Consider the following 246112-nt stretch of genomic DNA (forward strand, 5'->3'; position numbering starts at 1 on the left):
TCCCAGAAATATATTCAATATAGGTGCATTTTAAGTAGTGTGTACTCTGGCTCCCTCCCACTGTCATAAAAACATACATCGACTATAGGTAACATTTGAGATGTTGTAATCTCAATGTGACTTCCTAGCAAAATACTTTAAATGTAAAGATAGTAATAGCGCTGTTAAAGCACTTGCGTGATCCATGCTGGCAAGTGATCCACTGAACCCAGTTTAACAGTAAGCACAAGGGACACTGGAAAAAGAACATGCCTAAAGAGACATACCAGGGTCATCTTTGGCATCATATTAGCTGTGGCGTTTTGAGGAGACAAAAGACTCAGACTGCAGCACTGGTTTGTGCAGGGACAGTTTTTCTGAATGACAAAAGTGGTATTTATTATAAATTGTTTTAAATTGTATTATAATCACAGATGAATTGTTTCCAAGTGAGAAATGCTATATTTATGAGAGTCATTTTGCTTTGAGTTTTAAAAATAATAACTACTTTTCCTCGGGTGTCTACTGTGGTGCTGGAGACATGGACATTGTTATGGGAAACAGTGTTTAATCTCATAATAGATTAAAACAACTACTTTGGTAACTGTAAAAGTGACGCATACAGGAGAAAAAAACAGTATTAGCATTTTGATATTCATAAGTATTATTGTAAATAGAACATAACAGTGTGGCTATGAAAAAAGGCCATTTAAATGTAACCAATCTCTAAATCCAAACAAGCAGATTTGGTTCTGTGGTGAGAAATATTCTTCTTTCTTTAAAAACCTCAAATCTTTCTGATTCATGTGGTTGCATCAGATCTGAATTTAGTGGCTTTTTATTTCCACATTTTTCTCGCCGTGATGTTCTCTAATGATTGTGCTGCCAGTTCCTTCTCTGCGGGTTTAGCACGATAAGCCGGGTTGCTGTTAAAGATGGCTGACATTAGTCAGGAGGAATGTGGCAAGATTGACGTTAGGCAGTATAAACAAATCTCTGTTAAGTAGAGAAATAGCTACGCACCCTCCCATTCACTGGTAAGAAAAGAAATTAGAGGTGGGTTATTGATGCGCAGCTTTCTTGACTGTCAGCTCAAACAGTGTGATGATGGTCACATTCTCCATTAAAACGAGGAACTATTTATCAGAGGCCTGAATATTTAGAGGTATTTAGAAATGAGGACAGTCAGAGGCAGAATCCCAAGAGCAACAAACATTTAGCTCAACCTCAAGCCTTAGAACTATACGTCTTTATCATCAAAATGTATTTGTGCCATGGTTCTCAAAATTTGGTGCGTGTACCACCGGTGGTACGCGAGGTTCCTCTGGTGGTGGTTGGAGAAAAATGAGAAATACTGTTCTACACGTGATCAGAGTGGGCACGAGGAATTTTGACCGGAGTGCGTAGAAAATGAAACACATGGCAAAAAAACGACCATATCTCTTGCTCCATGTTAATCTAATTTCACTATGCCAGTGTCTGAAGTATATGTGAGGAAGAGGCGGACGATGACAGTGCAAACTATGTTAGTGAGAATAAAGCGGAATCCCGTGAAAAGGCCGTAGCTCACTTTGCTCGGACTATTTACACCACTGTGTTTAAACGTTGGTAATAACGGTGCGACTTCCAAAGCTCAATATTTTCTCAGGTATTTGGTATAAAAGGTTTGAGAACCACTGTATTAGAGTGTTCATACAGAATTTTGAGAAATTATACAAATAATCCAAATGCAAAAATGGGTGAATAAGGCCACTTCTAACCAGGTACCTTATTTTCCTTGTTTCGTTTACATCAAGGCAATCATCGACGGTACCGGAATCCTCATCAGCATTTTCAGCTCAAAGTTATGCTGCTGCACCTGATGAGGTGATTAAAAAAGAACTCCTCTCAACCTAACATACATGCACACATTCACCAAACACTAATGTTTTTTTAAAAAGCTGCAATCAAACAGCTGTTATAACGCTTCATATTTCAGCATACATCACAGCACTGCATATTAGATTTTTCACATCTCTCAAATCAGATGGTCTCAATTTGAAGTATTGAAGTATTATTTCTTTAGCATGGTCCTGTTTTGAACGAGTGTGAATGTAAACATTGGTATCGATCTTGTCATAGACTGCACAATCTTCCACAATTTGTGCAATTTGAGATTCTATTCAGAGACATTGGAGACTGGAAAACTCACAGTGTAATTTGCAGTTATCACTGGTGATGTGCTATGTCCAGTTGGCAGCTGGCGTGAGAAAATCTGATTCGACAAAGTATTCGACAAACAACTGCAGCAGTCGTCAGCATCACACTATAATAGTCGTATGTTTAATGCTGCCTTGTGGAACGCCAATAACATCGCAACCTGACACCCACACTGACTCTCAAGAGCAGTTGTTTCCTTTTGTCAATGGATGGATCTCAGAGCTGCAAATCAATTGTAATATACAGATCATTCAGTGGTGAAGTGTAAGTAGTAAGACCAGTATAAGTGTATCTGTTCTGTCATTAATCCTGAGTCAATCCCAATGAAGAAAAACTAGGATGAACGGGCAATAATATATTCGATATATTGTCATAAAAACATGCATCGACTAGGTTTAGGTATCACTTGCAAAAGAGATTGTAATCTCAATGTGACTTGACATTTAAAGATAGTAATGGCGCTGTTAAAGCACTTGCCTGATCCATGCTGGCAAGTGATTCACTGAAGCCAGTTTAACAGTAAGCACAGGGGACACTGTGAGAAGAACATGCCTAAAGAGACAAATCAGTGTCATCTGTGGCATCATATTAGCTGTGGAGTTTTGAGGAGAATTCAGAAGATTTACAAGGTCTCGTGTTTGCAGTTGGTTTGTGCAGGGAAACTTTATCTGAACGCAGACAGACAAGTCTGAGCAGGAAATGTGCAGATTTCAACAAGTCAATGAATAATTGCTTATTCGGTCAACACAATACACTTAATTGCTTCTCCTTAACCATGCAGTCGGATGTTTAAACTCTCTTGGGGGCTGCACTTGAGGTGGTCAGTCACAGCAGGCAGACCTGATGCACTCCTACCTGTGTCATGGAAATTACCTATATATAAAACTGTAAATTGTTTTCCTGATTACATTGTGTTCAAATGTAATTTATTATAATAACAGATGATTAGGTTCCAAGTGAGGGAAATGCTACATTTAGGGCGGAGGATAATTTTGTTTTGATTTAACCAGCTTTCTTGCAGACAGAATATAACAAATTAGTAAAGTAAAGTAAATAATGATTTAACACACAGAGAGCATTTCTGAGTTTAAAAATAATAACATTACTCAGGCGTCTGCTGTGGTGCTAGAAAAATGGACATTGTTACAGAAAACAATGTTTTTCACATTAATCTCATGATAGATTAAAACAAGTGTAACTTTGGTACCTGTATGAAACTAAGATAGTGACGGCTGTAGCCTAGAATTGCCGTAGTAGATATTACAATTCAATCAAACGTGACACTACGGGAAATGGCCATCTAAAGATATTTTGCTAACTGGTGTGAGACGCTTTGGGCACTTGGCTCAAACATGAACGTTTTACATTTTTATATGTACAAAAATACAGATGGGAGAATAATGATTCAAAAGTGCTTTTGTCCACAGCCATGCCAACAGCTATCAGAGTATAGCTTGAGTTTGTAGGAGTTCTCTATGAAGAATTTTCACTAGTCTGTATCTGACTGACTTGGATATTATGAATGTGTCTCTCGATATTTGTTTCATCCTCAGACCAAAAGGTCTCTTTCCCCATCGTTATTTAGCAGCTTGTACAGACCTGAGTAACTTTGTTTGACACTTATTTATCTGTCTCAAAATTATAAACAAAACATAGGTGTTTCAGGCAAGCTGCAGCAGTTGAAGTGAAATCACTCGAGACAGGTAGTCGTCAAACTTGTCAAGAAGCAGGACAGATGAAGCAGAGAAGAGCAGAGTCTCTACTGAGGGAGAAGCTATAGGCAAACTCACCAAGTGTCATCTCTTCTGAGTGTGATGGAGTCTGTGTGATAGGAAGAGAATGTCCTCATCAAGGTTATAATAGTTTTGGATTTTTCATTAGTTTACTAAATCTTGTATTAGTTTTAATTAGTTTGTAGAGCAGGTTTGCTAGTTATTATTAGTGTTTATTTTTTGTAAGTGCCTAGTTTTAATTTAGGCTTTATTAGTTTTAGTGTGGGGGTTTATGGAGTATTAGTGCAAGATTCAAAAAAGTCACAATAAGTATTGTGCCATAAAACCCCAGCAAACGATGACATTTTAAAAGTGTATTATGTATAACATGCACAAGAACATGTGTGTGATCCATGCATGAGAAGCAGGAGAGGATGAGAACAGACTGTGGAGCCAAATCTTCTTACTGCCCAAAACTATCTCATCCACACACTTTTCATTTAAACCTATGTATAGTGGTCAACCATCTCCATGTATTCAAAAAATAAAATAAAACTCAACAAACTTATCATTAGTGTGTGCTCCTGTCATTTATTTTACACGCGGTTGGCATGACATGTGGCGACGTTAAACTGGAGTATGACGTTATTTAAAATATTGGGAAGTAGGAAAACATTAAAACCTTTGACCAATGCCAAATAGCCTGGTACATTGTCAGTCTCTGTGGATGCTCCACCGACAGCTGAACATGTCTGATAAGAAGTGAGCCAAGGAACAGTGACAGAAAGAGAGGTACCAAGACTTAAAGAGAGATGACAGAGACAGAGAGGGGGAGGGAGGAGAGGGAGGAGGGAGTCTCCAGAGCATGTTGCATGTACAGAACAAAATTGTATCCAACATTAGCTTGAACGAGCACTTACAAATACTGTTGAATTTTGACTGTAATGTAAGATTATTATTTTCTTTGCCTGGAGGAAATTCACATTTACACATGTGGCAAAAGTTAAGATGTCCTCCAAATTTTATTAACTTAAATCATGATGAAAATAATGTTCTCTGACGTCCGACACAAAAGAACACCATCAAAACAGTGCATTCTTCATGGAGCAAATTAGGTACGACAATGACGCTTTATATAAAAGTATTACATATTAAATGTTATATTAATCACTTGTTCTCAGGTTGCCTTGAAAACTATTAACTATACAATTAATACATTTTAACAAGGTTGCTAGCCACCTACACGGAACCTTCTGTTATTACAGAATGCAGGCTTTTATTGCTGCAATAATAATAATGATACTATTGACCTAATGTAAAGTGGATAGCATCGGTGACTCACAGCAAGGTGAATGGATAATGTTCTTATGAAGTAGGAAATTGTGGTTGTCCTTGAAAGGACTGAAGATTGTTATTCATGCCTTCAATGTGGCTTTGTATGAATGACTTAGAATGCAAATTTTGATGTTTTTTAGTTCACCTTAAAAATTCAGGTATATATATACTGTGTATGCATATATGAAAGGGTAAAAAGTTCAGCTCCATGGAAGTAAATTTGTGAACAAAGGTGACTCGAGCAGAACAGCCGACCAATACTCCCCTGTGTGCTGCCCCTGCACGCTTTAAATAACAACAGAACTGATATAAACAAGGGCAGAAAGTATTTGGACTAAGTACTTACAACTACAACAGAGCGGATGATGTTGTCCAATATGTTCCCTTCGGGGTGTTTTGATCCTTGTTCTTCCTGAACTGCATTGTTTGTATTAACAACTTTCCTTTGAAAGCTATTTTCACAGCTGCACTGTTTTCTTGCTGCTCTCGCTGGCTGACATGGAAGAGCGAGCAGTCTCAAAGAAATTACCTTGGACATGCTCCATGCAAAGGGAAAAAAAAAAACAGAAATAGAATCTTCTTTTTTTTCCCTTGTGGAAACAAAAGATTTTGTCACAGTTTTCTTGGCACAAGATATCATCATCGTCATTTGATCCAGAATGAAAATGGTCTCGATTGTGTGGTACTGGTAATGGTTCATTTTTAACTGTTGCTGAACATGTTTGTATACTATCTCTGTGCAGCCTTGGTTATCTTGCAGTCTTTTCATATACCTTCCAATATCCTGTCTCCTGCTGCCTTTGTAGACCGCACAGAGCCAGCACACACACTCAGCAATCCATGCTCATCAACCCTGTCCACCTTATTCCACTAATCTATTGTCTGCCTAAGTAAACCATGTGCCCTTTGACAGCACAACGTGTCTGTTGGACCAACAAGGAGGAAACACATGGGCCGCTCCTGGTCAACCTCTCACAAGGCCACAAATAGATTAAAATGCCTGGATGGAAGCTTGAAATCCAGCATTACACTGAATAGACTGCAATGGGTTTTGGATTAATCACAAGATATGATGAAAGATTTAAACATTACAAAACATTAAAAAAAGACCAACCCATGAACAAAAACAAATGAATCATCAAGGCAGAGCATTGTGTGTGATGGAGTGTGATAGCTTATCTGCCTTTGTGCGATCACTGTTCTGCTTTGATAATGTACTTTGTTCTCATTAAATAATGTTGTAAATCAAACTCACAGTTTGCAAAGTATGAAGAACTCAGATACAGCCAGATTTAATACGGAACAGTAAATGATCTGATATGACGTTTTAATATTTTCTACTTTAAAAGAAACACGGGTGATGCATTTATTCATTTTCTTGTTGCGAAAAATAATACAATTTCCCGGCCTGAGTAACTACTAGCTTAGCATTTAGACATTTAGCATTCAAAAAACAGCAGGCCTGGCACTGTTCAGAGCAACTGAAATGTTTAACTGTTCCTTAAAATAAAAAGTATATGCTAATTTTGCATTTAGCATATTACAACTCAGCACGTCAAGGGTCAAGTCTGTGTTGCACTGCCTGATGTGATATGGTGGACGAGGCCCAGAGGACGGCGTGCTACACCTCATTATGCAGAGGAAGTGCAGAGGTAAGCAGAATTTTGGAAAAGACTAACAGTCCTGGTTATGGTTCCTCTGTATGTTAACTGTGCAATTGCAATCATCAGAATGGCAGCTGAGAAGTTAGAATAACTTCTCTAGTCTGGGAAAGGTGTGTTCAGGGTCCCAATGGGCCCGGCACTGTAATGTACCTCCTCAAGATGGAGGAGATTCACCACCTTTCACCATCAAAGTGGCATTTACACCTGTAGGTTGACACCTCAGCCAAGTAGAGGTCAACCTCTTTGCAAAGAAGACAAACTCTCACTGTCAACTGTGGACTTCAGTGTATTACATCTGAAAGTTTTCCACCTCTCATCTTCCTTCGGGGGGTTGAGGGAGATGGCCCACAATGGCAAAGAGTTAGGAGCTTCTGAGGAACAGCCTGCAGTCAGAGACATACAGCATATGAAGTCAAAGTTCCAAAGCAAGATATGGTACCCAAGCCCCAGGGCCTTAACCCTTATGCGAAATCCTGCCGTTGCTCCACCATCTCTTTACACTGGGACAGGCAGAGTGTACAATGAGGGGCTACCTGACAGCAATTTTCTACTCTCCAGGATAAGTGTGATGGGCTGTCCCTGGGAGCTCTTCCTCTGGCATGGCAGATTTAAAAGGTGGTGGGGAAAAGCTGGCTGGCACAGAAACGTGTGCTACCCACCAGGGTCCTTGAAGTGCTGCTCAGAGCTCTTTATATTTGCCCCTTTGACTCCATTTAGTGTCAGCCTACTGTTTCTCTGTGTGACGGCAGCCTTCCTTTCGACTGCTGCTTCACCCAAGACAGACTCATGCTCTCTAAGTGGACACAATGTGTACCAAAATGGGGAAGAAATACACGGTGGTCTACTACCTACTGATCCCAGCCTTCATTTTAAAGTCCTTACAAATCATTTTTGTCTTGGAGACAACACTTCGTCTCCAAAGACAGACTTCTGTCTCATATAAGAACCACATACATCAGGCATTTGAAAATAGCATTTTCTTCATTGGATAATAGATCACCCTTAGCCACGTACGCAGGTGTTATTTCTTAGCCTGGTCCATTTTAATTTATGTTGTTTATCCTGTTCAGCTGTCTTTTTGGGTCACGTTCTGGATTTTCATTTATCTTTTTTCTCGTTCTCTCTCCTTGCTAAACATACCTGGTTGGGGTCAAGCTATAAAGAAATATAACAACCTTGGATTTTAACTAGGTTATCATTTTATTCATTGAACTACTGTTGCAAATTTCATGCATGAATTAGTTCATAAAAATGAGTCGGTTAATCGTTAACAACAAATTATAGAAACATGTCTTTTTAGTGGGACGTTATTTGAGCCTGACAAAGCAAGTCTGAAATCTCTGTCTTCAATGACACAGATCTAGTGTGCGTGGCCACAGGCTGCAGCCGGATGACTCTCCTACATCCTACAGTTAAATTCTTAAGTGCAATTATTTGGCTAACTGTTAACTATTCTAGTCATTACTGTTTTCTGGACTGTTCTGTATGCATCATCATTATTTCTTTGTAGTGGTTGTACCTTGTATGACCTCCCTCCTTTCATAACAAAGAAAAGGGTTGCTTATTTAAACACAGTTTTAGGAATTAGAGTGAATGGGAATGATTCATTGGCTCTTGATGGGGCACGTGGGTAGTTTATTTCCTCTTGAGACAGATACAAGAGGGTGACTGTGAGCGTGTGAGCTGCTCATACAGTGTGCGTCATTAACGGTGCATTTCATTTTAAAATAGGATTCCTGACCTGAGGAAGACAGCCAAATAGTTCCAGCATCACTTTCATTCATAAAACCATGTTTACATATTTATTATCTTTCCATCGTCTAAGATGAAATTAGACTAAATGTATTTGTAAATGTAAATTGTACAAAATATATTTGGTGTCTTTTATCAAGTGATCACTCCTTTAGTTTGCCCTCGTGCGTGACATTTATTTGTTTTTCACACAATGAAACCAAAGGGGAACATTAATCAGGTGAGTTTATGCTACTGCTGAACATGATGTCTCATGTGCTAGAGTTTTTCAGGCCCCACAGGTCTGGTTTTGATGAAATTTGGCCAGATGATGCATTCTGCCATCACTAAGGAGATTAAAACATTATACAATGGCTCAATGGGGGCATTTCATTTTGTAATTTTGGTGGGGGCTCATGAGTCTCTAGACATGAAATAACAACAGATTAACTTTCAAAAGACTATCTTCACATTTCTGTTTTGAAAAGTTAAGATGATCAGTTTGTTCCCATTTAGAACTGGGATGTACATTTTCTATTGTTCTGTATATAAAAGATGCAACAATTGTAGGTTGGCCATCATGGGGAAGCTCTACTGGTTGTAAAAGGAATACCAATTGAAATTGGAAAATGATCCTACTTCTCATTATCCTAGTTCCAAGTCTTCTTCAATAGCACATTATGTCAATTTTGTAAATGATGTTCCCATTTCAAAGAAAATAGATGATAAAGCATGGCACATAATAACATGATTGGCAGCGGCATCATCTCGGTGCCTGGTTGCAGGAGAAGTCGGTGAACTTCAAGTTAGAAAAACTGCAATGGCGCCGATCAGATTGAGATTGTGAGTCTCAAGGATTCAAAATGGGAGTTTGTTGGCACGAAACCCAATACATAATTTATGATAAGAAAATAACTTGCACATTAATGAAATTGACACTGTGCTACCACATGTGACAATAAGTACAATGTCTGCCTTTGAAACTGCCACCATATGAGGGGAAGCTCTGTGAAAACGATGACTGATAATAGGATTAATTATCTTTTACCCATACCACCAAGGGAAAATCCCCATATGGGGTTTCCAGTGAACAAATTAAACTCACAGATGTTTCAGCATCTGGTTGATCCTTTTGGCATTTGCCAAGGCATGCTGCAGCACCAAGGGGGAACAAACATGCTCTTTCTCCCTGTTTTTGAGTGCACAATTAGGCACTTCAAAGATCTACACATAAGCTAAATAGATCCCTGACATGCCCACTCTCAGATTGCTGTTGGTTTGAATTCACAGTGAAGTGGACTGATTAGTTACCGGGCATGTCACTCAAACAGTATAATCAAGATAACTACTTTTTACATCCTGATTTAATGCTCTTTCACTTTGGCATCAGCCGTTCTTGTTTACTGAAACACCGTCAGTCAGGAAACTAAATGAGCCTGAATTAAACAGCTGAGAATTTGCTGAGTTGACAGAAACGGAGATTTGGACAGTTATGCATGAGGATTATGCAAAATTTTGGCTCATTACACTTCCAGTGACGACACTCTATGCCACTCAGTGGCCGGCAGTCTGTCAACCTCACATTTTAGTATCGGCTCAGCTGGCCTGGAACCTCGCCAGAGCACGTACTAAAAAAGTACCAGGTACTATTGCTAATGGAAAAGCAAAAACAAGTTCTCGAGCTGAGTCGTGCTCCAACGGTACAGTGAAAAAGCGCCATTATACTTAGATTATTTTGTCTCACTGTAGTTGCATGTCAGACCCAGCGGACCATGACTTCTTTTAGGATTTGCAAAGGAATTTCACTTTAAAGACAAGTGAGGCACTGCCACAGTTGTTGCCTGCTACCGGCGGCACGTTCAGTCTCAGGCTTATGTTGCACCCCATGGTGAATCACTCAGAATGTTCACTTTTTTTTCACTATTTTTTTGGACAGTATAAAGGATAAACAAATGCAGCTTCTGAACATTTTACCAGGATATTTGTGAGTGTGCATGAGAAGCTTTTCTGTCAAAATTGATTAACATCTGAAACAAAGAGGCCACAGAGAACACAAAGTGGTAAACGCTAATCACAGAAGTAAGGTTGTCGTAAGAGTGAAAGGTGACTGTGTTTTAAGATTCCAAATAAAATAAGCCATTAAGTTGATTGCAGTCCTGGCAGTAATGTTCTCATAAATGTGCCCTGCTCAGCCACAGTTTACGTTAGGATGATTTTTCCCTCTCTTTACTGTATCAGTGTATCCAGAATAATAGGAATGGCATATGCTTTCTGTTCTACAGTGGATTTACCTAAACTGCTTTTTTTAATCACTTTACATGTCAGTGATCATTTTTGGCTGGGAATTTATTAGCTGTGAACAGTGGTCCATGTCGCCTATCTGTGTATGGTAGCAAAGACCCTGGATAGGATGACACCAAATGGAGGAAAGCAGAAATGTGACAGCAGCCACTGACCTTTGTTCAGCGGAGCATCAGCATGAATTTGAGGCAGAGAATCACAGCCTGCAACAGCAGCAGCCACCTGTGCAACTGTATTACCCTCAAACCAATACAGATGCAGAGCACAGCCCCAAAATGAACATGTGTACTGTTTTTGTTCTTTTAGTTAATTCTAGGTATCTCAACCACTCCAGCTTTGTGTCACATAATGGTAATAGTGTAATCCAGTTGTAATATTGAGGATCTTGCGTTTTGTTTGTTAAAGGTTTTATTGCACACAAACTAACAAACACATGATGTTGTTTTTGTTTGTTTGTGTTTTGTTTTTTTAAACTGCTTTCCCTCCAACATCAGAAAAATCTGTGAGGGAAAACAGTAGCTGTGCAGTGCAATGTAATGGCCACAATTACATACTGTTCTATTGTGTGTCTATGCAGCAGAATTGCTTTACCCTGCCATCTGCTTGCTCTTTCTTTCATACATTGTGTCATTAAGGATGATTAATCACAAAGCTCAAATGTGTGCTGACAACATAAAAAACAACATGTAATTTAACAAAATGTTGCTACAGAGTATCAGTAGATTCCGTCTGTGAACGTAAAATAATTCGGAAGATTCCTTTATCATGTCTTTTATTCTTTTCCATCTTCAGGGAAAGTAAGGAGTAAGGAGTTGTGTCAGGGAGACAGCCACACAAAGGGTGAGTGAAGGTTTGTCTCTTTATCAGGTTTACCTGAAACAACTTCAAAGTAAATCACATCCCTTGTCAGGGAATGCAAAATTCCAATTTTTACTTTAATCAAACGCAGCTCTTATTCCAATGACTCAAAAGTTAATCTTGTGGGACATTTTGTCTCCCAGTGGGAGTCAGTAAAATTATAGGGAAAGACAATCAGATAATGTACTTGCTGTGGTGTGGCTGTCACCAGCAGAGAGACATAAATAACAAGTTCTTATACCTTAATCTTTGTTGCTTCCTTGGTAAGAAAATAGTCTGTAATGACACAAACTGAAAGACTCCTAGCGCCTCCAGTTGTCCATTATTCTCAATAAACTGTTGCTGTGCATGTGCAACTGTGTGGGTGCAAATATCTTAATTTCCAGCACTTTCCAGTGCAGGTCTGCGTGTGCATCAATCCTGCCTGAAAATTGTGTGTGTTTACTGATCACTCGCAGTGTGAAAATATAATGATCGCATGGGCAGGAGAGATATGATTATTGAGGATGTCCAAAAGACTAGGCAATGTCACTTGGTGGGATAATTGTGAGCCAGCAATTGAATAGAGGCCCATTATTGCCAGCAGAGGGTTTCTGATGATGTTTGTGAAAGCCATTATAACGCAGCAATTCAAGGAGCCGAGAGCTCAGTGCAGGCTGTTCTACCAGCACTGGTTTTTTATGTGAAGCACCAGCTCGAGCCAACCAGCACTGTCTCACTTGGAAGAGAGGGAGCAAAAAAAAGTAAGAGAGAGATGGAAAAAGAACCATGTGCATCAGTTTACGAAATGTGATTTCAATAATACGACACCCTCCAAACAGGCTTCACACCATTGTTCTGCAGCACTCCTCATCAAAGTGGGACATGACCTGTTGCTGAGTGCTGTCAGCAGCTCAGTCGTGTTTTCTTCTCAACTCAAGTGCACTCTTCACTTCTTGTATTCAAGACATTTTAAAAAAATCTAACCACATGCTTCTCTGATTTTTATGGATTGAGACCACTTCAGAACATAAATCTGAATATATTATTTAGGCGCCTCGGTGTTACAGTTAAAATGTCCTGCCTCTAAGCAGTTCAACTAAAGCGATGGAGGCTTTAGGACAAGTGACATAAATCTCTCTGAATTAATTAAAACATCCCAGTGCAATTATAAATCAAAAATTATAAAGAGTACAGACACAGTCATTGCATGGTTTCCTAAGTTCCTGAATTAAACATGAGATATGTAAAGAGACGTTTACGAAGCAACCTTATGAAATGTAATTTAAAAAAACAGTATTTCATACTTGTGTATGTATCAACATGTGTGTGTCGATTACATAACCATATGTCTCTGCATTAGCTTAATTCTAAATAATAGTGCCTTCTCAAAACTTTTTCTTCACCAGATTCAAACTCTGAAGTCTGGCTCTTGGATTGCACATAAATGATCAAAAGAAAAATACTGAAATTTCCAAAAGATCACATTTTCATGCATAACTTCTTGGAGGAAAGGTATTAGTCACTGGGACAGGAGGGAACAGGCATGAGTAAATACAGATATGGGTGAAGGGTTCCAAGGCCAGCGAGCGTGTGTGGCTTAACACAGCTGACAGTTTGACATCTCTCTCATTTAGGTCAGGGTGGTGCGCTGGAAATCTCAGTAGAAGACATATTGTGTTTTGTATGTTTTTTGTTTTTTCTCCATCTTAACATTTTCTTCTTTGCAAGATTGAATTTCTCTGTCCCAGTATCCTCCTGTATGGAGGAGGGATAATGGATCTGTAAGTTTAGGTAGAGAGCAGCAGCAGGTTGTGGCTCATCCACAACAAGACATCATGGATGTACAGTATATTCAGCCACTATCTGCCGATTTCTCTCTACAATTCAAGTATCATTTGATACAGTGATGAAAACACAAAGAGAAAGGCACTCAGACACAAAGGATGTGCACATGCTCTATACAAGGGATGTCGAGATGGATGCAAGTATGCAAGATGAATTGTTGTAAACTACTGTTGTAAGAATGCAGCAGCCCCTTTAGGAGCCGGGCAAGTGTACATGCAAGGAAAGGGAGAGGGAGAGATAGTGAGTGAGTGAGCAGCGCTGTGTAAGTGTGTGTGAAGAGAGAGAAGCCGAGTTAGCACGAGTCACTATGAATTGAGGTAAATATGTGTTGTGATCTGCAGAAGTAAGGGTGTGAACCTAGAGCAGCCACAGCTCCAGCCCTGGAGGCAATATCTCCCCCCTGCGCTTCCCCCGACCACTGTGCACAAGCAGAGCAGGAAAGTTAACACTACATTGAAGATAACTATAATATGCAGTTATATGTACAGTAATTCTTCATTTGTCCCCTGGGGTCCAATTTTTATTAGCTCCCACTTTAATTTCGAGAATACTACACAGATGTGTAGTAAAACAGTTTCTAGATCTTGACATGTTCGAATAATGCCAAATACTAGCATTTGTGTACCTTTGTAGATTCACTGTGATCTGTAAGTTGAAATGGACATGTGTAAATGGTCAATTTAAGCATAACATTTCAGGTTTTTCATAATATGTTTTGTTAAAAAGGGAAAACATTGGAGTTCCTGTTGTTTATAGGTTGCTATTATTTTACTCCATGGGTATCAGATAAACACAAGTTACTCAGGCTTCACCATACTCGCATGTGCACTTTACACAGTGAAGGTTCCTTTAATGCTCACTGTATAGTTTTAAGGCCATGGGTCATTGTCTCTGGGAATGTCATGTGCCACATCAATTTGTGACACTGTCGCTCGACCCTTTAAGCCCCGGGGGATGCGAGTGAGAGGAAGAACTCTCTCTTCAGCCTTGTATTAATGCTATAAATAAAATCATTAGACTTGCGGTATTGTTTCCAACCCGCAGGCTGCTTGCTGCAGCCTGGTGCTGTGAAGGACAATTTTCTGTCAATGACAGGTGTTGAGTATTGTTATGTACCCTCCAGCAGTCAAGAAGAAGCACTCTGGACAAGGGCTACAGACCAAATGGATGCTGTAACTCAGGCAGAACCCCCTGTAATCTCATCTGGTAGAGCTCTCAGTCTGTTGTATTAACATTCACAGACAAGCAGCCCTGCGGTATTAACTCTGTCTGACTGTGAGCAGCATAACTCATCAGGTAAAGGGCAGATTTGGATTAATTTTCATTTTTGTGATGTAGGTAATGGCACAAGCAAAAACATGATTACATTTTGGTTTTGATGGCTATAGATCCGGATTCAGGACAAAACAAAAAAACAACCACAAGCTGTTCACCTTATGAGACAGGTGACTGTATTGACACTGTGGGAACCTCACGAGTGCTTTCTCTCTTTTACATCCTGCAATATTAAGGTGGATGAGTAAAGTGTTGCTTGAGCAGTGTGGGAATAAAAATAATAATCGCAGTGATGGGTTCTCGAGTCATTGCAACCGCTTTGATGACTTGACTTGAAAACATGGAAGTTTAAGACTCGGGACTTGACGACTTACTTGAGTGTTGTTTATTTTATGTTTTCAGTTTAAATATAAAATAAGTATCTGATATCACCATGTCTGCTAGAGGGGTGCCGAGGGTCGTCACCTTCGGCTACACACAAAACTACACATTTAAAAGGAAAACAACGTTGAAGTGCTGAATGCAAGACGTGCTCATCCAAGATTTCTGACAGCCAGACTACAACACAGCTCTTTAGCGTGCATCCAGATTTTTTCTTTGGTCGCATTGGCGCACCTAACATTCCCAGGCTTTCCCATATATTGATCCATGCAGAATCATCACAACACTGACAGTCACAAATTGATTCTGTCTTTTTCACCCTCAAGGACTTATAAAAACAAAGTATAGTTTGGTTCATTTGGTTCACACTGCAGCTAAGGTGTGATATTTTATTATATATATATATAATAATATATTTATTATATTATATTTATTAATATACATTAATAAGGTGAACTGACTTGGGATTTGACTTATCACAGGACTCAACGACCCACCTTTACACCTGGCATTAAAATGCGTATTCTGTGATCAGATTGAGAGTACACATTGAGAGGAGACGGAGAGACCGAGACGCATTGAGGACATGCTCCGAGCAGGGCTAGCGTGAAAGTTTCGCTTGTCGAGGACGACTTCTCCTGCTTCTATAAGCAAAGAGGAGTCCATACAATAGTGTGACTTCAAGTGTGGCTAACACTGTTGTGGATACGGCAAGCACACAGGATGTGACGCTGTCGTCTGCTGCTGGAAATCTTTGCAGAAGAAGAGGAGGAGGTGAAGTAAGGGGGGATGACCGTGATCAGATAGGATCTTGATGTGGACACTGGAGACGCATGTTAATACCAGGTGTAAATGCATATGGTGAAGCGCTATCTGATCACAGAAAACACATTCTAATGCCAAGTGTAAAGAGGGCCAACTGGAGTTGACTTGACTGTCAATGAGTGACTTGATCCCATCTATGGTCCATACTGGTAGCCACCTGTCCATTAAAGGGACTAGGAACATCAGAAGAGACTGCTTGAGGAACGTTTAAGAGTTTAACAGATGGACAGACTTTCATCTCCCAGCATCTGAAGCAGATGGTGGATCATCATCATCAAAACAAGAACTTCAGCTCTGAAAGGGAAAAACAGAAGAACTGGCTTTTTTTGTGATATAGTTTTTCTCCTCTGAAAGTTTCCCTGAACCTTTAAATTCTGGTCCCATCCTCATTTCTACCACAGTTTCTGACATGACCATGATTTGATGGTTTAAAAGCCACTAAATCGAGTGCAAGTAATGGTTTGAGACTTCAGGGCACATGAGCTCAGCCAGCTGTGGGTGGTAAAACTGGAGGATCAATGGGTTTTAACGTTTATGCTGATCCTGTTAATTATACAAGGGTTTGATAAAGACTTTGTTGGCGCAGTCATAACGAGAGTTGTTTATGTCTTTGAAGGGTCATTATAGAAGCCCTGGTTGAGATCTATCCCTTTTTAATTATCTCTCAATTTGTAAATTCTTGCTCACATCGCCACTATATCATGATGTCAGCTACACTGTTAAACTCTTATGAGGATGGAGCAAGGTTAATTATATTTAAATTTATGGGGTAAAATACAAAACAGAGTCCTGAATACGTTCACCAATGACATTTACTGAAAGTATCACACCCGTGCTGAAAAGTGACAGATAATCTTGTTGGCAAATTGTTATTATTAAAATGGTTTATTCAATTGTTGTCATCCATATTGTTTATAATGTCAAACATCCAGCATAGCACATATCCTCAGGCTATCGAGCCTTTATGTTTAATGCATGCACACACACACATATTTCAGCCCATGATATTTCCAAAGCTACAATATCAAACCCACACAACTTTATAAACTCAACAGCCACATATGAATAGCCAATTAAACCAGCATGACCCACATAGCAGATTATCTTGGTAGTTGGGCTGTTAATTTCTCTTCAGATTCCTGAAAAATATTAAAGAACATCGACCGTTGTAGAGAAAATCAGTCCCTGTCAATGGCAAGTAGCGTCATGTGGCGCTTCATTAAAATCATTCAAGCCTTAATTATGAGGACAAAGATTCTACACATTTTAATCAGACTACTGTACCATTCCATTGTCTTGTTATTATGTATAGACGCTCCTATCTGATACGAGAGAACACATCTGCAATATATTTATAATAAGGGTCTCCACAGCAGATATTTTGGAGTTACAGAAGAAAAGCACAGGATATGTTTGATGATGCATTATACAAATATCTACATGTGTTACATATGATTCACCTTTCTCTGCTATGACCATTTTCTATTAAAAAGGTTTAATGTTCATTACAGACTCTTAATCAGGCTCTCACGAACGTGATCGTACATTATGTATATATAATGGCATATATTCAACGTAAATAAGCATTTTCTCGAAACCTAATACCTTGGGATGGATATGATCAACAAACTTACAATGTCAATAAATATAAATCTGCAGTAGATATTTGGGAAAACGTGCAAAACATCGTCTATGGCAATGATAATATTGCTTGTAGTTAATAAATAATGTTTACAGTAAACATCTGAATGCCCCCATTTTACCAATTTGGCCTACTCAACACAAAACCAGCCTTTACAAGGTTAGAATTTGGAAATAGATAAATGAACAAATCTGAAAACAAGTGATAGGGTTTTTTTCTTTACAAAAATCATAATAATATTCATGGAGAAACATAAAGTACTGAGAACTGATGCAGACCATAATCATGTTGATAATGATTTATTTAAGCATGTTGCATCACGCTATATATAACTCCCTTGCTCGACTTCATATCTGCCTCATTAAACTGTGACTTTATTATTTGTGGCAGTTACAGATGAGCCCTATGTTAGAGATTTGTGAGCATGGTGATACTGTGTCAACCTCCACTTCATTTATCATGGCACACGCACATGTTAACTAGCTGAGCCTATTCACCAGCAACTCTCATGACATGTCTTGTCTGAAATTACAAACAAAGTGGTAATAATAGCTAGTTCCCTGATATTCACCCTTCTCTCTTGGGTATAACAGTATCACTGTGTGGCAATCTGCTATACCACAATGTCTTTTTATTGTGTTTGGTGTGGACGCATGGCTTCCCTGCAACACAGATTGAGTTCAAGCCCTCAAGACTACAAGCGAAGATTCAGGCCATCTCTTCATTTTTTAGCCTGAAATGAGGAGTCGTGTGATTGACAGGACGTTAATAGGGGATGGATCAAACAAAAGATTTTGTCTGTTCCGTGTAAAAGGTACCAGGTGCTGTGTGTATACAGATCCTGACAACAGGAACACACTGTGGCTCTTTGGTCTTTGACATATATGCATTCTCTCCCTCATCTGCTGCAGGGAGAGAATGCCAGAATGATTATCTAGAAGTGAGCCAAAGACGTTTTGGAGATGTATGCAATTTTGAATGTTGCAGCATTGACTGACACGAGCACGCCTTGGAGTATCTCGCTCTATTTTTATCCTTTTTTTTGTGTGTGAGATATCGAAAATTTGCTATTTTAGGCACCAACAATTGAACAATTATGGACATAAATATGTTTTTGTTTTACACAAATACTAAAGATAAGGGGTAAAACACAATGTTTTTTGTTGAAGTAAATCTACATTATGTATTTATATTGAAACCATTTTCTATCTAAACACAATGCCTTGGGATATGGATAACAAACAATGTCAGTAAATATATATCTTCACTAGGGCTGCAAGATGAACACAAAAACGTCCTAAGTCTAGACATTCAGTAAGAGTTCACAATCATATTTTTTATCACAATTTTAAATTTAGACTCTCACAAACATGATTGTCTTACATTGAAAATCAAGCAAACTTCCCAAATAGCTGCCCGACCACGTGCTTGGACAAGTAACGCTACAGTAAAAGACGGATAAACCACTTCCAGAACCGAGTAAATTACTATGGACAAAAAAAAAACTGTCTGTCTCTATCTTTCTTTCTCTCCGTCTCTCTTTGTGTATGTGTGTGTGAGTGGGGAGGGGTGAGGGGAGGAAAACAAAAAAAAAACTAGGTCAAATCAGAACCAGAGTGTTACGGCAATTACTCAGAGGTCCACCGGGGGCAACAGAGGTTTAGCACTGGAACTTGAAATCCTAAATTTGTGCAAACATTCTTATTTTAATTCAAGTGAAACGTCTCTCATTGCAGTTGTCAAACCAATTTTCTCCTCATTTGTCAGCCAACTAAGTCATTTGGATATGAGGGAAGTGAAGAAAATACAAACAAAAACAATATTTGTGTCTCAAGAAAATAAGCATAAGGAACAATCTACATTTACTGCAGTTCAGGAAGTAGTTGCAATTTGTATCGACCAGCTCTAAACTATGCAAACGTAATTAAGCATGAACGTGGATTTAATGCTGGCATTGCAGCAGTTGGGAAACTATTAACATTATGACACATCATGACACAGTATTCATAGCCCTGTCTTGTGCACCAGACACTTAGTCTGCCTGTGCAAGTGCAGGTGATTGCTGATGTTGTGTGAGAATAGATTTGACACCTATTTTAACATACTGTAGATGTATGACGGCAAAAAGTGTCTGTTAGCACCTGCCAAGTGTTTAAATGAACCTGGCAATATCTCTGAATCCCACTGAGAAAGTGTCTTTGTACAACACAATGTAGAGTTCCACCAAGATCATTTTACAGGATAAATGGCAGCCCCACATCACATGCGACCCTATTCATCTATCTCTATGTATAATGTGGACAACAGGACTATATCATTTTGCAAACAGCACTGTATTTATATTGTTTATTGTTTTTATGACAGTGATCACACATTTAACATTTAACACATTTAATGAATGCACGTGATGAAGGATCCCAGACTACATGATTTGTCTACCCAACTGAATGCATCAAACTCTTGCAAGAGAGACCATGTCTAAGAGAGAGACAGTTTAACCCGACAGGATTTGGCATGCGTACTTTTCATTACCGTAACTCCTAGACCGTTTATGATATCTAGAAAATTCAAAAACTATGGACTGGCGATCTGTCCAGGGTGTGACCCCGCCTTTCGCCCTATAAGATTGGCACAGCACTCCGCATAAACCTCATGTGGAGGATAAAGCGATAGAAGGATGAATGGATGGATACCGGAAAGCAAATAAATAGAGCTTTGCGCCCATATACTTGTCATTATGGTAACCCTCAGGACTCCCTCAGAATCGTCCATCCACAGACAAGATTCACCACAGCGCCACATGTTAGCATGTTATTCCTAAACCGTTGAATAACTGCCAGATAGTGAAAGTGAAAGTTGTCTTGGAAAAAGGAGCAGAAAGGGGCTGAAGCACTCACTCATTAAAATTTTTTTGACAATACTGCAGCCATAAAATCAATAAAAATCCAGGCAGCATCATTATCTTGACGGTCTTAAGAGAGTTAAAACATAAACAAACATCACCATTGCTGTTTTGGTATTCCAGACGTCTTCTGACACTATTTCCTGTGTCCCACACTGTTGGCCACGTGTTTGCAGTTAGTTTGGTAAACAGCACACGATTGAGTCCAGAGTCGGGTCAAATAATTAAAAAAATGTTTGATTGACAGGTTGGGTCTGTTACCCTCATACACTGACTGACTGACTGAAGTCTTTACCCCTCACACACTAACTGATTTCTGTGCCAACTCACCATGTCGACTGCCCCCAACTAGTGCCGTCTGGTGCAGACTCTGCCCAACTCAATCGTGGGTAAAATCGGGCAAGAACTCTTGGAGCGTGTCCTCAACTTTATATTAAAATCTGAAACAACATCAACATCATCACCAACAGCATCTCACCCGGTGGAGACACTCGTGCTGTCACACCTACAAGAGATCGAGATTTATCTGCAGCAGAAAGGGTGAGAGGGTGCATGATTCCCTCACACCTCTCTCCTGACTCGCGAGCCATTGACAGTGACTTATGTGAGAGGAGACAGACTTGTCAAAGGAAAAATACAGTTCTGTTCTGCTCTCATGGAGACAATCTGAAACAGTCAGAAATCCTTGGCACTTAGGCTATGATACATCCAAAACCTATAAGGCTAATATTTATTTCACTTATAACACAGATTTGAACCCTAGAATAAAATGACACACAGAATTTGAGGATTGATACATAACGAAACACTCTTGAGGTGAAATCAACACGTCTATGACTCTTCTGATGAGCCATCATTTGCTTTTTCGTGGTTTTCTTCAATGTTGATCAATAGCCCGTATGTAAAGTGTCCCTCAGATACCCTCGCTATGCCTACAAGTATAATAACTGAAAAAACTGAAACTATTTGTTTCACTTCAGACTTTTAAGAAGAAGACACATTTAGGAAGAGGACTATAGTCTACACATGTATGGGTGGGTTTGCTGGTGAGTAGAATTCAATAGAGCAGAACAGAACCACTAAGTGAGGCAGTAGCATATTAATCACTTTGGCACATGTGCTAATGTAAACGGCTTTTCCTAGCATGTGACCCCATGTGAGGTACCCTGAGCTTGGAAGACCCACTGAACTCAACAGTGCTCCCCCATGAGGTATTTAAATGAAAAGTATGTCATTTCTGCTTCTAGGGGTTTCTCAATCAAAACAAAGAAAAATTACCTAGTTTTAATGACGTCAGGAAATGAAATTCACCATTACCATGAGCATAAATATGGATTTCTATGGATTTAAAAAGTTTTATGGCTTAATTTAAGCTAAAGTAAGTCTACTCTAAAAAATTAGTCTCATAGTTTTAAGATATTTTAATATAGAAATGTTACATTAAATCTTTAAATTATCACATCTACATGTGTTTTTTTTATTATTGCAAAGGCCATCATTTGTAAACAAATAAAAAACCTTGATTAATACAGTTTTACTTAATAAGTTAAGTGCTTTCAAAGCATTCATTCATTCATCTTCAACCACTTCATCCTCCTCATGAGGGTTCCTGTCTGTCTCTACCTCCCTCCCCTCTGTCTCTCCTCTCCACTCATCTGTGATTCATTTCATTGATTGCATCCTTGCGCTGGGAGTGGAGAGGGAGAAGGCGTCATCGTGGGGAGGGAAGTGATAGTGGACCGAGAATGGGCAGTCAGCTTTTTTATTTACATTACATTACACGTCATTTAGCAGATGCTTTTATCCAAAGCGACTTACAAGGGAATTGAGTACGACCTGCCAGAGGTGGAGTTGAACTTGCGACCATGATGTCTCGGCACTGGTCTTATCCCCCAGTTTTTTCCTCCCTTCTCAGATGATTGTGTTCATTTAGCCATGGCACTGGCATCTACTGAGCCATGTCTAAATTCTCTAAGGGAGGCCATAACAAGGCCACATTCACGCTCACACTCACACCTACGGTCAATCTAAAGTGTCCAATTTGCCTAATATCCCAGGGCACTTTACATGGTAAGACAGAGAAAACAAAGAAACACAACAGATCACGCAATGAGCAAGCAATTGGTGACAAAAAAACTCCCATTTAACAAGAAGAACTTTCTGGCAGAACCAGACTCAGAGATGTGCAGCCACCTGCCACAGGGGTGGCGAGGGAAGGGGGAGAAAATGAAAGAGGGAGAGGAGATAGCAGAGAGAGACCAGGAGCAATTAAGAAAAGAAGGCTAATATATAAAAATAAATGAGAATGACAAATGGGAATTTTAATCTATCTATATATGTAAAGTCAGTTGTTCCCAAAAGCCTTGATAAAGATAAAGGTTTTTAGAAGGGATTTAAATAAGGTTTGGGATGTAATTTGTCGGATGTCATTAGGGAGACAGATCAAAAGTGTCAGGGCTCTAACCACCTCTTGCTACAAATTAAGGGCTCCATCAGCTGATCTCAGTGGTTGGGCAGGGACATTTCTATTCAAGAATTCAGTGATATTGATATCAGCAAGGCCATTTAATGCATTGAGAATGAAAGTGAGTACAATTATATTAAATGTAGGCTCATGTTATGTTGGCAGACTGACATAAACACAACCTGGTCCCAGGTCAGCCTCAACTGCCCAGCATGATTTTGATGAAAACGGTCTTTTCCAGACTTTGATGACCACTCGAAGCCGCTTGACACTATAGTTTTGCCATTCACTCCCTCACACATTCATACGGCGCTATCCATGTGCAACACACACATCTTTCACACCCATTCACAGGGAGCAACACAGAGTAGAGGGTCATGTCCATGGACACCTCAGCATGTAGACGACAAACCCACCTTCCAGTTGAAAGACGACCCACTCTACCACTGAACCACCGTCACCCCTAAGATGACCTCTATGTGAGCTTGGTGCATTTTTGCATGTCCCCATTTGCTGCACTAACAATATAAGCAAGAATAATTATAACATGCAATAATAATGTCAGCTTAAGTCTATGGTTATCTTAAAGCTTGTACTACACAACCTTTGAAACCCATCACAGTGGCCCCTATAAATGCATCCAGTGCAAGAGAGCTACCCAGACACTTGGCCAGAGATAAATTCTACTCATTTCCTGTGTTGACAGTCTGAGGCTGCTTCCTTGACTCTGTAAAATTAACGGTCCAGAACGTTATTTTCCCATCCAATATGTTACCATCGATCATTCTGTGTGCCTTCATCACTTCCAAAAATTATGTGTCACTGTTTTCTACAAAGGCAAAGCAACAAATTTAGTCTCCAGGCAATGGAGAGGGAGAGGAGCAAAAAGTAAAATGTTAGTTAAAAAGTTAAAATGTGGTTTAAAATCAAATTACAGGCCACTAAGATCTCCTGATCATCTAACTAATGTTAAATGTGTGAACTCACTGCAGCGCAAAGAAGTTCATTGCTGTATATTCACATATTATATAAAGTGTCAGAGATATTAACAGTTCTGAGAAACGGTTGGCATAAAAATGAAAAGGAAATGATTTTAGTAACAGGAAAACAGAGCAGACACCAACGCAATTTAACAAACTTGTTTCCATCGCATTTTTAATTAGTTGTGTTTCAATAATAATTTCATGATTCATTCATTTTCATCTTTATAGTGTGACAGCAAACCTCACAAAGTCTGATAGACAGAGGCAAAGGTATATCACAACTGTAGGCTGCAACTAACCCTGCATGAAGTATAGAGTTTCATTGCAAAGTGGGTAATTGGAAGTGCCAGGGAACAGCAGTGAATGACATCAAGGAGGATCGTATGGTAAGGGAGCATATAAACGTGCATCCTCATTTCACTCCTGGGCTGATGCTCTCCCACTCCCTGATCACAGAACAGCAAGGGTTGATGGGAGAGCGAATCGGAGGGGGGGGGTGTGATTTGAGGGCATCAAGAAGCGGAACTGACAGAGACGGATTCACTGTGGCCCAAGCATAGAATTGCTTTTCCTTTCCCCTGGAACTGAGCTGGAAGTGTCTCCGGCTGCAAACAATCTCTAAGCAGCAGCTTTCACAAAGCCCAAGAGCCAGAACCGCGAAAGCTCAGAGGCAGGTGAGAAAATGCTGAACTATTTAGAACAAGGAGATGGGGGGGAAAAAAAAACAGGTGGTGAGAAATAACTAAAAGTCAGCATGGGTCCTTAAAACTGTTGCATCAACAGAAATCTCTAATTTTAACATATAGTGTGTCTTTTCTTGACGGTGAAAACTGGGAGTGTGTGTAACTGTCTCCGAGTCACAAAATGCACATATGGGTGTCTGGGAGCCACAGGAAGTGTGTGTGTGTGGTGCTGTTGTTGTCAAGTTGCACAATTAATTAGGGAGGTGTTACAGAGCACCAGGATGGAAAATTAGGAAGAAGCAAGCGCTTCACTCTGGGATAAATGATGAAAGTGCGGTACGTGATTTATACTTTCGCTGCAGAGAAGGTCAATGAGCAGTTCTGTTGCTTTTTAATTGTCAATATCTAAGTGTGGATGGCAACATGTCCATATGGATTATAATGATTTAAAAAGTCAGTATCGATTACTATTGTGATAAATGTCACAAAATTAATAAAATAAAATGATATATTGAATCCTTGTTATATTGGTAATGAAGATATTTATATTGATATTTATAAAAATATAAACACATTTTCACATAAATACAACACAACTCCAAAGCCAAGCATCTAAATGGGCAAATCATAAAGACAAACATAGTGTACAAGTGCACAAACCAGGGGACCACAACCACTTTGGCCAACACAGGCTCTTATGCCACATGAAAGCCCAGATTCAGTTCAGCTGTGTAGTTATATGTTTTCTACAAGCAAATACTCAACAAGCAGCACCAGACAGTTCATCCCACCTCGATGAACTGTCGAAAGAGGTGACAGGATTGAAGAGTTATTATGGTGTTTTCGTCGATGCCAGCAATGAATATATTGAAGAATTGGAACAAATAGACCGGACGGACGATAACTGTGAACTGAGCAATGCCCTAGCAACGAGGGACGCTATTGTGCAAAGGTACCGTGAGACTATGGAAATGCTGTGGTTCAAGGATGCCGAGCCGGATATAAGCACCCTCGTGGCACGGTTCAATTCAGCTTTCGACCAGGCCGAGGTACTCGGAAGAAAAAGTGCACTACAGTGGTGTCAGCGAGAGGCCAGAAGGAAGGGACTGGATCAAGAACTCCATGAACTCAGAGACGCTGTGTATGTTTGGAAAGACTATCGGCCATATGGTAAGGAAAAATGGAGACTCCTTTTAACATTGACAATTAAAAAGGAGGAACTGATGGATGAGTGGTCATGCTGCCTGGATAACGAACGGGGAAATGGGCATATCCGACCAGTAACCCGTGTTAATACCATCCCACCTGTTCTGCATGGTGGGAGTACTGCATGTGTTACCAGCCCTCCTCCGCAGCCCCTCACTAGTATGCCAGGACTTCACGCTACTCCCGTCCACTTCAGTATGGGACGAAGGAGCACTGTGCCCACCAGCAACTCTGGTACAGTCACGGGAGGAGACAGCACTCAGGGGGCCCAACCCAAGAAGGTCACACAGATAAGCTTGCCTAAGCTCTCCGAGAACGAGAAGGCTGATTGGAAGAGTATCCGGACGCAAGCGGGTCCCACAGAGTCCTTTGAAGTGGAGCAGAAGAAACTGAAGGGTCAAGTGACAGAGTTACAGAAAGTAACGGAAGTCAATGACAAGAAGGTAAAGGAGCAGAGTAAGCTGAGGGCCGAGATGCCTGAGCTCAGCAGGGAGCTGAACTCTGAAGAGACCCAAACTGCAGAGCTGCAGGAGACCTTGGCGCAAAGTCAGGAGAATCTCACTGAGCTTCAATCTGACTTCTACCAGAAAGAGTCAGAAGAAGAAGAGTCGACTCTGCATCAAGACCTCAAGGCACCAGAAGAGACCCAAACTGCAGAGCTGCAGGAGACCTTGGTGCAAAATCAGGAGAATCTCACTGAGTTTCAGTCTGACTTCTACCAGAAAGAGTCAGAAGAGTCTACTCTGCATCAAGACCTCAAGGCACCAGAAGAAAGACTAAGCTTAGCACAGGAGGACTTGGCTACCAACACCAGCCAACTCCTGCTAACCACACCACTGCTAACTCCAAACCAGACAGGTTTGGAGGCTCAGACAAAGGAACTGAAGAAAAGCAAAAACAAATGCACTTCAAACAGCAATGAAAAGAAACCATATCTTACCTTTGCTTTTGTCACTGTAATGCAGATTCAGTCCTCAACATCACTACTTCCTGTTAAACTCAGCTTCTTGAACATTGGGACAACTGCACCTTCCATTTCCTCTTCTTCTTCTTCCACTTCCTCTTTTACTTCTTCTTCTTCTCTTTCTAGGCACTGACAAGAAGCAGACAACTGCATTACTGCCACCTTCTGGATCCATCCCACAAATCATTGCAGCAGCACGTGTTGAGCCACAATGGATGTGTGAGCAGCTCGCCTGCTTTGTTATACGTGTTGCTTTTCATTTGGGAACCTGTGTTCACAGACAAGGGCAGCCACACTGCCTGCATGAGACATGCATTTTAGGTGCATCCTATACAAAAGCAACTCTTTTCTGAAATGCACCTTCCACCTTTTACCATTAAATGTACAAGTCAGCAACCACTGTGGTTGTTGGGAGTGATTTGCAGGTTTTTCCATCATTTCTAATCTAGTCTCAGTCTGAACAGTATTACTGATGAATGGAGCTGCAGTGGTATCTCTCTGGATAACCTACATTAGAGGTGTTAGAGTCTAAATTGTAGCCATTATATTAAGGGATGCATTATGACAAATTAACCTTTGTATTTTAACAAGTAATATCCAAATATGTTGGCATATTGTGACACAGAAGTGACCATTGGAAGTTTCAGCCTAAACTCTTGCATGACATTCACATGCTCTCCTCGTGTGTGTGTGTGTGTGGGGGGGTTGGTTCCTCCCACAGTCCAAAACATGCGGTGTGAGTGTGAGAATGGATGATTGTTTGTCTCTATGTGTGTGTGAGGGACCTGTCCACGGTGTACCCCACCTTTCGCCCCATGCAATGTCCTCATGTGGAGGATAAAGTGGTAGAAGATGAGTGAGTGAGTGAGTGAGTGAGTGAGCTCCACCTGTTTCTCTCAGTATAGCAGTGTTTTGTTTGCATGTCTGTGGAGACACAGACTGGTGTGTTTCACATCACAACTGACTTAGTGAAGGCAGAAGCATAACAGCATTATCCCTAGTTCTCTGAAACATGAGTGAGGGAGTGAGATACCAAACAAATGTTGAAAGAGAACGGTAAGAATAAAGTTGTCTTTTCAGAAAGCTCTGCAGGCTAAACTGAGGTGTGGGGGTAATATGAGGGCACAAGAAGGATTTCATTTCATTTTCCATGATTATTATATACTTGGTATATTCAGTGTGACCTTTGTTAGATGGAAATAAATTATTTCCATTCTCATTTACTCTAACCCAGTACTGTCTGAACTATAGTCATTGCTATTTACATCATTATAGACATAATGAAGAAACACCACCACAATGAGCCACAAGGGAGTGACACTATGATGAAAAACATACACATTAGCTGAAAACCCACAGATTAATCTCATTTACATTTTATTAGACAGGTTTTTTCTTAATGGCCATAAGTCCTGGAGTAAAAAAAAAATATCTCAAATTAGATGAGAACCCCTGTTGTTTCACTCTAATGGTGCATGTCTGTGAGCAGATGAGCCATTTCAATCTGAGAACCTTGTCCTCAAAAAGCCTGTTTTTTTGGTTCAACTTGGCTTTTTCTGTTCATCACTCAATCACTCCATGTATTGTGAACTTGCAATTTCTCACAACTCGTCCCCAATGTTGTTGACATCTTTGACAAGGTAAAAGCAGTTTGAAGCAACCAATCAGCATCCAAAGCCCCAGCCAGTCCAATCACTGAACGTGTCAGAGACTTTCACCCTGTCAACTGACAAAGGCTGAACTCAGTTTGCCCACACTGAAGCTGTGGACAGGCAGCCACGTGTGAGACATGGGGAGCATTATTCCGTGCCTCTGCCTCTGTTGTCTAGCAAGATCAGATGTGTTTGTGTAGTGTGAATCCTCCCCATCTGTCTCTGTGCATTCAATCTGCGTATGAAGAGGCCCAATTACAGGACTATTACAGTCCATTAACAAAAGCAGAATTTAAACTGACGTTAACATCAGAGAGCATTAAATACATTCGCAGACTGATTCTTCCTCTCCTGTTTCCTGCTGTTTGGACGACACAGGACTGTTAATCCCGTGGTATACTTTCTTCAGGTGGCGACGGAATAGTATGCTTTCCTACCAAAGAAGAAGAGAACAATGCTACTGCTCCCTCTGACACGTCTGGTTTGAGTGGCTCACAGCTGAAAGGACCAGGCGGCCAGGGGAGTTGGAGTGTCAGCCAATTTTGGTGCATGTGAAGAACACCAAGTCCGACTCCAGTCTGAATATACGAATACATGCAGTAGTAATCGGACTATGAATCACATTATCCAGATATGTTAGTCCGATTAAGACTACCTCAATTTTAGTCAGACTAATGTGTTTACATCACAGTAACTTTTCTTAGTCCGACTAAAATTGGACTTTTAACATGCATGTAAACGCACTAGCTGAGTTATTTTCTTTATTAATACATTTAGAAAAGGAGATAAAAAGTTAAAAAGATAAAAACAGGCAACTATGATACAGAGCTCATGTGACTGTTCTTCTAAATGAATACTTCCCCAATTTGCATTTAGCTTTGTATTACAAGAATAGGGGTAGTATTTTTTTTAAACAATTTCCTCCGGGATAATAAAGTATTCTGATTCTGATTGAAAAATTTTGCTTCCCAACCCGAGAAATAGCTTTGTTTTTTTTTTGTTATGTGCCCACCAGTGACAATTGGTCCGAGCCTTGGTCCGAGGCTTGAAACTGCAATGCTAATTCTGCACTTTTTAGACCCACTCACAGGGGGACTAGACCTCATTCCCAGAATGTTGACAGTGTCGGCCATCTTTGCTAACAGTTACGCTAACACAGGACCAAGTGTCACTGGTGGGTAACAAAGAAAAGAATGAAGATATTTCTCAACTCAGGAGAAACTGAGGTTGGGAAGCACAACTTTTCAAAAATACTACCCCTATTCTAGTAATACAAAGCTAAATGCAAATCGGCAAAGTATTCCTTAATTAGCATGAATTTCAGCTATCATGGCAATTACACTGTGCCACTTTAGAGCCTGATGTTCAGCTCAATGCAGTATACATCATGTGCTTCATCTGTTTTTCTACTAATTCCAGCAGATTAACATCAGACGTGGGGTTAGGAATTTTACCATGCATCAGGGAAACCAGTCTTAGAAAACAACAGCACAAAAGCATTGAGCCAATATCTAATTGTTGTTCACACCTGGGTGAGTGTGACTTTCCTTGTCTGTTTTTGTGAGTAAACTTTGTTTTCCACCCTCTACACCTCCCTCTTCACTTGCTCTACAGTCAAAGTGAAATGTGAAGCAGCAGCTCTTAAAATCGCAGTGATAACACAGTACAAAGTACAAAGTACTCTCAAAAGCAAAGCACATTTGTGCCATGTTGTTGATTGCACATTGCGGTGCTCTGTATTGCTGCTGAAGTCTAATGTGATAGACGCAGAGCAGGCTGCTTGTAATAGTATGTAGTGTGAAGGTGTCCCTAACCGCCCACCCCAGAATTGTTGCTCCCTCCACCCTGACTGACAGAACAACATCAAAAACATGTCTCTCCACAAAGGATGTCATGACCCCGTCACCCCGGTCACACAGCACAGACAGCAGACAGCTGACAAGAGGGCAGGCAAGAGCTCTGCTCCAGCTGTCAGAGACTCCCATATTCAGCAGTCTTCTTACCTGACAGGGGGCAGGAGAGATTCTACAAAAGAAGAAGAAAGGACAAAAGGGCTAAAAAGGAAAATTAAAGTAAGCGGTATGATGGAGTACTTATTGTCATTGTACAGCAAAATTAACCCACTAACACGGAGCGTATCGCGTACTCAGCATTACTGTAATTACGCTATCGGAATAATTCCAACGGTTTCATATAAAGCCAACATGTGGTTATAACGGTAATTTCCCTTGCGCTTTTGCAGGAAGCTGGAGAATCAGGAGAGAGTTGGAAAAAAACGCTTGTACATAGTTTCCATTTTCTGGCTTGGTTTTTCAACATTGAGACAAAAACTCAAACAAATGTTATTTTAAATATGTTTTATGCTGTTCAAATTTAAAATTAACAGGCAAAATCTGGTGTTCATGTTTTTTCCTAAATAAAACGTTTTTGTTTTTCTTCATTTTAAAATGTTAATACACTACTTTAACACGGAGTAAATTGTAAATAACTGCCAGAAAAGTATGCACTCACAGGAAATGTTCTCGCCCATTTATGGTTAAAATAAGCAAAATAAATCCAGACACACATTTTGAGGCTTAGGTGTTAAAGGGTTAAATGCAACTCCATGACTGCAATTGCATTGCTTATACATGACCAATGGACACAACAATAAACAAACACATTGCACAATCCTTTGAATGGATAAATTCTGATCACCTGTTGTTATTAAGTGCAATTACCTTGGCTTTGAAGGTCATTTATTTTTCAATGTATTTGTCCTTGGTTTAATTGCCCTGTATCTAAGTTCACATAGGTGGTGTTCTGGGTGGCTGGATCCCAAACGATGCGGTGTGCTTTTTTAAGGCAGCGGGAACGGGGAAGAGAAAGCTTACGAAAAGGGAAACACATGCAGATGGAAAGAGAGAAAGGCGAGAAGGCACTAAAAACAGGGCAGAAAGGGAAATTGCAGGAGCAAGAGTGAAATTGATAAAATGCTGCAAAGAAAAAAATACAAATGAGACAGCCAAATATAGGGAAAACAGAGCCATGAATAATTCTGTTGTTACCCTGCCTGACAGCAGTCTCCAAAGACTTTTTTTGCAAGGAGGTATTCTTCTGGTAAGGACAAACAGCCCGACCTGTGGAATGAAATATTAAAGAGTTCAGATCTGCATGCGTATAGATGAGAGGGCTCGATCTACATGACATGACAGCATAATTCCCAGTGCTCTCTGGTCCAGGCGCATTATTAAATGAAAAAGCCACAGAGATAAAGAGGAATATCTCTTTCCCTCGCTCTAATTAGGTTTGAAGGTTGTGAAAGACCAGAACACGACCCCAACAGTTGTGCTGTCGACGCAAGAGGGAAGACTTTTCAGCCCAGAGACCAATTTGTAGACCATGTCAGTCAGTCTAACTGTGGTAGAGTAAGACAGTATATCTTGCAGGTGTAAGGGATGATTGGGAAGAACTGACTTGCCATATTTCAGTTGCACTTTATTTTAAGGTCCTTAAAATTAGCTGCAATTACTGTAATACTCCACTGATAAGACCTTATAACTAATAAGATGCTTAAAAACATAAGAAAATCATAATAAAAGCATAATTAACACATGTATTATTCTTTTTAGACACTTATAGGCTCCTTTTAAAAAAATAAACATTTTATATCCCTGTCTTAAACATTAAGAAGCTATTTAAATACTGTTAATATGACCTAACAATCCAAGACACATTTCTTATTGGATTGTAAGATATTTATGTATAACTGCATTGTTAATACATGGTCAGTGTGTGTAAAAGGACAAGAAGAGGTTAATAATGCCTTGTTAAGGTTAATAAACCCTTAATTATGCACTCATGAACAGCTTATTTGCAGTGGGATCAACAATGTCCCACTTTAGATGTTAATTTAATTTTTTGATTGTTAATTCATTTTGAAATTAATACATCCTTATGCACAGAAAGTGGTTCACAATTAGTGTAAATAAACATTGTATACATGAATGTTATAAAACATTTCTTGAAAATGGAAATTTCATATGTGAACACATTTTAACACAAAATACAACTGTTGTAACTTTTATATGGACCTATGTTTATGCTACATATTTTTGTTAAGCATCTTGTAAGGTTATATGTATTAACTGTTAATCACAGCTCATTACAAGGTTCAGAAAATAAAGTATTGTTCCAAAAAACAGTAATTCATGACTTTGTCTGTAAAGAGGAAACTCAGTCTCCATGGTTTTAAGACAAGGAAAACATAACAGAAGCAGCTCATATCTGCTAATATTAAAGCACTACTTAACTTTTAACTTTTTACATATTAAACATTCAGGTAATTTGCTACAGCCTTTGATTCAGTTCACCCAGGGCAAGATGTATTCCATCTTTACAAATTAGCCAAAAACACAAAGACCATTTAAATACTGTTTTTTCTTTGTTTCCTGTCTCCTCTCCCAGGTGAATGTAAACTGAGGATAATGAGTCTTTCTTTAAAAAACACAAGAGCGTTCAGGTTCACAGTAGTGTGCCTACCTTCCACAGGCTGAGATGTGAAATGAAATGACATCAAATACGACTCGAAGCACATGGTGTGAAATACAAAATCCTAAAAAGGAGCAGTGTTGTGAGACGGTTTTGCCTCAACTAGAGGGAAGCTAGCATTGCAACTACGGGGCTGCTTGAACCTGAAGATGCAGGGCTCCATGGATGACGGGGGAGGGGGACTGGGGTTACAACATCCTGCAGCCTGGGCTGCCTGGTGTAAAAGAGAGAAAGAGAGATGAGGGGGGAGAGGAAGGACAACTGTTGTTCTCCCTGAGGTCAATGTTCAACTATCAGGTGCACAACTGTCCTCTCATCTATTTCAACAAGAGCTGGAGGTGAAAAGGGAAAAAAAAAAAAAAGATGGACAGACTGGAGGCAATTAAGAAGAGAGAGAGCGAGGGAACTGAAAGCTTTTGCCTTGTTTGAGTGCTTTAAAGTATTACAACAGGTTTCACTGGAATTAGAATGAGTTAATGGTTCAAAAATCCCAAAAGGCAACATGAGAAAGCAATCAAATGCAAAACCAAATACCAACTGTAATCAAATTCTACCGCGGTCATGCAATTATCCATTGTGTCAGATGTGAGTTAAAAGAGCAAGCTTTAAAAGTCAGTTTATTTTCTACTTCCATAGACACTAGATATCCGCCACCAATAGCTGTTGTGCAACTGACACAACAAAAACATTCTTGAATTCTATTTATTCAAAACATATTGGCAATGGCTGATACTAACTTTAGATAAAATAAAGAAGACTTGTTGACGTTTGTCGAGGATCACAATTGCGATGATGATTGATGTTTGTTGTCATTTGTGGCCCTATTTTTCTGCTCTAAATAAACTGAAGGATAAATCCAGTTGTTAAGCCAGTCCCTCAAAGGGCTGGCCTTTTGATAAGCCCATCTCTCAAACTTATGGCATCCCGGAGATGCTTTATTGCAACAACCTAGAAATGGCTCATGTTGACATAAGATCATTTACAAGCAGCTCCCTCAGAACCCTCAAGGCTCAACATCCCTATATGTGCACTAAAACAACGAGAGATTATCCTTGGGGCAAAATATCTTCATCCTCTGCCACCCCTGAGATTGGACTGTTCTCTAGAGAGGGGGTGCCAGCTATTTGGTTTGCAGAACCTTGATGATTTTGCACCACATTTATTTTTTCTTCTGTTTTTCTTCTATACCAACCATTATTTCTCTGTCCACCAGCTTGATTAAAATTAAAGGCCACATATTGATACATGTCTTAAAATACAGGAGTATTTTAAGTGTTCGTGTGGAAGCAAACAAGCGAAGGATTTGTTGAAGCAAAAGGTGAGTCTCATAAACGTGAAGGAGACGGCTCGGATACTCTGGGGTCCAGCTCCTCGTTTACCTGGGTGATCTGGGCTGGAACCATCAGGAGCTCTCTCCCTTCTCCTTGCTCATGTGATCCATGACTTTAAGTGGACCGAGAACACGCTGGCAAGATAAGGGCTGCAGTTAGATCAACTGTGGCAATGGAACCAGTGAGAAAACATGGTGGAGCGTGCCATCTGGCCTGCTCCTCTCTGTCCTCGCTCTGCTGAGCGCAGCCACCTGTCTTGTCTGCATCACCATCCAACAGAGGTTGTTAAGACAAGATGACGTGTGTGTGTGTGTGTTTATACTGTACTGTATTCATACTTCCCCGTCGCCATGTAATTTATAGGGAAAAACCTATACAGAGAAGAATTTCTCCTCAGAGAAAAGCTATTTACAAATCTGTATTGCTCTTAAGATATGATACGAAAGCCTCCAATAACACCACGTTAAAGGATATGCATCTTCTCTTTCCACTTATTGACTGAGGCCTGGGCAAGGTCATACACAAGCACGTTTGTGATATTATTCTCCCAGAGAATATTGAATTTTATCTGTGTGTATTAGAAAAGCATTTGGCATGAAAGAAGAAACATTTAGCATTTAGTAAAATATACCACTTTGCTTGGGAGCATAACATTCTGCTAAAAGTAAAACATTCAGGAGCTTTACAGCCTATTTCATGGCTCTGTAGTTTGCAAGAGAGATACGTAAAAAAAAAAAAAAAGTAGCTCAAAGACAATCTTTGGCATTTGAAATCATTTTTCCAAGACCCAAAAAAGTATGGGTAATATAAACTGTAGCAGTAATGAACGGCGATCACAATTATATATAACTATATATAACGAATAAATCACTGAATAGATGGATGACATACAGTATGTTACATTCAAACTAGTCAATTGAGTTCAAACAATGCTGATTAAGCCTTTCAGCTCCACATAACTCCTGAGCTTCACAACACAGAAGTACTGGGTTGTAAAATTGAATTTAAATGTACAGCATGGTACTATAATACAATCATATTTATCTAATTTTGTGAATAAAAATGAGGTGAAAATGTGTGGCAATCATGTACTAGTGGAGCGATATACTATTCACCTTCTTATAAGCTGACACAGCAAGCATTCGGACCTCACGAGCTGTTTTACAGCAACACCACATGAGACTGTATCTGGCGTGACACTCACCAGGGAGACGGAGGGAGAGGCTGACATCTATCGCGCCTGTCAGTGAAGGGAATATAAGACAGGAAACCTGGAGAGAAAAGTGAAAGCCCAGTTGGCCTATAGTGATAAGTTATCTTGTACATGGCAGTTGTTATACCGTCCAAATTAAACGATAAGGTTCCAATTACCTGTAGGGTTTCTGACTGCCCTGTGTTGGCCTATATGTTCCGAATATTGGGCTAAATCTCTTTGTCTGATATAGACCTCCCCTCACCCTGACTGTTAATCTACTCTGTTATCACCAAGAGAGCATTCTTAGAGGTCTTAGATCTGATAAAACAGTGGTAGCAGATCATGTGCTCAAAATATCATTGGCACAACACATCCAATCACAGGTCCACCCTTATATCAGATGAATCAAGCATAAATTGGCAAGTTTTGCTATTGTTTGCCATTGCTCATGCATGTGCAGGCTTATAGTCCGTTTTCTTATGCGTGTGTTGAATCTGCAAATATGAATAAACCTGGATAAAAAGCTTGTGCAGCCACAATAAATAATGAGACGCAAAAAAAGAGAAGTTGTGGGTTAAGCACATCAGCTTAACTCAGCTTAAGTTACAGAAAGCCTTCTGTATTTCATGCTTTTGTTCGGAAGTCTCAATTGGCCATGGAAGTGTCAACTCAACAGAACGCCACAGTAAGGGCAAGCTTTTAAAAGTGCATACAATATCACAGTCCTTGTAAGATCTACTGTGGGAAATAATGAGTCATGGGTATGCACAGACTCCGTTACAATAGCACCCACTGTCTCATTAAGATCAGCTGTGCTTTTTTGTCTTGAATTGTAACTCGGATTAAAAAAAAAAATCACTTGAGAAGAACCAAAACTGAGATGATTATGGTGAATGTCTTTGTGCTGTTTCCACAATGTTTTTTTAAAGAGGAAACAAAGTTCCCCATGACCCTAACCCCGCAGAAGGTAATCTTAAAGCGATTGTCCTCCATTAGAAGCACTCTTTTACTGATGAGGAGCAAAGACAGTCTCTGTGCACTAATTCTATCAGAGTTTTGGTGCTGGGATGAAAATACAGAGAGCAGAACAGGGAAGAGCTATGGTTGGGTGGCAGAGTCCCAAAACACAAACCAACTTGATTAATTTCCTCTCTAATAGCCACTTATTGGTCACTCAAAGAATGAAGGTGACCAAAGATGAACCTCAATTATCGGTGAACTGTGCCGTGGCATATAATGAACGAAGATATTTCTCAACTCAGGGGAAACTGAGGTTGGGAAGCACATGTTTATCAAAAAAACTACCCCTATGCTAGTAATACAAAATCGATGAAGTATTTCTTTAAGCTAAATAATTAAACATTAAAATAAATGTCATAAAGGGCGCCAGCATAGAAGTGAAGGTGGTAGCAGCTTATTTAAGTCATTGTTGTGTTGGTATGTTTGTTGGTATTCTAATGGAATATAGATGCATTTTTTCATCCTTGTTAAATGAGAATAATTACACATATCCACAACGCCACGGCACCATGTTATAGGCAATAGGTGGCGTTCTAGTGGCACCTTTACCTGTTTCTGACTCTGTTCTGGCAACCTTAATGACCTAAACCATATGGATTGACCTGCCACAGAAGATTTCATGTTGTAATGACTTTCTGAAGGTGGAAAAAGGAAATTGAGATATCTTGCAGATATTAAATGGGGTAGTGTAAATGACCTGGCGCTGTGGAAAAAGCTCCTTATCTGTGTCACATTGAACTTATAATGCATTCCTGCTCCTTCTCGTGACATGACAGATGAAAAAAATCTCAGCTGAAGAGCATTTGCATTTACCATCACACTATTTCACCGCAACTGGCAGTTTGTTTTTGAGGCTTAATCAATCTCTTTAAAACCTAAAGGGGAATCCATACGGCCCACATTGTCCTCAACCCAACAGTAGGGGGTCTTGTCCTCTAATTAATCTGGCGTGTCCCTCTGCTAAATACTGGATCAGTTTGCAGGACTGCTGCATTATTCAACATAGCCTCGGGTGAGTGAGGAAGTCTGTGGTCTGGAGTCACCTTACTCTTGGCAGAGTCACAAAGCGAGATAGAGAAGGAGAAGAGAAAGTAATAGAGGTGTAGTCGAGGGTGGGGGCGGAAGACAGAAGGATGTGAGTAAGAGGAATGATGGAAAAATTGGTAGAGGGGAAAAGTGAAAGGAATGAGTTAAATGGGGAAAAAAGGTGGACAGATCAAATAGCTGATGCAGTTCAAAGGCAAATGGAACTAGATCACATCCATATGAGAAACCACAATAGTGTCAGAAGTTTAGATACAGGAAGTCCATTTCCAGCTTACATTTCCTACGTCTGAAAACAAACCAGTCATAAAACCACAGAATGTTTTTGGCTGTGTATGCATTTTTACACCAATGATAACGAAACATCTCCTTTTTCCCCCTTACTCTTTTATTGTTGTTGATCTTCAGAACAAACCTCAGCCTAACCCCAGAATATATCCAACTTTTCTGTTCGTCTCATTTTTAATACACACCTTTGTCCCCACAAATACAATGGTCAAAAACACAGTAGTCATGTACCGTTGGGTTTATACAGAAACACACAGGTAAAATCAACAGCACTCTCAGGGCCGTCACCAGCGCTCAGAGAGCCGTCACAATAAAAAAGCTTTGGAATGGTAAATGTACAATGCACTCACACAGCTGTCGCGGCGGCTGGACAACACAACGCTTGAAATAAATTACGATGAAAGGGAATTTTTTTTTTTTTCTTTTCAAATGAGCCAAAACGAAGCACAAAGCAGACAATGGGTTCACACATGCTTTTCACGAACCAGTTTAACAATCGGAGACTCAGTTCGTACTCGGGTGTTAGAAGTTCTGGCAATAAACTCACAAAATGGTCATTTACAACACATTCAGCTTGGTGGTTATGTAGCGGTTACTTACTGTATGTCTTTACTCTGGTCAAACATATAGTATAATATCAATATAGTATTCACATAACATAATATACATCTGTATGTACATGTTTCTTTCACCCTTGAGGAAAAGTGTCCAGGCACTCAGTTCACGGACTACACTGTAGCTACCTCATTCTTCATCATCAAAAACAAGCTGCCATGTCAGTGAAGCTGTGGGAGCCGGGCAATGTGGACAGAGTATGAAATTCCTCACATATTCTGCTGCTGAACCAGACTGTGAGCCGCAATTGAGCAGCAGTTGGCCTCGCTGCCATTTCTCATCTTGTGTGAGCATCGGGGAGTGTCTCTCTACGTTTATTAGGGCAGACCCTGGAGTGACACCTTTACTGGCTTCCTTGAAAACCTGCACTTTACCGAGTTTCAGGAGACCAGGGGAGGGCGTAACACATTTTAAAGCGTAATAATGGAGTGTAGGGAAGATGTTGTCTTAGTTCTGGAGCAGAAAAGATTAAATGAAATACAACAAAAATTGCTTCATGTGTGTCAGTCTTTCCAGGGGATGTTTCACTGATTCAAGCATTAACAGTTCCAGTGGTCTTCAGGCCAACAGTTAGAAAAGAGTGGAATCTTTTGATCTATCGAATCAATGACAACCAAGCTTCAGGGCCCATGGGCGACAGTTTCTTTCTGACTGTGTGGGTGCGTTCAGTGTGCGAGTGTGTGTATATATACATATATACTATATATATATATATCTATATATATATGTATATATAGATATATACATTTTTGTCGTTTTCATTTTTCTCTGCTGGGTATGAAAATACAGACAAGCAAGAACATTAGATGATGCAGTATACACTGTATGTCTGTAGGCAAATATCATGAGGAAGTAAGTCATAGAACAAAGAAAATAAAAGAGAGGGTTCAAGTTAGTCAGTCAGTGGAATTGGCACTGTGACAGCGATGACACAGGAATCTCCAGCAGTCAGTGGTACCAAGGCCATCACTGTGGCTCATGGAAATGTCCATCTATACTGTAGCACACGTGGTAATCCAGCACAAAATATCATGGCAAAATAAAACACATCGCACAACTGTACAGTTACTGCATCAATCCTGTCGAGGACTTGCCAGGTGGATTTAATGCAGTAGGTCTCTTGTTAAAAGCGGTGTATTTTTTTGTTTTTGTTTCTACAACAGAATGGCGACCTTTTAAAGACTTATTCAGCGATTTGAATACATTAGTCTTATCATCAGAGAATAAGGCAGTTTATGGTATGGTAGATAATAGATAAGTCATGCCACAACCACAGCGGACTGCTGTTGTCTGTAGCTCTTAAAAGAGAAGAAAATGCTTCCACATTTATGCCGCTGTAACTCTCGAAGTATATCCAGTCCTTGCACTGTTTGAATGAAATGGTGAAACAAAGCCAACAAGACCCTTCTTCTGGATAGACAAGTCCATTTTGCAGCTCAGAAAACTGTTTTGCCACAACAGAATACTTCATGACAACAACAGCTTTAGTCAAAGAGGCAAAGCACAAAAGATATCAAAAGAGATAAACATCACCATCAAGGAGGAAAACACAGCTGTACATTAAAGGTTAAACGTTTAAACCTTGAACAGTTTCTTTTTCCCTACTCCTTTCTTTCAGTTCCTTTCATGCCAAATCCACAGGTCCGAACAATAAAGTAGAAGTGGTCACTGGGTGGCCTTAATGTAAATCTTCACTGCCGCTGTGATAAACATTTTGTTGTTATCTCCCTTCAAAGCAGTCCAAGTACTCCAGGACAAGGTCATAGCAGAACCGATACTGATCCTGAAAGAAAAAACAAAACAATCAATAGAAACAAGTGAAAACACAAGGATCATCACAGAAATATTCTTGTCACTTTTATTGATTCATATGTGCACAGACTCTCTCACCAGAGACTCCACCATGTTGGGTTTGCAGTTGCGTAGAGTTTTAACAGCGTAAAAGATGTCCACCATGTTCTGGTACTGGATCATCTCGAGGAGAATGTTGCAAGCACAGAAGGTACCACTGCGCCCACCACCATTACTGCAGAGGAAATGAACTTTATTTTATGACCTGTCATCACTCACAGGTTTTTCTTTCTAACGCCCTCAGTGGGTGAAGATTTCATTTTGTTTTATGAAGAAATAACATTTATGACAAACGACTGGCTTTTTGACACTGAGATGGTGAACGACAGATATAAATGAGTAACATAACCCAGTTAGCACTATTTTAATAACCATATATAACCATGGTATACATATGTATATATGTATATATATATCGCCCTATCCAGTTTAAATGGATGAAGTGAAGGCAATAATCAAACATTATGTAATTTGAAAAATGTTTTTTTTCTGTACATACATTTTCTTGATACAGAAATAGCGACATGAAGAAAGCGGTAAGGAAGAGAGAATTGAGAAATAACAGCACCATGACATTTCCTTGGAAATATTGTCCTGGTCATCATAAATGAAAGGCAATATCAATAAATTACCAAAGGACAATCCACATCCTCCCTCCTGAGACAAACACAGCAAAGGTGGGCACTGAAGCCTCTGCAGTGTACACGAGCAATATTAAGGTAATCAATCGTCGTCAGCGCTTTGGCAGTCCTGAATTTACTGTAGTGAGAACCATTGCATTCTGCATTAAGCCATAATTGATTTGATCTTCATAATTTCTTTCTGGGTTGTCGCGGGTAACACTGTCTGACAGCGCTGACTGATGTGCTTTTAGAGGGGGGCGGTGGGGATGAACGTGAGACGGGTCGGCAATGATCTGGACGGCTTATTCATATTCATCAGTGGGCATGTGTGCTCCAGGTGCTCATGACAACACACAACAGCACACACTGCAATACACCTCAGCACCGCTCAACACCACAGTTTGATTTTCCACATTACTAAGTGCTGTCATGGAAAAAGAATGTTGGATTTGGATTTGGATCTCAATACATCAAACCACACAAAACACCACAGAGACAAAGACATGAGCTAGTCTCTGTGTCTCGTCTTCAAACAGATGAACATGATTTATCATGTTATAAAGACATTTTTGTGGTTAATTGTAGTGCACGACTTTCAAATACAAACAAATGTCTGTTAGATTATGATTAGATTCCAATCACTGTCAAATTAGCCCCTGTCTCTCTCTCTCACACACACACACACACACACACTGCACAGCATTCATGGTGAGGACACACTTAGCCTCTTACCTTAACCATCTCAAATAAATGCCTAACCCTAACCCTTAAGTCTAAAAGCCCTTTTTAGGGATTACAGAACATGACCAGCCAAAATGTCCGCACTCCCTAAGGTTTATATGTTTTTTTTTTAGTTCTCACAAAGATACCCACACACAAACACACACAGAGCTCTCTGCCTATAGTGGTGCAAGACATTAGAGTTTTGTTGCTATGGTCCTACTGAATGTCCAGGTTCATATTTAGCAGAATCCACATAGTCCATAGTCCAAATGTATGCAGCCATCTCACCTTCTCCTGGCCTCCATCACAGAAATGACGCCTGGTGGCATTAATATAAAAGAGAGTCACACAGGGCGTTGTGGGAAGCTTATAGGCTTAATCATCATTGTGTGAACTAATTTGATGATGGTTTGGATATAGCATATATGAACAGTTTCACAATACAGCTCTCTGTATTTCTCAGTAGATAGCTGTTTAGACCTTGTGTCATTCAGCATCGGTCCTTCACTGCACACAGGAAGTAATCTTTTTATGTCAAGACAGATGGGGACATCAGCAAAATTACATTAGTAATGTAAGACAGCTGCAAACCGGTTTGGAGTATGACTGAAAACACAAAGAAGCGCCCACAACAAAAGGGAGAAGTGAATTCTACTGCTCAAAAAAAAAGTCTTGTCAAGTATTGCTTGACAGAGCCTGCTTTCAAATGAAGGACACAGCATACAATTACTATTACATTGTTTCTGTTCATGAAACCAAACAAAGGCCAAATAATAACATCATCAACAACAAAAAACACCATTAGTTACAGTTTGAAATGCACATTTAAATATCAGTCTTCAACAGCATGATTTCACTACGTTGGACCTTTTCAAAGAAAGACTGTGAGAGATTAATTTCCACTCATTTTAATTTCCAACACACAACTCATGTTGCAGGGAGATTACTCACAGGCAGTGGACAGCAGTGCGTCCTTCTCCACACTCTCTTTGCCACTTGTGCACTTGAGCCAGCAGGTTGAGGAAAGCCTTTTTTGAGTCCGGAACATCACGGTATGCCGACCAGCGCAGGAACTGGAACTGACACACCACCAGCTGGCCTTCTTGGAGCTTCAGAAGCAACAGGAAAAAATAAAAACACATTGAATTGGAGTATATTGTTCTGTGTGGGCTTATTGTACATGCACAATCTCTCATGTGTATTTGTTGTATTCCACTGACTTCTGCGAGTGCCAGTTAACGCCGGGGTTGAGTGCTCCCCAGGCAACATGCTGGCTCTCTCAGCTGTGCTCAGTCAGCAGACTGACTTAGAGATATATGGGTCTGCAGGTGTAAGTGGGGCCTGAGCAGTGTGTAAGAGAGGTCCCTGTGTGTTCATAACCTTGTCCTGTAGATTCTCACCTAATACCCAAGGACCAGGAGAGAACTATAACTCATGCAAATTGAGTTGGCAAAGACACCAACGAGGGAACTGCCAATGAAGAAATTGCCTCTCAGTGGAGGTGGGATTTACAGAAATACTTCTTTCCTGAGCTACTTTCCCGGCTACATATACATATGCTTACAATGTACTTCAATTGACTTTTACTCCCTACCCTTGTATGTCATTGTCATGCATAGAAAAAAGACTGATGCACTGAGGGAGCAGCACACAGACAGAGGCGTGTGTTGTTGCTGTGTGACTTGATATCTCCCATTTCTGTGACAGTGGCTTGCACTGGGAAAAAGACACTATATACAGAGAAGGTAAAGACAAGGGCATTTGAGAGGAGGTGAAGATGGCAATCAAGAAAGCAAGTTTGGGGCACTGCCTGTCACATTGCTTATAATGGCAGCCTTAAAATAAATGCCTTGCATACAGATTTCTTCCATAATTGGTTGATAGTGATCCTGAGCAGAATACGTGCATGTTCTAATACAAAGTCCCAGGCATAAAACTACACACACACACACACACAAGCGAGCACACAAGCGAGCACACAATCAACACACTGTGATGTATAAAAAGTCAAAATGACTGATTCATGCATATACATGCTGCATTGATTTACATTCATTTGGACACCCAGTTAACACCTAACCCTAACAGCTAAAATACTGCACAGAACCCTCAGGCTCCCATATACATATATATATATATATACATAAATGTAATGAGGTGATATACATAGCAGAATCAGTAATCCTCGAGATGCTTGGCTACTAGTTGAACAACACGAGCAATAAGGAACAATACCCTCCATGGAGAAGAAGGCTAGAGGCTAAAATCAAGGCAACAAAAAAGAGGTTAGCCATCTATCTGAGCTGCAGAGAGGTGTGGTAAAGAAAGAGCTGACTAACAAGCTGTCCACACCTGAGGCACTGGAGACTGCCAAACAAAGGGTCACAGCCCTGGCAGCCCGCCTAAAAAGATACACGAGAGAGATAGAGCCCAGGAAAATAAACAGGATATTCTCCACCAACCCATCCAAGTCCTTCTCTCAATGGCAGGGTAGTAAGAAAACAACGGCCCCAAGGCTGAGACTGCGCAATACAAGAAGAACATATAGGAAAATGAGGCATCACATAATACCAATGCCCAGTAGCTGGTGGACCTGAAAGCAGACCACAGCAACATCCCAGAACAAGACCCAATAAAGAGGAACAGTTTCCAAAATGAAGAGCTGGAGCACCAGGCCCTGACATGATCCACACAGACTGGCTAAAGAAGCTAACCTCCTTCCATGAATGCCTGGCAGCACAGATTCTAGGACCCACCCAGAATGGTTGACAAAAGGCTAGACAGTCCTCATCATGAGGGACCCCCAGAGGGCAGCAGTACCACCCGACTGCCGGCCTATAACCTGCCTCAGCACAACATGGACGCTCCTATCAGGCATCATTACAGCGAAGACGAATAGACACATGGTTCAGTACATAAGCAGAACCCTGAAAGGAATTGGCAGTAACATCTGGGGAGACAAGCACCAACTACTGATCGACAGGGCAGTCACAAAGGACTGTCAGACCAAGAACACCAACCTGTACACTGCATGGATTGACTATAAGAAAGCTTGTAGCTATACAATATTAACAGGACTCTAAGGACCTTCATCAAGAACTTGATGGGACTGTGGAAGACGACCCTAGAGGCCTCCAATTCTATTGCACAAGGGAGCATCAAATGTGGGACATACCAAGGAGATGCTCTGTCCCCCCCTGCTGTTCTGCATAGGCCTGAACCCCCTCAGACAGATAACCACAAAGACTAGCTTTGGGTACTAATTCCAAAGTGGGACAACAATCAGCCACCTCCTTTAGCAGCGGGACATTGAGTCACTGATCAAATTCACCAAGATCCACAGTGAAGACATTGGAATGTACTTGATAAACATGGCCAAATTATATCAAAAAGAGGGAAGATAATCTGTAATACGATACCCTGAGTGGCATAATTGCCTGGCCAAAGGAATACCTCAGCTGGCTGAAACCCAGCAGAGAGGAGGAGTCAGAGGGGCAAACATGGAAGACAAGCCCCTACATGGCATATTTCACCGTCAAATTGAAGGACCAGCTGATATCAGAAAAACATACAAATGGCTGCAAACTGGATTGAAAGACAGCTCAGAGGCGCTGATCATGGCTGCACAGGAGCAGGCCCTAACCACTAGCGTCTCTATCAATAGAGGCTGGGTTCTATCACACCAGGCAGGACCCCAGGTATAAGCTGTGTAAAGATGCCCCTTAGACAGTACAGCACATCACAGCATGGTGTAAGGAAGGCATATATGGAATGCCACAACCAAGTGGCTTGAACAGGGGACAGGAACATCTGCGTCGAGTATGGACTGGAGGTCCCAGGATCAAGATGGAAGATGCCTGCAAAGGTGGCTGCGACTCTATGAGACTTCTAGATCCAGACAGAGGGCAGTAGTGATAGATGTGGCAATCCCAAGCGACAGCAAGAAAGGAACAAGAAGAAGGAACATGAGACGCTTGAAATAAAGGAGATAGAGAAGATGTGGAAAGTAAAGGCCCAAACTGGTCGAGTGGTTCCAACAGATTCCGGGATCAACATCTGAGATCTCTGTCCAGCAAAGCGCAGTTATAGCAACAGCTAATATTGCGCAGAACCCTCAGGCTCCCAGGCCTCTGATAGAGGACCTGAGCTCTCGCTACCTTGACAGAACAGTCAGTGTGTGTTTTTTTTAGTCTTTTTCATAAGATCAGTCCAATTATCCATTCATTCATTATCTACCGCTTTATCCTCCACCAGAGGGTCTTGGGAGGTGCTGTGCCAATGTCTTCACCAGTCCATCACAGGGCCACACACAGAGACAAACAATCATTCACTCTCACATTCACACCTATGGTCAATATAGAGTGACCATTTTACCTAATCCTCATATTTCATGTTTTTGGACTGTGGGAGGAAGCCGGAGAACCCGGAGAAAACCCATGCACACGGAGAGAACATGCAAACTCCGACGGGGGCTTGAATCCGGGTCTTCTTGCTGCAAAGGCAAGATTGCTAACCACTACGCCAACCATGTGGCCAGTCCAATTATGCACGTTTTACATTTGAATTACTTTGAATGAATTAATCTGATTTGCTACCTAAAAAGAGTAACTGTAAAATGTAATGTGGACATGTCATGTATTAGCGTGATGAAAATCCTCTTCAGCATGCTAACTGCAGAGTGAAGACACCTATCTAGGTAATGACTAGAATAAATTGAAAAAGAAAGACACTGACCTTTAATGCATGCATGTCAATTGACTGTTCATAAAAAGCAAGTTCTCAAAATATGTATTGCTCTTCAGGGAACAATTTATGGAAACAATGTTGGTGATGACACAATTTTCTGGACTGATGAATATCAAAACAATGTCTTTTGTAGTATGCATAATACAGTGAGTCTATGAATACATTTCTTTTTTACAGATCTGCCACTGTGTTGGGTACAATTCCGCAGTCTATATTTTAAAGTGTATTTATTTGACAACCACATGTGTCCCATAAGACAGGAGCTGAGGCTGGGGAAGTGTTATTGTGCATGAATGAGACAGCAATGTAAAAAGATAATGGTGGAGAGGCACTCATTGATTGAGTCAAAACATTGATAAAACATTTAGCCTTTGAGTTTCTGTACATACAAGAAGTTGCTGAGAAATTCAAACTATCACCTGAAGGTTTCAGTAACACACTTTTTATTTATAGCCAAGCCTGCAATACTACAACTCTGAGTTGTTTTGTGAGCCTTTTAGGCAGATATTACAGGTGGCAGCTCAAAATATACTGTATACATTTGTAAGTTATCATTTTGTGAAACAACACTGAGTGGAACAACATGTTCACGGCAGCCTTTCTGGCACCATTATGACTCACCCTTGTGACGTTTTTGACCCGAAATAGACGGGTAATAACATCGTCGTCAGCTGACATGGACAGGAACTCCACTTCCATGGGTCCATACTGCTGTAAACCAGGTTCCGGCCAGTACTGAACACATGGCTGCAGGTGGAAAGGAGATTGTATCATCACTGATGAAATGTGGCAGATACAGTACTGGAACTAATACATTGTTCAGCAGTTGTGGCTAAAGTTGTGGTCTATATGCATGTGGTGTTAATATAAAAAGAGAATATATACTTGAGTAGTATAGTTGGACAGACATACAGCAATAACAAAGACAAAAGTACTGTGAGTGCCTATACAGACATAATGGTGTGGCACTGGTATCAATAAGCAGTGTGGTGAAGGAGAGATGTAATGTGATTTAAGAGACTGTGAAAAGAAGAAGGCAGAGTTCTCATATATCACAAATAAACTCTGACAAACTCCGTAACAAGATCTTTTAAAAAGTAAAATAAAATGTGTTCATGGAATAGAAGGACTGAACACAGATACCTCAAAATATCTTAGTTTGTTTTAATTTCCAGTGCATGCAGAAAAGCCATAACAGTGCAACTGTCATTTAATGAGCACATCATACCTAAGATTTAAGGACTGAAATCATTTACAGCAACAATCTCCCACTAGGCTTTTAAAGACTATGTCAGCAGTGATTTTAACACATATTTTTTGGGGAAGTAGGCTACTCCTACCATGAACACTGGGTAGCTAGTAACTACTGTGAAAATCATCAGCAGTACTGTTTATACCCTTAGGCAAATGTACTCAACGCAATGAACAATGATGTGCGAGGTGTGGAACCAAAGGGAATAATAATTAATCATTTTATTTCTGTTTAGAGTTAACATGCAGTATGCTGCAGGAATGAAATCTATTTCTATTTTCTACACTATAATCACTCACACTTTCTTCAACCTTCAACTACAACCTGCTGATCAAACTGAGCCAATTATGGTCTACTGTCTCTGTTTTTTAATTTCCTTTAAAAACAGAAAAACAGAAAATGCTAAAAAAAAAATGATTTCGGAAAACAAATTATTAAAGACTAGATAATGGACCACTAAGAACCAGCAGTGTCACTGATACTGATGATAGTCTCTACATAATTGTGTCTACATTGCATTTGCATTGTCCAAAGAAGTTTAGGATTGTTTTACTAGTGTAGACGTTAGAAAAAAAAAACTTTCATAATATAAGATAGCAATACTCGTAATAGACTGTGGCACAGAGTTAGAAACTCATGGTAAACCTTTAAACATTGACTCCTGTAAATCCTGTAAATGTAGCATTATTAAAATAAAACCAAAATATGTGTATATATATATATATATATATATATATATATATATATATATACATATAATGTGTAAGTACCTAAATTACTCTGTAAGATAATATATAATGTTCTGGTATTCCTGATTTGTATTTGGGTATAAATTATTGACAATAAAATGAAAACATTTCAGTCGTTTAATTTACATTTAACCAGAATTAATCTAGATTTACATTTTACTACTGTGGGTTTGTTGAATTCACCTGAGAGTTGAAGTTATTCCATTGTTTTAGTGACAGTAAATATTACACAATTTAATTTCATCGATGCCGAAACAAATTGACATGCCGATATATATTTATAAACAGACTTAACAATCTATTGCTGACTTTTAAAGCCTCCTTCAGCATGGCACGTGATTATCTAGCCGTCTTCATGTGGGAGCTCAGGCTTTGTTTGTTAAGGCTCCAGTCATATGGATTAGCTTCTCATAGAAGCTCAGGCTACCAAGAGGCTTTAAGTACTTGAAGCAGACGTGTAGTGAAGTCTCTTCTGAAACATATTCATGACACTCTGTTAATCGTTTCTTCACAGTGCTTCATTTGATTTTCTAATCTTCAGCTTGAATCTCGTTGTTACGTTCCTACTCTTTATTTTAAGTGCTACAGAAAGAGCACGGAATATTGCAGCGCATGGAAAGACATATGCTCATAAGAAAAAGTGGGACGCAAACACAAAGACTGGCTAGAGGGTAATGCAAGCCTTTTCTCCAGAGACATGGCTTGAAGAGGGGAAGAAAAAATCTGGGGCGGTGATATCTAGTTGTGCCTTGAGATTAATGTGGTCAGGGATCAAAGCCCAACAAAATGGCATGGAGGAAGTAATCCTGAGCACGGATACAGAAATACTGAGGTGACTGTGTGTTAACCGAATAGTCTCAAGTGAAGTTCAGATAACATCTTACGTAGAGGGCTGAAGCTGCATGATTAATTAATCATTACGTTAGAAAGATATTCACAGATCCAAACTTCCACCATCAATAACATTGTTGAAACACACGCGAGACACATTTTGAATCATACTGATGTAGACAACAAGCTACAACCTCATTTTCATCAAAAAGAGTCTTCTGCTCAGTAAATGTCACAGTGGTAATGTACATGATAACACACCGTGTATTCCCACTGACGACTGCACGTGCGGTTTCTCCAGCTCGTTTTGATGCAAATAAGGTTGTAGTTTGTTTCAACAATGATGTGTTTAAATGTTATCGATCGCGAATCTGTGAGTATCTTTCTAAATTTGGTTTAGTTTCCCAGTTTCCAGCTGTCCAAGTTGATGGGAATGAACAGTTATACAACAGTTGTTTCATGGCCACAAATTAGAGGTATTTTCCCCCCCATGTCATTTCTGGGGCTGCGTAACATCTAGACTATAGAAGTAAAAACTCGCTCCTTGCGTATGAGTGAACTCAAACAATCATCAAATTAGAGGCTAAGAGAGTTAACAGTTTGACCTTACCCAGGCAGAGTTTGACTGGTTGAGTTGATTAAGCATGACAACAGCTGTGCAGCCGTAGTCAAAGACCAGCCTCCAAAAGTCTGCCGTGGTGCCAGGCAGAGGGTGTGGAGTCACGATGAAAGCGGCCTGCCGATGGAAGCTGTCGGCGAGAGCAGCATTGATATAATTGTTGCTCTCCCCCTCTGTCGTAACCAGGAAGGCGAGGGCACGATCAGGCGGCAGGACGTCCATGCTGCGGTTCTTTTCTCGGTTTCTGGGCAACAGGGCAATACTGCATTCTTCCACATCCAAGTGGGGAGTCACAGAGTTGAGAGTCTGCAAATGGAAATGTTAAAAGGGATGAGATGCAAGTGAGAACAAGATGACACAGAATTAAGCAACCATTTAAAAGATGGGAGGCGTGAGGAGTGGGGAGACACAACAGAGGAAATCAAAGATGTTAAGGCGGAGGAGGAAAAAGAAAAAAAAGTATCAAGCTGAGAAGACCGGGATGCAGAGAAATCCAAGAATCTAATCATTTTAAACGGAGGAATCTTTAATACTCACAACTTAGCGCTGAGAAACTGATTCAAAATAATAAAGGGTGCATATGCAAGCAGCATAATAAAAGGGAATGTAATGAAATTTAAAAAAAAAAAAAAAACTCAAAAGGAAATATTCCATAGAGATTTTCTTTGATGACTTCTTTGTTCATTTGGCTGTAATTAAATGAGACAACGTGAAAGAAATATGTGGATTAATCCCGTTGGGTTTCATTGATACACTGCATCAATAATAGATCTGTGACTTGCTGATCTCAGTACGACCAGTTGGCTGAGTGCTGTCTGCAGAATGTCAGCGTAAAAGGCAAACACAGCGATGATTGGGCCGTGGAGAGGCTTTCAGCAACAATGTCAGACAGATTTGTTTACAAGCTCAAAGAAACCAATGTAACATGTCCCTTTATGAAAAAAACAATAGTTGGAATAAGTATGTGTGGTACCACCTACTCTACCCTAATCCAAAGGGTTAGTGTATGGTATACATCAAACATAAGAACTATATCAGAATTAAACTGTATACATTTTACAGATGGGCATAAGCCGTTTCCAGTATTGCTTTGAAATGAACCTGGAATCAGTGTGGCTGCTGGCTGAGCACTGCAGCGCGGGAAGGAGAGTGGGAAGCAGAGTAAAAAGCAGGTACAGCATACGAGAGCACAGCTGGCTCTCTTCTCTCTAAAACAACCTCGAATAACATCTTCTGAGACAACATTCCTGCAAAACCAGGCGACGGAATTCAACGATGGAGGGACTTCAATTTAAAATGAAAGGAGAATAACTTCACTTCTGCACAAACAAACACACACAGAGACATGTTACCCATTAGTCTATTTGTTCTGCATGTGCTCATTTTTTAAAATGTCTCTGCTTTAATTTCCACACCAGGGTAGACATAATGGTGTTTATGCAGTTGTCTGAATATCAAAACAGACAATAAATATCACACAACATTGTATTTGGTATAAATATACAATGTATGTAGGATACAACACTTCCCAGATTGTACACACTACAGTACTATATCATAAGTGTGAATGATGTGGCTGTATCCAATTTCAAACATCCAGTAATATCCCCATTGATATTATTAGAGGTGGAAATATAAATTTAGTAGAGTTAGAAACAAAGGGATGAAATAAACAGTGTGCACTGGTTGTTTGTGTTACTATTAGTTTTACAGTGGTAGCCTTCAAAGTAGCATTTTATTCAGTAATAATATTTACAATCGTTTATATTAAATACCATATTGTTTCAATGGTATTAGCTTACAAACAACAATGGAAAATGTGCGTGGGACTTAAAGGTGAAACCTTTTTATATGGTGATGATTCATTTTGAGTCTCGATTATTTTCATGGGTGAGGGTAGTACAGTACAATATTACTCATTACTAAGCTACTACTTAGATATTACTTTGGAAATAACATGGTATTACTGTTTTTACTCCTTGTAAACACACTATTATTACACATTGTTCTTACCAAACATCCCTATTACAAAATGATCATCACTGTCACTGTATTGTAATGTAAAGTGTTACTGTAGTAGGAGTTAATACTATTGTTTTTAGTAAAGACATTTTACGTGTAGCAGCAGAAATGCCAGTACGGTCCTGTCTATTTAGGTTATTGAAGATGTTTCATAGACAACATTAAATAAAGCGCATTATAAATACAGATTGCTGTGTGTCGGCTGTATAATTAAGAATGTGAGTTTGCATGTTTCATATGTTAATGGACCACACATTTTAACAAAATTAATCTGTGCTTAAAAATTCATCGGGGGGCCGCTGATCCACTGTCCAGCACAGGACTGACCTGGAACTCTTCCCGTAGCTGAGAGGAATTACTCTGGGAATCCACTCGCAGCATTTCTTTGTAGGTGACAGCAAACTCATTCACCAGGATGGCCGTTTCTCCGCACAGGCAGGCCTCCAAAATGGCATCGTGGATAAAGATGTACTGCTCCTGAAAGGACGAGAGGCTAATGGGTTTCATGTCACAGGTGAGAGCACGTTTCATGTGTGCAAAAAGCAAAACAGACATAAAAAAGGAGGGAGGCTGGCACAGGTTATGATAATATGTAGGTGTAAATAAATAAACAGTATGAATAACAGATTTTTCATAACCTGCTTTGTTCTGAATTAAACATGTGTTATCATGTTGGTAGTGTTTCAAAGCTGTTGGAGAATACGTAAATATTTCTAAGTAAACAAACACAAGCAGTGAGCATTTAATTAAAGCACCCCTGCAAATAATTACAAATTTAATAAACAGCTAAGTCAATGTTTGATTTACATAATATGCGGTGAATATGCTAATTCTCTTCATATCTAAAAGAACAATGCCGTGCCTACGAAGCCCACTGTTAGACAATGTGAGTCCTTTCTCCTATTACTATTGAAACTATTGCAATGACTTTTACATAAAATCCTAGAGGGGGAATATAATAACTCAGCACCAGATACTTCCAACAACAGTAGGGAAAATCAAAATGTTTAAAACCCCACATTATGCCTTGTGATGTAACATCTTGAATATAAAGTATTATGCATTAAAAAGGTGAAAAATTGGTTTTAAAACGAGGTGGTTTGCAGTTGACCTGACCTCTGTCTGGATCATGTTGATGCGTCGAGAGCAGAGCGTTTTGACACAGTTGTAGATATCCACCACGCCCTCACACTCGGCCATGTCCAACATGACATCCAGGACGATGTAGCAGCCAGTGCGGCCCGCCCCAACACTGAAATTAAAGAGGAGCATCTTTCAGGAGGAATCATAAACAGCTTAGAGTATAAAGAGTGTCTGCTGTGGTGTTTTAATAATTTAAACAGATAGGGGTCATGTGCCAAATGGTACTTATAAAGGTATGACAATTAAACTTAGAGGTAGAGTATGCAGAATTTTCCTAATAATCAAAGTGTAGATTAACCCAAAGGTAATCCTCGTCAATCATCCTCAGTGTGCCACTTTTATCTGCAGAGACTCAGCACACTGCAGGTTTTTATTGTTTTCTCTGTTTCGCTCTGGGTCAGGTCATCTGAGGGCGGTGATGTTTGTCCAGTGTTTCCGGCACAGTTAGGTTACAGATGGGCAGGTATCAAAAGCTTCTGTAATGGTGGACACAGCACCTAAGAAATGCACGTTTAGTGACGCTAAACACTCCGGGGACAAAAGCAGTTAAAAACCAGAGTGAAACTGGGGCTGGTCTTGAAGGAGAAGACGGGGATGAAGAGTAAAAGCCGGTCTCTTTACTGTGAGACAGTTAAGTCATTTTCAGTCGTTAGCTGTAGGCAACTGGATTTGACTATGATCTGGATGACCTTTATTTAGCGAATGCAAAGTCCTCGAGCCTGAAGGCTGGCCAAGCAGGGGCCAAGTTCAGTCCTGAAACTGCTGAGGGTTGACCATTGTTTCTTTGGGAGGTTGTTGCCAGAGAGCTGTTGAGTGGGTTCTGAGACCAGATGTTTATTTGGAATATCCTTGGACTCCCACTCCTTTTTCCAAGCTGGTAGGTGGGGGAAGTCTTTCTCTTTTTGAAGCATCCTTTGAATAAAAGCTACTTGCCAGATATGTGGGGGAGTTATATGTGATAAGACAGGAGGTCATTTGGATGACTGAAAACATTCACAGAACTATGTAAGTGGTAGCAGTAAGCCTAAGTAACTTGAAGCTAAAGCATCAGCTTTTCTACAACAAACGCAATGTTGCTACAGTAGTATGGATTTAAGTGTACATAGCGCTAACACAGATAATTACGGCCAATAACTGAAAGGTTCAACAAACCCACCTTGCAGGTCTGTGGTGCTTAGTTTGAGCTTTGAATCACACAAGTCACCACTCTGGCCAATGCAAGCGTGGTATGTCTGGGTCTGAGGCAGTGTGACCGACCTCATCTGTTTACATGAACACCTTTTTAAAGCCATTCCAGGCACAGTTCCACAGCCTGAAAGCAGCCTGAACGTTGGTAACTTTGCTTTGAAAGACTGCATGTTACTCGTAGTGAGCAGGGTAGGAGGGGCCTTCTTTTGCTGTGTTTGCAAACACCAGTTCCTGCATATTCTGCATTTAAATCTTCAGCACATAACTGGAAAATCCAGGTATTTTCAGCAGTCAAATCCACATTTGAAAGTTTTGGTAGTAGCTTCATGGTATTTTAAGACATACTTGACAATGACCAGTTGTAGCCATCTTGCTTTACTAGGGCTATGCTGGTCCACAGGAAGTCATGATGTAACAAATAATCACTCCCTTACAGCAGTGTGTGAATGTTGGAAGGAAACACCAACAATGATACTGAGAAATATAAAGAGCCGCATGGAGCAGATGGCTTAATCAGCATTGTGTAAACTCATTTGGCAAATGCTTGAATGTAATAGACATTTGTTTAAAGACACATGGAGCTTTTAGAAGGTGAATGGTTGTATTTTTCTGCTTAAGAGTGCAAATAGATGGAAGAATATTTATTTTCCTGACATGTTTATAGTTTTTTTAGACAGCACTTGTCGTTTCTCAAATGCACTTTATAAACAACTTCTAAGAAAATTACAAGTGCAATGACATCATTAAACATTACAAAAATGTGTTGGACCCTCCGTGCTAAACCAGCCTACAGCTGCCTCCCTCAGCCACTTCACATAAATATGATAAAATACTACAAGATAGAATTAATTATGGTAAGAGTAACAGCATTGACAGATGGTTTGTATAATCAGTTTTAGGGGGATTTAACTGAAGGGTTGCTGGTTCAAAATCCCCATTGCTCATTGAACCAGATGAATGGGAGGGTTGTGTCGGGAAGGTCATCTGACATAAAATTCTCTGCCAAATCAAATATGTGGATCATCTGCTGTGGCAATCCTTAGAAAGGAGGAAGCCAAAAAACAAATACAAAAAAAATTTAATTGTTATTTAGATATGGTGATAACAATGGATATAAGAGAAGATAAACTTCAACTTTATAATATGGTTGTTATAAATTTTGATCATGTGAATGTATTACACAGATGGTAGGAATTCTATTACTTTGGAACTAACATGTATAATTGTTTTGTATTACTACATTATTACCGTTGATATTAAGCGAGTCGATAAAAATATTGTGGCATACCTCACCATTACTAAATGATTGACAGTTACTTTAAGCGCCCCTTTTATTGCATATTGACTGGATGTTGTGTTTAAGTTCTTTGAGTGTGTGAAAGGTGTGTTTTTTTGTACCATTACTGCTATTGTAATGTATTCTGCTGCGTTCCTGGCCATTTCACCTGGTTAAATAAAAGCTAAATATTATTACACACTACATGTTAGAGCCCTTGAGTTAATGTGCTACCTGCAGTGGACCACCACTGGGCCAGCATCAGGAGGTGTTGAGGCTTTCACTCTTCGTATAAAGGCCAACAGTCCAGTGGCGTGATAGGGCACGCCGTGCTCGGGCCAGGACGTAAAGTGGAACTGACGCACTTCGTGCTTGGTTGAGTATCCTCTCTGTCCAAACAAACAGAGTACACATTAGCACTTGCATTACACGCGTAACACTGCATTTTACATGTCTTGCATCGAGTAGCCTACAGGCTATCATTTCATCAAAGGCGTGCTCCCATCCATTCAGAGGCATTCCACCTCCATGAGAGACACAGAGGAGGTTTTGTTTCAGTGTGATGACAACCAGGACATTATTTATGTGGGGTGTTAGGTCATCTATGACAGCAAGGCCTCCAGGCATCACATGCTAGTAGCAACTGTAGTCTGACAGACACGCAGAAAGGAATTACTGAGGCTCTCGGAGCTCAGGGAGGGCTGGGACTTTGCTCCGTTCTCCTGGGAGGCTGCTGCAGTCACACAGCAATTGCTTCCTCTGTACAGATTGCCTGAGTAAAGCAATGCAAAGCAAAGATTTGCTAATGACAGAAATAAAAAAAAGGAAAATCAAGCTGTCACCAGCTCCTAAATTTGTGCCAATTTAAATATGCAGCAGTGGGTAGTCATAGAGAGCGACTTTGACAGTGTGACGATAATGCCAGGTTTGTGCCACTGTCACTCCAGTGTTGCTTTAAGCCCTTCCAAAGAGAGATCCCTGGGGAAGTGAAAGGATGGAAGCCATTTGGGGGCACAACACTTCTACTGCAATGTTGGTAATACGACAAGAAAATTCAGATAGTTGATGTTAATTCCATGTGGACCTCATGCCTATCATCACTAAGCCCTGTCAAGTGTCTAATCTGTCCTATAAAGGCACTAGTTCTATATTTAATTCTTGCTTTTCCAGGTAACAGGAAAACATGGCGCAGTTACCATCCACAGAAAGAAATAAAAGCCGTTTAGAGAAACACAATATTACATGTTGCTGTAAAACTAAGAACGTTACAAAAAGTATTAGAAGGTGTATGTGAAGTGTAAACTCACCCTTTCCAAGGCAAAGGTACGAACTGTGTATTCAGCCAGGGTCTCTGTCTTGAGCAGAGTGATTTTAATGTCACCGTACATCTCGCTGTCATCTGGCCAGTATTTACAGCATTTAACCTGTTAAAAATCAGTCAGGAAACAGCGTTAAAACCTCATGTGGACATTCACTGTAAATGCACCTGCTAAACTGTGAAAGTGGAAGTGAATTCATCTTGTTAGATCTTGTGGATCGTATACATATATACATATATATATATGTACATGTATATACATACACATATATATATATATATATGTATATACATGTACAATACAAAATTTATGAAAAGCAATTTTGTAACATTGTAACTTGCCTATTTTGGATTTGTACAAATTCCATTCTATTAGAAACTGAGATGAAATTCAGACCTAATTCATGATTAAAATTTGTAATAACATCTCACAAGATTCATTTCAAAAATTCATTTGACAGTAAAATATTAAAAAGAGATTGCATGTGCCGTTATAATTTTATATTAAGCAATGATAATTAAAAAGTAATTACAGAAAATTCCTCTACTTGTTTGTTTTACTAGAACAGAGAAATATTGGGGTGAATTTTAATAAGCTGAAAACATACGATTGCTACACCTCAGATGCTGCGGAAGAACAAAAACAACCTGCTTCTCTGCAGATATTTCATCTTGGAGGGCAAAGATAAAAAAACTAAACAAAAACAATAATCACATAATGGCGGAAAGCATAATGAACAGGAGGCACAAATTGTTTTCACCAGCATCAGGGACAAAGGAAGTTCTTTTTATTTAATAAAGGATTCAGCCACACAGACCAGTGCTCATTTGTTGACTATTGCCTGAATTGTTAGGACGGTAAACTGAACTGGATGTAGGACTATAGTGCGAGAAAAAATGTAACTTCAAGTATCCACTGAGGCATACGTGTCATTTGCATAGGGTGTAAAGGATTAGCAAGAACACAATGCTAAAATATACATGTGAGGTGGCAAATAACAGCACTACAGTATAGACATTAAACCTGTGTAAATATGCAGTATACAGTATATATATATATATATATATATATACACATATATACATACATATATATGTATATATATATATATATATATATATATATATATATATATATATATATATATATATATATATATACATAAAAACATATATATAAATAAATATATATATACACTTGTCTTTGAAATTTACCTGGCACCAAGATTGTTCTACATAACATTAAAAAAGACCACTTAATTGATACCACACTCAAGTCTTTAGTTTAGTTTGGCATAAAGGCTGGAAACCAAGGTCCCGTGAGATCTCTGCTTAACAAAACCCTCTCAGACACTTATGGAAAATGTGGGATTCTTTTTAGTGCCAGGCACTGACAGCAGGAGAGGTGGGGAATGCACATCACTTACCCTGCCAACCTCCACCAGTTTAGTGATCATGACGATGCTGAAACAATTTTCCTGCCATACCATCCTCCAAAAATCATATAGAGTCTCCTGCTTGGGTCCTAGTGGGAAGGTGGGGAAAAAATAACAGTGAATGGACAAGAATCGGAGCATCACAGCCTGCCCTCTCAATCAGGAAGAGAATTTGCTTGCCACTGTGAAACCTTGTGTTATCGCAACCAAAGTGAGGGGCGTTATTCGTCAGTTACTTAATGAAGTGCCTATATTTTCACTGTTTAAATGTCTATTAATAATACTTTTTTATTATTATTATTATTATTGATTTGCTTCAGATAATAAAAAAACACATTTGGGACAAAACACATTTTGTGGTTGGTGAAACAACATTTTCTGCCATTTTATGGCCCAAACAACTTAATGACGAGTTGCAGCACGAATGCAGACATTCTCTCACGGACAATGAACACGCCGATGAATGTGTCACCGAGATTAAGAAGCTGCACTTAATGTGTTTAATGAATCACCTCTTCAAATTCTCATAATTCAATGTAATCACTAACACAGCCTTTGTGAGCTGGAAGTCACCTTTAGATTTGCCAGAGAGATCATTTTGGTGAAGGACTGAGCATGAGTAGGCTCATTGGCTGGATCATCATCAATTTATTACAGAGCAACTAAAGGTGCTCACCACCCTGAATTCACACACACACACACACATATATACACACTATAGCCTTGCTGGGATACTCACCCTGAGTGGCGATGAAGTGGTTGGATCGATGGTAGCCCTGGAAGAAAGAAGAGGGATGACATGCTGAGTAAGACATCTGCACCTCAGGCACAGCTGTATATGGGAGGGTGTCGCTCTCTCTCACCCCTTTTTTATCTTCCCCTTTTCTACATTCTGCTCTCCACCTGACCCACTCTCCTCACCCATGAATCGGGTTTCCTGTGTAACTCCTGATCTGTCTGACCGATCGCTGCCTACAGACCATGTCTTTACCCTCTGCACCTCAGAGTTTGGAGCACTTGAGCAGCATTTTGACGCACTGCTGATGAATCCCTGAAAAAGTGATTTCTAAAGCGAGTCGGGCTCGGTGAGTGAATGCAGCCTGAATCCCTGTGACAGTTTAATAAAGATATGACAAAGGAACTCATGGGGCACAGTCCTCCATTTCAGCTATTCGATTTATTTGTCAAACTCTTTTTCTTTCCCATAAAAACAAATACATTTTCTCCAAAGATACAATATGTTATATATGTAAGATGACAAATTAATACAGCAAAACTCCTTTTCTCCTAAAAAAAGAAGAAATCTCCATGAATGATATTACAGAGGTTTCATCTAGGTTCATATCACCAACATAAAACAGGTTTTTGGGGCAAACTCTGATGTGCACAGTGAATTTTAGTGTATATATGACACCAAAGTGGTCTGAGAGCCTTCATATCAAAAGGTGTGTCAGCCTTTGATATAGATGACAGACATTTACACACAGTGAGTATGAGTTGAATATGAATGCACAATGAGATGTCACCTCGACTGCCTTGAGGGGAATAAATGTGACAAAGAACACTCGAGCGACTTTGAGCACTTAGCGTCCAAGCAAAGCTGTTTGAGGAAAGTCCTCCTGAAAATAAGTTCCGCTCATCTCATCTTGGATGACACTTCTTTCTGAGTGTCTATGAAAACCTCTCTGAGAAAACCACACTGATGTTGCAGCTGAAAGGATAATTAGCACTGGTATTCATTTACATGACCGCGTAGAGCAGAGAAGACAGGTCAGGAATAATCTGAACAAGCCCACCAGCTCTCAGATCAGTACAATGAGGCCAACCACCCTCCCTGATAGAGGAAGGCATCTTCCTAGCAATCCATGGTGATGATGGAACGCTAAACTGAATTGCATCCACTCTAATCTTGGAAAAGATAGAAATGAAGATGGATGAGCAGTGCTGTGAGGAGTTCTATCCACAATTCCTCTGGCCCTGGCCACACACTATCAGCATGAACGCTACCACTCTTCCACTTAAGATGGTCAACAGAGCAACTAATCCTCCGTCTCAGCCACTTATAAGAGCTAACACAGACAGCAGGGTCCTTTCCCCAGACAGGACACATCTCCTTGTGTTTATTTAAAAAAGAATTTTTAGAAATATGGATCAACCTGAAACACACTGACCTTTGAGCACTTGTGGATAGAGGAAAGTGGTGTAAAAAGGAGAGGGAAGTGGGAAGGGAAAAGATGAGAAGAGCAAAAAAACAAAGCGATGGCAGGCTGAAGAACGAGCAGTGATGTACTTACTTCCCTGTTAATCCGAATCTACAGGGTCCAAGGTCGGAAATGGGGAGTAAAAACAGAACACACACAGACTAGTTAATGAAAGAAGCTTTTGGTAAAGACGAGCATGGTCACAGAGAGGTGGTGAGAGGTGGTGAGCTCATCTATCTATCTATCTATCTATCTATCTATCTTCCGAGGAAAAAAATCGATTCAAACTATGAGCGTGTGATTTTAGTAGATTTGATTGATAGTAGCATGGCAGAAAGCGATTGACCTCACATTTGTCTGTTCTGGTTCAAATGTTGCTGAACTCAGTGATGATATTCATGATATTCATGCTCTCTCAGTAATTTCTGGTTGCATTAATAAATCACATACATATTTTACCATATACAATGATATTCTGAGTTGGAGCACATGTACAGCTATGATCCTAATTAAAAACATAAAAAAATAATCCAAAAAAGTCATACAAGGTAAAAGCAAAACAAATGCGTAGTTCACTAGTTCACATCTGCGATGGTGCATTTAAATAAAAATCTAAAATCCTGTTATACACACCACAAATGGTGGGCGGGAGCCAAAGATGACAGCGTTGAGAAAATTGACGAAACACCCTGCAGCTTATTTATCCTTAAATTCTGGTTCAATGTTGGATTATCTCAACAGCTGTGGCTACACTTTCATTCACATGTTCAATGATGAAATGCCTTGAGATGTTTATTGTTCTGATCTCCTCCACTGACTGGCCTCGTCTCCACGGCAACAGCAAACAATGGCTCACGAGTAATGTAGTTCTACCAAACAGATTCTACAAAACAACGTTGAAATAACCGGTGTCCATAACAGCAGCCTGTGGGGTCATGACATCATCTGGGAGAGTCCCAAGTTTCTGTGTTTAATAATAGTGAGGGTATCGTGTAGAGGAAACTTGAAATGGGGATACAGGAAGAGATTAACCGTCTGGGCACAAAGGATCCCCACACTGAGCAACTGCAATGAAACATAAGTCAGTAGAGTCACTTTTTCTAAGTCCCATATAAAGAAAAACACAATGATAGAAGTATAATACAATATAATTCTGCCATGTCAAAGAAAACTACCTGCTCAGATGGAAGGTCTTGTGTACATTTGATTGTAATAAATACATAATTGTTTCCAGGGCCTTACAGTACGAACCTGTGATATCAAGGGTGCGTTCACACCAGGATAGTCCAGGGGGAAATATTCCACACCTTAATTTGGTTTGGTTTCACACTGCACTTTTGTAAGCGGACCGAACCGCCTGGACAACTTCACGCAGCAACAACATCCCGGCTCACGGATTGGCCAGGACCAAAAACGGATATTCGTCCCGATCAATCGGCTTGTTCACCACAAAAACACCAAATTTATGCAGTCTTGGGGATTGTGTTTTTACTTTGGTTTTCAAACCTAATTGTTTTTTCCCAAGAAGCTGCTCATTATGATCTTCACTTCCTCTCTTTGGTTTGCTGGTTCAGATGAGCTTTCACACCTGCTCAAACGAAGCGGACTAGCCAAGGAAACAAACTCTGGTCCATTTAAAGCTCTGGTGTGAAAGCACTCTCAGCTTGTGTGTATTTTTTTATCTATCAGAGATCAGAGACCTGTCCATACAAAGATGATACGTAAATTATCAACAGCAGTAATCTATTGGCCTACTTTGCAAGCTGTTAATCATATTATGAAAAATTGTGTATCTCTACACACAACACTGCCATGCAAAGACTCAGAAATTGAGAGCTGTTTTACTTCTGTTTTAAAAGTGCAATAACTATTAAATATCCTATCCTATTTAAGCTCTGTTGAAATAATCACAGGTTGTTCATGATGTTCGCCATTATTCCTAAGTAGTTACTTTTTAGCTTGCAAGGTCAGTTCTCAGGTCAGTCGACATGAGTGACACTGTAGTGGCTTTTACGTGGTGTTTTTCTTCTCGTGTCCGCACCTCTGTGCCCTCGATTCTAATAGAGACCCTCACAATAATTACCGACTGAACAGCAGGCCAGGTTTCAAATCCCCTATTACTGTCATGAACTCCCTAAAAGCATCTAACTAGCAATTATCTACACAAAAATAAATGAAGGCGAAAGGTGCTGTGGTGTCAAGTTTTTTGACGATACAATGTGGCCTGACGCAGACATCCACCCAAAATGTTGTCAACATACAGACCAGTTCATTTTGTCCCAATTGTGTAATATATTGTTTATAAGGATGTGACTGTAACATTATTTCTCAACCTCTGACAGGACTGGAAGAACATCAGTCTGTCTCATCTTCTCACAGAGTTCCAGATTTACTTCATGGTAGTCCCAGTGAGAGGCATGTAAAATAAATCTTGTAAGATTAAGAGACTGTATCAGATTGCCAGGCTTCCTTTGACGTAAGTCAAATGACAAGCAACAACTGAGAACCATGACAGCAAATTCACAGGGGAAGCAGAATAAAACTTTTTATCGACAGCACATCTGGCAGTAAAATAGCTGGTTTTATTTTGATAATAACTTCTGCTTCTTCTCCTGCTCTCTGAATAAAGACGGCCTGTTTTTCTGAATGAAATGCAGATCAGCAACATATACATGTATTTCTCATGGGATCAGTGAGAATGTTACAGTGGCCCTGCATGCCCCCGCCACACACACACACACACACAGCCCATCTACAGATTGAATAAAAGTGATCATGTCGATTTAATTTCGGGGGATTTGTGGCATCTTACAGAAAGGTTCATCTCCTGTCCATTAAACACATTTATTCCACTCTGCTTTAATAAAAGAGATAGCAGAGTTAGTCTGGGTCAGGAACTCAGTGCAGCAATTGATAATCATGGCATCTGGCAAAAACACAGCAAACGAGGGTGTTTGATTGGATGAAAGCTTTCAGGTGAAAGTGGGCCAGCAGACTGGTGGGCGTACAGGAATGAGAGCGATGGACTGCGGCTTTGAAAGGTATGAGAGACAGAGTCACAGCAGAGGCCGACTGTTTCCATCCCATGTAGAAAAGAGAGAGAGAGAGAGAGGGCAAAAAAAACTTTACACTTACATCGATATAGTTGGCATTGATGTAGTCTGAGTTGGGGTCTCCCAGGAGAGGGTGGAGCTTGACTCTGTGGCGATCATCTGAGACAGATTCAAAAAGAGCAAAAGATTTTTTATATGAAAAAAATAACCAAAAACCTTTGACAATATTTTCGGTTATATGTTTTCACGCAGAATAAAACGTTTTCTGATGACTTACATCCTGACAAAGTGTCATGCCTCCCTTTGGTTTTGTCCTTCTTCTTTGTGCAGTCCCAGCCATCAAAGAAACTCTGTGGGAATAAAAAAGAATCTCACTTCAGATCTAAACAACACTGTCTCCATGTTTACTGTTCAAATGTCTCAAACTACAGATAATAGCAGCTTCAACACACCCTTTCACTTCTGTTTTATAGCTGATAAGGAAATATTTCAGCATGATAAGGCTTTCAGCGAGGAGACAAGTTTGGTGTCTTATATACAATTAGACAAATCAGTGTGTAGTGGAGCACTTAAGTGTCCTTGACCGTCCTGGTTATGGTTAATTTCTTACGCACGCAGGTTTATGAAAGTAAAAGATAATGAATACAATACTGTAACTCAAAAACTGACCTTTCATTAAACCCTTTACCCTGAAAGCTTATGCTCTCTAAACTTTAGCCACGACTGCTTGGATGAATGGTTGCTCAGATGTAATATAACACATCATACTCCCACGCTTGTGTGCATGGATGCACAGGAGAGCACATCCTCTCACACATTGTAATAAGGCACTGCGCGGCCAAAATAAGCCCTTTCAGTGAGCCAGATACACAAACACACATAGACACACACAAGCAGACACAAAATTATCCCCAGTCTACCCCCTGCAGTTGTCAGCCACTAGAGGAATTTGGTTTCAAAACACTGCCCAAGTCTACATGGTGAGCAGGGGATTACAATGCAGTTCTCCTCACAGCGAGCCAAGAACCAGCCAAATCCTGCCTGGGATTACAGCCTTCTCCTCCTTCTCACACTTTACAGTTCTTTCAATGTACATTCCCTCAGGGCCTGTTTTGTTCTCTGAATCACTCGTTTTCTTTTTCTTTACCTTCTTCTACCTCTCTTCATCATCGTTCATCATCATTTCTCTCAATGTCCAACTCATCCATCATTCTTGACCTCTTTTCCTTACATTTTTGACATCCCTGAGCTCTTTTTGTTTCCCTGCTCACACACACACACACACCTCTGCTCAGAAGAGAGACCCAGAGAAAGGAAAGACACAAGAACGAGAACCTCCTAACTGTTGTATGGCTCAAGTGGTCACACTACAGGAAAAAAACAACGCACACAAATGTTAAATGTCATTATTTTTATATTTTAATCATTGGACATTTGTCTGACTATATACAGTGCTTAACACACCTATTATGCCACCTGTCATTAAAACGAGAAAGACTTGTTTAAAACTTAATTTATTTGGCGAATATGAAACTGAATTCATCTTTTCAAACCCAAATTTGAGGCTTCTTCTCTGAGAAATGAATCAAGTAAATAACTATAATTTGACATGTTAATTAAGAAATAATGTGTTTTACTATTTTTTCAAGTTATTTTTAAAAAAACAGTACATTTGAAAATTCATGGATAACTAATAAATATCATTTCAGTTAAAGAGCTTTGACATACTGGTGTATTAACCACAGAAACGTAAAAATGTACATATGTATGTATATATGTATATACATATATATACATATGTATATATATATATATATATATATATATATATATACATATATATACATATATATATACATATATATATATATATATATATATATATATATATATGTATATATATATCTATATATATATACATATATATATATCTATATATATATACATATATAATTCACATTTTGATTCCTAAGTTCCTAAGCAAAATTGTCTTTTGTGTCATTAGGGTTAAATTGCCCATCAACCGCCAAAATCATTCAGGAAATTGGAACAAAGAGACAACAAGCACACATGCTCCCCATCTGACCGCAGCTGATATGGTGGCATAGCAACCGTGAGAGGTTATTAAGTTTAACAACACAGACACATGTAGGTTTTATACGAAAATCTTACTGGACGAGATCGAGAGAGAGGGTTAAAAGGATAATGTTGAAATAAGAGACATCAGATGCAAGAAATTACAGAAATGATTTACCTTGTGCATTATTTGTTATTTGTGCAACTAAGGCGCACTGTGCCCAATTTAGTTTTCAGTATGACTCAGTATGATCAGTGTGGATATACTGATCCTGAACACTCAGACTAGAGAAGACACGAAGATGAGTAGTAGAACCTAGTAGAAACTAAGTGATGAACAATAATTTATAAATACATAAAAAGTGGAAACAGAGTCGTGCCAACAAATCACATTAGCATAGCAACAGAGAGAAATGGCCACAGCAATCCATTTTTTAAGAATGAGAAACATAGCTCTAAATTTTTATACCAAAACATGAATATGATGTGAATGTAAAAATTAGGAAAATATTATTACCACAATACCTAAAAGTCAAAACCAGTACTTTTTTTAGGTACATAACTGATTAAATTCAGCAATATTCAAAATCTTCTGCATACAAGTGTGCATGGCAGTTAGCTTAAAATACAATGTGTGAATAAGTGAAACACTCTGATGGGTAAAATAGCTATACAATAGTGCCCATCTTCACACCACACATGTAATTCTGACCGGGCACACTCACTTAAACTAAAACCAATATACAGTAACGGTGGTGACAGCAGCTGCCACACATATGAGTCCCTTTACAACTCACTAAATTCTGGATCATGTATTCTTCAGGGAAATAAAAAGCCACACCTGCCATGGGAGTGTAATATGATACTCATCTTCTTACTTCATAATAGAGAGGGACACTCCATCAAAACACACACTTTCATACTGAGGAGGTGTGTATTGATTTTTTTTAGTGTGTTTTACCCACAAGGGACAGTGTAATGAGTCTACAAGCAGAGTTCCCAGAGGGGGGAACCATGAACCAGAGACAAAAGATGTTTTCCTTTTTCATAAAAATAGCCACGGGTGACACGGACGGACTCCTCTCGTAGGTATGTTTGAAAATCTTAACTGCAATTGTTTCCACCAGGGAGATGTTTTCTGAGATCTGGGCTCTCATTAGGTTCTGTGAATCATACGACTACCGATAGCAGCAACAGCAAGAGATGGATGGACAATGTTCCGCAAAGGAAAATCTAATTCTACTTAGAGTTCAATTTAGGGCTAAGACTCCATTGTTCACCGGCACAAAACGAGAGAGAGAAATAAACTAACTAACTAAGGCAGGACTAAGTACGCTCATGCGATTGGAAAAAAAAAAAAAACACAGTTGAAGGTAAGTTCAAAACTTGTTTTTTAAATGAAAACTGAAAAACAGAAATTCTCCTTCCTAAATAAATAAATTTCAAGACAAGATGACCAAATACTCACTGTCAATCCAGATATCGTTTCAAGGCTCTGAGCAGCAGGTTGTTGGTGGATTGGTTTTGTGAAGCTCAGCTTCTGCCCTCCACATATCAGTCCTACATTAATCCCACATGGTTGGTTTTTGCATCACAACTATGAGAAGTTCAAGTAGTGAAGTACATTTCAGTGTGAGATGTCTTCCAGTGAAACTGCATTAACAGCTGCTGTGCATCACAGTATTGTGGTTACTCTTTTCTGCAGTGGGAGAGAAATACTAGCTGGTAGGTTATTCTGAGGTTCCCTTTTTAGCCTTTTGTTAGCGGTAGACAGGCGACCCACTCTTCATGGAAACCTCATCAGGTCTGAGTGACACCACATCAGTGGTCCTCTTCTGGCCCAAAAGAGAGCAATTTATTCATATGCTTAGTAATAATGTGACAACCCTGTTAACCCAGATAATGAATTAAAGTGGGCGGTGAGGAGGGTGCTTGGATAAGAGGAGAGGCGTTGGCCTATAATGCTGACAAGTATCATACCAACAAAATGACTTCTCCATGGCGACTACAATTGACCCTTAGTATGACTGACAAACAGACAGTGAAGCTAACCGAGCAGGCCTAAACGTGGAGACACTGTAAATCTGTCCATATGCATTCACGCAAGGATGGATGTATCATTTATTCAAAGATAAGTTAAATTAGGTCGAAGTTTTTCTGGAAACAAATAATCACCAATAAAGTTACCGTGTGCATCGTTGACAGAAACAGGTAGAGCGATTTGACTTTAATTGAACGACGAGACACAGAAACACAACTCTGCACAGGATGTGAAGAGACATCGTCTCACCACGGAAAAGGAGATGCTCAAACATAACTGACAACCTCAGAGGCAAATAAAGCTTTCAGTGACTCCTATAAACTCAAACTCTTTCTCAATTGCAGAAATTAAAGATGAAACTGCCTCGACACAGTATATCACTGAAGTGTGAGTTTTATTGCCTCTAGTTCTCTGTCTAACTGTATGATGGGAGAACGTCAGTCATTCTGCTGAATTGACAATGAAGGTTGGGCGTTAAATACAACAGTCTCAGTGTGAATACAGTATACAGTATACACTTCACATTTGTAGCATAATTGTCCATGTTATAGTTGCCTTTAGTGCAGCAGCTATTCATTTTGTGTTCTAAGAGTAAAAGCCAGGGTACAAGCACATGTTTTCAAATGACTTTTAAAGCTTTCTTGTAAATACACATATTTTTTTTAGCATTTATTTTATTTAGATATTTATTTAGAAGAGCTTTTGAAATTCAGTAGCATGGTGACAGTTTCCTTTTGTGCATTTTCTTATATTATTGGTTTATTGGTTTTCCTTAATGTTTTACTGTGTATTTTACTCCAGAGTGTTTGTTTTCTTCTTTCTTTTAATGTGAAGCCCTATGAGTACCTTGCAGATATTGTAAAGTGCTATATAAATAAAACAATGATTGTTGATTGAGTGATTGATTGATTCCACCTGCTCTTAAACTAGGTTTTTCACAGCACAACATATGAAATAAGGTCATAAATAATCTCTGCTCTCCCTCTCTCATCGATTATGTTGGCAGACAGAGAGAAACTACTGAATTCTGCCTGATTAGTAGCACAGTCTGAAGGATTTTCCAGAATGAACAAATTCGCGAACAGCTCGGACCACAGCCGCACAAATAGTTATTGAACATTGCAAAATTAGTAATAGCTGGTAAACTAAAACAAAAACTGAACAAAACATGTTTGCTGATTCATTCCACCCCAGATCATATTTAATTTGAGACATTTTACGGCGTTGTTAGACCTTGAATAGCAAAAGGATATTTTAAGGATCTCAGGGACCCTGCAGAGCTGTTGGCTTAATTTGTGAGTGTAAGAAAGGAGATAAATATTGCCCTTTCACCTCATATTCCTGTTTAAAGCCATAGCCCTCGGCAGTCTTCATTTGGTTGATGTGCTGGAGGAGGTCAGCCACTCGCACGGCAGGGTGGAGCTGCCCCGTGTGGTAGGGGGAGCCTTTACGTCCACACTGGTGCCTCGGGGAGCCTCCCAGCAGACTGCTGGCCTCAGTCACCGAACTACGAGCATCGCCTGAACCAGATACAGACACATTTGCAATGGTAGTGCAACGACAGGTGGACAAATTCATGAACATGACACACTGAGTGATGTAAAATAGGAAACACATTTCTGTGGTACCATTTGCATTTTACATGCCACACATTGGTGTGGCAGCAAACTGCCTGCTGATATGGACACATACAGGCTTTTGTCTGCAAAGATGTCTCTATGATAGATTTTATGTAGAAGTGACAGCAGCCCTGCCCCTGATGACAGGTGACGCCGACCAGGATGTGTAGCAACCTTTAGAGTAAACACATCCTCCTTTTCACTGAGACTGACACTATTAGAGAAGAGATCGAGATGAAAAGTGATGTCATCAATCACAAGTGATGTCTTTCACTTATACAATTCTCTCTTTTCTTTGAAATACTGAGATTTTCTTTGTGTATCAGCTGCAGACAGTGAGTAGCCGAGGGTATCGAAATATCTTTTTCATGCCGGGCGATAACTATCTCTCAGAGTGAATGAGCGGCGGTCAGTGAGATAATAAAGTGAAGGGTGACATACATCAATGTTTGGAATCACATTCAGTAGCTTTTGAGAACACGGTGAGTCTGCATATATCTTACTGCGTGTACCGCAGGTATGTGCATCCATGAAGGAAAGAGCCATCCTTTCATCCTCCTGAAGAGTGCTCTGGTCGGTGAAACTGCGCTCCATGGAGCCCATATGGTTCTTCTCCTGCCGGTAGGTAATGGGGGTCTTATTCATGTTTACTGGCTTTCTATTGGTGGATAAAGAGAGCAGAAGGACAAGAATACAGGAGGAATGGTGACAGACAGAGGAAGAGAGAGAGAAAGAAAATATTATGTTTATTTATTAAGAAAAACACAAAAAAACATGAAAGAAAAGGCTGATTAGGTATATCCAGCATTGTTTTCCCTATGACTTATGACAGCCAAAGCACATGCGTGTATATGATGAATCATAAAATGATGGAAAACTAAAATGGTGGAGTCACTTACGGGTAGTAAGAGTTGTAGTCCCTTCTGGTAAGAGTGCAGGAGGAGAAACAAACATTAGGAGAAAGATATGTAAGATGAAAGCAATGTCAGCTGAGGGCAGAAAGCATTGATTACAGTGAAAATGAGACCCATCCTCTTCTCAGGTTCGGGCGGTGAAGGCAGCCACATGACACGTGCGAATGTAGGCGCTGTCAAACCAAAACCACAGCAAAGCAGAAAATGTGTGTTTCCTTCAATCGAATATGTCTCGGTGTTACACTTCAAGGACTAGACCACGTGGCTTTCTGCCACAGTAAATTTAGCGATCAATGCCCCAGGTGGCTTTGCAGCGGGGCCCTGGGCTAGTGTGCGTAGTAGTGGTGACTTTGGAAAAATCAGCATTACTCAGTATTATCTGAACTCCGTGTCGGCCGTTTAATAATGATTGCTGGTGCCTTGAGTGACTTGACATTTGTCATGGCAGCATGTCTTATCTAAGACAGGTTAAGCCTTGTTGAGACTTGAACTTTGGCTGGCACAGCTGCAGCTACATTAATGCAGAGCCAAAGGTGTAGATGAGCTGCTGTGGACATGTGGGATCACTGACTAATAATCTCTAAAAGCACCTTTTCCCTCCCAATTACCATCTCATTTAAGGGTCAGGCTTTTGCTTGGTGTGTGTAATTAAGTGGCTAATTGAATTGCATCCATCTTTAATTAAATACTTCACACTCAGATAGGCTGTGCAGATGACGAGTTGTTTGGTCCCTGTGGTGGAACATTAGGGAGTGAAAACAATGCAGCTCTGGGCTGTTGGTCCAGCATCTTCCCTAAAAAAGCATGGCCTTTCAGAGGGGTTGGCATGTATAAAATCTGATTAATGAATTGTTCCAAAACAAAATGTAATGAGAAAAACAATGTGGTATGACTTTGCATAATGAGGCGCGTGTTTTTGTGCGCAACAGTTATAAGCAGATGTTTACCCTTTCTTAATGATGATGATGACGGCGCCCAGCAGGAGGATGAGGACGACCAGACCACCGGCACACACCCCGAGAATCAGCCCCATCTCCTCAGAGTGTTGGGACACCTCCAAAGCCTTGCGGTGATCTTTGCAGGCCGCTGAAAACACAAACACACACGCATGATTTGAATATTTCATCATTTAAATCTAGAGTCTGAGGGTGTGCGTCTTTCGTGTGCACAATTACACTATTTTCAAAATAAGATTTTCGAACAAGAATGACGCGGTTGCGTATCCATGTCCTGCCAAGATGAAAACGTCTCATCTTTCTGGGATGCACCGAGCACATTCAGTCCATCTTCTGATCCTTTTTTGTTTTTGTTTAATGCATTTAATAATTCAGTGATGCTGCAGCAACTTCAGTCATCACTGAAACACTGAAAGATTTAGCTGCTTATTAAAGATGGACTGCAAACAGGAGCACAACCCCACAAGCACCTTGGTGAGAAACACCTCTGGCTTCTTCCACACATTTCCGAGCATTTATTTATTATTTATTTTTTATTAATGCTGCATGTTAATGGCCTCTCACAGGAAAGGTAAAAGCAAATAGTGTGACAACAAAAAGGATGAGAGGAAAACTGAATTTACAGCTTTGAAGAATCAGGCGTCCCTCCGAACGTAAAAGTAACACCAGCATTCATTCTACCAGCAATGATACTTTCGAGGAGTATTTCCAAATGGCAAAATAGTAGATAAAGTCTTGAACAAGGCAGAACACTTTTGTCCAGGTTGTCCAGGCCGACAAGCTGCAGATTAGATAATTACAACTTGCTCTTTGTTGAATGAAATAATTAGCTTGCAAGCAGATTTCTTTGAAATGGTTTTCAACAAGCCGTTTAGTCTGTTCCACGTTAACGCAGAGAGAGTGAGAACATGAACAAACAGTGATGAACGGGTGTACAGGAGGGAAGTATTGTTGCAAGGGCTGCAAATACAATGAGATACCACCTCGTCCGTCTTAGAGTAGCGCAATGACATGCAGTGAAAATATTCCTTGTGATATTAAAAATGCACTTTTTCATCCACACGCAGCTTTATGTGTGGATGAAGGTGCCTTGAAGTCTGAGAGCTACTGGAAAGGTTGTAATAATAATAGCAGGTCATTGATTTTCCAGGTATAAGGCTTCATTTTTATGGAAATGGTGCTGAGTGCTTGGTCTTTTCTTTGCCTTGTTCTTGGGTCCCACTGATCTAGTTTTTCTCCTGTGTGTGTCAGTCTGTCCTCCAGGCCCCGACAGCCCTGAAAAAAAACCCTTCTGAGCACAACCTATCTGGAAAGCAGCAGAAAGTCAGAGCAGGCCTCAGGATAAAGCTCTATCTTGCAGCCTGCTGGGGAAGAATCAGATCTGGGGCAGAGAAAATGAAACCAGAGCCATGTTTTAGCCCAAATATCTGCAGCCGTGGGCACTTTATTGGTGCTTTTGAAATCCTATCCTAAACAAAGATGAAAGTAGAACAATACCATTTCATTCTTTGTCAGGATGTATTTTTTTAAAACAATCATGGGTGTCTCTGCCTGCCTGGCGTTATCTGAAAGCAGTTCTTCTCAGGTTGCTCATAACAAGTTGTGATCCCTGTAGAAAATATAGCATTTAAGCATATTTGTGTTTAGTGTATACACTTTTTTTTGTGTTTGTTTAATTAAATAATGTTTAATAAATCCACTATTAAGTGCTCCATTCAAAAACAGCCTCAGTCACACACTCCTCACTGTTTATTTTATGCAATGACTACTTAAATTACACCAAGAGTGAAACAGGATTTTTTTTATAATGGCTAAAAATGAGCATGAGGAGGAGAAAAAATCAATTTCAGGTTTTTTGACATTTTGGACAGATAAGGCGGTTTTGCCACATTTAGCCACAAAATTTCCATTAAGCCAAACATGAGCATGAAATAGATTTCCACATGAACCCATGCACCTGCCAGCTGCCCTGATGGTGGAAATAGGCACTTAGAGGAGAAATGGAGGTCTATTGTGTTGAGCCTGCCAGAGGATCCTTAATTAAACTGTCACCTGGAAGTTGAAATGTAATCTCCAGCTTTGTTATCCAAGCCAGAATCATTTGCCTCCACTTTACTTTTGATGGTCTGCATGATAATAATGGCTTAGCAACCAATGATGCAGGGGCTATGTTAATCGTAGTGGGATCACAGGATCTCAAACAGCAACAAGAAACCTGTCTGACCCTTCACACCTTGAAATGAGATATTACCCTGATATTTCTCAGTTTGCTTTTAGTGTTTTCCCCGAGTTACATCACTATGCAAGAGTGTGATGAAATACGTAATGCAGATTGTGTTCTCCATCACTGCTACATCTTTTATCTCCCCTTATAAATATATATATATATACACATGTAATACTGTCTTAAGCTAATTACTTTGTCACTTTATCCAGCTCCATTGTTATTTTCCTTTTTCCATTCCTTGCAAAGTGTGAAAGAAAAGCGCCAAGCTCAGTGTAAAGCCCTTTGCTGAAAGAGAGCATAATTAATCAGTGCCCAACCAGGTGTCTGTGTGGGGCAGATGGAGTGAGACGCTGAGCTGAAATGGCTGGCCTTGCCTTTTGGCTTAATGCTTGAGGAGAGCCTCATCTCTTTCGTTTTTCACTCACAGAAAGAGGCCTTCACCAGTAAAAGACACCCCGCCAACTTAATTTACTCGCAAGGCTTTGCCTACTGTAGCGGTGCTATGAAAACTATAAATACATGACTTTTATTCACCATGATCTGACAGTGTACCACAGCACAGAGGTTCTCCTGCCGTCAGGACTTAGAGTCAATTCCTCTGCCCTTTTCATTTTCCATTTGTGTGGGAAATCTGAGCTACAGAAGGTTTCTCTCAATGATAGGCCAAGGTAGCTCCATCTGGACTTTTTGATCTGGAGGACGCTATGAGACCACGCCGAGGTCAAAGCCCTCAGATGTAGTCATCTACTGAGCAACTGATGTGAACAAAGAGATTGTGTTTGATATAGTGTGTCCCAGCATCTGTCTGCAAACAAACAGGTTGAAAGCCTGACCTCTAATCCCTCCCTGCTTGTTGCCCTTTTCTCTCAGGCCCACAGCTAAACAGCTGTTTGTCCAGACCTGCACTTTTGAGATGGGTAGACCACGCCATTTCTATTAGTTCTTAGGTTTCGATTTATTGATATAAAAGATATTGTAACAATTATTGTTGCAGAAATGATAGAGGGAAATGTACTCAAGGTCAGAGTGTCACAGACATATTCATGTGGAATTACCTTTACGAGCAATGCGGATGCAGTTGATTCTGGACTCCTGAAAGACAAAAGAAAACACACATCAGAGGGGACAGTGTTGTGTCACATTTTGTAGAATTAAGATGCGATAAAACAAAAGAGGAAGATGTGACACACACACTTAAAACACACATTCTGAATGAACACTAAAGGATGATATTCATTCCAGTAAATGTCTGAGGGAATGCTTTACCATGTCAGGAATTATTCACTATCCTATGTTTACTCAAACCATTAAAACTAAATAATGATACAGTCTAACGAGACAAAATCCTTCTAAAGAGATTATAAATTCAATCCAAAATCTTAGTAAGTGCCCAAACAACTGGTAAGTGTTTGCAAATATACCAGATTCTTGCTGAAGGAGAAATGATGAGAGTTCAAGAGCTTTGTTAAGAGGAGGGTTTCAAACTGAAAAGATAATATTACTAAAATATCAGCTGATGGTATTTGCAGTTTTATGAAAAGGACCTTTGTCAAACAGCGCTAATGAGATGCAAAACTAATCCACTTCCATTCTGCCATATCTTGTAGGAAATGCATCATCAAATTATGATTTACAGATGCTAATTCAAGCATTATGGGGCAATCATGCAAATTTGCTCAGTCAGAAATAAGCGAAAGGCGCCATCCTAAAACTCTGGTTAAATTGCTTTTTCAACTTTCAGGCTGACAGATGTTTAGACCAGTTAATAAGATGATGGTTTGTTCTGAAAATACAGACCAAAACCATAGACAGATGGCATCTGTCAGAGACTGCCACTTTAACTCCACAAAAGAACTCCTCAGAATGAATGACACACTAAATATGTTCCTCATTGTTTAATGTATTCAAGAAAAGTTTTGTATTTGTGTATTTATGCTCTACTATGTAAAGAAGCCAAATCTCAATCTCAATGTAACGTTCTTGTAAAATAAAGGTTTGTTGATGATAATGTGTTCCATTTTTATTTCCAGCACATCAACTAACAATGTGTGTCCCTCTTTTAAGAAAAATATTATAATTGCTATTGTTTGACCTCATATGATTTTTAATGAGGCAGCTGATGAAAACATTGTTATATTGGAGTGCAGTCATCATTAGAGTATAGCGCTTCATCACACTGTGTATTCAAATATAACCCCATTAAATTATGTTTATCAACAAGACAACAAAAATCTATGTTCAGGATGCTGGCAGCTTCTTATTATAAAATAAATCTTACGGTTAGACGGGTAATGCCTGTGTTACAATTTGGCCATAAACCAAAATACTGAATGTTATTACTGGAAAAATGTGTGCAAGAAATTGGATTATGATTTTGATTGCAATTTCTTTTCTTTTTTTTAATTAAAATCATTTTGATAATATTGTGAGGTTTGTAATTATTTAAAATTGCAACCCAGACTCAATTGTACGGCATCTCTAAAAAAACGCTGACTGGTGACTTTGAGCGTTTTGAGTGATTGACTCAATTACAGAGCAAGTTGCCCATCAGAGACAGCAGATTCATCTGATCCTCCTTGTTTGTGGACAAAACATTTGAAATGAAGACAGACTACACTCACATCCCTTTACTGTATATGATGAATTAATAGCGTGTTGTGATGAATAACAAGCACATCTGAATCACTGTTTGCTGGCTCAGCGCACGAGCGTTAATATGCAGGCTCCAGATTGCGGGACGCACATCACATGGCTGTGTTGTGCCAGTCATGCCGGAGGAGCTGGTGCTTCCTGGCAGTTTTTAAAAAAACAAAACACTAAAACCAGCACGAAACAAGGCAGCAAAGACACTTCAGAGTTTACACCATGTGTGTAAGTATGTGTTTTTGTGTGTGCATGTAAGTGTAAGTGTCTGCGTGTGTGTGTGTGTGTGTGTGAGAGAGAGAGAGAGAGGGAAGAGAAGTCAGGAAATGCAAATGTAGATGTTATAAATGGCTATGCTGCTGTGCCCTGGCAAAACCTACAGTCTGTATCCACAGTCTTTCAAGCACCTCTTCAAATGGATCAATCAGAGTAATTAGAGAAGCCTGACAGCCACTCTCCAGATAATTAGCATGGGTAAATGCCAAACATACTGTTCAAATGATTCCCGTTACTTCCCTAGTCCTGTTGAAAATTAAGGGCAGTGTTGCTCCTCCACAAAGATATTACAGACAAACACTAACAACTAACTGTGCCGACCCCGACTCACTGTGCCGCACAAAAAAATGCTAAAACAGCCACGACTGCACTTACATTTGTATTTGCTGTTTAAGTGACTGACAAACATGAGCACTTTATGACCATCTCCATATGCAGACAACTGTTTTATCCAATTTAATATACAAGGGTTTTTCAGCAATCCAACCACTATCACTTCAAGCTACTTTTAGTTCAAGAGGTGCTTTTTCTTTTCTAAAATGAGTGGGGACATGGTAATTTGTTTTCCCCTTCTGTACACAATCCAAACCCTCAAATAAAAGAGTCCCACAGTACAGGCATATGCTGAATTCATTTATATGCTTCTATACAAAATTCTACTTTATTTTTTGGTTTGTGACAGTGCAAGCACAGTGCTAAAATGCAAAAAGACTGAAATGCATAATGGAATATGGAGGATAAGCAGGCCAACATAATATAAAGCAAAATAGAAAAAAAAAAACGAGCACAAAACACATTTAACACCTGCTGAAGCTTTCCAGTCTGCACAGAAGCCACGAGTCAAAACTGAGCATCTGCTCTGTGGTTTTATTATCTTTCTCATTAACACAGAAAAGAATATGTAAGTGTGGATATGTATGCAAGTCTGTCATTTTAATAATATTATTAATGTTTTAATTGTTACTATAATCTATTCATGCCAACATGTCGCAGATATATACGTGTTATGTGCTCAACAAGAAGATGCCCTTTGATTGCACTAAACAGATTTAATTGAGCAAAACCACAAGATTTTCAGCTGACAGCCAAGCTAAAGAAAACAACAAAGATTTTGCTTTCACAAAGGCCTCGTTTCTGAAATATTGACACAGGAATCAAGCTGTGTCTGTAATTATGTGCTTGCAGGAGTACATTTGGACAATTATTGACTGAAAACTGAATTGTTGAATCACTGTTTTGTTTCAGTCCTCCGGCACAGACACATGGCTGATGCACAGATTTAAACACATTTCTCACTGCTTCTGTATTTTCCACGTTTATTGGCAACAGTGTTTGAAAGCCCGGAGACAGTGGGACTGTGTGATCTGGCGCGATGCTCCACTCATTGTGGGTCATGGATGCTGGCCCCCTGCCAGGCAAAACAAAACCTAATCCCATCCGCTGGTAAAGCCAGTCCTCCCCTATCTAATCCCATGCTTAGTTGCTTAGTTGTGAGAACTGCTCAAACGGCACTCCCTCCGTGTGTTTCTTCACTGGATTGGAAAAAAGATGCTACTTGTGGGGATGAGCCACCCGGAAACACTTATCAGACTTTGTGGTGCAGAGATGCAACGCAAGAAAAAGAGAGAGCGAGAAAGAAAAAGAAAGACAGCAACTGCATCCGCAAGTACCATGAATCTAAATGTAACACGGTGTGGTAACACAGCATGTATGTACAGCATTTATTCCAAGCCGACGATCACAGAGAGCTGTGCTAGCAATGGCAACACTTCTCCACTATGTTGCCACAGAAAATTAAAGTAGCAGTTTTCTACCTCTGATCATCTGCACCTGTGTCCAATTATCTTTAAGTAATTGTCTCACCCAGGCAGCAGCTCTTCCTGTAATAGAATTTGGAAAGGTAATGGTGTGTCCTTTGGGTACGACAGCAAGACTGGAGGGCTTTGTTTGCACTTGTGAAAAAAGATAGAAACACAAACATTTCCAAGCGAAAGTGTCTACAACCAGGACTTCTTTAGTTTTTGTTTTGTGAAAAGGAAGGAATGCAGAGCTGTAGACGTTTCAACAGTCTAGAGTCTATGATTTTAGGGGCGGGATCAATTCAAAGAGTCTACCACATTATACTGTTATACAATTGTACAGTAGCCCAGAGTAGACAAATCAACCCCAGTCTGTGATTTCAGTCCTTTTATGCAACCTGAATTCCTCTAAAGGTTCTCATATGCATTTTAAAATGTGAATCAAGTCTGTTGATTATGTTCTCTTTTTCAAAAGAAACTTAACTAAATACATAAGTGTAACTAGGTGACAGCAGAACTAGAATTTTTACAAAAAGGAAATAAATCAACCAGCTTTGGGCTTCTAATTAAGAAAATGTTTTTAGCAGACTGGAGATGTTTCCCATTCATTATTAATCGCAGTCACTCTAGTCTATTTTTTTGATTTATTTTTTTAAATTTTTTAACAATGTCAGTGTGACTGAGAGTCTTTGTAACAGAAACAGTGCAACACAGGAATCATAATCTACAAGCATAATAATACTGCAAACAAGGTAGTAGAGAGTCATCAAGGGGCTTGTTTCCACATTATGAGGAAACAGAAAACTGAACTTTGTCTTCTAACAAACGAAAAACAGAAACATAAGAACAACAGCTAAAAAAAAACCCACAGACACCGTAACGGAAAAACATTCTGAAATGCTACTAATACGTAAGAGAAGAACAAGCCCTTAGGAGGCAAGGTCCCTACAATGCAATCAGTGCACATTCGTAGGAAGCAAAGGCAGCGAGGTGGAATAAATTGTGGTGCAGTTACATGGGGACTGGACAAAGTAATGCATTGAGACGACACACACTGAGACAAGCAGCCGGGGCATTTGTGCTGAAATGCCACTACTTTTTAGAAAAAGCCATGGTGAGAAAAGGCCACACTTTTTTTCACTTGTTTTTGATGGGGCTAAGATTCACATTTGTTTGAAAATCTGGCCATTTGGGATAGTCGTTCCCCAAATTACTTTAGAGTACGACTAGAGGCACAAGCAGTGTCTGTTACAGTGCATAGAGATAAATTGTAAAGTTATGTTTTTTACACAAAATTCTAGAACCTTAAATTCATAGAGCCTTTGTGGGAAGTGGTAACAATTGTATATTACACTCAGATTCAAATTTGGAGCACTAAATACAGAAGGTCTGCAGGTCCTCCAGACTCAATAGAACCTTGATACAAAACCAGTAAGAAAATCTATTTCTTTTTTGAATTGAGAACATTTTTACAAATGAATTAATAAACAATATGTATTCAAAGACCCAATCCAAGGCACACAGCTAACAAAGAGCTTATACCCATGCTAGAACAAAAAAAGAACACCAGATAAAACGAGATCATAGCAGGTTCATTGCTCTCTAAAGTAACTGCTATATATAAGGAATGTTCTCTGACACATTCTATTGATCTTCACATAAAAGCTATTGCTCTGCAAACACAGATGGACACCCTAGAGTCCAGTGATGAAAGAGAAATCAAATGAGTGGTAATTCTGTACAGTCAGTGATCAAGTAAAAGCAAATTAAGTGACCACAATCCTGAATTGAATTTGTATTAAATCAATTCACACTATACATATCTTTGGAGAAACGTCGGAGAATTCACGACCACATAGCATAGCATAGCACGGAGTATTTAAGAAGGGGCAAGGATCCAGTGAGGTAAGAAACAGATATACCCATACGTTTGTTTTCAAGTGATTATATCATTTTCAGTTAGGCTTCATAAGGTCATGAATCCTATTATGTCATTCTGCTCAGTGAGGAATCATCTGTGGGCGACAACTTTCTGGTAATGATTGAACATTTTCTATAATGTCAGTGACTCACAGGGCTCACAGGACGCTATGTGACAAGTATGTGACACGCTAATTGTTTCAAAAATGTTGAGGTTAACTCAACATCCTGTATTCTTCACCAAAGGCTCGTATTCCAACAACCAACACGTTTTGAATATTTTTGCTCTATAGTGAGGTGCCAGACCAGAGAGTCCATCACCCTAACTCCTTTTAACTAATAACCCTCTGTCTTAGGACACATTTATAGAGCAGATTTGAAAGGAATCAACAGGAGATACACAAATATACTTTGTATGCTTTTGATTCAACTGTGAATCTGTCTCAAACTGACTTTTCTATGTCCAAAGCCCTTGATGCTAGATTTTAAAAACTAAAAAGGTTATCAAATCAACCCATCAAAGTAATTCAAGGTCACTTTAGCTGGGGCTTTGACTGTTTTCCATTCAAAACAACTTAAAAATGTTACCTTCCCCCGACACAACTATTTTTTATGATAAAATCTTCCTTTGGATTTGACCAAAGAATTTAATTTTTATAGATAGCAATCCATCCCAAGGATTCTGAAATTACTTTGCATTATTCAATTATTACTGATTATTAGGAGGAGCGTGGGCTGAATGGAGGAGACTTTGTGTAATTCAGTGACTTTGCCTCTCAGTCAGAGAAACACTGACAAGTTCTATTGTGATTTAAATATATATATATACATACATATATAAGGAACTATGCTGTTTCAGGAAGTTAAACATCCATATGCATTAGAAATGATTGGTTGTATTTTAACTACATACATATGCTACACCTCAGCAGGATGTTTCAGGTAATGTAATGAGGTCTGCACCTGCTGTCATCCGGATGAAGCCACTCAGTTGTAGGAGCTGCACAAATCCTGTACGATTCTCACCTTCCATTTTTGAAACGTTCTCCATTATCTGTACTAAGGAGCTGCAGCCAGAGGCAGGACTCCCATTATCTAGAGTAGCTCCTGGAGTGTTTGCACAGTGTGATGCCGTAGCTTTTGTGCTGTCATTGGCGTGACGTGATGTAAATGGGTGGAAAGTGTTGTGGCACATTTCAAGCTTGTTATCTCCAAAAAGAGTCCAGTAAATTGATCTTTTAACGCATGGGAGCTTGTTCTTTCACACCTTGAACACAGTTTTGTCGGCGAACATTAGGCCTTGAAACATTTAACGACAAATAGTTTAAACGTTAGCTCGCAAGTTTCTTTTCTGTTTGAAAAAAATTCAGGCCTGACTTCAAAAAAAGGTCAATCAAATCATACCTGGGTTTTAATGTTCCAATACTTACTTTGTCATAGAATGGGTACAATGATGACCATAAGTCAGGGGTGTCAAACATACGGCCCCGGGGGCCAGAACCGGCCCGCCAGAACCGGCCCGCCAGAGGGTCCAATCCGGCCTAAGGATGAATTTGTTAAAATTTCACACTGATCTAAACGTAATGTCAAATGCTCCAGATACCTGTGACTAAATGTTTGTGCCTTTATAGATCCAGTGTGCTGTGTAAATACTAAATTTAGGCATGATATTGTTGAAATTGCACTCATATTTCTCAAGAAATGTCATGTTTTGTCTTCATTAAATGTAAAACAAAGGAGAAAAAACAAAGGAGTTCTTGTTGTTCATAGGTTATTATTCTATTATTTTGCTATTTTTACTGGTCCGGCCCCCTTGAGATCAAATTGTGCTGTATGTGGCCCCTGAACAAAAATGAGTTTGACACCCCTGCCATAAGTGAACATGAATGTTAAAATGAGTTGAGAGCCCAGGCAATGCTGACCTACAGTAACTTTTTGAACTTACCCCTCTGAAGTTGCTCATAGCTTGAAAGTAGACAAGGTAACTCTTGCGTGGATCCAGAGGACTGTTCCAGTAGCCATTGTAAGTGTGATTGTCGCCCACAGTGAAGGGACTGGCCTCTGGCAGACTGCTGGGCGGCAGCTCTGCGGTGTAGTAGTGTGGTGTGCCTCGGGCCTGGGCTTCACCGTGAGACATGGGTAAGGGAAAACAGTCCTGAAGTCCGAGCTCCCTCTTCACTTTCTTCACAGTTTCTTCTTCAACCACCACCTGGTATGTGCTGAACACAGGGATTGTATGTGCCTTTAATAAGCAAGTGTGAAGAAAATATCTGATATGCAAAGTTGAGATAATGTCCTCACCTGACAGGTGCCCCTCTGCCTTGAGCCGGCCGGAGCAGGACAGTAATAGTACTCTCCGTCTCACTCAAGGGGGACGGCATGTCTCCATAGTCAAATGTGGGAGCTGAGGAATGTGTCAAAAAATATTTCAGACACACAGATACTCTCACGGCCTTACACTAGGGTTGCCAAGCATTACGTAAAGCAAGGATTTGTTCCGTATTAGAAAGATAAAAGATGTGTTCCGTATTGAAGAGATAAGGAACACACTTTGTTCCTTATTTTGGATGATCAAGTCACTGCAAAACCATGACAGAAAAATTAGTCCACTAATGAAGATTGTGTGAGGGAAAATAAAATCCTCCTCCTGGAGTCAGGCCCTCTCCATCTGTCTGTCATTCATTGCTATCCAACAGAAAATGGGCACTTTTAAAGTGGTCGCCCGACTCACTGTGAGACACGTGGAGATGTAAAGGTAAAATGCTGACGGGAGGATACTGTTCAAGTGAAAAAAAAGAAGATTCAAAAATATTCTCATTTTCTTATCAGGAAGTTGGCAACCCTACCTTACACTGTGCTACTTTTGATCATCTTACTTCATTTCAAAGTAAGTTAAAGTCCTTTCCAAATAAATGTGTCCAGAAACCGACTGATATTTAATTTTAGTAAGGAACCATCCCTTTCTTAGCATAAATAGCCAACATTTATAATATACACTCCACTGAAATACTCATAGTTGCTGCACAGTTTGAATTTCCATTCTAGTAGTCCAATTAAAATGGTAGCAGAGAGTTTAAATTGAATGTGTTTCTCATTTGGAAGGATTTAGCTTAGGCCAAGTTGTGCTCCTCCCCAGATGTAAGAGCACATTTCTCTTTTATATCACCCGTCAATTAGTGAGGGGAAGGAAAACAAACTATTCTTGGGGAATCGATAATTATCATTAAAAAAGTGGTTTGCTAAAACCGCAGCAGAAAAGTGCTGACATCAATTACATGGAGGCATTAAGGAAACCTGAATGTTGACATTAAAGGCCTGTTGCAGTTTGTAGAGCTAAAAGTGGGTTTGATGCCTGCTGCCACATAGAGTATATTTGAAGGATGATTGGGTATCAGCCACAGCACTGCACGCATCTATATGCATTTTAATTTGTGTGTGTGTGTGTGTGTAGCTGCTGTGGTGAGTACTGCTGGAAGATGCTGACAGTAGTAGCTCAAGGTATTCAGTGTTTGCTAGCTGTCAGTAAAGATTTGAGAGACGCTCAGTGTAAGTGAATGTTCTGCACCGAGGGCCAGTGGAGGAGTGTGAGGATGATCTGCAAAGACTTCTGGACTCTTTCTGCGGTCTGGCTTTGTGCCAGCGTACTGTCTGACACACAGCAAGTCAGCAGTGATTGTGCACTAAACCTGTAATTAAACAAAACGGGCCTCTCTGTGGAGAGATTGGGCAGAAGGAGAGAGCGAGTAAATATGAGAGTGAGACGGAGTGGGAGTGGCTGCACTGTGTGTTCCTCAGAGGGTGTAATCCCATCCCTTAACAAGCACAAATGCATCATTAAAAGGAAAATAGAAACACAAAGGCTGGATTTCTATCACTAGTAATAAGCTCTGAGACTCTCTGAAGTGACATTCTTGTCCCAAGAATGTATTGCATCTTTCTTTATACACAACACACAGCAGTGTCCCCACTGTAGTGTTTCTCTGCTTCCTATGACTTAATTTATGTCCTGAGAACTGAGAGATGACAGTGTGTCACTATTTTGGAGAAGCAATGGAAAATAGAGCTTCTACTCTGGGAGCAGTAGTTTTGCCTCTGAGGAAAGATACTAAGGTCAAGAGAGAGAAAAACCAGATCCTAATTATAGCACGCAGTGTTGTACCTGCATGCTGCATCAGTGATGGCAAAGAGAGCAGCCCCTACACAGACAGGCAGTCTGTTTTCCAGTTGTGTTTTGATGATTTTACAGCAGCTTTTCACTCACCCTCCTTACTCACACTTTAGTTAGCGATTATACCTGAGATGTTAGTGGTGATTTCAGTGAGGGCTGTCTGGCCAAAGCCCTTGGCCGTTCGAGCACGGACGGAGATAAGGTAAGTAGTTCCAGGGTGGAGGTTGGAGAACATGTGGTAAGTCTCATTCTTCAGCTTTGACACTGTTCTGCGAGGTCCTGGCACATTTATACCTGGGTCAGATGACTCAATACTTTGGTAACTGATCTGTTGTAAGGAGAAAGAAGAGAGAGGGTGAGAATAGGGTAAGAATTGCAGAAACCAGTCATTTTCTACTTTGATAAGGAAATTTATTTTTTTACTGATCACCAGATGTCATTATCCTGATGCACAGACGACGGTCATAAGTAATAACCTGAATGTTAAATTTTTATGTTTCACTATGCTCAGAAATTAATTTGCCTCGTCAATGTGCAAATTGCCTGTGTGGATTTATAGTTTTCGATGAACAGTACTTGTATGGCATTGTTACTGGATTTTTCAATAAGTAGTAGGAGTGATAAATGATATTCTGACTAATTGATGCACGATAAAGGCCACATACGTAACATAATGTAAAATGACATGTAATTACATGTAACATAGCGAAGACAACACAGAGTCAGAAATTGTTTAAATGCATACTTTGAAAAGCTAGGGTTGGTTGAATGGGTGTCCTTAGAAAGTGAAGTATTTCTTTTTCCTTCAATAAGTGATTTGCCTCGCATGCTTGGTACATTCATGAGAATTTCTATTAAAATACCATGCCGTGGTGAGCTAAAGTTGATGACCTTGCTGCGATCAGACAATGGTGTGAATATTAGGATATACAGTACACTGAAGCTTGTCATAATCATGCACTCCCCAACACATGCATGTGTACACAATGATCATGCCAACCAAGGCAAACAAAAAACTGTGTCGATTATCAAATTCACACTCATGCGTTGCCTTGGTGTTTAGATAAAATGATGAGCCTCCGCTGACAAAACACACTCAAACCTCAGCGTTTCCTGCCAAGGCAGATATTAAAGAGGCCCCTAAAGTGCACAGAGCAGTGAGGAGGCCACGCAGGACAGCATGGTGGTTGATGGGCTCAGGCAGAGAGGTCAATGATTTAATTTGAGAGGAATAACAAAGATTTCTACAGCCCTGCATAAACCTTTTACACTCAGTCAAGGAGGATCAACACAATAAGAAATCCTGTGCAGCCTCCACTTTATAAGTTAAATCTTATTTGAAAATAGCCTGGACAAAACAGCAAGTAAATATAAAAGCATTATCCACTAAACAGAGGGGCTAAAACAGAACACATACATGTGACAAATAATGACGTAGACATCTATTGAAAAGGGACCAAACCAACAAGGTACAAAGACATATGCACAAGGTCATCGAGAGCAGTGAAGGAGAATATAAAGCAAAGTGGTGGTGATCATGTACATAATTTACTTTGGCAATTACAGTGGCACTTGAAATAAATGCCCACCAAATAGAAGGGAAAAAAATGTATAATGGACATAACATTAACAAAAGAGCAGGCATATTTAAGTTCAAGGAAAATGTTGTTATTGCACCAATAATAGGCCCAACTATTAAGGTCCACTATAGGTGCTCTGAAGCTTAATGTCATAAAATATAACTTATTTCCCAACTTATTTTGTTCTGTTTCACGCAAAGTGCTTTTGTTATTTTGATATCTTAAAAGTAGAAATGTGAACAAAGCCTTTGCCCATTCCCTTCCCCCCAGCTGTCCAATCAACAACAGTAACTTGGGCAGACCTGTCAAGCTTTGGATTTCTCCTGATTTAAAGTAATGACCATGGGGGAGATACTTGAATACAAAGAGCTTGAGGAAAAACAACACAGCAAAAAAGAAAAGTTTAAACCACTAATTTTGTTTACTTGTCCAGCAACACTAGCTAAATCCATTATCCCAGACAGTGTTGCATTCACATTAATTAGACTTAAAGCCTAAAGCACTTTCTTTTGTGAAATTAAAAATGAAAAACAACATGTTAAAATATGAACAACAGCATTAATCTAACCCTTGTCTAAAATGTTTTATTCCTAAGAGCTAGAAATAATAAGAGGCTACTGCTGTATTTGTCTAAATAGTTGTGGAACAGCAAGTAACTGGATCTTGTGATGAGATTGTGTTTTTACCTCCAAACATTTCAGAGTGGACTAAATTATGCGAACATCAACACCTTGTTCATGTTGACTGAAATGCAAGCACCAAGCATTTTTACCCATCTGTTTCTGTTCAACACTGAGAATGTGCACAGAAAGAGTGTCGCTCTGGGCTCACCTCGTACTGGGTAATAAGGCCGTTGGGCTCAACAGGCTCCTCCCATTTCAAGAAGATCATATCATCCAGCGGAGTGAAGGTGAGCGACTCTGGTGCTATGCCTCCAGGAACTATGAGGAATTATCAGAACAAATATTTAATGGCGAAATTCAGGCGGTAATCCCATAGAGAGCTTTTCTTGTCAATATCAGAGAAGTGAATGTCACAGTGGCTCGGAACAATACTCCACATGAGACACAGCCAGACAGCAGCAGGCTGAGGACATCAGATAAGGACACAGTTAATTCATGAACTGCATCAACTATGTACCCACAGCATACAAGAGGCAGAAAATACAAGTTAGAGATTATTATTTTATAGCATTCCTTAATGCAAGAGTTGAAATATAATGATGATTATGTCAGACACTTGCTCGCAAACTCGTTTCCGAACGACACCGAGAGGACAAGGAGTGTCTTAATATTGTGTGTTAACTGTTTTCTGTGGGCCTTTCAGAAGCAACTCCAGTCCCTGTGGTCTGAGTGACCGCTGGTCAGAGGGAAACAGTTGTGGGAGATTCAGGCCTGAGGCTAAAGCAAGAGTCAAACAGCTAGTCAGAGTTGACTGGTATTTTTGAATGCAGTCAGTCTGCAGGACACAGTCGCTGTTCCTCAAGGCTGTTGGCAAACTTCATAATTGACGTGTATTGTGTTTTTATATAGAGTGTGTGTGTGTATGTATATATATATACATGTATGTATATATATATATATATATATATATGTATATGGGGGGGATCACATTTGTTTGGATTTCTTCATGGTAGATTTGATTTCTCTCTTCGATGCCATGCAGCCAATGTGCTATGGCACAAAAGAATAATAGAAGATAAGTAATAAGCACAAAATCCTATCTCTGAGTTGCCAGAGTCTCACACATAATGTTGTCTCTTTTGTGTTATTTTCATCTGAAAATGAAATGGATCTTTTGTGACGCTGATGCGGCCTCAGTCAGACGGCCGTTCTCTCTGTAATAATGTGATAGCAGAAAACAAAAAGGAGCTCAACTACGTGTTAAACCTGTTAAAATAATAAGCAAATACAAATACAAACCAAAACCTGGTTACATATATATATATGGTTAAAAATAACTATAACACAATAATGTCAGACTAAAGGTCAGCAGAAAAAAGGACAAATTCACTTTCCTTTCTTTCTTTTTGCAGTATTTTTACATTATTGGGACAATTATTTTAATAAGCTATCTGGAAATCTGGAAAGTAAAGAGGAGACATCACTCAAGCAGACATGCCAATAGTTTCACATCTGAAAAACAGATGTGAAAACATAAAAAAAAAAAAACGCCAGGGTAAATAATCTTTATATATAAAAGGATAAGTGGAAAAATTTGCCAACTTCTGGATAAAATAGTAGATAAAACAGCATGGCACATATGAGTGGACACCAGTGTGGTTGAGTTTCAGATGAATAATATGGTCACCAGTGTGATTGAAAACTAGTTTCATACAATAGGAGCCTGGGTGCAGGTGACCACTGTGAATTTCTGGTTGCAAAAAGTCAATGTGGCGCCAGTCAAATCACAAGTCGTGAGGGGTCCAAACAGGTGTTAAGATGATTATGGATGACGTCACCACTGCTTGCCACTTGGGACCAAGTCAAAAGTTTTAAGGGGTATATTTTAATCGAATTTCACGTGCTGTATTGTGAGCTTATCATATGGTTTTATATTCAAATCTAATCTCAAAAGTAAAGTAACTAAGTGGTGAATACATGGGCAAAATTGAAATTGTGCCAAAAACTTTTACTCATCCAAAGTCCAAAACCTATTTATTTTGTACCAAGATTGAAAGTAAAAAAATGTTTCAATGTTTTTGGTGACCTTCTCTGGAACTTACTGTCCTCCTCGGTCTGGAAAGTAACTTCTCTGCCCTCCTTCTTCCCCTCTGGATTGGCCAGTGACAGGCGGACATAGATGCCATGGTAGGGTGGCAGATCACGCAGCGTGAAGCGAGATGCATTGTGTTCCACTGCCAGACACTCACGCACAGTGGTGTTGTGGCCCCCGCCACCTCCCGCCGTGGTGTAACGGTAGCACAGGGACACTGAGTAGGTATGGCAGCGAGTCAGGTTGAACGCCAAATTCTCCCACTGCAGCGACAACTGCCTAGACTGGATATCTGTGGCTGTGAGGCCCCGCAGTGCACGCATGGGCTCTAGGAAGGAAGGAAGAAAAAGAGAAAAGAGAAAATGGAGCAATAAAGCATGGAGAAATAAAACAATAACAGGTAATGTCATCAAGAAAAAATTCTCAAGATAGCAAAATAACGGATTTTAGAAAATGAAAACACAGGTAACTTTGTTTGCTTGAGAAATAACCAATTTTATACAAAATACTGAGAAAATTGCAGTGTAACTAATGTCCCAGGACTTCCCTGGCAGTTTTGCACTTGTTCCCCTCCTACCTGCCGCCATACTTCCCCATCACAACTGTTTGCTGCCAGAAAAACACTCCCACATCCCCATGGCAGAGCTGGAGCTCATGCCAATTGCACTAATTAATCGAAAAGGCTACAGTTTGCCATTGCACTCCCATTAGTCCCTGCCTCTATGTCAACAAGCAAATAGGCTATCCAGTAGTTGTACTTCCTTGACCTGAGGTTTAATCCACAAGCAAAAATGTCTCGATGGCCTGTCGCATTTTTTGTTTTTTTATAAGGCACTATCTTAATTCTGGTCATTGCTAGGTTAACCCTGACTTTCTCTGACTGGGACTAAAAAGACAACAGCTCTGTCTTTGATATCCTCCTCAAATGTAACTGCTAGCTGAAAAGACAGAGAGCCTCTATACACAGAGGCACAAACCCGCTAGTGTTCAGGAGGATGGACGAAACTGAAAAGCAGCTGAGTTAAGCCAAGGACATCCTCCGTATCAATGGAGGCATTTATTGGTGGCATTATTAACACAATCAATGCCTTTTTGTCAAGTAATATGCTACATAATGTATTGTATGGATTTATTCTCTTAATAGGCCGTGTTGAGTAATGGGCCGGGGAGGCAGGGAACGACAGCTACAGAGAGAGATCAGCGGAGTTTGAGGTTATTGGCCAAGGTCTTCAGTCTTTCACTGACTTGCACACACACTGGGGTTCTCACAGCAGCACAGATTAGTGAAGGGAACTTACATTAGATTGATAATGCATCACCAAGCAGGGGCTAATGCACTAAAACAAGAATTATCTAAGGAAATTGATGTGCAAGGTGCTTTGTGAAAGGACACACAAACAGAGATATACACTTGTTTTCTGTATAAAATATGATTATTCCGCCGTGTCGCTATATTACTCACTATCTTTATGTCTTTACTGCTGCATTCTTCAGTCTATACAATTTCAAACAAACTTATTTTTTTAATATTTTAAAATTATCAGACGTTACAGCCCTATGCCTAAATTCTTGTGTGCTTATTAGTGCCTGCAGTAGAGCAATTATTTTAGAGTAAAATTTAATGGCACTTCCAGTCTATGCTGGAGGCCTATACAGTCAGCAGCCTTCTCTTTTCATTTGCTGTCTGGCATTTCATACAAGATGAAAATATGACCGGTGCATTAATCTGAACCTCATCCAGAGTAATGTGACGGCAGATAAATGGGTGGGCTCAGTAATCGCAAAGCAGTAGACTGCACCCAGCAAGAAATATTAGCGTTCCATTGTTCAGTGTGACTGGGGATTGTCTTAATGGTGCAACTGATAGTCTGCACAGTCTGAGAGCTAAATAAAGAGAGGTCTTTAAGTGCTGAGCACACTGTGCTCATTGTGGGTTCACTCAAAGTGGACATTTGTGCCAGTCCCTTCCTCTTGCCTCGTCTTATTTGTCTCCATGCCATGGGCACCCTTTCTCTGGCACCCCATGGCGTGAAAACTGCAGCCGCCCTAAAATGGCCAAAAGCCCAGAGCACCATGTTGATCCTCAGAGACTGGAAATCAGAGTGGATGTGACAGCCTCGGGTTTATTATCTCCCCTAAACTGTGTCATGGGACAGCGGTAAGACTGAGCAAAGCTGCCTTTGTATTGCATACATCTGTGGGGGCGATCTGGACTGACTGTGTCAGTGGAGAAAAACAAATTCATACAGACATGCAAGAAGAAGAAACGACCCACAAGCACACATAAATCCAAACAACCCAAATAAGCACATATAGGGAATTCTGGCTCCAAACAGAAGATATGATGAACGACATGCCAAGAAAGACAAAGCACTTTACTGGACCTAATTTTAGTCAGGCTCCACTGTTGGCACCCTCTCACAGACCTAGAGTATCACGGGCAGTGGCCTGCCAGAAGGTTCAGTGACCCAGCAGCAGGTGGAAGCCCATTAACGTAGTTTGGGGACCACCTGCTGTACAAATGCTCGCCTTTCCTCTGTGATTTACTTGAGGGGCTTCAAGCTGTGCTAATGCACCGTGCTGATAATCACAGCAATGGCTCATCAAGCACACCTGGATGGCCATCAGAGCCATGTTCACATTCACGGCCATTAGTTTAACAGCACCCGCATGAGGGCAGCTCAGCTCTGGAAAGATGTGAATGTGTACAGTAAAGCCCAAATAGCCAACATGTTCGGGAAGGAGGAGGGGGATATTCAGTATGACCATGGAAGAGTGAGCTTAGACACAGACTTTGGGAGACCAAATTCACATGCCTTCCTAATAAGCCTTCTGTGTAGTAGATAAACAACATTACCTTGGTGAAATCCCCACAACAACCCACCATGTATCGCCCCGTTCTAAAACCCTAATAAGGCCAACAGCAAAGGGAGCAGCCATGAGGACTCAGTGGAGGTATGTGGGGTCAGCAGAGGCGGTGTAGACCAGATGGTTTGGAAGTTGGGTCAGAGGAGCTTTGAGGACAAGGTGGTGAACTGAGTCTCCAGCAGCTTCATAGAGGTCAGATGCACCAGGTGGAGGAGGTTTGCACTTTGCTACGGCTATACAACGGCGGCGTATAGTAAATACACCGTATAGAATACGCCCTCTTACGCACTCGTAAGAAATCCACTGATCGAACCACGCAGGATTCTGTCAAATGCACTATTAAATAAATAAATAAATTCATCATCAGCTACCTAGGAAAAACCGTTATTTTCACCTATGTTTGCTGTGTATTGAACTAGCACTGTATCTAAATGCCCTGTTTCACAGCTCAGCAAACGGCGCAATATTAAATGGATGAACCCACATGGCTGAACAAGCTAATGTAACAGTGGTTGAAATGTAAATGTGTCGTTAAAGGCTGAGCTCGGTGACTCTCAAAAACACCAATACCAGCAATTGCGAAAGCAATTTCCCTACGTTGTGAGTCATCTCTCGCCTCACCTCTTGCCTCATTTTTACCTTTTCAGTCTCTCACTTTGAGAAACTACCCTGTCCACACACACACACACACAAACAGTGCCACACCACAGCCTCCACTACTCTCATCTCTCGCTGTCAGCTTTTTTCCCCCCTTTTCTTTTTTTTTATTGTGAATTTTCTGTGTGTTGTGCGTTGGGGAGGGAGGGGTATGCAGGGACGGGAGAGAGAGGGCATTGGGTGCCTGATGAATGAGGGGTGTCTTTGGCTGTTGGGAGAGGAGTGTAGCTTTAATATGTCATTGGAGGGGAGGGGGGAAGTGAGGCTCTACTGGAGCAGGGTGGGGAGAAATGTGAGGGATGGTGTGTGGTAGGAAAAGACCGTTGGGCATAGAAAAGAGTGATGACCATGGAAGACACAAATCCACTGACTGCCTTTGGGTAACACAAAGCTCTCCATTTTGTGTGCCCATGACCATGACACACAGATTGCTGATGCGAAGCAGTAATATGTGTTTCTGCATTAACGCAATACCCTTTGGGCTCTATAGATGTAAATGTGCTGTATTACTATTATTATTATTTTGTTTCTGTGTGTTCTGGGTCTTTATTAATGATGAAAGGAAGAGCACAGGTGTGAGCAGGCACAACACAATGTTTAATTCATTTCCAAAAAACTAAAATGACTGGGGGAAAATACATTTTGAATCTGAAAACTAACACAAAACAAAAACTTTTCATTATCTTCAGTTAAACTAAATATCTTCTGGTTTCTAAAGATTGTTTGCATAGCACAAGCAACTGAAAGGCATTAACACCCTGAGAATTGTTATGGCCAATTTTAGTTTACATTCTCCAAACAAATTAAAACAATAATTAGTGTTTTAATGACGATTAGTGGAATATACACGAGGATGATAACAAGTTTATCATGTAGCTACTTCGTATAAAACCTTTAATGTAGATTAATTCAGAATGGTGTTCACATCATTATTTGTTTACACTTTCAGTAAAAGTCTTTACAGGGTAAATTTGTGAATAATACGTCTGCACCGCTGTCACCGACAAATTCTAGTCTATTTAATGTACTGTACTACCAAGATAAAGACTCTGTCTTCTGCTGCTTTAGGCTACGTACTCTAGTCAACCAGATGTTATCTTTTAAATAACCGTCAAACAAGTATTACCAAGCTTGAAGCAAAAAGACTCTCTCGCACTCTACTCAGCTTCAAAGTTCAAAAAAGGCCAGTATTACTGAATAAGTCTTTTTTAATTAGATAAGGATATGCAGCAAGAGTCAGAACTTGTCTATCAGTTCCTCTTCTGATTGAGATTCAGCAGATTATCCTGACAGATGTGGCCCCGTACTGCCAGACTCTGCAGTTAGCAGTCAGGATCTTAGCAGTCATTATAAAATGACTGAGTAAAATGTAAAGATTTGAATCAGTTTAAATCTGGTTTAAATCAGAGTACAACATCCTGGTAAAGGTCGCAGCAAAGACCACAGTGCCCTTTATATTCTCTTAGCACTACATTTCGCATTAAAGGTCCTTTCAGAATCACAACAGATACGTGTACATATTTGTGGTGTGGAAAAGATGCAAGTGATAACTCAGACAATACTCAGCAATTCAACCGACAGCGAATAAGATATAGATGAAAGCTGAGCAGTGGGTGATGTGCTTTCAGCTTGAAATGCAGCTGCAGGTGGTCAGTGTATCTTTGTAGCTATACAGTGCTTTCATGTTTAAAGCCAGGCATTAAAAGACACAGCGACAATGTCAAGATGAATCTGGGGTTGAGTATTTCGTGTGACTTACTCTTCCATTTGAACAATAGCACTTACTCTTCCATTTGAACAATGGCTCTCTTAACACTGGAGTGGAACCCTGATTAAAGTTAACGGTAAAACCTGTTTTTGTCCAACTATTTCATCACGTCGACAAATATCTGCTGGGGAAAAAAGGTCTATTATTCATACACATGTTTAATGGGTAAAAATGATTGATAATTTATGAATAAATAAGACCATATTGCAGTCACATCTTTTAAATGTCAAGACATTATAAAAGAAAAACCAAAGCTGGTGGTGCCCTAATACTTTAACACAGTACTGTATTTCTGTTGCAAAAAATAAAGGATGTCTTTCCTTGGGAAACATTTGATACTTCCACCTCTTCTGGCCTCCATAAATCCTAAAAGATAAGCCAGTCAAAGTAGAGAAAAGGGACTCATTCTCACGCTCACTTAGACTATCATGAGTCACGCGGGATCTCAAGTAGACAACTTTGAGTTGTCTTAAGGTGAAAAGATTGGAGAATATTTATAATGTATTAAACTACTAATCTTTGTTCTGTTATATAGCCTTTTGATGCTGGAGCTCACCTGCACACTTGGTCCTGCTCACAAGAGGTGGTCCCGGAGGTCCAGTTCCTCCCTCTCCTGGCCGAGTCAACAGCACACTGATGTGGTACTCTGTGTCTGGATCCAGGTGCCACAGCTTGTAGGTGACCATGTTAACCCCATGCACCTCTGACCATGGAGACTGGCTGGCGCGGTACTCAATCTCCTTCCTGATGATGGGGCCATCTCCCAGGATAGAGTTGGTGTTGAGCTGGATGATCAGGTAAGTGGAGCCGGCACGCAGCAGCTGGGGTGGTGCAATGGGGGATGGAGGAACTGTCAAAGGAAATGAGAGGCAGTTTATTTTTCATTTTCCTGTCCAAACACATATTTTTCCAGCAGCCCAATACCTCGAGCACAGTCTAGACAGGTAGAGTTCTATTTAGTGCTGGGCAATATTCAAAACCAATTTCTACAGTGATATTATTATGTGATATGAACAATGATTCAATATATTTTGTTATATTATTCATATTATGTTTATGAACTGTGAAGCCCTGATATTCATTTCACTCATCACTAGTGTGCTAATTAATTTCTTACCATTCAGAAGAAAGTACTTTGTTGTCTCTGTGAGGAAACTATTTTCCTCCCTTTGGAGCAAAAACATTTGCTTTTTTTTTATTTTACTTATTTGCACATGAGAGGAAGGAGAAGAAACGTGAATATGCACACAGTACACTTGAAAGAAAACGACTAATAAATGAGAGGAAAAAATAATAGTGGGGGAAAAATAAGAAATGTGAAGCGGGAACCAAAAGAAAGACTTGTCATGCCCTCGTAATGTGAGGCATAGGAGAAAATTCAAAGAAGAAGGCTCAAGAAAACATAAACATTAATGTGTGATAGTGAGTCATTTTGTTACTCTATTCAGGTGATCCAGGATGAGTGAAGTGATTACAGAAACTAAGTAAAATATTTAAAGTCTTCACATAAGACATTGTGATGATTCCACACATACACCAGTCATATCACACTGCTGGTATTGCACCTCCTAAAATAATGTAAGCTAAAAAAGATTGCAGGGACTGTGGGAAGTGAGCAGGTCAAACTGTGTTCAAACAGCAGATTAGTCATACCTATTAAAAAAGAGCCCTGCGTGAACTTTAGCAACGTAGCAAGTGAGAAAACAGCTGTTCTCGCAGCCCACTGGATGAGTGCGATCTCTGTATCTAAATGACAAAGTGCTCTATATCTTCTTCTGCCCTCCCAGCTGGCCACCAGCATGAAAGAGAAGGCTCTGCATCGCTGTCTGTAAAAACTGCCAAACCAGAGATTAATACCACAGTCACCGGTCAAATGTCACACACAGGCAGATCCAAGCCACTGGACAATTACACGGACAGGCAGTGTGAGTGAGGGAAGACAGTGCAAAAAGAAATGAGGACAAAGCATGAGAAAAGATCAGCGTTAGATCTTTAACTGTGACTAATCCTTCATTCCTGTCTCTTCGAGCCCTCCCGTCTGAAGACTTTCAACTCTACAACACCGCTTTCTCCGCTGCACTGCTGTGCTTTGCCTTGACTTAGCCTGCAGCAGCTCACCTTTGTTCTTTCAGTGACTTTCTCCAGAATAGAAGTGCAGATTTTGGCCACAGGCAAGCAGCAACTAGGTCCAAATTTAAAATGGCTCATTCATTTCTTCTTACAGTTTATTTTCACAAATAAATACAAATTTAGTCGCTTTTAGTTTTTTTCTGTGTATATTATTAGTAATCTTTTCATCCAAGTATCTCTGTGGACAGAGCTATTCTGTTACTACCTAACACCTCTCAGTCCCACTGGAAATGAAATGAAATTTACACTTTAGCAGACAAAGCTGCACCAACTAAGTGCACACATGATAAAAACAACAACAACAACAACTACTACGAGGCCACACTAAAAGCCAGATATACAGTTTACAGCACATTTAGGAGAGAGGAAAATGCTTTGTTCATTATCTGGACATATTTCTGTTCTCATGGGGCAAATAAAGACCTCCATCATGATCCCTGCATGTCATCTAAGGTCCTGAAATAAGTGGATCCAACACATTAATGGGATGATTATGTTCTTCTTTGCTTTATTTAAGTCTTATTAAGAGGTTCTCAGTTCCTGTGAAATGTTATTCTGAGGCACCGGACTTGAACATGGTAAATCGGTAAATGGTGTGTTTTTATATTATGCTTTTCTCATCATGGTGACAACTCAAAGTTCCATTCACCCATTCACAACCATTCACTCACACGTTCATACCGCTGCATTTCCTTTCACTCATCTTCAGAATCAGAATCAGATGTATGAGAAATAAAGTGCAAAATGGTGAATAAATATAAAGTCTGCTGGTTTTGTAGTCAGAAGGGGGTTAATGACACTGGAGCCAGCAGGTCTTTCATACCCATTCACACGCTACTGGCACAGCTGTTAAGAGCAACATGACCAAGATCGGCATATAGATTATCGGACCCTGGAACATGACCTGAACATACTACTCATGAAGCAGAATGGGCTTGCAGAAATAACATCTTAACCTGATGATAGAATAAAGTAAGGAAACCCATTTTGGTGGGAGTGTGACCACATTAAATTTGTTCTCATGGCTTTCGGTCAGTGTTTTCACCAACTCTTGCTTTAATGGCAGCTGCTGGTGAATAGGATTTGTCTGTAGCAAATCAGTCTGAATCACAATATGAGTCCATGCCGTAGAGGACAAGAAGAATGACAATCTTACACGTCCTTATTTGCACTGCTCATCTTCCCTTTGCTTGCAGTGTGTTATGCCAGCAAACCACCCCACAACCATGTCATTACTATGCTGTCAAAGTGATGTCAGGCTGTGGGGTTGGAGTGAGTAATGGGAGTGAGGTCACTATCCGTGGTACATGATATGACAGGAGCTGCAGGAGTCCAAGTCAAGTGAACAGTCTTTTGACAGGGAGCTGAGGAACTGAGCGCAACAAACTCTTTTACAACGGCAGCTCAGAAAACAACTCATGTAAGTTACAATGCTTCCACCTTCCATCTAAAGACCCTTCATGTGCATAGGGCGCCATGCAATTTTTCAACTTAGGAAAAATGTGCCAATGATGTTCAATGGGTGATCTGAAATATGTTCACATTAGTGTGTTTTACTATATGTTTTAGTCAGTTTAATTTGAATTAATAGTTGAATCACAGTAGGGGTAGTGGGTCAAAATATCGATTTGGTGGTATATCGTCCTTCCTCATGCAATACGATAATCGGAACACCAGGGCAAATATGGATATCATAACTAACAAATTAAGGTGCTCTAAAGCTAAAATGCGGAGTTTACAGCGGAATAAGGGCAAAGAAAGCTAAATTAAGTGAGTTTTGTTGTCTTCAGTCAGAATGATATTGTGAAGTGTCGCAATATGAAAGATCTTGCAATAGTTTGTATTGATTATAACAGATTTGTTGTATCGTATCATCATATCGTATCATGACGCTGTGATTCCCACCCCTAAATCATAGGCAGCAATTTAGAAAAGCACAATATTATATACACCCATAACAGCACAGAAAGTGATGCTGATACTGGAGGAAACAAGAGGACGAGAAAGACCAAAAAGAGAACAAGACGAGCAAGCAAGATTGTTTACCTTTGACAACAAGTTCAGCAAAGTTTGAGACCCCAGAGCCCCTGGGGGATTGAGTGACACAGCGGTAAAGGTCTTGATCCGTTCGCTGGATGTTGTCTAGCTGGAAGGACACTACGAATCGCCGGTGACTCAGGTGCTTTACAGATGCTGTTGTTAAAATGTCCCCATTGTGTCTCTGGAAGGCAGGAAAGAGCAGGTTGAGAGAAAAGAGCATGGGTCACTATGTCCCTCTCAAATATGCATGAGTGTACATTTATGTAGCATGTGTAATAGCTTACTGTGTGCACATACATACATACATACAGATGCATTATAACTAATGAAATGCTACTCCGTTTTCAACACACATCCATGATGTTCACAGATCTGAGTGGACAGAAGAATTAATGGAAATGGAAAGACTGTAATTCCCTTGTATAAACAATACTCCCACAGCCCTGTATCCTACACTTTTCATGAGCACACACACAGTATTCTTCTTAGGACATTGAATTTAATGTGAATGTGAATTTTTTCTATTCAGTTGCTCAGGATTATTAAATGAGGTTTTATCTATCCGTCAATCCTCTTTTTATCCATTTAACCAGTTCCAAAAATAAATGTAATTCTGTCAGTTTTCCCTGAAGAAATAAGGAGACACAGGCAAAAACCTGAAAAAACAAGAGATTGTGATGGACAAACAGAGGGAAAGATCAATATAGGTGATAGAGAAGAAGATTCAAATGAATGTTGCATGATGCACCGTGAGTGCAGGGGGAAAAATATTTCTCACATTGTTCCACACCATTAAAACCATGAGCATCCTTGAAGTCTGCGTAGCCTCAACAAAACACAGTGAATATGATATTTCTCTCTTGTTTTCATGACGTGCTTTTTTTGTGTGACGCTGTGGACATGAATCATAACACTCGTTCTTTTTTATGTGCCAGGTTTAACTGAAACTAAAGCACACGAGCATGCTGGGAAAACAAGGAGACCTTTGGGTTATGCTCAGCCAAACTAGTGTCTGTTGTACTTCTGATATGGGCCCATCAAAAACCCACAGACCACACAAACCTCAGGCTGAGCCTTCATACACAAACACATAAACACATACCCACTGATTAGGGTTGAGCCAGTCTTGTGACTGCAGGAAGAGAAACTGCACCTCAATCATACACTACTGTAACTCGCTTGGATTTTTTAACTGGTTTTCACGAACACTACCGAGTATGTGGATTACAGAGAGAAAGCAGGGGAAAAAAATCGAATAAACAGAAGATCACTTCATGCTACATAAACAATCTGGCCCTCTCTAAAACCAACAACAAAAAATCTGTTAATCTGACATGTATGTGCAGACGAGACTGTGCTGCAGCTGGTGCTGCAGACACATTGAGCACAAAGGGCACAACACAAAACAACAGCGATTTCAAATCATGGAGAAAACAGGGCTCAGAGATGAGTTTGAAGCAGAGAGAGGAGAGACAGAAAGAGGTGAAGAGGACAGTGAAAAGTAAAGGGGAGGCAAAGTGGCCTCAAGATCTCATTACAGCAGACTCCTGTATGGTTATGCCAGCTAATTACCCAAAGGATTTCTCTTCATCCTTGTATCCTTGTGCTGTGACCAAATGAGTGGTGTGATGAAGTGTTCAGAGAGGTGGGAGTGAGGATGCTTCAGTTACATAAATCATACATCTCACAGTTCAAAACAAAAGAGTAGGTTTTCCTCAGGTCAACTGTGATTAACACTGGGTGTAGTGGGTGGTAAGATGTTGGCAAACACAATGAATGTGTGCATGGCTGCACAGTAATTGCACTGTGAGATGAAAAAAACATCCTACAGCACAGTAATTTGTGGTTCTTTAATCAGGGCTAAATGAAAAAGATGGTTTTGGAGCCCACAGAGTTCTTTCCACCAGAGGTAAGAACCACACGGCCCACCTGATCTTCAGGGAGCAAGCTCGTCTTGATGAAAAGACACTGCAGATATCCAACACACAGCACAAAAATTTGAATAAAAACATGTGGTGGTGGGCAAAAACAAAATAACTCTGTGTGTGTAACTTTTCAAAGCCTGTGAATTAAGAAGAACTCAAGGTGTTAATGGCTTTCACAGTATTCTTACCACAGTCTCCATTTAATACAAACTCAATGAGTCAGTCATATTGTCATGTTTCAATAGCCGCCACTTGAAAAATCGTCAAGTGTCTAAACTGTGTGTAGACAGTTGAGTTACACATTGTGATTGAAGTCTGTGTCTCGTGTTAGCCTTTCGCTATCACAAAGTAAACTAAAAAGACACCATGACAAAGGGACATAAAACAACGACAAAATGACTAGACTGTCTCTTTTCATTTTGTGTCTCTTTCAGACTGGGTGATTTCATTCTATTTACATTATCTACTCTGTGTCCAGCGTTCAGTCAAATGTGAAAAATACCAAAAACAAACTCCCACACATTTTATACGCACAGGTTCCTTTAGCTAACATTAAACCACTGACCTCCAGCAGGAACTTCTCAGCCTCTGATGCCCTTCCAGCAGCAACACACTGAAAAGTGGCGTTTTGCCCAGCATTGACCTCCTCTTCTCCTAGCCTGGAGAAGTGCGGTGCTTTATCTGAAGAGACAGACAGACACAAACACACACACACACACAGTGAACTCAAAAATCTCCTCTACCTTTCAGTCATTCGCGGATGTGCCAAGACTCTCCACGGGACATGTTTTTAATCAATCATAAACAGAATTTCAGGCATTTCTGCCTGAGAGAACAACTGTTGTTGATGTTCATAATTAACTTTAATTTCAATGACATTGTGACATAATAGAAATTCTGCATATCAAAAATGAGGGAATTGTTTATATTGTTACAATTTATATTTAGCACAATGTACTTCATATTATGTTAATGAATAACAAGTCAAGATAAGCACTGATGCACACTGATGTCTGTAAAATTAACTTCCAAATGAAGATGCAAGTGGGGGGAAAAAGAGAAAACAATTCAAAGGAAAAACATTTTCTTTATTTATTTATTTATTTTAGTTTTTAAATGTGAGTTTTGCTCTTGCTCCTACATGGCTATTTTGTTTTATTCTCCATTGCACACCAGTCATTATATTGACCATAACATAAAACAAATATTTAACAAAAATAATATTACAGATATCAGCATGAAAATGAATGTTTTGAGGGGTTCGCTTGGTGTCCGTTAGCAAAATACTTTGCCACTTGTGGATAAGTGTCAGTTCTTCATATTTTGACTAATAATGTCCCAGAAAACTGTGTGAAGCTGCCAATGAGTCACTGTGTGGGAGTAGCCCTCTCATCCAACTCCATGATTAACAATAGAGCAGAGAGAACCAGACCCCTGCAGAGCCAAATCACTGGGTAAATGCCGGCAGCACTGTCTGCCATCTCTGAGAAATGGGGTAGGACAAGTCAACATGTCACTCCAAATGATTGACAGGAAGAGATGGCAGAGCAACAGTGAACTGAAGCACTGGGGAGAAGCAAATGTTTGGCTCTCACTCTCCCCCTGTTTTTGCACAACACTGCTTCCATCATCGAGCAGAGGAGGCAGATGACAATTTGTTGATTTAGTTAGTGCGCAGTGAGGAGTAAGGAAGGAGCGCCTGCATCCGTACCCCACAGGTGGCCATGTTTCCTTTGAGTGACTCGCCCTCCTATAGTTAATTCATAATTCATGTCTGTGAGCCAAACATAAACAAAGACCGAAATGAGTGTAAATGAAAAAGCAGGCCTTGGAGTTGTAAAGAGCTCATGTTATAAAGCTACATTTGTCTGATTTTATCCCTGGGAATCTTTCGCATGAAGAATATTTCATTGCACTGTACATTTGACCAAAAAAGACCAAGAACAAGAATCACTAAAAGGTCAAGTATGTTTCAACAGTCCAGCACAACAACATTTTAGAGTTATTTATAGAAATTGAACATATTACCTATAAATAATGAGGAATGGCCCTGCGCACATAAACCTAATGCATTTAAACCAAGCGGTGATTACCAGCTGTCAATCACACAAGTGTCCACTCATATCTCTTTTCCTCTGAATCGGAACCAAATTTACAAAATTGACATCATGTTCTACTGAAGAACACCTGAAACTAAAAATTGAGACCATTCGCAAAAGAGTCGCCCCCAGGTGGCTATTCACTATATTCTTATTTCCTGACTAAAATCACGTAGGAAACCAGAATACTTGGTGATTCCTTCATGTACAGCCTATGGTATAAACCGACAAAGAGTGGGGACAGTTGCAAGAGTTATAAAAAGTACAGTATACATATCTTCTGCTATGTGAAGGCCTTAGATTTGTTGCACTCTGTAGTCCCACCATTAGATGTCACACATTTTTACACATTGGACTTTGACTACTATTTACAAAAAGTAAATTCTGTTTTTTTGTGGGTTTTTTTATCAGCATACATGTTTTAATGATGCAATCCTTTTCCAACTGTTTTTCACTCCTTTCTCCTCACACTCTTTGCTGGCAAGTAATGCAGGATGGCCATGTGCCACATCATAAGGCATTGCTCAGGTCTTGATGAGAGTCCTAATTGTTTAATGGCCACAGTGGGAGCACTCAGAAGACACCATCTGCTGTCTCTTGGAGAAATAGGGTGGCTGATAGGGGAGTATGTGCACATAACAGGTACAAAGCAATGTCACATTCAGAGCACAAATCACTAGTGGTGTCTTCACCTGCATGACATCTGTGAAAAGACCAAGCACTTCAGTGATGACAATAGGGAATGTATAAATATTAACAAGGAGAACTGCACGGGAGAAAAATGTCCTTCAATCATATGCCAGTTATATACTGCAAGTCCCTTGAAAGTGGTGTGGACCATGGATGTTACGTGTCACAGGAACTCACAAGAGTCCTTGTGCTCAACACTGGGCTACACAGGGATTGTGTAAGTGACACTGCTGCACTTTGTCTGGGTATTAAGCTCAGGTGTCTTGGTGAATACGTTTTACACAGCGTCCTCCGGGGCTGACAACACACCCTCAGTTCTCCTCTACTGACACAAAAAGCACTCCACAGGGTGCCATTGGTTCAAGAAAAAAAACACCCTGAAGAGAAGGCAGTTTCTTTCCTAAGGCTTTGAAATGCAGTACTAGATATGGGGAGAAAAGAAATGCATCCGTTACGGCACACTTTCAGCCCGACCAGAAAGACACGACAGAGTAGAAGTCGTCGGAGAGAGATAGAGAATTCTAAATTTTACTGATTAAGAAATCAATTTGGCTGTCGAAAAAAGGCCAGAGGCAGAGGGCCAGGTGTGATCTCAGGGGGGAAAGGAGTGTTGGCATTTGGGTGTCACATCATTTTAATATGCACTTCTGTCATCGCAAGATGCCTCAGGACAACCTGCAGCACTAATATAAAAGGTCAATCTGCCGTTACTCCTCTCCTCGTCCTATTAATGTTTCATGCTGCTTTGAAATACATTTTCCCCCAAAACCACTAAACCCTTTTTTTTTTTGTTTTTTTTATTTTGCCTTTAGTACCATCTGTAATTATCTGTAATTGTAATCCATTGTCAAAAGTGGCACTTACAGCAGGGATAGTTGAGCACCATGATGTCATCTATGGCAATGAATCCTCGCCGCTCCCTGGAAACAGTTGCCTCAATCAGAACCTGCAAAAGTGAAGTAGATGTAAAACACGATGAACGGGTTGGATTCATAACTGTAGTTGAGAGAGCAATTTTCAAATAGAATACTCAGGGCTATTTGGATTAACTGGATTACAAACAAGGGTATCGCCACATCCGCGCTCATACGTTGACGCAGCACAGGAAGGTAGACAAACTGGAGAAACACAGAAGCATACAAGGTAGGAGGCACTTTGCCTGTATCTGCAGGGTCAGAATATACAAGGGCTTCATCAGGGAGCACTCACTGTGGTGTCTGCGTCATGAGTCTACATTCAGGCTGTGAGGAGCCATACCAACAGATAATACACCTTGTACAGGGCCACAAGACTCAAGGGAGGACAAAGCTTCATACCATCCTACGGAGAACAATAAGCTGGATGAGTGGTGGACAACTAATCAATATCAAATCACCATCCTCAGTTATACTGGGAGAGTTATGAGACACGGGGGTGATGTTTGTTTTCCTTGCACCAAGGACAGTCTTCCATCTACACGTTTGATTGAAGACTGGCTTTAAGTTATTGTTTCTCATAATCCTCTCACCAAATGATTACAGCATGGTTCCCATCACTGGATCTCGGTATTTGCTGCCACCATGACGCAGGTGTCCACGCAGACATGCATGTGTAGAAGCTTGTTCTTCTCCAAGTCATAAAGGGTTTTTTTGTACTGTACCTTCTGTAGTCATGACCTTTCTGTGTTTACTGAGAATGGCTATTTGAAACGTTTGTCCACTGTGAAAACAGAGTTTTTTCTCTGCAGACACAAGAAATGCTTTTCTCTTTCAATGTAAATGTGCCATCTTATCTTTGGAGAAAGTTTACTTTAAGCTCATCGGAGAATTTAAACCACAGCTCATCATTGTCCGCGCAGAATGGAGTCTTTCAAGTGGTGGTGATGTTTTTGTTGAAAGCTTTGGGAAAGGACAGAAAAAATAAACCTTGTGCAAAGATTTGTCTTGCTTCCTTGATTTTTCTTCTTCTTTTTTTTCCACTTCTACAAAGTCGAACTGCATCAGTCACATAGCTGAATTACGTCAAGACAGATTAAAGTATGTTGTAGCCAGTAATTCTCTGAGCTGTTAGCTACAATGTGACCAGCAGGCAATTTGAGAGAGACTGAGGCGATCCCAAATAAGCTAAGTTATTACATCCACAGGTATCAAACCAAACGCTCCCGTGCAATCATGCTAAGTTAAAAAGTGGCCATCCATCATCATGCCTTCTGCTTTGTTTCACTTAAGTGAATTAACTAACTAGCTGGCTGCAGCTAACATTTATTTATTTCATCCAATGTCAGGCAAATGCAACTTTTGAACTGCTTAAAGAAAACTGCCTTTATTCAAGCAGTTTTGTCAACCCATAGTTTGTTTTGAATGCATGAGCGTACCAGCACAGGCTGGTAACATCTGCATATTAATTACCCTGTGTTTACTTTCTTCACGGACATGGATGGAAATGAAATGGCTGCATCAATCAAAGTTCAACCTTGGGAAGGAATGAGATACAGGTCGGCATGAGGAGACTGAGAGAAAGAGAGGCAGGGAGGGAGGGAGGGAGGGAGGGAGAGAAAGATAGATGTGATGGTGATAAGAAAGGGGGGGGCAGGTGAGGATAGAATTAGCATTGTGTCTCTCCTATTCAGCATAAACACAAAGTGACTGACCTGATTTCACATCACATTTAAACTATAATTGCCCCAGAGATATAAGTTCTAATGACTGAGGAACTTAGGTCAGTTTGTTAAATTAGGTATCTGCATGAATTACTGCTTCACAGACAACTTATTTCACTGACATGGATTCAATGCTAATTTTATCTGATTACTTGTCATCAAAATGTCTTAAAATGTACTCAAGTTGATCACAGGTAAATCAATAAGGCATGCTCCTGAACCCCCAAACCAGGATATTCATCATAATCTCACTTTAAGCATATGACAAAAAATGTTATTTTTCAAATATGTCACTGTTTCTCAGGATAGAGAAGCAGTGTATGTGCATCTTGATTAATGATGAATAAATATCAATGAATGAGTAAGAAAAAAAAAATCACAATTTGTCCAAACCCAGTGTCAAACTTTTGTTTTGATACATTGCTGATTCACTCAGTGGGACACAGAGAGTTCACCTCCCTGTACTCTGAGAGGAAGACCTGTTATTACAACAACCATTGGTGTGACAGTATCTCTGGCCATGCATGAGCTCCAAAGGAACCGCCACAGACAGCATTGTGATGGGGATTTCAGGAGATTGGGGTCATATAAAAAAATAAAAAAAACATTTAGAAAGAACTTGGGATGGAATGAGATGCAGAGAGACATGGCATTCAAGCTAGAGAGGTGTGGTAAAAAGGTCCTGGCTGCTGGGTTTCAGAGTCAGATAGTGACTCTGCTCGGTCTATGGCTTCAGGTCTGGGAGGAAAACTGAGGCTAATTGTCTGCCAAAGTCAATTTGCCTGTTTGTTTCCAGACCTTGTTGCAACCCGAGGTGCATAGACAATGCTACAGCTTTTAAAATAAATAGAAATGATCATTTGCACTTTTATTAGTTCCCTTTTTACCCTGAGCTGGTTTATTTTCTTAAAAGCCCGTGCAGTCTAATCTTTTATCGTTCATGTTCCAGTTTTTTATTGTCTTCATTACCATCCATTCTCTTCTCTCCTCGTTTTGTGTACCTGCTCAGCATACCATATTTATAGCACTGATTAAAGAACATTATGCTTTGGTATGCTGACCTGACTATCTTTGTAAGCACACATTGTCATGCCATTAGACTGACATTAAAATTAAATAGAAAGCACTGATTAGACATAGTGGTGTACAAGGAAGAAAAACAGTCTTGTAAGTCTAACTGAAGGTGTTATTACTCTCCGCTGAACGAAATCCCTCAATACGAGATTGATTGCTGGTTAATCCTCAGTCTTTTTAGCCATTAGGATAGAAGATTATTAAGGAGGAGACATTTAGAGCATTTGTTTCAATAAACAACCTTCCCAGATTTTTATTGAAAGCCACTTTTCCAATGAAGCCTTCCATATGCCTGTATTTCATTCTAATGAGGTTACTTTACTTTCAAATTATAAAAATGCATTGCCCATGCTCCAAGGGGGCAAAGAGTGTAATACGCAATATTTTACATCTAACATAAAATGCATTTTAGGAGAAAAATATTACATTACCGCTGATTTTACAAGCAGCTGTAATGTATACAAATCAGGAGACAATTTATCTGGGTCTATAAACCAACTCCCTCCTTTTACACTCTTGTCAGGAGACACCATTAGACACAGAGGGCTTTTACTCATCATTATGCAGTCATAGATAAATAACCCCTCTATATATTCATAGACAAAAAGGTCATATGCAGAAGGGAATTTCAATTCTCAATGTGAATCTCATGTTGTGTGTCAGAAGTTCAGACCTGTTTAGCCCAGCTAAAGACAATAGCAGAGGGAAACACCTTGGCTCTAAGTCTAGAGTTTAAGATTAAAAATAAATAAATGTAAAAGCACCTACAAAGCTACTAACTGGAATATTTTATCTTGTTTATACAAAGAAAATCACAAAGCATGAAGACAGCAATACTGCATGAAGGTCACTTATTTAGCTTTGTCACGTCAACACACCAAACTCTGGATTTTGTAAATATTAAACAAAAAAATATGCATATTAGTGAGTAATCCGAGTCCTGGAAGATATTTTTTTTTCTTTCAAACAGAGCAAGGCTAAAAATGTCCACCTGTTTCCAGTCTTCATGCAAAGATATCGTAAACTGGCTTCTGGGTCTTTATTAATCATGCATGACTTTGGTCTGTTTTATCTCAAAAACAGAATAAAAATATCTCTGAGTGGTTTCAAAGGAGATTATAGAAACTGCTCACAGCTGACAGTAAACCTGTTGATAATATGTTCAATCTGCATGCTCTCAGTGAAGAACATGACAGTGCAAAAACTGGTAAGTAGAAGAGGCTGGACCCAGTCACGGTGCCCAACTGTTTGTGTGAGATTCATTATTTTTTTCCAACAGTGTGATACATCTGAGCCATGGCTGAGGGACAGCTCTCAGTAGCCTATGGGTCTGAGGCTGCATGCAGTTTTAAAACCAGCACACACATATCTGGCCAGAATGTCACAGACTGCTGGCGCCTCACAAGATTCACAGATAAATGTTTGCACTGAACAGGAACTGTGGATCCTATCCCTTATTTCTTACAGTTCTGAGTTACTGGGGCAGAGCCATTTTAAGATCACAACTGTTTTGGGGCGATAAAGAAAATCCCAAATAAACATTTAAAGCACTAACAACTGCAACTGGTAAGCAAAAGAGGAGATATATACTATTTGATATCAACATGTGTGGAAAAGGTAATCAAAGACAGAAGGAAAAAAGCCAGTTCCAAGAAGAGTCTGACATTTAGAAAGAGGAGACATGCGAGTGTGAGATGCTAAAGGGGGGGGGACATGTCTCTGGCTCTTGTTGGCAGTCTTGGAGAGTTGGATAACATCTTAAATATTTAATAACAAGGTTCTACAGGTATTGCAAACACTTCAACCAATAAGAGAAATATGGCAATGTACACCAGAGGAAGATGACAACTTCGGTCGAGACATCTCAAGGTGATTTTGCTCTCTGAAGATTTCCACCTTAAATCCACTGAACTCCAAATTCCAATTTCACAGCTGTGATAGGAGGGTATGGTGTTTATATAATGCTCTTCACCCCCTGACATTAATATAGACGGTTACCCGGTGAAAGAACAACTGAACTTACAGAGGTACTGAGAGTCCTGCATGAATAATATATTACTGAAAATTATATGGAGCAAGCCATTGGATAATTCCTAGTAGTTTTTATATCACCAGACAGATGAACTAAGGTGGTTTTGGTCTGCAGTATATTTATCTATTCATTTTGTAATTACATGCTATGGTAATATTTTCAAGACATAAACAGTACAACCAGGTATTTCATTGCACCAGCAAATGTTCAGTATCATCTCACAACTGTGTCTGTGCAGTGCAATGAGCTGCACTGACATCTGCATAGACCTGGAAGCTCTACTATAACCTGAATTCTAATAAGCTGTGATAATTGTACATTTGAAACTGTCTCCAAATTGAGGCAAATTGATATAGATTTATTTTACCCAAAGATGTGGATAAGAAGAGTCTCCTCTCCAATCACTGCCTAGCACTTAAACTCCAAAATGATTGGATTAGACTTGCTGTGGAGCAGATAAAACCAAGGCCCTAAAATTAAAAAAAAATTAAAAAAATCATGGCACAGCTAACACTCTCTAAAGAACTGAAGAATAAGATTGTAGATTGGGGGTAAACTGTGGTTGACTATAAGTTTGTTCAGCTTTCTTTGCAATTACAAGCAGCACAAGGTCAACGTTGTGAAAGTGTTTTCAATCCTAATATGCTGCAAGTAGATTTTGTATTAGTGCCAATAGCTTTTTTATCATATTCCAATATTAAAAACTGTAATCTAATAAACGTGGATTCAATTGGTAATAAAATACAAGGCCATCAGCAATTTAGGTTGTTCTATCACAATGCTTCTGTCAATACTAATTTAAATGACAAGCTTATCTCCTTCTACTACACTGTTTGTCCTGTCCTCTAGTCCTCCTCTTAAGCCCATTACAAACCTCCTACTCCTCACCGGAACTGCTCATTGGCAGCCACAGCACATTTCTGACTCACCTATGAGACATCATACTGTGCCAGGATGCTAAGAGGACTGTGGGAAGAAAGAGCACCACTCCACTGGGGAAGCGGTAGGTAGGACAGAAGGAGAGAACAGCTAAGTACACAGGAAAATGCCTTTGCTCAAGTAAATAGTACTTGAGACAAAGCATAAAACATGTTATTATTGTATTCATGGCTTTTCTGTCCCAGTGTGGGGATAGGACAGGGTATTGGTTAGGGATTTATAAGAGCTCAGGTCTCACTGCATCCATCAGAAATGAATCGTTCTTTTACCAGCAAACTCATTCACTATCAGCTCACTCACTGTTAAACCTTTAGCTTCTGAGTAACATTTATTTAAGACATTTAATAAGTGTAAAAGTAACTGTTCACATTAAAGATGCCATGGGGGAAAAAAAAGAATCAAACTTTGAGAACCAGAGTGTTAAACTGAGCTAACGAACTGTTTTGTTGGCAGGAGGTTTTGCCATGCCTGTTTTACGAGAAGTAAAGCTCAAGATAAGGTGTAACTTACAGCGAGCTTTTCATGTCTGAAAACACAAAAACACAAAAACTGGTAGCTCCAAAACAATCTACAGCTCAACAGGTTGTCCTCAGCAGTTACTGGCTATGTTTTTTATATATAGTAAATGTCAACAGATTCCCACAGGGCCAACATACGGAGACCATCAACCATTTAAATTTACCCTAATCTGCATGTTTTTGGACTGTAGGAAGAAGAGCGAACGCCCAAGAAAACCCATGTGCACACGGGGAGAACATGCAAACTATCAGTGCAAATTCACAAGTCATAATTTGTTTGTTTTAACCCAACAAAAACACTACCTGGCAACCTGTCACTGCACTTAGCAAAGAAATAATCAGCATATGATTCTTTATACAACCACAGCCTCTCAATTGTATACTACAGTTTTTGCAAAGATTAAATTAGTAGAATTCAAATAAGTTTATGCATAAGCTTGATAGAATTAGTCATTTTTGCACACACACCAATTAGTGATAGTGAATTTGTCCTCTGAATTTAACCCATCCCTATTAGACACGGGTAGTGAACATCCCATCCCAGGATTGAACCGATTACGAGCCCAATTCCTTTCCTCTTGGCCATGGTGTTGGCAGTGCATGTTCAAAACATTTAGCAAGCTCCGGCTATCTCGGGTTAATCATTTCCCCCCGCTCATACTAATAGTTTCCTAGTCATACCTTCATATTTAATGTGCAGATATGAGTGAGGTATCAAATTCTCTTTGAACCTGTCATCAAAGGGAATGTATATTATTCAAAACATCTTGCTTTTCCTGACAAAAACACATGTCTTTCCAACTCAAACTTAATAATTACCAGCACTAATATTATCCTGAAGGGCAGTATTTTACTCTGACGAAAATACATTTAGAAACACTTTGAATCCTTGAGAATGGATAACAGCAAACAAACTTCCTTCCTACATGTGTTTTTGTGTATATTTTGCCATTTTTTCCACTACATGGTCCCAGCTCGCCTCGCCTCGCCTCGCCTCTACCTCCTCAACGTGGGCGGAGTCATCACTGCACGGCTGAAACTGCCATAACTTCGTTTTATAAGCGACACACACACAAACTACTGACATGTAAAGCTGTTTTTTCGAACGTACTGAATCATTAGAACCAGTTAATTAAAAAGAGAAACTGACATACAGCAGCTTGGGTTTGTGATAAATATTGAGATTTTGGACATTTCCGTACTAAAAGTTGGAGATGAATGCATGTTTTCAGGATTGTTATGTCCGTTCAACTGATCTACAGTTTGGCATTGTTCGGTTTGATTCTTGTGTCGGACTTTTGCTCATGACTCTTCCAGTGACGGCACTAAAACAGTGGCCTGCAGTCTGACGACATCACGCGTTGTATTCGCTCAGCTCGCTTGGAACCTCGCCAGAGCATGAACTAAAAAAAAGTACAAGATACTATCGCTACTAAGATACTAATGGGAAAGCAAAATAACCGTGCTGTGCCGCGCCATTTGGTTCTGTTGACCTGAGGTAGTTTACTTTCGGATCATCTGATGCTGGTAGAACAGTCCTTAAATGAATAATATTTATATATTGAAGGTCAGAACTCAGAGGGCCAGGGAGATTTTTGATAAAACTGGCAAATCTCAAATTAATTGCTTTTTGACAGCTCTGCAAAGTCTGCATAAAAAAATTAATTGGATGATTAGATGAATATCCCTCACGCTCACTGGGCTTCTCTGCAAGCCACACCACACGAGGCATCCACAGTAGATGCCATTCATTGTCTTTCTTTTGTTCCTATGCTCTAACATGCCATGGGGTTTGCTGGAGTCGACTGAATACCCTGCACACAGGCTTCAGTGGGTAAAATCTCTACCAGGGAGAACATGTGAGACCTAGTTAGGGCCCTCGAGCAATAATACAGGCTACATCCATGAGGGAATCAATGCTAATTACACTGCAAATGCAAGTAATTAACACTAGAGTCACCTCCAGGCTAAACTGAGTGGTGATCAACACAGCTTGACTGTGTAATATTTTTCAGCTGTAAAAGACATCAGTCAATAGGGCCTGCAGATGAAACCTCTTTTTACTGTTCAACACCTGAGCATTTAGCTTTCATTAACACATCATCAGTTAACCCGACATAATATCAAATATATTATCATATGAGTTTGAGACAAAGATCATACCTGGTATTCATTAGGCCAGAAGGTGCTGACAGCCAGCTCAACCTGATGCCACTGCTTTCCATGAGACCCCGACGTGTTCCACACTGGACTACCGAGTGGACCGCCATTGACTCGCACGTACGCCCTTAGAGCCCCGGGACTGTGGCCATCGCGGCTATACATGAAGTAGCTTAACTGGACGCAGTGCGTGTCATTTTCACTCAGCGACTGCAGCAGCAGCTGAGCACGATGACCCACGGCATGCTGGGAGGAGTTCACCAACATATATGATCCTGAAAGGAAGAAAAAAATTGCATCAGTTATTCATAGAAATATTTCATAATATCTGGTGTAACACCGTATGCCACATTAACTCAGTAGCATTTGCTATTTTTAGTATGAAACATTCTGATCTGGTCGCACAGTAAGAAGGTTGCTGGTTCAGGTCCCAGTTCTGGCCTTTCTGTGTGGAGCTTGCATGTTGGGTTTTTCCCGAGGTACTCCTGTTTCCTCCCACACGTCCAAAAACATACTGCCCATAGGTGTATGATTGAATGATTCAATGATTCATCTCTATTTGCCGACCTGTCCAGGGTGACCCCCCCTCCTTTCACCCGCCCCAGAGCAACCCTCATGGAAGATAAAACAGTAGACGATGAATGAATGAACACTCTGATCTTTGGTTCATTCATGAAATCCTAATCATGATTATCCTTCATAATGGACACCACCCATAATGTGCATCAGGAAGAGAAAATATAATTGGTTGCAAGAAAAACCTACAACAATCTTGTGGATATACTGCATTGGTTTGGCAGATCTATGAGCATCTGCAGGTTAGTCACTGGGTGATTTGTGTGAAGAACACTGATATGAAGCCACATCAAAAAGGAACAACTCTGATTTGACTGTACCTTTCAAAAAGTGTTATCCAGAAAAAACATAAATGAAAGTATTTTTTGGTAACTCACTGCTGAGTGGAGGTAAGTGTGGTCGATAACAACACAGAAATGTGCCCTGTCTAATGAGAAAGACACAGTTGGTGCTGGCAAAGGCACTGCTTGATGTGAATACAGGAACGAGCGAGAGAAAGAAATGATGGCAGTTTTTCCTCTACAAGGTGATGCTGGGGTAGAAAAGGAGATCTACAAACCTCCCTGAAGCATCCTCTAATCAAGAAAACATAACCCCATTGCCCTTTTCCTAGCATCTGTCCTGCCTTGTGTCTGCGCACGTTAACATGATTAGCACACCAATGTTGGGAGACCTTCCTGTGTACTCAGACAATCAAAACTGTTGTTCTTTGTATTCCAAGGTCTTTCTGTTTTCAGACAGAAAAGAACCCACGAGACGAAATAGTCACAGTCTCGGCGCCAGGTGTCCTGAAGACACTTATGCCGCACCAAATGAAATGGCATATGAATGCTGAATTGCCAGACAGAGAGAGAATTATTCACATCCCACACACTCTATACCTCTCATTGAGAAACATCCCCGACAATCTCCTCACCTCATGATCAACTCACTATTCCAACATATTCCCATGAGTCCAAAAACAAAAGATAACTGGGAGCTCAGTTCACAGCCAAAGTGCAAATGGAACAGTCTGTATAACAGGTACAGGCATTCCTATCAAAGCAGTAAAGAAAGTAGTATTAAAAAGCCTTTATTCTAATAGCTAATATGATCTTTAAAAGAAGCTAACATGTTTCAATATTTCATTAGGCCTACATTAAAATCACAAGTTATAAAAAATGAATTAAAAAAATAAATAAAAAACACACACACACCAGCATCTCACTCACTTTTCAACCTTTCAACCATAGGAAATGTGACATGACATTATACAGATGCTACTGGATCGATGAGTGAATACAGAAATAATTGTGTTAACATCACACAGCAACAGCAGGACGTTAGCATAATCTCAGTGCTGACTGGCTTTAGCAGAATCGCATCAACACAATTTTTTTTGGTTCAAGTTCAAATATTTCAGCTTGAGCGACTGAAGAGGACAAGGCAAGGGTGTCTTTGCGTTGCAGAATTCACATGATCTGTGTCGTCTGGAATGACTGACACAAAGTTTTACTGCAGTAAGCATCTTTCATGTCGTGTTAGTGCCTCCTTTTTTCTCTTTCCTTTGCACAGTTTAGCGATGTGCCTCATCTTTCGTAATATACGTCTACTCTCGTCTTTGCATCATTGTGTGTAGACTAATCATGCAAAAAATGTGCATCTCATTCACTGTGGACACACCAGTATGAGTCCTTCAGGTGTATTTCTTTTTCAAAACAAGAAACAGGCACTGATGGAGTCATCCATTCTTTAAAAGCACCACCGTGTCTGCTGAGAAAACAGTAATTGCTTTCTGAAGTGCAAATGAGACAAAACATGAAAAATCATAGAGTGACTGACTGAATGTTTTACATAATGAGATTAAGATTCAAAACCTTCAAACCCAAGCTATAAAGAAAGTTGAAGTGAGGACGATCATTATCTAAAGACTAGACTGTGGCCTTTAATGTAAAGCCCAATGGCCCTACACTCCCCTGTCAAAAAAGCCCTGATTTGTGTCTTGACCTGGGTTGTGGATCTCAGCACTCTCATTTTGCTTTACTTAATTATCTTTCAGAATCTGTCTCCTCTCCCGCAACCTCCAGGCCCACAGGGGACTAATAAAATAAGAGGAACGTGTTGGAGAGCTGCAACCACACTGTCCTCGCTGCTGGTTACAGCCTGGACGTGTGACCCTGGCTGCATCTATAGATGACGCCTTTCTGTTGACTCTGCAAGTTACTGTAGACCCACATGAAGACACCAGAACCAGTCAATCTGCCGCTCTTTAAATTCCAATGGAAAAAGGTGAAATCATATATTTAATAAAATACTGTATCCCAGTCCACACGAAGTAAGAAATGTCTATGATTTTTTTTATTATCATTATGAATTGAGGTCTTGACACAAAGGGTAGTAAAGGATTGTTCAAGCCGAGTGTAATGTAAATGGAATGACTTGTTATCCATTTTTCTTTGTCGTTTATCTATTAAATTCTTTTATTCAACAGTTGCATTAAGTGTATCAGTCTTCACTAGACTTGATCCGTGTCTGGATCATTACCAAATCTAATCATGTCATAGCCTTACACCTTAAACAAGTGATGCTGCTCACAAACACTGCCAAAAACATAAAATGCCTTGGGGCAGCAAAAAAAACATAGAAGCTTACATGCTTATATGTTGAATATTTTCTGCCATAATTACCACTTATCAGACATGGGGGGGAGAACAGGAACATGACAACTGCTATGTACTTATTTCACCATGTTCCTGCTGTGTTAGTGTGGCATGATGCTGTATTTAAAGGATGATGTTGCACAGAAAGGTTTTAGAGCGGGGGCAATGTGCTCAGCCTTCTTTATTATGACTTCAGAGCCACAGCATGATTGTATAACACTGTAAAAGCACACAACAGTAAATTGCATGGCTAGAAAATGTGGAAATCTGTTAACAAAGTAAAGAAAAATGACCTTGCTGAGATCAGAAAAAACACACGAGACATCGTCCACACAGCACACGTGTACTTCAGTGATGGACCAAATATTAAAGGTAAAGTATGTCAATTTAGCTTTGATGGGGACTCAATGAATAACATCTTCAGAAGGCCATGAAAAAAGGCTTTACCTCCCTCCAAGTCATTTTCAAGGAGTACAAGAGGTCAGAGAGCTACTATGGCGCCGTTGCACACAAATCTGCCCTTTGTACACTCTGAATGGAACCTATCCTTCAGTAAGTCATCACCATTAAATGCCTACATATATGTGAGTCCTGGACATCTACTTGTGTTTCTATTAAAAGTAGTTTCAACTGTTACTGTATTGTAACAGCTTTACTTTTCATACATGTTCCAAAGTGCTAAGCGGAATATTCCCACTTCTTCTCAATTGGTGGTTCTCAAACTTTTAAGAGCCATCAACATCAAGGCTAATTATTTAGTTATGTCGATCTCCACTTAATTATTTTTATTGAGCCTATTATTTGATTGCACTGTTAATACAATATTTTATTTCATTACATCACAAATTTAATTGTGAGTTATCTCTCAGAGCGAAAAATTCTGCACTGATCATGAACAGCAGTAATAAAGCAGTATATTTATTCCGACAGAAAAAAAATAAGAGTAGCCTCCTTTAATAATGAAGCAATGTTGTGATGAACCGCTGGTTCAAGGCATCGAGTCCAAAACACAAGTAAATTTATATGTGGATGACTTTTCTGAATTCCTGCTTAACTATTTTGTGGGTAAAGCAATAAACAAACTAAAATAAAAATGTATAAATCATTCCAAATGCAAGTGATCAGTGAATCTGACAGCAACAAAAAAAAAGAAAAAAAAGCTGATGGTGCCCTAACACTTTTGTGCAGTACTGTCTGTGGAGTTGAATGACGGTGTTTTGTGCTATTCCAAAAAAAAAGAAAATGATAAATCTTTAAAATTCACAACCCGACATCGCCAATTTTTCCAAACACTGTAGAAAAATGTTGCAGCAGGCGTAACTAGATCAGCCTCAGCTGAACTTAAGCTAGTTGATGGCGTTGCTGTGGCGAGGTTTAGAATGTTGTTTTTTGTGTATTTTTAGTAGTGTGTTGTTTGTGTGTAACAGTGCATTGACAACGTTGTATGACACAAAATCATACCAATACCAGGGTGAGTGTGTGTCTGTCTGGATGCGAGATGCAAAAGTTGCTTTCACAAGAAGGAGGAGTGTGATATCCCTGCAGACAAAAATGTAACGACAGCAATAACACAGGGTCGCGATTACTATAGCTTTCCTTTGGAGAAATGAATGCTTCCAAGGGGAAGAAATGGAAACTAGCCAAGATGAGAGCCTCCACTTTCCCAAATCGACACAGTGTATGCCATGTTGGTGAAATGTCATAGATGATTATACTCTGATGTTTTGTCTCATAAGTCCTGTTGACCTTAAATGAGTCACAGGGCATCCTGACACTCTCACATACAAGTCTCCTCCTGGTTGAAGTAGAACGGTTGATTATGAGAAGTGGTCTTTTTATCGAGCCACTTGGCTTTAAACTATACAAGTTATAACCAAACCATCATCTTTATATGACTTTTTATAACTCGCCTTTTTCTGATTCGACTGGTTTTATTGATTCATCCTTTGAATCACATCAAAAACCTGGTGTTTTATTTCTTATTTTATTTTAATTGTGAATTGTCTTGTTTTATTTTGTTGATTTGTTCTCGTTTACTCTGCTTCCTTGTTTCCTATATTTTTAGTGAAAGGTAAATAATGCTAAATAAATGAGGCTAATCTGATTAAAGTGTGGTGTTTACTACTACCGTGCATGCTCGCTGCACACACACACACACACACACACAAGCATTTTTCATGAATTATACTCCAAAGCACCATGAAATCTGATAAAGTTGCATCCATCCATCGATGGCCCTCCCAAGGGCAAAAGAACATCCATAACAAGATTAGCAGTGATCCAGCACGTCGTAATTCATATAGAGCACTACTGGACTACAACCTGGTCACAGGCTGTAGGTGACACTATCTGTGGCAAGCCACAGCAGATGAGGAGAGGGAGCAAAGACGATAAACAGATGGTACAGTTTGCATTGTGCAGCGTTCATACATTAGTTAAGGTCAAAAACACAGACTCTGTAAAACAAAAAACAGCCCAAATAAGATGGCAATTGTTAAATGGTCAACGGCAGAAAAACAAAACAGGGGGAAACAACATATGGCACAGCAGTCATTTTTCATTTTACTCTCCTCTAGTGTAAAATTCACAGAGCCTTTCTCTGTGTAACCCATGCAGCGAAGCTGTGTTCCTCCGACATACAAGGCCAAACTCTCGACTACACCAGAAAGAAGTGAGACCAAAGGTCTGAATATAATGGGATCAATGGCTATGTAACAGGCTTTGAGCTACGTCCTTGACACTGCTTGCTGTGCCATTACTGCTGGTCTGAGCCCCAAACAGCTTTCATCACATCGGCCTTGATGCTCATCTTTTCACCAGATGCCTTCACTCTGCCCTAATACTCTGGTCTGAGGAGGTCATGTGGGAATTCAGACTCAATATCTGAGGGTTCGATGCCCCCCCATCCCCACTGTTTATTTGCTGCCATCTGCAATAACCTCCAGCACAAATAAATAAGTAAATAAAAAAATAAAGTGTTAAAGAGGAGAAAGAGTGAAGCTCTGGCCAACGGCCTTAAGGGTACAACAGTATCATTATTTCCCTGATGTCGGGAGAAAAACCTGTCCACAAATGTACAAATGCTCCATCATGCAGTGAAATGAGGAGCTTTCAGTAGGATACACATAAGTGGCTTGTTGCTTTCATAAGATGATGTGCTAATTAGTAAGAGGCAAATGACAAATAATAATTAAAACATATATCATTTAAAAAGTTCTTATCCTAATGACAGATTCTGTCCGGGGACAAAGTAATAAGACATTAGAGACCCAATAAACTTACAGCAATGACATGTAATGATGATGATGGTGTGAGGCTGACTTATACATAAAAGGAAAACGTCCCCTAGACATACAGCAGTAATGTTCTCCTTCCTGACTGGTGAACATGGAGTAACATGGCTTTAAAAAACAAAAACAATTAACTTAATGTTCACCAGTCAGAAATCGTATGTAATGTAAGTGTTCATTTTTAATTTCATAATTTAACAGTCCCACAACTGCCTGGACCAGCTAATTACAATGCATCGTGTCATAGTTTAGATGCCCTATACAAGCCAACAATTATTATTTTCAAGTAGAAAAGGTTTCATTCAAATCTTGCCTTTATATATACACAATTAATGAGGATGAGTAACTGATTAATGATTATTTTGAATACAGCCAAAAATAGTGTGTGTTTTTCAGCAGTTGTGTTACATGTTGTTTCACTGAGTGCACACACCTTCCTCCTTCATCTGTGCAGTCACCAAGCTAAGAGCCTTTATGGACTTTTTAAGCCATAAGACAAATAAACCGAGACATTTAAAATGTCTTAATCTTTCTCCTTCTCCCCTCTTTTTTTTTCCGCATGTGGCCACTCATCCGCCTCTCTCCTGGGCAAATCAGGCAGTTGATCCCTCACTGCCTTGAGGACATTTTTCAAAAGGTCAGTGCAAACATACTGTTGAGAGAATGTACTGTACCTTTCATTCCCCTCTCTCCTTGGAAAAGATACAATAACGCTTGCTGACGAGGTCTTATCTTTCTCAAATGCTGGAAGGCACAAGTTTACTTCAACAATGGTACTGCTGCCAGCATCTGTCCTGAGCTGGAAGCAGAACTATACTCTCTCTCCCCCTCTCTCTCTCCCTCGCTCTCTCATTTCTACCTTGCATGCACCAGACTGGTTCCCAGGGGCAGCAGTAATGGTCTTCTGGCCCTCGACTGGAAGCTATAAAGCCCTGCTCTTGCTCAGAATGAGAGGATGAGATGAAGTTAGAGGGGAACTTGAGGATAAGTTGTTAAGAATGTAGACAAAGGAAAAACAGTAAGGGAAAAAGGTTAAGAGTGCCCTGTGGTGGCGGCATGCAGCCTAATTCAATACTGTCCTTTCTGTCACCCATTGGTCTGTTTTTGCATTTAAATCAGGAGGACAATGGAGTCATAAAATGAGGACACGGGGTACATATGGCTTATGATGCTTTGTGGGCTGGACAGTACGCTGAGTTTTTGAACGATACACATTACCATTAATACTATAAAGCCATTCATTCTCCTCAGAGAAGAGGAGTCTCCTCCATGAGGTTGGAGTGGGAGCATGCGCAAGTGCTGAGCCGCTGACCTCCCTCAGCTCCAAGTAGAATCCTCCTCTTCTTTTTACCTTCACAATATTAACACTTGATTTCTTAATCCATGTGTTAACATCTTGTTTCATGATTCACTCAGCTCACCCCGTCACCCTGACAAAAGACACACCTGTATGGTCAGGGGAGGTGTTAGTATATTTATATATAAGTGTATATATCCCAGTATTTATAGCAGTAAATATAATAACTGCAGTCCTAATCTCTCAGCCCTACTGGAGATTAAACAGATTAAAGCACTACTACATTTTTAACATAGAAATTAACTGATCTTTTAAAACTATCTTTGGTCAGTGGGAAATCCCAAAGCCAGAGGGGGTAGAATATTTTTAAAGAACAGAAAATGTCAACGTCGTTTGCTGCTTTGAATATTCAAAAGTTGTTGGCAAGAGAGAGCGATAGAGAGGAGCTGCTTGATGGATGATGACAGTGATGATGAAAAATGACATGAATGGTAGAGAACAAGTATGACAGAGGTGGAGCTGCTGTGACTGATAGACTAAGTTTGGGGGTGAAAATGAGATTAGGCTCTGCACTTCAGGTAGTGTGTCAGCATGGGAATGGAAAACCTGTCAGTCCCTCCTGACCTGGCTGCTTCATCTGCATGAATGGAGAATGGAGTTCATGTGCAGCCAACACTGATGTTTTGACTTTTATGAAATCATTTTGTACTTGTATTTGTTACCTATAGAATCTATTAGAATCTCTTCTGGCATAAATACTGACTTTGTCAGGACCAGTAGCCCTCACTGAGACCAAAACCAAAATTGCTGTTAGATTAAGGTTAGGCATGACATGGATATGGTTAAGCTTAGGGATAATGTTTTTTTTTCGACTGCCTAAATGAATGGAAGTCAGCTCAGTGTCCTTAAATGATATGTGTGAACCTGGGTGAGTGTGTGTAACTAGTGTAAATGTCCCTACACTGGAGTTGATGCATCTGACAAGTACATTAGGGAGGTTGGATGAAACTTAGTATACCCCTTCAAATAGAGTGCATGAGTCACCAAAAATCTCAAAGCTCACTCAAGGCCACAGCAACCTCCTAAAATCAAATAGAAATGGTAAATGATCTGTATTTACATAATGCTTTTCTATTCTTGATACTCTTAAAACTGCTTCACACTACAGTTTTGCCACATCGTTCATAAAGAAACTTGGGGTTAAGCGACTTGCGCAGGGACACATTGGGATGTAGACTAGCAGAGCCACAGATCCAACCCACGACTTTGGGGTTGAAAGACAACCCATTCCACAAATGAGCCGCCACCACCCCACATGTACAGAAAAACTGTTCTTTTCAGCTTATACAAATGTCTTCCAGATTTTATTTACAGTATATGCAAGACTGTCCTCCAATGAAACGCAGGAATTACAACCTATGTTTACCTGTGCCCCTAGCGGTTGTATACATGACAGCAACCACTTCCACCTTGGAAGCGGTATCTAGTAGCTTCACTGATTTCGCCACTGGCAGTCCGCTCAGTGGCGAGAGCACTGCGCCCGAGTGCGGTCGACAAGGGTTCGATTCCTAACTATACCACCTATTTAATATATATTTTTTAATTTTACTGCCAAACCCTGTCTTTTTTGCCCTTAGTCACATCTGTGCGTATTCGAGTTGAAAAATACTAGTAAAATGTCGTATTCAGGGGTTGGAAATAAAACGACCCATAGTTTGTTTCTTCTGAATAGAATATAATAGAATAGAATAGAATAGAATAGAATAGAATAAATATTTCTATTGTATTCTATTCTATTCAGAAAACAACCCATTGTTAAGTTTCACGGGTTGGAAAAAATGACTTATTTGTACGTTTCAGTTGGAGGACAGGTTGCTATATGCACTCCAAGGAATAAAAGCTAAGGGGTTCAGGTGGTAGAGCACATTGTCCACTGTCCTTGAGGAGGTGGTTTGATCCCAGCTGCTGGGGATCCACAAGTCAGAGCAGTCTTTTTGTTGGTCTCTGCATCGGTCAAATGAATGATTGCATCAGGAAGGACATTACGCACAAAAATTAAATATGTGTGTGGTCATAAATTGTGGTGACCTCTGATGTAACCAGCCAGAGGAAACCATACAGTCAGACACTTTGTGTATAGAATCAGAAAACTCAAGATTGAGACACTGACACTGAATCATTGCCATTTTGTGTCATCACTGACAGCTGTAATGTCTCACACCTGTAATAAGCATTGCATTATGGGATTTTATACTTCCGCACAGCTGTGCTGCTTCCTCATACACATAAATAAGATGGACACGTTTAAGCCTCTGTTACAGCTAATCCTTTACCAATAAATACATTTCTGGGGTGCTTCTGTCATGTATTGACACAGATATTGATAAATTGCAACAACATATTGTTTTAAACATTCACAACAACTGTGCAACCTTTATATTGGGTGGCCACGAAAGAAGTTTTGCTCCAGCAATGAAACTGTATTCTGAACAAAGTATATCTGATATTTTAGGACCAAAACTTATGTCAACAAAACCATATGCTATCCCTAATAACAAAATCTAATTTTGGAACTAATAAGCCAATAATAAGCCAAATCAACACTGAAATCAGTCAAGATTAACCAAAAGATTTCCTGTGAAGGCATGGGCAAGTAGCACACCAGCTGTCCACCTGAATCCCAGCCAAACTGGTGTCTGATGCGGTGTTAAAAATAAACCTAAAGAAAATCCGTCACACATGGGACCAAATCTTGACCATATTACTGAAATTAGTCAGTCATTAAAAGAGATTGGTTCAACTTAAATGGCCAGAAATGCAAATGAGCAGAATAATTGCAAAATTCTCTTTTAATGCAATCTGGGCTTTCAAAGCCCATAAGATTCCCTCAGTGGGCACAGATTGTGCTACAAACACTGGGCCATTTACACTCGAATAAATTGGTTAAACTGAGTGCATCTCGTAGTAAAAAGAAAATGTTGTCCTAAAACTTGTCCATTCCTCGATGTTGCTGCTCACATAATTGAACAAATTCCTCAGGGTGTTCACACTTGATACCCATGCAGGAGTTTTCAGGACCTTGCTACCTGTCCTTTGTCCATGCACAAACAGCAGCCCTTTGTTACACAGTGAGGACAAGATCATCCCTGGGGCTCTAAAGTTTGGTCGGGAATATAATCAACCATGTGGTCAGGCTATAACCTCTATCACAAAGAGACAAACTAGATAACCAAGAGCACTGATTAGTTTCGCCTCCAATTGGTCTTTAAAAAAAAGTATCTCACCAACAAGCCATGCATCATGATTAGCAACCTGGACGAGGAGCCAGCCCACGCTGCTGTTTAGCAGAATGAACATGTCATAAGACTCATACAGGGTAGCAAGACACTGCATTCAGAAAACTGAGAATGGCTTTATAAAGTAACTGCAAGGTAATCAAAAGGGAAAGCCATGGAAACAGTGTTTCAACAGCCTTATTTCCAATTTTGCGTTGCATTTCACATTTCAGACTGTGCAGCTGATGGGTGACTGTGATATGTCAGACTGGTCAGCTGAGAAAAGACAGAGACTGGGACTTAGATGACGTCGATCCTGAAGCGGCGTCTCTGAAGTGTTGGGGAAATCCATAAACCCCGCCCCTCTAGCACTCAGCAGCACTTTACCAGCCAGTCATCACCCTCGGAGAACACATCACAGTCATCACCCTCACAGCAGACATGCTTTCTCCCTATAACACAATTAGCCTCAGGCTTTCATAACAGCAAATACAATACTGATAAGTGCTGCACCTCTTTGTGGGGGTCATAGGTCTTTTTATATGTCTATTCATTATGATCAACAGATATAGTACATTTTCTCCATTAGGTAAGTGAAATACTGTATATGAATCAATTACATTCCTTCGATACATGTATTTAGTCAGAAAATACTGTTAAGGCAAAGTCTGTCATTAAAAAGCTCAAGAAACAAATATCAGATTTTCTTAAAGGTCCTATCACAGATACACATAATTCTCAACAGTCTCAACAATTTGCATTTGTACAGTGTCCGATTATGAATGCTACGGCCTAATGCTGACGATTTGGATAAAATTGCGCAAGCACAATTTTTCTGACATACTGTATATTGAAATATATTATCTAGTTAAAACAAGATGGAGCATTACCACACGACACCGTCAAACTATCAGTGACTATACTCTCATACAAGAATGTAACAAGGACGTGTTCATATTTTTTTTTCTTACATTGAACATAGTACAAATTAGATCATCTAAACTGCAACCGTGGCGATTTGCCTTGCTTCAAACTGCAATTTAAATTTTTCAGTGATTAATTGTTCAGCCCTACTGCTGAGACTATTTTCAAATGTAACTCAGATGCAGTCCCCCAAGCACTTATTCATTTGTAAAGCTCGTCCATTTAGTGTCAACGCAGCATCCAGGCCTTAAGGGCCTCATCCCAGTTAGCTGTTCCCCTGAGTCACGCTGCCTGGACAGAGAGACAAGAAAACACCTTGTCCTCTGTCATGACAGTGCCACTGTATGCTAAACTGAATGTTGTGCCTTTCTTTACCTGCTGAATTACTATACATGCTGAATTACTATACATGCAATGCTCCTAACACTGTTCCGCCTGACCTTCTCTGCGGGAATTGTTGCATTATCTTGGCTTTATCCTTGACCATAGACTGTAAATAAAGATGCAGTGAATGTAGTCTTTCAGTCGAGAAATTAACTACCATTTTCATTGACAGCTTGAGTTTTACAAAACAGGAATTCACAGTCGTCACCTGCAACGAGGAACGTTCTGGGCATTACCAGCTGTCGATCATACTGGTGTCGACTCATATTTGCCACGCTTTATGCTCTATTTTCCTCTAAATGAGAACCTAATTTACAAAACTGACATCATGTTCTATTTTCAACGCCGGGAAGAGGCAGATCGACGTTGTGTCTGCAACATTGAGAGCAGAAGACAATCCAGCAATCCAGACCAGTTTTCTGATTAGATTTCCATTAGCTCCTTGTTATCAGTGACTGAACCCATTAACATGTCAACATGGCCACATGCCCCTGTAGTAGAACGAGAGGCTTCCAGAGATGGACAGTGTTAGTGGATAGTAACACACGCCACATTGTGGTGATGTGCGTTTGACACAATGAATGGCAGTTTGCAAATACTGGCATGCTTAACAATTGTTTTCATAAAACTTGTAAGATTTTTATAATATCTAAAGCTCAGCCCAAAGTCAACATTGTAGTAATTCAACTGCATGGCTCTAGGCACACTATATCCCAGGATGTTAAAGTCGACAATGATAGAGCAGCATAACGAGTCATTTAAGCAAAAACAACCGTGTGTACAATTTGCTCTTTTTTTATCGCCACTGTCACACGCAAACACACAAATGTACCTAATGTTGAAATTCATGTCACTGCGGTGTCAACAAATGCAGCTTAAATGGCCTTCAGCATGTTTTTCAGTAATTACTCGGCTTGTTTATAAAAAAGCCTTCACCAGTGCCATCAGCAAAGTTGTCCACCCACACTGCCCCTCCCAAAAGACTTAAGTCCCAGTAAACCCTGCCAGCTTTCTCCCTGGTGCATGCTAGCACAATAACAGCTCTCCAACAATGATGAAGCGTCTCTGCGGAGCCGCAGATTTGTATTGTAGGAGGCACATTGCCATGTGCGCTGACATTGTGAAGCACTGCAAGAACAGCGTGAACAATGGCTATGCCGTGTGGTGGCGAGAAACTGTATTTAAAGAGACTGTGTCCACTGTGTCAAAGGAGAACTTAAGAGACTGATGGATGGACAGGTGCCATGCTCAGCCCATGAAGAGGCCACAGTCAAGTGTCAGATATATAAATCTGTAAAAGACACTGATAGGCCACAGAGTCATCATAAGGACAGGCAGGCTGAAGGAGGCTGCACTTCTGTCCATTCCCCAGGTGTAATGTGCCTGTGATTAACTGTCAAACCCCCCCACCACATTTTGTGCACAGACGTTCAATCTCAGAAAGAACCACTCATCAGCGTGACAGCTACTGTAGCACTGACCTTCACCTCGACCCACAATGCGGTTGGCATTTTCACACGGATGATAGCAATTATGTAAAAGTAGCTTTGTTGTTTTGATCTGAGGAAGGTGTCTGCATGTTTGCTGGAAGACAAAAAAGTCACATTATTCTGTATTCTGATTCTGATGTAGATTAATGATAGTGGGGGCAAAAGCAGTGCTTGCTGACTGTGCTTGTCTCTACATGCTATTATATGTCAAAAATAAAAACTATTTATTAATACCACTTTTGCTCTCATAGGTTAAAACAGTGACTATGTACATAATTGGGTTTCTGACAATCAATGCTCTCTACTGCCAAAGACAATAATCACCAATAATCACATTTAGACAGAGAAGAGAAACCCTGAGCCAGTACAGCCACACTTCTTGAAACCATGAAAGTGGTTCCTGTTTTCCAAAGTTTGTCAGAAAGCGTGCTTTTTTTTCTCCTGTTTTTGTTTAACCTCCCATCGATTGCTACCACTGTTGGCTGAGAGCAGGGTGGATTTTTTTTTTTTTCCCTGGCCCTCTTTGTGGTGCCTGTCTGTGGTGTGACATCCTTGACCTGACAAAGAGACTTCGAGAGGGTAAGAAAAAACATTTGGAGGAAAGAAAATGAAAGAAAAAAACAGGAACGCAATAAGGCAGCAAAGCCAGGGACTCACTGAGCCTTTGTTTCCAACACACTGCCTTAGGTACGCAACTATGCACACTAAACACAATGAGAAGTGATTAAACTCGACACAGAAAAAACAAATTTGAATTTGGTATTCTTCATGACTCTCACTTTCTCCTCTCTTTGCTGACTGTAATCTGTTGCCCTCCTGCTTTTCTTTCTTTTTTTTGTTTTTAATATGCCTCCACCAAGGTTTAATTCTGTTTTCAGTCTTATTATCCATTTCTTTCGCTTCTATCTGTGTACCTACAGGGAATTAATTAGAGTTGGTCACAGATGATGGTCTAGACAGGGTGCAGTATTGGGAGATACATGTTATGCTGTCCATGCATGGTAAAACAAAGTGCTTCTCCTTAATCTGCAGTGTACACACTGTCCTTGTAAATGGAAATATAAGAAAACAGTGACAGATGAACATGAGTGTACTGCATTCATCGTCTGCTCCTCAGTATTTATTTCTGTTCCGTCAGCATGGCCGGGGGGGATTTCATGCAGGCAATGTTAGCAAAATGACACATTTACAGAATATTGATATTTCTGGAAAGGCACAGTAGTATTTATTTAGTAAGCAAAACTCACTATAAAATAATCAATAAATCACAACATACAATGTCATTTCTTTTCTCCCCGTTTCTAAATCTCTCCAGACACCTTTTACTCTACTTACTCTACTCATACTACTGCCAGGGCTTTTATCTGCACCTCTTCCTTAAAAAGGATCAGAAACTGTCAACTGCCAAACTCTGAGGCGAAGCAGCATGGCCATTAGGCAGCCATGGAGACTACAGTGCTAGCTTTTCAGAGGGTTTGCGAGAGAGTAGCTCTGAAAAGCTCTGCCAAGATCAGCCTAAGGGAGCTCCGGCAAACTCAGGGCTACACAATCACGCTGCGCTCATCAACCAGTTTGTCTCCAGTCAACAATAGAGCCAGATGGACGGAAACCGAAGGATCCATCGGCTGGCTCTAAAGTGTTGGAAAGCAGGAAGTAGAACGCTGAGAAATAACTTTGTTAGTCCTTGAAGACTAGAGTTTACCAGGTTTGGACAGGTGCACGGGCAGAGATCCACCCAGCGATCAAACAGTCTTGCTTTAAACTCTTCACATCAGCAAAGTTTTGCTGAGCATGTGTTTTTGGTTTTTAGTTCATGCACTGTACTTCTTTAGTTTCACACCATGACCTTTAATGCACACCTGGAGGCTGCACAACACAAGCACAGTCCACTGTGAACTTAATCCCCACATGGTTCAGCAGCGAGCGCTATATTCTTGGTCCAGGTTTTCTCAGCCAGTCTGGGGACTTACCAGCCACAAGGACATGTCCAGGACTTCTCCAGGACATCGATCAAACTATATAAAGACAAGTTTTCTTATCCAATATGAGGGAGTAAGGAGAGTGTTCTGTGCAGCAATCGCATGATATTGGTCTTTATAGTGTAAACAAATCCGACCTGGCTTGACAATCTGTATTACCTGCTTAATAAAGGATATTTACGTACGTTTGACACAATGAAATTGCCTATAAATGTGGCAAAATATTGCTATAATGCAAATAATTTGGCTAAAATTAAAGACTGACTTTTTTAATATAATTTTGTTGATTCCTTGTATTTTTATAATCAATATATATATATAATATTTAATTTAAAATATTTAACAAAATAAATATGATGCAATAGCCTTTAAAACCATCACAGACACTGTCAGAATATGACGATATCCAAAATCTAAGAGGATATCTTGATTGTTGTCACGATGTAGATAAAATACTGATATAAAAATAAGAATGGGCCAATACAATACTGAGAATTGATAGAAATCCTAATCATCACATGCTTTGCGAAGTGCAAAAAGTAATAATGGAAGTAAAAAAACAACATTTAAACTGAGTCACGTTGTGTGCCGTTTGCTTTTCCTTTTTCATGGAGCATTATACTACTGAAATGCTTCAGCACATAATGTGCTGTTAACAGCCTAGTAGTTTAGGGTTAGGTTTAGTAGCATTATTCTCAAAGTTGTGATATTGGTATCGGTATATGTAAACGTGTCTTCCCTGAATTAAAATGTTAACTTCATTTGCTGCAGAGCCTTGGTCTTAATGTGGTCGTCTAATGTAGTCTTAATGTGGTTTATTTCAGCTGAGTCAGGCGGAGATTCAGCATAACTGCCTGTAATTTGCCAATCAACTTTTGTGGGTCATAAAGACAATACATTCATAACCCTGCAGGGTTTCTGTACCATATGGTAAGGTATCGCTTTACCTCCACGTAGTACACAATAAGCTATGACTATACAAGCCACATGACCATCCTGATAATTAGGCCGCTTGGATTTATTTTAATTTTATGAATGTAGAATTGTCAACATTTGTTCAGTGAGCGTGTGCTTCTGCCTCTTTTTCCAAGACAACTTTCAATTTCGATATCTGGCAGTTATTCAAACGTTCGCGGGGGGGTACTGTGCCAATCTCAGCTGACAAAGGGCGAAAGGAGGGGTACACCTTGGACAGATCGCCAGTCCATAGTTTGTGAATTTTCTAGATCGGTCTAGGATTTACAGCAATGAGAAGTATGCATGCCAAATCCTGTCAGCGGCGACAAGATTGGTAACAAAAGGTTTAAAGAGCTTTCTGAGACCAAATGCCAACGGTTCCTGGAACAAAGAGAGCAGACGGTCCATTTCTGTGCTGTGCGGCTACCTGCACAGACCCGGGCCAGGGCGCGAGATCTCCTTGAGATGGAGCTGAATAGAGTCGAAAGAAAGAAGGGGGAAGAAAAAAGAAATTCAGCATTATTAGAGACGAGCCTTTGAACTGAGCAGTGGACTAAACCTTCACACTTAAGATGTCAGAGGGTGGATTTACAGCTGCAGTGTAAACAATGATGCCGGGACTTGTCCGTCAACACATTTTTAATGATATCTGCTGCAGGGTGTTATTCTACCACATGCTATATGGACACGTACTCACAAATGCACCAAAAAAGCAACAGATACAGTAATTATATCTTTCCACGAGACACGCTTACATGTGGGTGCTGATTTAAGGCCTGCCTTTATCCGTCTCGTCTCTGAAGTGCTCTTCTTGAAGTGTTCCTCTAGGTAATGTAAGGATATTCAACCCATTAAAGCACATGGAAACAGGATTAGTTTGGCCCTGCTTCCTAATTAATTGTCGGACTGTTTGGCTAATAAATCTTGGTTATCTGGCCCTTTAATCATCACAGAAGATAGCACGACTCTGACCCTGTGACTGAAATTTTTAACAGTCTGTGCGTTTTGTAATCAAGCTCTGAGAAATGTGGAGGGAATATCTGCTTTATTTTGCTCATCTCCTAATTCAATTAAAAACAGATACAGACAGATAGGCCAGTGCATTGTGGAAATTGTTACACACCATTAGATTAGTCTCTAATTGGCTGCCTGTATTCCTAGACACAGAGTATGAGAGGACAGGATTATGAGGACTAAAGTGAGGGACGGTCAAGAGTGAGGACAGTTACAGTACACAAAGTAGCCTTCTCTTCATGGAGTGTCTTGACAGACTATAGACATCTTAGTATAAAAAAAAGCACATGTACACACAAACAATGATGCCCTCACACCCTGACACACGCATGCCTAGGGCGATGAACACAGGCTGGGAAAGCGTGGCTGGTGTTTGGCTGCTTCTTCTCTGCCACAAACAGCTTGCCTCTTGAGGGAATTGCAACTGAGATCTTAGTCTAGCACTGTGAGTCTGTTTCAGCATGCCAGTGTAGTGGAGTACAGACATTCTTAATGCACTAACTGGAGCTCAGACATGCCATGTCAACTCATTCTTAACACTGTGGAACCAGGGTGTGAAATAAAACAAAGAATTAGGCAGGGATGGAATGGTTTGAAGAAACTGTGTGTGTGTATGTGTGTGTGTGTGTGTGTGTGTGAGTGTGTGCTTGTGTTTGTTCTAGTTGTGCCTGTATTGGTTGTATTTGTAGCTATTTGAGGAGAAATCTCTGAGAGACTGGTAAAGTCCCAAAGAAATCACATTCATGATAAAGATGTTTGAAATATGACATTAACCACAAGTTGGATTTTGAAATTCCCTGTTTTCTCTGCAATGAAAACCATTACAAGCAAAGCATAAAAGAATATGAGTTTCCACAGAAATAACGATTATGGGTTTTTCTATTGCTCCCTTTAGAGAGTGTGGCCCTTAGCGAGGTGACAAAGAAGCAACCCACATAGCAGTGGGAGCTGGAACTTCGTAATTGTACTGTCACAATAAAACTGATGCAGAGCTTCCAGATTTCAGTTTTATGGCATGACATTAACTGACACTGAGGCAAAGCAGTTGATTCACCGAGCATGGCTGCCTTGTGTTTCCTTACATAAATCAATTACAATATATGCAAAATAGAAATGACTATTCTGTGTGCATGTATGATGGCGCCGTTCAAAGATCCCTGTGACAAACTTACTCGCTCATTTCTTGCATTCGTGAGTCACCAACTTACAGTGCGTGCGATCTTCCATGTCCCCATCGCCCGATATTAATATGTGAGCAAATGCTGTGAGACAGCTCCGAGTGGAAAACCCCCAGCAGTCATTAGCTGGAATAACCTGGCAGTGTTCCTTCAGAGGGACACACACTTCTCTGTGATGACAAACACCGCAGAGAAAGCAGCTACGACAATGCCACATTTGAGCTAACCTCACTCCCATGATGTCTATGATGTTCTTCATTCACGCAAAGTTTGATTTTTTATTTTTTTTTCCGGCAGCAATTGAGAAGCGTCAAGCTGTGGCTTACACAAGTCACATTTTGATCACAATCACAAAAGGCAGCCACAGTTTTACGCCATTCACAGTCTATAATTGCAGTCAATATCTCTGAAAGTAGGAGGTGCTGAACAGATGTGATGGAGGCAGTTAAAACAGTAAAGATTTCAACTATGAAAGAGGAATCGAATGTACTAATCTTAAAACCCTATAGATGCCATAAAAGCACAAAAGGCACTCTTCGAAATGAATATCTGCCATTTCAGAGGCTGCTATAGCCGCAGTGCACTTTGCTCACAAACTCTGTCATTTACAGTCAGAGCTGTATGTTTTATCTTCTTGCAGCGTCCAGTGTTAGAGGGGCTCCTATGTTTCACACACACACACATATTCTTTTCAGACATATTATTATCCTCTGCTCTCCGGTGGCTGAAAAAATTCTCCCTCATCTAATCCTTCTGTCCTGCGATCAGAGGCAGATGGAGATGAAAAGTTGTCTACACCGAAAAAAAGAGGAAAAGCAATGTTTTTCCAAACAGATTATATATACATATATATGTATACTGTGTATATACACACACACACACGTGCACACATTTGTATGTCACAGTTAAAAAAGAAAAATAGGAGGGTTTGAGAGATGTGTCCGAACATGTGATGAAACCCAACACCATTATCTTCTATTAGATCTTTCATGCAGTGATTATTCAGATGATATTATAAAAGTGATCAAATAGAACTAACATGAGCCATAGAAAGAAGATATAGTCATAAAATGTTGGCAAGTATAAAGTATAACCCATACACACAGTTAGGGAACTAGTTTATTTTACACATGTTCTCATTCACCCTCGGAAACAACCTGCATTACAGGGGTAATAACCCATTTTTATTTTTACTTTTATTTCATTTTGACCTGGTTAAGGGCATAACTGCTTCAATGAACAGCAACCACGGGCAGCAAATACTAGACAGGGAATTAAATAAAAAAGAAAGAAATGATGGCAGAATAAAGAGTCAAATTTCGTGTTCTCACACAACAACAGCTTATTTCAACCACAGAAAAACTAATCGTATGATGTAGGGGACAAGAGCAGACATTCTTAATCTAATATTTTTCCAAAAGACAAAAAATACCTTTCATTCAAACGAAAGTCACAGATTTCACGGCAGCTATTTCATCTTTGTTTTCAGTCGACTGCAGGGTGCCATCTTCATACAATAGTAACACATTTGAAAGGCAATAAGCTTTTCATATGTGTTAATGGAGAATAATAAAGTTTGGTGAAGCTTGAGGAGCTAATTATCAGTCGTCTGGTAAAAAGCATAGAGATGGACAGCATACTAAACAGACGATCATGAAAGTTGGAGAAAGTGTCACATAAATCAAATTAAATATTTATTTCAAGATTCTGCCATCGTAATAATACTTTTTTTTTTTTTTTCATCTTTTAGACATTTTAGAAAATAAATATTAGGAACGGCAAGAAGAAATAAAAAGGGGAAGGAAAATAAAGATGAAGGTACCAGACATTATATATCAGGGCAGATTTGGCTGATATGTGGAAAAGACAGGCTACAAATGCAGGGCGAGCTGTGAACCCCTGAGACCTGATATAATGTATTACTTATTGTGTATAATTCAAACATCCATCCATCTCCACCTAGTCTTTCTGCTTGCATCAGGCCTTTCACATTCATTATCATATCAGTTCACACGATTTAATGCAAATGGCTCCACCCAGAAGCATGCCGACATATCAATTACTGACAGAGTGTCGTGCACGACGAGAGTTATTATAGTGACACCGGAGAATTAATCACACCTGAGAGGAAGCAAATGAATGAATGTCAGGAACGGAAGAGAGATTAAGAGGAAAACATGAAGAAGAAGAAAAACAAAAAAGCTTTGTCCTCACTCCTTTATTCTCTGAAGGACCCTCTTGGCACTTCATGTGTCTACCAACAAGATGGCGACTCAATAAGAGGATCTTACATCCCAAATCAATGTTATTCCAACAAATGGAGATGGAATCACCTACACTCAGAACCCCTCCTGGCAACTGGATTGCCACCCACTCTGTCCGCGGACAAAATACACAGAGATCATTAAGTCTCACAGCAGAGGATCAATGACTGCATACAAATCCCGCTCAATGACATTTGCAGGGATGTTTATCTCAGCCATTATCGAGCACTTCTCACTCCAATTTACGGTAAGGATGCTTAAAGCATATACAGCAGTTTCAGTCTTAAGTGATGCATCTGTGACTTAGTCAAAAGTGACAGCCGAGACCACCGTCCCACAGGACTCATGGGTTCATAACGAAAAAACTGATATTTATTTATATTTTATGACATGAATTTTTCATATACCGGCCTTGCGGGATATGAAAAATAAAAAACGGAAAGTAACACCATTCGACGGGGGAACCTTTTCACTGCTGCACCACACACGCTAAGAGCTTAGCTGAAGGAGTGACGGTGGTAGTAATTGGGGGTGGGAATCGCCAGAAACACCACCATACGATATTATCGCGATATATAAGTCACATTATGATATTATCACGCAAAATAATACATTGCGATATACTCCCTCAACAGCTCTAGTGAGAGTGAGCACTCGGCGCCATCTAGAAATGTCAATTAATTTTTTTGAAATTATACGATATGCTAAAAACTAAAATAGATACTTGGACTCAACAGTGATATAATATAAACTGGATTGAGCAATGTACTCCACTGCCTTTAACACAGTCAGCTGGGCCCCTCTCTCTCACTGGAACACTCTATAAGCTCATGCATAAAAAAATACCATTGTATACTGTGAAACTGCTGGAATTGTAAAAAATACTGTGACATAAATTTTCGATCATACTGCCCAACACTACAGTAGTTCAACTGTAAAAATGGAAACACTTTTAGTGGATTTATTCATACATGGAATGATAACTGCCTTGTGAATAGCTGAACAGGTGATACGCAGATGTTCGCAGATGCTTTCCATGTTAGGACATTTAAAATGTGAGGGTGCATGGTTAAAACGAAGCTTTGTGTCGCAGGAGAAGCCATTTTCCAAATCCTTTCAACACACAACCAGTTCACCCAGTGAAGTATGAACGCTCCGTGTCCCCGTGAGACGCAGAGCACTGCATTTTCTAAGATGGTGGTGGATTCACACTCCCACCGGAGATCACTGCATTATCTCCCTGAGAAAAGCAGTCAACCTCACAATGCAAATAAAGTATACGAGAATAGAGAATAATGACATTAAATAGCAATTCAGTAAGATGGCAATAACAAGTGTAACATTCTGATCGTGTGGGAAAATGAGCTTTGTGTTATAAAGGCCTGTTCCTGGATGGAATATTAATAAATCAGAGTGACTCAAGTCTTAAATATACTTTTTAATATCGAGCTGCTGCATTTTAACATAGGATACATTAACATTAGCAATATTATTAAGTATAGAATGTTATGAGAAGGCCCACAGTCATTCCAGTCTGCCGGTAAACGGTGAGCTCAGTGGCTGATATTCTCTGTTCTCCCATGCGCTGCCTTTATCAGCCAGGTCTGTGCACGAATCCACTCCTGCTGAGAAACCTCTGCCAATCATGTCTATAAATAATCAGATGGAGGCTTCCATCCTGTGTGATGAGCTTTGTAATTACCTGTGTTGGATGAAATAAATGACTGTGTTCAACCTCCTAATGTTGATGTTGGACAATTGAGTGAAATCAATATTTATGCCCGGGTGGTAAAAATTGTTGCTATCAAGGAAACAGATCGAGTTAAGTCCCTGATTCAAGTCAATGTAAATTGTATATTATTCTGAGACTAAAATTACACAGTTTATTTAAGTTAGAAAACAATTGGGAGATAACATACAGAATCAACTAATTGTTGGCCTACAATAAAACTTTGCAGCCGTCTATTCATGTTAAAGGTGGAATAAATGATCATAATCCAATAGACTCTCAAATGCTGCTTATATTATCTTTTCACTCTTTTTTCTCAACGGCACGAAAATGATTCTGAATGACTGAACAATAATGATGCAATCACAGTAACAAATCCAAGCACATCTAAAATTTCACATTCTGATTTTCAATCACACCATAATGAAGCGATGTTCTTTCGTGACCACAGAGCTCCAGTAACTGACGTCACACAACATTAAGGGAAATTACAATGATCATCACGTTTTTAAGTGTGTGTGTGTGTATAGTAAAGCATCATTTTTGTAAGTTTCTCTTAATTTTCCTCTTAACTGCTGACCGAAAGGTTAACTGCATGACAACTTCAGTGTCATTACATTCTCCAACACACATTTTTATTTTTTATTTTTTTCTATGCCTTTAAACATTCTCCGAGTAGTATGTGGGAAAGCTAATCAGAAAAGCTGTGTTTCCACCAAGGTCAACGGTTAACCATTTAATTTTTTGGTACCCTTCCCTTGGGGTACCAGAGTATTGGTACGGTACGGGTGGAGCTAGACCCACGACAGTCAGGTGATTGGGTGACGGAAAACCGTCACTCCCTTGCAACTGGTGTTTCTTCAACACCCGCAGTCTATTCTCATTCAAAGCTTGGCGTCTTGTTTAGACAAAACAGCCTCGAACCGAGCACAAAAAACAAACTACTGGATGTCTTCTGTTGTGTTGCACCGGTACAGTCATACACAGCGCACACCCCGCCTGCCAAGTAAAGGTACTCTTCTCAGTCAAAATGCAAGCCTGACCAAGGGCTTTACCGCCCCAAACCGTAACACAAGGATTAATGACCACTACAGTTGTTCCCATACTCATGCAAAGCACCAGGGGGTAGGACCAGATATGTTCAGTCTGTCAGGTTCTGCCATATACTGTTCGATCTCCATGGATTTAAAGTGCACAGTGATCATTTTTCAGGAGCTTTTCCTGCCAACGTGGCAATGTGAGCAAAATGAATCGCATGATGTCCGGAGCTCTATAATGCTATATAAGATTTCTGTGGATGTCACTTAGATCATTTACCTTTCTACTCTCTCCTCTCACATGTTTGAAGTGTATTGAAAAAGTTATTGTAAATGCAGGCCTGCATAGAAAGAGAATATTAAGAAAATCCTCTCCTCTGGTTTCAAACAACTTGCCAGGCTTGTGATCTGTGAACATTCAGAAAGCCAGAGCAAAGCATGGGCAAAAAGGATTTAGAGGAGTGTTCAGAGCTTGGGAAATATCCAAAAACTATCCACATCAAACACCCATATAATGCATGTTCCAATCCAGTCAAGATCACCAAAGAAGGAAATGGGGATTAGCAATAAAGAGGAGGATTTTAGAAGAAGGAAAACATCAAATATTAAAATAACACGTTGAAAGCCATGTTCATGTAGAGGCTTTAACTCAGCTAATCTTTTGTTTAATAATAAAAAAGTTCTGGACAGGTTTTCAGGCATCCATGACGGGCTCTGCACACATTAGAAGCATTTGAAAGTAAAATGACATTTCAGAATTATAACAATACAGAAGTGAACATACTCTGAAGCTATGCAAATAAATGGATATGCTAAAGGGCATTCATGGTCCATAAACAATAACAATCTGTTCATTTCTGTTGTTTATGATCAAAATCATAGTCTTTATATTTGGCTAAATGGCTTTTGGCAAACGTTATCTTAACATTCTAACATAATCATCTCTGTCGATCAGTTCTACCGCAGCACAGGCTATTTATGGTCGTATTTCCTGCACACAATCAAGATGCTTTTTTATGCTGTTAATGTGGCATTGGAAAGTCACGTCAGCAGCTAGGGTCACACAGAGGTTTCGAGGTTGCATGAAGCTTTCCTGAGACAAATGTAAGGTTTCCCATCTGGTCTTGTCACGAACCCCGACACATTGTAATAGTCTGTTATCAGGTAAAGAAAAAAATAAACGCATGTGTCATCAGCATGTCAGTAAGTTATCCTACTTTTGCTCAAAGCACAACTATATATAAGCGCAGTCTCTGAACTATCCTGAATAGGGTTTCACAATTATTTAATTGTTGTGTTAAAGGTTGTGGAATTAGAGTATAATGTCGTGTCCAAATCAATGATTAATTTTGCAGTTGCAAAGTTTTCCACTTACAAAAAGTATGAGTCAAGGCTACACTACTTATATGCCAATGCTATGATCTGTCAGTTCAGCTTGCTTCACTGTTTATGAAGTTAAGCAGCAACAATAACTCTTCAGCTAATCAAGTCATTCAAAAGGGCCAATTATGTGCGAAGAAAATCTAGAACTCCCGATATTTGTAGTGAGCATGCTCAGGCTTCACTGCAGTTGTCACCTACATGGCCTTTTTCATGAGATGAATCATTATGCTTTAAGTGACCGGCCACTTCATCCCACCTGAGTTAAGGTGAATCACCTAGGAATTATATTTGGATTTGATCCCAGGAGAGCCTTGCAAGCAAGCTCAATTATGTTGTTAAACCAGCAAACTTGCACATAAAAGCCCTCTAGCTGTCCCTCTAAGGTGACACTAATTAGATGGAAACTACATCCAAAGTGAGGCTGCATTAACATACCTATCACCTGAATGTGTGTATGTGTGTGTGTGTGCATGAAAAAGTTAGAGGGTAAAGAACAGAACAAAAGAACTGGTCCCAGAGTATCCTATTGTTAGACTGCAAGCTTCAGCACTTGGATTCTCGGAAAGTCATTCCCGAATGTGACTCATCTCATTTATATTAATGATTCCAATTTACTGTGGTGGGAATGCATAAAAGGGAGCTGATGCTTACTTCCCTGAGTAAAAATTAAATTCATCTTATGTATTTCAAAGATGTACAGGTATTTTTTTTTTTCACAAATACTTTCAAAAACGACACTGAGCAATTATATAATACATTAGTGATCAATAAATATGATCCTTGCCCGGAGGCAGTGAGTCTTGGGCAAATTTCCCTGGTGTTCAGTCCTCAGCCATGGAAGACCCCGCATCTATCTACATCCCCACTAAACACTTCAGCTGCTGATTTCAATAATTAGTTCTTCCCTCTGTGACTGAAGGTGTGTTAATTAGTTAAATCAGATGGTGGAAAGTGTGGCTGAAATGAAAACCCTTCAGGCTATTCCAGGGTCTGGAGCCGGACACGGCTCTCTTCAAGTGATCGGTCGTCCTCACTAACCCAATAGTTAAATGATAAAATAAAGCTTGGTGATGTTGAAAGGTTCTTCCTCTCTTCAGTGACAAAATATGCTTCACCATCCCTGGAAATAAACAATAGCCTGCTGTATCTCATCTTTAATTCCATTCATCATCCAAGTTTTAGCTTTGAAGTCTTTTCTGTAAAGCTGATACACTGCATAAGCCATTACATGACATTTTTATTAAGATTTACTCGACCATGTCTTCAAGCTCTATATATTTCCCCAACCTTTAGGGTCCTCAGTCATTTTAGTCAACATCTAACATAAAGAAATGCTTCTTTGTTTGAATAGATGAAGACAGCTCAGGTTTTCTGAAAACCAGGTACATCAGCGGGTGATTTGCTATTGTCCAGTGAAACAAAAATGAGACACCAGCTGAATTATTGATCATTTTATTATTGAAACTGCAGTTTCAAAATGTGACTCTTTAAATCATAAGCGTAACGGTAAGCTCCTGACTTTACTGTTTAGAACTTCAAGTGCTAACACAGTACATTTAGAACAGTAAAGCCCTCAGTCAGGCTTGCGTTTCGAATGCGAACAGTAACTTTACGCGTGTGCGCTGTGCATGACGTTGTACCAGTGTGGCGACAACGAACATTGAACGCAACACAACAGGCGACATCCAGTAGCTCGTTTTTTGTGCTCAATTTGTGGCTGTTTGTCTAAACAAGACCATCCAATCAACTGACTGTCATGGGTCTATTTCCACCCGTACCATACCATTACTCAGAGGAAGGGTACTGAAAAATGGGGGAAACGAACCGTTCCACACGGTGGAAACAGTATTGGACTTCATTCATTAAACATAAAAGAGATGAGTATTGGGTTTGTTTGCCATGAACAATTTGTGTATGCTCTCATCTACCTCCATAGTGGTTGAGTAGGTGACAGACAGCTGGAGAACAGACCTGTCAAAATCTGTCAAAGTTAAACTTTAAGCATAGTGTATCATTAAGAACTCAGCAGCTTAAAGCCTCTGAATTGAGAGTCTGTCAGCCCGTGAAGGCAACATGAACATTCACTTAAGCATTTACAGTAGAGAACTGTCACCTGTATCATTGTTTCCCAGTACTTTGTCATTTATGCCACTTTTCACTGAGATGACTTCATTGTAAAGCGATGTCTTAGCAATACCGACCTAAATGACAGCATATGTGGTTAGTTTCTACCCTCTGATACAAGCCGCAGAAGCAGTCCTCTTCCCTTCGTCACTGACACTTTCTTATGCTACGACAGTAAAATGGAGCTGTTTGACTCTTAAGCAGAAAAAACAACTCGATTTATAGAAGACGAGGACAAAAATTGTTCCTCTCAATTATCACCCACACCTTGCCTTGTCATGATGCATTTATCTGATTCTTCCCTCTCACTGTATTTGCTTTCTATTTTGCTGAATTCATGACATTTCTGCGCTGCAGCCTCTGACCAGTGGATGTGTTGCACCCAGCCAATAAACGCGTGCAAGGACCATTCTGACCAGTTCATTTTGACAGACAGAGTTGTAAAGAAAAATAGTCTAATTTTATCCTTTAATTTTTTTATTTAATTTTCAAAAACAACCTGACCACAATAACTTTGGCTTAAAGTTTTCAGGCACAGCATTTTGTTCCACTGTGACGATGGAGGGATGCCAATAAATTACAGCAGCGCGACATAACAGCAAATATGAACGATGCAAAGATACAGAATTAGACGATGGCAATTAATATGTGAGCAAACTATTTCAATTCAACTGAACTCAGCTGACCTTCTGTAGTCCTGAATTAACTCAAAATGTCCTCCTGCTGCACAGGGACTTAAACTTGGTGCTCACTTCAGCGTAATCAAATGCATCAAGGGAGAGTGAGCGATAGAGACTGCTGCAGAGGTTCTGTGTCTTTGTCTCAGACAGATGACTTCTCATGGCCTTTTTAATGTTGTTCTCAAGACTGAAACCACACTCTGCTGTCACACTTGAGACTGGAATCAGCAGCGCTACTTTGGCTGGAGCTTTGAAGTCAGGGAACATTTCTCTGAGAGAAGTGATCACAAGTCTGCAAGACTCTCTGAATGTGGGATTTCCCGATCCTGCAAGCACTCGCTTCATCTGGAGGAAATCTCGCAGCATCCGCTCCATCTGTACCATTTAATTATACAGGATTACGGCTGATGCCGCACCTGTTACGGGTGGTCTACAAGTGGTTATTGACGATGTTGTGTGTGTATTATTTGAAGTTCCGGTAGATCGCCCTCAGTGTTCAGCCTTCACATTTTTCCGTCATGGTAGAAAAAAATCTGTCAATAACAGAGAATTCTGGGTTTTTCTCTGGGGCAGGAGTATAAAAACGTTGCAACAAGATTATATTGTTGTTCCCCTCTCTCTGTTCTCTGCTCTCTGTCTGTGTCGTGGATGTAGAAAGAGCAACACACACATATTTGTACATTCTTCTGTGGACATTACATTGACTTCCATTCATTTGGACAGCCTACACAAAGCCATATCCCTCACCTTAACCATTACCAGTTAATGCCTAACTCCAACCTTAACCACAATCCAATTCTTAGGCATAGGTAGGCCAGAATATGGTCTGGTCTCCATTAGACCTACCTATGCTGACAAGGTCAGTGATTATGCCAGAGAAGGTTCTAAATAGGTAACAAATAGAAGTGCACACATACACACACTCACACACACACGCACTGCAGAGCGGAGATGAAAGGGCACAGCTGACAGCAAGAAGACTGAATTTCATCTGCATTCATACACAATTCAGCAATTCAGTACCTTCCCACAGAGCTGAGTGGATTGTGCAGAGCACAGGCTTTTTTTCTTGCTTTTAAACAGTTGTGAAGCAATTACAAAATATTTTGTATGTTTGATTAACAGCTTTGTTTTCTGAAACCAACACAACCACTGTACCCCCAAAGTAATGAAGTTTCTATTATGATATCTACAGTATATCAACCATTTTCTCGACATGCCAAGCTGCAGAAATATAAGCTATTAAGACATTTATCTGTCCTGAAGAGACCAAAAAATGAGTTTTTAATCTCTAACACATGTTGACCTTTTCCATTGGATGATATGGCAGGAATACAGGAATGTGGTAATTGCAGGGTACCAAAAGGTAAAGGTGGAGAAGGGCAGTGTAATAGAGAATTAAACTAGTGTGGAAGGCTGGTCAGTTCTGATAACAACACCTCTCCTTGAGCAGATGTATCTTTCTCTTCGCTCTGCGTCATCCTTTCACAGACACAGATGAATCTCAGGTCACTGTCACACACACAAACACACACACCAGTGTGCAGTGTGTTGCTGAGGACAAGCAGGGGTGAAGGGGACTAGTAAAGACCACTAGACATGACATCCTCCACAATCTGGTAGGGACACTGGAGATACAGATGGAGGACTGTCTGTGTTTTATTATATGAATTAGCTCTGGTAAGGTCATTTTATTAAACCTGCTACCACATCATGTGCCCATTAACCAGGCTCTGACCCCATGACAGTGCCCAAAGACATGCTTCATGTGAGTCCTAACCTTCCTCAGACCAGAGGTCCCATCCAACTTTAGACCATTCCAAATGTCTGGGGCTATTTATCTGACGATCTATAGTGCTAGCAGCTAATAAAACAACAAGTCGATTGACTGTGTGGCTTGTTGCAGTGAGTTGCGTTCTCTGTCCATGTCCAACTGAACAGAATAGCAGATAATAACAACAATGAGACTGGAGTGAGAGGAGAAGAAGAAGAAGAAGAAGCAGAAGCAAATTTCAACATGCTACTTGAGTACTTTCAGATAATTTGGAGATGGCTCAGCTGGAAAATAAAGCCCCAATTCATGCACATCTAAGAGACACTGATTGTACAGCTGCTGAGGTTGAAGATGAGCTCAGTGGCACTTCAACAAGAGCAAACATCTTGTAGAACATAGGGTTGTGTCAGGACCATTTCAGGCACCAAATGACAAATATTGAGGGAGTTTGGAAATGATATGAATTCATTTATTTATTTCACAGTAACAATTCTGATCAATCTAATCTGTTTTTGTTTCTCTGAGATAGGGAAGGGTGATTGAAGAAGGCTGTAATGATTTTGTTCATAATGCCTAGTATTTTTGAAAATATTTTTACTTTGCAGTTCAAGGTCAGTGCTTTTAAATCACACCTAAATCTAAATGTCTTTAATTGGTAAATTAAACACATAATATAATAATGTGTACGTATATATATATATACACACACATATATATAAACATATGTGTGTATGTATATATATATATATATACATATATATTATAATGGCTTTTATATATTGTAAGTCTCATGTGTGCATGTACACTGTGACCTGACTGTTGGTCATTTTTGACACCTGGGTCTTTAGACTCTCTCTGTGTTTGAAAAAGCTCTACTTTCAAACTTTGATGTATAGTTTTGCTGTAAATATCTGGGTATATAGTCATTAACTGCTTACAGACAGTGTTTAATGTGTGTTTCCTTTTCGATAACCCTAACAGACAATAATGGAGATTGTGGCACACCCATAACGTCTGAGTGTAATACATCTACCTCTCAGAATATAAGGTATGCTTGTCATTTAGACACATTCTTCTGCACAAGGTCATCATCCTGCAAGCCCAACTTGTTCATTAAAACAGCAAGAGAACTGAAGATGATCAATAGCTACCAGACGTCTCCAATCTAATTCAAAATGAAAGAAGAAAGTGATAAAAATGGTCCATTCTAACCACATTCTGTCGTCCCTTTTTTTTCCAAGACAATTTTCTATTTCATGGGAACGGCAGTGTCTAATTTCTCCTGGGAGTCACAAGCTGCTGCTATCTCAGCTGTGTTTACTAATCTTCCCTCGACACCAATTTCTCAGCCCAACAAAGTTAATACTGGTCCAATGTAAATAGCCTTATCTCATAAACTCTTGTTATCCCCCACCTTGGCTGCCCAATGTGATATATGTTTAGAAGTCAACATGAGGGATTAAGGTATAGAGAAGGGGGAAAAGGATAAAAAAACATTTCCTGAGCCAGTTTCTATCTACATTGAATAAGACAGTGGAAATGTCACAGTGTACATGACAAAGCAGCACTCCTGTCACTGTGCAACAACACCAATCAGATTTAGAACATGAGTGTTACATTACATTTTATAATGTGGGACTGGAGGTTGAACGTATAATAAATTCAAGTGAATTTGTCTCCTGGTTTTCCAAATTGACTGATTGAGAGTTGATGCCTCTTTATGCCTGCCTTCTCCTCATGTGCCAATGACAGTATCTGGCTGAGTCCACCTTCGCTACACTGTTCCACTAAAAGCCATGAATTGCTGTAAATGCCACAGCAGCGAGTTTTAATTAAACCCATAGGGAAAAGTTTTAATTATCCCGTCTCCTGCCGTGAACTGGCTGGCGGCTGCGAGCGGATAGTTACTTGAATGCTGATGATTTGGAGGTGAATGAGGTGCGGTTTAAGTATTTAGGATTAAATTTGGGAAGTATGGAATACTTTTGGATGGACGCCTGCAGACAAGAGGGAATTTTAGTGATAAAAATGTATCCTCTTTTCTTTCATTTTTTTAATAACAGCATTCATCCCAGCAGGAATTTTTCAACCATTTTGACTATTTAATTCAAATATTTCCAAAGGGAAGACTTTCCCCCAGTGTCCTATAATTATTGCATTTTTAATGATCCACAGCATCTGACTGTATCCTCTCTTGTCACTGTTACATCTGTTCATCTCTGCTCATCTGTCTGCATATCTGCCACTGAACAGTCTCTTCTGCGATCAAATGACGTCTGCTCCTTCTTTCAAGCTGCTAAGTGCTGAGCTATTAAACAATTAACAATTCTTACACTGCTGTTAAATTGAAAAATCTCTCTCTTTCTCTTCCTCTCTATGTTCAGCATTGGTGTCCTTTCTGTGGAAGGGACTAAAAGACTATTATCTGTGGTCTTTTTAGTGAAACAATTTCTCAGTGTGTTTTCATTCTGGATGTAGGTTTTAACAAGAGGAACAGGGTAAAATGGTAGTTGTTGAATTTCCAGTTTGGTGAAGCTAAGTAAACAAGATGGAGAACAGCAGGGCACCATTTTGGTGTGATTATTCAACACCAGGTCAAGACTGTGGCTGCAGTTCAGTTTTTATAAAATGGTAGATTGTAAACATTAGTGGTGTGTGTAGCATCAACATTCAGAAATGTATCATTTATCTTTTCTTTTTCTTTTTTTTGTATGCGAGTATATTTGAATGCTATCAGTGTTAATAACATTTAAGGTGTAATTTATAATCTCCCTAAAAGCTATGTTATGGATGATAACCATATCATTTAAAACATTTATTGGAAAGTGCAACGGCACCTCAGTCATGTTACATGTCTTTATTATAGAAGTCGTGCAGCAGAAGCCCACTGCCGCCACTTCTAAGAGGCTGAAACAGCACTCTTTGTCAGATCCCTGTAGGTATTTGTTAATGTAGAGATGGAGGAGCGCCTCATAAACTATGCATGCCATCTCCCTCTGGCAAACACACCAGTAGAGAGGATGATGGCAAGAAAATGCTGGTTTCCATTAGTCCTGTGAGGATGGTTAACATAAAATTATCCTTGGGGTTAGCGGGAAGCAGACAAAACCGGGGTGAGTGCTTCATTAAAGCTGATGCATAATGGGCGCCGGACATCTATAAACACAGAATTACACATAGCCTCACTTTCCTGATATGTCAGCCACACACAAACAAAAGTCCATTTATTTCCCCAGAGGTCATTTAAAAAGGACCAGAGGCACACACTAACTCCTGACGTACCTCTAACAATAACCTCTGATCTTGTGCACCATACATTTTGACTTGATGTTATTCAGTGTAAGATTTACAAGAATACATTACAAGCTTCTGGCCACCTCAACAAAAGTCTGCATGTCGACAATCTAACAACACGAAATGGCTGCGGCCACAAAGTGCAAGCTAAAGACCTGTGAGAGGGATAAACACTCACCCCGCAGGAGGTCAGAGCTGGCATAAGGAGACGCGTATGTGCGATACAGCAGCCAGTCGAAGTCATCCTCTTCCCCTTGGGTGAAGTCACAAAGATTGGGGTCTGAATCCTCTTCGAATGTGCAGCCGGCAGCTGAAAAAAAAGGAAACGGGGATTCATTAACACACGACAGACGCAGCATTTATTGTTTCGTAAATCACAGATAACAAATACTTCATTTACTATTTTAAAAATACTTAAATACTCCAAAAATTATTTCTCAATCCTGCTCCTGGGGACCCACTGCCCTTCATGTGTTAGATGTTTCCCTGCTCCAACACACCTGATTCAAATCAGCTCATCAACAAGCTCTGCAAAAGCCTGATAACGATCTATTATTTGAATCAGGTGTGCTGGAGCAGGATTGAGAAACACACACAAATACACACACTTGACCCACTATGTTATATTTTAAATGTAAATGCTCATTGTAGGGTAATTATTCATTGATTGTTTTGTAATGATTTACTTCCATGTATGAAAGTCAGCTGCAACGTAATTTGCAATCTATCTATCTGTGAATAAAAATCGTCCTTCTCTTATACCAGAATTTAAGTGTTGTACAATTTCATATGAGCTTTATCGCTTTTAGAAATATCCGTCTACGAGACACACTGGAGGGGGGAAAAAAACTATTAGAAATCCAAGACAAACCAATCTTACAGCGAACCACAATGAAATGTGCAGTGCAGCCACACTCACCACTCCTCTACCCTGTGAGGTTAAAACAGTGACCTGTGTTTGATCACTTCCTGAATTTAATCTTAATAGCAGAGACAAACATCTGAATAATCAACAGAAAATCTGTCAGCAGTGACGAGGTACTAATGCCTCCTGACACTTTCAGTCTGGTTTGAGTGGTCAAACGAAGGCTGAATGCCAGCTCAGGGGTTTGTGCGCTAAAATGCACAAAAGGAAATGTGTTAACATAATGCACACATTCTGTCAAACCAACATGTCAAGCAATGACCAAAATAATTATTTCACTCTCTCACAAAGAAAGACAATTACTTAGCCCTGTATCTGAGGAGCATTACACCACCCATAAAACATTTACAAACAAGACTACACATCCCAGAACCCACTCACAAAGGCATACACAAATAATCATAACATTTGGAGAGAATGGTCACCCTGGGGAATCCAGTGATTATCATAATACCTCAAAACCTGCTATTCCAGGAGCCAAAAAAACTAATTTTTTCAAATTATATTTAATAGCTTTGGCTTTAATGGCCCTTGGGTCCTGAATAATGTGCTACAGTCATTGCTCTCTGCATCTGTTGCCATATTTCACATTAGTTCATCCGTGTAAGAATTGCAGCCTGGCAGTGGGCAGTTTGAACAGCCCAGTCATAAGACCAGAGCCTGTGTCAGTAATAACGGAAGCAGGACAGCATGAGATGCAACATGCTAATGACTGGAATAACCATAAGCAGGTCCTGAAGGTGACCCTGCAGCCCAGAGCTTTATTGCTGCTCAATCTTGTCTCTCATCTCCCATTAAACAAATACTCTCAATATGACAAGCTGCAGTAAGCGTTAATAGTTCTCATTTAATCTGTTCATTATCAATTATTGACAGTTTATTGTGTTATTGTGTTTAGGGTTGAATTTTGTTGGACAGTTGTAGTACCAATGCAACCCAACTGGGTTTCACTATCAAATTTACCAATAAAAAAGATTTTAGATTTAGGTGTGATTAAAAGCACTGACCTTGAACTGCAAAGATCCCAGTTTACATCTGCATCTTTGCTGAAAGTTGTTTCATACATACATGTCTCTGCTGTCATTTCCTGTCACCCTTCCTTTTAATCTTTATCCAAATAAATGCATACAGTATTCCAAAACATACTTAACGTACACTCACGGCTCTGTGAGGATGCACTTATAAAGTAAAGGTAGGACAAATCTGCCACTGTTTATGCTGCCGTAGGTATAGTTAATGAACACTATGCACATTGTAAAGGTGAGGATATGAACTGAAGTATTGGACAAATTGGGGGCGGTGTTGACATTTCACATACACCAGAAATACTGTAGGTATTGTTTGGCGTTCAAGAGAAACTTGAATTTGATCTTTATTATCACAGACACTGTATTATTATAGCTCCAAGGTGCTGAAGTTCCTTTAGATGCTGTATTTAAGGCAACATGAACACCCTCAGAGTGACCTACAGCCTGTCTATTACATCACTTTTACGCCTCCAGTGATTATATGTTAAGCCGTGTACATCTAACCATCATGCAAGCCCAATCTGGGTGATAGCAGGAGCTAACCAGCATGAGAGAGGAGGAGGGTCTCTTCCTCTAGGTCTGATTTATTGCCCCGTGCTGGGCTGTTACAGCACAGATCTGCTGCTGAGGCCAGAGGTTAATTGTCCCACACTAGGGTCTATTTCTAATATAACAGCTAGAGATATGGGCCCCTGACACATCCAAATGCTGGTACTATATTATTCCCCGCTGCTTGGGTAAATGAAGCCTGCAGACCCCCTCCCATACAGAAGTGTCATCATGCAGGAGAAGGAAGCTGCGATCGGAGGCCAGCAACTGCCCCGGAATGTCATCGGCTCAGAATGCACCGGGACAGATCCAGCTCATCTATCATAACAACTCCCTCCACAACTACCCAGCTCTTCCGGGAGAGTCAATGAGTGTGAAGTGTGTCAGTGGCCATTTTTTTACCTGATTAATAACAGCATAATTTAGTGCAGTGACCAGTGCAAAGTCAAGACACGCGGCCCAGATAAGCACTTCTCGCTCAATTTGTTCTGTGGTTCATGCTCGAGCTGAACAATTTAAAATAAATATCTAATTGCGATTATTGTTGACGGAAATTGCGATTGCGATATGATTCATAATTTTTATTAGAATAACAAATTTAAAGTGATTACTGTGTGATATCTGTGCAGATCTATGAGAAACAAAGATGTTTTCTTCAGTCAGGACAATATTTAATCTAAAATTGTTCAGCCTTGGTTCATGCTCTTCTTAAATGAAACCAGTCATTGTCCATTTTACCTGTTTCTAATTAATTTCATAACCGAGCAATATAAACATAGTTAATAAATATCACTACTTTCTCACTGGAGAAATAGTATAGCAAAACATAGTGCCTACATTGATCATGATCTGTGAGACTTATTTTTCATCACAATCAGTTTAATTGGACTTTAAGTCTCCCAGCAAGTACGAGTGGGGAATCAAATTATTGAATGAAATGTCTCTGCCACTGCTAACACTGGGGGCAACACCCAGACAGACAGAGCATGCTGTGTCATAATGTGACACAGCATGCTCTGTCTGTAGATCAATGTCATATTCCAATATTATTTGAAGTAAAATGGCAGAAGAGATTTCTTTATTACACAAACAAAAAACAGGAAGCAGTTTCAAGGTTGCAATAGAAAACACGCAGAAACTGTTCAGTGGCAGATCCATTTGCTCTGGTGCCATTTACAATACATACAACACATGAGTGAACAAAATTGAGGTGATGATGATTATGATGGGATTTTTGTCACCTTGTTTAACACGATGACTCCAACACAAATCCCCCTGCGAATAAATTACAATTTGACCTCCGTTACTCCAAGTGAATCAAAATAAAAGTGGAGGTAAAGAGAAACACTCTGTCAAAGGACCCAACTTCTGAGGAGTAGTTCCTCTTTAATTTCATGGTGCCATTTGAAAAAGATGGCAACCTGTTTACCAGACACTCCAATTTGCTGCCACTTTTGTGGTGATCCATAAAAGTGTTCCCTTGTTTTATGTGTGCAGTTAATCATGACTGCAAGTCTCGCTCTGTGTTCATATCAATAGTTTATGTCACATGTAGCCCTTCACATTATATTTGTTGTTTACTTGCCTATAATCCTGAGTCGATCTTGCTACCTAATTAGAGTGTCAGCAATGCACAGTGAACAGTGTCAAAGTCTATGTTTATCCCCTTTATTTGCATATGTTTTAAGCATAAGAACGTTGGCCTCCGCTTATTTGAGGTGCAACTTTCCACTTGAATGAGTCACAAAACAGCAAAACAGGGAGAGGATACATTTTAAGTAGTTGCCAGGTGCTATAGTGTCACCAACAGAAAAGTAAGGTGTTGTTTTTTTCATTTTTAATCTAATTTAATTCATCATATGTCATATTTTCTTTGGAATTGCTGCATTTTGTTTTGGCATTTTGGCATTGTATATGAAAAGTTCACCTCTAGTCAGAACAAAATAGGAGAAAAAAGTCAGATAAAATGCAGAAGCAAGAGTGATGAGCGCACACAGCTGGGTACTTTTGTGGCCTTGAAAATGAAATCTCCCAGCTCTTATTGTCTGACAGTGATCAAAACCGTCTGAAAATGCTGCCAATTTCAAGACACAGACCAAAACACTTATAACCCCAGCCTCTCATTTATAACAAAAATAGTCAAAGCTGATATGTGGGCTCAGAGAACCCATTCACAACCCTTGCTTTAATGTCAACTCCCAACCCCTGCCCTTAATTATCTGTAAGTCAGGATAGATAATGAACACCCGAACCTGTGAAGTCACCTGGGAAATGCAGTGCAATGATGAGGCATGGATACTTGTCATATCATTGTCAACAAATGGGAACCCGAACCATGCGAGGAAGACAGCTCATACCTGAGAGCTTCTGCGCTCCAAGCAGAGAGCTTCCACTGAGTCTGGGGTGACTGAGTTTCTGGCTACTGGAGATCCAGGTGGGAATAGGTGAGTAATAGTGGAGGCAGTTTGAAGGAGGTGAGTGCTTGATTTGCATTGCAGTGAGTGTGGCCCGATGCATCAACAGGAGAAACGTATATTTATTCTCTACAGAGGCTCCCCCCAGCACTCCCCGGGCTGCCTCTGAAAGCCATCCATCCCCACACCTGAATACGCAATAGAATCATCTCTCTGCCTCCCCGGGCATTAATAACTCAACCTTGGTGTCTGGATAGGCCTGCTCACACAAAGAGGGCCAGGAAACAGATTGAGATAAGAAAGGATTTAGTCAACAGGTACACCATAAGTGCCGAGCTTCGGAATCGACTAAAATATACTGAAGAACAGAAGAGAATTATTTGGACTCTTTATTCCCAAGATCTAAGTTAAAGATCTAAGTTAAAGACATAAAGATCCAATATCACTCAGTAACGTCAGCCAGGCCAACACAGTAGCTGATATAACAAGAAAATGCAGTGCAGATATGCCAAATTGTAAAGTTTTAAGTAATAATTTTTAAGCAGAATTTTACATCTTGTTGTTTTGCCACTTTCAGACATGGATTAAACTCTGGAGATGCTACAGAGATTGTTCATAGGGGCTGTATAAGTGAAATGTCTGCAGACGCTGCTCTGGAGATCCTCTCAAAGATTCTCCTGAGCAACTGTAAAGTCAAACTTTCAGTTTATGTTCACAAGTGAGCTCATGCGAGCGTGCTGCATGCTCCACACTTTCCACCTCCAGCTACAGTTGTAGCACGACTTATTGTGTCTGTGCATGGAAATGTACAGTTTCCCCCTGCACCACAGTCACATGTGAATGGCAAATTTCAGGGAATGTCGAAACACTACCTGACGTTCATGTCAGAAAAAGTCAAATAAAGCACTAAGGCCTACTGTAGAAAGGTGAAAAATAATGATTGTAGAAAATTGAAGATTGTAAATTCTTAATAAAGGGACATGGTTTTTTTTATAAAATTAAGTCTGAAGGAAATATGTTTCCATTTTCTGACCTCCATCCCTGCTCCAGTTAATAATTTTTTTGCCACCTCCTCAAAGGATAAGAGAAAATAAATGAATTTCACCATCTGAGGGTGAACAATTACACAAGGTGTCCTACAGCTGTTTGCATGCTGCAATGTATTGTTATATTAATTGTGCTTTAAAAGACTACAACATTTCAGTCTTAATGGTGGGTTGGTAATTAAGGCATCTCAGATGTCAGAAAAACAAAAGTAAAAACATTTCTCTTTTTACATCAGCACAGTGTGTATGTGCTATTCTGAGGGCAACACAAAAACAAAAGAAAAAGAAAAAACAGAAAGCTAAGAGAAAAGCAATTTGAGTTTCAGTCTCCATGTTTCTCCTTTCCCTGAGGGAACAAACATAAATTATTCCACTTCCCAGTTCCTATGGGTTTAGGGTAGGGGGTAGGAGAGCTAAGTTCACAGTGATGATAAGGATTTTTAATTAGAGGTTTATTTTCTGTTTCAAAATGTTGGGTTGGTTTGCTGTACCACTCGTCTCCATTTTGCATTTCCCTTTACCGCCATAAATAAAAAATAAAAATAAACATGTGGGCTGCAGGAGGCGTGTGGTAGCAAATATGAAATGAAAGATCTCTCTAATTAGGTGAAGAAAATCTGTCATGGCTGGTTACTCACTTTTCTAACATCTGTTTTATTTTAGGCTAAATGTAGGGAACTGCTTTGCAAATCAAGTCCAAGTGGGAATAATAACAAGCATGTTAATTGTGTGCAATTACTTTTCAAACTTTGCATTCAGCCAACAATGGCATTGTTTATTATTGTGTGATGCTTGAATAATCTATTAATTAATGGTTTATTAATTAATCAACTGGTTTTCTGGCCTTTGCACATCAACAGTGACACATATACAGTAAATGTGTCTGAGGGAACATGTCTTAGACACCCCAGAATGTGTTTAGTTATGGTAACAGACACACACAAACACACTCTTGCTGGAGCACTCATTCATGCTCATATATATATAAAAACACAACAATTCATATTGTCCAGAAGCCTCAGTATCACTGTGAATAAAGATGTGTGAATAGAACACATGGCCTTTCATCTCTAAGATGTAAAGTGTAAGGGGTTAAAGTGTTAGAGTGTCATAAGTCTTGATAGAAATAAAAACAATTTGGTCACTATTTTCTATAAAGTTGGATTTAAAAAAACATGTAAAAGCATAAGCCACATCCATTTAATTAATATCAGGTTACTTTATAGGTGCATCTGACGTGAAATGAAAACATGATGTCATGTGACAGTTTTATCACTCAGTAAAATAGATTAATACTGTGACACTGCTCACTCACAAAATTGAGGTGTTTAACTTTGGTGCTAATACATTGTGATGCAAACCTAATGATTTATAATCCATTATGAATGGTATTATTAGTACATTCTCCACACTACAGTACTATGTCATCCAAAGGTGCTTCAGAGATGATTATGTGTCAAACAAAAGTCAATTAACTGTGAATCACTCGCATGCATATGAGAATCTCTAGGTCCTCAGAACAAGCTGCAATAACCACAAAATACTACTACGCTGACTTCTGCTGACATCCTGCTTTAGTGATGGATCTTGTGTCATTTTTCACCATCATATGAGCAAAGAACGCACGGGGTTCCTTTAAAGGTCATGAGCAACCTGCTCGGATTAAATGTCCACAATTATTTATTGTAAAGAAACAATTTCCCACACAAACATAAACTTTACAATCTCATTTCCTAGCTACCCCCAATTGACCTGAGCCACTTGCATGCAAACCCTGATGAGCTTAACTCCCTTTGACAGTGCATCCAAATCAAACTGCCCGTAGCATCCGCGATCACTGGGGGGAAAAATGCAAGACAAAAAAAGAAAAAAGAAAAAACCTGGTGTCTATCAAGTCAATTAAAACACTTTACCCAGCGGCAGCATCACCTCTCAGTTGCCTGTCAATTCCACTGACACAAAGACAGCCAATTGCTCTTTCCACAACCTGTAGCCTTTCAATTCTCATAACTTGCATATAGGATCACGCGAAAAGGGGAGGTGAGTGGGAGCGGATCATTCTAGAGAGTATCTGGGTTCATTTTATATGCCTTTTTACCCTCTTACTCATTTATATTCAACCTGCTGTTCCTGTTGTGTATGCAGCAAAAGAGGTCTGTGCGTGCTTTCATTCTTTTTTCTGTGCACATTTCACATCAGTGAAGAGAAGACAAAGGGCATATGATTTATCCTTTCAAACAGTAAAATGCTATTCTTTCAATGATATTAAAAGTGCCTTTATATTTATATAAGCTTCAATCTTCTCCCTGCTTTAATATCCTTTCCAAAATGCCAGGGAAAACAATAATAAAGCTGCATTCTTTGTTAAAGGGAAGCAAACCACAAAAACATTTTCTCTCTAAGATTTCAGTTTAGATTGCTAAACAATCATTTTCAAAAAAAAAAGGAATATTACAGTGACATTGAGCTTAGCATTCATGGACCTCTATAACTTGTGAAAGGTTTAACAGGACCTGTTTTAACCCACGGCTACGCCGATCTAATGTCAGCTGTTGGAGCAACCGCCCATCAGTGTCAATCAATGTCTCCTACGTTAATGAAAGCAGGAAATCTGCATAATAGCAAATGTCAAAACGTTGTTGATTGGTGAGTCAGGAACATGCATCGGATTAACTTCATGTCAATGCTACACAAAACATACATTTCATATCTAATATATGATTGTTTCATAAGCAGCAGCCTTAACCAGTGCGTCAAAAAGTGAAAAAAATAAGGAAGAATGATCATTTCAGAGCCGGCAATCACCTGTACTAATGGTGCACATGGGCGCACAAAGTGGTGTAGCTGCCATGTTCTTGTTCCCTGATAGGATTGTGATCACTGAGCTGTGAGACATTTCAGGAGAGAGACATCACGATGAAATCATCCCAGCGAAAGACGCTCTTATCTGAGTCACTAAAGACAATGTTGGAATATGTCAGTGTCTGAGAGATAGTGCTGGCTGGTATACCAGTTCATACCGAAAACCAGTATTTGCTTTTTTTTAATGATATGATTTTTCCATATACTGCAGGACCGGTATGTGAAACACGCTTCAGACTTAGCTGAAGAAAACCCCCAAACTGCACAGCAAGTCATTAAAGGACTTCAGTCGGACGGATTCTCTGACCACTGGTGTCCACCACAGTGTTTGAGAGTAACCGCCCCTTGAGGCACCCAAAACCATGAGAGCACAGCATGCAGCTCCAACTTCAGCAATGGAAGCTTTAAGCATCAAACATTCAGTTTTGATGTCACCAGCCTCCACAGGGATGCCAGAGAAACTCCTTTAAAGGTGCGAGTTGAGGATTTCTTGGAGAGGGGCCTCCCCTGCACGTTCCCAGTCTACCCTTACTACTTGATTGGGCTCATCAGGTCTGTCCAGGGGTTTCCCCTGCCACCTAACCCAACTCACCAGAGGATTGTCATCAGTTCCTGCTACTCTCTTTATCCGAGTGTCCAAAAAATACAGCCCTAAGCCAGACGATACAATCACAAAATCAATCATTGACCTTTGGTCTAGAGTGCACTGGTACCAAGTACACTAGTGAGCATCCCTGTGTAAAAACAAGGTGTTCATCATAGACTGTGGCTAGTACAGACGTCTAATAATAGAACGCCATCATCAGTTCCTGTTAAAACAGGCAAGCTGGAACTCTTGATAGAACGGTGCACTCAGTAACTGTCCTACGAGGTAACTCCTGAAAAACGATGTCCATTTGAAGGACAAAGTCAACAAACACAACAATAAACCAAAAGTCAAAAGGAACAGGCCAACACTATCAAGTTTTGACAAAGAAAAAATCTAACGCAACCCAAGAAACTCAAATGTTCCGTCTGTCCTTCCACTGTCCACATGCTCAGTCACCATTTCTCCGCCACCAGCCAGCCAACAATGCCCACCTCACCATCTACTTCTATCCAGACAGCTCTTATGAGCACATGGTCTTCTGTTGACATACTTCCTGGTACAGCTGCCTGCTCAGCCATGTGGTGTCTCACTGTGGCTGGAGCCAAGTGGTCAGATGATGTGCTGATGTCTGAGTGTGCATGTGACCGTGAGCCCCTGCTTCTGTCTGTAAACATTCATTCATGTGTGTGACATATGCTGCTGCTACTGCTGCTGCTGCTGCTGCTGACTCCTCTGAGTGACAGTGAAGGCAGGCCGTCATTCAAACAAAGATGGGCACGTGGAGATATCGGAGTAGACACCGCGCAATCAAACATCACAATGTGCTTTCACACTCAACCAGAGAAGAGATGACCACAGACAAGTCAAATGAGCCCCAAACCTAATTGTCACAGCACATAAACCATTTCCTCTTCTGCTCATTCCTCTATGACTAAAAGGTGAAGCAAAGGAAGCAATTAAACTGATGTCAAGTTCAGTTCTGCTAAATGCCACTGCCTACATAAGTGGCTTTAAACTGTTACTGGTTTAAAGTTTGGCCGCCTGACCTGCCCTGAACGGATCCTTCTCAGGGTTTTTGTAGAAAAAAATGAATAAACGGGCAGCACTGATAGAAAGGGAGGTGGTGGTGGGGGGGTGGGTTATGATTAATGATCAGTCGCTTTATTTTTAAAAGTAAAATAAAGCAATTTCCCAGCTTTCCATAGAAACCACTGTATTGTATTCAGGTTCAGATCAGACGCAAAGGGTCCGTCTGCAAGACATAAGACAGAGTCGGAACTTAGAGAGTATATACTTGTGATCATGAGGCACCTATGTAATATATTGTCTATGGAGAGAACATAATTTGAGGCGAGAAATTAGTCATTTAGAAATTAAATATCTGCTTTATGTATCAAGATAGGACATATAGTTTAGCAGCGACGTTGTCCGCTTACGTGGGCGCTTAGTGCTCGCGGCGTTACCTCGCACAATTATCCACTGGCTCAGGAACAGATTTTTCGGCAATTAATCGACTAATTAATTTTCGAATAGTGTTTTTCATGAAATGTCCATCCTATAGTGAAAAGAGGGGATTAGATTAGTTAAGGTTAGAATTAGGGGGAATTAGTGTTTCCTTTGAAGGAATTACTCTACCCCGCTAGTATTTACTTTAAAGATGAGAGAGTAAAGTTAAATCGCAAAGAGCACAACATTTCAAGGTCTTTGTCACAACTGACGACCTTCCTTGATCAAAGTGTACATGAACGAATATCTGCAGATCATATCACATGGGTAAAAAAAATTATGAACAATGAATAATGGACTAAAAATGATGTGATGGTAAAGTAGTGTAATAAATAGCATCCAGTACTAAATTGGCATTCATGTAAAGGCTCACAAAAAAATGAAGAGGGCACAGCGCCCCCTGTTACCCGGTTTAGAATTTAAAAAAAAAACCTGCTTCTGCACTTTAGTGTTGATGTCTGTAACACCAGAGTGAAAGACTAGACTTTGTTGATGCAGACAGACCTAAGGAATGTGAAAAATCTGTGGTAACCTCAGTAATGGCCACCTTGCAGCCCACTGACACTCCACATCAATTGTGGTTTGAATTGTTCAGGCATTATGACGTCCATACACACAAAAACAATACCTGTAGCTGATTTGTATTTGTATTTTCAAACATAATAATAAAGACAAGTGTTTTCTACCAGTCTCACAGGAACTAATCAGTGATCGTCTGACAGAGTGTTGGACACTATGAAGAGAGAGGGGGAGAGGATTAGGTTGCAGAATACTGGCCGGGTGCATTAGCGAAAAGATGAGGACAAGACCGTGTTCCAAAAAAATATTAGGCCAAGTGAAACAAAAAGCCTTGCTGAAACTAATTAGCCATGGTTCAGTCTCAGCACTTTGAAGACAGACTCACTGCTCTCCGTGTGGAAAATACCATCTTAAACAAATCTACATTTCCAGTCTGTCCCTGCGGTTTGAAGTCACACACATCAGACATTCCCAAACACCATAAATATCCAATTCACACCAGCAGCAAGAGGCATGAACAAGGAAAATATTTTTAGAATCTGATACAGGAAAACTGCAGGCAAATACCAGCAGCAGTAATGTGATAATTTGAGAAGTATGAGATGACTGCAATTTTGGCTTTTTATAAGCGTGCTGTAAGGTCATGTTACAGTGGTCAGTGAGAGGAAAATATCATATGCAGTGGCACTGTCTGCTGGACCTCAGCCTAAACAGGAGGAGACAGTGTTTGAGGTTAGAGGACCTGGGGAAAACAGAGATCTGCCAAGGCTCACTGTTAGAAAGCTAATCTGATGACTGGTCCATTGTGTGGAGAGGTGAGAGGTGAATGACTGGCTCAAGTTCAACCCAGGAAGCACCTCTGCTTCAGCACAGCTGCAGTGACTGAGCCAACATTTCCACTGAGTCATACAAACAAGTCAGCGATGACCTTTCAATCATACTCTCTGTCTCCCTGCAGATCCTCTCTCTTTCTGCGAGTGACTCTGGACTTCAAGAATGAGCCTTTACCAAGAAAACACAATTCAAGCGATCCACCTGAAGCTTCAATCACTGTCCCCATATCAGCCATGATAAGTTTCTCATGTGTACAGAAGGAAAACACAAGGCACCACTACACTATCTGTGGTTACACTCTTGTTCATGGTATACCGCTGACTCTGAATGTCTCTGAATGACAGCAGCAGCTGTCTTACTTTGAAGAAGTGACACAGGTGTCTGGAGATAAAATTATTTGATGATTTTGCAACTTCTTTTATTTATTTCGCTGAATAATACAATGTAAAAAGTTGTTCCTTCTCTTTTGTCGGCAGTAAAAAGTGTTGGGGGGGTGGGGGGGAATTCTACAAACGATAATAAATATGACAAGAAATCCCTTTAAGAATATGATTCCTTTAGAACTTGGAAAGCACTGGTCCCAGAAACTCTCTGAATCTGCTGTTGAAGACAATTTATGAGATACAAGACAAAATCGGAGGAAATGTGCATAATAAGGAATTTCTGCTCACAGACGTACGGCATAGGCTTGTAAGATGGTGAGCGAGGGGTTCATTTATTATACAGGACTGCTGGGCGCAAGAATAACAGCTGCGTAAACGACTGTGGACTCGGACTGCACATCTAAATGGCCCTAAATATTTTCCCTCTTTGAGACACGCGGCGTGATCCGTCTCTTCTTGAAGTTTGTTATTGGCTCATGTTTTTTTGTTTCTTTCCAATTTCAATGCACATTAAAAACACAAGCTCCATCATGTGTATTAACACAGTGTAGCAACAAGCAATTCTTAGTCATTTCAAGTCTGGGGGGAAAAAAAATCTTGTAAGCCAAAAAAACGGAGGAGAAAGCCATGTGTAAGAGTATACAAAGCCCTCACATGTATCTGCACCCTGCGGTGCCTCACTTGTAAATCTGACCCAGATGGTCAGCGTTTGAAGACCCCACAGGCAACTTTAATCTCCACTTCAGATTCAGCCACAGTTGTGAGACTCATGCAGGGAGAACTGAGGGTCATGCAGCCACAGATGGCTGGGAGCTCCCACTCACTGAGAATTGCGAGGATATTGGGAGGGTTACAGTTGCACAGCAATTTGGAGATAAGATCGAGATAAGATTTGATGTTTCCACAAAAGGTAAGACATGTATTATCCAAAGACATAAAATGACGACTATAGGTACAGCCAGGATATTTACAAAATAAAAATGTGGTGCTTTGGTCTGTTGCACCAAAACAGCCAAGGTTAGCTCACGCTCTCCACTGTGGATATTTCACCTACATGTGACGGTTTTTTACGGTGCTTTATTTTAATTTTGTTCACTCTCAATCTCTGTCTCTTTCTGACATGCTACAAATTACCAAACAGGTTCAGTGTTTATAAAAATAAAACAGATATGTATGACAGGTATGTATGTAAATGCGTATTTATGAATGCCGGTTATAGTTGTACCTCTGTATCTCCATATTTCGGATAGTTTGGCATCTACGCCCCTGCAATGATTTGAATTCCATTTTAAATGACGTAAATATTTTATGTCAATTTAAACATGTAGCGATAAGTCAAGAGGCAGCGCGACGTGCATGATAGACCCGTCCTGATTTATTTCAGCTATTCATACTAATTTAAGTGCAGGGATCTATTTTTCATTTTGCAGCTTAAATTCTTCTAAAGATGACCTCATTCTCGAAGTGCTTGGTATTCTCTTTTGAGTGTTGACAAGCATAGACATCAAACACTTGATGAAATGCCCACAATCAAATATGGAGCATGTATCCTGTCATCTAAATCAAAGGAAGGATGTCTTGTATGCTATTTTACTTCAAGAGCCAATCATTCAAAGATTTAAATTCCATCTTGTACATGTCTACTACACTTTAAAAGAGCAAATATCTCTCATTTTGTTCATGTATTGTTCAAGATACTTTATGCTTTCAGTAGCTGAGAAAATATGTTATCTTATTCTCAAAATGTTTTAAAAAATGAATTCTGAATCCTTTTTCTACACCACGACGTGAAAGAGGGATCGTTTTCCACAGGCCATAAATGCACCTCAAAAACATTTCCATGGTGAAAAATACAGTTTTCAAAATCAAAAAGCTCTTTAACAGCTCATGAAGTAATCCAGTCCTTTTAAAGGTGTCAACGTGCCGCCGTTTTTCTTCTTCACAGTTTCATAAGTACCTTACCTTTGAGAATTAATACCGTGCATGAAGGGACAAACTGTCTGTAGGTTTTGAAAGGGACAATTTATTGTAGAGAACAAGCAAATATTACTCTTTAAACCTCCACATGATGTTTAAATTTCCAATTTGCATCCGAGTCATGGAATCTCTGCATACATTTGCATAATCAGGCTTACTGTGTTAAAGATGAGATGAGTTTAAGAGCATATTTCAAGCGTAACAACATACTGACAGCATCTAAGGGGCCATTCTCCTACCAATCTTCACTTTGGGACTTTTACAGCTTCATTACACAGCCAAAGTGAATTAAGTTAAGGGTCTTAATCAAGGATCAAGTAGTTCTAGACCTCTCATGGAGAAGATTAAAGGTGGAAATACTGAGGGACACCTGGCATCAGACTGGAGAGCTGCTTTATATGAGAATCTTTCCTTAATAGCCTCCTTCCACCATGCCTTTGTCCTCCAAGATGGAGAGTCCCTGCTGGGGTGCTTCACATTTTCTCAGCATGCATCTGTCGAGCTAATGCTCAGGAAATCTTTCAGGAACAACCCAAAATATAAAATAATAATAAAATTGGATAGTTATTGTTATATCTGGCGAGATTGAAAACTGAGGGAATCTGTATCTTTTATTGAGAGGGATTATTTATAATGTTTGTGTTAATTGTTGTGCTCTGTGTCCACAAATGCCTCCACTCCCTCTATGTCCTTCCCAATATATAATTATGTGTTTGGGATGCACAATATTAGAGATTTTGCAACATATTGGGAATAATTGGGCCAATAACCGATACTGACATTAGTCACATCGGCAGATCTTTGTGTGTTTGCTGATATCCGATAATGCATTTTAAAGCCAATATCTGTCGATACTGATATTGTGGCAATAACATCGTGCCTCCCTATAAGTTGTCATTAATCAACAAACACCATTCAACCATTTGGTTCAGGTGGAAAATAAAAACAAAGTGACAACTTTAGACAGTTTAAAAACACTGCCTTTCTATGAGTATAATTACTCCGGGAACTTTGGGAGCATGTCTCATTGAGCATGTTTTAACATCACACAATTTTCTACAACACATATGCAGGCTCGGTAATAAGTCCGCAGATGAAGCCTCGCTCAATAGTTCAAGTTTAAAGTGGCTTAACAAGATAGAACTAAAAATATCTTCACTGCGTTATGTGTGAAAGCAAAAGGCATTCATGTCAGATTCTGTCTTACTCGCTTTTTTTGAGGAGACAACTCCTCACATTGGACGAAAACACCGATTGGATCCTAGATTTTAGGATTGCCGTGGACAGACACTGTCAGTCTCCATTTTATTACCACTGCAGACAAGAGAATGCAGAGTGGCGTGATAGAATCCCTTTGTGATCTCTGAAGGCCCGAGATGTTTCTATTATGATATTTCTTTTGACAACATAATTATGCAATGTAGCTCACTTGACACACACATGACTCGCCAAGTGACATCTGAGTTCAGCTTCCTAGTAGCAGTGGAGCTAAAGGAAGGAGAAAATGGAGCGAGTGGAGGATAAGGAGAGGAGAGGAGGGTGGGGGAGATGAAGTTCAGAGCCTGAAGCTAAACACATGGCATGCAAAGGCAGTGGATTGGAGCCCAGGCACAGGGGGCACTGAATAGGGATGTCGGAGGAACGCCAGCGGTCTTTCACTTCGCATCAACGTCAGAGTGAGGGCACATGGGAGGAAGAGCAGGATCTAAGGCACCGAGGGGCAACAGTGGCAAAAGGAAGCAAGGGAGCAAGAGAGGAGACTGTTAATCCTGAAGCTAGTGCTGGAACTGCACATAACTGGAGGGCCATAAAAGTGACAAAATTATGAAAGACGACGAAGAGGCACAGGATCACTGAACCCGAAACTAAAGCCTAATTATTTTATGTTTTTGAAGATTGTGTGAGCGGAAGCCACCAAGCAATGTTTAAAAGGAACATGAGCATGCTGTAAGAAAACATTCACAAAACACTTATTATTATTTAACACATTTAATTACCCAGCCAATAATGTTGCATCAAACCCAAACATGAGGGGGCATGTGTATTGTATGATTGTTGGTGACAGACAAAAACTGTCTCTAGAATTGTCAGAGTGACATGAAAAACCTAAAATCCTCCGATAAGTTGTCCAGAGATAAAATAGCCTTATCGATGTGGGAGGTCAGATTGACTAGACTGGTTCAAGTCGACACAAAGGCTCGAGATGAACAACACACTGAAACTGGAGGCTGATGGGCTACAACTGCAAGACCACTTCTAAGAACAGAAATCTGAGGCTGCAGTGGGCGCAGGCTCATGAAAGCTTTGATGAATAAGAATTTCTGCTGAGGCTGCAGATGGTGGAGTTAGAATTTGGCATTAACTTCATTTTTGGCACACTTTAGGCCCCTTAATACCAACTGATTGTGGTTTGAATGCCACAGCCTATCTGAGTGTTTTATAATGGCTATTTCCAAGCACGTTACAAAGCAAAAGTCATTCCCAACTGGTTTCGTTACTTTGAACATCAGTGGCCTACACACTCTTAAGATCTGAATCCATGAGAACAACTTTCGCTCGGCTATGATACGTCTGGAGATCGGCATCCTGACTGTGCAGCAGCAATGTTTAGCCACAAAGAGATGAGGTTGCTTTGTCAGCAAAGGCACAAAACTATCCAGCATTAGTGTGGTGTTCCTTATAAGTATATTATAATTACAACCGAATAAATGGAAGCTTGTGTCATGCTTAGCAATTACCGCAAAGTACTGTGGTCTGGTTTAAGATGTTTTATGGATATTTTCATGCCGCGCCGTGTAGGAACTGAAGATTTTAGAACCACATTGTCATAAAGCTGGGAGGAAGAACTTGTGTACACGGAGTACAGAATAATTGAATGTGACACTTGCACACACTATCACAAATAATATATATGAATGAAATATTATTAGCATTATTATTATATACAATAATGAATTATAATTATTAAGCATAATTAGGATGTAATGCTACAATCACTCGGGGACGACACTATTAGTATTTTAGGAAAGTTGTTTTGTTAGGTAATACAATTGACTCATTAAATTCAATCCAGTAAGAACTTTTAGTGCAGCAGCTTCTCAAGCTCCCGAGACAAAGTGCTTATACAGCTGTCGTGCTTTAATTCCCTTTTTACTTTAGTCTTACACTTTTTATTGCTCTTGTTGTTTATACTTTTCTATTTAAGTCTAGTTTATTTGTTACTATTATAGCCTAAGTTTATTTATTATTCTAGTCTATTTTAGTTTACTTAAAGCCTTTGGAAACATTATTTCGTATCATGACATGTGAACGCAATACACAGTATATGATAAGGATGAGGGAGACATGATTTGGATAAATGTACAACTTCATAAATGCTAAGTCATCTTTATTGCCACCATATAATGGATACTAATTTCTTCAATACAGTAGTGATCAGCCACACAACCAGAGGCCAGCATCAAATGTCCTTAGGAAACAAGACAGATGCAGCAGTTCAACTATTCATCCACGTTGACCTAACGTTGACATCATAATACTTATGTCGACTGATGCTTTTCCTTTTTATAGTTTTGGGTTAGAAGACAGCAGCCCCTACAAATGCTTTGTGGTCAACCCCTTAGAAAGGGTAAAATATGTCACCTGGCCTTCAGTCCCTTTTTTCACCCTCTTTAACAAGGTACCTTTGTCAAGCAGAAAGAACACGCCATGAAAGTGAATGCCTTCATCAAATGAGTTATTATCACAGAGATAATATCCATGACACACGGCTGTGACAGTGTGTGGAGGATAAGGCGGTCTAATCATGTATATCTATTTCTACAGTGTCTCACCATGGATTTTCCGACACTTCGTCTGAAAGAGGAAATACCCCCAGACGGGAGCAAGTGGACTCCCCCAAGCCGAGTGAAAAATGATACCAAACTTGAGCAATGGTACATTTACTGCTTCATTCTTTTCAGATTGGACAGCTGGGTTATGTTTCACCAACGAGAGCTAATTATCACCCATGATCTATTTGGCCACTTCTCTTAGGGTCATTGTTGTGGAAGTGCCCCTTCAATCCTGCCGCTGCCAATAGGTGATGCTAGGTAAAAGGGGCGGGGGGCTCAAAAGTGGCTACTTAAATCTCCACCTCCATTAATCACACTTTGCACACCCACGACCCACCGAGAAGTGTGACAATGACAGCACTGAGAATGATTAATACTTAATGCAGCGTTTAAGAGAATGATTTATGCCATCTGTTAGTGGATGACATGTGGCAGAAGTTGGCTTCACCACTCCAACACGCTTGTCAGCAAGGATTAGGAGAACTATACATAACTTCATCACAGAAGCAGCAGGTCACCTCCAAAATGAGGCTAATTTTAGACTATGGACTCAACTGGGTGTAAGTGGAGGATATAGGGGATGGGTGTGCATAACCTCGGCTTCAAATTAATTGCAGGTGGTCCGGAATAGTCTACAATTAAGCAGGCAGGAATTGGGTTCATGTGGTTTTAACACCTAACATGCAGTGGTCTGCTGGTGGGTCATTTCAAACTAAAACCCATTCATCCAAAGTGTGCCACTTTAATACGGTTTCTTTTTTCTACACCACCATCTAACAGAAATGAACCACTATTACTTCTACTCGTCTACTTGTTGAGCAGGATTTGAACTTAACAAAAATGAATTAATAACAGTTTTGCCATTTATAACAACAAAAAGGTTTGGATTAAACAATGTACTTTAACCATTGCTAGAAAAGGACATTCATTCTATTCACTGGAATGTTTCTGTGCCTGTGGTTGTTGCACATAGAACTGCTTATTCCCCTAATTAATCCATTTTGTCTACACTATCGATAACCAGCCATTATGAGACACATGTTGACCACACAAGCAGGCCAAAGGTTGTCTTTGTATCCCAGACAGACCCATTTTTGAGGACGTACACATCAGGTATGAAAACAGACACACAGGCTGCATCAGTTTGTAGGTTGAAGATATACCAGTTATGTCAGGCTGATTATTTTCATAATCCATTAACTGTCAAACTGTCAAATTTTGTCTTGATTAATAGTTGCTTAGTCCATAAAATGTCAGATATGTTGATTAGTGTTTCCCACATCTCTAAATGATGATGTTCTCAAATGTCTTGTTTTGTCCGTAAACCAAAATTATTCCGATTTAATGATTTTTTTTGTGATGAATGACAGAAACCAGAAAACGTTCACATTTAAAAAGCTGAAAAATTACGAAGGAAAACCACACAAACTAGTTAATCAATTATCAAATCAGTTGGCGATTTCTTTAGTTTTCAGTTAATGGATTCAAAAAATGTATTGTTGCAGCCTAATGGGTTTGAATATTTTATTCAGTATAAACATTTTTCATATTTGATTAACAGGGGCTGGAACTGGTAATACAAAACATATATGTAATTTACTTTAAATAACATAATTTGACTTAATATATTTAACCCTAAGTGAAAAATGTTAGTAGCCATCAAACGACAAAGACCTACGAGGTTAAACCAACAGCTAGTATCATATCATCTCAAGAGCTGATGATGCAAATGAGGAGCGTTATCTCTGCCTACATTCCCTTACTGGCGTCCTCTCTATTCCCTCTGTAATGTTTACATATTCAAACAAACTGTCAAAGCCCCAAAACAAACACTTTATTATCCACCAGAGTTTGCATGGTTAAAAATACTCTGCATCTAATCTGCATAAAAAGTATGTCTTTCGTGCGACATCACTGGCTTTTCCTTCTCTCCGCCTCCCTCTCTCCCGCACTCTGTTCTTCACAGAACTATCGGTTGACAAGGTCAACACGAGGGCAATCCGCCTGGTCACTGATTTGCATTTGATTTTTTTTATCGTGGCTGGTTACACTCCTGTTTGCCGTTTGATGCTCCTGCTGTGAGTTAATCGACACAAATCCGCCCTTTAACTCGCCGACTTAACAGCCTATCCAAAACTACGCTGCACATTCCCGTGGAACTTTTCATGAGAAAGCAACTGTTATGTAACGTCATAATCAAGACCACAAAGGTGTTCTTTGTGCCATTACCGTATTCAAATGTGTCCTTGACTGTTACTATTCTTAACCCAAACAGAGACCTGTGTGGAGGGTTCTTCAGTGACGGGCAAGCACAGGCTCGTCTCTCAGCAGAGCGGGTTTAACAGCAACAGTGTCCCAGAATATGGAAGCAAAACACGGAGGGGAAGAGACGGATGCTTTGATAAAAATGTGCAACAATCCAACATGAAAGGAAAAGATCCAACACTACTCAGTCAGTCAGACTAGAGAAACTCTGTAACCTGTTAGAATAGGATACTTCCTCAAACTTATCTAGGTTTTTGAGATTTATTTTTACCACTGAGTTTAAATTGCTGCCATGTGCAGCGATCACTGTTAGCCAGAACATGGAACTGTCTGAATCACTATGTATTTTAAGTGCAGAAGGTTTATTTTTCCCTTGACCTATTTTATCTTTTCTTGAGGTCGCACTGTTGCTCTTGTCAGCTTGCGTCCTGTCTGTCTGTCTGTCTGTCTGTATGTATGTCTGTCTGCAAGCAAGAGAATAACAAAGTATTTAAAAACAGTGAGCAGCAGAAAGATTTTTTATCAGGGGGAAAAAAAATCAAGGCAGAGGAATGAACAGCAGGATCCATTTTACACAAGCCGAGAAATGTCAAACAGCATCAGTCTTGCATGCCTTACTTTTCCAGTCCTAAGTCATAGTCATGTCTTATTGGCATCCAATCACATGCTAAAACAGCTCAAAGAATAGACTGAAAAATGAAGGGCCCCTATTAAGGTGATCTAAAGCGCATGGTCTAAAGTGTGTGGTGCAAAGTCAGACTCGAGGCACAAAGGGGTTGTATTTCATAGGTGTGTTTTGGCCGTCACATCAATTGAACAAGTCAGAGTTTCACTTGTCATTCCCTTTGAAAGCCAGGTGCGCCAATGCAGTTAAAATGGAGAAGTGAGAGAGCAGAGAGAGAAGATGGAGAAAGGAATATGCAAAAGGAATAATCTGAGCTGAAAATCAGGTTTAAGATAAGGGTTGAGGAACATGTGTCAAAGGCAGGTTTGAAGTTTGGAGTGCCAGCGCACATTCTCACATCATGTGCAGCTGCAATTCAAATCATTGTTGTTTTACATTTATGACAACACACACCGGCAGCAGTAATGTGTAATTTAGATTCTCAGCAGAATCAACAGTGTAAGAGTTTACTGTAAAGACGTACAGTAGCAGATATGAGTCCTGCACCAACACAGGCAATGAACCTGCCTGTGTTGGTGCATCTAACGGGAACTAGGTTATTGTTGCTCAATGCCATAAGAGAGCAATGCACCAACATGGCACCTGACCACACCCCATTTAAAGAACACCACACCCACTGACGCACTGATGGACATATTTGATACGTACACGACATGGGTGCTGGGCGTGAAAATGACAACTGTGCCAGTTGGAAACTAACAATGACACTTGCACTGCACTTTGTGTCTGGGTGTAATAATGGAGGTATCTGTGCAGACACAACATCAGCATATTATGTGACACGTCTTCCTTTATGAACTGCGGCAATGTGAGTGTTGGAAGACGACTGCACTCTGCAGTCTGCTGCCAACTTGCTCTTATACACTAATGAGTGATTGATTGATTGATTGATCGATTGATACACTGTTGTAAATCAAAGAGCAGGGTGCTTTTAAATCACAGGAAATGTCTTTGAACATAAATAACAGTCACCATCTTGCCTGTGGCAGTTTGAGCCCAGTATAAACACAAGAACTTGGCAGTCTTCAAGCACAAGTGAAAAAAAAAAGTCTGTTTGAGGGGGGAAACAGAATTCTTAAAAAATGTAAATTTATGTACACCCATTTGACACTTTCCACTCTCGGATGGTTTGTATTTTGCCTCCTTCTCCTTCCAATCTATTATCAAAAATGATGAGCATTATTTTCAGGCACATGCGGCAAGTGAGGAAGAATTCTGGGTGGAACGGGGCCTTGAAAGCACCACTAACCCTGACTAGTATCCTGTCTGCCACAGACAGACAGCCCCTAATCCCCGGCTCCTGTTGACAGCAAAGATTCATTGCAGCCATTCAACTCAGACCTGAGCCCATCACAGGCCTGTAGAGGTAAAGTAATAACTCTGCTTGCTGCACATTTAAGAGGGAGCTCTCTGCTGTGGCAATTAGTGCCAAAGAACTTCTTCTTCCCTTGTCTGTAATTTTAGGAATAGTACTTTAAAATTACAAAGCCCCGGCAAACTTTCTGTAGACCTCTCCAGCAATTTAAAGACAAAAATATCAGTGACATTTACTGCATTATATGTGATGTTTGTGCCCACATCAAACTTGTTTTTGTGCCATTTTAAATGTGAAGCAATTACACAGAGAGATCATCATGAGAGCAATATGCTACCTTTAAGGACTCATACAGTAGCACTAATGGACCCACACGTTTTCAAAAGCACAGGCAGAAAAAAGTGACTTTAAAACCCTTCAACCGTCTCTGGATGCTTCTTTTGTATACACAGTACAAAATAATATAATTAAATATATATTTCTCATTTATATCGAAGGAGAGTATTAATCCCAAGTGCTTTCTTTTTGCAGATTGTTCAACAGAATGCACAGAAAAATATAAATAGATTACATCAAATGAATACACTGCAAGCTTGCTCTTGTTGTGAATTTAGCTTTGAGAGGCTTTGTCACTTTGCCTATTGTCTGAGTGAGTGAAAAATCTCATATTAGACAGAGCCAAGTACAAGCGGCGTAATGATTCATATGAGGGAGTGACACAGCGACCTACAGCTAATGAGAACTGAACAAAAATAATTAATGGGCAGCCGTTTTGAAAGCAATTATTTGCCTACTAAATCAAGTTATTAGATTCAAAAAGGGGTCCAGATTCTCCCTAAATGCTGAAATCTTTTATGTATCGCCATTTGCATATTTCCTCCCTTACCATAAAACTGATTCACAGTCAGTTATCATTTCATAGCCTCAAACTGGGTCATCATATCTCCAGGCACAATTATAGCCAAAACTTCAGCAAGACAAACTCACTGTCAGTCCCAGTGCCACTTTTATGTATAAACAGTGTGCAGTCAGTGGGGCGGGTGGAGATGAAGAAAAGGGGAGGGGGGAAAAAAAACAGAGAGGGGGTGGAGAGGACGTGTTGTTGATCATGGCGGCAGTCCTAACAGGTCGATAGCAGACAAACTTATGTCTAATGAGCCAATGATGAACCCAGAGTGGTCCCTCTTGTGGGGGTCAGTTCGCTTTCTAGCAAATGTGTTATTGACTTATCACAAGCAGCCAGTCATAGAAACACACGGTATCTCAGAGGGAGGACGAGGGTGAGAAACGAGACACAAACTGTGGCAGAGGGTCAAAGTATTGATCCTACCAACCACGCAGTAGATGATAAGCTGGACCACAGTCTCTCAACAGCATGACAGCACTGACGGTACCACTGGAACGATTCCACCTATACTGCATATGGTCTTCCTCTAGAGATTTGCTTTAAAAGATGCTACATGTAGGAAGTGTCATCAGAGATTAAGGAAACATGTGGATACACTGACTTCACTGATAACAATGGTGCAGCCATTACATTCACAAAATACATTTTCATTTGCAGGCCACAAACTGCAAATGTTTTTAATGTTTTTTTTTTTTTAACAGTATTATATTGTTTTAGAGTCTGTTTGTTGTTTGCCTTTTATATTTTATATATTAGAATTAGAATCAGTACTTTTTTTTTTAATTTGTCCTCTGCATTTAAGCAGGAGCAGTAGGCAGCACTTTTCTGCGCCCGGAGAACAAGGGGCAATTAGATGCCTTGCTCAGGGGCACCCCAGCCCTTGGCCCGTCGACCTTCCGGTTACAAGCGCAATACCTTTCCTCTTGGCCACGGGCCGCCCTACATTATCGCTGATGTGCAGCACTTTGTCTCGGCTGTTGTTTTTAAAGTGCTTTGTAAATAAAGTTGGATTGGATTGTTTTAGGTTGATGTTTTGGAGGCAGAAAGGACCAATTAAATCACGCAAAGCCAAACTATGCCAAACTATAAATATGTCATATCGTGATAAATAAACCACATTTTTTAATTCTAAATAACTAATTTATTGCCTCAAATTATCTTAAAACTGCCTTCTGCGACACAGAATACATTTAATTTCTAGTTTTCACTTCAGTTGTGTGTTTTCTCCATAGACATATAAATACGTAGAAGCCTCATGATCACAAGTATGTCCTCTCTACGCCCCGCCTCCGAGATCCGCCTCTGTCTTACGTCTTCTCACCAAATAACACAGTTGGTAGCAGTTGGTAACACAGGATGCCAGCAGAGGGAGCAGACAGCAGCTGCATGGACTGGAAATGTCCAACGATGGCAAACAAAAAAAAAGCCTCATTACCCCTTCCAAAAATGTTTCAACCAGAAAAGCAAACGGGGTCTACAGTGGGGATATGTTTAAATATAGACAGCTAAAAAAGAGAGGAAGTTGATACTAGACTGCAACAGACATGACAGTGTGGATACTTTCCTCCCGGACAGAAAAGCAAAACAGGGAACTTCAGCCAAGATGCTCTCTCCCCCTTTCTCTTTCAATTTGTCAGTGGATATTTGCAGTGTATAACATTTTTATGGTCTGTTTATTTTGCCTTGTCATCTCCTCACATCATGTCATAATTCTCCTCTGCTGCACACTTTCACTATCACTCTCTGTTGCTGACACGCTAAAATTAACCAAATAGGTTTGATGTTTATAAAAATAAAGTACTGTATCTTAACAGATAATGACTTTAGTAGAAGTTGGAGTAACTTTTTACAAAAAAACGTATATGACATTTACTGTATTTAAGTATCAAAAGTCATTTTCTGATGAAATGTACATAAGTTTTAGAAGTAAAAGTATTAAAAAAGTGAAGAGTAAGGATTGAGTCATGGTGGCTCAGTGTAAAGCAGGTCAAGACTAGGAAAAAACTATATCAATACAGACCATTACCAACTCTTCTTATAGTAAAGAAGATGTAGTGGAGTAAAAGTAAAAGTTGCTCTAACAAAGTAAAGCACATAAACCTGAATTGTGTACTTAAGTACAGTAATGAAGTATTTGTACTTGGTTATATGTGTGGATCTGTTTGTGCATGAACACAATGTAATGTCGGATATAAGTGTCTTATTTCCATATGCCACAAGATCTGGCATTATGCTCATGTAATAATTTAAATCCGGATTGCAACAGTTTTTATGCTAATGGTTGCAATTGTACATATTATAGTATATATATATATATATATACATATACATATAAATACATATACATATATATATATATATATCATCTTAATTCATAAGAACTAATTAAGGACACTACTTGAGCCACTGATTATAATGCTGAGCTGTACCAGATGTTTTTGCGTATAATACACAGAAGAACTTCAGGTTGGCAGGAGTTGTTATTGTGACTGTCCAGTGAACACAGTGCCAGCAAAAGCCACAGCGCAGGCTGAAGAAGGGGGTTGAGCTAATCTATGCACTTCACAAAGCTCGACAATAAAGCAGCGATGATGCAGTTTTTTTAAGGTATTATGCAGAGTAAAGAAATTTGGTTCATTATGAAAATGTAGCAGGACAAATTAGATGGGCCGCAACAGTTTAGGTAATTAATGGGGAACACTGCATAAATGAATTACACTTAATGAAGACAAAATGGCAAAACTGGTTCCCAATTGATTATTAATGCGTTGGCCCTGACTGGAATTGTAAAGTGCACTACTACCCTGTGCAATGCTTCCTCAGGGGTTATCACACACTGCCAACAATAAGTCAGAACCACATTAAAGCCATTTCATCTGCAGTTATTCATCAAAGTGATTCAGTAATATTAACTACCAAGATGCAGTGCATGCTGTGCATTATGCATATGACTTATGGAGCTCTGAGGTTGAGTTACAGTCACATGCCACGGAGTCCAGTGTGTGTGTGTGTGTGTGTGTGTGTGTGTGTGTGTGTGTGTGCCTCTAATTAAGCAAAAAGTAGCTTGTCATTCATCATTACCCACAATGCGCTTGTGTGTGTGTGTGTGTGTGCGCGCGCTGCCACTTTGGTTAAACATCACTGCCTTAAATCTGAAATAAATTAATAACTGCCATGTCTGCTTTGACTGGATAATGAGATTAATTTGCAGTTCTGCTCAGTAAACACTTTTGGTACCCATGTATATTTTCAATTTTATTAGCTGGAAAAAGAGTGACAAGTAGCACTGTGTCCATTAGGCTTATAGACTAATAAACATTAAAGCTAAACTATTTCGCAGTGGTTTGTTTAAAAGCGGGAGAGGAACATCTGCCCTCTAGGTAATCAGGAATACATTTAAAAATAAATAAATCCAATTATTTTAAAAAGAAAATACATCCTTTAGGTTGTCTCCTCTGTGAACAACAGAGATGTAATGTTCTACTGTAGGTTTAAAGTGTATAAAGATTACAAGGGAGTCACCAATATATTAATACAAATGTGTCACTTTCGTAAAACTTACATGTGTGTGGGTGTTTATTTGTATGTAGGTTATTATTGCTATATAGGGGCTTGAGTATGTGTTGCAGTCTATTTAGGATTTCTGTTTTATCCATCTATGCTTAAAGAGAATGAACATCCCTTGATACATCCGCCACACCATACTGCTGATCATTATGTATACTATATCTGAATGTATGGCCTATTACAGATGAAACGCTCTTTGTTGTCCTCATCGCTTGTTATTTATTATTTCATATGCATCACTGTATCAGTGCAGCCGTGTCTTTCGTCTCTGGTGTTTGCATACAGTGCATGGACACCACAGTGATGTCAGGTGTATTGCAGGCTGTGTGAGTTCTGCATGCATGAATGAGGTGGGATGAGTGATAAATGTCCTGTTTGGTGCTGACGGAGCAAGTCCTGGAAAGCTATACTGTCCCGGGGGTTGCAGGCTAATCACAACGCAACAAACAACCATAACCCACCACTCGGGAGAAATATACAGATGTTTATTACACTTAATTTAATTTTAATTGTCCAAAATGTTGATGATCAAGTTAAGTCACATCAGATTTGTTTGTAAAAAAGGAACTGAGGAGAAGAGCAAACTGATAAAACCATAACACAGGTCTCTGATTGTTAGATGCAGTAACAACACAGCCGGCGGTAAATGTATGCGAAGATTCAAAAGCATTTCAGTGACTCGATGAGAAAGTAATGAGCGTTTTCAGCATTTCATTACCTGGAATTTAATTACCCTCAGCCACTCGAGTAATGAATGTATATGGAAGCTTTATGTAGCCATTTATTGTGAAGCGTTTTGAGAGTTTTCCACACTTGTCCCCCTGACAATATTTGCAGTTGTGATCAGAGTTGATACTGCGTGTGGACACAGTTCTGTTTAACAAAACATTAATTATGTAAACTCAACAAAAGCAAAGCTGGTTCCTGTGGCCTTTGTTTCTCTTCCTCTCACTCACTCTCTCTTTCTCTCTCGTTCACATTCTCTACATCCATCCCTCCATCCTGAAAATCACAGACACACAGCAAAGTGCAGTGAAGCAGAATGCATCTGGCTACACAGTCCGTCAAACTCACGCTGCTGTGTGGCCTTGCTGCGGGCTGACACCAGCTCTGCTCGGTCTTGCTGCTAGTGTTAATTTGAGGCTGCATCTAACTGAGCTGGAACCGGAAATAAAAAGGGAGCGGGTGAGACAGTGGGAGGCAAATAAAGTACAACAAGTGGGAGAGCAGGGCTGAGAGACAGAAAGAAAGGACAAGAAGAAAAGGAATCTCTGAAAATAGATTCAGAGAACTACGGCACTTCACACATGAACATGAAAAAAAGGCTGTGGTTGTGGCTATTTCTGTGACACTCCTGAAAACGTATCTGAAGCGTGGCGTTGAAATTAAACATTTTCAATTCCACACTGCTCTGCGCCGTGGGCACTGAAACATACAAAGTTCTCACTGCTGCCAAGAACATGCCATGGCACATCTGAAAATAATATAGAAAGAGGAGGCGGCCGTGTAAAGGCCCACAGTGAACATATAGCCTGAGGGTCCGGTAGTGTGGAATGGTGTCAGATGAATGGATAAGGTCCATCGAGATGTGAATGGAGCACCGTGTGAAAAGAGAAGTACCACAAAGGCAGCCAAAGTCGGGTGAATTATAACAGCATTACCACCTTTTCTAACCCCCGGTGCTCGCTCCTCCTGCCGGTAAGAATGACTTTTGCTGAGCATGCCAGAGCAAGAGGGGACTTAAGAGACGATATGAGACTGAATGATGAATGCACCGAGCAAAAGGAAAACCTCCACCAGATGCTGAAGGAGAACGCCACACTATTTCATTTCTAGGGCTGTCAGCATTAACGTGTTAATCATGATTAATTAAGGGCCAACCTTTCTTTTCACATCCAGTCGATTGTTGTGTGGCCTATGCAGTTAAAGGAAAAATGAATACAATGCCACTGGAATACTATGCCATGAGGAAAAAGACAGCAGTTCAATCACCTCGTCAGGAAGTCAAATAAATAAATAAATAAATAAATAAATAAATAAAGCTGCAGAGATGGTGTCACAGAGTCACTATTTGCATAACCTAACCTAATACATAATACATAACCTGTATCAACCCGCAGTAACATTTCTGAAGGTGACACAGTGTTACCTTCACGTTATTGCATTTCTCAAATAAACTGTTTTGAAATCATTTGATTCCCATTCAAGATACACTAGTGAAAAAATTGCTTTACATTGTTAACATGTACTAAAAAACTGTTGTGAATTACAAATAAACAGAATTACAATCGAGTGTATGCGAACTATTGAACTTGTGCAATTAATTATAATCAAGACAAAATAAAGTAATCGTTTGATCCATAAAAATTTGTCAGAAAATGTTGATCAGTGTTGTTCAAACCTAGAAATGATAATGTTCTCAAATGTCTTGTCTTTTTGTTATTTTTTGTTGTTGTTGTTTTGTTGTTTCTTGTTTTTTTTGTTATATGGAGCAAAAAATTCACATTAACTAAAACCGATTAATTGACTATCAAATTAGTTGTCGATTAATCAAGTTATTGTTTTAGCACTAATCCTGATCCTTTAGGAACTAAATTGGAGCCCAAACTAAAACACTATGAACGCAATGTGTTTACAGAGAAAACAGAGAAAAGGCAAAAAGACATTTTGTACTGCACTTGTTTAGAGTTGTCTAAGTTTGTTTTGTGATTTGAACAATCAAACTCATTTTAAAGCACACACGGTTTTTTTCCACTGGGAATTTTTTTCTGTTATCACCTCCTGGTCACATGACCATTGCCAGCTGGGTTTCCAGTGGGGACGGCAGTTATTTTTGTGATGTGGATGATTTTATCAAAAGCATGGAGAGAGGGCAGTGTTTCTCCACACAGGCGGCTGATCCCCAGCTCTAAAAGGAGGGCATGGAAAACACAGCCTGGGACAGGAAGCTCTCCAACCTGCATTCAGCTAGAGGCCCAAACAATGTGAGTATGGTGGTCGCTGAGATAATAACATGGCAGGGTGTGTAATCTGCTTTCATGTTGATATAACCACTAATGATCTGCTCAAGTGACTGTCTATCTAGGTTTGCAGGTGCCTGGTGGCTCTACAGTAAACGTGTGCCACACACAGTGTTAGGATAATGGAGTCGAGGAATTGAGCTGCAATTTCCCGGAAATTATAATCTGCACTTGTAAACATACGTGTCCATGAGCTCATTAAAATAGGTATGTAACATCTCCGCTACGCAATGACCGAGGAAAGGAAACAAAACAATCATTTCCAGGACAACTTCATCTTCACGAGGGTCATGTTCTGTCTCCTGAAAGCGGGAGGTTGCAGTGAGCTCAGTTTTCCTCATTTCCTGAAAAAAACATTTCATCAAAGCAGCAGCTCTGCACCGAATCCCCTTGAATCTGGCCTGTCAGCTCCAGACTGACAACAGCGGGGCGGCTGTTGGCAGGACATGTGAGATGGTGCATTTTTCTTCCCCTTGTTCCCTCCTCTCATCTCCATGTGTCTGCATTTCTCCACGTTCACCTGACAACCCCAGCCACCCCCCACACACACACACACACAAACACACTTTGGCCAGGATACATGACTGTGGGGATGACAAGCCTGGGTGCACATGACATTAGTTTGCATGTGTGTGTGTGTGCGTGTGCGTGTGTGTGTTCTCAGAGGCATTTGTAAGTCAGAAAAAAATAGCCTCACAAGAACTCAGACAGAGGGCTTAGGAATACTTTTTTACTCTGCACCGACACTGAAGCCTTTCTTATGATTGTTATATTACAGCATGTGTGTGTATGTGTGTCTCAAAACCACACATTCACAGAGAGACAGAAATGTTCTTCTTCAACAGGTGAGTGCGGACGCAGAGTCTTTTACAATATATTACAGGATTAAAGCGAGACCATCCATGAAAGTGTCCTTTGCCACCGCTCCCTCAGGATGTGTGTGCAAAGTGTTTCATCTGAAGCATGTTGTTCCTCGCGAGGAGCTTCGACACTTCTACTCTAACTGCAGAAAAATAACTCCTTCATTTTCTGGTCAATAAAGTCTTAAAGAATGGAAACAATAAAATTGTGCGGACGGCCATGAAGATACGACCCCTGATTATGTTTCTGTGAACTGATTCCCTTTGAATGAGACAAACATACAGGATCTTGTTAATTTAATTTAATAGCCCAAGGTGCACCTTGAGAGCACTGAGATACCTGTAATGCTGCGCCATCCTCATCACCTAACGAGGGGAGTGAGGTCAAAAGAGGTTAATGTTGTTTGCCCTCAGTGTAAATAAAGGCCCTGTGTATGACAAAGCATGACTGTAAATGTGTATGCATATTACACATAAGAGATACTGTAGATGCAGTCCAAGTGGGAGAACTGGCAGTTACACTTAGACGTAGTGAAAGGTGAAATAATAAAACGAAATTGTAACATGTCATGTGCTTGAAATCTTAAAGAATGTGTGTGCGCGTGTGTGCACACGAACAAGCACGCAATTATGCAAAAGTGCGACTTACATCAACCAAATTATAGGAAGACTTAACACACACTGGTACATGCTCATTATCCCGAGATGAGTCACTTTGCAAATTGCAGAGCAGCCAAATGTCCCAGGTGTACTCGGTTGACCCTCCTACTTTCCCTTTCTTCATCACACACGCGCAAACACACAAACACGGGCGCACCAAAAACAAAAAAAAAAAGGATGCACAAATTTCAGTTGCAGATGTGAGGTGTACTCTGCACCACTGTTGCCATCAAAGACTTGGTAAGTATAATCAAATTAATCTGTAATGCAAGAACCAGCTAATGAAGTTACTTTCTCCCATTGCCCCAGGCTTGGAAATTATGTCTCTGTCAGAGGCCTTTTAACCTCCACATTCACACATGTCTCCCCCACCACAGCCGCCGGAAACACACACCTGCACACAACTGCTTAATGAGTGCCTGGGGAGGCCTGAAGACACAGACACACACACACACACACGCACACACACACATCACACACACACACACACACACACACACACACACACACACACTCAAAGACAAGTCTGCTTTGAGCCCGCGCTCACCCTGCCTCGAATACTAAACCAGAGACACTAAGCATACTGTAACTCAATGAGAAGCTCCAAGACTGAGAGGACAAGGGCAAAGAAGGGAAGGTGGTGCATGCAGTGGAGCAGTGAAATGAGAGAATTTAAGTAGAGAAAATCCCCGACACACAGATTGATCTGACAGAGACAGCGCTGAGAAAAGTCGTTCTTGTTCTATTAATGACAAGAACCAAAAGGGCAACGGTAATTGTTTGCTTTGCATGTCAGAAAACAGGGTGAAGTGGACGATTTTTCTTTGGCAGTCATCACAATTCCCTGTGGACTAAAGAGACTCAAGCCATTTACAGGATATTTATAGCCATCATTTATCATGCAGCATGAGCACAATTACAAGTAAGTTACCGGTTAGATTTGGAAGCAAAGTTGCAAACATATATTCAAATCAAGCATAATTGTTGTCCTATGTTAAAGCAAAGTCATCAAGAAGTCACAAATCTTGAACTTAAACTCCCCATCGCCTTCAAAGTTGGCAGATTTAAAAATGCTCCTGAAGAAAACAGGTTGTGTGGAATCAGATAAAGAAATTGAGAATGAGTCACACTTTCTTCTGGTCTGTCGTCATTATGGTGAATCAAGGTCAGCTTTACTGAGTGAAATGTCTTTTCAAAATGTTTTTTCCTATGCCTATAAAAGTGTCTTCAAGGTCAGAGTCAAGGCATTTTTAATTAAATTAATCTGATGCAAGACATGACGGGGGGAAAAACAGTGTACAATGCATGACAACAAGGAAACATGCTGGGAGGAAAACAGCAGCTGACGACAAATGTGAGAAAGCAGATGCTTTCCATGTTTGTCTCCGAGTGATTCAGACTCAACACTTTCCGCAGCTGCTTCACAAGAAAAGTCTTCAGGAAAAACAAGCAGATGGCGACTGGTTACTGTGAAGCACCTGCATCATGTAGAGTTGGATCGATTTTCTGTTTTGCTGGTCTGGTCCGGTGTCAAAGCTGTTACCTGTTGCCTGCTGTTTTATGCAAAACAGCCCAACCAACATTTGTCATTATGACAGGTTCTGGCAGAATGAAAGCAACCTGAGTCGACAGTATCGTGCCGCTAAATCCAACTTGTATTGCATTAGAAATAAGCTAAGTTATAATGTGTAAACATTATATGATGTGTCTACATAAACTGATTAACTGATGAGACTTGCATCATTTACTGCTTCTGCTAGGGAGCGGGGATGATGATGATGGGAAAATTGGGGATACCAGTCTATTTTAATTTCTTGGCAAAATTTTAAACTAGTTTAGAAATATTACACCAGCCTAGCGATGGGCTGACACGATACTTTGACTTTTATGTCAAAACAACTGGATCACATATCGGAAAAAGGAAGAAAAAAAAATCCAATATGGTCCAAAATCCTAAATTTCACATAAATGCTTGACCGAGAACGAACCGCAAACATGTTGGCTGTTTATTTCTTCTTAACATAAGCAGAATATCAGTTATACAGTTGGAACATTATGTTTTGGAAATGCCCGGTTTGGGCTGGATAGTAAATACATCAGCACAAATGTACTGTTAACAGCTTGGTAGTATGAAAGATGTAAAACTGGGAAATACTTTAGGCTGTGATATTGCTATGGACACAGTCGGCCGGACCTAAAGAATAAATAGAGATGGAAAAAAAGAGCACAAGATAAAGATTGTGTAATATTGCAGAATATAAATACTGTATTTATAGTCAGGGATATATAAGTGATCACATTAAATGCTGGTTTTAAGTAAAAGACGTTATTTTCAATTGCTTATTAGCTAACTTGTATATGATTGTGCGCATCTAATAAACTCCTTGATTGATTAGAAAGTAATGAAGTCATTGTTAATTATAGTTTAAGCATTTCAAGGTTAAGTTCTCCCTATTTGCTTGCTAATAATAATACATGTTCATGTTTTTCATTACTGAAATCCTACTGATTTATTTTTCAACATTTTAGTTCATCTTCTTTGCAACAGTTCTTCTTTTTGTGTTTTAAAATAAAGTTAGAATTGTTAATTGATTTGTGTCATCTCTAGTGTGTGTTCATTCATTTATCAGCAACATGTGATATGGTGGTGGTGCTGCTGAGCGTGCTAAAATGTTACCAAAATGCTCGGGCTGGCCCTGGATTTCAATGTCAGTCAAGAATCAGTCTTCCAATAATCGAGCACAACATTATTTTGAAACTTTTCATTCCAATAAAACATCCACCGAAATCGACCTTTCAACTACACTACTCCTTTTATTAATTCCAACAAAAATGTATTCAGGTTCAGACACAGACATTTATTGCAGCTAAAGAAAAATATCTTCTTTTTTTCCCAAATCTCTGTGGGAAAAGAAGACAGACAATGCAATCTTAAATCCTTCAGCAGGCGTTTGTGGCGCCGCAGGGACTCACTGGACTGGGATAAATCCTCAGTTCCATGGCTGCAGCACTGAATGAACATGTTTCCCCAGGAGCACATGTGTCTAACCAAGCCAACAGACAACCAGTCAAGCAAGGAACCCACGTCTGAGAGGTAAAACCTAGTTAATTTATCTGCCATAATGACAGCCTGAACCACTATTGTGTCTTCCCAAACCACCAAAGAATCCCAATCAAAAAGTTGTCTTGCTCTTCTACAGACAGAGGGGCTCAAAGGAGCAGACATCCACCTCCTATTCTGGCTCAAAATGTTATTAAGAAGTCAAGTAATGAAGGAGGAGTTTCCCCTCTTTTGCTTTTCCAGTCAGGGGTGAATAAAGCCAACTTAGCCAGACAAACACATTCCTGTCTGCCTCTTGTTCTGGCTGCGCTGCATCGGATGTGACCGAGTTAGCCCTCCACGCTGTGCCGTCCCTCTGATGGGATTAACTCTAAAAGACTGAAGAAAACAATACCATACTCCCTCTCAGTAAGGTCAAAACAGAGCATTGCTGTGTCATGTCATGCATTATATTTCTGCCAAATGTCCACCTGTGGAAATGTTGACTAATAACACAGTGAGATGAAACCAGGATGTTTTTTTTGCAAATATGTGTAATAATATGTGAACCATTTAATGTAACCTTTCTGTGTTGGGTTAGACCTTTTCCCCACATTGTTATTATTCACACTGGCATGGTTCCATATCGTTTTTAAAGGGCAACAAATGGCTTCACTTAAGGAGGTGCTGGAGAGGCTACAAGCATCAGGTTACCTCTGCATTCACATCCCAGCATAAGGATGAGCTAACAAGAAAACCATCTTACTACACATTGTTCCATAGGACAAACACAGGCTATCCATTTCAGTGACCATGTTTCCTGATGTAGAGGAGGGCAAGGACCCGAGAGTATCAGCCTTTTAGTTCTACCTTACAGCTCGTTCACTCGGTTAATGAGAACATTAATTACATTCCACAAAAAGATCTCAAAAACAGCACAAGTGTGTTTGTATTCACAGGAGAGATGAACAATCACGCATGTTTAATTTCAAAGGTGCTGGTGTAAGGCGAATACACACGAACACTGTTAAAATACCTCAGGGAGGTGTACAGCAGAATATTACCATTTTATAATTAGGTTGAGACAAATTATGAAAAGTTTTTGAATGAGTGAGTAAGAAAGGAAGATAAAGCAGGAAGGTGGAGTGAAGCACACTGTGGGTAAACAAAGCTATCTGGAGGAAAGCCTATTAGTGCAAAGCAAGGGATCTGAGCATCAACAGGGTTCCATTGTCAGTTGTCTTACTGTCACATGATACCACTGCTAAGCTGAGTAATACCCATATTAACCACCATTCTCCTAATGCCTTTTTCCTGTCCCCTGTGATCAGTCTACTTCCAACCATAATCCCACTCTAAGCTGATTCTTAATTACCCTGAATGTCCCGGCAGACAAAGGCCGGGCCCGACCTGCTCCGAGGTCTCACACACTGTGTACTCCAGCTACTCTCTAAACACAGCTGCTATATATTCATCATCAGTAGAACATTTCCTGAGCACAGAGTGGATTTTTTTTCCATTACATGACGGAGGAATAAAGCAAACAAAAGCTTCAAAATAATCCACATGATTTACGGAAGTTCAACATGGCTAAAGGAGTTCAGCAAATATTTACATATAATCAGGGGGGAACAATCACCAATCTGGCCCTTAACACCAACTCAAACACACGGAGAGAAAAGGGCTAAATGCTAATTATAAACTTCTGTTGGAGGTTTTGGATTAAGCTCTCTTTGTTTGTGTGGACATTCTTGCATATTTCTGGCTTTGCGCTAATGGGAGACACACACATACACACACGCACACACTGGGCACTGCCTTTTGGCCACAGTAGACTGCAGACATTGACTTTTCTGTGAAAGTTTGCAATGAAAACAACAGTAAAACATTAATATCTCCTCCACTGGGCCTGTGCATGACCCTTGAGGCAACAGATTTACAGAATATCACCTCACAATGGAAAATAACTTCCCTTTTTTTCCCAGTTCACATGATAATCATAGTGTTTTTTGTGGCAGTTTGGCATGGATGACAAGCCAAAACAATGTATACATATGTAAATATATATATATATATATATATATATATATATATATATATATATATATATATATATATATATATATATATATATATATATATATATGTATGTATACATATATACATATATGTTTATATATATGTACACATTTCACTTAACCCAAAAAAATTGCAAATTTGCCCGAATTAGCTTTACAGTCTGCACAACATAAATCAATCACCCTCCAAACCTCGACCCTCATTGTGGATGAGGAGAGTCCTCTAAAAACACAGCAGTGTCCCTTGTCTCTTCAAAAAGACAACATTAAAGGCTCCTCACACTCTCAATCATGTCGAGGCCCACCTCAGTGTTCCCCATGTACCCCTGAGCTCTCCCCATTCCAAGCCTTTTGTAGTCAGGTGAACATCACAGGAACAAAAAAACCAAGCTCTTTCAAACAGTTTGACGAGCTGTCACTCAGGAATGCCGGCCAGTGGAGCAGTAGGTTCCCGCAGGGCGGTGCAGGGTCAAAGTGACCCGAGGAACAGCTCGCCCAGGCTACTGCACCTGGCATTCAAGTCGTGGATTAGACCCCGAGCATGAAAGCACATGTGCGAGGATTATGAGGATGTGAATTGTACCTGTTTCAGAGCAACACAATAATAGCACAGTGATCTGAAGTTAAAGGGCACGTGTTTTCTTGGACAGGAACTCTTTCCCGTTTCTAAACTGGGCAGCAATAAAAAAAAAAAAAAAGATTCAGTTCTTGGCCCGCAGGCAATTATACCACATTGTCAAAAGGAATGAATAATAAGGCACAGTTTTCATTTAATCAGCTGCTAATGAGTGACTTGAATCATAGATACTATATACCACGACCTGAGGGAAATGGTACAGAGTGGAAAGCCCCAAGTTGCATGTCCCTGAAATGTCTTACAACTAAAGTGTAACAGCCCAGGAGGTAAGGGAGTTCTATTTCATCATTATTAGCATTATGAAAAATGTTCTGATAATCCCCTGAGCAACAACTAAAACAGCAGCCTGTCAAAGTGGGGAGGACTGTGATGGGAGGTCAGGTAGAAACGAAAGGAGAGCTTCAAGAGGAAGAAGACAATAATCCGACTGTGACAGGCTGTGTTTGAGAAATCGATAGGTTCTGCTTTTGTTCTTTCTCACTTAAAACCTGCATTGAACAAAGTGTCCAAGACCAGCCGAGTTCCCACACTCTCTTCACTAGCGTCATTTCACAAAATATTATCAGCCCAAACAGCGCTCTGTTGCGGGTGTGCTGCTACGTCACGGCACATTCCCATTTCTGTTTACATTTTTTTTTTTTAAATAACACATTGATGCAAAGTGCCCGTGGTCCCACGTACAATAATAACAGCATGAATTTTTTTCCCAATTGGATCTGTGATGAAAAAGCATGCAACTCTCTGCAGCAGGAAAATGTCAAATAAATGCCACAAAAAACAATAACACCATCCAGGTAAAAACAAGGCCTGTCAACATCACATTATTGATTTAAGACAGAAATCTCTGATATCAGCCTGTTCACAGACCACCAAGTGTCAGCTGTGCTGCCTCTACAGCCATGATCTATAACCCAGTTGTCCCAGTGCCATCACGCAGCAAGTTTATATGACGTTAGGACTAAAATGTGACTTTGGCAGGATACCACTTTTTTGTGTCCGATTCTGATACCGATATCACAAATTCAAGTATCTACCAATACGGATATCAGTCCGACTGTGTAACAAATGTGTAACAAATGTTCTTCACAACTGATTTTATCAGAATTTACATTTTTATCAGTCCAATATCTGATCCAGTGATTTTCACAAGTATCGTCAGATACCAATACTGAGTATCGCATCGGCTCATTCCTACTTTTAAGATACATGAAAACACGTTTGTCCGACTGAAATTGTACAAGACTAACAGACTAACACACCTATATAATGTGTTGTGATGGGAGTCGAGTTACTATTGCATGTACACATCGAGTCGAATTGAAGCTGGCCTACAAATTATGTCCACGCTTTGCCCTGTCAATAATAAAGCAAGCTGGTGCACAGAAGAGGAAGACAACAGCAAGAAAGAGCGTACTAAAATCCATATTACTACGTCTCAGGACAAACGAGGAGACCAAGTTTATGCTCTGCAAGCTCAAACCACCTAATACTATCAAGCTCAAGGGGGGCATCTCACCACCTAGGATAACAGAGGTGGACACATGTCATTAAATAACTCAAATCCCCGCTAGTTCTTGTACACTGTGACAAGGACAGAAGTCTAATTAAACGGCGTAGTCGGCTTAACCGTAGCTCGACTTAACAGTGCATGGAAACACGTGACTGTGGTGCACACAGAGAGAGAGAGGATGCCTTCACTTGGACAGAAAAACAGGGTCGTGCAGTGTACACTAGCAGTAATGTAAATGAGCAGATATGGCCTTTTCTTAAGGGAGCTCCGTTTTAGTTAGATTTCATGCTGTGAAGCTTTCAAATACTATGCTCTTTTAAATCTGCACACTACACATTAACCATGCTCTGTTACCCTTTAATGCTCTTCCATTTCCACTGTCCTAATAAAGTTTATGTGAAAGAGTGTCAGTCTAATAAAGTATGAGATACACCAGGGCGATATGTGGAGACGTTTTCAGGTTCATGCCTGGGTCTCTGTGACTTGCCAGAAGTGGCTGGTCAAACCAGAAATACCACTTTCCCTTAAAGAGCCAGCATCATGGCACAAAGTCAACTGAAGCCTTCATCCAGTACACCGAGACAAAGACAAATGTCCCGAAGACAAGCGTTTTGACTTTCAGTGTCAGCAGTTCAGCCATGACTGGGGGTTCCACAGCTCAACAGCGGGTCCGATTTCTACACCGCAATCCTCACCTGATCCTGAACCCTGACTCCATGACCTGTAACATTTGTTACACACCACATGCATCACAACAGAGGGCCTGAGGAATCTGGCTGTAAATTTGTTGACACAGACGAAAAGGTAAAGACCCGAAACACGGCCAGTGGGCTAAATATAAACTGCTCACAAGGCTTTCTCTCCTCTGGGTAGTGGATAAGGAGCAGCACTCGCAGCATCAGTCTTACAGACCCACTTTCTGCAGTCTGGCGCTCGCTACCTTGGGGGATGAAAACACAGGGACCAAAATGGCTGCAACTCACAGATCTGCTTCTATCTTTCTTTGTTGGATAATTACACATCTGTGTGTGTGTGTGTGTGTGTCCACAATAGAGTGCATCAAGCTCTTTATACCCAGGCTATAAACACTGGCCCATCTGTGTTATATGATACATTTCCGTGTCCATTACTCAAATAAAACATATGCTTTTAAGTGATAATGAGTGTAATAGTCCTGTCATTTTAGGCCAGCACATCAACAGGATATTTTGTAGCTCATGTGTAATACATGCAGCCTCCTTGCTGAAATGAGGCTCACGCTTTCATGTTTCAGTTTGAAGATTTCTACTTTTCACAGTGCACACAACTTCCCCTTGTGCTACAGTCCCAGCTCTGTGTGTGTGATTACATCGCACATGTCCTGGCAGGCAGGCAGGCTGATTCCCTCTACTACATCAAACTCGCAGGGCACAGACAGGATGCCACTTTGATCAGATTTAAGTAAAATGGACTTGCAGGAGTTTGAAAGATCGATACCATATTAATAACACCTGGCTGTGGCAGAAGAAGCCTGCACTCTGACTGTTGCTGCACTGTGAAAATGAAGAGACAGGCCAAGGCAAGCCACTGACTGTAAATCTCTCAGTCTTGGCATCTCTTCCAATGTGCTGGAAGGTGTCACGGTAAACCTGGTGGCAGCTCCAGACCCTGCTAGTGTCAGGGCTGAGACACTCAGCACCGTCAGACCTTCCTGCATGGCAAGACCTCAGTGCCCGTTTTCCTGCTCTTGCAGCCAAAAAGCCCTGATGAAGAAGATCGCTGATTAAGACACATACAGAAATGTAAGAGCAGTGCACACAAACGCTGCACATTCATATACTGTACCTTCATCAGTATGCAAAAACATTCATAGCATATGGCACAGTGTGCAAGTTTTTAATTAAAATAGCAAGCCGTCTATGCATCACTTGCAGAAGAAATGGAATCACATCTGAGAAGCCTGGCCAAAAGCAGCATAAAATGAAATGACGATGAGGAAAAATAGAAAATGCTATGCCAAGGGTTCAGTCAAACAGAACGGGAGCACAATAACACAACAATCATTTGACTTGCGTCCTTCTTAACACTGATGGAAATGTGCACCACTGAACTGTTACCATGCTAATTTCATCACTGAGAGATCATTTGCTTTTTTTGGTTTCCCATTGGTTTTCCCTGTGGAATTATCTTTCAATAAAAAAAGGACCTTGACAGGATAATAACTATCAGGTATAATTATCTCATATCTGCCCAGTTTCCCGCTGAGCGGTTCTCTGTTGACCTGCAGAATCGGCCAGCGAGACTTAACGAGGGAGCACGGGCACATGAATTAAGTCTGTGCTAAATGGCAGAAGAGACACTGGCAGCAGAAACGCTCCTGCATCAAGGAATTAGAGCTATTCTCAAAGGCAAATGACCTGCTCTTTCTCTGCCTCAGAAACATGGCAACTGTACCCTGCTCGCCACCTTTCTGAAGGGCAAACAATCCTCTGCCTCACTACGCCTCAACTCACAGCACCTTAAAGAAAGGCAAATAAAATCTAATAACAGAACAATAACACGTGATAATTAAACACAGAACAGCAAAATGCTTATTGCAGGATTAATTAAGCAGAAAAATCTCAGGATGTGTGTGGGCTGCTGCTTCGTACAAAAAAAAAAGCCCTGCACACTCAGCACAGCACAAACTTAGGTGAGATGCATCATGAAGAAATGAGTAATGAGACCAGACAGAGGATTCAGTAGAATCCCTTGAACACGTGCAGTTGATGGATACGTTTCATCTCTCATTCGTGTAGGGTGAGTAAGTCAATCAGGAGCTGGCTCTCCTCCACATAGCCACACATTACAATGGATCAGTGACAGAAATGGGAAGAGACGGGCTTCAGAACAGGGGATTCCTATCATAAGCACCCTGTTTAATCACCCGCTCACACATGTCGAAGGCAGAATGGCTGACACACACACACCAAGAAAAAGTCCTGCCGTGTTCCTCAGTCAAAAAAAAAACAACATCATGACAATTTATCTGAATAAATCCCTTTGTTATGCTCAGATTCTCCATCTAACCCACGCCCCCCTTTCCTTCCCTTCCAGTCTCCTTCCTCCCCGTTTTCCATCTGCTCTCTGAATTACTGCCTGCAATCCCGCAAAGATGGAAATCAACCAGGTTTTTTTTCAAAAGTCAGATTTTGGGCTCAATTCCTACCGCCCCTCACCTTCTTTGGCTGATGGCATGGGCTACTTCCATTTCATGGCTTTGCCGCAGCTCTGTGGCATAAGCCAACATTTTCTACTCTTCACAGCTTCTTTTTCTTTAGTTTTCACCCCAATTCAATTAGATGTCTGTTAAGCCTGGGACTCACGACCCCGACAGGCGGCTGACGGCAAAGAACAACCACGAAACCGACACTGCCCAAGTATCAAAAAAATGCAGTCACACACATTGGACACAGCCAACAAGCAACTAGCACGTAGGTGAGACAAGGACTGGCAAGGGTCAATGATGGCGCACACATGTGCCCAGCTTTGGATGGTCATCGACTGCTTTACAGTGAACACAACACATCAGCAACAGATTATAAATAATATAACAATCATGACCGTTTACCGTGATAAACCCCTTCAGTCAGTACTATAATCACAACTAAACAGAGTCGATGTAATTCTGTTGGATAACTACATTTCAAATAAGCAATAGTGGTCATTTTAGTCATCTATAATCTGTGTACACTTTTCCGGAGGTTTTCCCGTATGTAATAATGTGTCGGTGCCTGCAAACGTGATCTTTTCCTCAACACATTTAACCCTTTTTTTGGCTTCTCTTAACAATGTTTTAATTTTGATTAATCAAGAGTTTTATTTTCCTGATCAACCACTTGTTCCAACCAAAGCAGATGTCTTTTTTTCTCCTCTTGTCCAAAGTTAGTAGGTTTGTTATGTATTATAAAGACAAGCAACAAACCAACACCAGGAGGTGTTTGGGATTTAGGTTTTAATTTTAACTTAATTTATTACCAAAATACCACTTCAAATATGATTTCTACGCTTATATGTGCTGGAGGTCCCTTATTAGAGCCATCAGTGCTGCTGCTAATGTTTATGTGGTGTAATCTCAAAGCCCTTAAGAATTATTCATCCCATGCCATGCTTAGACAGCCTGGGCTATCTCATCTCAGTCCAAGTCTTATCTGATTCACTGAAGTAAGTGAAACAGATATGCTGACTTAACTTCAGATCAAACTGGGAAATGAGTCTTGAGACAGAGCATAATTACACCACACAGTTGACAGCATTTGCTACTAATAGAGAAAACAGATGGTAAATGAATATCCTATTCTATTCCCAAAAGAGGCATCAAAGAAATGCAGGTATCAAATTGGGCTTAGCATCATGGCAAAAGGGGGGGAAAAACACCCACAGATACAAATAGGAAATGTACTTTCATGTTCTTCTTTATGTCTGAACAAACGTGATGCAAGTGTAAAATGTTCAAAAAAAATTTCCAAATTCACAGTGGTGCAGCAGAGAGCCGTCATATTTCATGGCCTCTAATGATTTCACTTCCCCTGAACTGACAGCCTGCACCGATCACCAAAACAAAAAAGAGACATGGAAAATATAAAAAGAAAAAATCTGACTGCAGAAGAAGAATGATAAGAAACCCCTGTATGTGTACGCAATTCTAACTCAAGGTTAAGGCGTGGTCTTCACCCAGTGGCAGAAATAAAGGTGGTATTAATCAAAGGAGACGCTCCGGGGCTGTTTTTACGCTCCTTAATTTCTCCACCTACAGGACGCAGGCGGGTGGAGAAGCATTAAGAGACTCAGGTCAGGTGGAGCAGCCATGCAGAGCAGAAGCCACAGATACTGGCAACTCTGGCCTAATGGGAAGGTACAGGCACAGATGGCTTGCAAGGCCTGCAACACGACTGAAATAAAACACCGCCACGTAAATCTTTGTTGACAGACACTCTCACGCTGCGGTAGCGAAGCATCACTGATCCATTCAACTCTTTTAATTACCTGTCTGTGATTTAATCCTACAGCCCTTTTCTCTTAATGATGTGCTCTGTTCTGTTTATGTGGGTTTGTTATTCTTTTTTTTATTATTATTCCTGTTGTTGTTTGTAGATTCTCTCAAAACATATAAACAATCATTAGCATGTTTTCCCATTTTTGCATTAGCACGTTAGCACTGCCAAATGTCAAGGCAAATATCCTCTTGATCTCAAAATAATCAAGCTGTTTTCCCCCAATATTTATGTGACAAGCACTGTGTCGCATTGTTATACAGCCTGCAGTGGAAATGTTACCGATATTACCACCTTATTAGCCTGGTTTTATGAGCCACGGGGGGATCATTATGCATATGTGTGTGTGTGTGTGTGTGTGTGAAAGAGAGACAAAGACATTCAAACAGGACCAAGTCATTTCAGCCCTGCAACTATATGTACAAAAACAGCAGTGCACTCAAACTGCACATGGAATTCAGCGAATAAAAGCAGATTTGGGGAAATTAATGCAAATGAATATAAATAGGTCAGTGCAAGATTAATGACACTATTTACTTTTACCTCACTCACATGCTTTCCAGTATTTTCAAATGTGTGTATCTATCCGACTACCATGAAAACCTTAACACAGTGGAAAGTCAGAGTGTGGTTATTTTAGGGAGACAATTTCACCATTTAGATCCTTTTATCAGAAAGACCATGCCACAATCCTCCATGGTTGCTCACATATTTCCTCCACTACTAAACAACCCAGAAAGACCAGAGACAGCTCACCACATCAGGAGACACATCACAGACACTGGATCTCATGCTGAATCTATTACCCACCTCTGATGGTGCATAATGGGTTATTTTTACAACTACTATTACTATTATTATCATTATTATTATTATTATTATTATGAGAATTGTGGCTGGGCCACTAACCCGGACCCAGATAAGCTCTAATCAAAAATAAAAAATCAATCCAAAAAAAGCATCACAAATCCTCATTAAAACACAAACTTCTTCCGAGTCCCTTCAATAGTGCAACCTGACGCCAGTGTGGAGCAGCTCCAGGTTTCTGGATGTCACCACTGACTGGATCAGGCTGTTGGGGTTCAGGTGATTCATGCCCCACGTATTGATTAAACTGCCTAAAACAATGTTGTGCAGTCTAAATTGTCTCAATGAATGAACTAATTCCTAACTTTGAATCACAGTGAAAACACCTTCCAGGCTACCTGGAGCCTTTCACTGTGACAGAACGCAGCAGAGAGGACTGTTGTTTGGGGAAAATGGGAGCGCTTTCCCCTGCGAGCCCCGGTGTAGTCTTCCTAAATTACACATTCATGCTAAAATATTAGAACACTTAGCATAGCTGTTTACAAAGTTATCACATTACTGGTTATTGGTATTGTGGGTTTTTTTTTATTTTACGTTGGGGAAATCAACATCGTCCCGTTAGTAAGTCATTGTGAAGCAGTAGAGGAAGGGAAATGAACGCAGCAACGTGCCGGGGAAAGAGGGCACAAAGTTGACACCTTCACCAGACTCGCTCCGCTTATGCTTTCAGTGGAGTTTCATCCTCGTCTAAAAACTTCCCAGCAGCGTTCAGGAGGTCAAAATGAAGACACGTCTTACCTGTTGGTCCCTCGATGCCATCGGCGTAGATCTGAACAGTCAAAATCAACAGAAAGGCGCAGGTGTTCATGGTGTAGCTGTTGTAGTCCACTTTGAATGTGTCATTTCATTCACTCCGCGAGGTTCGAGCGAGGAAGTCACTGAGCCGAGCTCATCTGTTCCCCCAGTCACTTCTCTCTCTTTCACACACACATACACACAGAGAAGAGTTTCAGAGACACTGAGGGAGACAGAGCAGAGCGACTTCTGCAAACTGACGTCAGGGTAAACAGTTGAGGGGAGAGATTTCTTTCCCAAGCCCACTTTCCTCCCCAACCTCCTCTCATCTGCTGCTGCAACGTAAGAGACGGGCGCCTCCACGTGGCTAAAACCAGTAACGACACTGAGGTGCTCAAAGATCGGCCAAGCGAATCTGTGCGTGTGTGTGTTTGTGTTACCTCTTCAGGACCATTTCTGGCATAAACTCTGACCTTGTCAGGACCTTGTTGAAACCAAAACCTGGTCCTAATGAGGCAGAATCTCATTTCTGAAGAACCGATTAAGTTTAGGGCCAAGATTTGAGTTGTTCTTAGCTGAAGGTTAGGATTAAAAGAACACAAATGACTAAAAGTGGGGATATGTTTTGGTGATAGCTTCTTCAGTGGCTTATTATGTGTTTAAAATGGATTTTTAAGTGAAAATTGTGATTAGAATTCAATTATGGGGTTAAGGTTTGGGGTTGGGATTCATGTCATGCATTCATGTTTGATGATTATAGTGTAGGTCCAGCCTTGGGAGTGCCAGACATGTAATTGTTAAGGTTAGGCAAGGCCTTTGGTAAGAGGTGGTTTTAGGCGTGTGGCCATGGTTAATCTGTCTAAAATTAATTTCATGTCCCGTGTAACAAAAAACAGACATATCTGTGTCGTTGTGCATCTCTGGAGACACAGAAAATGTTGTGTTTCTCTGCCATTTCATCTATTTGGCTTAATTTTAATGAGAGGTATAATTAATCTTTACTGACCTAACAGCTGTCAACATGCACACGCACACATGCACACACACAGGTCCAGGATTATCAGTCTGAAAACAACAGCTACATGTTGAGAACAGCACTAACACACCTTTAACCAGCAGACAGGCTGGTGTTTTTAAAAGAAGCATCTGTAGCTGGTCATGCCTGGTCATATTTAATAAGAAAGAATTTAAATGTAAATATCTATATAATACATAAAGCCATTGTGACTTTGACAATAATGACACAGATAAAGTTTGGCAGGGGTTTTTTTGGCAGGTCATGTTTCCGGTGTAATTTCATTAGGGTGCAGTTAATTGTTGCAAGGTGTCATTTTGTCATATTTGATTAAAGCTCTCCATTGCATTTGTGGTGCATGTTAGAAATTGAACACCTTGCACAAGTGCTGATGTCGCACGCAGCTAAAACTCTGCGTGAGTCGTGATGATGTTAAAACATGACTGAGCTTTGGATCAAGGTTGGATGAAGACATCATAATGCAGGCCAGTCATCATTCATTTCGTTGTTGTTGTGTGTGAAAGTGTAGGTTATATTGAAGGCTAAGGCTTCCAACACGAGTCCACGTCCCAGTCTCTAATGTTGTTAGCGCACAGTGACAGATGAGCCATGGATTGCTCAGCAAATTACTTAATTTGAGCAGAGGAGCACAGCGTATGTCGAGCAAGCACCTGTAATTACGTGTGCTTGATGCATGGCAGCCATTTTGCACCTTCATCTCTGCTGAAGGTGCTGAGCTGCTATAAAGTAATTCATCCACTAAATCTGTTCTATAAATGTGACTGAGGTAACAGGCGTTTACATCAGATGGTAGCTAAAACTGCAGAAAAAAATAATGTTAAAGTTACCATTTCAACAACCTGGCATCAAAAAATAGGAAGCTTGACAAAAAATTAGCACAGCCTCTTTTAAAAATCAAATGCAAATGTATTTATTTCCAATTTCAATTTTTTGTAGTTTCTCATTTATTATTTTTCCATTGTTAAAGGTTCAGTGGTCACATTTAGGAGGGTTTACATGTAGGAATATAAATATAGTACACTTTAACACTTTAATATAAAACATTATTTGGTTTTTGTCATCTCAGAATGCCTTTATATGTACTTTGGGTACATGTACAAGGGCCTTGCAGCCATCTTATGCTGCCATGTTTTCACAGCAGCCCAAATGTACAACATTCTGAGGCAGAAGCGAAGTACACAAATAAAGAAGAATGACATCCTTTCTGTATATGAAGAGGTTATTGAACATAATTCTGCTTCCTAGTATCATGATAAAGCAGCATCACATGCCAACAGTCTGAAAACGTATCTTATGTAAATACAGCATATTTCCACTCTCTTAAGGCAACACGATGTAGCTTTTGTGTAACATGTTGTCACAGCAGCAAACCATGTTGCAATGAAAGTAGGTCAGCATTATTCTTCAATTTGCTGGGCCTGATGCTGGTCGTGTCCACACCCACTCACCAAAATAACATAGTTCAAGGACAGAGCTTAATGGTGCAGAGTGGGAATAACAGAGGCGCCACTCTGTCTTAGTCAATGAGCCATCAACACCATTTTTACTCTGTTACTTTAAGGTAAGAAAAGATAAAATATGAATAATGTTTTCTTCAGGTCATAAAAACAATTAAAAACTGAAGTGTTATATCGTGAAATTGAGTAGTACTACTGTATGTTGGTTTACAGAAGTTACTAGAAGTTGATATACTGAAAGAATCTGTCTGAAATACCTGGAAAAAAAAATACCCACACATTTTAGATAAGGGAGACTTTTATCACAAAAACCATAAAATACAATCAAATACTATATTTACAGATGTATATTTGTCATTAAAATGAAATATAGAGATAGATTTTGAGCATATTCTATAAATCCATAAGATTACTGAGAACAAATAATACTTTTTCATAATAAATGAAACCACAGGTGACTTTCTCCAAAATTCATTTATGGCCTTTGGTCTAAAAATGATTTAGTCAAATTTGGGACGTAACATATTGTTTGTACAACATACACTGCTGGCAATTTACGGGATTTTTGAATGTAGACAATGATTTAAATTATAAACCAATAGTGATTAACTTATCCCTATTGAAAATTAAATCATTTCACCTTTACAGATTTGTTAAAATGCTACAAAAGCACCAAATGATCCCTTTAAATGTTCCATTTACAAACTAACTCTCAAAGTAACAACAAGCTAAAGTAACTACAGTGTTAATATGAAGACAAAAGCTGTTTTACACAGAAATGTTAATCGTTTTTGAATCTTTAATCGTTTACGTCTTCAAGTTTCCACCACATTCTCTCACCTTGTCCTTCATCGTCCTCTCGTCTTTCACTCTCTCACTTACTTTTATTCTTCTTAGATGACTTTCTTCCAATCATCACCTTTTCAAAGTCATGCAAACCCTCTTTCTCCTCTTCCTCTTGAATTGTAAGATGAAGGTTTTCACAAGGTTTACCAGTTCTTTGTCCAGGCTCCTTGTAGATCCCTGAGGTTTCCTGTTTCTCCACCCGCTCCTGTCCCCACTGGTCTAACTTCTCCTGGCTCTCCATCTCACTGAGCTCATGTTTCCTGTGTCTGCCCCTCCTGTCCTCTCTGGTTTGGTGGTGTTTCCCAGAGGAGGCAGAGAAATGGGTGAAGAGCTGAGGGTTGATGGAGAGTTGAGCATAAGCTGCAGCTGATAAACCAGCAAAGGAGAAAGCATGGATCACTGGGCTTTCTTTCACGGGAGACAGGACATTCTGTGTTTGGCTGTGCTTCTGAGGGCGAAGGTGTTTTGAGGATGTGCCGTTGTATGAGCTTTTATCACGACCAAGCTTCCTCCGTTCCTCCGAAATGTCATCTAATACAGGAAAAACATGACATGAGCCAAAACTATGTACAATGTATGCAGTTTACCATTATGTTGCATTCAGCAGCATTAATAATAAATAATAATACACCACATTTATATCGCAGCATTCTCACCATGAACACTGTCGTGGATTTTGCTCTGTTCACTCCGGCTGTGCTTCAGGTCCAGAGCCTCCTTCACGGAGTCTAAAAGCCCAAACATCTCACACAAGGAATTAAGAAAAACAGCATCTGCACAAAAACAGAAACAATCAACCGTCAGCTACACACTTTCATTCTATTCTTGAAAAACATTGTCAATTTGGCAGTGACAAGTTGGCACAGGGATTAGGTCAATTGGACACTAGAGTGACTGTAGGTGTGAGTGTGAGAGTGGATAGTTGTTTGTCTCTATGTGGCCCTGTGATGGACTGGTGACCTGTCCAGGGTGAACCCGCCTGTCTTTTGTCCTATGTCAGCTGGGATTGGCACCAGCGCCTCCCACAACCCTCATGTGCAGGATAAAGCAGTGAAAAATGGATGGATGGCTGTTGGCACAGGTAGAGAGCATCTATCATCCCCTTCAAAATTACAGCCTGGTTTTGTTCCCTCAGAAACATCAATTACAACCCCAGTGCCACTAAATAATGATAAAACTGAACAGGAGAACCACAGCAAAGGTAACACAGATAAACACACAGTCACTGACCATCAGGCCAAAAACACAAATCACTCACTTACTGGACTAATAAGAGATGTGGGTCAAGCTTTGTGGCGACATCCATCATACTCATTAATAGTTGATATACACCATTACTTTTTTAGTAGGGCTGTGTTTAAAAAAATCAATGCGGCAGAATATCGTAAGGTACACCATGCTGGTGCGTGTATTGATTCAGATTTTCCTGAATCCAAACGGCAGCAAATGCTGTAACGATCCTGGGACATAAACATCACCTGAGGTGCAGCGTGGAATAAAAGCAGAGGTTAGCTGACATGATGCAGAACATATCTCCAACACAGCCTTGCTGATTATAAGGCCAACAAAGCACCTGAAGGACATGGTCATCATTCAAAATAACAGTTTATTGTACTGTATCGTGGCCTCTGTATTGTAGGAAACACCAAGCATTATGATTTATTGTGCTTATTTAATACTTTTAATAGATGATGCACTGTTGATTGTTGACTGTACACATGGTTTGTAATAGTAGTTGATGTGACATGTATGGTATGCAGTGATACTTTTAAAGTAAAGTTCCTAACAGATAAGTGAGAAAGTGAGTTGAATTTAATTTGTGTGTAAGAAAAAATATATATATTGCAGGATCACAGCCCTCACAAAAAAATCAATATCCACAAATTAACTTTACAAAACCAGATTTCACTTGGGGCGTCTTTTTTTAATTATCATTATTATTATTTTTTCAAACTGAATTGATATTCCTCTACATTAAAGTACAGGTGGATGGATGAGTTTCACCGCAGGAACTCACCTGTCTCCTGCAGGCTGGCATTCTCACTGCGGACCTCCACTCCTTTAAGAGTGGCTTGTAATTCAGTCTGAAGACTGGAAAGGACCTCCCTCATCAGCCCCGAATCTGCCACGCCCTTCCACAGACTCAATATTCCCTCTAAAAAAGGAACACATTATGAGACCCACAGAGAATATAAAGGATATTGTGTAGGCACAATCATTAAGGATTCGTATGTGAACTGTGGAGTTGGACAGTACCAAAGACTGGACACAATATAAAGAAAGGGCAAAGCAAAATAAATGATGAATGTGACATAAATGAGATAGAATGGGACGGCAGGGTAAGACTGAGAATTGGCAAAGAGACTAATAAAGTGGAGAAGGGAACATAGGGGTGAGTGTCGGGGTTGGAGAAACTGTGAAAGAAAGATAGAAGGAGATAAAAGAAATGGGAGAGGTGCAGCACTTGGAGGGAGGTTGTTAAATTGGTAATAGAGCTAGAGAGCAAAGAGTGGGAAAGAAGTAAATGGGTTAGAAAAGCAGTGCTCTACGAGGAGGGAAAGAAGAGGACAGAGCAGCTTGGACAGAAAAAGAAAAATGACTTTATGCCTGTATGAAACAGAGCGAGAGAAAAAAAAAGGTTTAGAGTATATTAGATGGTAAAATGTCAGAAGTCTTTGATAGCTTATCTAGCAAAGAAATGCATCCTCCTTCGTGTTTGCTTAAATGTCTGCCAAGATATATGTAATGTGCCGGGGAAAATATTCCAAATCTCCTTTGCAGCTATCTGAAGTGAAATTCACTTTTTCTTCGTGTCGGGAATGTACACTAATGGGAAGCACACAGCACTTTCTGTAGATAGACGAGTATAGTTATTGGCTGGGTTTTCTGCGAGTTGTCAATTTGTTTAAACCCTGTGACAAGCAATAACACTTGTGCAGCGAGGCACTGCAATTTACCATTCACACAAAAGATCACTTGAGGCTATTTTATTTTACCTACTGTGGTACAGCAATGGAGTAATGTATAATCAGGTCACCTTTAAAAGCCTTTAAATCAGAGTTTCGCTCCCTGCGAGAAAAAGGCACACTTTGAAATGTCAGATGCAGTCGATGGTAATATAAAGGGACATGACTCTCTGTCTGCCCAGGTCAGCAGCTTTTTAATGCCAGGCTGCTGCACCATCGCACAACTGCAGATTCACAGATGCACTGGCTCTGCGCAGCATCAGAGGTGTCAAACAACTGTGGCAGCAGGATGCCAGGACATATTAATTCATTAATTATCAAATGGAGGTGGATATTTGAATAGTTTGTTTCTTTCCCTCAATAGGTTGGGCTTATGAAGGTTCATGAAGGCACAAAACATGTACCTTCAAAAATAACTTATATATTTTTCTCCTCCTAATTTAACTCCATGGCTTTGCCTTTGGTCACCTGACAAAAGACCAGAAGTAAATGTACGCATACAAAACTGCAGTATATTATCATGTATGCATAGAAAACAACAGTATACCATCATGTGCACAAAAAGCATCCCATGGTATGTGCCATTACAAAACCGCATTATTATGCTGTATACTGGCTTTAAACACAAGACAAACCCATGTGGCGTCATCTACAAAGGGCTCAAACGAGCTCTGCAGGTGAGTCTTTCCCTACGGTGTCAGATGCAGCACAGGTGCAGACATCAGTAGATTTGTAAAGCTCCCCATTCCCTGTTTCATACAGCAACTGACTGTGCATAAATTATACATTTTACTTTTAGATAATTGTGTCACAAATGTGCTTTTAAATTGAGTTGAATTGAGGGATATATGTCCTATAAGCTGCACTCTGTTTATGCTGCTTAACATAAAGTACTGTACTCAGTACATACATACATGCATGTATGTGTATATGTGTGTGTGTGTATATATATATATATATATACAGTATATACCAGGTGTGTCAGCCTTCTTTCTCTTGGCTGCATGTCCACTGGCTGTTATGGGGCTCCATTCTGCTGTTGGATCAACTCTATCCCCCAGAGACTCCTCTGCCTCTGCTGCATCGTGCACAATCTCTGAAAAAGACAAGAAACAACAGGCATATTCTATAATTGGAGTGCATAAATATCACATATTGAATTGCCAGTGAATGTGATTCGGCAGAGGGAAGAATGCCGGGGAAATTAAATTTTAATTCTCAAGGTTTAACTTTTCTGCATCATTAAAAGTACCCGACGGTTCTTAATTGTGAACGTCTGAATACAATGACTTCAGGAATAGACAGTTGAGAAAATAAGACAAGGGTTACCCTGCAAGGACAGAAGGTACTTCCTGAAAGATCACCCACTGACCTCATCTTTCAGACAGTGGTTAAAACCAATCTCAAAGGTTTCTAAAGGCCTGTTTTCATTCCTTTTGTTCCTAAATAGAGACAGAGTTTGCTGTGTTACTTAACTGAAGGTATGGGTTGGTTAAATGTAGCTTTTCTCCTGCCAGATGATCTCAGCCGTTTCCAAACTACATGGGTTGAATCCTAACTTGTCACCTCGCTGCTTTAGAAGTGGTGCTGAGGAGGAAGCATTTCTTCTGTGCACCCAATGTTGTAATAAACTATGTGGTTTGACAGGGAATCTGTGAGGTCTTTTACAAAATTCATGGTGTTGCCTTCCCATTAGATCACAAGATATGCCTTATGGGCAATGTCTCAAAATGCAAACCTAAATGCAGTCAATCCATGAAACCCCTACTGGCCAGGAAATGTAATGCAATGACAAATTGATTTGTGGCTCACTGAGGTGAACACCCGTCTACTTCTGGAAAAGATAACATGCTCAGTGTATAACTTTTAACCCTTAAACACCTAAGTCTCAAAATGTCCATCTGGACCTTTAGACTTATTTTAACTGTAAAAGAGCCAGACAATGTCATGTGAGTTAGTGCTATTGCATAACTTATATTGAATAACTTCCAATATCTGGCAGTTATTTACAATGTAAAAAACACTGTAGACGAACACCAGATTGTGCGTGTGTAATTTGAACAGTATAAAACATATTTAAAATAACATTTGTTGGAGTCTATGTCCAAAAACAGGCAAAAAAATTATGTATAAACCTATGTACAGGCATTTTTCCAACTCTCTCCTCTCTGGTGACAAAGACGATGATTTGCCAGCTTCCTACAACTGTGCGAGTGAAATTACCGTAATAACCTCATGTTGGCTTTGACGTGCAACTTCTCAGCTTTCAGAAACCACTGGAATTTTTCCAAAAGCACAAACTGCTGCGTACTTGCGGTAACGTGCCTTCTGCGATATTCTCGGTGTTAAAGGGTTAAATGTAAACGATTGTCTGTTCACATGAGTTCACTTAATGCTGATTAAGCTCCACACAAATCTCCCCGTGTTTCTCGGTGTAGCAATGTTTTGTTCGAGTGTCTGTGGGGTGATACTTTCTATGTAACTACTGACAGAGGAAAGGTGGAAATGACGGGCGGGGGGAGAGCAATGCTCGCACTGTTTTGCCAACAGAAGTCACACACTGGAGCTTGAAGGGAGCAGTCCAAGCATTTGTTAGGGAAATAAGCCAGAAACTAAATGCCAACTAAAATCTACCTGTCAGCAGAGGCATCTGTCTTCCAGGAGGGTCAAGAGCCAGGCTTGACAGGCTCGGCTGCATTGCGATCCCTGGAGGAAGCCTTGTACTGTTTATCAGCACATCAAACTTAGTGCTGCGGCAGGTGTTGCTGCACACAGTGTCATGCTGGTAGAAATCTATCTGGCCAGAGTCCATCATTTTCCTGCGAGGGGAGAAACAGTTTAGAGTACAGAATATGCAAGACTTTTTTTTTTTTGCTAAACAGCTGCTGACATTCAATGAAAGGATGACTCGAGCATTGCCAATAGGTTCCAATAGGCTTGTTTGATACAAAGACTTCAAGAACAAGTGCAAACATGATAAAGGGGCGAGACGTATTACCCAGGAGACTGAGTGCATGTTATTTGATCCCGCTGTCATGATAATTCTGCTTACTGACTACCTCTGGAATGTAGTGGCAAACCCCGACTCAGACAGACTCAACAAGAGTGCAATTATATGAGTGAGACATGTCGCTGACTGCATTAGACTGAGATGTTTGAAGTATGAAACTTTAGAAATAACACGGCCTTTTAAATCGAAGGGACATGCTTGAAGGTCACTCAGATTTGCACGCAGAGATCACAGCCAGCAGCTGCGAGGAGGGCGACAGACAAACTGTGCGTGCATGTGCATGTGTATATGTGTTTATACTTTATAACGTCTACCTAAGCATAACCCCTCCCAGTCTGATGGCCCTTTTCCAGTCCTTCAGAGTGGCTTTTCCTGCCAGGTGTACAAACTGCTTAGGACTGATGAGCTGCTCGTTGAACTGTAGGAGACAAAGAGTCTTCATGAAAACCACTAAAGGCAAGCGTGATGAAAAGATGTGAAAATAAATAACAAAGTCTGCATTTGTCTCTTCTGCATTTGACAGATTCGACCTATTACACACAGCGGTGTCTGAGTAGGCACAGACAGAAGCAAAGTGCTTATATGCCTCTGATCTGAAGGAGAAAATAAGACAAAAAGAAGTTACATATATGCATGTGCACATGCACATACTTTAAATTAAATTGTATCCTTCAAAAATAGCACTACAAAGCATTTTTAGAAAATCAAAAGTGATATAAACATTCTTAAATTCACATTTGCATACCCTCTGTAAAATTAACTTACATGAAGTTACACATATTTTCCTGCCTTGAGAAGAACTATTTAAAACATGTGACTACGGCGAAACATATCAACTTACTGTGACACATCGGACGTTGATTCCAGGACACACAAACTTCTTAAAAAGCAGCACCGCTCTGTTGTTTCCGCAGGTGATGGGATAGCCATACTCTATTTTCTCTCCGTCTGCTTCACTGTCATCTACACAATACAGAAGAGTGGGACTTAGTGTACGTCACAGCATATTTGCAATACATCCCAGAGTGTACATGATCGACTGTTATTGAGTGATTAGTATTCTTCAGTAATTACCTCCACCAAGGTAATCATGTTTGTCTGTCTAACTCTGAGCAGCGTTACTCAATTTGTACAGATTTGGATATAATTTTCTGACATCTGCTGATGTAAATTTAACCCACGGTGGTGATCTGAATATGGATCTGGATTCAGGATTGATTTTAAATATGAAATAAATAAATAAAAATGTTAAAAACCTTGCATAACACCATGGGGAAACTGAACAGCCTCGGTGGTCTCTAAGTGCCTTCTCTATTTATGTAAGTTTAAACTGTGACAGAATCATTAATGCACATTGTTGAATTCAGTGTCGGACATGTTACTTAGAGTGCAAGTTACTTATTTCATGTTACTCCTTTAATGAGTAGTTAATGTTACATTACTACTTATATAGGAAAAAAAAGTAAAAAGTAAAGGACGTTTTTTATTGGAACTGAATCCACTTCATTTAAACAAAAATTAGAAGTGAAACTGCAGGGAAAAAAGTATCTCCTAATGTTTTACTATTTCCTGCATCATCCAACTGATGTGACCAGCCCTGACCTGCCAGATCAGGGCCGGCCCAAGCCTTTATGGGGCCCTAAGCCAAATTTGATTTCAGGGGGCCCCTCCCGCCACCTCAGAGTAGCCGGTACTTGACTATTATTGGTAAAAATGTAACACTATAAATTGTATTAGTTATAGCTGAGGTCTTATTTACACCAAACCAGTGTCACGCTTGTTTATTTTAACCTTAGGGAGCAGTAAAATACAAAATATACTACAAAATAAAATCCAATAACTTGTTTTCAACACTATTAAGATACATTAATTACATCTAAAAATATCAAAAATCTAATATATTTGGTTGTTGTTGTTTTTTCTCCACACAAAGCAGCCACTTAGTTCACTTATGCCTTGGGACGACTATGTGCCAGATGTACACATCATTAAAAGATTTAAGAACAAATAAAATTGTGCTCTAGTGAAGCAGCAATGCAGTAAAACAGCTTTACTTTGCTTATTAATTGTAATGTTATAACTGAACATATAACTGTACATTGTAATCCCTTAAACTACTGGAGAAAGTAATAACATGACATTAATAAATTACTGAATTATTGTCATACACAGATTGTATTATAAAATTGCTGGTTAAACGTGTGTATCAGTGAAATGTCTTCTTCTTAGTGTCTCTTACCGTGATGTGTCTCTATGGCCAAAACTGTCGTGCCAGTGTCAGCAGTGTCCTCATTTATCCTGCAGAGGGCAACATTTCCCAAAATATAAAATCATGAAAATTGAATGTCACATGAAAGTTTAATGTCTTAATTAGGTCTAGACTTATTTTGTATTTATTTGATTATTCTACAATTAGTTGAAACAGAAATGTTTGTCTTCTCCTCCACACTACTCTCTGTCACAAACTTTGACTTGAGCCTGCATTAAGGTGAATGTAAACAGTAGTGTTTTTTGTTAAACTGTGTCACATGATTTGCTCGATATGAGCAAGAAGCAAAGAGAGAAGTGGTTTACATTATAATGCTGAGGACCAAATGTGTATATATATACTCAATTCAGCCTGTCTGTTGTCACACAGCATCTGCAAAACAATACGTGTCCTTATGATTAGTGATATAAGCCACGTTACCCATGCAGAATGGGCTGCAGGTGCAGGATGACTTGAGTTTTGTGGCTGTTGTCACTGGACTCGCCCTCTTCTTCCTTCTTCACCGCCATGAGCTCCCCTGAAGACACGGTGACCTCAGCGCCCGCCATCACCCTCTCCGCACAGAGCTGCACGCACAGAAGGCCCAGCACGCATGTTAACATCCAGATCACACACATTGCATGCAGCGATGCTGTTTAATGCAGTCGGTCTTTGCTGGCATGCAACTGACTGTCACAGAAATTAAGCCATACTGAGCTTAAAATGGAATAATCCTCCTGTGCTGTGTTGGTGCAGAAGAAAATGCACAGACATATGATAGAGGATGGGACAAGAGCTCAAATCATACATATATTTTATATATATGTATATATGTATATGTATATATATATAAATACACACACGCTTGTAATTAATAGCCACAGTGACGTCAGTAGGTTAAGCTACATTATCACAACAAGACATTAAAAACAGCATTCTCAATTGCACAACTCAAGTGTTTTATGGAACATTTAGGCCACGATGACACTATATGACACATATTGGAAGACCTGCTGAAAAAACTGAATATAATGCCGTGCAATTACCATAATATTCTTAGTGTCTGACACACATTGACTCATTTCAGCAGGTTGGTCAAAAATGTTAATAAACTTTCCACTGTACTTTAAAATATGTTTGGTCATTTTGAAGAATACTGAGAAAAGTGAATTGCTGGCACATTATTATTATTATTATAACTAGGGTGCACTATACTGCCAATGACACAACTACAGTCATACACGAACAGCAGCAGCTGACACGCTGAAATTCACTGGACAAAAATCAACAAGAGCACAGGGGAAAATGGAGGATAAATGAATAATCCACAACAAAACAGGCAGTAAAGACTCAGAAAACCCACAGTACTCGATATAGAAAGTAGATTCTATGATGGATCAACAACTGCTGTCACAGTTGCGTGAGGCAGATTTCTCACCCTCTCACCCTCCTCCTTCTCACACTGACGTTAGTCGCTGCGACAGCACGCACACGCACATCCCAGCAGCAGCGCGCGCTCCTCTTCCACACACACAGTGGGTGCACTCGCAAAAACAAACAAACCCAAAACACTAAAACTCTACAGCAGAATACTTTGTTTCACTTACCGTGTCAGAGCCGAGGAGACTTCATCCTCCTGTGCTCAGAGACGTAGGAGAGCATGCGCCGTGTGTGTGTGTGTGTGTGTGTCGCTGCTGTGTGACACTTCCTGCACTGAGGGCAGCATCTGTCCCACTGTCACGAGAAGCGTCGCTCGCACGCGATGTGTTAAGTCGGTCAAACAGCTCTTAGCTCGGTGTGAGTGGCTGTGAGCAGAAACACGGTTCATTTAGTTTTATTTATTTTAAACTCACAGTGTTGTTGTTTGTTCTTCTGTTTCATCCGTGGAAGGTTTTAGGGTCTGTCTGCTGTCATAATATATGTGGTTTGATTTTGTTCCACACAGTTTTAAACTGTTGTGTTTGCGTGTGTAGTGTGTTCTGTTGTTGTTGCTGGTGTTTACCGGCAGGTGGCGTGCTTGCCTTGTTCAGCACAGGCGGCCAAAATAAGAATTTAATTTCCTAGCTCCGACCACGACTAACACTTGTGTCACGGTGCCAGGTATTGTGCTGCAATATGTTAAAGAATAATTACACAAAATATGTGGATCTTTGTGTTGTAAATACATTTGAGATAGTTCTGTCATCTTCTACAGCTTTATCCTCCACATGAGGGTTGCGGGGTTTGCTGGTCTGGGTTGGTCCCATCTCAGCTGAGGCAGGGTACACCCTGGACAGGTCACTAGTCCATCACAGAGCCATATAGAGACAAACAACCATCCACTCTCACACCTATATCTAATTTAGAGTGTTTTATTTATTTGAGATAGTTGAGATTTATTTAACCAGATAGAACACACTGAGATCAAAATCTCTTTTCCAAGGGTGACCTGGCCTAGAGGTCAGCAGTTCAACTTTGTGGGAAATTGGCTTAAAAATACAATATTCATCATGATATTTCACACAATTTCAAAGTAAAAGTGTATGATATGGAACAATACAGTTGGCAATAAAAATTTAAAAAACATATTTATGATGCAAAATGGAATAAAACAATTAAGTAAATGATAACATGTTTACTAAGCAAGCTTATAAATAACAATATATTGCTCACTGTTTATGACAGTATTATATTCTGTCTATATAGTTACAGGTAGAGAAGGTAATGGGCCTTATATTTTCATATGAAGTGGCAGGCCACATTAGGGAGTAGGGAGCCGCATGTGGCCCACAGGTTGTGCATTTAGGAACTCTGCTATAGATACTGCAGTTCTGCAACTTTACTGGCTTTTTATTTTATTTTTCCCCAGAATGATATGTAGATATTTGTTGTATATATATATATAAAAACCGAATATCACAGTGTATATATACAGTGCTGTGTAAAACGTATTGCACAAACAGCTTCTACAGGTTAAAGTATCAGGTACTTAGTGTGAACCTTAATTAATGTCACTGGTAAAAACCTGTTTGCCCTAACTTGAGTATATGCATGTATACATACATGCATGTATTTATTTACTTCTTTGAATTGTTATTATTGTTGTTGTTGTTGTTGTTGTTGTCATTATTATTATTATTATGATTGTTATCATTGGTATTAAGTGTTGTCCAGATTCAGTGCACACGTAAGTAAATCATTAATAAATATATCCCGCGGGCTGTTCTCAGATCAGCACACGCCCACAAATTACACCGTCCAAATATGGGAATGGAATGCGCGTGAGATTTTGATTGACAGTCAGGAGAGCCAATGGACAGTCGAGTTGTCGTCTCGTGGCCAATAGTAAATATGCAGTACTTTGTAGCGCATTGTAACTTCAGTGAAGCCAGAACACTGAGCCTGTGGTGCTTGCACCTTACTTTTCCGACGCAGAACTTTGGAAATCATGATTTGTCCGTGTGAAAACGTCGGGGATGATGTGAAGTCTTTTATCACCGTTTTCTGGGTCACAGTCAGCGTCTGTTTCCTGGTTGTTCACGGACAGGAAGGTAAGATTAAATAAAAACAAAACTCTAACTTATACGTTGACGGTTTACATTAAATTCTTGAGGAGAGACTTTATGTCAAGTATCTCGTTATCGCACCACTCATGCTAAAATTTAGCATTGACGAGCAACCAAAACTGAATCATTTCCCTTTAGTTTTAAGTTCATTGCATACATTTTAATGGAGTGACTTTGGTTTAAGATTGTTCGTTTAAGTCACCTACAGTTTTTTAAATCCTCTTTTGCACCTTTTCACTTCATATAGTCACTATATTTACATACGACATCTGCCTTAACATTTTTCCTTTATAATACAATTGAAATGGTCTGACAGTTAGCATGTCTCCTGAATTTTTGATAAGTAAAGACATCTCTTGCAGTTGGTATAGGTTGTCATTTCCTTTTTCTCAGTGTGAATATAATATATACAGTTTATTCAGTGACAAAGTGAAAAGATCCTGCAAAACAAAACATCAAACAGAACAACCACAAACACAGAGGTGGAGGTTTGGTACAGTCAGTGTGGTCAGGTTTTTGTTTTTCTTTTAATTATCTATTGTCTTATCTGTTATCTACTCTCATATAGTTTACTGTATATTCATAAAAGAGTAGTACACATGTACACAGTGTAGACACAATATAAAGCAATATATAGTAAATCTACTTATATACTGTACACACACACTCATACAGAGCTTTTCAGTTGTAGTGAATATTAAGGGGTGGGTCAAAATATCGAGTTGGCGTTATATCGTCGTCCTTCCACGCGCAACACGATAACCGATACACCAGGGCAAATATCGGTGTTTTAATCAACAAATGAAAGCGCTCTAAACAGTCCCTGCCAGCTTCACTCGCCGGGTGTTGCCTCTTCTCACGAGGGACTTTACAGCGAGATAATGGTGGAGAAATCTACGTCAAGATGCTCCATCCACGTTCAATATATAAACTTTATGCACTTTGTTCTCTACGTTGTGAATAAATGAAGAAATCCCAACTTTTCACAGATGTTTAGTTTTCTTCAGTTAGACAGATATCGTGCTGTATCGCGATATGATTGGTATCGTGGACCACGTATCGTATCGTGAGGTACTCTGTGATTCACACCCCGAGTCAATATACTAGTAACACTTGTAATGCCAGTTCATTTCAAAGTTAGTTACGGCATAATAAATAAGGCGTAAGAAAATAATGATACATTCAAGTATCACAAAATTTCGTGACCGATTCTGGTCAAAATCATTGGATTGGATAACGGAAAGCAGGGCAGAAGTGTGTCAAAACATAATTTTAGAGTAATTATTGTCTTGAATTATACACGTATTCTACAGACTGAAGAGAACATCTTTGTTTCGCACAGTTGTGCATAAATATCACACTGTAATCCTTTTAAATATGGTTTTCAAATGAAATGTGTGAGAATAATGATGTTAAGAATTTTGCTTATCGCAATCGCAATTCCTGTTAAAATAATCGGAATTAGATGTTTTTTTCAAAATCGTTCAGCCTTATCGGACATATAAAAATGTAAAATCTGATACAATCCAAACAACCTATATCACATGCTTCAATATGCACAGCAGTCGTTCTTTTTTGACACTTTAACTAGCTATGCCTGAAACACTCTTCAAACATTCTATTATTATTATTAACCTTATGCAATATATATATATATATATATACATTAGTCTAGCGCTGTATTTAGGTCGGGCGGTGGGGGGTGGGGGCAAATACCGCATATCAAATTGAAGAAGGCGCAAATGTTGACCATGTGAGGTCATGACAGCATTCTTGACATAGTCTTCCCTTGTCCATGTTTACCTACTGATACCAGCTCTGAGCTTACCTTTCCCACGTTTTGTTTGTTTTGTTTTTTTTCCATAACAGGAGTCAAGTCCATGCGCAGCATGAATCATAATGACCATACACCAACCATTTATGGCCTCCACAGACTATGACTCTAAAGATCAGCCACACCACAGAGATGTTTCTGCTTTTGTCTGTCTCTGTGTGGGTTTAGTTTCAGGGTCTGCTATTTATTCTCATTCACTTTTTAACTTGCCAGGAAATGGTAGTTAAACATTTCAACCTCTGTGATGTAACTTTCTGACTGACACACAAACCAGAATATAACAATGTAGTGACAGGTGAACATCCTGTCTGCTCATGAGAACTTGTAAGGACCTGCCAGTAAAGCCTCAAGTGCAAAACAAAGTTTTCTCTGCTCTTCTACCAACCAGTTCAACTTAACTTTTTCAAATTGTTGGACAAGCCAAACAGACTTCCTTAGAATTGGACTGGCCTGGAGAAAAACTGTAGGTGAAGGGGTTCAGTAAACAGCGGGAAGATTATCGGCCACCCAGAACTTCCCTGACATTGCAGCCTCTGTGGCCTCCCAACGGAAGGTGACAGATCCATGCTCTGTTGCCCACAGTTACAGTACGTGACTGTGGCATTTCCAGGGGATCCTTTGGGAATTTGAGTAGGGCCAATGACATCTAAATGTTCAGGGTTTTAGGAGCTGAAGTGCTGTCGGGAAGCAGGGGAACGGCTGGTGCGAGGCAGGATGTGTGCGACACTGAGTAGGTGGAAGGTTATACTCTGGCTTCCCCTCAACAGATCTTTAGGAGCCTTATATGGAAGGACAGGGATGTAGTGTAGACTTGGATGGACACTGGTGCCTTTTTTCTTTCTTTTCTTTTTGCTGTTTTGACCGATCTTTCCCCAATCTTGACTTCTTGGGGGTTTGAATTTCAGCCTGCAGCCCCCGCATCACTTAGCTCTGTCTGACCACTGTGGTAATTGACTAACTTGTTTTTTGTGACCCACGGGAATATTACACCATTTAAATATTTGTGTCTTCTGTTGCAGTTCAAGTGTTAGTCACTGCAACCGTAGGTCAGAGGAAGTGATGAGTCAATGCCCAAAAATGGGCTCTTGGAGACAAATTTGTGGTTAATAAATAAACATTTGTTAAAAAAAACACCCTGTATATACGGTGAAATTAAGTTATAATTAAGCAATTTTGCAGTATATCCAGTGTACATTGTAAGAGCTTATGGAGCCGAGCACTACTCACGCAGTTGTGTCATCTCACAGTTATGATCAGAAGAGTATAAACATGCCTTGGTCTGTTCAGAAAAGACTTATTACTCATACAGAATGTTCTGAATGGGAGCAATAACAAAGCTCTTAATATTGTGTGTATTAAATCAAAGGATATTAACGATGAAACTGCTGGTGTATGATTCTGGCTTTGCTCAAGATTGAGATTAGCTGGCTACTTTGTCTTCTCACAGATGTTTTTGAAGTGAAACAACACTCTGAAGACGTATATCTAACCAGCAGCAGCCTGTAAACAGGGTTGACAGAACACTTTACAAGGATTCTAAAGATTGACTCAGAATGAAAATACAGTCATTGTTAGTTTCAGTCTTCATACACTGCGGGAAAAAACAAATGTCATCACACTATGCACTGCCTGTACTTTGCAAGAATGAGTTGTTTAATTTAAAATCACAAGACTGAACTAATTTGGTCTGAAGACAACTTGTTTTTAAAGGAGTCAATAACTGACACACTTAACTTAAATTCCAGCAGTTATTCTGAAAAAGCAGACGGCAAGTGGTCAGAGTTTCCCTTGGATTTAAATTAGCTAGAAGTGTCCTGCAAGTTTGAATTTCCCGTTGAACTGTGATTTCAGGTGATGGCTGTGGGCGCACACTGCTGGGGACAGAGTCTGGCACTTTGGCCTCTCAGAACTATCCAGGGACATACCCGAGTAACACTCGATGTACATGGAGGCTCCGTGTGCCAGAAGGCCACACGCTGCAACTGCTGTTTGGGGATTTTGACGTTGAGAGCAGTCCGGGTTGCAGCAATGGCTCTCTTGTGATCACGGACAAAAGCGGGGAGCTCAGTCTGGGTAAGTTTGTTCACCAGGAACTTTAAAAACCTTTCAGGCATATGGCCAAACATATATGCTCTCGTGTCTTATGTGTATTGTGTACCCATCACTCTTTTCTGAAATACTCACTTAAGGCCTTTTCAGACATAAAACGTGGGTCATTTGTGAAGATTTGGGTCCAGACATTTTCTGGAGTTTGTCATTTACATGTGATGAATTGCATGAGAAGCATTCACAACATCAGCAGAATCCCTGGGGGATCTGAGCAAAGGAGTGTTGTCTGGTTTGAGCATGCAGTCAGCAGGACAGTAGCCCATTCACTCACTGTGGACTCTCCAAAGTTTCTCTTGCATTCACACGCGACGTCACTCAGAGATTAAACCAGGGAGCTGGTTGGTGAAACTCAAGAGTGACTTCTGTCGACATTTGCGTTTGCACATACAACAATAATCTCTTGAGAATCTCTGGAGTTGAGTGCATACTTGAAGGCAACGGAATAGACTTCTTATGTTCCATGTCATTAATGATGCCCTGCCTGCCATGACTGTCGAAGACACACAGCAAGGCATGCCTTTCCATTGACATACTGACAAAGGAGGCCAACCTAATTTCGCAACATGCAAACGCACATTTTGAAACCAGGTGTATCAAGTCGTGTCTTGAGGGTATGAAAGTTTGACAACACACCAAAATGAAGACTGAGAGGTTCAGAAGACAGAAATGTCCTGTGACTGTCCACCAAATGTATCGGGTGATTTTGTTCTTTGCTTTTTCTGCCTGTATTTACAAGTGACAATAAACTGTACATGCTGTTTATGACACGTTATTCTTTGGGCCATAACCTTCAGAAAATGTAATGAAAGTCAAGTTATGCTGCTCACAGACTTATGCAGGAAAAAAACATAACCTCTCTGATGGAGGTGATTATCCATTTTAAACTTGTTAGTGTGTCACTAAGTTGATGCATTCAACTCAAGATGTCATTGTTGGAAATGCGTTGTGTGTTTTTCTTCAAAGAAATGTGTGCAAACAAATGTGTTGTATTTGTGTTTGTGTGCTTTTAGAAATGTAGTTTGTGGGTCTGCATGTTACAGGTCCAGTGTGTGGGAAACTTGACGCATCACAGAGGAATATTACTCTAAAAAGCAATGAAGTGACAGTAACTTTTAAGTCGGGCCCACATCGCTCTGGACGAGGTTTTCTGCTGTCCTATGCCTCAGATCAGTATCCAGGTATGAGAGTCACCTGCACACACTGATGATGTAGTTGCGTAGTTATTTGATGTTCATTGGAAACTGTTTTATTGTCCATGCAGAATACGTGTATACTGTATATAAACATTTTCAGTTGCAACTACATTTCTAAAAATGTAATTTGCAAGTTTAAACTGGTGTTATTTAAACACTGACATCTGAGTGAAAATGTGTGTGTGAGTTAGTGTGCACTCATGTTGTTGTGTAGTGTACATATGTGTAGTTGTGAGCGCATGAGTCACTGCTTATTGGCATTCATCCTCCATCACTATCTTTGCTCTGGCGTGTTTGCTCAGAGAGCAGGAGTCAGACGCCTTCTCTCAGGCTGAATGGAATGAGGCCTCAGGCTTAAGTCTGTTTCATGGAGGGGCTGGATTTCTTTTCTACCCCCCCTCCTCTGTTAACCACTGCCAGCCCATCCCATCCTGTGCTTGTCCCCGTAAGGCAACTCAGTGCAGAGACTGTGGCTTTACCAACTGTAAAATCCACACATAGAGGGGCTTATTTTTATTCCTGTTTATACAACATGGACCATAATTACATCGTGATATTCAGGGATTAAACTACGCATGTAATCCAAATGTTAAGGTTCCTCGTGTGTGTTATTTTAACGATGGTGTGGAGTTGTTCTGTCTGAATGCTAATCTATATTTGGAGATAGTTTTCCTTTACTCTGCATGAGGAAGTGTGCCCTGCACATTATGTATCATAGTTTCCTGTTTTGCACTGAGTTGTTTATGAAATCTGGCCATGTCTGGAGCTAAGCCCATGTTCAGACATACAAACCACTGTCTGTTAACTGTGATGACACAAAGACCATTCGCTGTAACCGTGAACTGTGACAAAGTCACTGTAACAAAGGACTTAGTCACATCAACAGTGATGACCGATCATCCCCTAATTTAACACACGGAGCATGCTTCACTGTCTCACACAGACTCTGTTTGTTTGTTGTTGAGTGAATGGCAGTCGTTTTATATAAGCCGCAGATACTGGGCCCTGCACTGTACTATTAAAGTCTTTGACTTAAACTTGTCATTATGATGTTACAACTGATTGCAAGGTGTAATGGCAGTAGAAAAATGACACCTTCAATTAAATTATTATTTACTGAATGGGCCAGTCAGATCCAAGATTTTATTTGCCATTTGTACAGGCAAAGTTATTGTGTTTTGTGCCGGCTTCTCAAGTAGTAATAGTAGTGTAATAATAGAACAGAATAAATAATAAGAAAACAAAGTACGCTTTCAAATCTTTACACTTTAAGAGATTATTAGTTATTCATGAAAATGTGCATGTTATATTTTTGTTTCTATTTAAAATCTAACAAAAAGGAGAAAAAGAGCAGAAGTGTTGTTCAATACAATTTTTGTATAGAGAGCAAAGTTTATAAGTGACCACTATAAATGTTGATAGTATAGATTGACTGTTGTGTTTCTCTATGACCAATGCTGGTCCTTTTTGTGTTTAATTAATTCTGATGAGTGATCGTTCTTAACACGTTTCTTTCTTCTCATTTTCACAGATCTTATTTCTTGTTTACAGCGAGGATCTCATTTTAGCTTGCAGCGTGTGAGGTAAGTGGTTGATCTCTACATCCCCTATTATTGAATCTCCTTCAGTAGAAAAATAAGAGTTTCTCACATTTTATCTCAGTGTTTACTGCCCTGCTGGATGTAAGAATGTCGCGGGGGACGTGTGGGGAAACTCTGAACAGGGTTACAGGGATGTAAGTATTCCACCTTTCATTCAAACAAGCTTTCTTAGTTGTTGGGGGGTTTGATTTTGTTTAAGTCTGAAAATGGCCCCACACTTCCTCTCTTTCACAGACCTCAGTGTTGTGCAAGGCTGCTGTCCATGCGGGCGCTGCATCTGACAGTATGGGAGGTCGTGTCACTGTGACTCGTCAGAGAAGCCTTACACTCTATGAATCCACCTTTGCCAATGGGATCCTCTCAAAAATGTGTGTCTGCTGTTATTACGGTCAACAACTCTCCAAACTAGTTTAGTGTATTTCTGATTTGCATTTGATTGTGTATAATTCACTGACCAGTCACTTGTCCTCTGCTCATAGGGGATCATTATCTGAGAAGAAGCTGCTCTTCAGCAGAGGTATGAACCCCTTTAAAATGTTATTGTAAAGTGTTTGAAACACGATATACAGTCAGCTTTTTGCCTCATGGGGTTTACGACAGTGTAAACATGATCAGCAGTAAAGTAATCGAGTAAAATCACTTCCTGTGAACCACTCTGACGACTCCCTCCTTTCCTCTTGTCTCTGTACAGAATGCAACAACATCCTGACTGTCTCTGGTTTTAATGCCTCATCGTTCTGGAATAAAAACAGTCAGGAGCGCAGAATGTCGTTGTCGCCCAGAATCATGGCTTCTAGTCCTGACCTCCTACTCTGGGGGGCAGACAGTAATGACCCCAACCCATGGGTAGAGCTGGAGCTGAGTGATAGAAGCACCATCACAGGTATGTTAAAGATGTAAATATAAAATAAGTATTTAATGTAATGTTATTTTCATCAGTCGATCGTTTTTTAGTTTAATTTTAGTCCTGCATGCACTGTCCTGCTGCTAGAGATCTTCACTAGTACACTACTCTACTTAATGTCCGTTAATCTGCCACTGAGAATAGTCTCCAGTTAATGCACTTTACTCTCATTAACATACGGTTGACTAATATCTGTCGGAAACAGCTGAACAAAGTTTGCGTTTGTGATTTTAAATAAAGGTTTGCATATTCAACAGGAACCAGCATGTTCAAGGTTGATGGACACAAACAGAAAAATAGAAATATCTCTGACCTAATTGTGTAAATGTTCTCCAGTTTTGTCTGTACATGAAACCACTGTGTATCTTCTCCCTCTCCTCCTTCAGGAATAATAACAGTAGGATCAAATGAGTACTACACAAAATCGTTCAGCCTTGTTTGTAGCAAAGACCGAAAGAGTTGGAAGCTTTACAAAGATGCTTCCAGCAAAGAAAAGAAGGTATGTTTTGCAGTTGACTCTGATGTTCTCAAGAACTGGTTTCCTACTGATGGTGTTCTCTGTAAATAAGTAACTTGGTTGTTATGGTTCCCAGGTGTTTCAGGCCTATACCGATGGTCACCTCAGAGTTCTCAACAGCCTGTTTCCTCCTGTGGTGGCTCGGTTTGTTCGGCTACAGGCACAGACCTGGCATGGTAGAGCTTCAGCTCAGGTCCAGGTCTTGGGTTGTCCTGTTGCAAAGGTCACGTCCAAGTCTCGCACAGCCGGAGGTGGGCATTAGATACCATCTGATTTATCCAGAGTAAACCTCATCTCTTTGCAGCATTGTTTTAGCTAGTTGATCATTCCTGAGCTTACAATTGTCTGTGCTGCTACATGTCCAACAGAATCTCCGTCCGTTAAAGTCAACATGGGAACACCGCACCCAAACTCCTCTTCATCCCCCACAGAGAGCCCAGTGTTAGTGGAGACAAGACCGAGTATGAATAATCGTCCTCTCCCTTGTTTGTATCTACACTGTGAAGATTAATACCTGTCTGTTTGAGCACAGATACTTGTCACATTCGTAAAAACAATCCAAGATCACCTTCAACACTGTGTACATTGCAATTAACTGCATTCCTTCCTCGTTCTCGTACAGCTGTTTACTCACTCTGACACTTGTGCTTCCATAGGCATCAGTCAACCAGTAATAGTGGCAGTGGGAGTGGTCCTGGGGTTGATAATGTGTGGCAGTTGTTTGTTGGCTGGAATCTGGTGGAAAAGAAGGTACAATAGTTAATATATACTGTTTTATACATCTTGCACTTTGATTAAAGAGGCTTTTGCAACATATGTACTGAAATATCTTATCATGTTTGATCAAGACCATAACATAACAAAGATGTTTTTATATTTGTATAATATATACTCATTTTTTAACTCATATTTCTAATGATTAGCTGATTTTAGCTCAATATCGATGCACCAGCAGTCAAAGCCTGATTCAGAAATGATGCCTAGTGTGTGCAGTACTGAAATACTTTGTGTACATTTCTTCCCCGCAGAAAGAAAGATTCACAAATAAAGTATTCTCTACCCAAAAGTAAGTCAAGTTACTATTTAAAAATGTTCGGTAATCTTCAGTAAAATGTCTCATCAAAAACCCTCTGACTCTGAGTGTCTATGTGTCATGTAGGTTGTCAGAGTTTCCAGGCAAAAAGTCTTCCGTGTCCACCATCCGAGCTTATATCCTACCCACTGGAGCGAAATGTCCACGACCATCTACCGAGCCCCCCTCTCAATGGTGAGAATTCATGGAAACATTTCATTGATTCGTTTGTGCGGGAATCACAGCAACTCTTGTTTGTGCTGCCCTTATGCTACTTTTTTCCATAGCTCATTTCGAGAATACTGGTTCTTTTCCCTCCTTTATTTTCCCCATTCTGACTGTCCCTGACCTCAGGGGTCAGTTTGAGGGGCTCATGCCAGGCCTGACAGGCAAACAGCTCTCTCTACGAGATAGCCATTCTTTCCCCTGGCTCAGCCCATCACCCTGTCACAGTATAAACATTCCTTTCTTTGGTCCACAGAGCCTCTCTGAAAGAGACCCTTTAATTGGAGCTTGATAAAGAGTGCTCAGCTTGCTCCCCGCCACCACCCCCACCAGTCTCCTCTCTGCCTACCCGTCCCCTCTCCTGGCAAGTGGGGCCCTTCAATGAGAGGTCCAGTGATTAACAGGCCACAGGGTCAATGCTAAGACAAAATATCTCCCTCACTAAAGTGGGTCTAATTAAAATAGTTCCTGCTCCGGCTCCCTGTGGGCTCTTGACTAGGTGCAGGCCTCCCACACCATAGCCTTCTAAAAGGAAGAGTGGTGATGGTGGCCAAACTGGGGGCTCCATATTCGCGTCATGTCAAACTGTTATTGAGTAAAGAAAGAAGCATTTTCCTGAGATCCCAGCACAAGATGCTAATAAGCACTTAGAAGGGTTTTCAATACTGCTACTGTGCAGTACAGTTCAGTGTTTTGCTCTTCCCTGCACAGCCCAACCTACACATATATTCAGTCATGTTGACAAGTAAATAAATAGCAATAGCTAAAAATTAAAGAATTGGGGACAGATCAATACAATCAAAAAAAGCTGTGCTTATTTGTATCTTGTGTCTCAGTGAGTTAGTTTAGCTTAGCAAAAAGACAGGTAATGAGTAACAGTGAGCTCTTTGTTGTGATAACAAATCTGCTTCCAAAGTCACACAATGGTTTAATAAGATAAAAAGCAGTGTCAAAATGAATAATAATTTGGAGTGATGTAGCATGTTCAAGGTACCCCAGGCCAATTTACAGACTTTGAGTGTAAACACATTAGTCTGACTAAATCGAGTCTTAGTCGGACTAACATTCCTGGGTAATGCGATTCATAGTCCGATTATTCCTGTATGTTTACGCGTTTGACCCGGAAGTAGAAGGAGACGATGTGTAAACTGCAGTACTGTTGCCAGAAATCATATGGTGGTAACCACATCTAATCTGTATCACAATTAACATGTACAGCAGGTATGGTTTTCTGATTTCAGCTTATGTTTGGTGTGCCAGTGTTTGTTGTATCTCCAGTGAAAAGAAATACAGTCTGACTCATCTGCATTCATCCTTTCACTCACCCCAGACTATGCAGAGCCTGCTGTAGGACAAAAGGTCGGGTCAACATTTAGACGCTCCTCAGATGAGGGCTACACCACCCCCTTCATCCTGACCCATTATGACACTCCGGGCAACCTGCCAGAGTATGCTGAGCCACTTCCTCCAGAACCGGAGTATGCCACTCCGTTCAGTGAGCAGCCGTGTGAGCCCAACCTGCCAATGGGGATGCTTCACAACAGAGCGCACAGACATCCTGTGTCGGCACCTGCGTCTGGTGCCAAGACAACATCCAGCCACACTCAGTACGACTGCCCCTCACACAGGATGCTATCAAACGGCTACTGCACTCCGGCACCACATGCCAATGGCCCTCGACCAAGCAGCACAGTCTATGCCGATCCCAAGTCATGTAACTCTTTACTGATGAACCACACATATGAGGAGCCCTTGTGAGCGCAGCCACAGAATAAGACTCTGTTGAGCTAAACTGTGAATTGGGACCAGGCAGCCACTTTAGTTGTGGACCCTAAACTGCCCAGTGTTGTCCAGAGTGTCCTCATGCCTCAAGGAGCTGTACTTTCACTGAGGAATCACTTTGGTCTGCTGTGCATATGCAGGGGTACAGAATAGTCCAAGAACTGTGGACAGTTGTATTATAAAAATATTCTGAATGCACAGAAAAAACATCCAGGTTGGGTCTCAGAGATACTGTTTATTGATGTATTAAGTAATCACAATCGGCACTTTCAGAAAACACATACAGAAACGTATGCTTCAGTCTATTTAACAGGTTAATACAAAAAAGTGTTACTTGAACTCACAAAACATTGTATTCACAATGTGCAATTTCAATGTGTTTTGCACAAGAAAATGGTACACTGTAACAAAGTGGTAAAGATGTTGCTGTGATTTTATATAACCACTAGGTGGCTCTGTTTGAACATCTAACAATACAGCATGAACTTGGCTGCTGCTTCGTATTCCTGTGATTAAGTTCATTCATTTTAACATTTAAAGTTAACAGATAAGTGTTTGGATTAAATTATAACAAAGAGTGGCATAACAGGCAAAGTTGTCCCATTACCAAGAATGAGGACATCACATGGACTAATTTCCTCATGACTAAATCTGCTGTAGTGTCCTCAAGCAAGACTCATAACTCCTCAAACAAACTTTAGTATTGTTCTCATTAAATCTTGAATCTTACAAGAAACAAAGCAAAGATAGTTATTTAAACTTAAATGACATTGATGTTTTCCACACATGGCCTTAAGAGTAAAAATACAAAACAGATTTGTATTTGAGATAGAAATTTATATTTTCCTCTATTACAACGACTTTTATATACATGGTCAGGTGGTATAGATGCATTATATCTGAAATTGTTCAAACATTTTTTTCATTTCTGGAATTTAATTTTTTGGGGCCTTTTTGTGATTTTGTATTTAAATAAAGCAAAGAAAATACAACTGTTGGATAAGGCACAATAAACAAGCTGAAAAACTGAAGAACTAAAAAGGGTTTGTGCTTTGAGAGATATATATAGATACACACATACACTATTTTTTCATTTCAGTCTACATATTAGTGCAATATCAGATTATCCAAATTTCAGAGTAATAGATTGTATTCCATACAAATCATTTCAACACTTAAAATATACTCTGCTTCGATATCCCCATGGACGTGAATGAATCCTCCACCATTTGCTGAGAGCCTCTCAGTTGTGCGTCACACTTTCCTCTGCTGCTACCGCCTCACCCTCCTCCTCCTCCTCCTCCTCTTCTTCCTCCCTTCCCTCGGTGGAATAGTGCACCAAAGTCTGGTGTCTGTTCCTAGATGGGGCATCTTTAAAACGCTGGCCACAGTCTTCACATGCATACTGAAGCCCCTCTCTTTTACTGCCATGGTTTCTTGCCTCAGCAGTCAGTGCAGGAGTATCTCTGGCATTTGCAGCTAAATGCGAGACAATATCTGAGCTGTTTGATGCATTTCGGCCGATGCTGGCAGGGGGAAAAGTCCTGGGATACCCAGATGAATAACCAGTGCCTGCTGCTCCACGATGGGAACTCCCACCTTCAACTTCTCCAGCGTGTTCAGAGGTAAGCCCGTGAACTGTGCGGTAGTGGAAGCGGATTCCAGAACGGTTGGAGAAGCCTTTCCCACAAATGCTGCAGATGAAGGGCCTCTCTCCTGTATGGATTCGAGTATGGATCTTGAGAGCTCCCGACTGGGTGAAACACTTCCCACAGTGGCTGCAGCGGTAAGGCTTCTCTCCAGTATGGGTCCTCTGGTGGGCTCGGACACCTGCAAGATGGGGGAACCCCCTGCCACAAAATCCACAAGAGTATGGCCTTTCTCCTGTGTGAATCCGCCTGTGGATCTTCAGAGCCCCCGACTGGCTAAAACTCTTGCCGCAGTCGGAGCAAGTGTAGGGCCGGGCTCCAGTGTGCACATTGAGGTGGATGCGGAGGTTGCTGTGCGAGTTGAAGGCCCTGCCACACTCCGTGCAGAGAAAGCCGGATGGTTTGTGGGAATGCTCGGATCGCTGGTGCTGCAGGAGCTGGGACGGTCTTGAGAAGGAGGCAGAGCAGTGCATACAGGGATGGAGTGACAGAGGGTTCGCAGCCATCCTACCCCTCTCCTCTTGCTGCTGTGCTTGTCTGTGCGGATGGTGGACAACCTGGGAACAGGTAGGAAAGGAGCACTGACAGGGAAAGCAGGGAAAGGGACCAGGGAGCTGTGAAGAATGAGATTGGGCAAGCTGAGGGCAGGAAAAACAAGACGTTAAAGGGCAATGGTGGTGATGGAAATGATGATGATGGGCGTGGGCGTGAGAAAATGGGGAGTCTGAGCTGTCCTGACTGCTCAGTATCTGGAGGCTGCGGTGGCAACACAAGCAGGGAAATGTGGAGAGACTGGATAATGAGCCAGATGAAGCTCGGGATGGATGACTCCCTGATTTTGCAGGTTGGCTTGGAGTCTGTCCAGCTGGATCCTCAATCTGCAGCCGGCTGGATGCCCTGCTCTCCAACGCGGATGAGGTGGTGCCATGTTGTTCGGTGGTGTCTGGTAGGCACATGCTGAGGCTCACTGGAGCAGTACTGGAGAGATCTTTGGGTCGACATGGCGCACCTGAGCCTGACTGTGAGGACAACGATTGTCTCGGTTTTAAAGTCTCAAAGGAGGGTGGGGAGGTGGAATAGGGGCAGCATGGGCAGGCACAGGCATGATGCACATCTAAAAACATGAAGGAAACATTAAATTGGAGTACAAATAGAAATATAGAAAGAAGATAACTGAAGTAATTGTTGTTTTCAACACTGACCTTCTCTTCTATCTCTGGCCTCTCCTTTCCTCTGTTGTGTCCCAGACTGGGTGTGTCGGCCTGGCTCTGCCTGGCTCTTGTCTTGACCAGGTGGAGGGCGGTGTTGCAGAGGCTCAGGTGAAGCACCTTTGTACCCCAGTGCAACACCACCCATTCCCCATGCTGCATTTAGCACATCTGACTGATCCTTGGAAGAGTTTCCAGATGTCATAAGGTCACCAATGAACTGATGCATCTCCATCCAGGAGCACGGAACATGCTGCATGAAGCACAGAAAGCACGAGTCGATACGCCTGCTACTTTTTTTTTTTTTACAGATTTTAACTCCATAGCACGACAAAGTCCAGTGTGTAAGAATTAATGAATTAATGTTGAGACTGCAGATTATAATACACAGCTCACCAACCTCTTTTTAGAAGCGTTACAGGGTTGGGAATCACAGCATACCTCACGATGCACAGTCCATGATACCAATAATATCGCAATACAACAATTGATGATCAATATATTGCAAGACAATCATATAGTGATACATCATGATATCGGTCTAACTGAAGAAAACAAAACTTAAAAACATGAAAAGTTAAGAGCAGGATTTCTCTATTTATTCACAACATATAGAACAAAGTGTATAAAGTCTATGTATTGAACATGGATGGGGCATCTCAATGTAGCTTTCTCTGTCATTATCACGCTGTAAACTCCCTCTTCTTCAACCAGGTAACTTTGGCCCAAGTTTCCCTCATTCATTTGAGCAGCACCCCCACCCCTACTATTGACAACTGAAAAGCACTATGAGTGTATGTACAGCATACAAGTGGATTTTAGCGCTTTATTTTGTATCTACACTTGGCTCAATGTGTGATATCCTTTTACGAATATCTAATACAGATATTTTGACCCACCCATAGAAAGAATGTTTTGTCTCATAATTTGTGTTGTCGCTTCAAAACATAACACTCTACCTCACATGTGTCAAAATGGTGGCCCAGGGGCCACATGTGGCCCGCCCACCACTGAGACAGAATATAAGACTAAATGTACAGTATTTGCCGGCAATATTTTTATAATAGTAATAAGACATTTGGTTGTAATCATTGCTTTATTAAATGTATTACACTCGACATAAAATTACATATATTTAAGCTGTTTTAATCACAATTATCCACGTCATTATTTTCTAAATTTTCAATTTAATTCTCCGTTTTTGTGCATCATAAATATGTTTTTATTGTGAATCATTTTATATCAAAACACAAAGCACTTTTACTTTGCAATTCTGTCTAATATAATGAATATATTATATTGCCCACCGGCTACTAAATAGCTGTTTTTTCCACTTAATTTCCTCTATTTCGCCCGCTTGACCAGACTATATGCTCATTGGCCCCCAGGTCAATTGAGTTTGACACGCCTGCTCTAGCTGGTTTGTCCCGTCTGGGCTGCGAGTAAAAGACTTTAAAAAAAAAAAAATAAAAATCAAACAAATTTTATTTTGAAGTGATTACACACAATACACCCTCCTAAATATTGCACACTGGACCTTTAAAATGTAAAATAATACATACTCAAGAATAAACACATTTATTTGTATTTTTTGTATTCTTCACACCCTCATTCCCTTTACATTTTATTTTAATGTACAATTAGTGTGAAATAGATCAAAACGAGAACAGACAGACCACTGTAACGTTAAACCATGTCAGCGGAATCAAATAACAGCGTCACATACTTACAATGTCGGCAGACTTTTCTTTGTCCATGAATAGAAGCACACGCTAATGTTAGACGCAAAACGACAGCTGAGCTTTACATATACGATCTCAATAACTTGAAGAGACTACTGTAAAACAACCGTAGCAACAAAAATGCGATATTTCCATGACACAAACCTCTACTGTAATCTAATTTTTCTTCCTCTAACCCCGAGACTCCATACGTTGCCTCTGATTGGCTGACTGTGAGAAGTCTCCTCTAATCCTGACCAATCACCACGCGTCTAGCTCAACCTAAGCCAATCAGATGCGGGAAGGGGGAGGCTCTTTTTTTCCCTTTTCCGTTAGACACGTCACCAAGCGGAAACACGTATTAAAAAAAATAAGAGTATGGAATTATTTCAGAATTTATTTATATATATATATTATATTAAGAAAAACAAGCATCCTTGTGTCTTTTTTGTTAACGATAGGTCTAATGCAATTTAGTTTTTTAACATATGTGTTATTTAGGTCCATAAAATAAGGATGTAAGGTCCAGTGTATGAAAAGTAATGGTCTATTGACAGAAATTAAATATTCTACCAGCAGTAATAAAAACATGAAAGACAAAACATATGCTGAACAGCAGACTCAAACCATCTTGAATGCAAAGAAAAAACAGGTGGATCTTTGAAATAAATGTAAAATTAGACAGTGAAGGTACATGTGTATAGCTTAAAAGTTAAAACAATTGCTAGGGTTTTTGAGTGTGTTTGTGTTGTGTATTTTGTGGAAGCTGATAACAAAGGCAACCAAGCACACCTGGAGGTCAGGTAAGCAGCAGTCCTCCATTATGTCACTAAAACATACACACTTTTGGTTTTAGTGCTTCAGTATTTGTCTGCTGGTGTTTGCAAACCATTTGCTTTGATGATTGCATATAAAATAACCAAGTTATTCATAATATTTTTTTAAGGGTAGAAATATAATCAACTCATTGTCAAATCAACTAAATTCACCAATTCAATTATGTGACTTGACTTGAGTCAAATTCACAGACTTTAAACTTACTTGACTAAAGACTCGACTGGAGTAAAAAGTTTTTTGAAACATTGAAAACATTGGGTTTCTGCTTTTTCAGCCTTGCACACAAACCTGGCAACTGAGCAACATCAACACCACTTTTTGAAATATCATTCAACACTTTAAATTCCAGAGCCTAATTGAAATGGATTTCCATAATTTAATGTAATTGTTCATATAGCAGATATAGATTTGCTTACTTTTATTTTATGTATGTTTTATAAAATGTTTCATAAACAATTCAGTTTTATGGAACCATGAAGTAGTCCTTATATTGTATGAGTAATAATGTTTCTGTGACAAATAACCCTCACATTTGAATGTGTTTTTCAGTGGGGCTTGTACCTGCTGAACCATGTGCTCATGTTTAGTAAATTATAAATAGGTATAGGTAAATCATTTAAAAAGTAATATGACAAAAATCATCACTTCAAAAGTTTCAGTCATTTTGGGCACATTGTGTTTCCTCACAGTTAACATTATAAAGTGAAAAACACATGTAACATGAAACACAGAAGACACTTGCTTCACTTACTGTCAGCAACTTTCTGCCATACCATCCCTTAAGTCTTGGTAATGGCTGTTGTATTTCCATTTTTATCATAACATGTTTGTATTCTTTGTACAGCTCCATTAGAAGCTTTTGCCCCACTGATTTTTCCCATCAGTGCTGCTCTTGTTTCTCCTTTTGCATGACTCATTTCATCAACTTCTCCTTCATTCTGTAGGACTTCTTAAATATCCCAGGTGTGTGCACTAAATGAGACAATGCAAGTCTGTCTTGAATCAACCTTGATTAGATAAAGCTGGGATGCGTAGTGGAACGACTTGAAGCTGAACTGGGAGATATTAGTTATGTTCGTCCAACTTTTTGGGACAAGTCTGTTTTTCTTTAGCCACTTAGATGGAATGACCCCAGGAAAGTGATGACATAAGTGTGTCATTTTGTGAGGTCTTTCTCATACACACACACAACACACATCCAAAAATAAAGCCAGACAATATCAGAATTTACTGTGTATTACCTGAACTTACAAAATCACAAGATGTCATTTAGTGACACTACTGAGTACCATTTACATCAATAGAATATGTTCCATAGAACCAAATTTCAAGTGCATACACAAAAAATAAACCTATTTCAAGTTTTTAGCTGAATAGAAGGAATGCACATGTTTTCATTAAACTTGATACACTTCAATAACCCAAGTTTTATTGCCCAGAAATACCAGAATGCAAGTTCAATAAACTAGGCTTGGAATGTTTTGATTTTGTAAAAGAAAAAGAAAAGAGCAATATTGTTTAAAAAAAAAAAAAGTGACAGTCATCTGATTAAGATGTTGGTGGAGTCAATAAATACAGGTGGAAAATCTTGCTTACAGAGAGGTGATGGAGAAATTCACCAAACAAATCTGTCGTTGTGAATGTTGTCTTAACAACACCATTCTTGTGTCTCAGATTGCTAGTTGGACTGGAAAGAAAGTCAACTCTAACGCAAAACAGCCCAAGGGTTTGGAGATTGTTTATATTTATTCAAACAAAGAAAACGTACCAGGTGTGTCCTTTGACAGGAATATGAATGCAGAACAAGTTATTCGTTCTCACGGTATTTCACTTCTCCTTATCATCATCAGATCGAGTAGAAACGCCAACTTCCACCTTAATTTCTTTGTCTGTCCTCCCATCTGGTAGTTGGCAAGATTTGAATGACAACAAATCAATATCAGTGCCATGAGGCTCTTTTTTTATATTCAATTTTAGTTCAGAGGATGAACTAAGGTGGGAGCGATCAGTCATAATTTCAGTATCTGCCTCTCCCAGATTAGTTTTAGCCATCACTTTACTATCACTACTTTTACATCCTTGCCTTTTAGTACCATCAGCTTCTCCAGAGATTTCAAATTCGTCTGGCTCATTTTTTATGTGGCCGAGTGGAATGTCACTCAAAGCAGCCTTCTTAGACAAATCCAGAGGTGCTTCACATTCTGCATGCTTAATTTCAGTCACTACGTCTGGAGGGGTGTTAAACTGCCCTTCAAGAGTGGAAGTCAGTCCATGGTGTCCAGGAATGGCAGGTGAGAGGGGCAGGCCATTGGTTTGAGAACATACAGGAAGAAAAAGGACAAGTTTAACACCAGGTGGTGGCTGTTTGTCAAGAGACAGCTTCCACAATCCATCCGATGGAGAAGATTCAGTTGACACATCTCCCTGGGCAGTTCCAGGACTAACAGGTTCTACAACTGGGCTCTCAGTTTTTTTGGAAACAGCAGGCTTAGTGATCGAGTTAGTTTGAGCTGAAATGTCTGGTTTTGCTTCAAGTGTCTTTGTCTTGGATGATGAGCTCTTTGACGCCTGGTGTTTTTTGGAAGCACTCTGAAATGATGAAGATGACAAAAACACAAGATTTAAAAATGTATTATACAAAACCCAAGTGTGACAAGATTTAAAGTTCCAAAAGTTATATTGTGTTTTCCAAAATGCTCTCATTCACATACTTGCAAAGAGTTTGATGAGCAGATGAATACTTTTGTCTGTAGGGTCATTGCATGGCAAACTACAGCCAGTTAGATAAGATTATTATAAAGTCAAACTGTCACAAAACAAAATACAACAGTAAAGCACCTAAAAGTTCCATCATTAAGTTATAAAAAGGTTTGTATAATAAATGCAAAAACATCAAAGAAAGCAAACAATTAGATTTCTTTCTCATCATGTGATGCAACATCTTTTGTTAATTTTCTCGATGTTCTGAAGCTTTGCAGACCAAAAGAACTCATAAATTAATTACACATCAGCAGCTTAACTTATTTAGTTGCCAAAACTTGTGCCACAGATGCTGAGGAATCCCTGAGAAGGCAACCCTTAGTGCTACATCTCTTATAATCTCCGGATGCCAAATCTCAAGTTTTACATGTTGATGATCCCAAAGACTATATGCACAGGTAAGGATTGCTGGTGTGATGCTGATAAAAAAGAAAAACATTCACAGTATACAAATGTGGCGTTAAAAACACCATTGTGGTCATTTAAAACTCTGCCCTCACACTTACCACAGGTTGGGGTTTTTGTCCACAGGTCTTGAGGTGGCTATCATAGTTCTGCTGGTGAAGAAAGCCCAGTCCACAGCTCTGACAAAGGCAGGGCGCGTTGCCGGCATGACCTCCCATGTGGGACATTAACAGCAAGGCTGAGCGGAACCCTTTCCCACATTCAGCACATTTCAGAATCCTCTGGTGAGCCCCAGCATGTTTCTTCAACTCTTCTGAAGTTGAAAACAACTCTCCACATTCCAAGCATCTGATCTCGTCCCCTTTAGGCTCCTGATTGCCCCAGCAGCCTGTGTCCTTTTTGTGCTGCTGGAAGTCAGTTTCATTAAGAAACTCCCTCAGACATGCCACGCAGTGAATGAGCTGGGGTTGACACTTGTGCTGGCGGTACAGCTTTGCCAGACGGAAGTGACAGCGGCATCGTACACAAGTGTAAGGTAGCAAACCAAGATGGGAAAAGCTGTGTTTCAAGAGAGCATTCTTCTTGTTAAAGGTCTCTGTGCAGTCTGTGCACTTAAAACTGCGGCGGCATGTCCTCCTATGGTGGCGTGCAAGGGCTTTGGGGTTGGAGAAACTGCGGCCACATACTTCACAAACAATACCCGGCATACATTTGTGTAACAGGACATGAGACTGACATTTCATCAGAGATGTAAACACACGTTTGCACAGGTCACATTCGTAAAACTCTTTTTCGGGGTGAGATTTTAATAGGTGCTCCTCCAGATCCTCCTTTGATGCAAAGCTCATCTGACAGACACGGCACAAAATGCGGTGCACTCTGGTTTGGGCATGTGTGCGCAGGTGAATTCGATAGTTGTAATTTTGGCAGAAGCACTTCCCACATTCAGCGCAGCGATACGGCCGTGCTCCAGTGTGCAAGTTCATGTGGTCCTGGAGCTTGAATTTGGAGGAAAGCTGGAGACTGCAGACACTGCAGGTGTAGTTGCCTGACTGGCTCCCATCTGGAGATAGGAGATTATAGTTAGATCATAAATAAAAGAGGTATACACCGTGCTGACACGATAAAAACTGAAAGAAATACATAATGGACATAAAGTAGTTATAAAGGACTAAAATAATAAATAATGTGAATTTGTGTCTCCTCACGCCACATTTACAAGCTGGTGAATTCTTTAATTGCATTACAGTTAACCAACCCTGTAGAGGATTACATTCAAGTACAGTTTACACTCACACTGCATGTATAGTCAAATGAGAGAGCCATACCATTGTTTACTGTTGCCTCCTCTTCGCAGTCCCCTTCCTCGTCAAACTCTTCTTCTTCCTCGTACACACCTGAAATTTCACTGTCGTCCGAATCGTCCTCCGTGGACTCTGACTGTCCCACATGTACACTGACTTTGGCGGAGTCCCCATATTGTTCACTCGTTTCAAGGGTCGCGCTTTTCGAGCTCAGGCTTGCTGGACCCGCGGCGTCGTCGTCGTCACGTGACAGCCGTGTCCGTTTGTGTGTGTTTGGAAGTGAAGTGGCGACATGACTGGTTGTCTCTCTGGTCGGGCTCTGCCCTAACTGCAGGATGTCTGGGAATCCCAGCTCAGTTAACTGGATGTCAATTGTGTATTCAATGGACATGGCTGCAAGCAAAGCACAAAGGGGGCAAGAGCACAATTGGAATTTGGCAGTTGGAATCAGTTAAAAACACGTTAAGGTTTATGAACTAGCACTGTGCGTTTCTTCTACCTCTATGACAGGTCTCCCGGCTCTTCTTCCGTCTTGAATGTCTTTTCGCAGAAGTTAACCGACAACTTTCCCATGGAAATTCCTCAGCGACACACCTAGAAGCGCCGTTTGTATACCGGCTCACCTGGCAGGTCAGTGATGACAACGCGTGGCGTCAGAACAATGGAACAACCACAGTCAGTTATCCTCTGTGCTGGCTTCGTTTCCGAGCGAACGGCTTATTTTCACGTGACAAACTATTGTTTTGATAAGACGACACGAACACAGACCTACATGCCTCGCAGCTTTCCAAGAGCGCGCTTATCCCACAGAGGGAGAGAGAAACAAACAAAAAAGGAAAGGAAAGCAAATGAAGCACCCCAAAAAGAGAAAAATCCATTAGGGCGTTGCAGCACTGCCAGTGTCTTGGAATGGCATTGCATGTGCATTACTACATTGGCGCATTACCGCCACCACCTGGTATGGAGTACAAGAAGGGACTTCCATTGTATATCTTTCTAAATATTTCCCTATTAAAGTCGTTAGCAGCTTAAATAACATAGATTAATAAATAATACATAAACGAATAGTAAGAGATATATACAAATAGTATATTGTATATATTTTCCAACTGTTTAAACAGTGAATTCACTCCACTAGAACAATAGCGTTTGTTTATGGTCACAGAACCTATCATGGGCTCAAGCCTTTATGAGGCCCCCTCCCACCACCATGGAGTAACCTGTGCTTGACTATTACTACACAAATGCAATACTATAAATTGAATTCATTACAGTTGTGTTATTTACTCCAAACCAGAGTCACTATGTTTTTTTTAACATTAGTTTTATTGTCTAGTTTTAATTCACATTCAAAGTGAAGCACTATGTGTGGTGATAGTGCAGTGACTCACAGTCACAAAGTGCTTCACAATGCCATATTTAACTATTTATTATTCTTAGTTGTTAATATATTGATTATTAATTAACTATTAATACCAAAATACTCAAAGGTAACAGTATTAACAATATTACATCTCTGAGAAGAAGTCCAAGGAGAGCTTGGTAAATACAATTTTGACATGATTATATTATACTTTATTTGTATTAAATATTAAACCAATTTATACTAGTGAAACAGCCTAAGCTCATAAAATAGCGACTAATTTACTGCAGTATAAACTAAAAGCAACACCAACAGTACACTTTATTTATATTGGTAGATAACTAATGTACTTTTTGTGTTTTTGATGGGTACTGTTCTGATTTTGTAACTCCCTTGGTGAACTATGTTGGCCAGGTCTATCAAATGTTTAACATTCAACAGTTTTTGTAGTTCAGCTTTGCTTGAACAATCTCACAAGACAATGAGAAGTGAGTGAATTAGAAGACAAAGGCACGTTATTTCTTCAGTATCCTCCCTTGGTAAAGCATGTTTTATTACCGTTTTTGCAGTGTTCAGACACATTGCAGTGCGGAGAAAAAATAATCCAATCAGTGAATAACATATGATATACACAGTTCCTTATTGGACTCACATGTATTAAAAAGGCAATGAGGTCCATTTCAGACATGAACTATGATTCTAATTAGTGAAAAAATAAAGGACAATGTTTTACTGCAAGACAAATAAGGATCAAAGGGGATCGTTTCTGTCCACAAAACTATACACCCCACATTAAATCTGGAGCATGTGACCAAAACAAAATACTAGCAGAAGGTAAATGTTATTTTACAAAATTCCTCCTCAATGAGACTTAATTTAGAAAGGAACTTGATCAAAATATTAAATGTGTAAAAAAAGAAAAGGACAATATGAATCGAAAGCTGTACATGACAATTCATTTGACAAACATTCAAACATAGTATTTTACTAGGCATCTACTTTGCTTAATAATATGTACTTAGCCAATCTGTTTTGAAATTAAAAAAAATGAAAAAAAAAAAATGTTTTTTTTACCACAAAGTGAGTTTAACAAATCAAGACACCAAGCAACAAATTCACACCACGCACAGTTCACACTTTAAAAAGAAAAACAAACTGAAAACGAAAAAAAAAATGTTAAAAAGTTAGTCAAAACTTTTTTTTTACAAATAAAATAAGTTCTATGAGAAAGGGTGTAAATTTAACAACACTTGAAAAGTCAATTTCGAAGAGGTGTCTGTCCATGATTTCATCAGGTCAAACTCAATAACACAAAATATGATAAAACATCATTCTCAAATTATTCCAAGCATATCTGAAACCAATCTGGATCATCAAATCTTTAATATTAAAAAAAGGACAATTCCTGGCTAAAATCTTCAAAAACCATACACTTTTCTGCAATGTCCTCGTGTCTAAATTATCTCTTTGCACTTGGGTTTTCAGGCTGTTCCTCTTCCGGGTGGCTTTTTTGGTGAGCTATCAAGGTGCGCTCACGGCCAAAGCTTTTCCCACAGGTTGGACAGGCAAAGCGACCGACAGCGTGAGCCCTCGACATGTGGGCGTCCAGCTGCTCAGGGCGAGCAAAGCTTTCTTCACATTCATCACATGGATGGGCTTTGCGAGGGGTGTGTCTCTCCTTCTTGTGAGTACGGAGCTGAATCAAGGTGGGGAATGTGAAGTCACAATCGGGACACGGGTGTTGACGACCTGGAGCTGGATCTGCTTTGGGTTTCTTCTCTTTTCCCGGAGCTTCAGCGTCATCCTCGGGGCTCTTCTTTTCTTCCACATCGGGTTTTGTTGTTGCTGCTGCTTTTGAAGGACGGCCTCGCTTTGACACACCTGCTTTCCCCTTTTCCTCTGCTGGGGTTACTGCTGACTCTGATGCGCTGCTGACCTTCACTGCCTCCTCAGATGCTTCAGCTTCGTCCTTCTTTTTCCGCTTTCCCTTTTTCTCAGCAGCAGCTGGGTCTTCACCTTTGGCAGGCCGTCCACGTTTCTTGACGGATGAAGAGCTGCCATTGCACTGCTGACCTTCGGGGTACTTCTCCTGGTGAGCTATCAGCTCTGGTTCGGTTTCAAATCCTTGACCACACTTCTTACAGCGATGGTTTTTTGTGGCGTCCTCTGGCTGTTCTGTAGTCTCTATGTCTGGGCGAGGATGCTGGGTCAGGCGATGAGCACGCAGAAGTCCAGCACTCCGGAAAGTTTCATTGCAATCTTTACATACCATCTGCCTCTCTGGACACGTTTGTCTTCTGTGGGATGTGAGCTGCATAAGAGAGAAATAACATTTCAAAAAACAATATCACACTAGAATGCTGAAAAACAACAACAAGAGACAAACTTCAAATACTAACTTTGGATTTGGCATTTGTGGATTCAGTGTTAATTTTCAAGTAAGTTTTAAGGTACATTCTAAAACTAAACTAACCCAACAATATACGCACTTCAGAAAATGTTTTGAAGCTCTCCTTGCAGTGAACGCATTTGAAGGGCTTGTCGTCCTTGCTGTGTGTGGGCTGGTGCTGCGTCAGCTCCTCAGATGACAGAAATGTGCGGTCACACACATAGCATGTGAACAATGTATTTCCCTGTGAAGAAGTGAAATAAAGAAAAGCCATAATTGAGAGTATTCGAGACCAATAACTATTTCATAAAAGACAAATTATACATTTATAAGGAATTACTGGAAAAGCAAATGCATAAAAAAAAAAGGTCCCCTTTTACTTTCCACATATATTTTGAAATACAGGCCATTAATAACCATAGACTGCAACACAAAGATTATAAAACTATATACACGGATATGGCATTACAACAGATAGTGAAAATGTGAAATAAGCAGGCAAAAATAAGCTGACCTGTTGGAGCTGTTGCTTATATTCTTCCCGATGGCTCTTCTTCATGTGCCTTTCCTTGGCTTTGGCACTGCAGAATGTGATGAAGCACTGGAAACACTGCAGATTTTCATGCTGGTCTGAAAGGTAGGATTTACAAGATCAAACATGAACACCAAAGGGTATATTTTACACACGTTTACCAAACTTGGTACGAGCTGTGTGACCATTTACAGCAGTCATTGTCACTAAGCAATCTGTTACCAGAAACAGAAATTGTTCTGCGCATGTGTGACTACTTCCCATTACTGCTAATGTATTACAACAAATGAAATGACCACTGAAACAAAAATAACATGCACAATTTGTATTTTATTTTATGGAGTGAATAATAAGATATCAAAGACATCATAAAAACTGGTATTTCATATTTGTAGAATAACGACTGTAATCTTGTAGTAATGTGTCATGGCAAAAGGTTAACACAGGAATTAGGAAAAACATCAGTGTCAGTGGCTGTTATTTTGAAAGCCAGATTGAGGGTATCTGAAGAAAATTCTGGTTGGGTGATTCATACAAGGAACCTCCGTGTCTCTTTTGTTTTTAGCTGCACATAACTGCTTGGTCACACTATTAAAACTGATTTTTTTTTCCCCCTACGAATAACTGATAGACAACATAAAAAAACTACTAAAATGAAAGATGAGAAAAACATTAGTAACATAACTACTAAAGATAGGTAGATAGATAGGTAGATAGATAGATAGATAGATAGATAGATAGATAGATAGATAACACAATTTAATTTTCTAGGAATAAACTGAAACAACTGAAACAAAATAAAGATAATACTTATTTTTGATACCAAGTAATAAGTGACACTGACGAATATTATTACTTCTAAAAGGAGTAATAAGTAAGTAACTTGTAACACTTCCTGAGTAAGTTATCCAACACTAGTGGCATAGTTTGTGGTGTTTGATGGGCTGGTCTGCCTATTTCAGAAACTGCTGAACTGATTCAATACATGGTTATTTAGGGTTTAGGGCATATACTGTAATTATTTATGTTTAGGGTTTACAGAGATTGGTTTGAAAACGAGAAATTAACCAGTGTACAGCAGTGTGGGCAAATATGCCAGGGGTCAAAGAACAGCCACACTTTTTCAAAATACAAGCCAAAAGTAAGCCACAACAGCAGGTCAAATAACCTAGTTATATGCACAAGACCCAGTTCATTTAGTAAAGTGATTGGTGAGTGTATCTCCTGAAAATGACTGCTTAAAGCTCTCAAAATAATGTGTTACATAAATTGCAGAAAAATTGTCAGAAATTATATATTACACCCAACTTGGCTCTTGTCAGCAGTTACATAGAGCATTGGGCATGTTTTTTTTAAAAGGTAAATTCATTTAAAAAGAAAAGGTTTGTGAAACAGTAACTTACATGGTTGGACTGAGGGTGCAGGAGGTCCATTCAGAGTGACTGGTTTGTATGGTTCTGCTGGCTTCTCAGGGGGAACTTCTGGAGGGGGCTCAGGTAATGCTCGCCCCATCACTATATCCTCAATGTTCAAAATATCCGAGTCCATCCTGAGATACCGACCAGTTTCAGCGGGCACTCAGTAATACTTTCCCTTGATTAAAACTGCAATCGAGCACAAACAAAAATCAAAACAACCTCATGTTTAGGTGGACATACCAACAGTTTGAATAACAGCGGGAAACACAGCAATGGTGTAATCCTTAAGTGTTAGTTAAGATGGGGTAACGCTGGAGTCCGGATTTAATGCAATTAGTATTTGATGCTGATTTTAAACTATGGGTCCATATTTTTCCATGGAATCACTCAGGGTTGTTTTTTTACTCATCCTGGCCAACGTTAGCGTAACATTGCTGCTATAAGGCCCGTGGCTACGCTAACTAGCTGCGCGCGATTTTACTAACATCCGACCGTTTGTATGCGGATTAAAATACACACAGTGACCTGTCTGACAAAATTACACGCGTTAGATTGAAGCTAGATGATGTGGTTTGACGTCCGTGTACAAAGCTGACGCCAATCGGTACGAAAAACAACCAGTCGAGCGGGCTAACGCTAGCTAGCAGTTAGCGCTAACAACACGGCTGCCATTCAAAGCGGATTGAATAGTTTTCCAATACCAACTTTTAACAAATTGTTTAGTGCCAGTGTACATATTCTATGAACCCTATTACGTAAACTGATACCTGCATATACTGTAAATTATTTATAAAACAACAAAATAATTGCTAGTAAACGTTGGCGTTACCTCTTGCCGTTGTACGAGTGTAGTTTGACTGAGATAGTTGACCCCACAGAAGTACAACACATAGATCGGACACTTCCTGGCGTATGCCTTTGGTACAAATAAGATGGCCGCCAGAGACTCGTCGGTTGATGAAAAACATTCAAACCCTGTCGAATATAAATTGAACGAGTTTCCCTGTGGCGGATATAAATGAGCGATCATGAGTGCAAGAATTAACATTAAGGCAACAAAGCAAACTATTTCACGCGATTAACAACACGGCCATTCATTGAAATAACACATTCTAGTTTTGGTTTTTACAAAAAAAAATACACAACACCTGTTGTGTAACTGTCTGTACAGCTTTGCATGCGTGAATATGGACGATTGCTTTTGACCTCATTTTCTAGTGAATCTGATTCTACCATTGATCTCTCGTCACGTGACATGGCACTTTTAATGGTGACAAGTGGAGCTGCAATTAATCGGTTTTTTTTTCTTTTTTCTTATTAACCAATTAGTTGCTTCGTCTAGAAATATTGTAGATTGGTGTTTTCCAAATCTCAAAACGACATCCTCAAATGTTTATCCCCCACAGTGACACCATATATTTGTTTACTGTCATAGAGGAGCAAATAATCCAGAACATATTTATATGTAAAATAAGCAACTAGAGTTTAAAATGGATACAAGTGGAGCACAGGGAACCTCTTCCACATGAACAGACAAGGAGCTTCACTTAACACACAGTATTTCAATTGAATATCATAGTCGTTTTATTGTTGGGACAGATTGACCTTCCTGATAGTACATAGAAAGTGCAGTCAAAATAACAAAACAAAACAAAAACACTAAACAAAACACTCATAAAATATAAATCTAAAAGGAGAATAAAATATGAAACTATAAAAGATTAAAAGAAGACTCCAAGTTATTCAGAGTTAATTTATATACGTCTAACACATTTTGTAAAATCCCAAACTTAAAGTTCATTTAGTAATCAGTTCATCATTGCAGCTCTTGTAAAAGGTACATAATTGTTTCTTATATGTATGTTTATCCCACTCTCCACATAGATCCATGCAGCCCTTTTTTTAATTGACACCACCAATACATACCTCTATATTTTACAGCATTTACATTGCATTACTTTACAATAGACTGTCATTGCTGTTTTATGGTATCTTTACATCTTGGAGTATTGTCCTCGGGTCACTGCTAGGAGCAGTACTTTAAGGCAAGCAACTGCAGTAATTAAGATAACTACCTCATGATTAATGAAGTGAATGACTATAAACAGATTTAAGAAGATTCTCAGGCAGTCATCAAGGTCACTGCAATCTGTGAAACTAACAACGTGTAACTGAGTCAGTGGGTGAATGATGTGCATTGTTGAACTTGACGAATGTCGAGACAGGTAATCAGTCCAGTTCAAAATACATTTTAATGTACTGCACTTCAGTTCTGCTATTCTTTGCTTGTGTTCCCATTGTTTGATCCCTGCTGTATGTTTAGTGTGCCATGAAAATTAGTTTTATTGCTTGAAAAAAAATACAAAAAAGACACATTAGTTAACGCAACCTTTTAATGCTTTTTCTTCGTAGAGCCGAAAATGAGCCCTCATGGAACGTGATTTGAATCAGGTTTAAAAGAATCGGAAAAAACAAAAACATAAAAACTTGTAAGATCCTTTTTACATTTCCTTCTGAAGGCAAATACATTTTTACACTTGTTGATGACATATTAAGCCACATCACAAATAATTCATTTTTAATTCAGCACAATAATCCTTTGAAATACTGACACTGCCTGTGAAATCATTAGGAATAATTTAAAATAAAATAAAAATTTTAAAAACAAAAAAGAATACATTACATCTGAGACCAAAAGTATGGTGTTAAAAATAAAGGGTGGGACTACTCTTTTCCATTACTCCCTTGATTATGGAAATCCAAAAAACAGTTGTGGTTACGTGAAATACAAAGAAAGACACAGCACTTAAGGCATAGCACTCGAGATGTTCTTTGACAGTCTCCAAAACTACACCTGCCTCCCTCTCCCTCCCCAAGCTGCTCTGGCCAGTGGCCTGAACCATCATACCGCGTGGCTGCATCTGGCAGAGGACTTTCTTCCACCAGGCTGGGATTGGGGGTCTCATTTGTTGTTTGGGACTTCTCTGTGGGTGGTTGAGGAGGAACAGAGTCCTGGGTATCACAGCTGCTTGAGAGGATCAAAGCTTTGGACACCTCTAATCTGAAGGCCATGAGAGTCAAAGGTGCAGAAGATAACCTATGATCCTGTCGGTACTGGAGCCAGGAGTTAACCAGAGCTAGATCTGTTATATACCACAGCACTGCTTGAGGCCAACAGGTTGGGGCAGAGGCAGTGAGTGGAATTGGGTAAAGATTTCGCAACTCTCTGTTGAATCGAGCCAACATCTGGGCCTTCTCAAAGTTGTCAATGAGAGAAGCCATGTTCCTCTGACCGTTCCCCGCAGTAGAAAGTATGAAGCCACAGTGTGATCTGCGTAACATCAGCTTCCCATCTGAGCTTACAAACTCGTCCCCGATCTGTCCTTGTGCTCCCCCCACCCTGCCTGCACCATGAACCCCAGCAACAAGCAGACGTTCTAGCATTGCAGGAGTGGAGAGTTCCTGTTTGCAAAGAAACAACATGCTACCTTTTGGGGCCATTTTTTCGACAGCATCTTCTTTATCCGATAGATTCAGTTTAAGATCCACATGTAAGAGTAAACCACCAAATCCAAGTAATGTAGTGCAGTGGAGAGAAAATTTGTTACTGTGCAGCTTTCCAGTCAAGGGAAGTAGATACTGATCCACTGCATAGTCACCTTCTCTTCTCAGTGCCTGGCACCCTGCATTGAAACGACACAGAATGGGCTGAACCTTCCACAGGGGATCAGTCTGTGCTTTGGAGTAGTTCAAATCATTTGGCTTGTCACATTGTCTTTGCCTGTCAGCATGCTGAGAAACTACACATTGACTGTCGACTGGATCTTCTTTTGGAGAAGCTAGTTTCAACATATAAGACAGCTCGAGGAAACGTGGAAGTGGCATGGCATCAGCAATTAAGGGTACTTTAGTCAAGTCCTCCCAGTAGAGTCTTGGACTGGGAAACTGAAAAATAAAAAAAGAAACCAAATTAATATAGACTGGTCTTGTAATAAAGTGGTCTTGCATTTGTTCAACAGAGACAGGGGGGTGGAGTGGCTCAGTGGTCAAGACCTGTACCCTGTGTGCGAAAGACATCATGGTCGCAAGTTCGACTCCACCCCTGGCTGATTGTACTCAATTCCATTGTAAGTCGCTTTGGATAAAAGCGTCTGCTAAATGACATGTAATGTAATGTAAAGGTATGACATAATTTCACACATCAATTAAGGAGGACATACCTTTAAAGTTCCCATTGCAATATGGATCCCAACAAATTGTGCAACCTCTCTTGCTGAGATGGAGTTTGGCTTTCTTGATAGTTTATTTGTGCAGTTGGCAATGTCCACCCAGGTATCCCAACCAAAATAAGTGGAGAAGTAATCAATGGGCTGCCTGGTCCTGTTTTGATCTCTTGGGTCTTGGAGCTGGCTTGTTGAAATTAAAACACTAAGGACAACAATGAAAACACAGTATATTTTGAGAAAAACAGGTGACCATCTCATTGACAAGTTTTCTTCTCCATTTTATGAACCTCTAAAGCAAAGTAAACCCCTAATTATCCCGTTTAAGAATTTCTTTAAGTTATAATAAGTTTGTACAATTTGACAGTTTACATATTTTGTGAGGGCATGTCAATTAATACTTTACTTTTCTAATGCTTGAGCTGGTTGTCGTGCATCGTTGATCTTGTTCTTGTAGAAATAAGCCAATACTGCGTCTTCTGAGTCAAGCTGAGGGTCAGATGGTTCAAAAGCACCCATTTCCTCTTCATCAGAACTTTGCAGGAGAAAGTCCCGGAGGTCTGGTGGATTAGGCCACTCAGCATCTGCATCAACTGAAAGATTACTTACTTATAGACATCTATGCTGTTCATTAAGGAGTTAAAACTGTTAACAAACCTTGTCCATCAGCAAAGTCACTGGAGAAACCTCTTATGTCCTGGTGGTCCTGTGAGGAATGGCTCCCTTCATCTGTTTTTAACATCAACATTATTTTTCTCCAATTATCTTTGATGATGAAGTAGAATTCAGCGTTTCCCAACCCATGCAACACGCAGGGCAGTGTTCCCTGAGGCCCAGGGTTGGGCAACACTGAACTAGATAACCAATACTTACATAAAGAACTATCTGCACTTTGAGGCTCAGTCTGTTGGTTAGCACTGGATATCTCTGGGGTTAAACTACCTCTGCTGGTCTCAGTGGCTTCCAATAGAACCTCCCTCTCTTCCTCCTTCACTGGGTAGAAGATACACTGGTTGGTGTTGAACTCTGGTGTGATGCAACACTCACTTGTCTCCTCACTCTGCATTACTGAAAACACAGGTCCAAAACAAGATTCATTCATCTCTGAAAGGACAGCACAGAATGAACTTATCAATTGTAGGATATAACCATCATCTACCTGCGGCATGATTCTCTAAACCATGTAAAGAAGTGACTAAATTATATAATTCTGTTGACTGTTAACACTTTATAACCAAATGGATAAGAGAAGTTCAACATTTCACAGGAATGTAAACCACTGACTCTGATGTTATTATTAATTACAGAGTCAGGAGTTTAGTCTTAGCACTACAGAAGACCATGTTGTGTCTTCTGTGATCAGAAAGCAATTGGCTAGAGCTTCACCACATGCATTTACACCTAGTAACATACACCGGTGTCCACATCAAGAGCCGATTGCCATCCAATCATGGACATCCCCCCGTTACGTCACTTCGACCTCTGGGCGCTACTATATAATCAACAGCAACAGTGATAGCTGCATATGAAGTTGCACTATTGTATGGACTCCTTTTCAATGCAGGGGAAAAAGTCGTCTTCGACAAGCAGAAGCCAACGAAAGCAGAGGAGACTGTGCAGTTGTCACTGCTTTCAAGTTAGCTGTGCTTGGAGCCATCAACGTATTTCTGTTAATGTAGTTGCATTTACACTTCCGTTCTGCTTCTCTGACCACCTGCTGAAGTGGGTTGGCAGATTGGATTGTAATCTGTCCTCGGGTGTATTTACACCGGTACTTGCATGTGGTCAGGCACTATCTGATTGCATTCTGAGCACAGAAAAAAGGTGTAAAAGGAGCATTTGACAACAAGCCTATGGGAAATTACTGTGCCCAAAAAAAACCTACAGTGTGGAACTGGCCTTATGACCATAAGCTGTTGCTTTCATTGTCTCTCTTGGCTATGACTCATTACAAACGTCTAAACATATTTTAAAAGGCTAATAATAAGATTTCCAAAAACACTTTAGGATGTTGCAACAGTATACAGTGATACTCACATGGAGTGGCAGTGTTTTCATTATTCACTGGCTCCACATTCCATCTGATGCGACTGCTGCCCTGTGAGGCATGAGCCTCACTTAGCATTAGGCTTCTCTCCTCTTTCACCAGAACACTCCTTATATCATGTTGGTGTTGTTGCTGGACACTTGTGCTCTTTCTATTTTGACAGGTAGGTACAAACAGCATTGGATCCGTCATACTCTCTTCCACCTTGATCTCCTGGCTCCCATGGACTTGTACTTCAACCTCGACAATGCTATCCAATCCCTGGAATGAAAACAAATTTTGTACATTTATAGCAACAAAGTAATTAATTGATAATGTACAGTGTTTGTTGGTTGAATTAGTATCTCACTCGTCTTGGATTGTCACTTGCAGTCATTGGGGACAGCTCTTTGTCAGCACTCACTCTCTGCCTAGAGGTGAGGAACTTCTCCAGTATAATGCATGGAGACTGGTCAATCTCTCCATCATGCTCCTCTTCTCCCCGTAGCCCTCCTTCATGCATTACTTCCTCAACACTAGTAGTAACAGACTCCAGCTCAACCACAACCCGTTCTTCAGGAGATTCGTCTACTGCAGAGGGCGCCAAAGGCAAACATGCAACAGGATCAGGAGCAGGGGCTTTCTTGGCCTCCAGGTTAGGACTGGGTTCTGGCTGTGGCAGCTTAATGCCAGTCTCAACTTCTTCATGAATTTCAGTATCAGAGTTCATGGGATGTTTTTCATAAACTACCTGACATTCATCTTGTTCTTTCTCCAATTCTGTTCCTCTAACACTATCCCCACGTAAAACTACCTTAGATGTCACTCCTCTTTTTAGATGTCCCTTTTCTCCTGTCCTCCCCCATGGAGCCTTCTTTGTTACAGTTCCTTTCCAACCTTTAGTCTTCTGGAGTAACATTTCTTCCTCTTCTTCCTTTATCTTTACTTGATGAGTGGAGCATGACACAGAGGTTAACGTTTTTTCCATAGTTTTTTCAACAGCTTGCCCAGGTGCTGAAATTGTTTCAGCGCTTCCACCCTCAGAAAAACAAGTTCCCTTTAAACTGTTTTGAGTAAAACTTTCTTGAGGTGAAATTGGATCATCTCTTTCATTCTGCTCCCCAACAGTTACTAAATCTACCTCAAGAAGTAAATTATCTTTAATGTCTTCATCCGTGTTTGACTGAACTTCAGATTCTGAGCTGGGATGCTTCTGGGTAACTTTATCTTGCTTGGCTTCAACTGATGCCAAAGGCTCTGCTGTCTCCAACATGTTTTGCTTAGCTGAGTTACTTAAAGAGGATTCAGATGTTAAATTTGGAGACATCTCACTGTTTGTTAATTGATTAGATGGTGAGTTGACTTCTAAAGACTGATCATCTACTGCTGTCTTACTACCAGACTTATTTTCATAAGAACTTACTTCAACATCTGGAAGAGGGACGGGTAAAGACGGGGATGGAATCAAAGCTGGAAAAGAGACGATTCGCTCTCGTTCCTCTAAAGCCACATCAACCAACTCAGGCTCAGTATCCCAGTCTGCAGCAGCATTCACCCCATCAAGCTTATTAGGCTGTTTTGGAAGCTGATAAAAATCCAGGCTGGAGACCCCTTCAAAGATGTTTCCATTGGTATAAGTGAGACCAGGACTCTCAATGATATGAACTGTTGCCTTGTGCTCCTGAAGGGATGAGAGTTCACTAAATCTCTCCCCACAGTCCTTACACTCTAAAGCACGTTTGGAAGTTATCACTCCTTCAGTCTCTATTTTTGAAGAGGCTTTGCGTTTCCTAGTGGTCTTCGGCTTGGTGGGTTGCATCTCCAGTGGTTGACAGGAAACCTGTAGTGAAGACAACAACGAAAGAGCTTTCTGGTTCTTTTTTGGTCTTCCTCCTTTCTTTGTACACTCTGCATTTTGATCATTTGTAGAATCACTTGTTGGGAATGTGTTGTCTTTATTCTGTTGGGGCATTGTTTGGGACTCGTGAGGTGAAGAAGCCTCTGGTGTCTGACTTGATGCTTTTGAAGGGTCTAACTTGTAAACTTTCAACTGGGGCTGTTTATGACCTTTGAGTAAAAGTAGAGAGTCTTGAGGGTTAGTGGTTATAGGTGGATCTTGTGACACTGTACCTGCTTTTGTTTTTACTTTTTCCTTTGTCAGGGTTTTCTTTCTCTTACCATCCTTTATATTCTTAGGCTGATCTTTTTGCATCATTTTCCCTTGTTTCTTTCTTTTAAACACTGGTGAAGCAACAGTTTTGTGTTCATTTATTGGCAGCATGCCCTCCCTGGCTTCTTCTTTTTGCTTTTTCATTTTAGTTTTCCTTACATGCTCTTTAAATTGTGTTGGTGATGATGATTTGATTTCAACTGTGGACGTTAAATGTCCCAATTTTCTGTCCTTTTCCCCCTTCCTTCCTTTCTTCAGTGATGTTGCCTTCTTCTCTGAGAGATTTGATGTGATCCGTTCTTGTGTTGGCTTATGCTGCTTTGATGGTTTCTTCTGTTTCTTGTTTTTTTTTTCTTTGCTTTGTGGACCAAATTTTACAACGAGAAGAGACTTTTTTGTTTTTTGGCGTTTCACAGGTTTTGCATCAATTTGAAAATTGTCATTGTATGCAGATCTGACCTGTTCTTGTAAATATCCTTGAAAGTGAAAAGCACTTGCAGGTTTTCTTTTTCGCACTTTAACTAGTTCTTGAGCTGACATTACATTCACCGGTAACTCTGAGGTCTGTGGCACCTGTTTGGTCTCTAAAACTTCTTCTTTAGCAGATGTGTCTTCAACTACAGGCAACTGGTTCTGACACTCCTTGTGATCTTCTAGGAATTTCTCAGATGGTTCTTGTGGAGACACCTCTTGTTCTGCCTTTTTTTGTGTCTCTTCTGCTACAACTCTATCCATCACACTGTGGATTTGTTCGAGACCGACAGTCTGTATTTGTGAATCAACATCTTTTTTAGGATTTGTATCAGATTTACTTGGAGCTTGTGTAGGTGTGTCTAGTGGCACTAAAGGGCTGGGAAGATCTGTTTGTTCTGTTGGTAAGGTTGTCAGCTCCAGCTCAACTGTTGGCATAAGTGGTGGGACTGACAGGTTGGTCTTCTGCTCATCTATTCCAGTCTGATCTGGAGTCTTTTCTAGTTCAGTAGTTGGTAGTAGAGAGGAGGGCTGGATTTCATTGTGTGGCATAATTTGGGATTGTTCCAGCTCCGAAGTTGGTATCAAAGCAGGGGTAAGTTCTAATATAACTGTCTGCTCAAGGTTTTGTTCGAGGTCAACTTGCTCATTGTTACAGACCGTTTGGCCCATAGGGTCAGATTGAATTGCACTAATGTCAGGCTGAATGATCTGATGCATCACATGTCCATCAAGTCCTTCTGTTTGTTCAGCCTGAACAAGTGTTAGCTCTATGTTTTCACCAGTGGCTGTCTGGGAACTTAATTCTGAAAAAGAGGGATTTTCCAATTGTCCATCTGGTGTAATAGGTTCCAGTATAATTGTTTGTTCCATTGGATCACATTGGTTGTTTAAAGGGTCAAATTCAATCATCTTAGATTCAGATGGTTTCAGACCCATAATATCTATCTGTGGTGGACTCACATTTATTGGTTCTGTCAGCTGTGGCATCTGCTGCAATTCCAGTGGTTGAGCATGAAGAGGCACCTGCCCCAATATGACAACTTGGTTCACTTTTTGTACATTTCCTAAAGATTCAATTAGTCTGCAAATCTGATCTGTGTCAATATTGGAATCAACTTTTTGCAGAGGTCCATTTGGCTCCAACTGTAGTAATCCTGGCTGGTAGAAAGATATTGGAGTTATGATGGGTGTATTTTGTTTCTCTTGCTGACCAGCTGGCATGGCATTATTGGCTGCAGAAGGCAACTTATTGTGCTTAGTTTTCATATGTTTTGCCCAAGTCTTTGTACTCTTGAAAGCACGTTTGCATATGGAACAAATATACTTCACTGTAGAAACACCTAAAAATAAAAGAACAGAAAAATAGATAATATGAAGTTAATATGCTAATGTAAGGACAAATTCCACTAAACCCAATACATTTTTATTCTTGCCTTTCAGAACAAAAAAGACAAATAGATCAAAGAGACAGGCAAACGTGATAACCTGACCATGCTCTTTCACTTCTATATCATCTGATACCTGTGCACGCATTCACAGCATTCGCACACATGTGGAACAAGTGCTCACAGCGGAAACCTATTTTCAGACTTTACTCGCCAACAAGAAATACTTATTTTCTGATTGGTTGATAGGTTACTGTATGAATGGACTACGGAGAGCAATGACTAATTTATGTGCAGTGAGTTTTATCACTTGTCAGCATGAGAAATGTCATGTGTGGCATGTGAGTGTGTGAACTTATTGAAATGCGTGCCTGAGAGCTCTGCTAAAAAGTATGTAACCATCTTAATATGTAAAATGATACACTTGTAAATTGTAAAAATGTTCTCACCATCAACAGTTTTCTTTGCTTTAGCTGTGGTGTCTCCCGCATTTCCTTGATCTCCTCCCGCCGAGTGTGACATGAGGTGTTTCTGCAGAGATTTGGACATGGGAAACCTTTTCCCACATTCCTTGCAAATATACGGCCTGTCTCCAGTGTGTTTGCGTTGGTGATACTTTAGCAATGTCATCGTTTTACAAGACTTGCCACACTCAGTGCAAGCATAACCTTCCTGGCCAAAATGGGTTTTTTTATGAAGGGTGAGTTCTGATGACCTTTTGAAGGCCATGTTACAGATTGGACACTTGTAGGGTGTCTTCTCTGTGTGGGCTTTCTGGTGGACCATTAGCTCTGTGGAGTTGGTAAAGTGGCGGTCACAAATGTAACAGGCAAACAGGGCATTCCTCAATATGCACTGTTCGTATTCTGCTGGATGGCTCAACTTCAGATGGCGCTCTTTGCTCTTGGGGTCCCTGAAGATTATGTGGCACTCGATGCACTGTAGTGAGAGCTGAGGTGCTAGAAGGAAACAACGGATGAGGCAAAGGAGGTTGATAAATAGTAAACATTCACATTGTTACAATGGATACAAGTATAGGCAAAGTTGTAAAAAAATGTGGCCCTGGGTTTAACTGTCGCTTCATCCATGTAGTTCAGCAGTAGTGTGGAGAGTAAATAGAGCAGATTATAAGCAAGACAATACTGCATTAATTTAGTGTACACCACCAGGTAGGCCTATTAAGAATATAAATCCACATCATTTTACCTAAGCCCTACCAAAACAAGATTTTGGAGGTTAATGCCAAAATATAATAATAACAATATAATGTGACATTATTTATAATAATGTTGTTTATGTTTAATAGTATTAAGCATTTAATTAAAGAAATAATTATTTGTTAATGGGCTCTTCTCTGTATTCCTGCAGACCATTATCTAGACTTGTCCATAACACTGTTGCACATGTTGGCCATTAGACCCGAATGCACGCCTTATTTTTATCTCCACTGCAACGTGAACAAAACTCATCTGAACCTGCCATAATCAAAAACCTAGGAAATCAATCGTCCCACGGTTAACACAAAAATGAAACACGAACAGTACAAGGTAAAATACTCACAGGTGGGAGGCATGACCAGTGGTTTGGACATGTCCATTTTCAGAGGGTCGATCATGGCCTTCTTGGAAGGAACATATTTCCTACCATCAAGTTGACCTTTATCCTGTTTCACTGCCTTTTGCACATCACACATAGGATTTATCTTCGTATCAGACACTGCTGGTGCACTTGTCTTTAAAGCCAAGTTCATCTCTTCCAGCCCTCCACAGTTTTCTGAGGGCCCACTTGGTGACTGCACAGCAGTGTTGTTCTCCACTGCTTGTGTGACAGAGACATTTGCAGGCGTTTCTGCTGTTTGCACCACCGCCTCATGTTCCTGTGGTGTGATGGTTTCTCTTTCTGTCTCAACTGGAGCATCACATTTAGTCATCTCATGTGGCTGTGGCTGTGCTGGCTGAGCATCAGTCCCAGTGTCCACTGGTTGCTCAGTGGGTGCTGTGCTCACAGGGGTTTGCTCACAGTTTGTCTGTGTAGGACTCTGCATGGCTCTCCACCACCTGGCCTCTCAAATCCACTGGTTCATATGATTCTATGAAAGCAGTTCCTAAGCAGAAACAAACATTACTGTTAATAACATAATAAATCATAATAAACCTAATACCAACAATCAAAGGACATTCAAAACTACCCATTCGTTAATTAATTGCAACACAGATGCACATTCACACAATGTTAAACACAAGTTAAAAGCTACGAGCAGCATCTTTGTTATTCTCAATACAGCAGCTGGGAAACCAGAGAATGAATGGGCTTAACAACAGTTGTATTACAATGGAAGATCGGTGGACATGAAGGGCAGCCACTGGCGGCACAATTCAACATCAAATTTTGTTTAAATCGGATGCTTCGAGAGCCTGTTTACATGCTAACAATTAACTTCTACATTTCCCCCACAAACACGTGTATTTGTGGTCTCTGTATCACGGATACACAGATAATAACAGGGTGGTTAGCGTGTAGCCCACGATAGGTGGTCGAAACTGGGTGCTCATCGGTAGGTTTTCTGACCTCATACGGCGCCACAGCTGCTAGTTATTCACTCGCTTTACGCGTCCACTTGTTTACATACAACACAGCATGTCAGTGTGAAATTTAAACGCAGGTGATACCTTCATTACTCTGTCCGCCCAAACATATCTGCGTCGTTTTCTCACAAAGCCCAGAGATGCTGCGGCAGACATCACATCATGACATCACCGCAAATAATCATGGGAGTTGTGGTTTCACGTTCTTCTTCTTCTTCTTCTAGTTAGCGGCTGGCAACCAGTCTATAGGGAGCATTACCGCCACCCCTTGGACTGGAGTGTGATCAGGAGTTTAACG

At 40.1% G+C, this 246112-nt stretch overlaps 7 protein-coding genes across 15 annotated transcripts; 1 reads left to right on the forward strand and 6 right to left on the reverse strand.

Moving 5' to 3' along the window:
• Positions 1-38070: 38070 nt before the first annotated feature.
• On the reverse strand, positions 38071-191266 carry ptprub (protein tyrosine phosphatase receptor type Ub). Of its 5 annotated transcripts, none has more exons than XM_044033417.1 (31): positions 191024-191266; positions 145576-145707; positions 112113-112384; positions 103613-103694; positions 100525-100640; positions 98041-98215; positions 94421-94714; positions 88582-88899; positions 86688-86797; positions 84403-84604; positions 82410-82512; positions 82054-82327; positions 74526-74562; positions 71235-71373; positions 70273-70296; positions 69886-70031; positions 69087-69274; positions 63915-63987; positions 63720-63796; positions 60678-60695; positions 59123-59159; positions 58375-58472; positions 56937-57053; positions 55864-56018; positions 53139-53274; positions 52350-52499; positions 49992-50306; positions 47171-47296; positions 42755-42912; positions 40497-40632; positions 38071-40389 (listed from the first exon to the last, which is right to left on the reverse strand). In XM_044033417.1, the coding sequence occupies exons 1-31, from the start codon at positions 191091-191093 to the stop codon at positions 40327-40329; spliced, it is 4341 nt and encodes a 1446-aa protein (XP_043889352.1). In that variant the 5' UTR covers positions 191094-191266; the 3' UTR covers positions 38071-40326. The 5 variants fall into 5 exon arrangements, with proteins under 5 accessions (XP_043889352.1, XP_043889351.1, XP_043889354.1 ...); XM_044033416.1 differs by having other exon boundaries at positions 69877-70031; positions 191024-191265; XM_044033419.1 differs by lacking the exon at positions 70273-70296 and having other exon boundaries at positions 69877-70031; positions 191024-191265.
• A 1735-nt stretch (positions 191267-193001) lies between these two features.
• LOC122774469 (glucocorticoid modulatory element-binding protein 1-like) lies at positions 193002-215026 on the reverse strand. Of its 2 annotated transcripts, none has more exons than XM_044033790.1 (10): positions 214921-215026; positions 203025-203170; positions 202575-202633; positions 201177-201298; positions 200650-200753; positions 199960-200144; positions 198299-198421; positions 196377-196514; positions 195016-195132; positions 193002-194890 (listed from the first exon to the last, which is right to left on the reverse strand). In XM_044033790.1, the coding sequence occupies exons 2-10, from the start codon at positions 203150-203152 to the stop codon at positions 194388-194390; spliced, it is 1479 nt and encodes a 492-aa protein (XP_043889725.1). In that variant the 5' UTR covers positions 203153-203170; positions 214921-215026; the 3' UTR covers positions 193002-194387. The 2 variants fall into 2 exon arrangements, with proteins under 2 accessions (XP_043889725.1, XP_043889724.1); XM_044033789.1 differs by lacking the exon at positions 214921-215026 and adding an exon at positions 204191-204337.
• Positions 205910-218396, forward strand: si:dkey-34d22.1 (discoidin, CUB and LCCL domain-containing protein 1). Its single transcript, XM_044033787.1, has 15 exons — positions 205910-206113; positions 209814-210035; positions 211112-211249; positions 212796-212847; positions 212927-212999; positions 213100-213233; positions 213345-213382; positions 213557-213748; positions 214156-214268; positions 214363-214537; positions 214655-214747; positions 214943-215036; positions 215315-215352; positions 215446-215553; positions 216914-218396. Exons 1-15 carry the CDS (start codon positions 206011-206013, stop codon positions 217339-217341), a joined length of 2001 nt encoding a protein of 666 aa, XP_043889722.1. The 5' UTR covers positions 205910-206010; the 3' UTR covers positions 217342-218396.
• On the reverse strand, positions 217581-222183 carry si:ch211-79k12.2 (uncharacterized protein LOC568844 homolog). The gene is made up of 3 exons (XM_044033788.1): positions 221953-222183; positions 220217-220475; positions 217581-220128 (listed from the first exon to the last, which is right to left on the reverse strand). The coding sequence occupies exons 1-3, from the start codon at positions 221977-221979 to the stop codon at positions 218609-218611; spliced, it is 1806 nt and encodes a 601-aa protein (XP_043889723.1). The 5' UTR covers positions 221980-222183; the 3' UTR covers positions 217581-218608.
• Positions 222184-224000: 1817 nt separating this feature from the next.
• wu:fe05a04 (zinc finger protein 502) lies at positions 224001-228101 on the reverse strand. 2 transcript variants are annotated; one of them, XM_044033157.1, is made up of 4 exons: positions 227749-228101; positions 227274-227642; positions 226047-227008; positions 224001-225369 (listed from the first exon to the last, which is right to left on the reverse strand). In XM_044033157.1, exons 2-4 carry the CDS (start codon positions 227638-227640, stop codon positions 224608-224610), a joined length of 2091 nt encoding a protein of 696 aa, XP_043889092.1. In that variant the 5' UTR covers positions 227641-227642; positions 227749-228101; the 3' UTR covers positions 224001-224607. The 2 variants fall into 2 exon arrangements, with proteins under 2 accessions (XP_043889092.1, XP_043889093.1); XM_044033158.1 differs by having other exon boundaries at positions 227274-228101.
• A 1033-nt stretch (positions 228102-229134) lies between these two features.
• On the reverse strand, positions 229135-233864 carry znf576.2 (zinc finger protein 576, tandem duplicate 2). Its single transcript, XM_044035110.1, has 5 exons — positions 233781-233864; positions 232937-233137; positions 231516-231631; positions 231102-231245; positions 229135-230923 (listed from the first exon to the last, which is right to left on the reverse strand). Exons 2-5 carry the CDS (start codon positions 233079-233081, stop codon positions 230072-230074), a joined length of 1257 nt encoding a protein of 418 aa, XP_043891045.1. The 5' UTR covers positions 233082-233137; positions 233781-233864; the 3' UTR covers positions 229135-230071.
• Positions 233865-235330: 1466 nt separating this feature from the next.
• On the reverse strand, positions 235331-241472 carry LOC122774748. Of its 3 annotated transcripts, XM_044034244.1 has the most exons (7): positions 239571-241472; positions 239212-239482; positions 238048-238242; positions 237832-237903; positions 237581-237767; positions 237172-237379; positions 235331-236896 (listed from the first exon to the last, which is right to left on the reverse strand). In XM_044034244.1, the coding sequence occupies exons 1-7, from the start codon at positions 241413-241415 to the stop codon at positions 235676-235678; spliced, it is 3999 nt and encodes a 1332-aa protein (XP_043890179.1). In that variant the 5' UTR covers positions 241416-241472; the 3' UTR covers positions 235331-235675. The 3 variants fall into 3 exon arrangements, with proteins under 3 accessions (XP_043890179.1, XP_043890178.1, XP_043890177.1); XM_044034243.1 differs by having other exon boundaries at positions 237581-237758; positions 237832-238242; XM_044034242.1 differs by having other exon boundaries at positions 237832-238242.
• Between the last annotated feature and the right edge of the window lie 4640 nt (positions 241473-246112).

Source organism: Solea senegalensis, linkage group LG9 (genome assembly GCF_019176455.1).
Source record: "Solea senegalensis isolate Sse05_10M linkage group LG9, IFAPA_SoseM_1, whole genome shotgun sequence".
Taxonomy (NCBI): Eukaryota; Metazoa; Chordata; class Actinopteri; order Pleuronectiformes; family Soleidae; genus Solea; species Solea senegalensis.

Bases quoted from the DNA above. Each gene is read 5' to 3' on its own strand.
- si:ch211-79k12.2 (XM_044033788.1), bottom strand. From the start codon at position 221,979: ATGGACAAAGAAAAGTCTGCCGACATT. The intron at 220,476-221,952 runs GTAAGTATGTGA...TGCTTCATGCAG, and splicing joins AAGAAAAGTCTGCCGACATT to CATGTTCCGTGCTCCTGGAT. The intron at 220,129-220,216 runs GTCAGTGTTGAA...TCATGTTTTTAG, and splicing joins GGCCAGAGATAGAAGAGAAG to ATGTGCATCATGCCTGTGCC.
- LOC122774748 (XM_044034242.1), bottom strand. From the start codon at position 241,415: ATGATGCAAAAAGATCAGCCTAAGAATATAAAGGATGGTAAGAGAAAG. The intron at 237,768-237,831 runs GTTTGTTAACAG...GTAATCTTTCAG, and splicing joins TGACTTTGCTGATGGACAAG to TTGATGCAGATGCTGAGTGG. The intron at 237,380-237,580 runs GTAAAGTATTAA...TGTTGTCCTTAG, and splicing joins CCAGCTCAAGCATTAGAAAA to TGTTTTAATTTCAACAAGCC.
- si:dkey-34d22.1 (XM_044033787.1), top strand. From the start codon at position 206,011: ATGATTTGTCCGTGTGAAAACGTCGGGGATGATGTGAAGTCTTTTATC. The intron at 213,000-213,099 runs GTAAGTATTCCA...TCTCTTTCACAG, and splicing joins CTGAACAGGGTTACAGGGAT to ACCTCAGTGTTGTGCAAGGC. The intron at 214,538-214,654 runs GTGGGCATTAGA...CATGTCCAACAG, and splicing joins CAAGTCTCGCACAGCCGGAG to AATCTCCGTCCGTTAAAGTC.
- znf576.2 (XM_044035110.1), bottom strand. From the start codon at position 233,081: ATGGACTCGGATATTTTGAACATTGAGGATATAGTGATGGGGCGAGCA. The intron at 231,246-231,515 runs GTCAGCTTATTT...ACTTCTTCACAG, and splicing joins ATAAGCAACAGCTCCAACAG to GGAAATACATTGTTCACATG. The intron at 230,924-231,101 runs GTGCGTATATTG...TCTCTTATGCAG, and splicing joins GCTTCAAAACATTTTCTGAA to CTCACATCCCACAGAAGACA.
- LOC122774469 (XM_044033790.1), bottom strand. From the start codon at position 203,152: ATGGCGGGCGCTGAGGTCACCGTGTCTTCAGGGGAGCTCATGGCGGTG. The intron at 202,634-203,024 runs GTAACGTGGCTT...TGCCCTCTGCAG, and splicing joins CTGCAGCCCATTCTGCATGG to GATAAATGAGGACACTGCTG. The intron at 195,133-196,376 runs GTGAGTTCCTGC...GTTTTTGTGCAG, and splicing joins TGCCAGCCTGCAGGAGACAG to ATGCTGTTTTTCTTAATTCC.
- ptprub (XM_044033416.1), bottom strand. From the start codon at position 191,093: ATGAACACCTGCGCCTTTCTGTTGATTTTGACTGTTCAGATCTACGCC. The intron at 84,605-86,687 runs GTGAGCCCAGAG...TCCTTACAACAG, and splicing joins GCCTTATTACCCAGTACGAG to ATCAGTTACCAAAGTATTGA. The intron at 58,473-59,122 runs GTGAGTATCCCA...CCTTCCCACTAG, and splicing joins CCACTTCATCGCCACTCAGG to GACCCAAGCAGGAGACTCTA.
- wu:fe05a04 (XM_044033157.1), bottom strand. From the start codon at position 227,640: ATGTCCATTGAATACACAATTGACATCCAGTTAACTGAGCTGGGATTC. The intron at 227,009-227,273 runs GTATGGCTCTCT...TCCTATCTCCAG, and splicing joins GGAGGCAACAGTAAACAATG to ATGGGAGCCAGTCAGGCAAC. The intron at 225,370-226,046 runs GTAAGTGTGAGG...TCATCATTTCAG, and splicing joins GACAAAAACCCCAACCTGTG to AGTGCTTCCAAAAAACACCA.